The 288,358-nt window shown below is 45.6% G+C and overlaps 2 protein-coding genes and 1 long non-coding RNA gene across 9 annotated transcripts; 1 reads left to right on the top strand and 2 right to left on the bottom strand.

Annotated features, from left to right (window-relative positions):
* Positions 1–54,647: 54,647 nt before the first annotated feature.
* Positions 54,648–56,710, bottom strand: LOC128834493 (uncharacterized). The gene is made up of 2 exons (XR_008444433.1): positions 56,629–56,710; positions 54,648–55,463 (listed from the first exon to the last, which is right to left on the bottom strand). It is a non-coding gene; the product is annotated as an uncharacterized LOC128834493 (long non-coding RNA).
* A 1,025-nt stretch (positions 56,711–57,735) lies between these two features.
* Positions 57,736–189,983, top strand: CFAP36 (cilia and flagella associated protein 36). Its single transcript, XM_054023286.1, has 10 exons — positions 57,736–57,858; positions 99,194–99,258; positions 107,951–108,052; positions 113,471–113,585; positions 116,826–116,913; positions 126,387–126,438; positions 140,739–140,871; positions 178,064–178,236; positions 178,719–178,868; positions 189,001–189,983. Exons 1-10 carry the CDS (start codon positions 57,744–57,746, stop codon positions 189,088–189,090), a joined length of 1,083 nt encoding a protein of 360 aa, XP_053879261.1. The 5' UTR covers positions 57,736–57,743; the 3' UTR covers positions 189,091–189,983.
* On the bottom strand, positions 140,863–262,247 carry PPP4R3B (protein phosphatase 4 regulatory subunit 3B). 7 transcript variants are annotated; one of them, XM_054023283.1, is made up of 16 exons: positions 261,867–262,245; positions 260,492–260,547; positions 256,410–256,508; positions 247,511–248,134; positions 240,970–241,047; positions 239,948–240,064; positions 238,639–238,755; positions 237,711–237,860; positions 236,368–236,470; positions 228,605–228,646; positions 224,836–224,994; positions 223,680–223,849; positions 216,580–216,719; positions 215,468–215,652; positions 194,143–194,342; positions 140,863–140,987 (listed from the first exon to the last, which is right to left on the bottom strand). In XM_054023283.1, the coding sequence occupies exons 1-16, from the start codon at positions 262,006–262,008 to the stop codon at positions 140,952–140,954; spliced, it is 2,418 nt and encodes an 805-aa protein (XP_053879258.1). In that variant the 5' UTR covers positions 262,009–262,245; the 3' UTR covers positions 140,863–140,951. The 7 variants fall into 7 exon arrangements, 6 of the variants coding, with proteins under 6 accessions (XP_053879258.1, XP_053879259.1, XP_053879255.1 ...); XM_054023280.1 differs by lacking the exon at positions 140,863–140,987 and adding an exon at positions 190,171–192,905 and having other exon boundaries at positions 261,867–262,244; XM_054023282.1 differs by lacking the exon at positions 140,863–140,987 and adding an exon at positions 190,171–192,905 and having other exon boundaries at positions 237,729–237,860; positions 261,867–262,243.
* Positions 262,248–288,358: the final 26,111 nt, after the last annotated feature.

The raw sequence follows: 288,358 nt of genomic DNA, 5'->3' as shown, positions 1-288,358 counted from the left end.
AGGTAAACTAACACGCCTTGCCTGGCTGTTTACTTACAAGTTTGAAATATGAGAGACTTGTTCAGAAAGATGTGGAGAGCTTGAATTGATGTCTGGTCTCTCTTAGTCCCAAGAGCGAACAACTTCCCAAACAAAGAGCACAAACAAAAGCCTTCCCCTCCCCCCAAGATTTGAAAGTATCTTGTCCCCTTATTGGTCCTTTGGGTCAGGTGTCAGCCAGGTTACCTGAGCTTCTTAACCCTTTACAGGTAAAAGGATTTTGGAGTCTCTGGCCAGGAGGGATTTTATAGTACTGTACACAGGAGAGCTGTTACCCTTCCCTTTATAGTTATGAGACGCCCCCCAAATCACAGATAGTGCTGGACAGCCGGTTCCACACTGGCTGTGATTTCTTCCTGGAGCTCTAGGAGAAAACAGAGTTAATAAGACACATGCACCTTTAGACATAGATTATATAAAAACTAACAATATGTTCCACATTCCAAGAACAATTTTTAACCAGTTGATTCTGGGAAACTTTCCCGGGAGAGTGCATCAGCCACTTTGTTAGAAGCCCCTGAAATGTGTTGTATTTCAAAATCAAAATCTTGGAGAGCTAACCTCCACCGAAGAAGTTTTTTGTTATTCCCCTTGGCGGTATGAAGCCACTGTAGCGCAGCATGGTCTGTTCGTAGTTGGAAACGCCATCCCCAAACATATGGGCGTAGCTTTTCCAGCGCGTACACAATGGCATAGCATTCCTTTTCACTGATTGACCAGTAGCTTTCCCTCTCAGACAGTTTCTTGCTGAGAAACACGACAGGATGGAATTCTTGATCCGGTCCTTCCTGCATTAAAACTGCTCCCACGCCCCGCTCGGACGCATCTGTGGTTACTAAGGGCCCCAGATGGTTTGTCAAAGACTGGGGCCCTTAGCACAGGGTCAGACATGAGTGTCGCCTTAAGCTGGTTAAAGGCCTTTTGACACTCCTCAGTCCACTGAACTGCATTTGGCTGTTTCTTTCTGGTTAGGTCTGTCAGCGGGGCGGCAATTTGGCTGTAGTGTGGTACAAATCGCCTATAATATCCGGCCAAGCCTAAGAAGGATTGGACCTGTTTCTTTGACTTTGGAACTGGCCACTTTTGGATAGAATCCATGGCCTGTAGGGGATTTATAATTCCTTGACCCACCTGGTGCCCCAGGTAAGTCACTCTGTTTTGGCCTATTTGACACTTTTTAGCAGTTAGTCCTGCCTGCCGGATGCGCTTGAAGACTTTTTCCAGGTGCTCCAGGTGTTCTGTCCATGAATCAGAAAAAATGGCCACATCATCGAGGAAGGCAACTGCAGATTCTCCCAATCCCACTAGGAGACCATCTACAAGTCTTTGGAAGGTGGCGGGTGCATTTCGCAACCCGAAAGGGAGTACATTGAATTCATACACCCCTGCCTGGGTGACGAATGCTGACCTTTCCTTAGCGGGTTGTTGGAGAAAAACACAGTTCTCACTTTTTGTTTGGGTACAGCAAGTCAGATGCTTTATTTTCTCTCTATCAATTGCAAGAGGGAGAGAGCTAAATAGGTCTCTCAACAGTTAAACAATTACAGCAAGCATTTATACCTTTTGTTACAGACAATAATGAGCAACAGCTGCATTTTGTTTATACATAGGTCATTCTGATATCTTGTTTTGCTCACTACTTTAGACTTTTAGTCTACAGTCCATATTATCTACACAAGGTCGCAACAACTTCTCACACAGTTCTTTCCCACTCCCCTCACACATTCCTCGCTTCTACAAATCTCGCGTTATTAGGGTTACAGTTAGCCTGACTCTTGCTAACGAACTGTCATGCATTGCATCCCCTTCTTGTCAGTTCTTTCTCTGCTTCCACAACCCCCCCCTTTTGTACTACTAGTACAACAAACATTCTCAAATCTCTATTTGCATTAAGTCTTGGAATTCAGATTCTACATCAGATGCTTCAACCTTAGGGATTTTGATTGGATGTAATGACAATGCATGATGAGCATGGACATGAAAGGTATTACTATTATGTTCTTTATAATAACAATAACATACTCCTAACAACAACACAAGCAATAACATTCCCATAGCGATAATATGATGGGGTTGTTGTACAGTCTTAGTCATAAAACACAATACATCATACTTAGTACATAAGGTGGACACTCTATAAGCTGTATGAAAGGCTTACTTTTCAACTTGATATATATATATATTGAAGCATGTGAATTTGCCCTTGTATTTCAGAGATTTTCTGAACCTCTGGTAACAGTGAAAGCAAATTTTGAAATCGATCAGGTACTAAACTAGTCCAATTAAAGGGTATCTGGAACCTAAGGACTACTTGCAAAATTCTATTTGCGGGCCAGTAAATAATATGATTGCCTGCATTGGTAATGAGATTAAAATGTATGTCTTGCAATGTGGTGGCTTTAACATACACACAGCTATCATTAGCTTGAAAAAGTAAGTGTCCTGTCAGGGTAGATCCTTGTCCCCTACCCTCCCAGCAAATGTAGTCATGAAGAGTAACAACTGCTCCTGGCTTCAGTTTACGGATACTCTGAAGCTGTGGGGGTTCTAACGTCCATTGACTCCCTAACCCTGTCCAAATGTCAGATGTAATCCCAGGAGCACTGACTAAAAATCGATTGGGCATACCAGGAGGTCTAATTTCCCAGATGTCTCGGTGAATTACCCACATGCATCCTCCCAATGGATCCGGCAGGATTCGGTATGTGGGAGCCCACACCCCACCCCTAACTGGTCCATATGCTTGGAAGGAGCACTGAGAACGTCTGCACTTCTACCCAGAAAGTCTCCAAGTATGTCTCCATGGCCACAGATCAGATGGTACTCCTGATGTGTCTGTAAGGGCAGTGGGCCAAGCCTGATGCTCTAGATCATTCCGAATGGCCATTAGCTGGTCATTCAGGAAATCCTGAATTTCTGAACATGCTAGATCCCACTGCAATGCCTTCCCAGCCTCAGTGATATTAAATACCATCTCTGTCAGCAACTTCTGGGTCATAGAACTAAGGGCGGAAATAACATGTAACTCACCAACTCCAGCCTGTACCTGGGTTAGTTGTGCTCCAGAAACAAGGCCAATGGCCTTCTCTAGTTGCCCCAATTTCTCATCATGTTCTTGGTTTTTAAAAATATTCCAAACGCTGCTGCACTATTGGCCCCATCCCACAGGGATCCGGTCAAGTCTCTCTTCCCAGAAGAAATAAAGAACGGTTACTTACCTTCTGTAACTGTTGTTCTTCGAGATGTGTTGTTCACGTCCATTACACATTAGGTGTACGCGCGCCGCGTGCACGGACGTCGGAAACTTTTTCCCTTAGCGGCTCCCGTCGGGCCGGCGGGGCCCCCTCCTTCCCGCCAGAGCGGCGCCCCGCTCCAGGGTATATATATATATCCCTGCCGACCCGACCACTCCAGTTCCTTCTTGCCGGAGACTCTGACAGAGGGGAAGGAGGGTGGGAAGTGTAATGGACGTGAACAACACATCTCGAAGAACAACAGTTACAGAAGGTAAGTAACCGTTCTTTCTTCTTCGAGTGATTGTTCACGTCCATTACACATTAGGTGATTCCCAAGCTTACCATTGGAGGTGGGTAGGAGTCAAGATACAACTGACTGTAGCACGGCCCGACCGACCATCGCGTCCTCTCTGGTCTGATGATGGATCGCGTAGTGGGCTGTGAACGTGTGCACCGACGACCAGGTGGCTGCCTTACAGATCTCCTGGATAGGGACCTGCGCCAAGAAGGCCGTTGAGGACGCTTGGGCTCTAGTCGAGTGGGCCCGGATCTCCGGGGCCGGAACATTGGCGAGCTCGTAACAAGTGCGTATACAATGCACAATCCATGCCGACAAGCGCTGTGACGAGATAGGCAAGCCTTTCATACGTTCTGCCATAGCAACAAACAGCTGGGGCGATCTGCGGAACGGCCTGGTCCGTTCCAGGTAAAAAGCCAACGCCCTGCGGACATCCAGGGTATGTAGGCTGCGGTGGTGAGGGTCCGTATGGGGTTTAGGAAAAAACACCGGTAGGCAAATGTCCTGTCCCATGTGAAACTGTGTTACCACCTTGGGGAGGAATTTGGGGTGCGGCCTCAGTTGCACCTTATCCTTATGGAACACTGTATAGGGTGGTTCCGAAGAGAGGGCTCTCAATTCCGATACCCTTCTGGCCGAAGTGATGGCCACGAGAAACGCCACCTTCCACGAGAGGTGCGTAAGGGAGCAAGTGGCTAGGGGCTCAAAGGGGGAACTCATGAGTCTTGTTAAGACTAGGTTCAGACTCCACGTCGGGACAGGCGGGCACGAGTAGGGAAACACCCTTTCCAGCCCCTTGAGAAATCGGGCCACTGTGGGGTTGGAGAACACTGACACTCCCAACTCTCCCGGATGGAAGGCCGAGATTGCAGCTAAGTGAACCCTAATAGAGGCGGGCGCAAGCCCTTGATTCTTTAGGTGCAGAAGGTAGTCCAGGATCGACGGAACCGAGGCTTGTAAAGGCTGTATGCGTTGAGGCTCACACCAGTAGGAGAACCTTTTCCACTTTGCCAGGTAGGTCGCTCTTGTCGAGGGCTTCCGACTATTAAGGAGGATTTGCTGGACTTGGTGAGAGCACCTGTGCTCTGCATCATTCAGCCAGAGAGATGCCATGCCGTGAGATGTAGCGAAGACAGGTTCGGGTGGAGTAGGCGACCTTTGTCTTGCGTGACTAGGTCGCGATGGAGGGGGAGGGTGATTGGATCGGCTATTGACAGCTCCAGCAGGGACGTGAACCAACGCTGGCGTGGCCAGGCCGGGGCGATAAGTATGATCGTCGCCCTGTCCCTGCGGATTTTGAGGAGAACCTTGTGTATGAGTGGGAATGGAGGGAAGGCATATCCCAGGCACCCTCCCCATGGAATCATGAAAGCGTCTGCTAATGACCCCTGGCTGAGGTTCTGGAACGAGCAGAACTGAGGGCATTGGCTGTTGTCCCTGGTGGCGAATAGATCCACCCGGGGAAAGCCCCACCTCCGGAAGATCGAATGCAGGACGTCTCGCCTCAACGTCCATTCGTGCAGTCGGTAGGATCAGCTGAGGCGGTCTGCTAAACCGTTTTGAATCCCCGGAAGATACGTCGCGATGAGGTGTATCGCATGGGCTATACAGAAGTTCCATAATTGGAGTGCCTCGCGACAGAGGGGAGAAGACCGTGACCCGCCCTGCTTGTTTATATAGAACATGGCGGTAGTGTTGTCCGTCAGGACTGCCACGCTGTGACCTTTTAAGGTGGCGCGGAAGGTCTGACAGGCGAAGCGAACCGCTCTTAGCTCCTTCAGATTGATGTGAAGCAGCTTGTCTTCTCTGGACCACAGCCCTTGGGTCCGCAGTTCTCCCAGGTGTGCCCCCCAACCCAAGTCCGATGCGTCTGTTACCAACGTCAGAGTGGGCTGTGGGGCATCGAAGGGGATCCCTTCGCATACCTGGTGGTGATCTAGCCACCAGCGTAGCGAGCCGAGCACCTGGTTTGGGATCGTGACTACCTGATCCAATGGGTCTCTGTTGGAGCGGTGCGTATGGGTGAACCACAACTGTAGGGGCCGAAGCCTCAGGCGGGCATGTCTGACCACGTGTGTGCAAGCTGCCATATGCCCCAGAATCTGCATGCAACACCTTGCCGTTGTCGTGGGGAATATTAGGACCGTGCTTACGGCTCTGTGAATTGACCTGAACCGTGCCTCTGGTAGGCTCGCTTGTGCGGTTACCGAGTCCAGGGTTGCACCTATGAAGTCCAGCCTCTGTGTGGGGACTAACGTGGACTTGGGCACATTGACCCGGAGGCCGAGCTTGTCGAACATCTGCAGGGCCAGCGTCACGTGAGACCGGACCTCGGCCTCCGACCTGCCCGCGAGTAGCCAATCGTCCAGGTACGGAAATACACGCATCCTTCTCTTTCGAAGGAAGGCTGCTACCACGGACATGCATTTTGTGAACACTCGTGGTGCTGACGCCAGGCCGAAGGGCAGGACCGTAAACTGGAAGTGGCGCTGGTCGACGACGAAGCGCAGAAAACGTCTGTGGGCCTGATTGATTGAGATGTGAAAGTAGGCGTCTTTCATATCGAGGGCAGCATACCAATCCCCCGGATCCAGGGATGGAATAATAGTTCCCAGGGAGACCATACGGAAGCGAGCTTTGATCAGAAACTTGTTTAGATCGCGCAGGTCCAAAATAGGACGGAGGCCTCCTTTTGCCTTGGGGATCAGGAAGTATCCGGAGTAGAATCCTTTTCCCCTCAGGTCTATTGGAACCTCTTCTACTGCTCCAGCAGCGAGAAGGGTCTGAACCTCCTGCTTGAGAAGTTGCTCGTGAGAAGGGTCCCTGAAGAGGGACGGGGAAGGGGGATGGCAGGGAGGGGGCGAGGAAAACTGGAGGGTATAGCCCGACTTCACTGTGCGCAGGACCCATTGGTCCGATGTTATGCGCGACCATGCCCGGTAGAAATGGGACAGGCGGTCTTTGAAAGACAGAGGAGGATCCGGAATGGGATATGGTACGCTGTCCTCGGGCGTAACTTCAAAAGCCTGGCTTATTTCCTGGCTGTGGCTTGCCCTGGCCGTGACTCTGGCCCTGGTTAGGCGTATTGTTACGTCTCCGCCTGTTATCCCTGCCTCGACGGCGGTACGGCTCGTGTCAGGGTCGAGGGTGGTATTGCCTTTGCGGCGGCTGGGGTTTAAAGGGCTTACGCTGCGTTACCGGGGTGTGCATACCCAACGACTTAAGGGTCGCTCGGGAGTCCTTAAGGCTATGTAGCCTGGCATCCGTCTGGTCGGAAAACAAGCCCGAACCTTCAAACGGGAGGTCCTGCAGCGTGGTCTGCACCTCCGGCGGGAGACCTGAAGCCTGCAACCACGCCGAACGACTCCCGACGCAATTGTTCTAGCCGCAGCGTCTGCTGAGTCTAGCGCGGCCTGTAAAGAGGTCTTGGCCACTGCCATTCCCTCATCCACCAGGGCCGTGAACTCCTGATGCGCGTCAGATGGGAGGGAGTCCTTAAACTTGGCGACTGATGCCCAAGAGTTAAAATTGTGCCTGTTTAGAATCGCCTGCTGATTGGCGATCCTCAGTTGAAGGCCCCCCGAAGAATAGACTTTTCTCCCGAATAAGTCCAATCTCTTGGCTTCCTTGCCCTTGGGGGCAGGAGCTTGCTGGCCATGCCGCTCCTTTTCATTGACCGCCGAGACCACCAAAGAACAGGGGGACGGATGCAGAAAGAGGAAATCAAACCCTCTAGATGGGGCAAAGTATTTCCTCTCCACTCCCTTTGCAGTTGGTGCACTGGAGGCCGGTGTTTGCCACACCATCTTATAGTTGGACTGTACTGTCCGTATAATCGGGAGTGCGACTCTGGAGGGGCCCTCTGGGCTCAGGATATCGACCATGGGGTCATCCTGCTCTACAGTCTCCTCCGCTTGCAAGCCCAGATTGAGGGCTACCCGGCGAAGCAGGTCTTGGTGTGCCCGGTGGTCAATCGGGGGAGGGCCGGACACCAGTGTGCCCGCTACCGCCTCATCTGGCGAGGAGGAAGAGGTCAGGGCCTTCTGCCCATCCTCATTGTCCTGTAAACCTGCGTCAGCCAATTGTTCCTCTGCGGCCTGACCCGCAGCGTGGGATTGGGACGGTACCGTACTCGGTGCCGAGTCCACTCCTTCCCACTCCGGTGGTCTAGAGACCGTTGCCTCCCTATACGATTGCGGGCGGTGCCGCGGGGAGCGGGATCGGTACCGGGATGGCCCGGATCTCGAGGATCTCGATGGGGGCCCTTGTTGGTGGTAGGCCCAGGGTGTCCAGAATGGCCATTGGCTCGGCTGGCCCCATTGGGACTGACCGTAGTCCCTGCTGGCCTGTGACCTATGGGCATACCCGCCGTATCGGTCTGAGTCAGTCCCCGAGACCACTGACGGTGATCTGGAAGGCCACGGTGGCGCCGTCGGATGGTGCCGGTCTGGTCTTGGGGAGTAGCGCCTCCGCGACCAGGATCTGGAACGGTGCCTTGCCGACCTGGACCTGGAACGGTACCAGTGATCTCGGGACCGGGAACGGCTACGGCTGGTCGGCCTCGGGTAACGACCCGCCGATGCTTCGCGGTGCTGACTCGTGCTTGGTTGCTGAGTCGGTGCCGACCGTTTGCTGAAGCCCGACTACTGCGGTGCTTCCTGCGCCGAGGGCAACCGGGAGTCCACCGAGGTGGAGCTCGACCGGGACCGGTCCCTGGAACGGTGCTGGGACGGCGACCGTGATGGGCGCACCATCGCCGGCTTGCCTCTGCGCGGCAGCATAGGCGGGGCGCCTTCAGCGCGTGCCGGGGCCTCGATGGACAAGGCAATGAGGTCCTTAGCTGCCTCAAACGTGTCCGGAGTGGAGGGCTGTTCCACGAGCTCCTCCAGCCCTTCCTCCTTGCTCAACGCGCCCATCCCGGGGCTCGACGGGCCCTTCGGCGCCGGAGCCACTACCGGGGTCCGTGTTGGGGCCGTATCGGCCTTAGGGGCACTCGAGGTCTTTACCGGTGCCGTCCTCTTGTGCGGGGAGCGACCTCGGGCCTTAGGTTGGCCCTTCACTTTCGCCGGCGAAGACGATCGGCGTCGTGTATTTCCCCGCTGGGTCAGTGCTGCGGTCTTCGGATGACCCACCTTCGCCGGTTCTCGCACCGAGGCAGGGGCACTCCGCACGGAGGCAGACGGTGCCGTCGAAGTGGAGGGCTGTAACGCCGTCTCCATGAGCAGCTGCTTAAGGCGAAAGTCCCTCTCTTTTTTAGTTCTGGGCTTAAAAGCCTTACAGATCTTGCAGCGCTCTTTCTGGTGAGCCTCCCCCAGGCAACGAAGACACGAAGTGTGGGGGTCGCTCAATGGCATGGGCCTGCGGCACGTGGCACAAGCCTTGAAGCCTTGGGCGTGTGGCATACCCCACCACCCGGGGCCGGTGCCGGGGCTGAACAAACAACCCCGGCAGGAACTTTAAGTACTCTAATGAGCTGTTAACTACTGACTAAACAGTACAACAACTAACTGATAACTGTTAGATAACTCTAATTGACTATTGCTAAGGGACACTCTCAGACGAGAGACAGAGTTGTTCCAACGCCGCCACGGACGGTAAGAAGGAACTGGAGTGGTCGGGTCGGCAGGGATATATATATACCCTGGAGCGGGGCGCCGCTCTGGCGGGAAGGAGGGGGCCCCGCCGGCCCGACGGGAGCCGCTAAGGGAAAGAGTTTCCGACGTCCGTGCACGCGGCGCGCGTACACCTAATGTGTAATGGACGTGAACAATCACTCGAAGAAGAACCCAAGCCCTCTGTTGTGCTAATCTAATGGCAGCCCCTGTGAGCAATTTGGGTATGTAGAGGTAATCTGGAAACTGGATAAGGGCAATGAAAATTTAACAGTCCCTAGTGTAGTGTTAATCATAGTCCATTGATATCCTAATACATCTCTCTTTGGTGTAGTATTATACCACTTCTGTTGGTTGAACACCTTTAGTACTTCCGGGAGGCACTGATATTAATGGCATAAGAAGGGGTGTATTGCAATAAGGTACAGGTCACATTATTAGTCACTGGAATAATTTCTATGCAGGTAAAATTTCCAGTGGCAAAAAAAACTATGAGTATTCGTTTAATTGTTCACTAATTGGGTGACCAAATAACAATAAGGGCCTCTCTCATTTAACACAGTGCAAATTTCAGGAACATTCGCTATAGAACCCATCAATTGCAATTACAGATTCTTGGGGTTCGCTGGTAGTGATATCATATACTTCTATCTCCACTGATCCATTCAATTGTTTGCTTATATGGGATATCCTGAACCTTAAAAATATTTTTTAAACAATATTTAAATAAATCACTAAAGTGTGAAGGCCTTAGTCATTGGTTTTATCAAATATATGACATTGTCTGTATTTGGATGTGTTACAGGGGTAATAGTGTAATGGAGGAGATGGCAGGGTGCCTTTGGTACTTATAATTTAAAATCCAATTAGGGAGGGCAATACATGCTGAAGGACTTATCCAAAACACAGGGCGCAGCCTGTAGAATAAACCCCAAAATCCAATCAATACCACGTTCCCAAGCATGGGTCCCAAAAGTTTCTTCCTGCCAGTGTATAATTCTTTGTTTCTTCACCAGGGTCAGTTCTTAATGTCTCTTGTATTCAGGAATCCCTGGACTTTGTGGTTTCAATGAAGCAAGTGTTCCTTCTTCTCTTTTCCTGAAACAGTGTGGTTTAGCATCATACAGGGGAGAGGTTACTAGCACATCACCCTGTAATGGTTTTTGCTTCTTCTAGAAAAATCCAAAGGCACAGTAGGTCTGTCAGTGGACAAGGGAGAGGTTACTACCACTTCACCTTGTCTTTTTTTTTTTCCTGCTGTCCAGAAGGCACAGCAGTGCTAGAAGGAGAAATAGGCTTATCATCAGTTTCCACAACACTAGCCATATCAATTTCTACACAAGGTGTAACTGTTTCTTTTGTGCTTACAAAATCTCCATGCACCCCGAGTAAAGTGACAGCTCGACCACACAGAGCCAGGGGCACTGTCCTTCTCTCTCTTTACCAGCTCCTTTATCTGCTATTTTGTTACCCAAAAACAAATTCAAATCTTTTATTCTCCTGGCTTTGACTACCCTGCTGCAGCCACAACCTTTGGTCTTTAGTTAAAACATTTTAAATCTTGTAAAGCATTAAGTCACCTTAAGGATTAAATGCTAAATACCATATTAAACAACACTAGTTTCCTGTGTCTGGCAAAAGTATTCTCGGTTTTGCAACTTTAAAACAATACCAATTAATCTCAAACTTATAAAACACAGATCCCACAAAAACCAATAATCTATTTGTCCCGGTGCCTGGTTTTCCAGTACCAGGCGCAAGGGAGTTAAGTAAGTCGGAATGTCAAAAGATCCGGATTCGGGCCAATCAGTGCCCAGGGCTGGCCAATCCTGGGTGCAAAGCTGCAACAAGCGTCTCTTGGACATTCTTTTCTGAACACCGGGTAAAGGCCATTTACTTAACATATAATTCAAAGGGCTATCCTTAGAGGGTTTTACCAGAGACCCACCCATCTGCCTGCTGACACTCTAACAGAATTACACAGAGAACAGAGGGAATTATGGCCTAATAGGATCCTATTACAGGAATTTCTACTAATACTGACCGCTACAGGGGACGGGACAGAAGGATCCCAATTCGACCTCAGAGCTTCATCACACGCGATGGCTTCCACTCTGAGGAATTACGAATGAGAGGCTCAGTTCTGTCCACACACCTAACATCCAAATGTATAAGACAGAAATTCATTAACCGGAGTCGCCAGTAACTGTGACCGAAATATCGGGTCCACCTAGCTGAGAGCCAATAACAGCCAGACAGGGATAAGGAAGAGTTGCTTTATTCTGCAAAAGGAAGGAGAGCCTTGCACCTTGGTACAAAGACTCTGTCTTACACACATTTTACCATTCCAATTCTTATCCTGGGGATTTGAAATCCCCATGCTTATAATTACTTACTCCTTTCCTTCCACTATGCCCTCAAAGTTTCCAACCTGTTTTCCAATCTCTCTATCTGTTGCCTGCCAGCTTGGGCCTGATCCTGCTTTTCTCGCTGAACCCGTCCCTTCCATGGGCACCGGCTTTTTCACTACCAATTTAGCTAGGAGGGTGGGCTTCTCAACTAGCCCCCACCCTTCCTGGTCTCTTCCCTTAAACATTCTGACTCACATGGCTACCCGAGTCCTCCCTCATGAGGCTTGCCACTTGGGCAAAACGCATGGCCCATTGGCGTTTAACTATTCAATTTTCTCTTGTGGCAAACACACTGCTGTTACAGCATATGCAAACACAAATGGTTAAATTCTGACAAGTCCCTGAAGGACTGGTACTTGCTTAGCCAGTGCTTCCTTTTCTGCCTGGAAGTCCTGTCTCAAGGCTTGCAACTTGCCCTGGGCATAGGTTTGAGTTGCTGCCTGGTTCATGATCTATGCTCTTAATTGCTCAATTCTAGTTATCAAGTATACAACTCTTCCCTTTTCTCCAACTTCTCTATTGCCTGCTACGACTGGGGTAGATCCACCTGGCACCCTTCCCAGTCAACCGGCTGGAGAGAGGAATGCTAAATCTCTCTCCGGTTCTCAGACTTACTGCGGCTGAGAGTAGGCACACTTTCATACTCACACACATACGTCCAGACTGGCTACGTCTGTGTATAACGTTCAGAGAAGGTGCTGTGCAATCTCCAACTTGCTTCCTCTCTTGGGAGGGCAGTTCTTTTACACCCTGAGGTCTGCTGGGGCGTCTTTTCAGTGATTCCAGTCCAGGCCGGCTGCCTGTGGCTTCTTCAGCGTCCCCAAACCATGCCGGCTCCAGGATCGCAAAGGCAGACGGTTGGATCTCACTGGACAGTTAAGCTTTGCAAATGTAATCTCAGCACTGTAACTTGTATTGCCTTTGGTTTGACTGTGTCTATATTTTTTTCACAGCCAGCTGGGGCCGAAAGCAGTTTTTCTTTGTACTTAGCCTGGTCTGCATTGATTCTTGACCTTGAATGCAGATTAACTTTATCTTTATCTCTGGACCAAGCTGAATTTCAAATTAACCCGTTCCTTTCCTTAATAGACAAATTGCTCCCATTGTGTGTCAGAGGCTTTTTGGTGATTAAAAGCTCCTCTGAGATGTATGATCTTATCTAGATTGAAGGTACCTTCTAGTGGGCATTGTTTAGATGAATTTTCACGCGTGTAATGATTCCAATTCTCTAAATACCTGCAGGTTTTAGGACCATAATGTACGTACATGAAATAAGCTGGGGTACCCTTAGGGGATGAGAGGGAATCCTTAAGCTGTCCCCCACCCATTTTCCAATCACACACACAGGGAGGACGCCCTGTCCGCTCTAGCGGCACATAAACTAAGGATCTCTCCCTACAGGTACTCACACAGGAGAGGCTAACGAGGATGGCCACGACCTTCCTACACCTCCCTTCAGCAAAGAGCGTCAGCTAGTCTCTGAGAGATGGTGCCGCTTACTCCGTTGCATCCAGTGAGATGATCAGACTGTCAGTGGCTCACACAGAGAGGAAAAGGGGAGGGAAGATGGGTTCACACATTCCTAGACCCAGGTAGCCTCCTCGCCGGACGATGCCAGGCCGAGTTAGCTCACCATGGGTCGGATCTCCTAAAAGATCCTCTAGTTACCAGGCTTGCATTAGAGTAATTCTGGTCACGAGCCAAAAGACTTCGCAGAGTACTCTAGGCGTCTTCCGGTAACACTCAATTCACACTGGTGTACACACACACACACACCAAGGCCTTATTCCAGGTACTATTCCCAAGTACCTCCAGGTACTATTCCCAAGTACCTCGATGCATCACTCGAGGTGGTAACAACCCCTCCTGAGGCGGTAACAACCTCTCAACACCGGTGCATACCTATGCACCTCGCATATGCATACAGGGGGCGGCAAACAACTCCCCTGCACCGCTCAGCATCTGACCTTGCTGCACAGTCAATAAGTTCGGATGGCGTGAGCCCAACAGGGACAGACGGCCCCATGGACAGTCCTCCTCCGACACCCCAATAGAGATTTCAAAAGGTCTCCTACCTCTATTGTGGCGCCATGGAGTTCAAAGGGGAACGATCCGTAGCAGTTGCCGGTACCTCTGCTGGCGTTGCCATCCCGGACGAGCCCCCAAATTGTCGGAGAAAAACACAGTTCTCACTTTCTGTTTGGGTACAGCAAGTCAGACGCTTTATTTTCTCTCTATCAATTGCAAGATGGAGAGAGCTAAATAGGTCTCTCAACAGTTAAACAATTACAGCAAGCATTTATACCTTTTGTTACAGACAATAATGAGCAATAGCTGCGTTTTGTTTATACATAGGTCATTCTGATATCTTGTTTTGCTCACTACTGTAGACTCTTAGTCTACAGTCCATATTATCTACACAAGGTTGCAACAAGTTCTCACACAGTTCTTTCCCACTCGCCTCACATATTCCGGGTCGGTCCTGGGGCCGGTTTTGTTTAATATCTTTATTAATGATCTGGAGCATGGTGTGGACTGCACTCTCAGCAAGTTTGCAGATGACACTAAACTAGGAGGCGTGGTAGATACACTAGAGGGTAGGGATCGGATACAGAGGGACCTAGACAAATTAGAGGATTGGGCCGAAAAAAAACCTGATGAGGTTCAACAAGGACAAGTGCAGAGTCCTGCACTTAGGACGGAAGAATCCCATGCACTGCTACAGACTAGGGACCGAATGGCTAGGTAGCAGTTCTGCAGAAAAGGACCTAGGGGTCACAGTGGACGAGAAGCTGGATATGAGTCAACAGTGTGCTCTTGTTGCCAAGAAGGCTAACGGCATTTTGGGCTGTATAAGTAGGGGCATTGCCAGCAGATCGAGGAACATGATCGTTCCCCTTTATTCAACATTGGTGAGGCCTCATCTGGAATACTGTGTCCAGTTTTGGGCCCCACACTACAAGAAGGATGTGGGAAAATTGGAAAGAGTCCAGCGGAGGGCAACAAAAATGATTAGGGGTCTGGAGCACATGACTTATGAGGAGAGGCTGAGGGAACTGGGATTGTTTAGTCTCCAGAAGAGAAGAATGAGGGGGATTTGATAGCAGCCTTCAACTACCTGAAGGGGGGTTCCAAAGAGGATGGAGCTCGGCTGTTCTCAGTGGCGGCAGATGACAGAACAAGGAGCAATGGTCTCAAGTTGCAGTGGGGGAGGTCCAGGTTGGATATCAGGAAAAACTATTTCACTAGGAGGGTGGTGAAACACTGGAATGCGTTACCTAGGGAGATGGTGGAGTCTCCTTCCTTGGAGGTTTTTAAGGCCCGGCTTGACAAAGCCCTGGCTGGGATGATTTAGCTGGGAATTGGTCCTGCTTTGAGCAGGGGGTTGGACTAGATGACCTCTTGAGGTCCCTTCCAACGCTGATATTCTATGATTCTATGATTCCTCGCTTCTACAAATCTCGCATTATGAGGGTTACAGTTAGCCTGACTCTTGCTAACGAACTGTCATGCATTGCATCCCCTTCCTGTCAGTTCTTTCTCTGCTTCCACAGGGTTCATCTAGTGGTACTTGCCAGTACCCTTTGGTAAGTCTAAAGTAGACATGAATTGGGCATGTCCCAATTTCTCCAATAGCTCATCTGTGCGTGGCATTGGATAGTTGTCAGGACGAGTTACAGCATTTAGCTTACGGTAGTCCATGCAAAAGCGTATTTCCCCATCTGGTTTGGGAACTAGAACCACTGGAGATGCCCATTCACTATTAGAGGGGCGGATTATACCCATCTGTAGCATGTCCTGGATCTCCCTTTGTATAGCAGTTTGGACATGAGGTGACTCCCGGTAGGGTGGGGTTCTAATTGGGTGAGCATTACCTGTGTCAATGGAGTGGTATGCCCATTCGGTCCGTCCAGGAGTGGCTGAGAAAACTGGTGCAAAGCTTGTGCACAGCTCCTTAATCTGCTGTTGCTGCAGACGTCCAAGGGTCGCGGAGAGGTTCACCTCTTCCACGCCACCATCCCTTTTTCCTTCATAGTAGACACCTTCAGGCCACTCCGCGTCATCTGTTTCCTGGGATGTAAACTGGGAAACGTTTAATTCTTTGGAATAAAAGGGCTTAAGAGAATTAACATGGTATACCTTAGGCTTTATGTTGGAGGTAGGGGAGGCTATGAGATAGTTAACAGCTCCTAAGCGCTCCTGGACCGTGAATGGTCCTTCCCACGATGCTTCCATTTTATGGGCCTGGAGCACCTTTAAGACCATGACTTGGTCTCCTACTTTGAAGGACCGTTCTCTGGAATGTTTATCATACCAGGCCTTTTGCTCTTCCTGAGCATCCTTTAGGTTTTCTTTAGCAAGGACTAAAGAGTGTCGGAGGGTGCTTTATAGGTTGCTTACAAAGTCTAGAATGTTAGTTCCTGGAGAAGGCGTAAACCCCTCACATTGCTGCTTCACCAACTGTAATGGCCCATTAACCTCACGGCCATACACAAGTTCAAATGGTGAAAACCCTAAACTGGGATGTGGTACAGCCCTGTAGGCAAAAAGCAATTGCTGCAACACTAGGTCCCAATCATTGGAGTGTTCATTTACGAATTTACGTATCATGGCCCCCAAAGTTCCATTAAACCTCTCCACCAGGCCATTGGTTTCATGGTGGTAAGGGGTGGCAACCAAGTGATTCACCCCATGAGCTTCCCACAGGTTTTTCATGGTCCCTGCCAGGAAATTAGTTCCCGAATCTGTAAGGATGTCGGAGGGCCAACCTACCCTGGCAAAAATGTCTGCTAATGCCTGGCACACACTTTTAGCCCTGGTGTTGCTTAAGGGTACTGCTTCCGGTCATCGGGTAGCAAAATCCATGAAAGTCAGCATGTACTGCTTTCCTCTGGGGGTCTTCTTTGGGAAAGGACCCAGAATATCCACAGCTACTCGCTGAAATGGGACCTCAATTATGGATAGTGGCTGGAGAGGGGCTTTAACCTGGTCTTGGGGCTTTCCCACTCATTGGCACACCTCACAAGACCGGACATAATTAGCAACGTCCTTGCCCATTCCCTCCCAGTGGAAGGACTTCCCCAACCGGTTTTTGGTTCTGTTCACCCCAGAATGGCCACTGGAATGATCATGGGCTAAGCTCAAGAGCTTTACCCGATACTTAGTGGGAACTACCAACTGTCTTTGAGGATGCCAGTCTTCCTGGTGCCCACCAGAAAGAGTCTCCTTGTATAAAAGTCCTTGTTCTACAACAAACCGGGATCAGTTAGAAGAGCTGAGAGGTGGTGGAGTGCTCCGTGACGCCGCCCAAGCTTTCTGAAGGCTGTCATCTGCTTCCTGCTCGGCCTGGAACTGTTCGCTTCATGCTGGGGACATCAGTTCCTCCTTGGACTGTGGACTTGGGCTTGGTCCCTCTGGAAGTGATGCAGGTGCTGGGGCTGTTTCCGTTGACTGTGAACCGCTGTCCGCTGGTGCACTATGTTGTATTTCAGGCTCTGGTTGAGCGTCTTGGGTAGGGTTATCTGCTGCTTCTGCCAGTTCAGGCTTGCTAGTGCCCTCTGGCGTTGGAGTTGTAGATGGGTTTGCAAGCACTGTACTCAGTGCTGGCACTGGTTCTGGTGCTGGTTGCGTTGCCAGTTCCGGTTCTGGGACTGGCTTTGGCTGGGTCTCTGGGATTGGATCCACTACGGCTGTTGCAGTCGTTGGCAGGGGATCCAGTTCCACCACCTTTGTCTGGGTCTCTGGTAACACAGACGGGGCCCTGGTGGACGGCTCAGGAACAGGGATGGGGGTGCAAGCTTGCTTAGCCTGGCTGCGGGTGACTATTCCCACCCTCTTGGCTAGCTTCACATGGTTGGCCAAGTCTTCCCCCAGCAGCATGGGGATGGGATCATTGTCATAGACTGCAAAAGTCCACATTTCTGACCAGCCTTTGTACTGGACATGCAACTTGGCTGGAGGCAAGGTTACAGACTGTGACATGAAGGGTTGAATTGTCACTGGAACCTCTGGGTTGATGAGTTTGGGGTCCAGTAGGGATTGGTGGATAGTTGACACTTGTGCCCCGGTGTCCCTTCAAGCGATAACCTTCTTTCCGCCCACTCTCAAGGTTTCCCTTCGCTCCGAGGGTATGAGAGAGGCATCTGGGTCTGGGGATCTTTGGTGTGATTGTGGTGTAATGAACTGTAATTGGTTGGGGTTCTTGGGGCAGTGAGCCTTTATATGTCCCAGTTCATTACATTTAAAACATCGCCCTGCTAAGGTACCACCGGGGCGATGTTGGTTGTTGGAGCCTGGTGTGGTGGGGTGAGAAGGTGTCTGGGGTTTCCCTTGGGATGTGGGTGGGTTTCCCTTGGGTTGTCCCCGGTGGTAAGGTTTGGTTTCGGGTTGCCCCTTCTGATATTCGCTCCAAGTGCTACTAGTATTTTTCTTTTCTGCCGCCTCCATCCATTTGGCTCCAATCTCCCCCGCCTCGGTTACAGTTTTGGGCTTCCCATCTAGGATGTACCTTTCTATTTCCTCAGGAAAACCCTCTAAAAACTGCTCTATTTGCATTAGGAAGGGCAACTCTTCCGTAGATTTAACATTTGCTCCTGATATCCAGGCATCCCAATTTTTCCCAATGTGGTAGGCATGTCGGGTAAATGACACATCGGGTTTCCACCTAAGGGCTCTGAACCGCTGACGGGCATGCTCAGGTGTTAGCCCCATTCTAATTCTGGCCTTGTTTTTAAAAAGTTCATAACTGTTCACGTGTTCCTTACGCATTTCAGCCGCCACCTCTGCTAAGGGTCCACTGAGCTGCGGCCTCAGCAATACCATGTACTGGTCTGTAGTGATGCTGTATCCAAGGCAGGCCCTTTCAAAATTTTCTAAGAAGGCCTCAGTATCATCGCCTGCCTTGTAGGTGGGGAATTTTCTGGGATGGGAAGGGGTTGTTAGGATTGGCAGTATATCCGGCCTAGCCCGTGCTAATTCCAGTTCATGCTTCATCTCTTTTTCCCTCTCCTCCATCTCTTTTTCTCTCAGCTCCATAGCTCTCTTGTGGGCCTCCTCTTTGGCTTTCTCTTCAGCTTCTTGCTCGAGTTTTTTTAATTGAAGCAGTCTCTGATGGTTTTTTTTTCATTTTCTTCTGCTTCTAGTCTGGCCAGTTCTATTTTGTTAGCTACTTCCTTGGTAGTCATTTTCCTGTTTTCTTGTGCTGGGCTACACCCCTCTGCAGTTGACTGAAACTGGGATGCACTCAGCTCAGGCTGCTGCTGAGGTAACAGAGACTTTCTAACTAGCTATCCCCGAGAGGTAGAAAGAAAAAAAACAATTCAGCTTGTAAATTCCTTTTAACAGTTGTTTGCTCACTGATTGAACCCTTCTCTTAACAAAGACCCTTGTTAAAAAAAACTTAACACCTCTGCCTTCAGGCAAGGAGAGATTAGATATGCATCTACCTTCAGCTCTGCTTTCCAAGCAGCTAGAAAGGAGAAAAAAAAAATCTTACTGGCTTTTGGTTTAAAATGATCCCACCGCTCTGCCACCATGTCAAGGCTGCTTCCCCACTCTGAACTTTAGGGTACAAATGTGGGGGCCTGCATGAAAACTTCTAAGCTTAACTACCAGCTTAGATCTGGTCCGCTGCCACCATTCCCAAATCTAATTCCCTTCCCTGGGTAGCCTTGAGAGACTCTTCACCAATTCCCTGGTGAATACAGATCCAAACCCCTTGGATCTCAAAACAAGGAGAAATTAACCATCCCTCTCCTTTCTCCCACCAACTCCTGGTGGATCAAGATCCAAACCCCTTGGATCTTAAAACAAGGAGAAAGTAACCATCCTTCTCCTTTCTCCCACCAACTCCTGGTGGATCAAGATCCAAACCCCTTGGATCTTAAAACAAGGAGAAATTAACCATCCTTCTCCTTTCTCCCACCAACTCCTGGTGGATCAAGATCCAACCCCCTTGGATCTTAAAACAAGGAGAAATTAACCATCCCCCCTTCTTTCTCCCACCAACTCCTGGTGGATCAAGATCCAACTCCCTTGGATCTAAAAACAAGGAAAAATCAATCAGGTTCTTAAAAAGAAGGCTTTTAATTAAAGAAAAAGGTAAAAATCATCTCTGTAAAATCAGGATGGAAACTAACTTTACAGGGTAATCAAATTTAAAGAGCCCAGAGGAATCCCCTCTAGCCTTAGGTTCAAAGTTACACCAAACAGAGGTAAACACCCTAGTAAAAGGTACATTTACAAGTTGAGAAAACAAAGGTAAACTAACATGCCTTGCCTGGCTGTTCACTTACAAGTTTGAAATATGAGAGACTTGTTCAGAAAAATGTGGAGAGCTTGGATTGATGTCTGGTCCCTCTTAGTCCGAAGAGCAAACAACTTCCCAAACAAAGAGCACAAACAAAAGCCTTCCCCTCCCGCCCAAGATTTGAAAGTATCTTGTCCCCTTATTGGTCCTTTGGGTCAGGTGTCAGCCAGGTTACCTGAGCTTCTTAACACTTTACAGGTAAAAGGATTTTGGAGTCTCTGGCCAGGAGAGATTTTATAGTACTGTACACAGGAGAGCTGTTACCCTTCCCTTTATAGTTATGACACAAGTGGTTCACCCCAAGAGCTTCCCACAGGTTTTTCATGGTCCCAGCCAGGAAATTAGTTCCTGAATCTGTAAGGATGTCAGAGGGCCAACCTACCCTGGCAAAAATGTCTGTTAATGCCTGGCACACACTTTTAGCCCTGGTGTTGCTTAGAGCTACTGCTTCTGGACATCGGGTGGCAAAATCCATAAAAGTCAGTATGTACTGCTTTCCTCTGGATGTCTTTTTTAGGGAAAGGTCCCAGAATATCCACAGCTACTCACTGAAATGGAACCTCAATTATGGGGAGTGGCTGGAGAGGGGCTTTGACCTGGTCTTGGGGTTTTCCCATTCTTTGGCACACCTCACAAGATCGGACATAGGTAATAACATCCTGCCCATTCCCTCCCAGTGGAAGGACTTCCCCAAAAGGTCTTTGGTTCTGTTCACCCCAGCATGGCCACTAGGATGATCGTGGGCTAAGCTCAAGAGCTTTACCCGGTACTTAGTTGGAACTACCAACTGTCTTTGAGGGTGCCAGTCTTCCTGGTGTCCACCAGAAAGAGTTTACTTGTATAAAAGTCCTCTTTCTACAACAAACCTGGATTGATTAGAAGAGCTGAGAGGCGGTGGGTTGCTCTGTGCCACCGTCCAAGCTCCCTGGAGACTGTCATCTGCTTCCTGCTTGGCCTGGAACTCTTCCCTTCATGATGGAGACATCAGTTCCTCATTGGATTGTGGACTTGGGCTTGGTCCCTCTGGAAGCGATGTAGGTGATGGGGCTGTTTCTGTGGACTGTGAACCACTGTCCGCTGGTGCACTATGTTGTATTTCAGGCTACTGTTGAGCCTCTTGCCTAGGTTTAGCTGCTGCTGCCCGTGCAGGCTCGCTGATGCTCTCTGGCATTGGAGTTGTAGACAGGGTTGCAAGCGCTGGATTCAGGGCTGGCAATGGTTCTGGTGCTGGTTGCTCCGCCAGTTCCGGTTCTGGGACTGGCTCTGTCAGGGTCTCTGTGACTGGATCCACTACTGCTGTCGCAGACATTGACATGGGGTCCAGTTCCACCACCTCAGTCTGGGTCTCTGGTAACACAGACGGGGCCATTGTAGAAGGCTCAGGAACGGAGCTAGGTGTGAAGGCTTGCTTAGCCTGGCTGCGGGTGACCATTCCCACCCTCTTGGCTAGCTTCACATGGTTGGCCAAGTCTTCCCCAACAGCATGGGAATGGGATAGTCATCATAGACTGTGAAAGTCCACATTCCTGACCAGCCCTTGTACTGGACAGGCAACTTGGCTGTAGGCAAGTTTAAAGAGTTTGACAGGAAGGGCTGAATCATCACTGGGACCTCTGGGTTGATTAATTTGGGGTCCACTAAGGATTGGTGGATAGCTGACATTTGTGCTGCAGTGTCCCTCCATGCGATAACCTTCTTCCCGCCCACACTCACGGTTTCCCTTCGCTCTGAGGGGATCTGGGAGGCATCTGGGCCTGGGGACCTTTGGTGTAATTGTGATGTAATGAACTGCAATCTGTTGGGGTTCTTGGGGCAGTTGGCCTTTATATGCCACAGCTCATTACATTTAAAACACCGCCCAGCTGACTGGTCACTGGGGTGAGGTTGGTTGCTGGAGACTGGTGTGGTGGTGTGATAAGATGTGTGGGGTTTTCCTTGGGATGTAGGTGGGGTCTTGGGTTGCCCCCAGTGATAGGGTTTTGTTTTGGGTTGCCCCTTCTGATATTCGCTCCAACTGCTACCAGTTTTTTTCTTTTCTGCCACCCTCACCCATTTGGCTCCAAACTCCCCCGTCTCAATTACAATTTTGGGCTTCCCATCTAGGATGTACCTTTCTATTTCCTCAGGAACATCCTCTAAGAACTGCTCCATTTGCATTAGGAAAGGCAACTCTTCCAGAGATTTAACACTTGCTCCTGATATCCAGGCATCCCAATTTTTCACAATGTGGTAGGTGTGTTGGGTAAATGACACGTCTGGTTTCCACTTTAGGGCTTTGAACCGCCGACGGGCATGCTCGGGTGTTAGCCCCATTCTAATTCTGGCATTGTTTTTAAAAAGTTCATAGCTGTTCATGTGTTCCTTAGGCATTTCAGCTGCCACCTCTGCTAAGGGTCCACTGAGCTGCGGTCTCAGCTCCACCATATACTGGTCTGTAGAGATGCTGTACCCAAGGCAGGCCCTTTCAAAATTTTCTAAGAAGGCCTCAGTATCATCGCCTGCCTTGTAGGTGGGGAACTTTCTGGGGTGGAAAGTGGTACCTGGAGAAGGATTGCTAGGGTTGTCTGGTATATTCTGCTTAGCCCTTACCCTCTCTAACTCCATCTCTTCCTCTCTCTTTATCCTCCATCCTGGCTTCTTCTGCCTCCCTAGCTCTCTTGTGGACAGCTTCATCTGCCGCCATCTTGGCTTTTTCTCTGGCCATCTGTCTATCATGTTCTTTTTGTCTTTCCTCAGCTTCAAATCTGGCTAATTCCAGTTTTTTCTGGACGTCATTTTCTGTCATCCTAGCTTAACCTGAGAGTAAGAAAGGAAAAAAAAACAGCTTGTGAATTTCCTGGCTGTAGCTAACACCTTTGTTAAAAAAACTAACACCTCTGCCTCCAGGCAAAGAGAGAGAAAAGGGAAAAAAAACTCCAGCTGTTCTCAGCTCCTGCTTTCCCCAAGCAGCTAAAAGAAGAAAAAGAATTCCTAAGGTTTGTGCTTCTGATTCAAAATGATCTCTGGTTCAAAATGACCCCACCGCTCTGCCACCATGTCAGGGTTCTCTCCCCACTCTGAACTCTAGGGTACAGATTTGGGGACCTGCATGAAAATCCCCCTGTGCTTATTTCTATCATCTTAGGTTAAAAACTTCCCAAGGCACAAATTCTCCCTTGTACCTTGGATTAGGTAATACTGCCACCACCACGTGATTAGACAAAACTCAGGGAAAGGACCACTTGGTGTTCCTACTCCCTCCTAATAGCCCCCCAAGCTCTACACCCCCTTTCCTGGGGAGGCTTGAGAATAAACCAGATAAGCACAGACCAACCTTGGGTTTTTTTAGGACACTTAAAATTCTTAAAAAAAACTATAACTTTATTAGAAAGAAAAAAGGTAAAAAAGCACCTCTGTAAAATTAGATTCAAAACACAGAGGATTTCCCTCTGGGAAAAACTTTAAAGTTACCAAAAGAAACCCAGGAATACACCTCCCTCTCAGCACAGAGAAAATCGCAAGCCAAAATCAAAGTAATCTAATGCATTCCCTTGCTAGTACTTACTAATTCTAATGGAGTTGGATTGCTTGTGTTCTTGATCTGTCTCCGGCAAGCACACAGAACAGAGAGAGAAAGCCACCCCCACCACCCACCCAGATTTCAAAGTATCTTGTCCCCTTATTGGTCCTTTTGGTCAGGTGCCAGCTAGGTTACCTGAGCTTCTTAACCCTTTACAGGTAAAAGGATTTTGTGCTTCTGGCCAGGAGGGATTTTATAGTACTGTATACAGGAAGGTTGTTACCCTTCCTTTTATATTTATGACCCACCTAATATGGAATGGACATGAGCAAGCACTCGAAGAAGAATCTATTGCTTCCCATCTGAGACTTTGAGCTAAATTCCTATATACTATCAGTGCTATTTTAAAGTAGAACTTCTAATGTCTAAATAATATTGTGGACAACTTGCATCTTTCCTGAAACTAGATCTGATCATACAGACAACTAATCTGTCAGCTGTTGAGTATTCATTGTCAGTGTGTTTGAGAATGTGTCTGTTCCTGATCCCTCTTCAAGCAGGTAGAAAATATAACAATTGCTATATTGGATCAGACCAGTGGTCCATCTAGTCCAATACCCTGTCAGACAGTGGCTAGAATCAAATGCTTCAGAGATTGGCATAGACAACTATTCTGTGCTGATGGGGGGGGGAAGGGAGACACAATTTAAAGATTCACCTCCCCCGAACAACTTGAGTCATGCCCCCCTAGGTACACCTCCCCTTACCCTCAGCTGTCCCTCCCTGCAGCTCTCAACTGTTTGCCACACCTCTCCCTGCAGCCGCAGCTTGCAGCATGCCAGCTCCAGGAGCTGCCACACAGAGAGTGACGCATGAGGGGAGATATGGGGTTAAATGCCCCCCCCAGATTCCTGCTTGGCTTGCTGGGGTAGAGGGAGAGATGGACTCTGTCCTTTTCCTGCTATGCCTTCCCCCAGAACATTCAGCTCCTGCCCCTGGCAGCCGGGCCAGGGCAGGGAGCAGAGAGGGCGGGCTGCTGCCACCTCCCCAGCTGGGCTTTCTCTCAGGCAGTGGCCGTGCTGCACAGAGGCAGTGACCTGGAGTGGCCATTTTCAGCCGGTGTGAGAAGTGACTCCATCTTTCCGCCTCCGCTCCCCTTCCTTCCCAGGTCCGGATGCCAGGGAGAGCAGCTGAGCAAGCCGGAAACATGCCAGAGAGGGAGGTACAGCAGGAGCAGGAGAGAGACCACCCCACTGCAAGTAACTCTGGTGGGGCAAGGAGAGCGCAATGGCCCTGAGTTGGGTGCATAGCAGGGTGTTGCTGGAGAAGGCGCTGGGGGCAGGTTCCCTGGCCTCTGCTCAGCCAGAGGTAGGGGTATTGCCCACGCCTCCTCTGCTGAGGTATCCACAAAGGTGTGGGAGCTGCAAGGAGACACTGTGGTGGTGGCTGTCTCCCCAGCCCAGCCCAGAGGCATGTGCCCCTCACTCCTGTGGTCCCAGGCCCCCTGGAGCCAGCGGGATTGGCTGCCCTGGCCCAGGGAGGTTGGGCTGGAAGTTCCTCCCAGAGGCAACATGTGGGGTGGTCACATGTTCCCCCTTTACCTTGTGCCCACCCAGTATTAGCAAGCATGAGTCACTTCTTGGGGCATGTGACCCTGCATGCCCCTCCCCCCAATGTCTCCTCTGGAGAATGGTATGAGAACCCTATAGCTGACAAATGTGGAATAATCTGCTCCCCACATAGAACACCTATTAGGGCTTGACAGCATCTACACTTATGCCATTCACTCATATTTGCATCAAGTCCTGGAGTGCGTGTTACCATATAGAGGTGCAGGAGTTTGTTTTGAATAAATTCACTGTGGAAGCCTACGTTCTACAAATAGAGGATAATGAGGATAGGATTTCCACCAAGAGCAATATACATATCCTGAAAGGCCTGCAGGTTAAAAGCTTTGTTGAGCAAGCACATGTATTGATATTTATTGTGGTTTTGATCACATCAAAGTGTAATAGAAGAGGCACACAATGATGGAAGGATCTCTCCTTTTCCTCTTCCCTCAATACCAGAATAAAGAGACTTAGCAAATTTTCAATTTGTGCACTGGCCTAATTCTCTTTCTTCTTTTTAAAATTACTCTGTGTGGTAAATTCACTTATTTGAGCTCTTCTGCTGTGATCCTCAGAACTCGTAAAGCTGTTACCATTGGAATACCATCAGCTGTCCCATATTCCAAGTCTACTTGACATCAAAGAGAACACAAAGCTTCCCATCATGCACAATCTAATATATACTGACGCTTGTTCAGCTATAGACCTACCAGTGGATCCATATGCAAACATACTAATAATCTTAGTTTTCCAAATATAGTTCTAAGACACTTCTCCAAAAAAAGTGTTCTGTCAGCCCCTCCGCCTTCCAGCCCTCCCTGATTAACAGTTCAGTTCTAGTAATGTACTCTCCTTGCCTTTCCTCCTGCCTCCTTCAGCCCCCTAGCTTGATTTGGCAGCTTAATTCTGTAGCTCTGATCAGTTGCCTTCTCCTGTGCCTACCCAAGAAAGCTCAGTTCTCTTTGTTTCACACTCACTCAGCCACAGAATTGGTGCTATGTCCCAGCTTTTAAAAATTCTCTTGGAGAATCAATTTAGTGTGTCAGCCCTCAAGAAGTTCCTCTCTTTCTCCAGCGTGGGCCCTGCAGCCTCACCACTTCTTAGAATCAAACCTCTGGACTCCAGCACTTCTGTTTCACACTGTGAGCTCTGCCCAGTGAGTCCAATTGAAATAGATGACTGGTAGAATCTTGTACACTCTTCAGAGTCTAATGCACCTCAGCAAGTATTTGCAGGGACGCCAAACAGTTTTCAAAATAGTGTAGGATTTATTAGTCATAGAATCATAGAATATCAAGGTTGGAAGGGACCTCAGGAGGTCATCTAGTCCAACCCCCTGCTCAGAGCAGGACCAATTCCCAACTAAATCATCCCAGCTAGGGCTTTGTCAAGCCTGACCTTAAAAACCGCTAAGGAAGGAGATTCCACCACCTCCCTAAGTAACCCATTCCAGTGCTTCACCACCCTCCTAGTGAAAAAGTTTTTCCTAATATCCAACCTAAACCCCCTACAACTTGAGATCATTACTCCTTGTTCTGTCATCTGGTACCACTGAGAACAGTCTAGATCCATACTCTTTGGAACCCCCTTTCAGGTAGTTGAAAACAGCTATCAAATCCCCCCTCATTCTTCTCTTCTGCAGATGAAACAATCCCAATTCCTTCAGCCTCTCCTCATAAGTCATGTGCTCCAGCCCGCTAATCATTTTTGTTGCCCTCCACTGGACTCTTTCTAATTTTTCCACATCCTTCTTGTAGTGTGGGGCCCAAAACTGGACACAGTACTCCAGATGAGGCCTCACCAATGTTGAATAGAGGGGAATGATCATGTCCCTCGATCTGCTGGCAATGCCCCTACTTATACAGCCCAAAATGCCGTTAGCCTTCTTGGCAACAAGGGCACTCTGTTGACTCGTATCCAGCTTCTCATCCACTGTAACCCCTACGTCATTTTCTGCAGAACTGTTGCCTAGCCATTCGGTCCCTAGTCTGTAGGAGTGCATGGGATTCTCCCATCCTAAGTGCAGGACTCTGCACTTGTCCTTGTTGAACCTTATCATGTTTCTTTTGGCCCAATCCTCTAATTTGCCTAGGTCTCTTTGTATCCTATCCCTATCCTCCAGTGTATCTACCACTCCTCCCAGTTTAGTGTCATCTGCAAACTTGCTGAGAGTGCAGTCCACGCCATCCTCCAGATCATTAATGAAGATATTGAACAAAACCGGCCCCAGGACTGACCCTTGTGGCTCTCTGCTTGATACCGGCTGCCAACTAGACATGGAACCATTGACCACTACCCCTTGAGCCCGATGATCTAGCCACCTTATAGTCCATTCATCCAGCCCATACTTCTTTAACTTGCCGGCAAGAATACGGTGGGAGACTGAATCAAAAGCTTTGCTAAAGTCAAGGAATAACACATCCACTGCTTTCCCGTCATCCACATACCCAATTATCTTGTCATAGAAGGCAATTAGGTTAGTCAGGCATGACTTGCCCTTGGTGAATCCATGCTGACTGTCCTGATCACTTTCCTCTCCTCTAAGTGCTTCAGAATTGATTCCTTGAGGACCTGCTCCATGATTTTTCCAGGGACTTAGGTGAGGCTAACTGGCCTGTAGTTCTCCGGATCCTCCCTCTTCCCTTTTTTAAAGATGGGCACTACAATAGCCTTTTTCCAGTCATCTGGGACCTCCCCCGATCGTTATGAGTTTTCAAAGATAATGGCCAATGGCGCTGCAATCACATCCGCCAACTCCTTTAGAACCCTAGGATGCAGCGCATCCAGCCCCATGGATTTGTGCTCATCCAGCTTTTCTAAATAGTCCTGAACCACTTCTTTTTCCACAGAGGGCTGGTCACTTCCTCCCCATGCTGTGCTGCCCAGTGCAGCAGTCTGTGAGCTGACTTTGTTCGTGAATGTGATTAATGTGCATTAGTCTTGTCAAGTAGTGTTAAGTACTGTTAGGCCTCAACCTCCCGGAAGTTGTAAGAAGCGAGTACAGTTAAATCCTGCAAGCCTAAGCATAATCTAGCTCAGAAACTCTGTAAAGATAGATACAGACTTGTGGTCACTATGCTCTGCAATCAAATACCTCTTTAAGCTAATGCAAGCATTTTTGAGCCTAGCAAATTGACCACAATTAGCCGCATAGAGAAGAGATGAGCTGAGCACAGGTGCACAGTTCATAAGATCAAGACAACTGCAAATAACCACACTGAAACATTTGGCCACCTTCATTGGTTGACCTGTTTTGAAACACGGCCAGCAAATACCATATAAATAAGGTGAAAAGACGCAAGTGTTTGTGTGTGTGTTGACCTAAAAGAGATCACTCTTTGTCAGGCTCACATACACCCCCTGAACCAAAGGGACTTGCGCTTCACCGACCATCTGTACTTGGCCAATGCGGAAAATGGTTGACTAAAGGCAACGTATCTTTGGAAGAATGCAGGGTAAAGTTTCGGACTGAAGAGGTCTACTTGTGTTCGAGCTAGTTAATTTTAAGTCTGTATTAATACTATAGTTTGATCATATTAGTAAATTGTTTAAGTTGTTTAAAAATAGTAGTAGTCAATAGTTAATCAATATATAGTAACTGTATATGTTTTGTGCCTTGTTGAGAGCAGGTACAGCGCTGGTGAAGTTAGTAGTTTATAAATCATAACAGGTTTGCAAGTCGCTGTGCCTGTCTTCAGTATAAGTTACCATCAAGTTTATCATAAAAGTCAATAAAAGTTTATAAGTTGTTATAAAAGGTTATAGGTAGGTTAAAGTTAGTAAAATATAGTTAATCAATGTATTAGTATTGCATATAAATTTGTGTTGGTTGGAAATGGTTACAATACATGTAAAGTCACTAGGCACATTCTGTCTGTGTTTCCTTTATAGTCGTAAGTCATTAAAAACCTTTCTTGAGGAATAATTAGTTGTTTAGTTTCTCTTTTACGGACACTACTCAACCTCATTACATCTGTGTTGGGTGGTGGGAAGTAGCGATCACCCAGAGCCCCACTAGGATCCTGAGGTGAGCCCCCCTAGGGCTCTGACAAGTGCCTCCTCCTTCCATTAATCTCCACAGTGAAGACAGAGGCAAAAAAAGCATTGAGTACATTAGCTTTTTCCACATCATCTGTCACTAGGTTGCCTCCCTCATTCAGTAAGGGGCCCATGCTTTCCTTGACTTTCTTCTTGTTGCTAACATACCTGAAGAAACCCTTCTTGTTACTCTTAACATCTCTTGCTAGCTGCAACTCCAAGTGTGATTTGGCCTTCCTGATTTCACTCCTGCATGACTGAGCAATATTTTTATACTCCTCCCTGGTCATTTGTCCAATCTTCCACTTCTTGTAAGCGTCTTTTTTGCATTTAAGATCAGCAAGGATTTCACTGTTAAGCCAAGCTGGTTGCCTGCCATATTTACTATTCTTTCTACACATTGGGATGGTTAGTTCCTGCAACTTCAATAAGGATTCTTTAAAATACAGCCAGCTCTCCTGGACTCCTTTGCCCCTCATGTTATTCTCCCAGGGGATCCCGCTCATCAGTTCCCTGAGGGAGTCAAAGTCTGCTTTTCTGAAGTCCAGGGTCCGTATACTGCTGCTCTCCTTTCTTCCTTGTGTCAGGATCCTGAACTTGACCATCTCATGGTCACTGCCTGCCAGGTTCCCATCCACTTTTGCTTCCCCTATTAATTCTTCCCGGTTTGTGAGCAGCAGGTCTAGAAGAGCTCTGCCCCTAGTTGGTTCCTCCAGCACCTGCACCAGGAAATTGTTCCCTACACTTTCCAAAAACTTCCTGGATTGTCTGTGCACCGCTGTATTGCTCTCCCAGCAGATATCAGGGTGATTAAAGTCTCCCATGAGAACCAGGGCCTGCGATCTAGCAACTTCTGCTAGTTGCTGGAAGAAAGCCTCATCCCCCTCATCTGGTGATCTATAGCAGATTCCCACCACGACATCACCCTTGTTGCTTACACTTCGAAACTTAATCCAGAGACTCTCAGGTTTTTCTACAGTTTCATACCGGAGCGCTGAGCAGTCATACTCCATTAAAGTGATTAAAGTCTCCCATGAGAATCAGTGCTTGCAATCTAGTAACTTCTGTTAGTTGCCAGAAGAAAGCCTCATCCACCTTATCCCTCTGGTCTGGTGGTCTATAGCAGACTCCCACTACGACATCACCCTTGTTGCTCACACTTTTAAACTTAATCCAGAGACTCTCATGTTTTTCTGTAGTTTCATACCAGAGCTCTGAGTCATACTGCTCTCCTACATACAATGCAACTCCCCCACCTTTTCTGCCCTGCCTGTCCTTCCTGAACAGTTTATATGCATCCATGACAGTACTCCAATCATGTGAGTTATCTCACCAAGTCTCTGTTATTCCAATCACATCATAGTTCCTTGGCTGTGCCAGGACTTCCAGTTCTCCCTGCTTGTTTCCCAGGCTTCTTGCATTTGTGTATAGGCACTTAAGATAACTTGCCAATCGTCCCGCTTTCTCAGTATGAGACAGGAGTCCTCCCCTCTTGCTCGTGTTTCCTCCCAGTATCCCATTTCCTCACTTACCTCAGGGCTTTGGTCTCCTTCCCCCGTGAACCTAGTTTAAAGCCCTCCTCACTAGGTTAGCCAACCTGCTTCCAAAGATGCTCTTCCCTCTCTTCGTTACATGGAGCCTGTCTCTGCCTAGCACTCCTCCTTCTTGGAACACCATCCCATGGTCAAAAAATCCAAAGCCTTCTCTCTGACACCACCTGCATAGCCATTCATTGACTTCCACGATTCGACGGTCTCTACCCAGGCCTTTTCTTTGCACAGGGAGGATGGACGAGAACACCACTTGCGCCTCAAACTCCTTTATCCTTCTTCCCAGAGCCACGTAGTCTGCAGTGATCTGCTCAAGGTCATTCTTGGCAGTATCATTGGTGCCCACGTGGAGAAGCAGGAAGGGGTAGTGATCCGAGGGCTTGATGAGTCTCAGCAGTCTCTCCGTCACATCCTGAATCCTAGCTCCTGGCAAGCAGCAGACCTCTCGGTTTTCCCAGTTGGGGTGGCAGATAGATGACTCAGTCCCCTTGAGGAGGGAGTCCCTGCCCACCACCACCCGCCTCCTTCTCTTGGGAGCGGTGGTCATGGAACCCCCATCCCTAGGACTGTGCATCTCATACCTTCCAGTCGGTGGAGTCTCCTTCTGCTCCCTTCCCTCAGATGTATCATCTAGTCCACTCTCTGCATTAGTACCTGTGGAGAGAACATGAAAACGGTTGCTCACCTGTATCTCCATTGCTAGTACATAGACGTTCCTCTTTCTTCTTCTGGAGGTCACATGCTGCCAAATTTCTTCACCGTCCCTCTGTCCCCGCTGCGCAGCCTGCTCTGATTCTTCAGAATGTTGTGCCCGTAGAAGCATATCCTGATGTCTGTCCAGGAAATCTTCATTTTCTCTTATGCAACACAGGGTCGACACTTGTTTCTACAGACCTCGAACCTTCTTTTCCAATATGGAGACCAGCTTGCACTTAGTACAGACAAAGTCGCTTCTGTCCTGTGGAAGACAGACAAACATGGCACAACCTGTGCAAGTTACAACAGCTGAACACTCACCTGCCATATTACCAGGGCCGGCGCTTCTATTTAGGCAACCTAGGTGGTCACCTAGGGCACCAGGATTTGGGGGGGTGGTATTTTGCCGCCCTTGGCAGCAATTCGGCGGTGGGGGGTCCTTCTGTACTCCGAGTCTTCGGCGGCAATTCTGTGGTGGGTCCTTCACTCACTCCGGGACCCGCCGCCGAAGTGCTCCGAAGACCGGGAGTGCGGAAGGACCCCCCCACCGCAGAATTGACGACGACAACTGGGAGCGCGGAAGGACCCCCACGCCTAGGGCGCCAAAAACCCTGGCGCTGCTCCTGCATATTATCTTCCTTATAAGAGCTTCCTCAGCTGTTGCAGTAACTACTCAGATAAGCCTGCAAGATGAAAGCCTCAGTGCGCTCTCCCTAGGCAAACTCCCAGACAAACTCCCTCTGTTAGCCTCCGCAGTTCACCGCTCAGCTGGTTCACTGCTGACTGCCTTGTTATAACAGTCAGGCCAACTCAAGGCCCACCTGGAACAAAGTACTCCCAATTCACACTTTTCAAACAAATAATCAAGCACACAGTCAAACTGACAAACTGTCCCCACAACAGACATTCAGATACTCACTAACACAGCCCCCCAATGCAGCACTTAGCGTATCTCCTCTCCGACAGATCCCAGACAAACTCCCTCTGTTAGCCTCCACTAACAAAGCACTGGAAATCCTTAGGTTCTCATAAAGACATAAATGTTAAAGCATAGTCAATTCTGGTCAAACCAGACTAATTCACTGGCCAAGCTGTAGTGGTTTCCATTTCAGATTCTGTCTCTCCCTGACTCCTCAGTCAGTCCCAATAGAGAGCAGGCAACCTCTTTCAGGACTTGTCTACACTGTCAAGTTTTGTCACCAAAAACTACCTTTTGGCGACAAAACAGCGATAGCATACACACTGCAATGGGTCTTTTGTTAAAAAAAAAACCCTCGCTTTATTGTCGACAAACAGCCAGTGTAGACACCACGCCTTTTTTATTTTATTTTATTGGCTTCCAGAAAGTGTCCCACAATTCCCATGCTACCACTCTGGTCATGCTACTGCCCCTCCCCCTTGCAAGCCCCGGAAATTTTAAATCTCATTTCCTGCTTGCTGGCTTCCCAGGTGAGCATGCCTGGCTGTTGTACCAAACGTGCTCCACTTGGAGCACTGCTGAGTTGTTGGATCTGATCAGTAGATGGGGAGAGGAGTCTATTCAGTCACAGCTGCGATTGACCCATAGGAATCGGGACACATATGGGCAAATTTCTCAAGGCTTGTGCGAAAAGGGCTATGATCGGGACACACAGCAGTGCAGAGCAAAGATAAAGGAGCTGAGGCAGATTTACCATAAGGTGCAGGAGGCAAACCATCACTCCGGTGGTGCACTTAAGACCTGCCGCTTCTATAAGGAGCTGAATGCTATCCTCGGTGGTGACCCCACCTCCAACGCCAATAGCCCTGTGGACACATCGGAGGCAGCAGAAAGAGGGGGTAACCCGGAAGCTGAAATTCTGGATGAAGAAGTGGAGCTAGAAGAGGATGTGGAGCTCCCAGCAGGATTGTCCGGTGGGGCAGGCAGCCAGGAATTTTTCTCCACTCCCGAAGTGCTCTATGGGGAGCAGGAAGCAGATGAGATGCCGGATAAGTTGCTGGGGCTTGTGTAGGGAATCGAAAAGTGGGAGGCAGGTAGTGTTTTCTGTGAGCTGGACATTGCCCTGTGTAGCTAATATGTGTGGCCAAGTGGTGTGTCGATGGACATCGAGACCTGCAGGGAATTCTTCAGAGAGAGGCTCTGGAACGTTTCCAAGAGGTACTTGTTAATCCTCTGCCACAGATTCCAAGGGATCACAGCCTTGTTAGTTCCCCCATTGTGAAACTGTACCATGCCATTTAGCAATCACTGGAGCTGGGACCAAAGTGGCACATAACTGAGCTGCATATAGACCGGGGTAAAAGCTGCAAGCATGCAGTAGTTGTGCCCTGGTTTCCCTGCTTACCCGCAGCAGTGAGATGTCAGCCAGTGGGTTGGCTGCCTGTGAAAAAGTGTGTGATAATTTTAGAATGAGTTCCCTGCAAATCTGCCCTGCAAACCGTTTTGTCCTATGCACAACCACCTTCCCCCCACTTCCAACACTCACCATGATTGGGGTTCTTGCAGAGCAGTGTGCCTGCCTAGAGTCACTGAGAAAGTGATTGCTACTAGTTGCAAAAGTCCCTTGTTACTGAAATGTTTCAATAGTTTGCTGGAATGTAACAATCCCTCTTCTGTGCATTGTCAACATTGGAGACCTTGAGAAACACACCACGAACCCCTGCCGACTGGCTTCGGCAGATAAAGAAGAAGCCGAGATGCAGCAAAGAAGACATGTTCAGGGAGGTGCTGCAGCATGATGAGAGACAGACCAGGGAAGACAAAGAGTGTTGGGAAGCCGAAAGTTAGGACAGAAAAGAGAATGCAGCATTTACTAGGCAAGCGACAGAGCGGATGATAAAAGTTATGGAGGATCAGACAGAGATGCTCAAGTCTTTGATACAGCTTCAGACTGAGCAGATCAGTGGTTGACCTCCACTGCAGCACATGCACATGCACAGTTGTTTGCCAATCCCACCCTCTGTATGCCCAGACATTCCTTTTCACTTCACAGAACTCCTGATTTTCCCCATCACTCTACCCCCTTTCACAGCTTGGACAGTGATAGCTGGAGCTACACACCATTGTGAGGTTTTACCCTTTTTAACAATAAATAAAAACTAAGGTATTTAATGGTACAGCATTTTTATTCTGTGTTCTACAAAAGCATATCACAATCAATTCACTCTCTGGAACAGGTTTCTAAAGCATTTTGTTGCATGGATCTTGGGCCCCAAAATTGTTCATGGATGCAGCAGGGAAGCAACTCCAAAGCAGACGTGTTAGTTCCCCTCATTGTCAAAGTGGTTCCTCAAAGCCTCTCTGATGTTAATAGCAGCCCTCTGAGCTCCTCTGACAGCCCTATCATCTTGCTGTTAAAACTGTGCAGCCAAGCACTCTGCCTCAGTGCTCCACATCTGAGCAAACATTCACCCTTAGATTCATACAGATTATGCAAAGTGCAGCACGCAGGTATGACCACGGGAATATTATCCTCGGTAAGGTCTAGCCTGCCATTGAGACACCTCCAGCGAGCTTTCAAACGGACAAAGGCACATTCGACTACCATGCAGCACCTGCTGAGCCTGTTGGTAAAATGCTACTTGCTGCAGTCCAGGTGCCCTGTATAAGATTTCATGAACCAGGGCTGTAAGGGGTAAGATGGGTCTCCCAGGATTACTATGGGCATTTCCACATTCCCCCATTGTGATCTTGTGGTCTGGAAAGAAAGTCTCCACCTGCAACTTTCTGTACAGGTCAGTGTTCCTGAAGATGCGTGCGTCATGCACCTTTCCAGACCAGCCTGCATTGATGTCTGTGAAATGCCCCCGGTGATCCACAAGAGCCTGCAACACCATGGAGAAGTATTCCTTCCTATTGATGTATTCTGAGGCAAGGTGGTATGGTGCTAAAATTGGAATGTGTGTGCCATCAATCGCCCCGCCACAAGTAGGGAACCCATCTCTGCAAAGCCATCCACTATTTCATGCACATTTTCCAGAATCACGGTCCTCCGCAGCAGGTGCGATTTATTGCCCTGCACACTTGGAGTAATACAGCCCCAACAGTGGACTTCCCCACTCCAAATTGATTTGCAACTGACCAGTAGCAGTCTGGATTCGCCAGCTTCCACACAGTGATTGCAACATGCTTCTCTACTGAAAGGGCAGCTCTCATTCTGGTGTCTTTGTGATGCAGGTCTGGGTACCAGCTCAGCACATAGCTCCAGGAAGGTTGCTTTACGCATTCTAAAATTCTGTACCCACTGGTCTTCATCCCACACCTGCATGACAATGCGATCCCACCAACCAGTGCATGTTTCCCTAGCCCAAAAGTGACAGTCTACCATATGCAGCTGCTCTGTGAATGCCAAAAGCACTGATAAGTTGCTGCTGTCCATATCACACTCGGGTGCCTGTGATTCATCCTCTGTCAGTAACTTTGCAAGTAACTCTGCTGCCATGCATGATGTCCTCATGACAGTTAACAGCGCATAGGAGAGAAATGCGGAATCCATCCTCTCTCACTGCAGATGCTGGCGTGCACTACGAAGACTGACAGTTGGAAAAAATGGCATGAAAGGAAAGCCAGAACAGTGCGAAAGGAAGCAGAAACCATTGGAGGGCTGGGACACAAAGCAGTGCATGACAGGACATTTTGCATGCCCCAGGATGTGCTGTGCTCCATTTCCGCCTTCCCACAACACCTAGTGACAGATGGTGTCACCAGGCACTGTGGGATATATACCCACAGTGCATTGCTCATGATGTCGACAATGGTGCCCCGAATGTGGACACAATCTGTCAACAGAGGGAGAAAATGTAGACTCACTTTGGTGACTTTGCTTTTGTCGATTTCTTTGTATCGACATTAGATTCATTGACAAAACTTGCCAGTGTAGACAAGCCCTCAGAAACCAATTATTTACTTCCCGTTGGTCACCTCCTAGTTCTTGGTTCTCCATGCAGGGCCATGCAGAATTCACAACCCCTCCTGAGAGGTGGGGAATAGCTCCTTTCTCTGGGATGTTGATTGCTAGCTGCGTTGGCTAGTCTTTTTAATGTCCCATTCAGTCCACTCAGACAGGTAGGCAACACTCACACACCTATGTTTTTTGGTCTGCCCTGAAAGCAGACTTAGTCCTCTTTCCCCCACATGGTAGCAAAGCAACATATAAGGGAAAAATGAGGCACACATAGGATTCATAAAAATATTATGAAAAATTACCACTTCATTAAACTCATCCCCTCCAGACACCCTTCCCCATGACTGGCAACTCAGTGTAGCTGTATCTGATCTCATGCAACCCACTGCAAGTGTCTCTTGTTTTTGTCTGGCAGACAGAAATCCTGATACTTTTACTTGCCCAGATAGTACTCCAACTTGTCCTGGGCTTCTAGGCTACAAGATTTTTCACATTCTGATTCTAACATAGAATGTTAAAAAAATATAATGTAACTTTCTCCAAGGGGTAGAGAAAAGGAGGAAATGTCTATCTTTGAATGAGACAGTCATTAAGGGCTATTAAGTTAATAAGAGATCTGTTCCAGACAGAATAATAGGATGGCAGAAGGCTGGAAGAAGCCAGTTTGCTCTAATTTCTCTGCAGGAGTTGGGCTTTGGAGAGTGCAGAACAAAGGAATCTGTTGTTGGTTGTGGGACACATAAACTTGATTAATTCACAGAGTACAGAAGAGAAAGCTTGGGGCAGGAGAGAGGAAGAGATTTAGCTGTGGGTTGAGGTCGGGGTGGGAAGGGGGCTGTTAACTGAGAGACCAGCCAAGGAAGACAAAAGCTAGCTGACCTAGAGGAAGGAAAGAGACTTAACAATTAGGAAGAGAAGCCATGTGCAGTAGAGAAGACTCCTGGACTCCTCAGAGGACTCTGCCATAAACCCAAACTACATCGAGTGGTGCGAAACTGAGGCAGAGAAATATATGTGGGTGTCATTTTGTCTAGCTCTCATGCTATTTAAGAGTAATTATTTAAGAAACCCTTAAAAAGCCTACATGATTGTTGCCGGCCCCGAGGGCCCCAAGGGGGGCAACAGGGTTCGTTGCCCGGTGTGCGCCGCACCAATAGACACACCAGGGTGGAGAAGCAAACCAAGTTTATTCGAGATCTCGAAAAGGCACTAGGAGACCAGCATATCTCAAATCAAGCGCAGCACATACAAGCAAGTTTTCCCTTTTATATTCCAAGCTGTTTCTGTGTAAGCTTTGTCTGTTTCTCCCCCCACTACCCATCCTGTCCCGAGCAGTTACAGCCGGTACACATTGTGGCTTGTTAGAAAAGTTTCCCATTCGCATGCTTATCTGTGACCTTGCAAGCTCTACGCACTAGGTCTTTCCCTCCTCCTTTTCCCCCGCATTATCACTAACAGTTTTGCTAGTGTGAACGAAACTGCAGCTGTCTGCTAGAAAAAGCTGACCATTACATTTCTGCTCTGGCCTGCTTCAGCATTAGGCTGCTAGCATATAGGTAGGTTAAAGTTCACAAGATGGAGTTACCGTGGCTCACTTAGACCCAGACCAGGGAGGTTTCATTGGCACTTATGGCCTTCCATCCCCCCCGAGTTACCTGGTAGCTATGCCTAGTGACACCAACATGACTGTTCGCTTTTCACTATCCTGTGTCTCTGAACAGCTAAACTGTAAACCAAGAGTTCTTACATGGTTGGAGTTGTTTTAGAAATAAAGCTATGATTTTATGACACAGAAGTCATGGAATCCATGACATCCATAGACTCCATGACATTTTCTGCCATGGGGCTGGAGTTCGCAGCCCCCGCCTTGGTGGGGTGACCCTGCAGCTGCCCAGCCCCAGTGGGTGGGAGGGGACCCCCCCGAGCACCCAGCTACCTCAGGGGACGAGGGGACTCTGCAGCAGCCCAGCCCCCGTGGACAGGGGGACCCCAGAGCTCCCACTCCTTGCAGCAGTGGGGGGACCCCAACCCCCAGCAGCTGTGGGCGCTGAACCCGCCTCCCCATTTTGTCATGGATATTTTTAGATTTTTCAGTAGCTTCAAAATTCTCTGTTACTCACACACTCTAGGGGCACCCACCTTTACCCAGTTCCTAGGGCTCAAGACGTCACCCTCTTAATTTACGCGCTCACTCTTATCCTTCTGTGGGCTCAGGCATAACCTTACACTCTAGGGCACCCACCCTTACTCTGTTCCTAGGGCTCAGGCGTAACCTTGTCAATTTAAGTACCCACCTTTACCCAATTCCTAGGGCTCAGGGTGTAATTTTCTGTGGGTTTGCAGGACCCTTTACCAGCGAAAGAGCCTTACACAGTAATATCATTATCCTCTATTTAGCCTACAATTACCAAGCAGAATACACATGCATACAGTGCTATGCTCACCAATCCTGATCAGGCAGGCGAACTTTCCCTGTTAGCCAGGCAAGGTCAGTCTCATCTGGATTCTGGTTGCTGCTCGTCATGGTCGTGCAGAGGATTCTTAGCAGCTTTAATCTTAGGTTGTGTCTTGGAGGTGAATTCTTGTTCTTCCAGGTCTTTCCTTCTTATTCTTCTTCTGTTCCTTCTCTGCTGGTCTCCTTTTTGGACCCCAATTTATATAGTGAAAATTGAGTCCTGCTTAGCTATACCTTAATAATTTATTTTACTAAAATTTCACTAACCAATCCTAACAAAATTCTCTAACCAATCATACCCCACCACCTTAATTAATTTACACCTAGCAAAATTAATTATGGAACAGACAGAAACAATCAAAGAACCAGACAGAGATCATCCAGATAAACAATAGGGAAGTGGGGACCATAATGACAAAATAATAAAGAAATGATGATTTCACAACCACAACTATTGATAAGTGATTTCTTGCCAGAAGAATGCTATCAAACTAGGGGCATGTCTACACTGGCAGAGTTACAGCACCGCTCAGAGAGCACTGAAGGGAAACCACTGTTGTGTGTTCACACTGTCAACTGCCTGCACAATAGCATCCTCACACTTGCAATGGTACTCTGGGCAGCTATCCCACAGAGCACCTCTTTCTCTTCTGCTGCTAAGAATTGTGGGAAGGCGGAGGGTATCATGGGGCATCCTGGGTCCTGTCCCAATGCCCCACGATGCATTGCTTCGCATCCCAGCAATCCCTGTGCTTCTGTCTTTTAATGGTTTGTGTACTGCCCGCTCTGACCAACACATCACAATGGCAGTGAAGTTATTCCTTAAACTACAAAGGCAAGAGGAGTGCGACATTGCTCTTGTCACAGGTAGTAGTTACAACACGAGATTGCTTGTGGCATTCACGGAGGTGCTGACCACAGTGGAACACTGCTTTTGGACTCGGGAAACAAGCACTGCGTGGTGGGATCACATCGTGATGCAGGTCTGGGATGATGAGCACTGGCTGCAGAACTTTTGCACGAGGAAAGTCACATTCATGGGACTCTGCGATGAGCTCGCATCAGCCCTGTGGCATAAGGACACGAAAGTGAGAGCTGCCCTGCCACTGGAGAAATGTGTGGCAATTGCACTGTGGAAGCTGGCTACTCCAGACTGCTACCAATTGGTTGCTAATCAGTTCCAAGTGGGAAAGTCTACCGTTGGACTCGTGTTGACGGAAGTCTGCAGGGCCACTGATTGCATCCTGCTCCAAAAGACCGTGACTCTGGGCAATGTGCATGACATTGTAGATGGCTTTGCACAAATGGTCCTCCCTAACTGCGGAGGGGGGATAGATGGCATGCATATTCCAATTCTGGCACCAGACCACCTAGCTACCAAGTACATTAATTGCAAGGGGCATTTCTCAATGGCTCTCCAGATGCTTGTGGATCACCGTGGGTGTTTCACAGACATTAAAGCAGGCTGCTCCGGAAAGGTGCATGACACATGCATCTTTCGGAACACTGGCCTGTTCAGGAAGCTGCAAGCAGGGACTTTCTTCCTGGACCAGGTCACCCTAGGGGAAGTCAAAATGCCCACTCTGATCCTGGGAGACCGTGCCTACCCCTTAATGCCATGGCTTGTGAAGCCATACAGGGGGACTCCTGCCAGCAGCAAGGAGCAGTTCAACAACAGGCTGAGCAAGTGCAGAATGACTGTTGAGTGTGCTTTTGGCCGTTTAAAAGCTCGCTGGCGCTGCCTCTATGGGAAGCTGGACCTGGCTGATGACAATATTCCTATGCTTTATAGGCGCATGCTGTACACTCCATAATATTTGTGAAGGGAAGGGTGAAAGCTTTACTCAGGGCTGGACTGCAGAGACTCATAAGGATCAGGGATCCCTTGAGGCAGCAATTTGAAACTGAAAGCCACTAATATTTGTTGCTATGCTCGGGAGTGCAGTGCTTGTAATGCTAGGAGGTGATTGGTGCAGATGATGCAATATGTGGGTTTAACATAATTATATGTTGCTCTGCAGGGCTCCTTTTGCTTTCAGTTAATAGAATAAAGATTGCTTTCAAACCAACACAATTCTTTTATTAAAAGACAACAACAAGCGGAGACAGTCAAACAAACAAACAAAAAAAATCAGCAGTGAGGGGGATTGGGGAAGGGAAGGTCCCAGGAGGAGGAGGGTCCCAGGATTTGTGTATGTCCAGGGATCATATCCAACCTTCTCCTCTGGAGTACAATGCAGTGGGTACTGTACTTCAGCAGGGCCAAACTGCAGATGGATGGGTATTGAGTGCAGTGGGTAGTGGGAGTCCACAGTGCTGACTGTGAGGAGGGAGGAGTGGAATGCCGTGGGTATAGAGTGGAGCCAGGAGGTTGATAGGTGTGTGTTGGTGGTGTCTTGGGGGAGCATGGGAAAGAGTTTTGAGACAGTGGATGCAGGGAAGAGTGGGCGTGGAGCTGCTCAGTTTGAAGAGTTGGTATTGCCTGGAGCGTGTCTGCTTGGCGCTCCATAACCTTTAAGAGCCACTCTGTGGCTTCATTCTGGCGTGCCGCGTTCTCCTTTCAGTCCCCCTTCTCGCTGTCTTGCCACTCCTTCAACTCCTGTTTCTTGGCAGTGGAGTGCATCATAACATCACGCAGAAAGTCCTCCTTAGTCCTTCTTGACCACTTTCTAATTCTGTGCAGCCGTTCAGCCACCGATAACAAAAAGGGAGACTGGGCCTCCAAGGTCATCTCTGTGAAGTTTAAAAGCAACATTTTACAGAAGCAGTATTGTTTTCAACACAGAGAACACTGATTCAGTGATTTAAAGCACAGCCAGTACTCACATACCTGTCACTAACTGGCTGCCCCCAGGCAAGCACGCATGAGCCACAAGACCCCCAAAATGGTGAACAGCCACAGGGGCAGGGTATATCACTCTTCCCTGACCCTGCTGTGTACTGGGCATGTGGCTCTTGGGAACAGCTAGCACTGTAGGGGGGGCCCGATAATCATACCTGTCCCCACACTTTGCACAGGAGGTGATCATTATGGAAGATATCTCACTGCTGAGGGTGAGCAGAGAATCAAGGGAAGGTCTTCTCCCAGACTATGGCTTCCACCCTGGTCCCTATGCAGCTCGCCTGTGTGCAGCAATGGACATCTGTCCATTCCCCCCACCCCACCATGATGACACAGTGGCATTGGAAATTTACCATTAATGGGGCAAGAAATAAAGCAGTTCTGCCGAAGAACCTGCGGCAGTGCATTGCCCAGTATCTCCACGAGAGTTTCCTGGAGATCTTTGAGGGAGATTCCCATGAAGTGAAGGAGTCAATCAACAGCTTGTTCCGCCGCTCAGACTAGGCATGCGGTGGGAGACAAGCCTGCTTTCTGCAACCCTCCTGCCTCCAACAACTCGCTTCAGCAATTCCCAAATCCACTTACCAGGGGCCTCCTCTCCTGTTTGCACTTTGCCAGCATCCAACAGCTGTGACTGGCTAGCCTCCTTAGAAAACAGCTCTTGGCTGCATGCATCTCTGACCTCTGAGTCATCCTCTGCCTCTGGGTCCCCCTCCTTCCTCCACGTCCTCACCCAAGATTTCCTCCTCCTGGCTCGATCCATTCTCAACTGGCACGTGAGCCACCAAAGTATCCACAGTGGCCTTCTCAATGGAGGTGGGGTTGCTGCTGAGTATAGTGTCCTGCTCCTTGTAGAACTAGGGGCTTGTGGGCGCAGCACTGGAGTGGCTATTTGCCTCCTGCGCCTTGTGGTTGGCGTTCCACAGCTCTTTCACTTTGACCCTGCATTGCAATGTGTCCTGGTCATGGCCCCTTTCTGTCATGCATTGTGAAATCTGTCCACAGGTATCATAATTCCTACGGCTGGAGAACAGCTGGGACTGGAAAGCCTCCTCTCCCCAAATGCTGATGAGGTCCAGCAGCTCGGCATTGCTCCAAGCGGGGGATCGCCTGGTGGGTGGAGCAGGCATGGCCACCTGGAAAGATGTGCTGAGACCACTGCATGCATCACCAAGCAAACAGGAAGGGGACTTTCAAAATTCCAAAGGAATTTACGAGGTGGGGATGATGGTTGGTCACTTGAGGGCAGGGCAGTAGAGTTCAAACCAATGACCAGAGAGGCAAGAACAGGTATTGTGGGACACCTCCTGGAGGCTAATTGCAGCACTGTAATCGACCATGGTGTCTACACTGGCACCACAGCGCTGTAGCCCTGGCGCAGAAAGCTGTATGCCTCTTGTTGGGGTTTTTTAATTTTTTTTAAGCGCTACAACTGTGCGGTTTCTGCGCACTAAGTGGCTTGGCAGTGTGTACAGCTCGGGAGTTATAGAGCAGAAAGCTGCTTTACTGTGCAGAAACTTGCCTGTGTAGACAAGGCCTAAGTTTTCTTTAACCATCTTAAGTTCTGTTTTTTTATTTGGTGATAGTGGGTGCTATTATGACGGGGTCGCCTTCTTAACATCCTGATTTTATATTATTTTAATGTAATTTAGATGGAATATGAGGATGTGACTTCCTGCTTCTCAGCTAAGGTTGCTGCTCTTTTAACCTGGCTGCAGACGAAAGCCTTAGGCTTTAGGCCTTGCAATATGGCTGCAGACCAAAGCCTTATCCTTACACCGGCTTTTATAAGAGACCTCACATGGCATTCTTTGGGGAGCTCAAATGTATATATCAGACTCCAGAGATCCCTACCCCTATGCACCCACTCTGTGCCTCTTGCCAGTTGGCACTAAGAGGTTTCTGGGTCACTAATGCTAAATGAAGAAACAGTGCCGCAGTGTACTCAGACCTAGAGTGGGACACAAACAACAGACTGGTGAGAATCCAACAATAGAAGCTTTATCAAGAACTGTGTGTAAATACATAGTAACATAAAAATAATAAAGAAAAAGGTCGATGCAAGAGAGAAAGAGACCAAAAGATACAAAAAGATGGCAGAAACAAAAAGATTTCATAGTAAGGAGAGTTTCTTACCTGGATGTGGTTTCCCCCTCATGCACAGTCCTCTCCCCATATCATCAGAAGGCCTTTGAGAAATCCACCATCATTCCTACTGTGATGCTGGAAATGGACAACCAGAGCACAATACCTAACCCTGAGGACGACCTCAAAGGATCTGCAGGACACCCAAGGCTTGTTGATGTTGTATGGATTATAAGGGGTCTGCCTACCTACAGACATGGAATGACTGCTTCTATTGAGAGAACAGTACATCACAACGACAAATATATCTGAAGGGGGGCATTAGTTGGGTTGCAAGTGGATGTGGTTTTAGAGAGGCTGGGGGGACTAGACAAACAAAATGTCTTTTGATGGATGTTGCTGACTGTTGCCTGCTCTAGGGAAGGCAGGTGCTGCTATGTGTTAGTCCTCTGGCTGCATTAAGAGTTTTGATTTTTAGATAGGGTCGGTTTGCCTCACTCTTTTGGATGTTATAATAGAATGCCCATAACTTCCAGTGTTGGCCACTGTCTGCCATATTGATGTAGAAAATGTGAAAATAAAGTAAAGATGACTACAAACTGTAACAAAAATATCTAGTTATTCAGTAGGGCCTAACTCAGTGGGTCTCAAGCTTTTTTTTTACTGGCAACCCCTTTCACATTGCAAGCCTCTGAGTGCGACCTCCCCCACCCCCAATAAATTAAACATACCGTTTAATATATTTAACACCATTATAAATGCTGGAAGCAAGCGGAGTTTGGGGTGGAGGTTGACAGCTCGCGACCCCCCCATGTAATGACCTCATGACCCCCTGAGGGGTCCTGACCCCCAGTTTGAGAACCTCTGGCCTAACTCTTGCTTCCATTTAAGACAATAAGACTCCCATTAACTAATGTGAGCAATATCACTGCTCTACAGCCAAAATGCTTCTGAAATAAATGTAGTCAAACTTTACTAATTCTGGGTCACTGAGAACGAAAATGATGCTTAAAATTGTTGATTGGCTCTAGTTTTCAAGATATGCTATTGGGTCAGTATATACGACCCTTGGGTTGGGAATGGCGGAGGATAAGTGAGTTATAAAGGGAAGGGATCTCAATTTAAACCAGAAATGACTAAGATACATCTTTGACTGGATCTATGAATAAATCTATTACTGAGTTTGGACAGTACTTGCTTTTTAGGCAAAACAATGAATGATGCAATCTGAAGCTGGTATTGCATCATACATGATATGAATTGCATCATGTTATTCCTAGAAGTCATGGATGATGCAATCATAAGGAAGCTTAAATCACTCTGCTGAACAAATTGCCCTATATCAGCTCTAGAAATCGTACAGTGTCATGCTCTCTTATTTGTCAGTGTTTGATTTTGCAAAGGGACACATTTCTGTTTAGCCAAAGTGAGCAGAGATGCCTTGTACTTGTGTGAACGGTGCAGATAACTTCTGCTATGTTTGTGGTGAAGTGACTTTTGCATCACAAAAGCGAAGTAGAACCACTATGATTAAGAAAGCCTATCATCTTTATTTTGGCTGCAAAATTGGAGATCAGGACAAGAGGTGGGCCCCACACATATGCTGCAACACTTGTGCAACAAATCTTCGCCAGTGGTTGAACAGGAAAAGGAAATCTATGCCTTTTGCAGTGCCAATGATTTGGAGAGAGCCAACAGATCATACCAGCAATTGTTACTTCTGCATGGTGCCTCCAGTTGGGAAAGGTGTGTCAAAGAAGAAAAAGTGGACTGTGCATTATCCAAACATTCCATCAGCTATACGCCCAGTACCCCACGGAGAAGGACTGCTGGTTCCTGATGCACCAGAATCATTCTCACTTGAGTCAGACGAGGAAGAGGAAGAGGATGAAATTTGTGGGTCCTGTGACATTGATGGTTCAGGACCAGATTTTCTCCCATCCTCCTCCTCTGAACCACACCTCATAACACAAGGTGAACTGAATGACCTTGTCAGGGATTTGGAACTACCCAAGAGTAAGGCAGAGCTGTTGGGCTCCAGACTACAGCAGTGGAATCTCCTGGCAGGTGATGTTAGGGTTTCCATGTTCCGTGACCATCAAAAGGATCTTGTCCCATTCTTCTTCATGGAAGGTGATCTTGTAGCCTGCAACAACATCGATGGTGTGATGGCAGCCCTCAACATCGTTCACGATCCAGATGAGTGGAGACTGTTCATTGATTCATCGAAGATGAGTCTTAAAGCTGTTTTACTGCATAATGGCAATGTTTTGCCATCAATTCCAGTTGGTCGTGCAGTCCATATGAAGGAAACCTATGATAACATGAAACAACTTTTGAGGTGCATAAACTATGACCAACATCAGTGGCAGCTTTGTGGCGATTTGAAGGTTGTTGCTCTCTTGCTTGCTCTGCAGACTGGATACACAAAGCACTGCTGTTTTCTCTGCGAATGGGATAGTCGTGCAAGAGATTCCCACTACATGAAGAAAGACTGGCCACTCCGACAGTCATTGGAGCCTGGGAGGAAAAGTGTTCAGCATCCACCACTTGTTGAATCAAGGAAGATTTTGTTACCACCCTTACACATCAAGCTGGGTCTGATGAAGAACTTTGTCAAGGCCATTGACAAAACACAAGCAGCTTTCAAGTACCTCTGTGGAAAATTTCCAAGTTAAGTGAAGCTAAGATAAAGGAAGGTGTCTTTGTTGGTCCTCAGATTCGTGAACTTCTTCGAGATGATGCATTTGACCATGCATTGCGTGGCAAGGAAAAGACGGCATGGAAAGCCTTCCAGTTAGTGGCAATAAATTTTCTTGGAAACAACAAGGCAGACAACTACTGGTTGTTGGTGGAAAACCTCCTCAAGGCATACAAAAGCCTTGGTTGCAACATGTCACTAAAGATACATTTTTTGCACTCTCATCTAGATTTTTTTCCACCGAACTGCGGAGCCGTGAGCGATGAGCACGGCGAGCAATTTCATCAGGACATTGCAACAATGGAGAAACGCTATCAGGGCAAATGGAGCCCATCAATGCTTGCAGACTATTGTTGGACAGTGACAAGAGATGCTCCATTTAATGAATACAAGAGACAAGCCAAGAAGCGCCGAGTAGACACTGAATAGGACTAAACTATGTACATAATCGTTTTTTGCCTTTTGTTTCATAATAAATTTTATTTATATAACTCTTTTGCTGATTTTTAAAGTGTTACATAAACAGGCCAGGAGAAATATTATCATGTAAAGCAACCATAAACACATGAAAAGACGTAGGTTTACAATTTATGATTAAAACTCTACTATCTGCACAATATACATAGACATAAAATGTAAAAACTTAAATATCTTAGAAACAGTAGCCAATCAGTTGTTTTAATTGTCATATTTGACTTCAGCACATCAAAATACATAATAAATAGCACATTTTATCTCTGAAGCAGACGACTTCTCAAAAATTGTAGACCAGTGTATTTAATCCATAAGCATGTACAGACTCCACTGTGCAAATTTATATAATATAAACATATTTAGTATACTTTCACATATACTTCAGCCAAAACACAAAAAGTAGACAATGTGAGTGCTCCTTCTTTGATCATTTAGCTCAATAGTTTAGCTAGATGTTAAACTAAGGGCAGGTCTGCACTTAAAACGCTCCATCAATGCAGCTACACTGATGCAGCACTTAAGTGAAGACAATCCTATGTTGACAGGAAAGATCTCCTGTCGGTGTAGGTAATTCAGTTTCCCAAGAGGCGGTAACTAGGTCAGCAGGAGAAGCTCCCCCGACATAGCACTGTCTACACAGGGGTTAAGGTAAGTATAACTATGTTGCTGAGAGGTATGGACTTCTCACACCCCCGAGCAACGTAGTTATACTGTTATATGTCTGTAGCATAGACCTGGCCTTATTCAGTTTCCTCAGCAGAGTCTTCCATTCCTGAAATGGTCTCATTTGGGACCAATTATTTAGCATGCAACATGTGACAGCATAACAGTTATGAGCCTCGCAAAATTCTACTTTTTCTCACTTGCCTGTTAGTTTTTTCATCATTTGAAATGTGGGCAGATAGATTTGTCTCAGATTATTTTGCCAAGTTTAGTTATGTTAATCTCTGTGTAATACCAACATAATAAGGTTGGATGGAACTTTGTTTCCAGTTTTAAAGAAATTCAGTTTTTCAATCTGTTACTTATTTGAGGGCTTTGATTAATGTCCCCTAGATCAGTGGTTTTCAAAGCTGGTCCGCCGCTTGTTCAGGGAAAACCCCTGGCAGGCCGGGCCGGTTTGTTTACCTGCCGCGTCCGCAGGTTCACCGCTCCAGGCCAATGGGGGCTGTGGGAAGTGGTGCGGGCCGAGGGATGTGCTGGCTGCCCTTTCCGCCATCCCCATTGGCCTGGAGCGGTGAACCGTGGCCAGTGGGAGCTGCGATTGGACGAACCTGTGAACGCGACCGGTAAACAAACTGGCCCGGCCTGCCAGGGGTTTTCCCTGAACAAGCAGTGGACCAGCTTTGAGAACCACTGCCCTAAATAATGGTGACTTATCAACACTGTAGTCCTTATTGGATAGCTTGCATCAAGGTTGTCGATTCTGACCTTTCATATTGTGCTGTGGTAAAAAAAAAAAAGCCATTTATAATTAAAATTCATCAGACAGATTTTAGGCAATTTGGTAGAGACAGAACATATTTCCCTATAGTTACTTGATGTCCTCCTGTGTATGCCTATTTGCACATAGCCATTCTCATGCAAATTCTGGAACAGCATGGGAAAATAGCACAGTACTGGGGTCAGAGGTCAATTTATATGAACCAGATTTTCCAGATGATTGTGAATAATTTGAACAACTGTATTGTCAAGCCTGAACTGAACAAAAGTATTGTCAGTGTTAGGCCTCAAACTTCCAGAAGCTTCAAAAAGCAAGCTTTGCAAAATTAGGCTGAAACTTGTGGTCAAGAGACGCTGCAACCAGGTAACGCTTTATGCTGACTCCTATGTGGTGAAATAAGTTAGGCCTTCAGGCATGGCTTATAAAACCACATTACCCACAGTCAAGACAATGGGCTATATGGAGATAAGTTATCTCCTTGTGCATAACTTATCAAACTAAAACAACAATTGGATATCCAAGTAATCACAACCACCACAGTAAACAATTGGCTTGCCCTAATTAATTGGTCTGTTTTGAAACATGGCCAACAAATACAATAAAAAGTATGAAGGCACAGAACTGTGTGTGTGTGTTTTGGTAAACCCAACCCACATCCCCTGAACCAAAGGGACGTGCACTTCTCGACCGTCTTTACCTGGCCAGTGCGGAAAACAGCCGACCGAAGGGTAACGTATTTTCGGACAAATGCAGGATAAGGTTTTGGAGTAAAGAAGTCTGGTTGCTCAAGCTAATTTAATCTCAAATTGTGTTAACACTATGGTATTAAAAATGGTAGTATCAAAATAATTTAATCTCAAATTGTATCAATACTGCAGTATTAAAAGTAGTAGTATAAGCTTAATATTAAGTTGTTTAAAAATAGTAATAAGTTGTTAATCAATATACAATATCTTGTACTTGTACTTACTAAAAAGAGAAACAGTACATGTAAAGTTAAGTTAATAAGTAATAACAACTTTGCATGTGCTTGTGCCTGCCATCAGTATAAACTGCCATTTATATTCAATACTAATGCATATTACATTCCCTTAAAACAACAAGTAGCTAATGTTAATATTACCTGTTCTTGTGCTCGTCTTCAGTATAACTTGCCATTTACATAAATCCTTATTCAATGCTGGTCTTTAATTTTTCTTTTCCTATTATGTCTGTGCTGCATTTATAGCCATCAGTCATTAAAAACCTTTCTTGAGGAATAATCAGTCATTTTAATTTTTCTTATACGGGCACTACTCAATCTCATTACATCTGTGTTGTGTGGTGGGAAGTAGCGATCACCCGGGGCCCAATTAGGGGCCTGACGCGTGCGTCCTTCCTCCTTTATCTCCGCATGGTGTTAGCAGTGGGATTGTAAAATCTGGGATAAGATTCAGGGCAGACAGGTTACAGTGACCCATAAGCCTCTAAAGACTCTGCAGCATCATTCTCTATTCGGGAGCCCATCAGACAACTGTCTGCCGAACTGTGGTAAAAGCAGTAAAAAACTTGGGTGACTCACAGTACTTAAAGGAACAGAAGTACTTGTGGCACCTTAGAGACTAACAAATTTATTTGAGCATAAGCTTTTGTGGGCTACAGCCCACTTCATCGGATGCTGTAGCCCACGAAAGCTTATGCTCAAATAAATTTGTTAGTCTGTAAGGTGCCACAAGTACTCCTGTTCTTTTTGCGGATACACACTAACTCGGCTGCTACTTTGAAAACTACTTAAAGGGACATGCATTACACAAAGGCATACCTACAATTAAAATAGCTGGCAAATTAAAGGGACGTAAAGATTCTGTAGTTAATGTTTCCAAATGCGTGGTTATACCTGCCTGTGTACCTTTTTGTTGTTGAATTTTACCAGTTTTGTATTCTCAGGTCACAGTAAATGAACCTTTGGTGTTTCTACCTTCTGCTTTCTACCTAATGGCACTTTTTTGCTGCTATAATTCTACCTTCTTGCTGCTATTCTCTCGAGAAGGATCCTATTCCCTCAGTGTCATAAATCATCGTGTCATCCCTTTGATCCACGGTGATAGCGTCCGTGTCAGCACGAGTTAGTAAGATTGTCTTGTGCTAGGATTGATCTTGCCACTGTGAATTTACATTCTCCTCAGTATTATTAAGTCAAAAAATTGTGAAGTTCTGTGGCAGGTCCATGATTTTAAGGTTTTATCTCCTCCAAAAGGATTCCATTTTATTGGATCCACGACAACAAGAACAGCAGCAGCACCAGTAAGAAAAATTGTCCAGTGCTGGGGTTGATTTTGCTGCTGGGGAATTCTAGTTAATCACTCTTAGAAAGCTTGAAAATGGGAAGTCCCGTAACAGGCTCACCATTGTAAGGTTTTATATTCCCCGTGATATCTGATGGTTAGCTAAATGAGTTTATGGTCTGACCCAGCAATCATTACCGCCTGGATTTTTTCTGGCCTTTGTTTTTTGCTTATTGTTGGAGGTTTTTGTTAAACCTATTTTTGTCCCTGCAACCGGGCATATTTTCATAGGCGACTTGATAATCCGGTTCTTCCATTGGTAGAACTGACATCAGAAGTGCAACCTCCTGTCATTGAGAGGACGGCGGTGTAAATGCCGGTAGATCATTGCTTGGTAACATTATAGCGTAATACGTATAAACGATTAAGAGCAGGAGCATATCATCCCATATTGACTTATATCACAGGATATTACTGGGAACTTCCCACTCCCGGGCCTGAAAGGGATCAAATTCAGCAGAACATAAATTCCCCTAATCCAGTACCCCTAGTGCATATTAGGCAATTGTTTGCTTACCAAGTTGGGGGTTTATATTCCACCCAAGGCTCCAATTGTATCGTAAAGATACAGAAATTTTTATTCATTAAAAATGGCTAAGGCTCAGGAAGGAAAGGTATTTTTGGACAAGGCAGGTCTGCCAGGGAATGCCCGTTGTAGCGGTGCGGACTCACCCCTGCGGCGCCTCCTGCTGGTTGTCTCGGGAATTAGCTCACCAGTCATCAGAGCGCCCTCTTCACGCCTTACTGCTGGCCCCTGTATCCCTCCCAGGACCCTGGTACCCTGCTGTCTGGGGTGTTGCCCCCTGGCAATAATCCCTCACAGCTCTGGGTCTCCCCCTCCCAGGGGAACCCCCACCCACTAACCCCACCTTGCCTCAGTGTAAGGCTACTGCCAGTCACCATCTAGCCCCACTTCGCCTCAGTCTTGGCTACTGCCCAGTCTCCATCTAGCCCGTTCACTGGGGCAGACTGCAGTATCAGCCACTCATCACAGGCAAAGGGGTTCGGACCTGCTGCCTCTGCCTACCCATGGGCTGCCCCCTGCAACCCAGTACCTAATATGCCTTACCAGGCCTGCAGCTTGGGGCTTTCCTAGGCTTTTCCCGGCTTCCTTGGCCTTTCCCCAGCCCTGCTCCACTCCAGGTACCTAGTTAAGATCCCTAGCAGCCAGGCCCTTCTCTCTCTGAATGCAGAGAGAGACTGTTGAGCTCCTGGATCCCAGCCTTTTTATACAGGCCAGCTGTGACCTGATTGGGGCGTGGCCCAACTGCGGCTGCTTCCCCATTCAGCCCAGCTTTTAGAGCTGCAGCCCTCTCCAGGGCTGCTTTTACCCCTGCAGCCCTCTTTCAGGGCTGATCTCAAGCCCTTCAGGGCAGGAGCGGGTGTCCACCCTGCTACATCCATATATGGGTAGGACTGATATGAATATGACAAGTACCCCAGTTGGGCATTTAGTGGAAAATATCGCTTTCCATTATAATGAAAATTATGGAACTATACAAGTGAATATCAAGATTGATTACAATTTTGAAGACACAATCAATGGCCTCCTTCAATTATAATAATTGGGTTAGTTATTTGGATGATATTTTGATCTTTGATTCCATCCAAGAGAATTGCAGCATAATCTTAAATGCCTTACTGCAGCACCTCACAAACCAAGGTTGGGAAATCAAACAAGAGAAAGTAAAAGAACCTGCCCTTAGGCAAACATTTTTGGGATGGATATGGGGTGCCATAGACATCACCTTAAATTCAGATGTAATAGAAGCAGTAGACAAAATCATCTCTATCCGCTCCTTGAAGGACTTCCAAAGGGCTGCTAAATTAGCAGTCCAAACTAGTCTTTGGTCTTCCTCCTAAAATACCTTTTTCAAACAAGCCTACCTTCTAAATAATAATAACAAAAAATCCTAATTAATCATTTATACAAACAATTTAGCAAAAGTAAAAAGCCCACTTCTTTAAAAAACCCTCTCTTACCTATCTAAATGCCTCTAAAAAAGTGGATGTATATGTAAATACTGGTCATGAGCATTGGTGGTGGAATTCAAACAAGAAAATCACTCTTCTTTTACCAGTGGCACTTTTCATCCTTATCAGTATGCCCAGTCCTCCACGGATAAAACATTAACTATTCTTAATCAGATTTATCCCATCCTTCAGAGGTTTTCAGGAAATCTGTTAAGTTAGTCTGTGTTTTCATATGATCTATTTTCGGTAGGTTTGGAGTTTCGATGGATGCATCAGGACATGTCTGAAGCAGTTATAAAAATGGCATTGACCCTAAAAACCCAGTTTCGTCTGCTGCCTATAAAATGGATTCAAAATAATCACCAATTCCTTCAAAAACAATGGTGTATTCCAGAATATAACACAAAAAAAGCGATGCTATGAATCGATGGCACACCACAACATGCAGGTGTAATTGGATATAATTGCCTAAAATGCGCCTCCACGAGAACTCAGACTTCAGACTAATCCTTTGGCTCAATTAGCCAAAGTCGACGCTTTGGCCTTCGCCTTAACTTGCCCAACTGAATCATGGAGGGGAAAATTGGTACATTGGCGTGGACAGTTCCTACCTTTATAAGGGATGTTTAGGAGCCCAAAGCTCTGACCTCGCCAATCCTGAAAGGGCCCATAACACACATTGGGATGCTATAGTAAAATTCTTAAAAAATCATTGGGAGCTTGGAAAAATTTCTGCTGTCATAAAAATTGCTAGTCATAAATCCTGGACTCCTCCCGCTCATGCTGTTGTTGACGAGACCCTCCAAATCTGGCATATAGCAAAAAAGCCAGAACCATCTCGTGCAGCCATTCACTATGCAAGGGCTGTTCATGAAAATCAGGACCAATGAAATAAATCTGTTCTTGAATTTATTTTATGTGATTTGGGGTTTTCAGAAATTCGCAAAACTGTTGCAGCTGTAACTGATAACTGTAAGTTTTGCCTCAGCCATAAAAAATATCGTAAGGTCTAAATGCTAGGCGCTTACCAAAAAAAAAAAAGAAAAAAAGTGGCAGGTAAATTACCATTGGCAAATGGATCTAACGGGGCCACTTGCAGGATCAAAATAAAACCCCAGAGGTTTGGTTGTTGTAGATTTGGGTTCCTCATGAACCGCTGTGTTTCCTTTAAACTCCAATAAGACATCCAATATCATTAAATGTTGTGAAGAGTTTGGGGTACTCCCGGCATCATTTCTACTGACGGTGGTCCTCCTTGGAACAGCCGAGATTGGGAATGTTGGTGTTCGGGCCAGTTAATAGCTCCCATTTTACACCTGCTTTACCACACACAAAGCAATAGGGTGGTGGGGAAAAAAATCCAGGATCTTATGCCTAAATTAAAAAATGAGCAGGGTGATTGGAAAGGGTGGGAGAATAAATTATCTGCTGTTCTCCAAGAAATAAATTCTAAAAAATAGCAATATACTTATCAGTGGAAGCCGCTCATTGAGGTTGATCCTTAGAAGCCTTTGTACCAGAAGGATCAGTTGGTCTGGCTTCTATTGCCTCAAACGTGTGAACCCTTGGAGGGAAAAATAACAAAAATATTGTCCCATCCATTTACATACCTAATTTCTACCACTAATAGTAATATTTATGCTAATCAAGATTGGATAAGCCCTTGGGCCACTGAGACAGTACAGTAAGGCCACCTTGTGTTTTTTGTTACAGGAATGTGGCTCTTCTTTATTTGCGTGTCTGCAGTATTGAAATCAGTAGCGGCTGATTTGTGCGCAAGAAATGGTACCTTTTTCACCCCCAGGAACTCATCCTTTCCTGGATGCACATTCAACGGGACTGTTCGCAATACTAGCAATCCTTGGTGCCCTGTAAAGGCTGTCAACTTAACACTTATTAAAAAATCTTAGCTGGAAAAATCGCTCCATCATTACCTATGTTTATTTTCTTCAGCCTCCTTTTAAATGTATACTCCCTATCAATAATACGCTCTAGTTCTTTAGTTGTGCATATTATAACTCTTCATGTTTCACATATGGTGAAGGACAAGTGTATGCTTGCCAAACGGAAATAAAATGGGATGTAGGTGCTTCGGAAAAACTTTTGGGAACCAAACCGATAAAGTGTATTATCCGATTGGACCGCAAAGCAGTAATTAAACATTTAAGCAAGTTCTCCCTTATAATACATCAATAACAATTTACACCGTACGCAATAAACTTTAATCAAAATCAATGCAATCTTCAAGCAGTAGTCAGTCCAACAGCAAAACAAAATAAATCGCCAGCAATGGGAGAAAGACGCCCTTCAAAACCAGGCGCTCCAGGATAGCCTTCATGGACAAACTCTTCTTTTCCAAAGTATTAAACTGGTCTTGTCTATTGTTGTTAATAAGTCAAATCCTTGAAAAAATGCTTCTGCTTAGGAAAAAGCTTATAGGAAAGGGCCTTTATTTGGAGCCATTTATGGCCCCATGAGTGTTAGAAGACACTGTACCACTCAGGTGAGGTGTATGATGCGCGAGGGATGGCTCCACCTTAAGAAATCCTTAATCAATAACACATATTCTGAGAAAGCACGAATAGAAAATAGGTGTGTAGGTATCCCCCCAAAATTCACTGAAACATCATTCTTATTATTATCCACCATCTGCTCCATATGCAGTCAGTCGGTCGTATTTCGGCCAGCTGAAAGTATAGCTTGCATCAATCGGTCTTGCTGTTATCATTTCCAGTTAGGCACTGTTATCAATTCTACATAAATTCACGGTGCACTTGACTCTGTTAAGCTTCAGATACACCTGCCAATACCCCTTTGAATATCCAAATTAGAGAAAATTGTCCAAAAATTCTCTGATATTGACCTAGCAATAACTCGGCTAGGCAATGTTATTTCCGTACTTCTTAATGTCTCACAGAAACGGTTCCAGGAGTTAACCCGGTGATTCCCCACTCTCCTCAGTCTGCGGATGCAGTAATAATCCCCTGGTTAAAAGAAATAGGTAAATGTATCTGCTCAATGAAGCAAAATATTAAAAAATACTAAAAAAACAACCCACCAAATAATTAAAATTCCTAAAAAATTATTACATATGATAAAAAAAAAATCCACACATTCTTCTGGGATTAATAGTCTATTTTACTATACTTATTACTAAAGTCTTAATATTTGCCTACATTCGCTATTTGCCCTGTTATTGCAGGATATACTCAAATAAATGTTGTTGCTAAACCAGAAATTTAGGCCTGGGGGGACGTTAATAATTTGAACAACTGTATTGTCAAGCCTGAACTGAACAAAAGTATTGTCAGTGTTAGGCCTAAACTTCCGGAAGCTTCAAAAAGCAAGCTTTGCAAAATTAGGCTGAAACTTGTGGTCAAGAGACGCTGCAACCAGATAATGATTTATGCTGACTCCTATGTGGTGAAATAAATTAGGCCTTCAGGCATGGCTTATAAAACCACATTACCCACAGTCAAGACAATGGGCTATATGGAGATAAGTTATCTCCTTGTGCATAACTTATCAAACTAAAACAACAATTGGATATCAAAGTAACCACAATCACCACAGTAAACAATTGGCTTGCCCTAATTAATTGGTCTGTTTTGAAATGCCGACAAATAAGATAAAAAGTATGAAAGCACAGAACTGTGTGTGTGTGTGTGTTTTGGTAAACCCAACCCACATCCCCTGAACCAAAGGGATGTGCACTTCTCGACTGTCTGTACCTGGCCAGTGCAGAAAACGGCTGACTGAAGGGTAACATATTTTTGGACAAATGCAGGATAAGGTTTTGGAGTAAAGAAGTCTGGTTGTTCAAGCTAATTTAATCTCAGGTTGTGTTAACACTATGGTATTAAAAATGGTAGTATCAAAATAATTTAATCTCAAATTGTATCAATACTGCAGTATTAAAAGTAGTAGATTAATATTAAGTTGTTTAAAAATAGTAATAAGTTGTTTATCAATATACAATATCTTTACGTGTACTTACTAAAAACAAAAACAGTACATGTAAAGTTAATTAGTAATAATAACTTTGCATGTGCTTGTGCCTGCCATCAGTATAAACTGCCATTTATATTCAATACTAATGCATAATATTATATTCCCTTAAAACAATAAGCAACTAATGCATAATATTACCTGTTCTTGTGCTTGTCTTCAGTATAACTTGCTATTTATATTAATCCTTATTCAATACTGGTCTTCCGTGCTTCCTTCCTCCTTTATCTCCACAATGATCTCCATCTCCGCTTTTGTAATTTCTCCCAAATGCATAAAAATGGGTATATCCAAAATCCAGGAAGTTATATTGGTTAAACTAATAAGCAATATAAGAAAACTCTCTTTAAAAAAAATCACTCTCATGAGTAACCTGGGGACAGCTGACTTCTGCTACTCTCATACAGCATTTGTGAAATCAAGATGCAAACAGGTCTCAGAGCTCTAGGAGGAGGTAAACAGGGCATCACAGTATTTGGAGCCCAGGCCTGTTTCTATAATTCGGGGAATGTTTGCACTAGCCTCTAGCTAGCACGTAGAGACATCTCTCCTCATAGAAATGCCGACCGCTGTGGCTCACCTCTGCCCTGTGTACAGTGCACGGGTGCATGCCGTACTATACCGGCGTGCTGCGGGTTGCCTGGGGTAATTACCATGCTGCAGCTCCCTCGGCCAGGCACTCAGGGATCGTTCAAGCCAGCCGCAGAAGAGCCTGGGAGGACAGGGGGAAACACCTCCCCCGGGCCCGGGAAGCGACGGCCGCTGCAGAGCTCCAGGGGCAGAACCTTCGGATAAAGCAGGGCGACCCACCCTCGCATGGCTGTTCTTGCAGTCCAGGAGCAGCACCAAGACCAGGGTGGCCCCCGGGTTCAACACTCCTCCGCTCCTCGGGCCTTGCGCTCCCGCGCGCCCCCAGCGCCAGCGCGTAGCCTCGCAACCGGAGACCAGCCTGGCTGCTTCCCATGCGCTCCTGGCCCTGAGGCGCGGCCCCGCCTAACGTTCTGTCCGCTCAGTGCCTCTCTCCCACCTGGACCGTGCCACAGTGACGCTGCTGCCGCGCGCTTCACACCCGTTTAACACAAGGAAGAAAGCGCGCGACGGGCTCAAATGCTCCACGGAGCGCGCGCTCCCTGTGTGACGACCGTTGCGATAGTGACCTAACGAAGCCCTAACCGCCGCCGCAACTCTACCCGGGTCTTCCTGTGTTCCCCCGGAGCTTGTGCGCGGGCAGTCGGCCGCGGCCTGGACCCGCCCCGATGGCGGCGGAGGGAGAGGCGGACGTGGAGTGGGTGGTAGACAGCATCGCCGGCTTTCTGCGCGGGCCCGCCTGGTCCATCCCCATCCTGGAGTTCCTGGAGCAGAAATGCGCGGGTGAGAGGCCGGGGGCGGGGACCCTGCCGGGGCTGGAGCGACAGAGCCTCTCCTCTTCCCCCCCACCCCGCAAAAAGCGCTGTGGCAGGGGCTCCCTGGGGAGAAGGGTGTTGCTAGGACCGTTGAGAGACATTCGGGCCCTAGCTCATCCTGCGCGCTGCCCCCTTTCTCTTTATTGACAGAGAAGCTAGAGCGGTCTCGGGGCCCTGAGATGAGGGTACCGTTGTGCCCCTCCCCTGGCTCCTTCTCACCCCAGAGAGCGAGGGCAGGTGCATCTACCGCCTCCTGCTCCAGGCCTGGACTCTCCTTCTGTATTCAGCGCCGTCCAACCTTTCTCGGCCCGCAGCAGCGCCAGCTCCCCGAAGCGCTGTCACCATGGCTACTCGGGGCGTGGCCTCTCTGCCGAGGCTGGCTAGAAGGCCGCCGGCCAGTAGCCGCTGGGGACGTGAAGGCTAGTGCCCTGGGATCTGGCCTGCAAATGTCGTTCCCTGGGGGCAACACCTGCTTGCTTGTCAGGCATCATCCTTTTCCCAGGGGCTTCTCAGAAAGCACTAAACTGGTTCTTAGATCTGCTTCCAGATGGAAACACTTCATTGAAGTGTGCTCTGCTAGTCTTACTTCCTAGTGACTCAATGCTGTGCTTCCAATAGAGGATAGTATCAAATAAAGATGGAAATTTTAAGTGTTCCATGGAAACATACTTGGCAAAGTTCTTCATTGTAAACTTAGAACTGTCTTGACATTTATGAAAGGTCAATGGAGTTGCTTTAATAATTGATAATTAGCAGGACTTTTAATTATTGCATGTTAGAGTCAAGAGTTCATGAAAGTAGTTTGGCAGGAGTTAAGATTTTCAGGACTGCTACAGACACTAAAAAAAGTTTTTACTACTCTTTGCAGGTTTTACATTACTAACAAATCCATTAAAACATTTTATATCTATTGTTTTGCTCTTGGAAAATTTAATTTCCAGTAATTGACAGATAATTTACTGATTCAGTAGAAGGAATGAACTGGTCATTTACTGTCATTTACCATCTAGTAAATGACTTCTAGAAATGGTAATTATTATTATTCAAATTTTTCTTTAATCTAAAGTTTATATAAATATGTGATTGTGTGGTATAAAGATTTTAGTGGAATGGTATTGCTTTGAGGGTGAACACTTCTCACAAAGCAGTCACTTCTCTGACCTGTCAGTCCTCATCCTTAAAGAAAATCTGCACAACAGTTTCAGAAGATGAGCCTGGGAGCTTAAATTCATTCCTTTGCTAGACACTAAGGCTATGTCTACACTAGAGACCTTACAACGGCACAGCTGTACCGATGCAGTTGCACCAATGTTAGATCTCTCGTGTAGCTGCTCTATGCCAAAGGGAGAGAGCTGTCCTGTCAACATAATTAAACCACCCCCAATGAGAGGCGGTAGCTGTGCATACTACTACTTATGCCAGCGAAATTTACATTGCTCGGGGTGTGTTTGTTTTTTTTTCCTCACACCACTGAGTGACATAAGTTTTGCTGACATAAGTGGTAGAGTAGACATGGCTTAAAAATCAAGAACTGAACAGAGATACTGGATTTGTGGCTTATTACAACAATCTGTAATCCGCTAACCCCCTCTTTTTTTGTCCTATGACTTCAGAGGTATTAATGGGCCACTCTGCCTTGAATGTATGTGCTAACTACGTATGCTGAACAATCTGTTCCACCTTGCATGTTGTTGTGACACAGGGAGTACCTTTCCCATACTGAAGAAGAGCTCTGTGTGGCGTGAAAGCTTGTAACTCCCCCGTGAATTTCTCCATCACTCCCCCAGTGGTCAACTAGTTACATGAAGTGTTGCCAATTTAGTCGTTGGTTGGAAATTTGAATTGAAATTGAAACATTAATACACACTTTAAAAGCATATACAGTATATGATAAAATATTAAAAGCGTATTAAAAAATTAAAATATTTCATTAAAATATGAAAAAGCATAATAGGTTTGAAAATATGAACAAAGACTAGATTCCTCACACAGCTGTTGTTTTTTATGACAATGTCAGTACATGCTTTTTGGCAATGTTGGCCAACCTAATAATTTCAAATTGTGATTTGTAAGCAAGGTCTGAATGAGCTCTCCCCTGATAACTAGTGATGAGCCAAGGGGTGGAGAGGAAAGGCTTCAGGACTGGACTGTACTTAAGAATGGCCATACTGGTGTGACAGGTTTGGTCACAGAGATCCCCTTGGGACTGTCACCTGATGTGCTGAGATTACCTCTGAGCCCATTTTCCCTGCCAGCTTGGGACTACAGAATCCTGCCTTGTTGAGCCAGACATGCTAGCCTGCTGCAACACAGACCCAGGTCTGGTCCACGCCCCCAAAGCGGCAGACTTTAACCAAAAACTGCTCAGCAGGTCACCTATCTCCAGCACCCAGACCCCCAGTTCCCAATGGAATCCAAACCCCAAATCAATCCATTTTACTCTGTATAAAGCTTATACACGGTAAACTCATAAATTGTCCAACCTCTATAACACTGATAGAGAGATATGCACAGTTGTTCCCTCCCGCCCAGGTATCACTTTCTCTGTGTTTACTAATAAACAAAAGTGATTTTATTAAGTATAAAAAGTAGGATTTAAGTGGTTTCAAGTAATAACAGACAGAACAAAGTTAGTTACCAAGCAAAAACATGCAAGTCTAAGCCTAATACATTAAGAAACTGATTACAGGTAAAATCTCACCCTCAGATGTTCCAATAAGCTTCTTTCACAGACTACACTCCTTCCTAGTCTGGGCCCAATCCTTTCCCCTGGTACAGTCTTTGTTAGTTCTAGCAGACATCTTAGGTGGAAAACAGGGGTGTTCGCATGACTGGCAGCCCCTTTGTTCTGTTGCACCCCCTTTAAAAGCTTTGGTACAAGGTGGGACTCTTTTGTCTCTTTGGGTCCCTACCCCACCTAAATGGTAAAGTACCAGATTTAAGATGGATTCCAGTATTAGGTGACATGGTCACATGTCACTGTAAGACCTCATTTTTCATTACCCACGGATTGGCCCGCATGCAGCCAGGAAGATTTGCAAGTAAACAGACCATTTAAAACCAACTGTCCTAGTCAATGGGAGCCATCAAGCTTCTAGACCACCATTAATGGCCCACACTTTCATAGATTCATAGACTCTAGGACTGGAAGGGACCTCGATAGGTCATCGAGTCCAGTCCCCTGCCCTCATGGCAGGACCAAATACTGTCTAGACCATCCCCGATAGACATTTATCTAACCTACTCTTAAATATCTCCAGAGATGGAGATTCCACAACCTCCCTAGGCAATTTATTCCAGTTTATAACCACTCTGACAGTTAGGAACTTTTTCCTAATGTCCAACCTAAACCTCCCTTGCTGCAGTTTAAGCTCATTACTTCTTGTTTTATCCTTAGAGGCTAAGATGAACAAGTTTTCTCCCTCCTCCTTATGACACCCTTTTAGATACCTGAAGACTGCTATCATGTCCCCTCTCAGTCTTCTCTTTTCCAAACTAAACAAACCCAATTCTTTCAGCCTTCCTTCATAGGTCATGTTCTCTAGACCTTTAATCATTCTTGTTGCTCTTCTCTGGACCCTCTCCAGTTTCTCCACATCTTTCTTGAAATGCGGTGCCCAGAACTGGACACAATACTCCAGTTGAGGCCTAACCAGCGCAGAGTAGAGCGGAAGAATGACTTCTCGTGTCTTGCTCACAACACACCTGTTAATGCATTCCAGAATCATGTTTGCTTTTTTTTGCAACGGCATCACAGTGTTGACTCATATTTAGCTTGTGGTCCACTATAACCCCTTGTGACAAGGCAGGTTCTGGCGGAACCCAACTGAGAGTGCCAACTCAGGACAAATTGCTCAAACAGGGCAGTTACAGCCCAAGGCTGGGGTTTTTTCCACCTCTAAGGCAAACCAAACCAGCCAGACTAGGATGATTTCGGTCTCACCCCACTGGCTAACCGCAAGTCTCACAAGCAATCTCCTTAGACACTCCAGTTTCCCAGTATTACCACCAGTGCCACTCGTTATGGGGACAAATGGTTGTGAAAACCAATACCCCAGTAAACGAAAAAGGTTCTCCTGATCCCAAAGGACCAAGCCCCAGACCCAGGTCAATATACAAATCAGATCTTACCCAAAAATCACGCTGTTGCCAATCCTTTAGAATCTAAAATCTAAAGGTTTATTCATAAAAGGAAAAGGATAGAGATGAGAGTTAGAATTGGTTAAATGGAATCAATTACATACAGTAATGGCAAAGTTCTTGGTTCAGGCTTGCAGCAGAGATAGAGTAAACTGCAGGTTCAAATCAAGTTTCTGGAATACATCCCCTGCTGGGATGGGTCCTCAGTCCTTTGTTCAAAGCTTCAGCTTGTAGCAAAGTTCCTCCAGAGGTATGAAGCAGGATTGAAGACAAGATGGAGATGAGGCATCAGCCTTATATAGTCTTTTCCAGGTGTAAGAACACCTCTTTGTTCTTACTGTGGAAAATTACAGCAAAATGGAGTCTGGAGTTACATGGGCAAGTTCCTGCATACTTTGCTGAGTCTCAAGGCATATTTGCCGTCTCTCAATGGGTCCATTGTATAGCTGATGGTCCTTAATGGGCCATCAAGCAGGCTAGGCAGAGCTAACACCAGTTTGTCTGGGATGTCACCCAGCAGCATAGCATAAGTTTGAAATACAGACAGTATAGAGCCAATATTCATAACTTCAACTACAAAATTGATACATACATATAGACAGCATAATCATAACCAGTAAACCATAACCTTGTCTTAGACACCCCATTTGACCCCCTTTATACAAGATTTGCATGCCACTACAGGACCTTGGTTGCAACAATGATCAATATGGTCCCAGATTATATCAATAACGTCACACCCCTAGATCCCTTTCTGCCATACTCCTTCCTAGACAGTCTCTTCCCATTCTGTATGTATGAAACTGATTGTTCCTTCCTAAGTGAAGGACTTTGGTTACAATAGGACCACAGATTTATACTTCATATTTCTGCCTTCAGATACAAGAATGATACATACATACAAATAGGAGGAATATATACAGTAGATTATAAGCTTTGTAATGATACCTTACAAGAGACCTTTTGCATAAAGCATATTCCAGTTACATTATATTCACACTCATAAGCATATTTCTATAAAACATTATGGAGTGCAGCATCACAACTGGGTGAGACCAAAGGTCCATCTAGCCCAGCATCCTGTCTTCTGACAGTGGCCAATGCCAGGTGCTCCAGAGGGAATGAACAAAACAGGCAGTCATCAAGTGATCCATCCCCTGTCTCACATTCCCAGCTTCTGGCAAACAGACACCATCCCTGTCCATCCTGGCTAATAGCCATTGATGGACCTATCTTACATGAATGTATCTAGGTCTTTTTTGAACCCTATTATATTCTTGGCCTTCACAACATCCTCTGGCAAGGAGTTCCATGGGTTGACTGTGCATTGTGTGAAGAAATATTTCCTTTTGTTTGTTTTAAACCCACTGCCTATTAATTTCATTTGGTGACCCTTAGTTCTTATGAGTTATGAGAAGGGGTAAATAACACTTCCTTATTTACTTTCTCCACACACAGTCATGATATTATAGACCTCTATCATATCCCCCCATTAGTCGTCTCTTTTCCAACCTGAAAGTCCCAGTCTTATTAATCTCTCCTCATACGGACGACATTCCATATCCCTAGTCATTTTTGTTGCCCTTTTCTGTACTGTTTCCAATTCCAGTATATCATTTTTGAGATGGGGCGGCCAAATCTGCATGCAGTTTTCAAGATGTCGGCATACCATGGATTTATATAGAAGCAGTATGATATTTTCTGTCTTATCTATCCCTTTCTTAATGATTCCCAACATTTTGTTCGCTTTTTTGACTGCCGCTGCACATCGAGTGAATGTTTTCACGGAACTATCCACAATGTCACCAAGATTTCTTTCTTGAGTAGTAACAGCTAACAGACCCCATCATTTTATACTTATAGTTGGGATTATGTTTCTCAATGTGCATTTGTGTATTTACATGAACACACCCCTACTGTGACTAGGTATCCATCAGACAGAGTTGTGTTGCTCAAGTGATCAATTTTGGCTGATGTTGAGTTACAAATCACTTTAGTATTGAATGCAGTAGTAGTAATGAAATGTTGTTATCCTTATTGTATGACTGTACTGAGCCTGTCTTGATTGAGGGGGTCACCCTCAGTGCTTAATTTGAGCCAGGGCTGAGCCCTGACACATCTAGGCTTGGCACTTGATAGCCCTGGGACCTCTGAGCTTGCCAGTTATGAAAGTAGAAAAATGTGCTTGAGCCCCGGCATCTCTTTCATTGCAAATTAAGCATGGGTCAACCTCAACTGAACTGCAGTTGCTAAGGAGCGTGTTTGGATGCCAGATCCCAGTGGACAGAAAGATGGAGCATGGGACATGTATTTTGCTTGGTGATGTGGGCTCTGCCTAAGAGTCACAGGCACTATTTGATCTGCCCCCACCCCTGTTCAAAGATAGAGCTGATTAGGCTGCATAGAGTCTTTTGTTTTTTTAAGTGACGACTAGAGCTGAAATCACTGATGCAGGTCTAAGTGCTTAGACCTGCTGCAGGACAGTGTTTCTGTGGAAGAGGCTGCCCAGCCTGCATTGGCAGTGAGTTTCTCCCACTGAAAGCTGAAATCACTCAGAGCTCGGTTGAACCTCAATAGACCAACTCAGAGAGGTCACAGTGGCAGGTGGCAGCAGAAGATGATGGCGCAGAGCCATTGATGATGGAGCAGTGGAGCGAATGGTGGCACGACAAACAGCAGTGGCCAGAGCAAGTGGCTGGAGGAACGAGCAAGGTGCCTTCTCCCCAGGGTGGGAGATGCACTCATATGAAAGCATCTCTGAATTTTGGGTCTGCACTGACCAAGGACAACAACTATGAGTGGTGTGTGTTGGAAGGAAAGGGGAGGGGCACGTGAAAGGGACATTTGTTTATTGGACTAAGTTTTAGTGACTTTGCTCTAGAATGCTAGATTTGTGACTGGGAAAGGTATTTTTATATACATTTCCTAGTAGGCCAAGATTTTTAAAATGCATTATTTGCCAAGCTCATTATCTCACATCATTGCTATCTTAAGAGGTTGTTATCTTGAGGAGTTTCTGTACTAAACATTTTTATTATTATATAATAATAATTTTTTTCATAAGAATGACCATATTGAGTCAGACCAATGCTCCACCTAATCCAATATCCTGTCTTCCAACAGTGACCAATGCCAGGTGCTTAAAAGGGAATGAACTGAACAGGCAATCATTGAGTGATCCATCCCATGTTGTCCATTCCCAGCTCCTGGTGAACAGAGGCTAGGACTCTCAGACTGTGGTGTTGGATCCCTGCCCATCCTGGCTAATAGCCATTGATGGACTTATCCTCCATGAACTTATCTAGTTCATTTTTTGAACCCAGTTATAGTTCTGGCCTTCACAACATCCCCTGGCAAAAAGTTCCATAGGTTGACTGTGCAGTCTGTGAAGAATTACTTCCTTTTGTTTGTTTTAAACTTGCTGCCTATTAATTTTATTGGGTGACCCCTAATTCTTGTGTTAAGTGAAGGGGTAAATGACATTTCCTTATTCACTTTCTCCATACCAGTCAAGATTTTATAGACCGCTATTGTATCCCCTCTTAGTCGTTTCTTTCCAAGCTGAAAATCCTAGTATTTTTAATCTCTCCTCATATGGAATCTGTTCCATACCCCTAATCATTTTAGTTGCCGTTCTTTGTATCTTTTCAAATTCCAATATATCTTTTTTGAGATGGACTGACCAGAACTGCATACAGTTGTGACGTTGTACTATAGCTATATGATTTTATGAAAATATGCTAATGAGTGTGAATGTAATGTAACTGGAATATGCTTCATGCAAAATGTCTCTTGTAAGGTATCCTTGCAAAGGTTATGATCTACTGAGTGTGTTCATCCTATTTTGTAAAAATGTACCACTCTTGTATCTGAAACTAGAAATACGAAATATAACTCTGAGGTCCTATTGTAATTATGCAAAGTGTGGGCGATTAATGGTGGTTTGGAATCTTGATGGCTCCCATTAACCAGGACAATTGACTGTAAATGGCTCTGTTTACTTGTAAGTCTTCTTGTATACCTTTGTGCTGGCAAGTGGGTAATGAAGTCTTACAGTGACGTGCTCATGTCACCTGAACTGGAATCCATCTTTAACCTTGTACTTTTCCATTGAGAAGGAGCGGGTGGGAACCCAGAGAGGGACAAAGGATTCCCGCCTTGTGCAAAAGATATATAAAGGGGTGGAACAGAACAAAGTGGGCTGCAGTCATGAGAAATCCTCTAGTTATCGTCTGAGCTGGAACAAGGACTGTACCAGTGGAAAGGATTGGGCCCAGACTAGGAAGGCATCCGGTCTGTGATAGAAGCTTATTGAAACATCTCTGAGGGTGAGATTTTATCTGTATTCAGGTTTCAGAGTGGTAGCCATGTTAGTCTGTATCAGCAAAAACAATGAGAAGTCCTTGTGGCACCTTAGAGACTAACACATTTATTAGGGCTTAAGCTTTTGTGGCCTAGAGCCCACTTCATCAGATGCATGAAGTGAAGAATACAGGAGCAGGTATAAATACATGAAGGGATGGGGGTTGCTTTACGAAGTGTGAGGTCAGTCTAATAAGATAAATCAATTAACAGCAGGCTACAAAGGGAGGAAAAATAACTTTTGAAGTGGTAAGAGAGTGGCCCATAACAGACAGTTGACAAGAAGGTGTGAGTAACAGTAGCGAGAAATTAGTAACAGGGAAATTAAGTTTAGGTTTTGTAATGTCCCAACCACTCCTAGTCTTTATTCAGGCCTAATCTGATGGTATCCAGTTTGCAAATTAATTCCAGTTCTGCAGTTTCACGTTGGAGTCTGTTTTTGAAGTTTTTGTTGTTGAAGAATTGCCACTTTTAGGTCTGTTATGAGTGACCAGAGAGATTGAAGTGTTCTCCTACTGGTTTTTGAATGTTATGATTCCTGATGTCAGATATGTGTCCATTTATTTTTTTGCATAGAGACTGTCCGGTTTTGCCAATGTACATGGCAGAGGGGCATTGCTGGCACATTTCACATTGGTAGAAGTGCAGGTGACTGAGCCCCGGATGGTGTGGCTGATATGGTTAGGTCCTATGATGGTGTCCCTTGAATAGATATGTGAACAGAGTAGGCACTGGGGTTTGTAGTAGGGTTTGGTTCCTGGGTTGGTATTTTTGTTGTGTGGTGTAGTTGCGGGTGAGTATTTGTTTCAGATTGGGGGGCTGTCTGAAGGTGAGGACTGGCCTGAATCTCAAGGCCTGTGAGAATCAGGGATCATCCTTCAGATTGTAGATTCTTGATGATGCGCTGGAGAGGTTTTAGTTGGAGGCTGTAGGTGATGGCTAGTGGCATTCTGTTACTTTCTTTGTTGGACCTGTCTTGTAGTAGGTGACTTCTCTGTACCCTTCTGGCTCTGTCAATCTGTTTCTTCACTTCACCAGGTGGGTATTGCAGTTTTAAGAACGCTTGATAGAGATTCTGTAGGTATTTGTCTCTGTCTGAGGGATCGGAGCAAATGCAGTTGTATCTTAGAGTTTGGCTGTAGACAATGGATCGTGTGATGTGGTTTGGATGAAAGCTGGAGGCATGTAGGTAAGTATAGCAGTCAGTAGGTTTCCGGTATAGGGTGGTGTTTATGTGACCATTGCTTATTAGCACTGTATTGTCTAGGAAGGGGACATTTTGTGTGGACTGGTCCAGGCTGAGGTTGATGGCAGGGTGGAAATCATTGAAATCTTGGTGGAATTCCTCAAGGGCCTCCTTCCCATGGGTCCAGATGATGAAGATGTCATCAATGTAGTGCAAGTAGAGTAGGAGTGTAAGGGGACGAGAACTGAGGAAGCGTTGTTCTAAGTCAGCCATAAAAATGTTGGCATACTGAGGGGCCATGCGGGTACCCATAGCAGTCCCGCTGACTTGAAGGTATAAATTGTCCCCAAATCTGAAATAGTTGTGGGTGTGAGGACAAAGTCACAAAGTTCAGCCACCAGGTTTGCCGTGATGGTATCGGGGATGCTATTCCTGATGGCTTGTAATCCATCTTTGTGTGCTTCTACATCCATAGTGGCTAGGATGGTGTTTTCTGGAAGATCACCAAAGGATTGTAGTTTCCTCAGGAAGTCAGTGGTGTCTCAAAGATAGCTGGGAGTGCTGGTAGCATAGGGCCCGAGGAGAGAGTCTACATAGCCAGATAATCCTGCTGTCAGGGTGCCAATGCCTGAGATGATGGGGCATCCAGGATTCCCAGGTTTATGGATTTTGGGTAGCAGGTAGAATGTCCCTGGTCGGGGCTCTAGGGATGTGTCAGTATAGATTTGTTCCTGTGCTGCTTTAGGGAGTTTCTTGAGCAGATGATGTAGTTTCTTTTGGTAATCCTCAGAGGGTAATGGCCTGTAGAACGTGGTGTCAGAGAGTTGTCTAGCAGCCTCTTATTCATATTCAGATCTATTCATGATGACAACAGAACCTCCTTTGTCAGCCTTTTTTATTATGATGTCAGAGTTGTTTCTGAGGCTGTGGATGGTGTGTTCTGCACGGCTGAGTTTATGGGGCAAGTGATGCTGCTTTTCCACAATTTCAGCTCGTGCACATCGATGGAAGCATTCTATGTAGAAGTCCAGTCTGTTGTTTCGACCTTCAGGAGGAGTCCACGCAGAATCCTTTTGTAGTATTGGTAGGCAGCTTCCAGAGGACCCAACCACATCACCCACACCATCAGGGGCTCATTCACCTGCACATCCACCAATGTCATATATGCCATCATGTGCCAGCAATACCCCTCTGCCATGTACATTGGCCAAACGGGACAGTCCCTCCGCAAAAGAATAAATGGACACAAATCGGACATCAGGAATGGTAACATACATAAGCCAGTAAGTGAACACTTCAATCTCCCTGGTCATTCTATTACAGATTTAAAAGTCACTATCATTGAACAAAAAAACTTCAGAAACAGACTTCAAAGAGAAACAGCAGAACTAAAATTCATTTGCAAATTCAACACCATTAATCTGGGCTTGAATAGGGACTGGGAGTGGCTGGCTCACTACAGAAGCAGCTTTTCCTCTCCTGGAATTGACACCTCCTCATCTATTATTGGGAGTGGACTACATCCACCCTGATTGAATTGGCCCTGTCAACACTGGTTCTCCACTTGTGAAGTAACTCCCTGCTCTCCATGTGTCAGTATATAATGCCTGCATCTGTAACTTTCACTCTATGCATCCGAAGAAGTGAGGTTTTTACTCACGAAAGCTTATGCCCTAATAAATCTGTTAGTCTTTAAGGTGCCACCAGACTCCTTGTTGTTTTTGTAGATACAGACTAACACGGCTACCCCCTGATACTAGCTTCCTGTGTGTTAGTATGCTGTTCAGTGGTGTGTTGGAAATATTCCTTGAGTTGGAGACGTCAAAAGTAGGATTCTAGGTCACTGCAGAACTGTATCATGTTTATAGGGGTGGTGGGGCAGAAGGAGAGACCCCGAGATAGGACAGATTCTTCTGGTGGGCTAAGAGTATAGCTGGATAGATTAACAATAGTGTTAGGTGAGTTAAGGGAACCACTGTTGTGGTCCCTTGTGGCATGTAGGAGTTTAGATAGTTTAGTGTCCTGTAGAGATGCAAAGTGTGTGTTCTGAATGGCTTGTCAACTGTCTGTAATGGGCCACTCTCTTACCACTTCAAAAGTTATTTTTCCTCCCTTGGTATCCTGCTTTAATTGATTTATCTCGTTAGACTGACCTCACACTTGATAAAGCGACCCCGGTCCTTTCATGTATTTATACCTGCCCCTATATTTTTCACTTCATGCCTCTAATGAGGTGGGCTTTAGCCCACGAAAGCTTATGCCCAAATCAATTTGTTAGTCTCTAGGGTGCCACAAGGACTCCTTGTTTTTTTTATCTGTATTCAATTTTTTTACTGTATTAGGCTTAGACTTGCATGTTTTATTTTATTTTGCTTGGTAATTCACTTTGTTCTGTCTGTTATTACTTGGAACCACTTAAATTCTATTTTTTGTATTTAATAAAATCACTTTTTACTTATTAATTAACCCAGTGTGTGTATTAATACCTGGGCAGCGGGGGAGGTAAGCAGCTGTGTATAGAGGGTGAGAAATTTATGAGTTTATCGATTTATTTGGGGTTTGGACCCCATTGGGAGCTGGTCATCTGAGTGCTGGAGACAGGAGCACTTCTTAAGCTGTTTTCAGTTAAGCCTGCAGCTTTTGTGGGACGTGGTTCAGACCTGGGTCTGTGTTTGTAGCAGGCTAGTGTGTCTGGCTCAAACGAGGCAAGGCACTGAAGTCCCAAGCTGGCAGGGAAAGCAGGAGCAGAGTAGTCTCAGCTCATCAGGTGGCAGTCCCAAAGTGGATTGCTGTGATTCAACCCGTCACAGTGGCGTTGTCGAGCAGGATCTGTGCACAGCTGATTGCTTTGAGATACTGGTAGTGATTTTTAAGTGAGTTTGGGTGTGGTAGCTGAAGAACAGACGAAGTGGTTACTGGTTTGTTATTTTCTGTTTGCTTATTTTGGGTAAGGGAAATAGGGACAGAAAAGTAAGCAAAATAAGTAGGAGTGAAGATCAGAGGAAGCTAGAACTGCACAAGTTGCAAACTGCCCAGAAAGGCTGAACACAGGGCGCTGTGAAAGTCTGTTAGCTAAGAAGCCTGTGAGTGCATTTCAGTTTCAGTGAACTGCAGAGGGGTGTGGTCCAACCTCTGTGTCTGTGCTGAAGCTGACGGGAATGTCTAGCTCAGCAAGACAGGAGTGGAGGGGCGCCTGTTCTGGCAGGAGAGGGTACTCTGTGGTATCTCAGTTCATCAAGTGATGATCTCAAGGGAAGACAAATGGAAATTGATGTACAATTTGCCTGGGAAAAGGCTGCCCTGGAAAAAGAAAAGGCTGCCTATCAGCAAACCGTGGACTTAAAAGACAAAGCAAATTGAGACCCAGAAGCATGAACTGGCTGTAATGGAGTGGATCAGAGTAGAGAATTTGAACACAGAGAGAAATATCATACGACGAATGTATGAAGATTTGACATCAACCTTTTATCATCACTAGTGGTTTGACCCAATATTTGTGCTATGTTTCCCGAAATGAAAGAAATAGGAATTCATCTCTTGCTACTCCCAGTCACAACAGCTGCAGTTGAGCATTCTTTTTCCTCATTGAATATAATTTTGTGTTCTAAAAGAAGTTGCCTTCTGCCTGATGATGAGTATATCATTAAGGACTGGAAGTACCGGACGCACAAGAAGCCACCAAAGATTAATGCACTGCATTTGAGAAGTTCATTAACAATGTTGTGTGAAATTACAAGAAGAAACCAAGAAGAATGTAGATGTAGCACTTCATAGTAGGCTTCAGTAGCCAGCTTTAATTTCTGTGATGATTTTAAAACATGAGTGAAATTTAATAAAATGATTGTGAAACAATTTTCAGTTTTTACTATGGTGCCATACAGCCCACATTCACCCTCATGGTCTCATCCTTTATTGGCCCTTCGCCTCCTGTATATTTGAACACTTCCCCCCTCCCCCATTTCAATTCCTGGAGAAAACACTGCTTGTCTCTCTCTCACCAAGAGAAGTTGTTCCAATAAAAGATATTATCTCACCCACCTTCAATTTAGGGCCCAGCATTGGATACCTAAATCCATGTTTAGGCACATATATAAAAGTCATTAGATTTTTCAGATGTGCTCAACCACCTGGGGGGGAAAAAAAATCTCACTTTTATTTGTGAGTAAATATAGATTTGGATGCCTAACTTAAGATACCCAAGTTTGAAAATTTTAGACAATGTCCAACTATACAAGGGTCCAAGGGAGGGAAATTTATCATTGCTAACAAACTGACTTAAGATAATTCTTCTATATTTAAGCATCATGGGTGATGTCTGATGTTCTGGTTCTGTCAATAAGGCACAGAAATCCGTGAAACTTTTCAATAACAGACCTTCATGTCATATGTCTGAGACATTACAAACAGGGTTGAAGCACTGACTGCTTCTGTATCTTTTGTCACTGTGATCTGCACTCTGACCTAATGCTGACAATTCTACATCTTATTGTGACGTTGCACTCTTTATGATTTTATGAAAATATGCTAATGAGTGTGAATATAATGTAACTGGAATATGCTTCATGCAAAATATATCTTGTAAGGTATCATTGCAAATGTTATGATCTACTGAGTGTGGTCATCCTATTTGTATAAATGTACCACTCTTGTATCTGAAACTAGAAATATGAAATATAACCCTGAGGGCCTATTGTAATTATGCAAAGTGTGGGCCATTAATGGTGGTTTGGAATCTTGATGACTCCCATTAACCAGGTCAATTGTCTGGAGATGGCTCTGTTTTACTTGTAAGTCTCCCTGTATATGTGTGTGCTGGCAAGTGGGTAATGAAATCTTACAGTGACATGTGCTCATGTCACCTGAACTGGAATCCATCTTTAACCTTGTGCTTTTCCATTGAGAAGGAGGGGGTGGGAACCCAGAGAGGGACAAAGGATTCCCGCCTTGTGCAAAAGATATATAAAAGGGTGGAACAGAACAAAGTGGGCTGCAGTCATGAGAAATCCCCTAGTTACCACCTGAGCTGGAACAAGGACTGTACCAGGGGAAAGGATTGGATCCAGACTAGGAAGGCATCCAGTCTGTGCTAGAAGCTTATTGAAACATCTCTGAGGGTGAGATTTTATCTGTATTCAGTTTTCTTACTGCATTAGGCTTAGACTTGCGTGTTTTATTTTATTTTGCTTGGTAATTCACCTTGTTCTGTCTGTTATTACTTGGAACCACTTAAATCCTACTTTTTTATTTAATAAAATCACTTTTTACTTATTAATTAACCCAGAATGTGTATTAATGCCTGGGGGGGGGGCAAACAGCTATGCATATCTCTCTATAAGTATGATAGAGGGTGAATAATTTATGGGTTTACCCTGTATAAGCTTTATACAGGGTAAAAGGGATTTATTTGGAGTTTAAACCCCATTGGGAGTTGGGCATCTGAGTGTTAAAGACAGGAACACTTCTGTAAGCTGCTTTCAGGTTAAGCCTGCAGCTTTGGGGCATGTGGTTCAGATCCTGGGTCTGTGTTGGAGCAGACTGACATGTCTGGCTCAGCAAGACAAGATGCTGGAGTCCCAAGCTGGCAGGGAAGGCAGGAGCAGAAGTCGTCTTGGCACATCACTTGGCAGTTCCCAAGGGGGTTTCTGTGATCCAACCCGTCACTTGTTATACAAGATCTTGCACAGCTCAGGTCCTTTCAGGTTCTAGCTGCAGCTCTCTCTTGTCTCTTGTAATATCTGATATATTAGCATCTGACAGTGATATGGACTCATTTTTAATTGTGTGTGGTAGACAGAGACTTTAAGCCATTCACTTGTCCAAAGAGGCTATGGTTTGCCTTGGGATCCAGGCCAGTGTAAATTGGGAAGAGAGGGAGGGAGGAGATAACATTTTTCTAGCTGTTTGAGGCTGATCATTAGTTTGGAAAGTTGGTTGTAGTTACAGCAGAGGTTAATTAGTGGACAGAGTAGAGTGATGGTGGGGTAGTCACAGATCCATTAGAAGTATAATTTGTCACTTATGTATAGCTCTGTGTTGTGTGCATCTATATGTATTACAGGCTTGTCTGAGGTTTCTAAAGCTTTCAGAAGTACTTCTAGGCAACTTCCCTTTATTTATAGCTGTACAGTACTAATGAAATGTCAGGTTCATCTGATTTTTTTAATTTTGTAATTTAGTGATGCAACCATAGTCTTGATGAAACCTGCCTTTTAACTCCAGGATTTTTCTGGACACATCTTAGCTTGTGAGACGTATGATAGACTCCAAAGGGGTGGAGGTGGGGAGTTTTATAAGAAGCCTTAATATTAGTTTAATTATTAACAGCTCTTAGTAGTTTCTATAACTTCACAATTCAGTATTTAAATCTTCCATTGTTGTTCAGCAGTCTTCCTTCTCTTCTAAGAACAGGAGCAGGGGGCAAGTCTTTGATTAACTCTTGAGGGATTTACTGGCTTCAAGTACAAGCAAGTGATGTCCCAAGGCTATATCCCTAAGCCCCATTACCCAGTGTTGCTGAAGAATATGGATCCTGTTTTATTTCAGGAAGTGTGTGTGAACTATTGTAAACTGCAACTATTATAAATAAGTGTAAGACTCATTATGGTACTCCCTCTGTTGCTGGGCACATATTTCCATCTTACTGTCCAGGGTGCAACAGAGTAATGGCACCTTGACTGAGGTTATAGCTCCCAAGAGGTACTTTCTTCTGAGGTCTTGTTCAGTTTTCTTGAAATGCTTACTTACTACTATGATTTTTTTCTGAATTATCAAAATAAAAGGAAAATAATCCATCTGATCTGAGAGTCCCTCGTGAAGAGTTCCATCTTCTAGCGGGGATAAAGCAATTTGTCTCCTAGGTTCTCCAGATCCCCAAGTTAATCTTTGTCTGGGAAGTCTCCTGGCTCTGTTTCTTCCTGGTATTGGGGGGAGCACAAACAGTTGTCTGCACCAGAAAAAATGGCAAGACACCATCTCTGGCATGAATAAAGTAATCCTCATTTCAGGATCTTCAGGCCATCTATTCAGGGAAAAGCCTGAGAGCTGCCTGGCTCTGGTAGTTTCCCCAGAAACAGGATACTTCCTGCTGAGAAGCTCAGACCCAACCCACCCCACACAGTTATTCCCTTTCCTGGTTAAACACTTGCCCTCATGAGCCAAGATGGAAACCTTCTTTCTGTAACTGGTAGGCTGCTTAAGTTCTATAGGGTGGAACAAGCCCTCTTCCTGGCTCCCTTTGCAGGTACTTATCCCCATCCCAACTTGATCTAGTGTGGAATATGTGCACCCCATCACAGGGTTGTTGACCTTATTTCCATGGAGTGTTGATATTCCTTCACTGTTCAGTGCATCAGTAGCCTTTAAGGAACATTTGACTACATTGATTTCTAGCTTCAGCTCCTTCTCTTGGCTCATGGAGACTGTATTTATTTTTGTCTCTTGCTTTCTCTTTTAGATTAAATTTGAAATGACATTCAAAGATGAAACGTGCTTTAGGATTGCATTGAGGCATCTCTTGTCCTAAAGGCATTTCCCGAAGCTGGAGTCTCGAGAAAGTGGAGTGCTTCTCATCTTCTGAGGCCTCAAAATGAGACTCTTTTAAGTTCTCAGCCTTGATTGCTTCAAAAGCATCTTCCGTGAAGTGAAATGCCTGATCCAACATCTGAAGTGCAGTCTTGTATCTCTAACTGGTAGGAAGACTTTGATGCAGGAAAGCACTGAGGTTCAACTTTTCTGTGTAGAACAGTCTTCTAAATCTGAAGTATTCTTGTTAACATAGAGTAGCCTTTTCGCGCATTTAACATAGAGTAGCCTTTTCGCGCAGAACACATTTAAACCATGGAAATTAAGGCGAGTGGTGTCTCCTAAAAACTCCAAATAAGACTTGTAAATCCAAACCGTATGTCCGTCTGGATTGCTTCAGAGACCTTGAAGTGGATTCCTGCTCTAACATCTGAAGTATGCATCTTTGCCTGTTAAATGAGGCTTTTACTTGAGATTTAAGACATTGGCACAATACTGTCTTCAAATATGAAATCTACATGTTGACATAGAACCATCTTTGAAGTGTAGGACACGTGATCATAGAATTTAAGGTAGGAGATACTGATGCAAAACTGCATCATCAGTCTGAAGCACCAATGAGCTCCAGTCTCCTTGTTAAAGCATCAGTACACTTCATCACCTTGGCGCAAATAGCTTTAATTCTTCAGGGCTTGAGACTGGTGAATTGCACTACAAAACTGAAGCTCTGTGTTTGGGTCACTGTGCAACCAGGCCTCTGCTCAGTCAAAGCTGATAAGGTTGAGTATACTAGAATCATAGAAGATTAGGGTTGGAAGAGACCTCAGGAGGTCATCTAGTCCAACCTCCTGCTCATAGCAGGACCAACTCCAACTTAATCATCCCAGCCAGGGCTTTGTCAAGCTGGGCCTTAAAAACCTTTAATGATGGAGATTCCATCACCTCCCTAGGTCAACCATTCCAGTGCTTCACCACCCTCCTGGTGAAATAGTGTTTCCTAATATCTAATCTAGACCTCCCCCACTGCAACTTGAGACCATTGCTTCTTGTTCTGTCATCTGCCACCACTGAGAACAGCCGAGCTCCATCCTCTTTGGAACCCCACTTCAGGTAGTTGAAGGCTGCTATCACTCTTCTCTTCTGCAGACTAAACAAGCCCAATTCCGTCAGCCTTTCCTCGTAAGTCATGTGCCTCAGCCCCCTAATCATTTTCGTTGCCCTCCGTTGGACTCTCTCCAATTTGTCCACATCCCTTCTGTAGTAGGGGGACCAAAACTGGATGCAATACTTCAGATGTGGCCTCACCAGTGCTGAATAGAGGGGAATAATCACTTCCCTCGATCTGCTGGCAATGCTCCTACTAATGCAGCCCAATATGCCGTTAGCCTTCTTGGCAACAAGGGAACACTGCTGACTCATATCCAGCTTCTCATCCACTATAATCCCCAGGTCCTTTTCTGCAGAACTGCTGCTTAGCCCAGGGAGCGGCAATCTTTGGCATGCGGCTCACCAGGATAAGCATCCTGGTGGGCCGGGCTGGTTTGTTTACCTGCCGCGTCCACAGATTCATCCGACTGCGTCTCCCACTGGCCGTGGTTTGACGTTCCAGGCCAATGGGGGCGGCGGGAAGCGGCATCCCTCGGCCTGCACTGCTTCCTGTAAGCCCCCATTGGTCTGGGATGGCGAACCGCGGCCAATGGGAGCTGTGATCGTCCAAAACTGCGGATGTGGCAGGTAAACTGCTTACCCTGGCAAGCTGCGTGGCAAAGGTTGCCAATCCAAGTCAGTCCCCAGCCTGTAGCAATGCATGGGATTCTTCCTTCCTAAGTGCAGGACTCTGCATTTGCCTTTGTTGAACGTCATCAGATTTCTTTTGGCTCAATCCTCCAATGTACTGACCCGATGTACTGACCCATTATCTTTGATACCTAATCACTGGTGCTATTAACACTGATTACTTGAAGTCTGATGGTTAGGCATTGAATTGTTACTCTGTTTCTTCAATGCGGAGCAAATTCACAGAGCAGCCCCATTGATGCATAGAATCCTTGAAGTAAGGTTGTGACTCATATCCTGTTATTTTCGGTGTAGATACAGAGTTATCTCATGGAACTAAGCCATAAATTCTTTACAGCTCAAAGTAAGTCTCTTTGATGGATGGCTGCTTCAAGTAGCAATTAGTAGTTGAGGCAGTGTATTATTCCCATGTGGGTTTGATAAGTTGTACTATGCAAACAAGGACTATTTCTGTTTGGAAGAATTTGAACCTAATAGTTTTACCCTTTGTCATAACTATAAAGGAAAGGGTAACAGCTGTCCTGTGTACAGTACTATAAAATCCCTCCTGGCCAGAAACTCCAAAATCCTTTTCCCTGTAAAGGGTTAAGAAGCTCAGGTAACCTAACTGGCATCTGACCCAAAGGACCAATAAGGGGACAAAATACTTTCAAATCTTGGCGGGGGGGAAGGCTTTTGTTTGTGTTCTTTGTTTGTGAGTTGTTCGCTCTCAGGACTGAGAGGGACCAGACATCAATCCAGGTTCTCCACATCTTTCTAAACAAGTCTCTCCTATTTCAAACTTGTAAGTAAATAGCCAGGCAAGGCGTGTTAGTTTTCCTTTGTTTTCTCAACTTGTAAATGTACCTTTTACTAGAGTGTTTATATTTGTTTGCTGTACTTTGAACCTAAGACTAGAGGGGAGTCCTCTGAGCTCTTTAAGTTTGATTACCCTGTAAGGTTAATTTCCATACTGATTTTACAGAGATGATTTTTACCTTTTTCTTTAATTAAAAACCTTCTTTTTAAGAGCCTGATTGATTTTTCCTTGTTTTAGATCCAAGGGGGTTGGATCTGTATTCACCAGGAGTTGGTGGGAGGAAGGAGGGGGAATGGTTAATTTCTCCTTGTTTTAGATCCCAGGGGGGTTGGAACTGTATTCACCAGGAGTTGGTGGGAGGAAGGAGAGGGGATGGTTAATTTCTCCTTGTTTTAAGATCCAAGGGGTTTGGATCTGTATTCACCAGGGAATTGGTGAAGGTTTCTCAAGGCTTCCCAGGCATGGGAATTCTGGAGATGGTGGCAGCGGACCAGAGCTAAGCTGGTAATTAAGCTTAGAAGTTTTCATGCAGGCCCCTACATTTGTACCCTAAAGTTCAAAGTGGGGATACAGCCTTGACATGGTGGCAGAGCGGTGGGATCATTTTAAACCCAAAAGCCAGCAAGATTTTTTCTTCCTTCTAGCTGCTTGAAAAGCAGAGCTGGAGGTAGATGCATATCTTATCTCTCCTTGCCTGAAGGCAGAGGTGTTAAGTTTTTTTTAACAAGGTCCTTTGTTAAGAGAAGTGTTCAAATGAGCAAACTAACGACTGGTAAAGGAATTTACAAGCTGAATTGGTTTTTTTTTCTTTTTACATCCTCGGGAGTAGCTAGTTAGAAAGTCTGTGTTAACTCAGCAGCAGCCAGAGCTGAGAGCTTCCCAGTTTCTTTACTGCAGAGGGGGTGACCCAGCACAAGAAAACAGGAAAATGACTACCAAAGAAGTAGCTAAAAAAATAGAACTGGCCAAACTAGAAGCAGAAGAAAATAAAAGAAAATATCAGAGACTGCTTCAATTAACAAAACTCAAGACAGAGCAGAGAGCAAGAGAAGAGAAAGCCAAAAAGGAGGCCCATAAAAGAGAGATGGAGCTGGAAAAAGCCAAAGAGGAGGCCCACAAGAAAGAGATGGAGCTGCAAGAAAAAGAGATGGAGGAGAGAGAAAAAGAAAGGAAGCATGAACTGGAAGTAGCAAAGTCTAGGCAGTATGCACCAGCCAATCCAAACCCCCCTCCAGGTACCACTTCCCATCCCAGAAAATTCCCCACCTACAAGGCAGGCGATGATACTGAGGCCTTCTTAGAAAATTTTGAAAGGGCCTGCCTTGGATACAGCATCATTCCAGACCAGTACATGGTAGAGCTGAGGCCGCAGCTCAGTGGACCCTTAGCAGAGGTGGCGGCTAAAATGCCTAAGGAACACATGAACAGTTATGAACTTTTTAAAAACAAGGCCAGAATCAGAATGGGGCTAACACCTGAGCATGCCCGTCGGCGGTTCAGAGCCCTAAAGTGGAAACCCGATGTGTCATTTACCCGGCATGCCTACCACATTGACAAAAATTGTGATGCCTGGGTATCAGGAGCAAATGTTAAATCTCTGGAAGATCTGGTTTCCCTAGTAAAAATGGAGCAGTTTTTAGAGGGTGTTCCTGAGGAAATAGAAAGGTACATCCTAGATAGGAAGCCCAAAACTGTAACTGAGGCGGGGGAGATTGGAGCCAAATGGGTGGAGGTGGCAGAAAAGCAAAAAACTAGTAGCAGTTGGAGCGAATATCAGAAGGGGCAAGCCGAAACAAAACCTTACCACCGGGGACAACCCAAGGCCCCACCCACATCCCAAGGGAAACTCCAGACACCTTCTCACTCCACCACACCAGTCTCCACCAACCAACATCGCCCCGGTGATACCTTAGCAGGGCGATGTTTTAAATGTAATGAACTGGGACATATAAAGGCTCACTGCCCCAAGAACCCCAACAGATTACAGTTCATTACACCCCAATCACACCAAAGATCCCCAGACCCAGATGCCTCTCTCATACCCTCGGAGCGAAGGGAAACCTTAAGAGTGGGCGGAAAGAAGGTTATCGCTTGGAGGGACACTGGGGCACAAGTGTCAACTATCCACCAATCCCTAGTGGACCCCAAACTCATCAACCCGGAGGCTACAGTGACAATTCAACCCTTCGTGTCACAGTCTGTAACCTTGCCTACAGCCAAGTTGCATGTCCAGTACAAAGGCTGGTCAGAAATGTGGACTTTTGCAGTCTATGACAATTATCCCATTCCCATGCTGCTGGGGGAAGACTTGGCCAACCATGTGAAGCTAGCCAAGAGGGTGGGAATAGTCACCCGCAGCCAGGCTAAGCAAGCTTTCACCCCCATCCCTGTTCCTGAGCTGTCCACCAGGGCCCCTTCTGTGTTACCAGAAACCCAAACAAAGCTGGTGGAACCGGATCCCCTGCCAACAACTGCAACAGGCGTAGTGAATCCAATCCCAGAGACCCAGCCAAAACCAGTCCCAGAACCGGAACTGGCAACGCAACCAGCACCAGAACCATTGCCAGCACTGAGTCCAGCGCTTGCAAACCCGTCTACAACTCCAACGCCAGAGGGCACCAGCAAGCCTGACCTAGCGGAAGCAGCAGATAACCCTACCCAAGAGGCTCAGCCAGAGCCTGAGATACCACATAGTGCACCAGCGGACAGCGGATCACAGTCAATGAAAACAGCCCCGGCACCTGCATCGCTTCCAGAGGGACCAAGCCCCAGTCCACAGTCCAAGGAGGAACTGATGTCTCCAGCATGAAGGGAACAGTTCCAGGCCGAGCAGGAAGCAGATGACAGCCTTCAGAAAGCTTGGACGGCGGCGCAGAGCACCCACTGCCTCTCAGCTCTTCTAACCGATCCCGGTTTGTTGTAGAACAAGGACTTTTATACAAGGAGACTCTTTCTGGTGGGCAACAGGAAGACTGGCATCCTCAAAAACAGTTGGTAGTTCCCACTAAGTATCGGGTAAAGCTCTTGAGCTTAGCCCATAATCATTCCAGTGGCCATTCTGGGGTGAACAGAACCAAAGACCGGTTGGGGAAGTCCTTCCACTGGGAGGGAATGGGCAAGAACGTTGCTAATTATGTCCGGTCTTGTGAGGTGTGCCAACGAGTGGGAAAGCCCCAAGACCAGGTTAAAGCCCCTCTCCAGCCACTATCCATTATTGAAGTCCCATTTCAGCAAGTAGCTGTGGATATTCTGGGTCCTTTCCCAAAGAAGACCCCCAGAGGAAAGCAGTACATACTGACTTTCATGGATTTTTGCTACCCGATGGCCGGAAGCAGTACCTTTAAGCAACACCAGGGCTAAAAGTGTGTGCCAGGCATTAGCAGACATTTTTGCCAGGGTAGGTTGGCCCTCCGACATCCTTACAGATTCGGGAACTAATTTCCTGGCAGGGACCATGGAAAACCTGTGGGAAGCTCCTGGGGTGAATCACTTGGTTGCCACCCCTTACCACCATAAAACCAATGGCCTGGTGGAGAGGTTTAATGGAACTTTGGGGGCCATGATACGTAAATTCATAAATGAACACTCCAATAATTGGGACCTAGTGTTGCAGCAGTTGCTTTTCGCCTACAGGGCTGTACCACATCCCAGTTTAGGGTTTTCACCATTTAAACTTGTGTATGGCCGCGAGGTTAAGGGGCCATTACAATTGGTGAAGCAGCAATGTGAGGGGTTTACGCCTTCTCCAGGAACTAACATTCTAGACTTTGTAAGCAACCTACAAAGCACCCTCCAACACTCTTTAGACCTTGCTAAAGAAATCCTAAACAATGCTCAGGAAGAGCAAAAGGCCTGGTATAATAAACATTCCAAAGAACTGTCCTTCAAAGTAGAAAACCAAGTCATGGTCTTAAAGGCGCTCCAGGCCCATAAAATGGAAGCATCGTGGGAAGGACCATTCACGGTCCAGGAGCGCCTAGGAGCTGTTAACTATCTCATAGCCTCCCCCACCTCCAACATATATATACCATGTTAATTCTCTTAAGCCCTTTTATTCCAGAGAATTAAACGTTTGCCAGTTTACAGCCCAAAAAACAGATGACGCGGAGTGGCCTAAAGGTGTCTACTATTAAAAAAAAAAAGGATGGTGGCGTAAAAGAGGTGAACCTCTCCACGACCCTTGGACGTCTGCAGCAACAGCAGGTCAGGAAGCTGTGCGCAAGCTTTGCACCAATTTTCTCAGCCACTCCAGAACGGACCAAATGGGCATACCACTCCATTAACACAGGTAATGCTCACCCAATTAGAACCCCACCCTACCGGGAGTCACCTCATGCCAAAACTGCTATACAAAGGGAAATCCAGAACATGCTACAAATGGGTATAATCCACCCCTCTAATAGTGCATGGGCATCTCCAGTGATTCTAGTTCCCAAACAAGATGGGGAAATATGCTTTTGCGTGAACTACCGTAAGCTAAATGCTGTAACTCGTCCTGACAACTATCCAATGCCACGCACAGATGAGCTATTGAAGAAATTGGGACATGCCCAATTCATCTCTACTTTAAACTTAACCAAGGGGTACTGGCAAGTACCACTAAATAAACCCGCTAAGGAAAGGTCAGCCTTCATCACCCAGGCAGGGGTGTATGAATTCAATGTACTCCCTTTCGGGTTGCAAAATACACCCGCCACCTTCCAAAAACTTGTAGATGGTCTCCTAGCGGGATTGGGAGAATCTGCAGTTGCCTACCTCAATGATGTGGCCATTTTTTCTGATTCATGGGCAAAGCACCTGGAGCACCTGGAAAAAGTCTTCAAGCGCATCCAGCAGGCATGGCTAACTGTTAAGGCTAAAAAGTGTCAAATAGGCCAAAACAGAGTGACTTACCTGGGGCACCAAGTGGGTCAAAAAACTATAAATCCCCTACAGGCCAAAGTGGATGCTATCCAAAAGTGGCTGGTTCCAAAGTCTAAGAAACAGGTCCAATCCTTCTTAGGCTTGGCTGGATATTATAGGCAATTTGTACCCCACTACAGCCAAATCGCCGCCCCGCTGACAGACCTAACCGAAAAAAACCCAGCCAAATGCAGTTCAGTGGACTAATGAGTGTCAAAAGGCCTTTAACCAGCTTAAGGCAACACTCATGTCTAACCCTGTGCTAAGGGCCCCAGACTTCAACAAACCGTTCCTAGTAACCACGGATGCATCCGAGCGAGGCGTGGGAGCAGTTTTAATGCAGAAAGGACCGGATCAAAAATTCCATCCTGTCGTGTTTCTCAGCAAGAAACTGTCTGAGAGGGAAAGCCACTGGTCAATCAGCAAAAAGAAATGCTACGCCATTGTGTACGCACTGGAAAAGCTACGCCCATATGTTTGGGGACGGCGTTTCCAACTACAAACAAATCATGCTGCACTACAGTGGCTTCATACCGCCAACGAAAATAACAAAAAACTTCTTCGGTGAAGTTTAGCGCTCCAAAATTTTAATTTTGAAATACAACACATTTCGGGAGCTTCTAACAAAGTGGCTGATGCACTCTCCCGGAAAAGTTTCCCAGAGTTAACTGGTTAACAATTGTTCTTGGAATGAAACATATTGTTAGTTTTTATATAATCAGTAGTATGTCTAAAGGTACATGTGTCTTATTAACTCTGTTTTCTCCTAGAACTCCAGAAAGAAATCACAGCCAGTGTGGAACCGAACGTCCAACACTATCTGTAATTTGGGGGGAGTGTCATAACTATAAAGGAAAGGGTAACAGCTGTCCTGTGTACAGTACTATAAAATCCCTCCTGGCCAGAAACTCCAAAATCCTTTTCCCTGTAAAGGGTTAAGAAGCTCAGGTAACCTAACTGGCATCTGACCCAAAGGACCAATAAGGGGACAAAATACTTTCAAATCTTGGCGGGGGGAAGGCTTTTGTTTGTGTTCTTTGTTTGTGAGGGCGTTCGCTCTCGGGACTGAGAGGGACCAGACATCAATCCAGGTTCTCCACATCTTTCTAAACAAGTCTCTCCTATTTCAAACTTGTAAGGTGAGTTAGTTTTCCTTTGTTTTCTCAACTTGTAAATGTACCTTTTACTAGAGTGTTTATCTTTGTTTGTTGTACTTTGAACCTAAGACTAGAGGGGAGTCCTCTGAGCTCTTTAAGTTTGATTACCCTGTAAGGTTAATTTCCATACTGATTTTACAAAGATAATTTTTACCTTTTTCTTTAATTAAAAACCTTCTTTTTAAAAACCTGATTAATTTTTCCTTGTTTTAAATCCAAGGGGGTTGGATCTGTATTCACCAGGAGTTGGTGGGAGGAAGGAGAGGGGATGGTTAATTTCTCCTTGTTTTAAGATCCAAGGGGTTTGGATCTGTATTCACCAGGGAATTGGTGAAGGTTTCTCAAGGCTTCCCAGGCATGGGAATTCTGAAGATGGTGGCAGCGGACCAGAGCTAAGCTGGTAGTTAAGCTTAAAAGTTTTCATGCAGGCCCCTACATTTGTACCCTAAAGTTCAAAGTGGGGATACAGCCTTAACACCCTTCTATTATCTTTGGCATTCCCCAAGGTACAATCTGGACTGTTCAACAACTGTATCCCCTTACTACTCTAGCCTGGGATGCCTTTTACACTACTTTGCTGTCAGAACATCCACTCCTGGCCTGTTCACACAGCCTTCAACATTTAAAATCACTCCCAGCTATGTTACATGAATGTTCTGGCCAGCCACTCATGAATTACATATAGGGTGACACCTGCAAATTCCTAGTCCCAGCCTTGTCCCTTAGAAATGTATGTCTTGTATTGCTCAGTAGTACCCTTTTGAGGCATACAGGCTCATAGAAAGTCCATCATTTCATCAAAGGAAAATGATAATGCACCAGCCTTGTTATCCCAAATGGAGTTTCACACACACTTTAATCCAAACACAAGGGTTAAGATAAAACAATAAAATAAGTTTATTAACTACAGAAAGATAGTTTTTAAGTGATTACAAGATGATGCATAAAAGGCAGGATTGGTTACAAAAGAGTAAAACGCGAGCTAGGGGCTAACTTAACAAACTAACAGAATTCTGTTTTCCTCGCCATATACTGCAGGGCCGGTGCAACCAGTAGGCGAACTAGGCGGCCACCTAGGTTGAGGTGGTTGAGGGCACCTAACAGCGCGCTCAGGCGAGGAGGTAGAGTGGTGGTGAGCTGGTGCGGGGAGGGCCGCCCGCAGTAAGGGGGCGGGGGACGCACAGGGGAACCGCTCCCCGCCCCAGATCACCTCCACTCTGCCTCCTCCGCTGAGCACACAGCCCTCGCTCTAATTCTCCTCCAGTCAGCGCCGCAAGCCTGGGAGGGGAGGAGAATTAGAGCGGCGCCGGCGTGCTCAGCAGAGGAGGCGGAGCGGAGGTGAACTGGGGTGGGATCCCTGGGTGGGGTTAGCTGCCGCAGAGGGGGCAACGGGTGGCGTTAGCTGCCATGGAGGGGGGCTCCCTGGGCGGGGTTAGCTGTTGTGGAGGGGGGGTAGCTGCTGTGGGGGGGCTCTCCGGTTGGGGGGGTGGCGGGCTGGGTTAGCTGCCGCGGTGGGCGGGGCTCCTCTGAGGGGGGCGGGGGGCATGGTTAGCTGCTGCAGGGGGAGCAGGGTTAGCTGGGTTGGGGGTGGCGCAAGGTGCACCGGCCCTGATATGTTTTACAGACTGGGTCTCCCTTCAGCCTAGGACCCCTCCCCCTTAGTTCAGTGTCCTTCAGGTATTCATTGATGTCATGAGCAGAGAGATGGGAGGAGGAGTGAAGTCAAGTATTTTCCTCCCCTCGTCATAATTCAATTTATTGTGCTAGAAACATCCTTGCTGAGTCATGGACATACAGTCTGTTGTGGACATAAGGTTTGAACTGTCCCTGTGACGAAATGTAAATTTCTTGTTTACACTGTCTTGTTGCTGGAGAATGGCTGCTTAAGCAGGTGAGAGCCAGCTGAGGTGTCCGCATGTCTTTGTCTCTGAAAAACTGGTTTGGGCCTGCGTTTCTTCACTTTGGGATTGTTATAACAGTGTTATACAGTAGAAGATTGTAACTTTACATACAATATTGCCACACATATTTTACCGGGACATTATTATTTAGCAGACTAACTTTTCCAATGAAATCTTGTATGGTATACTTTGTACAAAATTTGTCCGAGTCTTGTAAAATTGGTGAACATAATAGTATAGACCGTCACATTGTTCCATAGTGTTTCATATTCAGATTAATGCTCCATCAGATAGGGGATGTCATTTTGTCAGATAAGATCCAGAGCCTTTTATATAAGGTTCAAAAGCATTGGTGCGAATGTGTGGTGACAACACAGATACAGCTTCATGATGCAAGAGAAGTGAATCATTGTTAAGTTTGATAAAAAGGATACCTCATTCAGTGTTATCAATGCAGAGTCTTCACAATAAATTTTCATCTTAGATTTGGAGGTATTGATGGATGAAACTGCAAAACATGCATTATGTGAGAAGGGTTTTTCTACAGTGCAACTTGTTAAATTCAAGACTGGCTCAAACTGAGCTTCATCAAAACACATCTACACCTATTCTCAAACGTGACATTCATGTAAAGCCTCTCCTGGTTACCACAAATCCAAGGCACTAGGTTTCTGTCTGGATTCCCTATATTCCCGTATACTTGTCCTCCAACTGTGTCTCGGGTTGCTTGAAATACTGTATTTATGGATGAGTCTAGTCTTCATTTAAAGCAAGGACAAGTGCAGAGTCCTGCACTTAGGATGGAAGAATCCCATGCACTGCTACAGACTAAGGACTGAACGGCTAGGAAGCAGTTCTGCAGAAAAGGACCTGTTACAGTGGATGAGAAGCTTGATATGGGTCAACAGTGTGCCCTTGTTGCCAAGAAGGCTAATGACATTTTGGGCTATATAAGTAGGAGCATTGCCAGCAGATCGAGGGACATGATCATTCCCCTCTATTCGGTATTGGTGAGGCCTCATCTGGAGTACTGTGTCCAGTTTTGGGCCCCACACTACAAGAAGGATGTGGAAAAATTGAAAAGAATCCAGCGGAGGGCAACAAAAATGATTAGGGGGCTGGAGCACATGACTTATGAGGAGAGGCTGAGGGAACTGGGATTGTTTAGTCCGCAGAAGAGAAGAATGAGGGGGGATTTCAACTACATGAAAGGGGGTTCCAAAGGGGATGGATCTAGACTATTCTCAGTGGTAGCAGATGACAGAACAAGGAGTAATGGTCTCAAGTTGCAGTGGGGGAGATTTAGGTTGGATATGAGGAAAAACTTTTTCACTAGGAGGGTGGTGGAGCACTGGAATGGGTTACCTGGGGAGGTGGTGGAATCTCCTTCCTTAGAGGTTTTTAAGGACAGGCTTGACGAAGCCCTGGCTGGGATGATTTAGTTGGGGATTGGTTCTGCTTTGAGCAGGGGGTTGGACTAGATGACCTCCTGAGGTCCCTTGCAACCCTGATATTCTATGATAAGCTAGGTACCTCAAAAATTCTTAGAATGGGGTGGAGTAATATGGTGGAGCGTATAGATGCCGATTTTGTTAGAATGGGGTTTATATTAGTTTCTTTCGGTTGTCAAACCCCCATCATTCAGATGGAATGGTTACTTACCTTACAATAACTGTGATTCTTTGAGTTGGTTTGTGAGTGTGAATCTCACTCATGGCACCCCTGCACAAGAGGTTGGATTTTTTTCTCTAGCAGTGTGCTCTGGGGGTCATGCATAAGTTCCTCATATTCTCAAGCTCCACCTACTGAGAGCACTAGCGGTGGAGCAACCCCAACCGCAAACCAGCTCCTTCACTGCCCAGAGCCTCAGTAAGACGCCAAGTGCGGGAGTGGAGGGGGGGTTGTTGGCTCCACATGCACAGACCATCTTGAAGAATCACAATTACTGAAAAATAAATAACCGTTTCTTCTTCGAGTTCCTGTGCACGTGGATCCCAATAACAATGACTAACAAGCAGTTTGACTCCTTAGAAGTGTGAGCAAGGAATTTATCAGAACAAAGGTTGTAGGACTGCCTTTCCAACTTGAGCATCCACTCTGGATGAAGCCTGTAAAGAGTAGTGCTTAGACAGTGTATGAATCAAAGACCATGTAGCTGCTCTACGTATTTGTATCAGAGGGACATGCTGAAATATGCTGCTGAAGAGGCCAGTTCCGTGGTAGAACAAGCTGAAATGTTCAAAAGAGGGTTCCGTTTATTAATCTCATAGGCTGTTCTAAAACAGATGACAATCCAATTAGACAGTCTGAGATTAAATTGATTGATTATAGAGTGGCAGAGATAAGGCAAATCTGAGTTTTCCTAAAAAGTCTTGTTCTGTTTATGTAATATTAAAGGGCTCTTTTAACATGCAAGGTATGAAGTTTTGACTCTGACGGAGAACAATGGGGTCTAGGGATAAAAACTGGGAAGTGAATATACTGGTTAATATGAAAATCCAAAACCACTTTTGGGTTGAATTTAGGATGTGACCTTAATGTGACTCTGTCAGCATGAAAATACTGTGTATGGAGGGTTAGACATGAGAGCTTGGATCTCCCTAACTCCATGGGCAGAAGTAATAGCCATTAAAAATACAGCCTTTGCTGGTAAGTGGTGAATAGAACAGGCTGATAATGGCTCAAAGAGTGGCTCCATCAAAGCTGAAAACACTAAATTCAAACCCATGGAGGAGGAATTGTTTTAACTGAAGGAAACATGAGATGACTGATAGGAAAAACCTGAAGAATCTAATATCAGTTGATAGGGGGTTTATTCCTTCACCCTCTCACTTCCCTGGTCCTTCTCACATGAACAGAGAGCAACAATACCCGAAGTCCAAAGGCACAAACAATTCGATGTTTATTGGGGTGAACTTTCAGCAAGCATGATTCCAGTATCCCCCTTCCCAGCTCTGACACCACAGAGCCTTGCCTATGTCCCTGTTCCTGTTCCCATTCCCTGTTCCCATTCCCCCCCTTAACAAAATACGATCCCAATTCCCCCACCCCAGGTCCCTGTTCCCATTCCCCCTCCACGTCCTGACTGACTGCAGACTATATAGTGAAACTTGAGTTCTGCTTAGCTATACCTTAACCAATCATTTTACTGAAATTTAACTAACCAATCCTAACATACTGTAACATGGTTATTTAACCAATTATAGTCCACCACCTTAATTGGTTTACACATAACAAAATTAATTATACAGCAGACAAAAACAATTACAGAACCAGATAGAGACCATGCAAATAAACATACAAAACAATACAGAAGCGAGGATTTCACATCCCAGCTATTGATAAGTAAGTTCTTGCCAGACAGGATGCTATCACACTAAGTTTCCTTTTACATCTTCTAGGCTCTGGAGGTAATAAAAATATCAGGACAGAATTGTATTCCTAACAGCTCAATAGCACCTTATTTTAATGTGACTAGTTTGGAATGTAAGAATGTGACCGTTCACTTCTTAGCTTATGGCTGCCTCTGCTGCTTAGCCAAAGGCCTTACTTAGCCTAAGAACAGAGCCTCAAACTGTCACAGTATAAGAAGGCCCTTACACAAACAGACAGTGATTTTAATTCTTTCTTTTATACCTGTATAACTAGCTAAGTAATAAAAATACACATAAATTATTGAAGTATAGGCCTTTACAGACAGGCTGAATATCTATATCCTAACACCAATGAGCGATAAGCCGAAATTGCTGCCAAATAAACCATACTAGAACTTACACATAAACCCAGGTGCTTTAAAAATAAAAGATAATCTTATAAAATAAGTGGAAAAGTAGAGGAAGTAGGAATACATCCTTTTGTTTTTGTCCAAATAGAAAATTTCTTCCATTTTGCAAGGTATCTTTTCCTAGTGGAGGGTTTTCTACTCTGTAACAACACTGATTGTACTTCTAGAGCACATTCCTTGTCCATTGGCGTTAGCCAAACATCTTCCATGTCATCAAATACAGAGATGCTGCATCCGGATGAAGCACTACACCTGAGTTTTGAGAAATAATGTCTTTTTGGAGACGAAGGTTATAAATTGATTCCTTGAAAGGTTGAGGAGATCTGAAACCAGAACTGACAAGGTAATGCCAGAGCTATGAGGATGACAGGAGCTCTGTCTTGCCTTACTTGTCTTAGTACTTTTGAGATTAGTGGAAATGAGAGAGAGACATACTTTAGACATGATGTCCAAGATATTAGAAAGACATCTCCCAGAGAACCTCGACTCATCCCTCCTCAAGTGCAGGTTACTGACTCCGTACAACTAACCTAGTACTTAAGCTCTTCTCTTCTTCCCTGGGCCAAAAAGAAATAAAATACGAAAACCTAAACGATCTACCTTAATCTAAAACTAAATAAAGGAGGAGGAGGAACACTGAGAAGTTCACTCTTTGACAGGGTGGTCAGAAGGAACTGCTTGGTATTTGGGGTCTCTCTGCCTCTTATGTTTTTGGGAAAGGGCGCTTCAGAGCATGAGAAATGCATGCACAAACCCCCTCCTCCCAGAGGATACTGTTAGAGAAAAAAATTCTGAACCAGTACATCATGTGTGGGATCGACATGCACAGGAACTTGAAGTACTGTACTAGTATTGGTATCTGAAAATACTCAAAACCTCCTCTGGAATTTTTTTCAATCCTTTCATTGGAAGAATGTTAGATGAGTGTTCAGAAGCATGGGCAAAAGTGAAACTGAAACAATGTTAATCCTCCTGTTCTGAAAGGTTGCTTAGTCAGAGTGACTAAACTGTTTGACTAGATTCTCGTCATTGCATCGCTGGGGATTGTTAAGGGATGATGTGAGTAATCTCTCCTATAGGGACAGCCATCTCACATAATATTTTATAAAGGTGCAGTGAGACATTGGCTTAGGGCCATCATAACTGGAGACATGATTATTTCTTAAGCTACTATAAATTTGGATGAAATTAATACTAATTCTAAGCACATCTGTGTATGTCAAAGCACATTACATAAATCATTAATAAAACTTCCCATCCCATCAGTGATGTAGGGTAAATAGAATTCCCATTTTTCAAAGGGGGAGATGGAGACACAAATGAGAAGTGACTTGTCCAACATGTCACAGTGAGTCATTGGCAGATATGGGAAAGAAACTGAATTCCTGACTTGTATGCCCATATTTTAACCACTAGATACCCTTCCTCTAAACTTTAGAGGAACCAGTACATCATGTGTGGGATCGACATGCACAGGAACTTGAAGTACTGTATTAGTATTGGTATCTGAAAATACTCAAAACCTCCTCTGGAATTTTTTTCAATCCTTTCATTGGAAGAATGTTAGAGGAAGGCCAGACTTAAACTTTAAGGCCAGAAGGGACTATCCTGATCCTCTAGTCTGACCTGCACATTGCAGGCCACAGATCCTCACCCACCTACTCCTGTAATAGACCCATAACCTCTGGCTGAGTTACTGAAGTGCTCAAATCATTATTTAAAAACTTAAAGTTACACAGAATCCACCACTTACAGTAATTTAAACCTGCAAGTGACCTGCGCCCCATGGTGCAGATGAAGCCTCCCCCCCACACTCCGGGTCTCTGCCAATCTGACCCAGGGGAAAATTTCTTCCAGACCCCAAATATGGCCATCAGTTAGACCCTGAGCATATGGGCGAGACCCACCAGCCAGACATCTGGGAAAGAATTTGCTGTAATAATTCAGAGCCCTCCCTATCTAGTTCCCCATCACCAGCTGTTGGAGATATTTGCTGCTACCAGTTGCAGACTGACTACATGCCATTGTAGGCAGTCTCATAGTACCATTCCCTCCATAAACTTATCAAGCTCAGTCTTGAAACAAGTTAGTTATTTTGCTCCCACTGCTCCCTTGGAAGGCTGTTCCAGAACTTCACTCCTCTGATGGTTAGAAACCGTCATCTAATTTCAAGCCTAAACTTGTTGATGGCCAGTTTATATCCATTTGTTTTTGTGTCCACATTGGTGCTTAGCTTAAATATTTCCTCTCCCTTCCTGGCATTTATCCCTCTGAGGTATTTATAGAGAGCAATCATATCTCCCCTCAGACTTCTTTTGGTTAGGCTAAACAAGCCAAGCTCTTTGAGTCTTCACTCATAAGGTAGGTTTTCTATTCCTTGAATCATCCTAGTAGCCCTTCTCTGCACCTGTTCCTGTTTGAATTAAGTTTCATAAATATGAGAGACCAGAATTGCACATAGTATTCCAGATGAGGTCTCACCAGTGTCTTGTGTAATGGTACTAACACTTCCCTCTCTCTACTGGAAATACTTTGCCTGATGCATCCTAGGACTGATTTGGCCTTTTCCACAGCTGCATCTCATTGGCAACTCTCAGTCTTCCTGTGATCAACCAATACACCTTTCTCCTCCTCTGTCACTTCCAGCTGATAAGTCCCCAGCTTGGATCAGAAATTCTTGTTGTTAGTCCCTACGTGCATGACCTTGCAGTTTCTACTATTAAATTTCATCTCTAATATTCATCCCTAATATTCCTGTTTTCAAGGTCATCTAGAGCTTCTTGTATGATATTCCAATCCTTCTGTGTATTGGCAATACCTCCTAACTTTGTATCATCTGCAAATTTAATTAACACACTCCCACTTTTTGTGCCAAGGTCATTAATAAAAATGTTAAATAAAATTGGTCCCAAGACCAATCCCTAAGGAACTCCACCAGTAACGTCCCTCCAACCTGATAGTTCACCTTTCAGTATGACCTGTTGTAGTCTCCTCTATAACTAGTTCCTTATACACCTTTTAATTCTCATATTAATCCCCATCTTCTCCAATTTAACAAATAATTTCCCATGTGGAACTGCAATCAGATGCCTTACTGAAATTCAGATAGATAAGATCTACTGCATATCCTTTGTCTAAAAAATCACTTATCTTCTCAAAGAAGGAGGTCAGGTTGGTCTGGTACAATCTACCTTTTGTAAAACCATTTTGTATTTTATCTCAATTACTGTTAACCTCTGTCCTTAACTACTTTCAAAATTTGTTCCAAGACCTTGCATACAATAGAGGTCAAACTAATAGGCTTGTAGTTTTCCAGTTCAAATTTGTTTCCCCTTTCTTAAAAATAGGAACTATATTAGCAATTCTCCAGTCATAGGGTACAACCCCCAAGTTTACAGATTCAGTAAAAAACCTTGCTCTTGGGCTTGCAATTTAATGTGTCAGTTCCTTTAATATTCTAGGATGGAGATTATCTGAGCCCCCAGTTTAGTCCCATTAAGATGTTTGAGTTTGATTCTCATAGACTCATAGACTTTAAGGTCAGAAGGGACCATTATGATCATCTGGTCTGACCCCCTGCATGCTGCAGGCCACAAAACCGTCCCTACCCCTTCCCTTGACTCTGCTGTTGAAGTCCCCAATCCTGTGTTTTAGTGACTTCAATTGGCAGAGACCCTCCTGCTAGTGATCCCTGCCCCATGCTGCGGAGGAAGGCGAAAAACCTCCAGAGACTCAGCCAATCTACCCTGGAGGAAAATTCCTTCCCGACCCCAAATATGGCGATCAGTAAGACCCCGAGCATGTAGGCAAGAGTCTCCAGCCTGACCCCTGTTAGCCATTATACTATTTATCTACCATTGCTTGGTATTCCTTGGCTAATATGTTTTACCATTAAACCATTCCCTCCATAAACTTATCTAACTTAATCTTAAAACCAGACAGGTCCGTTGCCCCCACCGTTTCCCTCGGAAGGCCGTTCCAATATTTCACCCCTCTAACGGTCAGAAACCTTCGTCTAATTTCAAGCCTGAACTTCCCCACGGCCAGTTTATATCCATTCGTTCTCGTGTCCACATTAGTACTAAGCTGGAATAATTCCTCTCCCTCCCTTGTATTTATCCCTCTGATATATTTAAAGATAGCAATCATATCCCCCCTCAGCCTTCGTTTTGTCAGACTAAACAACCCGAGCTCCTCTAGTCTCCTTTCATGAGACAGGTTTTCCATTCCTCTGATCATCCTAGTCGCCCTTCTCTGCACCCGTTCCAGTTTGAGTTAATCTTTTTTAAACATGGGAGACCAGAACTGCACACAGTACTCCAAATGAGGTCTCACCAGCGCCTTATACAACGGAAGCAGCACCTCCTTATCCCTACTAGATATACCTCGCCTAATGCATCCCAAGACCGCATTGGCTTTTTTCACCGCCACGTCACATTGTCGACTCATAGTCATCCTGCGGTCTACAAGGACCCCTAGGTCCTTCTCCTCTTCCGTTACTTCTAACCAATGCGTCCCCAGCTTGTAACTAAAATTGTTGTTAGTCATCCCTAAATGCATCACCTTACACTTTTCACTATTAAATTTCATCCTATTTCTGATACTCCAATTCACAAGCTCATTCAAGTCTCCCTGCAGAATATCCCTATCCTCCTCCGAATTTGCAATGCCTCCCACCTTCGTATCATCCGCAAACTTTATCAGCCCACTCCTGCAATCGGTTCCGAGGTCAGTTATAAATAGATTAAATAAAATGGGTCCCAAAACCGAACCTTGAAGCACTCCACTAGTAACCTCCCTCCAACCTGACAGTTCACCCTTCAATACGACCCGCTGCATTCTCCCCATTAACCAATTCCTTATCCACCTCTGGATTTTCATATCGATCCCCATCTTTTCCAGTTTAACCAATAATTCCTCATGGGGTACAGTATCAAACGCTTTACTGAAATCCAGGTATATTAGGTCCACCGCATTTCCCTTATCTAATAAGTCCGTTACTTTCTCGAAGAAGGAGATCAGATTCGTTTGGCACGATCTGCCCTTCGTAAAACCATGTTGTAATTTATCGCAATTGCCATTAACCTCAAGGTCCTCAACTAGTTTCTCTTTCAGAATTTTCTCCAGAACCTTGCACACTACAGATGTTAAACTAACAGGCCTGTAGTTACCCGGATCACTTTTTTTCCCTTTCTTGAAAATAGGAACCACATTAGCTATTCTCCAGTCTAACGGGACCACCCCCGAGTTTACAGATTCATTAAATATTATCGCTAATGGGCCTGCTATCTCCCGTGTCAATTCCTTCAATATTCTCGGATGAAGATCGTCCGGTCCTCCCGACTTAGCCCCATTAAGGCGTTCAAGTTTTGTTTCTACCTCGGATACGGTAATCCCCCATCCTGTATGCCCCTCTGTCACGGTGCTAGTATCCCTAATACCTTCATTGGCCTCATTAAACACCGATGCAAAATATTCATTGAGATATTGCGCCATGCCTAGATTATCTTTAATCTCCTCTCCGGCTATAGTCTTCAGCGGTCCCACTTCTTCTTTCTTTGCTTTCTTCCTATTTATATGGCTGTAAAACCTCTTACTATTGCTTTTAATTCCCCTCGCTAGGTCCAACTCTACACGGCCTTTGGCCTTTCTCACTCTATCTCTACATTCTCTGACTTCACTAAGGTAAGTTTCCTTACTGATCCCTCCTCTCTTCCACTCTTTGTACGCTTTCTGTTTTTTCCTAATCGCCCCTTTGAGTCGGTCGCTCATCCAGCTCGGTCTAAATCTCTTGCTTAGTAATCTTTTTCCCTTTTTTGGGATACAGGCCTCTGACAGCTCATGCATCTTTAACTTAAAGTAATCCCAGGCATTATCTGCCTTAAGATTCATTAATACGTTTGTCCAATCCACTTCCCTTACCAGTCCCCTTAATTTGTTAAAATTAGCCTTTTTAAAATTATAAACCCTAGTCTTTGATTTAATTCTGTTACTCCTTCCATGTATTAAACCGGATTAGCTCATGATCACTGGAGCCCAAGTTGTCCCCTACTATCACTTCCTCAACGAGGTCCTCACTACTTACCAGAATCAAATCTAAAATGGCCTCCCCCCTCGTCGGTTCAGCTACGACTTGATGAAGGAATTGATCAGCAAGCACATCTAGGAACATCTGAGCCCTATTATTGCTACTAGTGTTTGTTCCCCGATCTATATCCGGGAAGTTAAAGTCCCCCATAATTACACAGTTCCTATTAGTATTTACTTCTCTAAACACATTAAATAGTTCTTTATCCATATCCTGGGTCAATCCTGTTGGTCTATAGCACACCCCAAGCACTATCCCCAGAGAGGCTCTAGTAGTCCTTTTACCCAGTGTGATTATTGCCCAGACGGACTCCGTGTTATCTATTCCATCAACTATTATTTCTTTACAGCTTATTTCACTATTGACATACAATGCCACCCCCCCACCTTTACCTTTGTCCCGGTCTTTCCTAAACAGTGCATACCCCTCCATACCTGTGTTCCAGTCGTGACTGCCATTCCACCACGTTTCAGTTATTCCTACGATATCCGGTTTCAATTCTCGGACCAAGAGCTCCAATTCCTCCATTTTATTACCTAGGCTTCTCGCATTGGTGTATAAACACCCTAATGTATGTTGTTTAGCCTGTCTCCCATTAGTAACACTATATGTTGCGGGCCTCTTTGTGTCTGTTCCCCCTGTCCTTCTTATGTCCAATCTAATCTCCCCGGCTATATCTCCTCTTATCTCACTCACCTTTTCAATGTTGGAATCTGGCGTGGAGGTTAACTGTGCATCTCCCAACCGTCTCCCCAAACTTCCTAGTTTAAAGCTCTTTTGATAAGATGAGCCAGCCTCCCTCCCAGAAGTCTATTTCCTTCCCTACTCAGGTGAAGTCCATCCCGCGAGAACAGGTGTCTGTCCCCGAAAGCCTCCCAGTGGCCCTACATCCCAAAGCCCTCCTTATAGCACCACTCCCTTAGCCAACTATTTATTCTCACAATCCTATCAGCCCTTTGCTGCCCTTCCCTAGGAACAGGCAGAATCCCACTAAAGATAATCTGAGCCTCTATCTCCTTGAGCGTCTTACCCAGCCTGGCATAATCTCCCTTGATTCTCTCTAACGAGAACCTAGCTGTGTCATTCGTTCCTACATGAAGGATTATCAAGGGGTTCTTACCTGCTCCTTTTAGGATCCTTTTCAACCGTAGGTCCACATCGCGTATCTTTGCGCCCGGTAGACAGCACACCCTTCTGTTCTCTGGGTCTGCCCTGGTCACAGGCCTGTCCAATCTCCTCAGTAAAGATGTTTGATGTTTGAGTTTGACTTTGACCTTGGAAGTGGTAATTTCTACTTCCATATCCTCGTTGCCATTAGCCACCCTGTCAGTACTTATGAAAAAGTGAAGCAAAGTATTTGTTTAGGTATTAGACCAGGGGTCGGCAATCTTCAGCATGCGGCCCATCAGGGTAATCCACTGGCAGGCCACGAGACATTTTGTTTACTTTGACCGTCTGCAGGCATGGCCCCCTGCAGCTCCCAGTTGCCGTGGTTTACCATTCCCAGCCAATGGGAGCTGCGGGAAGCAGTATGGCCTGCGGGCCACTGGGAGCTGCAGGGGGCTGTGCCTGCGGACAGTCAACGTAAACAAAATGTCTCGTGGCCCGCCAGTGGAATACCCTGATAGGCCGCATGCTGAAGGTTGCCTACCCCTGCGTTAGACCATGCTTAGATTATCTTTAGTCTCCACCCCATCCACAGTACTTAGTGGTCCCACTTCTTTTTCCCTTATTTTCATTTTATTTATATGACTTTAGAACCTTTTACTATTGGTTGTACTTTCCTTTGCAAAGTCCAACTCTGCTTGACTTTTGGCAGTTCTCACTTTATCCCTACACTTTCTGACCTCCAAGAAGTAATTTTTCTTGCTGATCCATCCCATTTTCCATTCCTTGTAGTCCTTCTGCTTTCTTTTAATCACCTGTTTGAGATGCTTGCTCATCTAGCTTGTCTGCAACCCTTCCCTACAATTTCCCCCTCCCGCCCCCGTGCTTGGGATGCAGGCTTCAGTTTGTGCAACTTTGAGTTAAAAGTAATTCCAAGCCTCTTCCATGTTCAGATCCTTGAGTTCTTCAGTCCAGACCACTTCCCTAACAAGTACCCCCAATTTTTTTAAGTTTTCTCTTTTGAAATCAACGACCCTAATTGCAGATCTTTTTTTGCTTATGCTTCTATTTAGATTAAACTGAATTAGCTCATGATCACTCGAACCAAGGCTATCCACTACAACCAGTTCTTCTATGAGGGCCTCACGATTCATCAATACCAAATCTAAAATGGCATCACCTCTTGTTGGTTCAGTGACTGTTTGGTGAAGAAATCTGTCAGCTATAACATGCTAATAGATTCTTGAGTGACCCTAAGATCCTTGGGGATATACACGTTGGCTTACAAAAGAAAATACTCCTGAGGGGAATTCTGCACCCAAAAAAATAAAAATTATGCACACAATATTTTAAAATTCTGTAAATTTTATTTGTAAATAAATAAATGTGGCTTTGGCAGGGCAGTGGGGAGCACAGGCCACTGGCTGCATTGAGATGGGAGATCACCCTGAAGGCCCCACCTCCTCCAGTACAGAGACTCGACACAGTGCCAGGGGTGGGCCTGCCCCAGAAACACCCCGGGTCCTGCCCCTCTGCGCCAGGTATGGGTGGGCAGGCTGGCTCAGCAGAATCCAGTGATGCAGGGGCAGAGATGCATCTCAGCACCAACTTACTTGAGCTCAGAGCGGTTTGAAATGTGTGTGCTCAGTTCCTCCCGCTGATCATGAACACGCACATGAAAGTCATTATGGACAACATGGCCAGTATGTACAACATAAACTGGCAAGGAGCTCCCAGGTCTCATTCCTTATGCACAGAAAGCTAGGGAATTGGTGCATCTCACACAATGTCCTAATATCAGTGGCGTACCTACAACACGACAGCCGACAGCCTCAGCTGAAAGTTCCTGCTTGATCACGAATGGGAAGTAGAGTCAACTATTCTACATGATATATTCAGGAAATGGGAGTAGCCAGAGAGAGACTTGTTTGCTACCTACCAGAGAAAGAAATGTCCGCAGTACTGCTCCAGACCGGGGATGAGACGACACTCCAGGGGAGACGTTCTCCTCCTCCCTTGAAACAAGGGCCTTCTTTACACCTTTCCTCCATTCCCTCTATTACTAAAGGTGCTGTTGGAGACAAAAAAGGAAAAAGCAAATATTCTGATTGCTCCCACATGGCCCAGACAGATATGGTATCCTTACCTGTCCCAGCTGGCGTTGTGTCCACCAGTGATTCTACCATCACTCCCTACCTTCTGTCACAGAATAAGAGTCTCACCCTTCACCCCAATTTATGGATCCTACATCTCAAAGTGTGTCTCCTTCTTGTTTCCAGCACATAGAGACATCCTGCTTGGAGGAAATACAGGAGGTACTATTGCACAGTAGAAAGGGTTCTCCTCATCACACCTACCTGCAGAAATGGAAGAGATTCCAGATATGTGACTTGAGGTTAAATATATATTACCTTTTGTAATAGGTAGATCTTACTTTTTAATTAAGGCTGCATTTAATTGAAGGTCACTAACTTTAATATTTCAATACTTGAAATACTCTTTGTACTATTGACACATACATTTTTAAGAAAAGTCAAGTTTTTTTTTTTTAAATTTCAGTTTTTGATGATGAAGAAGAAAGCAAGTTGTCCTATACAGAGATTCATCAGGAGTACAAAGCTCTGGTGAGTATTATTCACCAATGGCTAGGGTGTAGGAATCTGGAGCATAGGTATGGGCATATTGGATCAGTAGTCGTTCATTTAGTCCAGTCTCTTGTCTCTGACAGTCGCCAGTACCAGATGTGTTAGGGGAATATGTGAGAACCTCATGGTTGTTCCATTTTTGTCCACTAACTCATAGGTGACATTTCTTCCTAAACCTAAGCCTTAGTAGTTGACTTATACCCTGAAGTGTGAAGGTTCATATACCGTCTAAAAACAGTTTTATTCTACTTAATGTAACTGTGTATGTCTTCACTATTTCTATAAATAAAGAATTCTTTTCTGAATCCTGCTAAATTTTTGGCCTTGTGATCTCTTGTGACAGCGAGTTCTACAAGTTAATTATGCATTATGAAGTATGTATTTCCTTTATCAATTTTAAATGTGTTGCCTTTCAACTTAATTAAATATTTCCTGTAGGAGGAGCTGATTTATCCTTTTAAAACTTTATTATTTTGTTTACTTCTCATGAATCATCTTATTTGTGTAGACTAAAAAATACCAAAGTTTTCCATCTTTTTGTTTTTGGAAGTCTTTTCATAACCCATTATTTTCAGTGCCTGTCTCTGAATTCCTTATTTTTTGAGCTAGGGTGACTAGAACTGAACACAGCATTTCAGGTGAGGGTGATTTATATAATTTCCAATCCTCTGGTTTCACTTTGGTTATGGTAGAGTCCATCTCATCCATATAGGCTCTCTCCAAAAAAGTTTCTCAGTGCCTAATACATGTAATATTCTACTCTGTAAACCATGCATTGGGATTCTGAAATTCCTCCTGTTTAGCTGGACATAGGCCTTTTTCATAATACTCTAAATTGACTTTGTGGGATCTATTTGTGACACCTACTTTTTGTCAATGGCATAAAACGTAACATAACCAGAGATTCCTTCCCCACACACACTGGAAATGTAAGAACGTGAGAACGGCCATACTGGATCAGACCAAAGGTCCATCCAGCCCAGTATCCTGTCTACCGACAGTGGCCAATACCAGGTGCCCCAGAGGGAGTGAACCTAACAGGTAATGATCAAGTGAACTCTCTCTCCTGCCATCCATCTCCACCCTTTGACAAACAGAGGCTAGGGACACCATTCCTTACCCATCCTGTCTAATAGCCATTAATGGACTTAACCTCCATGAATTTATGTAGTTCTCTTTTAAACCCTGTTATAGTCCTAGCCTTCACAACCTCCTCAGGCAAGGAGTTCCACAGGTTGAATGTGCGCTGTGTTAAGAAGAACTTCCTTTTATTTGTTTTAAATGTGCTGCCCATTAATTTCATTTGGTGGCCCCTAGTTCTTATATTATGGGAACAAGTAAATAACTTTTCCTTATTCACTTTCTCCACACCATTCATGATTTTGTATACCTCTATCATTTCCCCCCCTTAGTCTCCTCTTTTCCAAGCTGAAAAGTCCTAGCCTCTTTAATCTCTCTTCATATGGGAACCGTTCCAAACCCCTAATCATTTTAGTTGCCCTTTTCTGAACTTTTTCTAATGCCAGTATATGTTTTTTGAGATGAGGAGACCACATCTGTATTCAAGATGTGGGCATCCCATGGATTTATATAAGGGCAATAAGATACTCTCCGTCTTATTCTCTATCCCCTTTTGAATGATTCCTAACATCCTGTTTGCTTTTTTGACTGCTGCTGCACACTGCGTGGATGTCTTCAGAGAACTATCCATGATGACTCCAAGATCTTTTTCCTGATTCGTTGTAGCTAAATTAGCCCCCATCATATTGTATGTATAGTTGGGGTTATTTTTTCCAATGTGCATTACTTTACATTTATCCACATTAAATTTTCATTTTGTTGCCTAATCACTTAGTTTTGTGAGATCTTTTTGAATTTCTTCACAGTCTGCTTTGGTCTTAACTATCTTGAGCAGTTTAGTATCTAGATGTACCTAGATGTTTAAAGAGATCTAGCACTTTCAATCATAGTAAGAAAGACACAAAATGCCTCTCCCAAGCATCACATATAGCTATTGAAGTTGTGATTGCATCTAAGGAATTGGACATTTAAATAAGTAAGGAAATAGTGTTTTCTTTACTCAGTTGTGCACTTGCAAGACTGTTACTGCTGGCAGTTATAGTGGTGCAAAAGTCTATTTATCAGACAAAGGAAATTCACATCAGAATGTGCGCAAGTTTTAGTTGTTTGTAATTTTGTTTTACTGGCTCTCTATTCTCTAATCTTTGTAAAGTGATGATTCTTCCCTGATAACTAATCACATGCAAAATTTGAATTTTTAAAGTTATTTTAATTTTTGAATATTTTAAAAATATCAGAACAATCTCTTAAAGCAGAAAATAAATTTTTCTCCAAAATACTCATCTCTGCATATTCCCATATTGCCCATACCCTTGCACACAGTCATGGCATAAACTTGTCATACTTTATGGCCTGGGAGTGGATTCCATTCTTCCCACCTCAGCAGAAATTTCATGCTCAAATCCCATTGTCTCAGGGTATGTCTACACTATGAGAGTAGTTCGATTTCACTTAAATAGAATATGTGGAATCGATATTACAAAGTCAAACGTGTGTATCCACACTAAGGACAGTAATTCAACTGTGTGAGTCCACACTAACGGGGCAAGCGTCGACATTGGAAGCGGTGCACTGTGGGCAGCTATCCCGCAGTCCCCGCTGCCCATTGGAATGCTGGGTCGAGCCCCCAGTGCCTGCTGGGGAAAAAAATGTGTCGAGGGTGGTTTTGGGTAACTGTCGTCATCCAACCGTCACTCCCGCCCTCCCTCCCTGAAAGCGCTGGCGGGCAACCAGTTCGCGCACTTTTCTGCTGAGTGACAGCGCGGACGCCACAGCACTGCGAGCATGGAGCCCGCTGCGACCATCGCTGCAGTTATGGCCGTTGTCAACACCTCGCACCTTATCATCCACATTTTCCAGAGGCAGATGCTGAGAAATCGGGCGAGGAGGCTACGGCAGCGCGATGAGGACATGAAGTCTGATAGTGGCACAGACCTGTCACAAAGCACGGGACCCCGCGCCATGGACATCATGGTGGCACTGGGTCATGTTGATGTCGTGGAATGGCGATTCTGGGCACGTGAAACAAGCACGGACTGGTGGGACCACATAGTGCTGCAGGTCTGGGATGAATCCCAGTGGCTGAGAAACTTTCGCATGCGGAAGGGAACTTTCCTTGAACTTTGTGAGTTGCTGTCCCCTGCCCTGAAGCGCAAGGACACCCGGATGCGAGTAGCCCTGACTGTCCAGAAGCGAGTGGCCATAGCCCTCTGGAAGCTTGCAATGCCAGACAGCTACCGGTCAGTCGCGAACCACTTTGGCGTGGGCAAATCTACCATGGGGGTTGTTGTGATGCAAGTAACCAACGCAGTCGTTGATGTATTGCTGTCAAAGGTAGTGACCCTGGGAAACGTGGAGGTCATCATAGATGGCTTCGCCGCGATGGGATTCCCAAACTGCGGTGGGGCTATAGATGGAACTCACATCCCTATCCTGGGACCGGACCACCAGGCCAGCCAGTACATTAACCGAAAGGGCTACTTTTCAATGGTGCTGCAAGCACTGGTGGACCATAGGGGACGTTTTACCAACATCAACGTCGGATGGCCGGGCAAGGTTCATGACGCTCGTGTTTTCAGGAACTCTGGTATGTTTAGACGGCTGCAGGAAGGTATTTACTTCCCAGACCACAAAATAACTGTTGGGGATGTGGAGATGCCTATAGTGATCCTCAGGGACCCAGCCTACCCGCTAATGCCCTGGGTCATGAAGCCCTATACAGGTGCCCTGGACAGTGAAAAGGAACTCTTCAACTACCGTCTGAGCAAGTGCAGAATGGTGGTGGAGTGTGCTTTTGGACGTCTCAAGGGGAGATGGAGAAGCTTACTGACTCGCTCTGATCTCAGCGAAACCAATATCCCCATTGTTATCGCAGCTTGCTGTGTGCTCCACAATCTCTGTGAGAGCAAGGGGGAGACCTTTATGGCGGGGTTGGAGGTTGAGGCAAGTCGTCTGGCTGTTGATTACGCCCAGCCAGACAGCCGTGCGATTAGAAGAGCCCAGCGGGACGTGCTGTGCATCCGGGAGGCTCTGAAAGCTAGGTTCCTGAGTGAGCAGGGTAACCTGTGACTATTTAGTTTTTTTACAGAGAAGCTGAACCTGCCCCCGTTTCTTTACCCAGTGACTCTTCACTATCCTCTCCAGTTTCATACCCCGTTCACTCCCTTCCAACCCACGTTTAAAAATAAAATCACTGAACATTTGTTAATGAACAACGTTTTGTTTATTACTGTTTTCGCGGTAAAGTGTTGAAACTGGTACGCAGACTGTGGTGGGGAGCGGGTGTAGTGTAGTGATGCAAAGGACGCTTCTAAACTCGAGGAATGACAGGCTCCTGCTTCTACATTGGTCCGCACTGGTGGACTGATTGTTTCAACGGAGCCTGCACCCCTCCTGTTCGGGACTCTGTGTGTGGGGGCTATGTGACTTTGTGGCAGGGGGAGGACGGTTACAGATCCGCTGCTGCGTGGCTTTGTGATCCAGTATAAGGACCGCTGCATAAGATCTCTAACCGCCCTCCCCCGCCACAAAGTCACATAGCCCCCCCGCACACAGAAAATGAAAAACACCTCCCAGACTGACCAGGGTGCTTAGTGACTGCACTGTGTGTGTGACCTGCTGCTGAACCTGCCCCTGTGTCTGTACCAACCCCCTTCCCCCACCCCTTCAAACAGACTGTCCTCTAAAAAAACATGAAGGAAACAGTAATTAACAGAAACATATTTTTTATTAGCAACTAGACAGTTAGGGGATGAAACTGGGATGGGGGCTTGGGTGAGGCGGGAAGGAAAGCACTTCTCAAATTTTGGGGAATGACCGCCTTCTGGTACTTGAGCAGTCTGCAGGGGTAGAGTGACAGTTTTCACGGACTCTGCCGCCCCTCCTTCTTGGTACTTTGGGTGAGTGGGGTATGGGACTTTGTGACGGGGGACGGTGGTTACAGATAGACTGCAGCGGAGCTCTGTCCTCCTGCCTCCGGTCCTGCAGAACATCCACAAGGCGCCGGAGCGTGTCCGTTTGCTCCCTCATTAGTCCAAGCAGCGTTTGAGTCGCCTGCTGGTTTTCCTGCCGCCACCTCTCCTCCCGTTCGCTGTGTGCTCGCTGGTATTGGGACATGTTCTCCCTCCACTGAGTCTGCAGGGTTGCCTCGGCTCGGGAGCAGTCCATAAGTTCTGAGAACATGTCGTCCCGTGTCCTTTTCTTTCTATGCCTAATCTGCGCCAGCCTCTGGGAGTCTGATGGCCGGGTAGGTCGGGAGACAGTCACAGCTGTGGGATGGGAAAAAGGGAGTGAATTCCTCAGAAAGATAAATTTTTTGGTGAACAAAGAAAATAGTCTTTCTCTGTGAACAAGACCATTCACAGCACCTATCACATGCGCACTCAGGACAAGGTCGAATTTTCAGCCTTTGCATTCAGTCCCTGGGGTCTTGCAGTGCAGATCACACAAGCGGAACAGGACAGCGGAATTTGGGTAGCAGGCTGACATGGTAAGCCGTAGACTTGTGGCACCTTAAAACTTTAATAATAGCACTGCCCTACTTTGACGTTCAAAGCAATGCTCCTAGCGTTGGCCAGTTCCTGCTGCCAGCAATCCGGCAAGCATGAATTCTGCCCCTGTCCCACCCCCTCGCGGCTGTCCCCGGGAAAGATCCCTCTATGCTGCCCCTCTCCCGCCTCCACCGCATGGCTGTAAACCGCCGGTTACAGTTCTGTAAAGGAACAGGCAAGCAGTCCCAATACTAACATTCCCCTAATTCAAAGCAGGTCACCATGAGCGACATCACTCTGATGCGGATTTCAGACAGCGACAAAGAACGCATGCTTCGTGAAAGCCTGCAAAGACCAGGGCCGTATGCCGCCATGCTGTGCAAGGCAATGATACCGGAGTACTTGATGATAGCCTGGCGCGGAAACGTTTCATACTACGGAGGACACAACAAGGCCGCTCTCCCAAGGAACCTCATGCAAAGGCTTTCCAATTACCTCCAGGAGAGCTTCATGGAGATGTCCCATGAGGATTTCTGCTCTATCCCAGGACATATAGACCGAATTTTACTGTAGCTGCACTGGCAAGGACTAAACAGTAGAGCGCCTAGGGCAAACCAATCAAGATATACCGGACATTGTTAGATTTTTTTTGCAGCAGTTGCACTGCCAAAGACTAAAACTTTAAGCGCCTGGGACAATCTAATCATGAAAAACCCACAGTTAATATTAATGTTCTGTTCTAAATAAATGTTTACATGTTTAAAACACTTACCGGCTGATCCTTCTCCTGATTCTGGGTCCGGGTTAACACCTGGGGATGGTTGGTAGGGGATCTCTGTGAGGATGATGAAGAGATCCTGGCTGTCTGGGAAATCAGCATTGTAAGCGCTGTCGACTGCCTCGTCCTCCTCATCTCCTTCCTTATCTTCCCCGTCCACTACCATCTCCGAGGAAGCGGGCGTCGACAATATCCCATCCTCAGAGTCTATGGTCAGTGGTGGGGTAGTGGTGGCGGCCGCACCTAGGATGGAATGCAGTGCCTCGTAGAAACGGCATGTCTGGGGCTGGGATCCGGAGCGTCCGTTTGCGTCTTTGGTCTTCTGGTACCCTTGTCTCAGCTCCTTGATTTTCACGCGGCACTGCATTGCATCCCGGTTGTATCCTCTCTCTGTCATGGCTTTGGAGATCTTCTCGTAGATCTTTGCATTCCATTCGATCGCAGCTCCGAAAGCACGGACTCATCGCCCCACACAGCGATCAGATCCAAGACTTCCCGATCAGTCCATGCTGGGGCCCTCTTTCTATTCTGAGATTGCATGGCCATCTCTGCTGGAGAACTCTGCATCGTTGCCAGTGCTGCTGAGCTCGCCACGATGTCCAAACAGGAAATGAGATTCAAACTGCCCAGACAGGAAAAGGAATTCAAATTTTCCCGGGGCTTTTCCTGTGTGGCTGGTCTGAGCATCCGAGCTTGGACTGCTGTCCAGAGCGTCAACAGAGTGGTGCACTGTGGGATAGCTCCCGGAGCTATTAGCATCGATTTCCATCCACACCTACCCTAATTCGACATGGCCATGTCAAATTTAGCGCTACTCCCCTCATTGGGGAGAAGTACAGAAGTCGAATTTAAGAGACCTCTATGTCGAACTAAATAGCTTTGTTGTGTGGACGGGTGCAGAGTTAATTCGATTTAACGCAGCTAAATTCGACATAAACTCCTAGTGTAGACCGGGCCTCAGTCTTGAAATAGGGACCAGGATTTGGCAAGATACTAGCAGTTGGCCTATATTTTACTGCCTTCTTGGACCCTGTTCAGGTTACTATTCTTCAAGTACACAGTGTGGTACTGTCATGTTGATGTCCATTTTTAAGATCCATTTAATTTTATCCAAGATCTTTTTCTTGAATTTGGTCATTGTGGGGCATGCTCCAAACACACATACATAGAAATAATGGGTAGATTGTGTATTCAAATGGTATCAATTCAGATTGGATTCCTTAAGTCCCAGACTTCGAAGTTTCTCCAGAATCCAAACAAAGCATAATGAAGAAACGTGAAATATATTCGTTTTAGGCATTCATTTAAATTATCATCTTGTAATTTGTGTGGACATTTATTTTCTTCCAATTTAGAAAAAAAAAATTGTCCATACACAGTCTCTGAATGTCCTGACAGTTGTTTAAAATTAGAAAACCCTAATGCAATACAGTCAATCCACCCGTTTTAACAATCAACAACATGATCAAATACTAATATCCCCATTCACTTGTCTGTACCTTAATCCCTCTATATTTCTTCAGAGGTGAGCTAAAACAAACGGGCCCTACAACATGCCTTGAAAGTTCATAAACCTGTGCTATTTTGTACAAGAGGTAGGGGGCTTTCTTGAGTCATGAGCCCTTATGCAAAACACCAAGTTAAATCCCCGTCTTATTATATGCAGGTGAGAGGCTAGCATCAGTGCCTCCACTAACTGCAAATGAGGCAGTGTCAAAAGTAGGCTGATACCAGGCCATTTAGGTCTAAATACCAAAACCTTAAAATCTAATCTATTTTATTTATACTTCTCCATATCCTTGTTCTGTATCACATTTTAGATTAAAATATTGTTCTTATCAAGAAACTTTGATACACAACTGTATCTTTTTTAGTGTTACATTTTCTTCAATTACACTGACCTAGTCTCTAGCTAAAATACTACTTGCATTCATAGACTTGAGAGTTTGGTATCCACTATTTAGTCAAGCTGACAATCAGAGTCCTTTCTGGAATCTGTGATGTATGCCTTCTATTTTGTTCAACAGCTCTAGCAAAGTTTTCTAATTAACTCACTAATATGAGCATTGAAAACCACTGTGGATTTCTGGAAGATACTACATACCAGCAGGTTTCTGAGGTTTTCACTATAACTAATTTTCTTAATAATATTGCAGTGATTTTCAAATGAATCAAGATACTGTAAAAAAATAAAAATCACAATAGTAAAATAATGTATTGACAATTAGTATGGTTTGACAGGTGAGTTTAAAAGTTTGGTGACTTATATGTCTATGTGTTGGGGTAAAAATTATTAGAAGGTAAGACTCATAATTTTTTGTAGGTTGAAAAACTGCTAGAAGGTTATCTTAAGGAAATTGGAATTAATGAAGAGACATTTCAAGAAGCGTGTTCATCTCCTCTTGCGAAGTCACATACTTCACAGGTATATTTTTCTTTGTTATGCTGTTATAGTCCACAGTAATGACTGGATTTTAATTGATAATCTGTTAATTTTCTATTTCCACTAATATAGCATTACAGGTCCTTTTTTGCAGAAAATTTTTCATTTTCTAAAATTCTATAATAAATTCATACCCATCAGCTATGAATTGTGGCTAGCAAATTACTTCTGCAGTTTTAATTTAGATCAGTGGTGTCACTTGAAGGCCATATATTTGTATGTGGCATCAAAAACTTCTTATCAAAATTTGTTTCCTGTGTTTTTTGTATTTTTTTAAATTAATTTTTAAGTTGTATTAACTACACAATATAAATGAATTAAAGTTAACTATGAAAGCCATACAACCATATTTTAAAGAAGACTTATTGAGGGCGCAGGAACAAACCATCCCGATGTGCAGAAAGAATAGCAAATATGGCAGGCAACCAGCTTGGCTCATCAGTGAAATCTTCAGGGAGCTTAAACACAAAAAGGAAGCTTACGAGAAATGGAAACTTGGACAGATGACCAGGGAGGAGTATAAAAATATTGCTTGAGCATGCAAGGGTGTAATCAGGAAGGCCAAAACACAATTGGAGGTGCAGCTAGCAAGGGATGTGAAGGGTAACAAGAAAGGTTTCTACAGCTATGTTAGCAACAAGAAAAAGGTCAGGGAAAGTGTGGGACCCTTAATGAATGGGGGAGGTAACCTAGTGACAGATGATGTGGAAAAAGCTGAAGTACTCAATGCTTTTTTTGCCTCGGTTTTCATAGACAGGGTCAGCTTCCACACTGCTGTCCTGGGCAACACAGTATGGGGAAGAGGTGAGCAATCCTCAGTGGTGAAAGGACAAGTTAAGGACAATTTAGAAAAGCTGGACATGCACAAGTCTATGGGTCCAGATCTAATGCATCCTAGGGTGCTGAGGGAATTGGCTGATGTGATTGCAGAGTCTTTGGCCATTATCTTTGAAAACTCATGGCGATTGGGGGAGGTCCCTGACAATTGGAAAAAGGCAAATATAGTGCCCATCTTTAAAAAAGGGAAGAAGGAGAACCCGGGGAACTACAGACCGGCCAGCCTCACCTCAGTCCCTGAAAAAATCATGGAGCAGATCCTCAAGGAAACCATTTTGAAGCACTCAGACGAGAGGAAGGTGATCAGGAACAGTCAACATGGATTCACCAAGGGCAAGTCATGCTTGAACAACCTGATTGCCTCCTATGATGAGATAACTGGCTCTGTGGATATGGGGAAAGCAGTGGATATGATATATCTTGACTTTAGCAAAGCTTTTGATATGGTCTCCCACATTATTCTTGCCAACAAGTTAAAAAAGTATGGATTGGATGAATGGACTATAAGGTGGATAGAAAGCTGGCTAGATTTTTGGGCTCAATGAGTAGTGATCAACGGCTTGATGTCTAGTAGTTGGCCTCCGGTATCAAGCAGAGTACCCCAGGGGTCGGTCCTGGGGCCGGTTTTGTTCAACATCTTTATTAATGATCTGGATGATGGGATGGATTGCACCCTCAGCAAGTTCGCAAATGACACTAAGCTGGGGGGAGAGGTAGATATGCTGGAGGGTAGGGATAGGGTCCAGAGTGACTTAGACAAATTGGAGGTTTGGGCCAAAAGAAATCTGATGAGGTTCAACAAGGACAAGTGAAGAGTCCTGCACTTAGGATGGAAGAATCCCATGCACCGTTACAGGCTGGGGACTGACTGGCTAAGCAGCAGTTCTGCAGAAAAGGACCTGGGGATTAGAGTGGATGAGAAACTGGATACGAGTCAGCAGTGTGCCCTTGTTGCCAAGAAGGTTAACAGCATGTTGGGCTGTATTAGGAGCATTGCCAGCAGATTAAGGGAAGTGATTATACCCCACTGTTCGGCACTGGTGGGCCACATATGGGGTATTGCGTCCAGTTTTGTGCCCCCCACTACGGAAAGGATGTGAACAAATTGGAGAGAGTCCAGCGGAGGGCAACTAAAATGATCAGGGGGCTACGGCACATGATTCACGAGGAGAGGCTGAGGGAACTGGGCTTGTTTAGTCTATAGAACAGAAGAGTGAGGGGAGATTTGATAGCAGCCTTCAACTATCTGAAATGGGGTTCCAAAGAGGATGGAGCTCGACTTTTCTAAGTGGTGGCAGATGACAGAACAAGAAACAATGGTTTCAAGTTGCAGTGGGGGAGGTCTAGGTTGGATATTAGGAAACACTATTTCACTAGGAGAGTGGTGAAGCACTGGAATGGGTTATGTAGGGAGGTGGTGGAATCTCCATCCTTAGAGGTTTTTAAGGCCTGGCTTGACAAAGCTCTGGCTGGGATGATTTAGTTGGTGTTGGTCCTGCTTCGAGCAGGGGGTTGGACTAGATGACCTCCTGAGGTCTTTTCCAACCCTAATCTTCTATGATTCTATGTGATTGGTTGGTTTGAGGTCAACACCTCAAAATGATGAAGAGGTAGAGAAATTGGAGGGAGTTCAGACAAGAGCCAAAAAAATTATTAAAGGGCAATAGTGGGATTGATTTTTTTGAATAAAGTTTAAAAGAACCCAAAATATCACTCGGTGAAGTAATGACTAAGAGGACTAGAAGGAGAGACAGAGTAAGTTTATAAGTAATTTAAAGGCTGTGAATTCTTAAGAAAGGAGAGAGATTGTTTAGGATGGCATGGGATATTGAGACTTAAAACCCTTACTACAAAGGGAAAATAACAAGGACAGTGTGATTCTTATCAATCAGTTTCCTTAAATTTGTTTACAAAATAAGCTGCAAAGAAAGATTGACTTGAGCCACAATTCTTCAAACCACTTAAACTTCAATACAAATATAAAAATATCCAGGTTTTAGAAAAGTTTTGGAATTGATAGCCGGCCTGTTTCTGCCCACGTGATTTTTCAGTTGGAGAAAGATTAGCAATCACTCTTGTTGGTTTCTAATTATCTTGGACACAGCATAGTCCTTCAGCATTATTTTACAGAGCTGCAACATCAGATTCTGGGAAAGCCCACCAAATTGTAGCACTTAAGTTGAACTGTAGTGTGGAGGAGCAAATATTAGACATCTTATTCCTTTTAGCAACTATACCATAACGTGTTGGCTGTCGTTAGAAAGAGGGCAGGGGATATATTCCAGGTATTTTCCCTTAACCACTAGCTTTCTTCTTCTTCTTCTTCTTCTTTTTTAATTTATGGCCTATCCAGAATCTGGAGTCTAGTTTACATTAGAGAAATTTAAGTGTTAGCTCTGTTGCAAGCATCTTCGGTGCTTGTAATGTACCTTTTAACCACACACAAAAGTTGCTACAGAGTAAGTCACACCACCACTGCATCATGCATCAAGTCTCTCTCCACCATTACAGTAATGGCGTGGCACTTAGCCAAGTGTAATCTGTCTTTCCAGTGTAATTCTACAATCCTCCTACCTACCTTTCAGTCCAACAGCGCTAATGACTCAAAGTTCTGTCACCAGCCAAGAAGGAATGGGCATACGGGCTGCATGTGTTGCCTTCATACCACTCTCCTGTGAGCTTGAGGAGGAAAAAAATACTGAAGATAAAATCTTGGCCCCACTAAAGTCACTGGGAGTTTTGCCATTTACTTCAATGGGGCCAGGATTTCACCATGAGAATAGAATCCAATTCACATAAAATGCAGAGCACTATTATATGTCACTAGACCAACCAGCTTTTAATTTTTATTATTCCTTTTGACATCCTTAAATATTTTTGTCCTGTCTAGGAGAATTGGGTATAACTATTAAAATATTGATAAGTTTGACAGAATTACAGTCTCACTAGGTTCACAAAACATATAATAATGTTCAATTAAAAATAATTAAATATATTAGGCTCTGATATTGCAATGAACTATACATGGGTTACCTTAACATTCATACAGAGTCCCATTGACTTCACTGGGATTCTGTGCTGGTGTAGAGGTCCACCTGCAATGGAATTCATTGAAGGACTGGGGCCTCAATGTTGAATTAAGTCATTTAATATATTTTATACTCCTGGGGGAATTCTGCACTTCTGCACATGCACATAATTAACGAGCCCCACAGTTTTCTAATTTTTTGCACAGAAAAAGCTTCTGCCAAAATGTTGCTGCAGTTTTGCCTTTTGCCCACCTGAGGGCATTGTGGCGATAGAACAAAGCTGAAAGCAAACAGCCAGCTAAGGAAGAGAGAGCCTGCCTTCTTCACAGCGCCTGTCGGGCCAGGTCAGGAGACGGGGGTTATGGAGAGACAGACAGCGTGGGGTGCTGGGGGGGTCAGATGGGCTCATAAGGGCTAGTGCGGGAGGACAGACTGGGGCAGGGGCTGAATGGGAGTGGAGGCATAGGGCCATGGAGGGGAGGGAGGTGTGGAGACACTTGGGGACGGAGGGGGAGGGGCGTGCAGAGCTACATAGAGGCTGGGTGAGGGTACAGAGACACTTGGGGTTGGGGGAGAGGGTGCAGAGCTACATAGGGACAGGGGAGTGGCTGGGTAAGGGCACAGACACACACGGGGACAGAGGCAGATGTGCCTGACTGAATGGGAGAGGCTAGGGGTCAGCCAGGGTCTGCATGGGGGAAGCTCCGTAACAATCCCTCCTCACCCCCCCAAATAAAACTGTTTCATACTTTCCCCACCCATGCCTAACAACCCTCCAAGTTCACACCCAGGCTCCTTCCTAGCAATTTACTTCCTCTCCCTCAACAATTCGGTCACCCCTGACTCTCCCAAGCCTTTGCATTGCTTCTGAGGGGTGCAGGAAAAACGGTTCTGTATTGTAGTTTAAATGAATTATTACTTGGAATTCTGTGTTAATATGCCTAGTAAGGAATCTATTTGTCAAAAAAACGTTTCCTGAATCTTTTTTTGTTGTCGGTATTGTTACAGACCTACTTGCTGACAGGTATTTTGAAATAAATGACCAAAAATAATTGAAACTGGTGTGATTATATTGTTTTATTTTGAAAAATAAAATATGCAGAATTTTGCAGAATTTTAAAATATTGTGCATAGAATTTTTAATTTTTTGCTGCAGAATTTTTAATTTTTTGGCGCAGAATTCCACCAGCAGTAATTTTACTATATCATACAGTTTATAAACTGCATTTAGAAAACAGAAAATCAGATATGGCAGTGACAGATTTTAAAGAGCATAAGACAAGAAAAGCTCTTTGTTTTCCATGCTCATGAATCCTTGGATAGTTGCCTGTTGTTTCCAGCGTTCTTGGCATTGTGTCAGCAATAGCTGTTTATTTCAGGGCATAAAACAAAAAAGATTCTAAGTAGACACAACATACAAATGTTGTCTTGCTGTAATAATACAGAGCTTTTTGTGTTTGGGCTATTTTGAAATGATCAGTTTTTGCTTTCTATAAAGTTTTTAATTAATTTGTAGATTTTTTTCCCCCCAAAGGCCATTTTGCAACCAGTGTTGGCAGCAGAAGATTTTAGATTATTTAAAGAAATGATGGTACAGAAAAATATTGAAATGCAGTTGCAAGCCATTAGAATCATTCAAGAAAGAAATGGTAAGAAATAGTAAATGAGAAATTTTAGTTTTCAGTGCATCTTTTCAGCTGTTTTGTGGATAACTCTATGGTCTACCCATCCATAAATACCACATCCTGGCCCAAATGAATTCAATGGCAAAATTTCCATTGATTTCAGTGGGGCTAGGATTTCACCCTGAGTCTACAACTGGTTCTGTCAGCCACAGCTAATTGTATTCCTTTTAAAATGTATCTAAAACTTTATCTGAAAGCCTATTAGATTATTTCTATGAAACTTGGATTCAAATTTCAGTTTAAGGATTGTCTGATTTAAATGGTGGTATTACAAAAGTAACTATAATTTGGCACAATTTAGTTGTGATCAAAAGTGCAGCAGCTCTCAAGTTGCCTGTTCCCCAGCTCAGTGGAGGACAGGGACAGATGGATTTTCATAGCATCTGATCCATTTGACACTTAACCTTACCGTTGCTCCAAACCTCTATGTATAGCTGCACAAGGAGCTGTATTCTACTCTGTTTAGGGAATGCACATTCAAATCTTCTCACCAGCCCCACTCTCTACCCAGAGGAATCGTACCAATTTATTTGTGTCCTAGACCCTCAGTATGGGGGAATATTTACCTCATTCTGTATAGCAGTTTTGAACATAATGGCTGTACAGTAAGTTTGATGTGTACTTCCATTACTACTCTCTCATTTTCAGGTGCTGCATCTCAAACTGTAGGAGTTAAATACATGAGAGTTATTATTTAGTCACTCTATTAATATCTATTGACTTGTAACAACTCCATACATATATATGTGCAGTAATTTCAGCATGCTATTGTCTGGAGACTTCAACTCTTGTATTTCACACTGTAAGCTTGAAACTAAATCAAGAGGTTTTGTAATTTTCCTCTGCCTTTTTGGTCTGTACAACAAAAGTGTATGTGTGTAAGTAAAGTATATAGTTGTTACAAGTAATAGTCTAATGGACATGACTGGGACATGGGCAATCGGGTCCAATGGTTGGAGCCAAGGGGGTAGCCAAGCTTGGAGGTTAGAGTAGAGTCAAGGATGAGGACCACGGGACACCCAGGGGTGTAGTCAAGAGTAGAGCTAAGGGTCAGAGCCAGGGACTAGAAGCTGAATGCCCAAGCCAGTGGGTAGGCTGGACACATGCTCAGTTTGAACACACTGACTGTTTTTGTAAGCTGTTTCCTGTTAAAAACCAGCATAAAGGGGCCATGGTGGAACCCAGAATTGGGGCCACAAAAAAGGAAAAATACCTACAATTTTCTGTTTGAATAACAACAGACTCAAACACACGCACACATATAATATACAAGAAATTCCATTAAAACAACATTAAGGTTGCAAAGTCAAGCACTTAAAAGCTAGGAAATTCCAGAATTAAAGTTGTCTGTGCAACCTTAATTTGGCCCCCTTCTGAGTATGCGTTATAATAGTCTTTACATGATCACATACTATTTTTTCCACTGGACCCTTGTCTCATTCAGTGCACAGGGTGGATGTTACTTAATACGTAGCTATTAAATATTTATTTTTATTGTCATTCATTGTGTGGTCCCATGCCATATTTACTGCACATCATCCAAACTATGTACTGAATACAGAATTACTAATTTCCTCATGGACTGTTTTATTCCACTCATCAACATAATATCTGAGTACCTTTTAGATGAGGGAAAATTATTTACAGTAACTCCTCACTTAATGTCGTCCCAGTGAACGTTGTTTTGTTGTTACATTGCTGATCAATTAGAGAACTTGCTTGTTTAAAGTTGTGCAATGCTCCCCGGTAACGTTGTTTCACAGCTGCCTGCTTTGTCCACTGCTTGCAGAAAGAGCAGACCGTTGGAGCTAGCTGGTGGGGGCTTGGAACCAGGGTGGACCGGCAGCCCCCATATCAGCTCCCCTAAGTTCCGTATGCGGCAGCCGCCCAGCAGGCTATCAATTGCCGGGCAGTTCAGCTGTGCCTCCCCACATTGCCATGTGCTGCTCCTGCCCTCTGCCTTGGAGCTGCTCCCGGGAGCCTCCTGCTTGCTGTGCAGGGGGGGCAGAGGGATGAAGGGTGCTATGTCAGGGTGTCCCCCTCCCCCGCTCCTGCACCTCATCTCCACAGAGCAGGTGGGGGACATGATAGGGCTCAGAATGGAGGGAGCTTGCTGGCAGCAGCTGCTGTCTCAACTTGCTGATCTACTTAAAAAGGCAGTGTACTTAGAGTGGGGTCAGCGTACTTAAAGGGGCAATGCACATCTCTCTCTCACACGGTGTGTGTGTCTGTCTGTCTGTCTCTCTCTCTCTCACACACACTCACACACACACACACGGTGTGTGTCTCTGTCTCTCACTCTCACTCACACACAGACACACATGGTATGTGTCTGTCTCTCTCTGCCATGCTATGTCTCCTCCTCCTTCCATTCGTGCTGCCTTGTTGAGTGTGAGGCTACATTAACAACAATGTGTTAACCCATGAGGGCTCAGCCATGTGCTAGTTCATCATTTAGCGGCAAGGCATTCACTGGGAAATATCCCACCCTCTTCCACCCTCTGACTCCACCACCTCACCCAAGCTTCACAATCATCATTGCTGTGTACAGTATTAAATTGTTTGTTTAAAACTTATACTGTGTGTGTGTGTGTAGTCTTTTGTCTGGTGAAAAAAAATTCCCTGGAACCTAACCCCCACAATTTACATTAATTCTTATGGGGAAATTGGATTAATTTAACATCATTTTGCTTAAAGTAGCATTTTCCAGGAACATTACTACAACGTTAAGCGAGGAGTTACTGTACCTGTAATTGTGCTTCTCTCAAGATCTTTCTGATATGATTCCCATTCATCCACCCATCTTCCTCCTTCAGAGTTTGGGATTTTGTCTTCTTGTGCTGTTTTTTCCTACTGTAATAGTTCTTAATCTGCGAGATAATTTTTCACTTTGGCTTGTCACTTGGGAGCTTCGGAAATGTGGGAAATGGCACAGAATAATGGAGAGCCTGGCTCATGCTCTACCAGCTACAGCTGCTCTTGGGGACCAGTCCTTTAGAGCTTTGAAAGTTTTGCCAGTCTCATATTGGGAAGTTGAGACCCAAAAGTTTAGAATCTTTTTGGAAACATACCTTCTGAGAGACAGAATTACAGTTGAGTAATTTCCCCCTACTATTCTCTCTCTGGTTGAAGAATGCATGCAAAATGGAGTAAGAATCCATTTTCTTTAGAGCAATACATGCATTTTTGCTATTTTTTTTATAGGTGTGCTACCTGACTGTTTGACAGATGGTTCTGATGTGTTCACTGAAATTGAACAACAAGAAATGAAAATACTCAGAGAGGTTCTTAGGTAACAAGAAGTGGTCTCCTACTTAATATTTATGGTAGTAGATATAGATGGATATTCTGCTGCATTTTACTTGGGTGTTTTTTTCATTTTCTAGGTGGCATAAATATTCTTCTTCAACATGTGTCAGTGTGGATCCTAGTATAAGTGTACATGTGTGCAAGCTTGGACTCTTTTGTACAACCATGTCCAGCAGGGCCGTGCCTCCTTGTGCTCCCATGAGAAGGCATATAGGGCGAAGTGTCCCCAACCCTCCCTTATTTCCCGCTTAACACCCCTGGCAGTCAGAGACAACCTGGACTGTATCTGACCTGCTTCTGAATTTCAGAACTCTTCTCCAGTGAAGAAACTCTTCTTCTCTTTGTTTTATTAATTTCTTCATTTGATTTTTGTTGTGTGTTTCCATTCCAAAAAAGAAAGAAGAAAGCAGTTAGGAAAGACAGAAGAGAGATTTCCCCCTCTCAACACCTGGGTGAGGTGCTTTGTGCCTGCCACTGGCTAAGGTGAAAACAAAACCCACCGGATTTAAACTTTGCCCTTCCTGCTGTTAGTTTATACTCATCATAGACGAACACAGCAGATGCCTGTTTTGTCTTGGGGAAGCACACATCCCCAATAAAAAGGAGCGTCCCAGGCCCAGCCGACGTTGCTGCTTCAGCACCGCGATGAGGCAGTGGGCACCGACCCTCCGGCACCAACTCGGGCCCCGGGTCAGAACGTCAAGCTTGCGGTACAGCCGGATGCAGACGACACTGCGGCAGTGACCTCCTTGGCGCCGGACGACTCCATGGCGCCACCACCTCCGGTCTCTCAGGAGGATTTCAAGGCCCACCAGGAGCTACTCAGGAGGATGGCATCAAACCTCCAGCTCCAGGCCGAGGAGATGGAGGAGCCATCAGACACATTGTTTAATGTCCTAACCTCCTCGACACCGGGGCATGTGGCCCTCCCACTCCATCAGCGGGTGGCCAATATTACTACTGGCCTCTGGCAAACCCCGGCATCTCTCTGTCAGATCTCCAAAAAGGCTGAATGAAAGTACTTTGTGCCCACAAAGGGGCACGAGTACTTATACTCCCACCCAACTCCGAACTCTCTAGTGGTGGAGTCGGTGAACCACCGAGAGAGGCACTGCCAACCCGCTCCTACTCCTAAGGACAAAGACGCTCACAGGCTGGATTCCTTTGGGAGAAAAGTTTATTTGTCTGCAAGCTTTCAGCTCAGAGTGGCCAACCACCAGGCACTCTTGAGCAGATATGATTTTAACCTGTGGGGGTCCCTTGCCAAGTTTGAGCCCTCCCTCCTCGAGAAGGACAGGAAGGAGTTCCAGGCCCTTGTGGATGAGGGTGCGGTGGCGGCTAAAGCGGTGCTCCAGACGGCCTCTGATGCGGCGGACACAGCCGTTTGTTCGATGGCCGCGGCGATCTCCATGAGAAGGGCATCCTGGCTTTCGCTCTCTGGCCTATCGGCTGAGTCCCAGTCGATCATGCAGGACCTGCCATTCGATGGTCGGGCCCTGTTTGCAGATCAAACAGATACGCGTCTGCATGGGATGAAAGATTCCCGTACTACCCTGCAGACGCTGGGTCTGTACGTCCCGCCGGCCAAGGACAAGCCCAGGCCTCACACCTCCACTCCACAGGCTCGGGGTAGATACGAGTCCCCCCCAAGAAGCAGCGGGAGCAGGGGCGCCGGTCACAACGCCAGTCCCGCTCGGGCCCTCGTCTGGGGCCCTCTAAGGCCAAGAGGCCAGGGAAGCGGCATTTTTGACTGCTTGTGGGGATTCACCGGGCCTGTTGCCAGGTTAACCCCCCCCCGCCCCGTTAATAAAGTTCAGGTTTGCAAATCGTTTACCTGCCTTCCGTTTGCAGTGGTCCCGTATTACTACGGACCACTGGCTCCTCAACACTGTATCCTGGGGGTACAGGTTGCAATTTGTTTCGCCCCCTCCCAATTGCCCTCCGGCCAGGGAGTTGGCGGAGGACCCAGAACATTCGCTCCTCCTAGGTCAGGAGGTACAGCGCCTCCTCTCCCTGGGAGCCGTAGAGAGGGTTCCTTGGGAATTCCAGGGCAAAGGATTCTATTCCAGGTATTTCCTCATCCCGAAGGCGAAGGGCAGGCTTTGGCCCATCCTCGATCTGCGGAAGCTCAACCAGTTGTTGGTACTCTGAAAATTCCGCATGGTGTCCCTACCTCTGTTATTCCCTCCCTAGGCCCGGGGGATTGGTTTGCAGCGCTGGACCTTCAGGATGCCTACTTCCACATCCACATTTTCAAAGGTCACAGGCGCTTCCTCCGTTTTCTGGTGGGTCAGGATCACTACCAGTTTACGGTCCTCCCCTTTGGCCTCTCGACGGCCCCCAGGGTTTTCACCAAATGTATGGCGGTGGTAGCGGCCCACCTCAGGAGGAGAGGGCTGCAGGTCTTTCCCTACCTGGACGATTGGCTGCTCAAGAGCAAGTCCCGGTCCCAGGTGCAGCAGCAAGTATCCCTCTTGCTACGCACCTGCTCCGCTCTGGGCCTAGTGGTAAACGAGGAGAAATCCACGTTAGTTCCAGTCCAGTGCATAGAATTCATAGCGCTGCTGGACTCCCAGGCGGCCACAGCCTCCCTTCCAAAGGACAGGTTCGAGGCGCTCAGAGGTCTCGTCGCCTCGGTCACAACCTTCCCGGTAACCACGGCTCGGATATGCCTTCAAATCCTCGGCCACATGGCAGCATGCACCACAGTGGTGCGACATGCCAGGCTCCGGATGAGGCCCCTCCAACTCTGGCTGGCCTCCCACTATTCCCAGGCCAGGGACGGCCTGGACAAGGTTGTCACGGTACTGCCAACGGTGGTTGCAGACCTCCAATGGTGGTCCCTCCCGAGCAACATGATCCAGGGTATCCCCTTCTGAGACCCCTCTCCCTCACTAGATCTAGTGTCGGATGCCTCGAACCTGGGCTGGGGAGCCCACGTGTGGGACGTCAGAACCCAGGTTATGTGGTCACCCGAGGAACTGACCCTGCACATAAATGTCAGGGAACTCAGGGCTGTGTGCCTGGCGTGCCTGGCCTTTCGCCAGCACTTGCAAGGGAAGGTGGTCAGAGTCTTCATGGACAACACCACCGCAATGTATTACATCAACAGGCAAGAGGGCACGCGCGCCAGGGCCTTATGCCAGGAAGCCCAACTCCTGTGGGAGTTCTGTATAGCCCACAACATTCTCACCTACCCGGTGAGAGCAACATGCTCGCAGATCGCCTGAGCAGGGTGTTCTCACCTCAACACTAGTGTTCCCTGCACAGGGAGGTGGCAGAATGGATTTTCCTTCAGTGGGGCACTCCCCAGGTGGACCTATTTGCCACTGCCCAGAACCGCCTGTGTCCCAGGTTCTGCTCCAGGGTGATAGACGGCGATGGGGCCATGACGGATGCATTCCTGTTCGATTGGTCGGGGCCCCTGATGTACGCCTTCTCGCCCTTCCCCCTCATAGGCAGGTGAAGTCAGACGGGGCGAGAATTATCCTGATAGCCCCAGATTGGTCCCGTCAACATTGGTATGGGACCCTACTGCAACTCTTGGTGGCCCCCCCCTCACAGGCTGCCACTCTCCGCCCGGACCTCCTCTCCCAGGAGGGAGGTCGTCTCCTCCATCCCAACCTGGCCCCGCTCCACCTGATGGCATGGCTGCTCCGTGGCTAGATGTGGAGGAGGGGAGGTGTACCAAAGCTGTTAGACGGGTCCTGCTTGAAAGCAGGAAGCCGTCCACACGGAGGACCTACCTGGCTAAGTGGTATTGGTTCTCCTCATGGGCAAGGGAGAGAGGTTCCTCCCCCGCGTCCGCTCCGCTCCAGCTGGTCCTGGACTACCTCCTGTTCCTTAGGACCCAAGGGCTAGCCCCCTCCTCGATCAGGATGCACCTGGTGGCCATTTTGGCCTTCCACCCTCTGGTGGCGGGACAGTCAGTGTTCTCCCATCACATGACTTCCAGGTTTTTAAAGGGTTTGGACAGAGCCTTCCCTTATGCTAGACCCCCGGTTCCCCCTTGGGACCTGAACCTGGTTCTGTCACGCCTCACGGGACCTCCCTTTGAGCCCTTGGCCACTTGTTCCTGGTCCCACTTACCTGAGAAAGTGGCGTTTTTGGTGGCTATCACCTCAGCCCACAGGGTTTCGGAGCTGAGGGTGCTGACCTCGGAACCCCCGTACACTGTCTTCCATAAGGGGAAGATACAGCTTCACCCGCACCCAGCCTTCCTGCCGAAGGTGGTCTCGGCGTTTCATATGGACCAGGACATTTTCCTGCCAGTCCTGTGTCCTAAGCCCCATTCCTCCAATGAGGAACGCCGCCTACACATGCTAGATGTGCGTAGGGTGCTGGCCTTTTACTTAGATCGAACAAGGCCATTTCAGGCAACCCCTCAGCTTTTCATTGCTATGGCCGAGCGCATGAGAGGACAACCGGTTTCCACCCAGCAGATTTCCTGCTGGATCACCTCGTGCATACGCATGTATTATGACCTGGCCTCCTATTGTTAAGGTGCATTCGACAAGAGCCCAGGCTTCATCTGCGGCCTATGTGGCTCATGTCCCTATTCAGGACATCTGCAGGGCTGCTACATGGTCCTCTTTACATACTTTTGCATTGCACTATGAGATAGTCTCCCAAGCAAGGGACGACGCCAGGTTTGGTAGGGCGGTGCTCTGCCCGGGTAACCCTTAACCTTTATCATTTAGAACTCCTACCCACCTCCGTCAGGTATAGCTTGGAGTCACCTACTGTGTAATACACAGGAGCAATAACTCAAAGAAGAAAGGACAGTTACCTGTTCCGTAATTGGCGTTCTTAGAGATGTGTTGCTCCTGTCTATTCCACATCCCACCCTCCTTCCCCTCTGTCGGAGTTGTCTGGCAAGAAGGAACTGAGGATGGGGGGAGCACGCAGCCCCCTTTATAGCGCGATATGTCGGCGCCACTCCAGGGGTCGCAGCGGTGCTCCCCCACTACGGATGCTGCTAAGGGAAAAACTTCTGGCACCGGTGCACGTGGCAACCACGCACACCTACTGTGGAATAGACAGGAGCAACACATCACGAAGAACGCCAGTTACGGAACAGGTAACTGTCCTATACAAGGGACATCGAAACAAAGGTGATTCAATTTGTTTGACATCCTCAGTGCCTGCAAGAATTGCTCTCCTGATCAATGAGAGAACCCAAAATACAGCACAGTGTCTGTGGGACACCCTGGCCGTGCTTCCCTTGACTTCAGAGCATGTGAAAAAACAGTAACAGGGTCCACCCAAAGGCTTTGAGTGATTCTACACACATTCATTACCAGGATCACTCATTGTCTCCATCATTCAGGAGAAAAGCAGATCAAACAAAGAAACTCCTAAAGACAAGGACCCCAAGAAGCTGGACATTTTCAGCCTAAAGGCCTACTCCTCAGCACATCCCACCAGTTTCACATCATGATCTATCATGTACTGTTCACAAAACACTACTTCCTGATGTGGGAGAGGGTGGTCCCCTTCCTATCTAGACTCCCACAAGATGGCAGGGAGGAGCTGAGAGACATAATCAAAGAGGACCAAATGGTAGCTAGAACTGCGCTACCAGGGGCAGTACATGAATCTGATACAGACACTCACTTGATGGCCATGGCAGTCACCATGTATTGGGCCTTCTGGTTTTAGGTGTCCGGGATATCAAGAGAAGTCCAAGCCACAACTGAGGACTTACGCTTTGAGGGTTTGGATCTATTTAGTACAAGAACAGATGAAGTGTGACAGATATTCCCTCAGAGATTCCAAGGCAACACTCAGATCCCTGGGCATTTATGCTCTGGGACTGTACCATGAACCTTTCTGCAACCACCCCCGAGGCCAAGAATGCTATTGTTCTGTCACAGTCGCCAGCCCAAGTATTCACCTAGAAAGCAACACTGATACTTGTGGAGTTGCCTGTTGTTTTCCTCCTCCATCTCGCATCAGCCTGCCTTCCAGAGACAGCAGGTTTGATGAAATGGTCGAGAGTGATACCAAGACCACTCCAGAGCTTATACTTGAAAACTGCTTCACTGCTTACTCCAGGCATGGCTGGACATTACTGCTGATAAATGGGTTTTGGACATCATTACTCACAGCTGCACCATTCAGTTGACTTCCTCACTCTCTACCTGCCTCCCTACCCTATCCTTTTTCAGGAGCCCTTCTCGTGAAAGCCTTTTACAAACAGAAGTGGCTTTGTTGCTAGAGCTGGTTGAAATTCAGAATTTCTGGTTTACAGGAAATTTTGACATTTTGAAATTTGGTTTCAGTCTAAATAGGACTGAAACCAAATTTTGTAAAAATTTCTCATGAACTGGGGGTTTTGAAATTTTTCATTTTGGAAACACGGAAAGATAGTGTTTGCAAAAGGAAGTTTGCTCTCTGATCCACAGCAGCTGCTCAGTGAAATTGACATTCATGCTGGATTGTCATTCATTCATGACCCTGTCACCATCCAGAACATTTGTCACAGATGCATCTGATACAGGGTAGCCCACTTGACCACCTGCAAATTCAAGGGACCTTCCCTTGAAAGATAGGAAACTATATATATATAAACATTTTAGAGTTCATCAAATGGCATGCACGGTATTCATCCTGATCCTGCAAACCTTTGTGCAGATACTGACAGACAATATGTCCACTATCCACCAAATAAACAAGCAAAGGGGGAGCATGCTCTTCTGCCCTATGAAAAGAAGCGATCATTTTATGGAACTGTCATTCCTGTCAGGAGCAGCAGGAATCCCGGACCACAGGAACCAGAGGTGCTGAGCCTCAGACTGACACCCAAGTGTCGGTTGATGCCCCAGGAACGTTGCAGTTGCTGGGAGCAGTGCAGCCTGTGGAAACCAGAGACACTGACACCCAGACCACGGATGACAGGAATCATGATAGAAAGTAGCCAGGAGCTGGGGGGACTAGCCATTGTCTCCACAGCAGTCGGTGTGTTTAGTCAGACCCCGCCACTGACTCAGTGGTGAACCCACTTGCCATGATCAGGACGGTGGGCTTGGACACGGTGGAGTCAGGTGGGCCCGCGTCCCTCTTCCCTGTCACCCCACCCTGGGGTGGCAGTTCCCCCATCTGAGACCAAGACAACTGCATTTGTCGGCCATCCGCCAGAGCTGGGACGATAGACTGTTTGCCGTCTGCTCTGCCAGAGAGCTGATCTTCCTAGACCGATTATTGCTCTGTCCAGACTGCAGGCCAGGGGCCCCACCCAAGTCGTATTGACTCAGGTCACTAGGCCACGCAGCCCTGAGGTCAAGGGCAGCCACGTTGACTCCAGCTGCTAGGTCATGCAGCTCTGAGGTTCAGGGCAGTCATATTGACTCTGGCCTTTAGGCCTCATAGCCCTGAGTCTAAGGGCAGCCATATTAACTCTGGCCACTAGGCCGTGCAGTTGAGAGGCTAAAGGCAGGCATAATGAAATGATACATGGGGCACGAGTGCCCATTTCCCTATCCCAAAGGGTATACAGGCCACGTGACACTGCTAGATGGAGCAGTTTGATCATGTTTGTCAAGCGTTACTCACTGGGTTTGGCTGCCAGAGCAGATGCAAAGTTCAGGAGAGCTGAACTTCCATCTCTATTCAACTGATGCTGCTGACTCTTCTGCCCACCTCCTGAGGAGGATACTGCTTGCCAGTCATCTACAGTGAAATCCACACTGACACATACTCAATGAAAGAACAGTTATTTACCTACAATAACTATGGTTCTTCAAGATGTTTTACTCAGTATGGATCCCACGACCTGCCCTCCTTTCCTGTTTTTGAAGTCCTCCACTATGATCGGCTTTGAGTTGCAAGGGAACTGAGGCGGTGCAGGGACCATGCTGCCCTTTATACATTCATCCAGGAGCATGAGGGGAGGCACAAGACACACTTGCGGCCCCACTAGACACTGCTGTGCAAAAGATTTCAAGTTCAGGTGCATGTGCACCTACAGCAGGATCCACACTCACTACATCTTGAAAAAACAGTTACTGAAGAGTAAGTAACTGCTCTTTCTTGTTAAAGGCCTAATCATGAGAGGATGTAAATACTAGTTGCTAGTGGGGGGGAAAAAGCCCACAGATGTTTCTAGAGGCTAAGGGTTGAATCCTTAGCTCTGGCTAATCTACTTTAGTGCTACCAAATGGTGTGCCACTTTTTGTCCTCCCCCTTCCCATCCCAGCCTCCTGAGCCACGCGTCTTTAGCTTGCAATAGCTAGTAAGGCATCTTCCATCATGAAGGGATTGCCAGAATATAGGAGCACTCTTGCTATGCCCTCTTCTTCTGGGCACTTGCTTAACAGTTAACTCCCTTAACTCCCAATTGTTAGGACAATTCTCAGCTACCTTGTTAGAGCAGCATTATGGCTCCTTCGCATCGAGAGAATTGTAATAATACCATGCTCCTCTCTGTGTCCATGTTTGGATGGGATACTGATCCCTTAGATGATCTGAGTTCTGTTTTTGCACCATGCTTTCCTCTTTCCCACAACTTATTGTAGCTCCTGTGCAGGGGCTCTTGCAGAGCTCCAGCTCAGTTGAGTTGGCACGGGAGAGCTGGTATGGCTCCTCTAGATCATGCTCCCTCCAAAAACAAAAAAACAAAAAAAAAAGTGGCAAGCAACTGGATCAACAAAAACCAGCACAACTAGTCTGAGGCTGTATTACTATATGATGTTTCCCCTCTGTGTTGTGGAAACTCCCTACCTTCTGTCCTTCAGAGAGTGGTGAAGGGCATCCATGATTGTAAAAGAGGACAGGTAGTGCCCGTAAGCAGATGGAGGCAAGAGGCAATGTATATTTTTTGAGAGGCTACTTGTCTTTTGTGTGGATCTCAGGTTATCTGTGACTAAAAGGAGAGGAACTCCCATCTTCTTGCATGGGTTATATGCTGGGGGAATCTACCACCCAAAGGAGGAATTCCCAGGAAACTCTCCTATGCAGATTAGTTCTGCACAGAGGAGAATGGGGCCTATACTTTCTCAGGATGTCTGTCTGTCTGTCATAGCTCTCTATTTCTATTGAGAGTACCCTTTTAATCAGGGTTCGGCAACCTTTGGCACATGGCCCATCAGGGTAATCCGCTGGCGGGCCACAAGACATTTTGTTTATATTGACCGTCCACAGGCATGGCCCCCCCGCAGCTCCCAGTGGCCGCGGTTCGCCGTTCCCGGCCAATGGGAGCTGCGGGGGGCTGTGCCTGCGGACGGTCAACGTGAACAAAACGTCTCATGATCCACCAGCGGATTACCCTGAAGGGCTGCATGCTGAAGGTTGCCGACCCCTGCTTTTAGTTGAAGTCATCAAAGATTTTGGAGGCTTTGGTGGTTTATCACTGTTATCCTTAGATTGTCCCTTGAGTGTTTAAGCAGTGCTAAATCAATATGAATCACTTTTATATGCAGGATTCTTGCATATTTACTCAATTTTTTTATTTTACAGGAAGTCTAAGGAAGAGTATGAAATGGAGCAAGAAAGGAAAAGGTCTAAAGAGGTGAGTGCATTTTTTATATATATAATCAGTTGTGGTGATGATTAAGTAATGAGATCCTCAATATTTTCTTCAATATTTTTGTCCTTGTTAGCAACTTTCAGTCCATGGCAAAGTCTCCTTGTTGCCGTTATAAATTAAACTATCTTTCCTTTTGAAGTTTCTATTTCTCTCACTTTTACTTGAGTGCATTTTTATGACATTATTAACATCAGTGATGTGCATGATGGTCACGGGGGAAGCAGCTCAATGACGTCTCCCTTCAGCGTTGAAGAAGTGCAAATGAAGCATGTGTTTCTATCAGATGGCCAACTGAGAGATGTGGTGTTTGGAGAAAACGAACAAATAGCTTGCCCTGTCTACCCACCACAGGAAGGAGGAGGGGGCACTGGTGATGCCATTTTTTGTTCTCAGTTGCAGTTATCCAGTTTGAAAAATGGTTTTGGTGTCCGTTATGTAATATTTATGTTGTAATAGTGCCCAGAGATTCTAATCCGAATCAAGGCCCCATTGTGCGAGATGCTGTACAAACACAGACAAAAACATAGTCACTGTTCTGAAGTGTTTACAATCTAACTGTGTGCCAAAATGTTTATAACTATGGTTCTTTGATACTTTATTTCAGTACAGGTAAGCTTTAGCAGTTGTATCGTATTCATCTTACTGTCTAGTAGGTGTGTGCATAACCAGAGTTGGTGTACTTAGTTTGGCACAAAAAACAGTTACCTACCTTTCGTAACGGTTGTTCTTTGGGATGTGTTGCTCATGTCCATTCCATTCTAGATGTGTGCGCGCCCACGTGCACAGTTGTCGGAATGTTTTGCCTTAGTGGTATCCGTAGGACCAGCTGTGGCATCCTCTGGAGCTCCACACTCATGCACTGGTATATGAGGTGCCACTGGCCCTATGCCTTCTCAGTTCCTTCTTGCTGGCAACTCCGACAGAGGGGTAGAAGGGTGGGTAAAGGAATGGACATGAACAACACCTCTTAAAGAACAACAGTTACGAAAGGTAGGTAACTGTTTTTTCTTCTTTGAGTGCTTGCTCATGTTGATTCCATTCTAGGTGACTCACAAGCAGTATCTCTGGAGGTGGGCTCGGAGTTTATGGTTGTGCGATTGCAACAGTGCTCTACTGAAGCCAGCATTGTCCCGGACTTGCTGGGTGATTGCATAATGGGACATGAACGTATGGATGGATGACCAGGTAGCGGCCCTGCAGGTGTCCAGAATTGGCACCTGGGCCAGGAAGGCTGCTGACGAGCTTGTGCTCTGGTTGAATCGGCTGCTACAGTCACTGGTGGTGGCACTTTCGCCTGTTCATAGCAAAAATGGATGCAGGCGGTGATCCATAATGAAATTCTCTGGGCAGATACAGGAAGGCCCTTCATTCTGTCTGCTATCACAACGAATAGTTGCGTCGACTATCGGAATGGCTTATTCCTTTTGAGGTAAAAGGCTAGTGCTCTCTTGATGTCCAGAGAGTGTAATCTTCACTCCTCATATGACTTATGAGGTTTTGGAAAGAAAACTAGGAAGTTTTCCAAGTATATCCTGGTTGGTATGAAACTGCGAAACTACATTGGGCAGGAAATCTGAGTGTGGCCACAGCTGAACCTTGTCCTTGTAGAACAGCTCTGAGGTAGGGCAGCTCTGAGGTAAGTGCTCTAATCTCAGAGACCCTATGGGCTGATGTTATTGCCACCAGGAATGAGACCTTCCAAGAGAGCAGAAGAAGGGAACAAGCAGCTCAAAGTGGGGCTCCGTGAGCCTTGACAGCACAAGGTTCAGGTCTCAAGGAGGGATGGAGTCATGGACCTGCGGGTAGAGCTGCTTCAGACCTGTTAGAAACCGGACCATCATGTTGTGAGCAAAGACTGACCTGCCCTGAAACGGAGGGTGGAAGGCCGAAATGGCTGCCAAGTGGACCTTGATCGACGAAAAGACAGGCCCTGGAGCTTGAGATGCAGAAGGTAATCTAGGATCAACTGCAGTGAAGACCGTGGTTCAAGGCCCAACTCATAAACTGTTTCCATTTGCCAGGTAGGTTGCCCTGGTGGAGGTGTTTCCTGCTGCCCAACAGAACCAGTTGAACATGGGTCGAGCAGTCAGATTGGAAGGCTCCAATGCTGGGCGAAGTTCAGCCTCCATGAGGAGGGCCTTTAGACGGATATCCCACTCTTTGAGTCCTGGAATTAATGTTTTTACAAATTCTGCACTTCTCGTTTATGTGTGACTCTCCCAAGCACTTCAAGCAGCTGCTGTGGATGTCACACACATAGCCTGTTTCATGATGAACACGGTTTGAAGTCTGGGAAATGGGGTATGCCCTGCCCCAGGGCAAAGTCCCTGTCGGGACTCTAACTAAACTATCTGACAACTATATGTAACAAAGAAGACCGTCAACAGTCTGTAAGAACTGCTATCGCACTTGCAAAGCAAGATGAAGGCGCTCCATCCAACTGTCACCGGTGGTAAGAAAGAACTGAGAGGGTGTAGGGCCGGTGGTGCCTCATATACCAGTGCAAGAGTGCAGCACTCCAGAGGGCACCACAGCTGGCTCTACAGATACCGCTAAAGGCAAAAAATTCCAACAACTGTCCATTCTAGATGCGTGCGCACCCATGGGCAATCAACATCAGCAAGCACTTGAACTAGCAGTTTGTGCTCAGGAGGGTCCCCAGAATAACATTGATCTGATTAGAGAGAGTGCATACATCTTTGCAGGACAGAATTTTTATCCCCTGTGACCTGAAAATTTGGTAAAGTTTCCCTGTATTTGCAAGCACAGTGTTTGTGTTGACATTGTTAATCTTTTAATAGCTTTTATGAAAACTTATTTTAAACCTGGCTCATACAGGAAATCAGCAGCTTTGGGTAGGAGAATTTCAGATATCTTAGTACTCCAAGCAAGATTCATGTAGTTGTGCTTCATTTTATGCTAGTTAAATGTTCTTACTCTAGCTATGAGAAGATGAAATATCAGATGACTTTTTTAGTTTTTGCTAAATTACATATCAGTGGTTTACCACTTTAATCATTCCCATAGCAAACATTGTTGAATTCAGCAATGGCCTGACCACTGAGGAAAGCTATCTAAAGAAAAAAACTAGGAGAGGTACCACTAGAAAAATAAAAACTAAAAATAGCATATATAATATTTCAGGAATATTTAGCCACAAAACACCAATTGAAATTCATAATGAATGTTGGAAAACTGGTACTAACTGGTAACTGCAGGAAGGTTTTTGTAAGATTAAAAGGAATGCCGGCAACAATTCTATAAAAGGACATAGGAGAGTGGATAAATAACACAAAGATCTTATTCCTTTTGAGGGGGGAGGGAGTGGGGGAAACTTTCTTAGCCAGGGAATGGTTTAGTTACCTCTGATGAAGTGAGTTAAATGATTTGATAATGGTCCTAAATATGCTGTATTTGTCCTTTTAATTAAAATCAATTACAGTAGAACCTCAGAGTTATGAACACTTGAGTTACAAACTGACTGGTCAACCAGACACATCATTTGGAACCAGATGTACACAATTAGGCAGCAGCAGAGACAAAAAAAAAAAAGGCAAATACAGTACAGTATTGTGTTAACTGTAAACTACTAAAAAAAATAAAGGGAAAGTTTAAAAAAAGATTTGACAAGGTAAGGAAATTGTTTCTGGGCTTGTTTCTTTTAAATTAAGATGGTTAAAAGCAGCATTTTTCTTCTGCATATTAAAGTTTCAAAGCACATTAAGTCAATGTTCAGTTGTAAACTTGTGAAAGAACAACCACAACGTTTTGTTCAGAGTTACAAAATATAAAAATATAATTAGGAAGGCCAAAAAAAGAATTTGAAGAACAGCTAGCCAAAGACTAAAAAAGTAATAGCAAAATTTTTTTTAAGGACATCAGAAGCAGGAAGCCTGCCAAACAACCAGTGGAGCCACTGGATGATGCTAAAGGAGCACTCAAGGATGAAAAGGCCATTGTGGAGAAGCTCAATGACTTCTTTGCTTCGGTATTCACGGCTGAGGATGTGAGGGAGATTCCCAAACTTCAGCCATTCTTTTTAGGTGACAAATCTGAGGAACTGTCCCAGATTGAGGTGTCAATAGAGGAGGTTTGGGAACAAATTAATAAACTAAACAGTAATATGTCACCAGGACCAGATGCAATCCACCCAAGAGTTGTGAAGGAACTCAAATGTGAAATTGCAGAACTACTAACTGTAGTCTGTAACCTAACATTTAAATCAGCTTCTGTACCAAATGATTGGAGGATAGCTAAAGTGATGCCAATTTTTAAAAAGGGCTCCAGAGGTGATCTTCAGTACTGGGAAAACTGGTAGAAACTATAGTAAAGAACAAAATTGTCAGACACATAGATGAACATAGTTTGTTGAGGAAGCGTCATCATGGTTTTTGTAAAGGGAAATTATCCCTCACCAATCTACTAGAATTCTTTGAGAGGGTCCACAAGCATGTGGACAAGGGGGATCCAGTGGATATAGTGTACATAGATTTTCAGAAAGTTTTTGACAAGGTCCCTCACCAAAGGCTCCTAAGCAAAGTAAGCTGTCATGGGATAAGAGGGAAGGTCCTCTCATGGGATCAGCAACTGATTAAAAGGTAGGAAACAGAGGGTAGGAAAAAATGGTCAGTTTTCAGAATGGAGAGAGTAAATAGTGGTGTCACCCAGGGTCTGTACTGGGTCCAGTCCTATTCAACATATTCATAAATGATCTGGAAAAAGGGGTAAACAGTGAGGTGGCAAAATTTGCCAATGATACAAAACTACTTAAGATAGTTAAATCCCAGACAGATTGCAAAGAGCTATAAAAGAATCTCTCAAAACTGGGTAACAAAATGGCAGATGAAATTCAATGTTGATAAATGCAAAGTAATGCACATTGGAAAACATAATATCAACTATACATATAAAATTATGTGGTCTAAATTAGCTGTTACTACTCAAGAAAGAGACCTTGGGAGTCATTGTGGATAGTTCTCTGTAAATATCCATTCAATGTGCAGCAGCAGTCAAAAAAGCAAACAGAATGTTTGCAATCGTTAAGAAAGGGATAGCTAATAAGACAGAAAATATCATATAGATATTCTATAACATTCTATATAAATCCATGGTATGCCCAGATCCTCAATACTGCGTGCAGCTGTCGTCACCCCATCTCAAAAAAGATATATTGGAATTGGAAAAGGTTCAGTAAAGGGCAACAAAAATGATTAGGGATATGGAATGGCTGCCATATGAGGAGAGATTAATAAGACTGGGACTTTTCAGCTTGGAAAGAGACGACTAAGGGGGGATATGATAGAGGTCTATAAAAGCATGACTGGTGTGGAGAAAGAAAATAAGGAAGTGTTATTTACTCCTTCTCAAAATACAAGAGCTAGGGGAATGAAATTAGTATGCAGCAGATTTAAAACAAACAAAAGGAAATATTTCTTCACACAATGCAGTCAACCTGTGGAATTCCTTGTCAAAGGATGTTGTGAAGGCCAAGACTATAACAGGGTTAAAAAAAGAATTAGATAAGTTCATGGAGGATAGGTCCATCAATGGCTATTAGCTAGGATGGACAGGGATGGTGTCCCTACCCTCTGTTTACCAGACGCTGGGAATGGGCGACAGAGGATGTATCACTTGATGATTACCTGTTCTGTTCATTTCCTCTGGGGCACCTGGCATTGGCCACTGTCGGAAGACAGGATACTGGGCTAGATGGATCTTTGGTGTGACCCAGTATAGCCTTTCTTATGTTATGTTCTTACGAACATTTCAGAGTTACAAACCTACATTCCCAACGTGTTTGTAACTCTGAGGTTCTACTGTAAAATAAAGTTGTAAAGTGGAATTTAAATTGTATAAATTCATTCTAAAAATGTTTCATGTCCATTAAATATCTTATTTTTTAATATTTACATTTTCAGTGTCAAAAGTGGAATAAGTACACTTCAGGCTGGATGTGTCTTGTTATATATTGGCACACTTTTGGTGCTGGAGGCACTGAAATCTTATCCTCATTACTCACTTTGCACCAAACTTTTTCCTACCTCCACAAATAGTGTTGTTGAAATCAATGGGACTGTTATATTAGGAGTAAAATATTGCTCAGTGTGAGTAAAGATGGCAGACTTTGGTTTATCTATCTATCTATCGTGTGTGTGTGTGTGTGTTATGCTGCTATCTCACAAAAGTAGAAGGACTCAATAGAAGGAAACCCTTATTACCAGGCAAAGTGCCACTGACATCATGGGCAAGTTTGGGTTCTTATTCCTTACTGTATTCTTCATTCTTAACAAGTTATCCCTGTTGCACAAAGTCTTTATTATGGAAGTCTTAAAAATCTGGTACTCTCACTTGATTTTTCACTGTGGGGAATTTTTTCTGGATACTGCCTCATAAATCTTAGGAAGTTAACATTTAATTTTTAAGCACATAGTCATATGTGGTGGGATTTTCAAAAGGGACTTGGTGACTTAGGAGGACGTCCTATTGACTTTCAATAGGGCATGTGCTTCCAAATCACTGTGGTGCTTTTGAAAATCTCAACCCTTGTGCACTTGTGCTGACCTTGTCCTATGTCTTATTACTGTGTTTTTTAATATCCCTTGTTTTTATACTTTTAATTTTTTGAGGGTGCTGGTCTTTTTAATTCTAAGGCTGAGTAATTCCTGAATCAACTAATGAATACTGTGACTACACAAATAAGTTTCCCACCTGTCAAACTTTTCACATATTTTCAAATCCTACAAAAGACACACTCTTCTTCAAAGGAGAACTTTCCTTGGAAACATAAGGCTATCTTTTACCTGAAGGAACTGTCTGGCTTTTCCTAAGCTTTTAGACACTTTGCTGACTTTTAAATTTACTTTCCTACGTCAGTGGGTTCTTGTTTTTTCAAAGTTATATGCCTGACTTCTTGGAAATTAGAGTCTAGGGGTGAGATTCTGTGCTGCCCCTTTAAGCTGCTAAACTCTATGTTGCCTTTGCACATTTGCTATCCTGGGCTGCTCTGGGCATGACAGTGGCCCCCAGAATAATTTAGATGTTCTTGGGGTCTAAGTTACAGCAGCCTCTGTGGGCTGTCCTAATGGCTGCAGTGCTACTCAGCTTCATCACTGTGCTGTGCTCCAACCACATTCTGGCATGCATTTCCTGCTTCACGTCTTGCCTCCACTATGACAGGGTTTGTTGGGGGGGTCTTTGGAAAGCTGTCTTACAGCTGTCTTCTGCTATTCTTGTGCCAGGTTTTTTTTTTTTTCATGGATAGATCCTCAGGGTATTTATAGCCCCTTTATAGTGCTTTAGCCATTTTACCCAGTGTAAAGGGGGCCGGAGTGAGACTCTTACCCCATATGTCTGACTCTTCAGAATGGTATATGTTGTATATAATGAACATCTTCGGCATTGTAGCCTATAAGTCATTCTGAGAGGCTACAAAACAGCCAACTCAGTAACAGTGATTTATGTTGATTAAAAGAAGGAGAGGCTTTCCATTGCAGAAATTTTATAGGCTAACATTTTTCTGGGGAAAGGACTCTCAAGCTCAGTTTTCTCTGAATGTAGTAGAGGCAGTGAGGAGACAGTGTCAAATATAGAAAAGCACCTAAGTCCTATTTTCAAATGTGACTTAGTGGTTTAAGTCTCATTAAAAGTCAATGATACTTAGGTCACTTTTGAAAATGGGACTTTGATGCCTAAGTCACTTAGGTGCTTTTGAAAATGTTAAACAAAATATTTATTGGGTCATAGATTAGAGTGACTCAGTGTGTCACTTGGTGGAAATTGAAAGCCCATATGGTGGCTGAATCCTCTCTTTGCTATCTGGATCCCAAAATCTTGGCAACGGATGCCAGCCTCTCAGTATGGGGAGCATATCTGAGACAAAACAATACCTAAGGATTTGGTCATAAACAGGCTTCAGAGCACAAGGTTCCTAGAAATTAGAGCAGTCACAACCCTTAAGGACTTTCAGGATCACTTGAGGAATGAGAATATCCTGATTCAGTAAACCAGCAACAGGATACTGTTAGAGGAGAGGAAAGTGATTAGGAACAGTCAGCATGGATTCACCAAGGGCAAGTCATGCCTGACTAACCTAATTGCCTTCTATGATGAGATAACTGGCTCTGTGGATGAGGGGAAAGCAGCGGATGTGTTATTCCGTGACTTTAGCAAAGCTTTTGATATGGTCTCCGACAGTATTCTTGCCAGCAAGTTAAAGAAGTATGGGCTGGATGAATGGACTATAAGGTGGATAGAAAGCTGGCTAGATCATTGGGCTCAACAGGTAGTGATCAATGGCTCCATGTCTAGTTGGCAGCCGGTATCAAGCAGAGTGCCCAAAGGGTTGGTCCTGGGGCCGGTTTTGTTCAATATCTTCATTAATGATCTGGAGGATGGCGTGGATTGCACCCTCAGCAAGTTTGCAGATGACACTCAATTGTGAGGAGTGGTAGATACACTGGAGGGTAGGGATAGGATACAGAGGGTCCTAGACAAATTAGAGGTTTGGGCCAAAAGAAATCTGATGAGGTTCAACAAGGACAAGTGCAGAGTCCTGCACTTAAGATGGAAGAATCCTATGCACTGCTACAGACTAGGGACTGAATGGCTAGGCAGCGGTTCTGCAGAAAAGGACCTAGGGATTACAGTGGACAAGAAGCTGGATATGAGTCAACAGTGTGCCCTTGTTGCCAAGAAGGCTGATGGCATTTTGGGCTGTATAAGTAGAGGCATTGCCAGCAGATCTAGGGACGTGATCATTCCCCTCTATTCAACATTGGTCAGGTCTCATCTGGAGTACTGTGTCCAGTTTTGGGCCCCACACTACAAGAAGGATGTGGAAAAATTGGAAAGAATCCAGCGGAGGGCAACCAAAAATGATTAGGGAGCTGGAGCACATGATTTATGAGGAGAGGCTGAGGGAACTGGGATTATTTAGTCTGCAGAAGAGAAGAATGAGGGGGGATTTGATAGCTGCTTTCAAGTACCTGAAAGGGAGTTCCAAAGAGGATGGATCTAGACTGTTCTCAGTTGTAGCAGATGACAGAACAAGGAATAATGGTCTCAAGTTGCAGTGGGGGAGGTTTAGGTTGGATATTAGGTGAGGAAAAATCACTAGGAGAGTGGTGAAGCACGAATGGGTTACCTAGGGAGGTGGTGAAATCTCCTTCCTTAGAGGTTTTTAAGGTCAGGCTTGACAAAGCCCTGGCTGGGATGATTTTGTTGGGAATTGGTTCTGCTTTGAGCAGGGGGTTGGACTAGATGACCTCCTGAGGTCCCTTCCAACCCTGATATTCTATGATACCAGAAGCTAAACACCAGAGCACTTCAGATCCTCTCCCAGGCAGAATGTCACTTAGTCTCCATCAGGGCAAACCATATAAAAGGGACATGGGACACAAAAGTGGACTGGCTAAACTGTGAGCTATTAGCCAGTTGAAATGTGATAAAGTTCTTCACCAAGTAAGCCGATCGTAGATATCTGGGAACAAAGGCTTTGGCACAGAGATGGCTGAATTTGCTTTTGTATGCTTTCTCTCTTCTAATGCTATGAAGAGTGAGCTCAGTAAACTGGAAAAGGGAAATGTGGTTATTTTCATCACCCCACACTGGCAAAGGAAACTGATTCACATACAAGTGGAAGTGTCATAGAAGTCCCCAGTCTGTCTGTTCAGCAGAGAGGATCTTCTATTGCAGGGCTTGCTCCTGCATTCCAACCCAGAGTAACTGAATGTGACAGTTGGCTATTAAATGGCAAGTCCTGAACGAGATCCCTCCAAAGTATGAGACTTTCCTAGTCTCTTGCAAGCCTTCCACCATTTTGGCTTCCACAAAAGGGGGACAAAATTCTGTTCCTGTTGTCACTATTAGTAAGATCAACCCCCAGAAACCAGTCATCCAAATTCTGCTGGATTTCTTACAAGACAGCCTTGATTTCGACCTAAGACCCCACATACTATCGCAATTCACATCTCAGTTCTAAGAACAATCTCAAATGCGGGCTCATCCAAGTCTCTGGTAGATCATTCAGTGAGGTGAGGGTTCCAATACATCTGTCTAAACCAAGTCATCATTGTTATTTGTATAACAATAGTACCTCGGGGCCCTACAGAGATCGAGGGTCCATTGTGCTAGGTACAGTACAAACAGTTGAGCCTCCAAAGGACTTAAAATCTAACTATACAAGACTGACTACATACAAGCAAATATTGAAAAGTATACAACTTGTTTGTTTTTGTTTACTGTTTCCCCAAACTATTTCCCAACTCCTGCCCTGTACAGGTGCCCCAAGCATTCTGTTTCCCACTGTTGACCCAAAGTGCTCTACCCTCCAGCTGCACACCCCACAAAAAGTCCCCTTCCCTAGTTAAAATGAGCAAGAACATGCTGCCATCACAATGTATTTTCCACCTCCCCAACCTGGAACCTGTTCACAGTGCTTGGACATCCCATCCATTCAAACTTATGGTATCTAATTTCCTTTATTGCCTCTTCTTAAAGACGTGCTTTCTGTTCACAGTCACATTGGTGACTAGAGTTACAAATCCTCTACTGTTAGAAGACATATACCATACTGCATGTTTCATAAAGGTGTATTCTTCGTACTCCAGAGTAATTTGTTACAAAATAATTTCTCTTTCCTATATCACAGGAGATCATTCTTCCTAGAGTCCAAAGAAATAGCGTGACACATGCTAGATTTGAAAAGAACTATTTAAATTTATCTTAGTGCAACTGATCATTTCGGGAAATCATCCTTATTTGTTTTTGCAGCCTAAATGTGTGGCCTAAAAGCATCTAAATCCTTCATATTTTGGTGGATTAAGTGCTATATCATCAACCAGTATGCAGCTGCAGATAAACTGGACCCAGGAGGAATAGGAATCCACTCAATACATTCCTTTGTTGCTGCTTGGACAGAAAGGACAACAGCCATATCTGAGTAAATCTGAAATTGGACACCTGATTGTCCATCAATACCTTTATAAAACATTACAGGATTGGTCTTCCATTCTCAGTAGCAGTAGCATTTGTCAGGAAAGTGTTCCACCCAGGGTCCCAAAAGATTAAGGCTGCTAATTTTAGGAAAGGGAGAACCGCATTCTTATCCCTTCAATCCAACTATCTGAGACTGGGGTTGAGGTCAGGATCCAGAATGGAAAATTTACTTGAACATTTTTCTTTTGGAGCTCCATTTCTACCTCAGTCTGCCCCACTCAGTCTGGAAAAATCATGGAGCAGGTCCTCAAGGAATCAATTATGAAACACTTAGAGGAGAGGAAAGTGATCAGGAACAGTCAGCATGGATTCACCAAGGGCAAGTCATGCCTGACTAACCTAATTGCCTTCTATGATGAGATAACTGGCAGTGGATGTGTTATTCCTTGACTTCAGCAAAGCTTTTGATATGGTCTCCCACAGTATTCTTGCCGCCAAGTTAAAGAAGTATGGGCTGGATGAATGGACTGTAAGGTGGATAGAAAGCTGGCTAGATTGTCGGGCTCAACGGGTAGTGATCAATGGTTCCATGTCTAGTTGGCAGCCGGTTTCAAGCGGAGTGCCCCAAGGGTCGGTCCTGGGGCCGGTTTTGTTTAATATCTTTATTAATGATCTGGAGGATGGTGTGGACTGCACTCTCAGCTAGTTTGCAGATGACACTCAGTTGTGAAGAGGGTAGGGATCGGATACAGAGGGACCTAGACAAATTAGAGGACTGGGCCAAAAAAAACCTGATGAGGTTCAACAAGAATCCTATGCACTGCTACAGACTAGGGACTAAATCGCTAGGTAGCAGTTCTGCAGAAAACTAGGGGTCACAGTGGACGAGAAGCTGGATATGAGTCAACAGTATGCTCTTGTTGCCAAGAAGGCTAAGGGCATTTTGGGCTGTATAAGTAGGAGCATTGCCAGCAGATCGAGGAATATGATCATTTCCCTTTATTCGACATTGGTAAGGCCTCATCTGGAGTACTGTGTCCAGTTTGGGCCCCACACTACAAGAAGGATGTGGAAAAATTGAAAAGAGTCCAGGGGAGGGCAACCAAAATGATTAGGGGTCTGGAGCACATGACTTATGAGGAGAGGCTGAGGGAACTGGGATTGTTTATTCTGCAGAAGAGAAGAATGAGGGGGAATTTGATAGCTGCTTTCAACTCCCTGAAGGGAGGTTCCAAAGAGGATGGAGCTCGGCTGTTCTCAGTGGTGGCAGATGACAGAACAAGGAGCAATTGTCTCAAGTTGCAGTGGGGGAGGTCTAGGTTGGATATTAGGAAACACTGTTTCACTAGGAGGGTGGTGAAGCACTGGAATGCATTACCTAGGGAGGTGGTGGAATCTCCTTCTTTGGAGGTTTTTAAGGCCCGGCTTGACAAAGCCCTGGCTGGGATGATTTAGTTGGGAATTGGTCCTGCTTTGAGCAGGGGGTTGGACTAGATGACCTCCTGAGGTCCCTTCCAACCCTGATATTCTATGATTCTACTTGAGATATGTTCTTCAGGTATCCGTACAGCAGTCTTTTTCCAGATCCATATATATATACAGTATGATTCCAGTAATTTGAACTTACCTTTTTTCAAAAATCTAATTATAGAATCCACAGTGTGTTGCCCATGTAGCTTTATGTTTATCACCTGCCAGTCACTTCTCAATTAGCTAATCAACAACTTTGTATTTTTATAGTGGTTCTGAATGATTACTTGCAGATACTGTGACCTACTCCTATTTCAGCAGCAGCTTGGCGGGGCAATTTTGAAAAGAAAAAGTGCTCAAAATAGCATTTCTATTTAACTGAACACTGGTTATCCGAAAGTTTTGGATATCCTAGGCCATTGGGATAAATGGGCTGTATATAGTTTCATAGTTGAAGAAAGCATTTCTGTTTAGAGTTATCTACTTAAAAGAATTTAGTGTTTATGTACAGCTTTTCTGGCCTGATGATGGTACGGATGGGGTAAGCCTTGCCATTCTGTGGACAAATCTGAACTGCCTCTAGCAGATGTGATGTGTAGGGGGGACATATGAGGTGAAATGTCCCCCCAGATTGGCCTGGTGGAGGAAGAAGGGGCTCTGTCCTTCTCCTTCTGTGTCTGCCTCCTGTCATGCTTGGTCCCTGTCCTTGGAACCTGGGCCCAGGCAGGGAGCAGAGAGGGTGGGACCAGCCTCTCCACTGTTGGTTGCTGCTCTGCGCAGCGCAGCTGCTGCCTGAGAAAGAGTCTGGCAGTGGTGGGCCATGCACCCCGCCCCCTTTCCCTCTCACCCGCCCCTACCCAGGCCCGGCTGTGGGGACAGTGGCCGAGCAAGCCGGAATCCCCTCTTCTCCCCTGCACATTTCTGGTTAGCTTGGCCCATCTCCAGAAGCTGGCCCAGGTTGGGGGGTGGCCTGTTGCCACCGCCAGGCTCTTTCTCAGGCAGCTGCTGTGCTGCACAGATCAGTGACCTGGAGCAGTTACCTTGAGCCATGTGAGAAGCGTCTCCCTCCCGCTCCCTGCCCAGGCCCAGCTGCCAGGGACAGCAGTCAAACAAGCTGGGGAGGGGGGGGGGTGCAGCGGGAGAAGGACAGAGTCTCTCTCCCCACACAGATAACTCTGGTGGGGCAGAGAGTGAGCGATGGTCCCAGCCTGGGCGCAGGGTGGGGGAGGGGTTGCTGGGCACACGAGACGGTTGGTCACATGCTCCCCCTTTAGATTGTGCCCCCCAGTATGGAGAATTTGCAATGAGGGAGAGCGTGAGAGGCAAGCCCAAATGTCTCAGAATGGAGGAGACATTATTCCCAAAAAGGATATCATTGGGTAACAGTGTTTCCATTCCATTAACTAAAGTTCTGCTATTTTGGTATCTTTTCTACAGACACACACACATGCCCCTCCTCTCCTGATTCAGGTTCATATTTCTCTGATATACTGATGGTAGAACAGCAGAAATCTGCCCCCACAGTCACACATGAAGTATGGCATCAAATCTCTTTGTGTGGCATGGAGGCAAACACTAACCTACCTGAAATTCTAAATTTCAGTGGTTCTGGATTAGGAGGCATGTCTTGAATTAAACTCAAGTCTTTTAATTTATGGTAGTGAGTCAGTAGGAGACTTCTTGTTAGTAGTGAGTAAAGCGTTTTCTCTTTTTTACCTCCATAGTATAGCAGATGGGCGTGGCAGCATTAATAACTCATCAAAAAGTTAATAACCATCTCTGACAATCCAACAGTTCATATTTTATTCTTGTTTGATATTTTAATGCCTAAGGTACATTATTAGAAAATGTAACAAACTCTTTTTTTTAATTCTAAGACGCATGATAAATTGAAGTCATCAGATGTTACATACAGCTGTCCCGGATATTCAAGAGAAGCAAAAGTTAAGGAATCCACCGAAGATATTGAGAGAGTTGATGATTGTGAAGAAATTGCAAAATTATCATTAGGTAATGTTATTTGAAAGTATTTTATGTATTACATTATAATTAGCCTGCTCATCTCTACTCATTATGGAGAAATAGGAGTCTTAATTTTTCAGCAAAGAAGTTTGCCTTTCACATACCTGGAAAAAAAAAGAAATAAAATGAGAAAGAGAGGTTATAAAACAAATTTTTAATTTGTATAATTAATATAATAATTTAATTAACCAGTTACCTCTACTAGGTTTCTTACTGTTCTTTGGATCTGTGCTCTTTGGCTAATGAACAGACTATAAAATTATTATAATTTTATGAGTTGTCTTAGGCAAAATAGCTTTTAAAGTAAATAAGAAATTGCAGAAAGCAAAAGATGATTAGATGTTCACAATGTCAGAAATTGACCTCAACGTGGAATGTTACAATTTTGAAGAGATAATAAATCAGTTGAGTTAATTCAAAGTCATATCACAATCTTGTTACAAAGGCAAACTTTTAACTTAATTCTGTGCTAGTCTTGGTGGGTGACTTTGCTATCAACATGGAACTATGGATCCTTAGACATAGATTCTTATTTTCAATCAAGTTTCTGTGCCAATGGAATTATGGAACTGCTCATGTCCGTTCATCCAAACAATTCTGCAGTGGAATTTAGAAATTTAGATAAGTTACCTAATTGTCAAAGAATGTTAATTCAGTTCAAAATTACCTTGCCTAGGTAATATTCATACCCAAGCTTTGCCACTTACACCACACAAAATTATCACATTCAATCCAAAACATAATATGCAGATTCTAACTTCACTGGAATTTCACCAGGGATGGTGGGCTCTTATACCACTTTAACCAAAGGTTCAAATAGTGGTAAATTCTCTAGTTTACAAGCCAATTCAAAGCTGTTGCTGCTTTTTGTCTAAGAAGTTGTCAGTTGTCTAGACCACATCTGTGTGACTTCTAGGCTGAACACTAGGGGTTTCTCACAGTAACTTTTGCTATAGGGAAGCAAAGTTACCTATTACAAGTAGTAGTAGGCTTAGTTGGGCAAGAACCCCTACAACGTGTTGAGTTACCATCCAATATTCTTGCTGTCAGTGTATTTCAAGGTGTTTGAGCATTTGATCCTCCAACAAATTGCTCCGGATTTGGACGATGTCTTGCAAGTTGAGCAGGCAGGGGTTAGAAAAGGATGCAACACCTGTGATCAAATCCACCACCACGTTTATCGAAAATGGTTTTCTACAAAAACTAAAGACGGAAGCAGTCTTCTTGGATTTGACTGCCGCTTATAATACAGTTTGGCACAGAGGCCTTTTGTTTAAATGCTCTCGAGTTGCTCCGCATTGGGTGGTTGAAGTAGTAGAGCTCTTTCACCAAACAGGCAGTTTAGAGTACACATGGGCAACTGCTGTAGCTTCTGGAAGTGTCAGATCAACAGCCTTTCTCAAGGCTTAGTTCTTTCACTGATACTGATCAAACTGTACTTCAACAACCTGCCAGTTACACTCTCGTGCAAGTTTATCCAGCTAAAATTGACATGGTCTTGAATGAAGTTATGAAGCTCATGGCAGACTATTGTAGTCAATGGTGCCTGCAACTGAGCATTTCTAAGACTGTTTCTAGTGTATTCTATCTGCAAAATGCAAGTGCAGGCCATGAGTTAAACGTTTTCCTCAATGGCCAACACCTGCATGTGATGGGGTGCCTGCCCTCACACTAGGCTCTAAGGGGTTAATAGAGCCCTTGGGAGGCTGCGCAGGAGGCAGCCAATCAGAGAGGGACTGCAAGGAGCAGCCAATCAGGGCTGGGCTGCAGAGCAGCTTCAGTTACTCCCTGGAGCTTGAGGTAGGAGAACTGGCTGTCTTGCAGGCTGAAAGCAGCAAGCACCCTGGACAGAGCAGTGCTGCAGGCAGAAACCCAGGGAACCAAAGGCAGCTCCTCGCGGTCTGCAGGGATCTGCTGGCTGAGGTCTGGAGGCAAGGGCAAAGAGGGTGCTGTAGCTGTGGGGAACTGGCCCAGGGAGGTCTACTGAGGAGTCAGAGGGGATGCAGCAAGTGGCGGCCATCTACAATAGTGGGTGGGACCCAGAGTAGTGAGCTGGCCCAGGTCCCCCCACCCCTCACTACTGAAGAAGTTTCCAGACATTGGGCTGTAGTTGCCACTGAGGGAAGTGGCTGCACAGCTGACTGCAGATCCCCTGGAACTGGGGTCCATGGAGTGTGGCACAGGCGGATGGCTATGTCATCAAGAGGAGGCCACAGTCCTGGGAGTGACGTGGGTCCTTGGAGCAGAAATGACGGCGGTGAGATGCCACCAGAAGAGGGTGCACTGGTTAGCAGAGTTGATCCCTAGGACATCCAGCAGGAGGCGCCGCAGTGGTCATTCGCATCCTGTCACACTGCATCATAATCCAAACCCATTTTACCTTGATGTGACATTAACATACCGCAACCACTTGAGGAAGACAGCAGCAAAAGTCAGCACTTGGAACAACCTGCTCAGAAAATTGGCCAGTTGAACCTGGGGTGCGAGCGTCCAGATGCTTAGATCATTAGCCCTTGCCCTCTGCTATTCAACAGCAGAGTACTGAACTCCTGTCTGGTGTCGCTCTTCTAACACAAGGCTGGTTGATGTAGAGCTTAACAAAGCTATTCGTATTGTTACTGGGACTTTACGGGCAACTCGCTTGCCATGGCTACCAATACTTAGCAACATAGTACCGCCCCATAGTTGCCGTGAAAATCCCTCTGTCATGCTGCTGGCTAAGATCTGTGAGAATAGCGACATGTCATTGTACACAGACCTCTTCGATCACCCACCAGCTCACCTGTCTTTTAGATGCCCTTTATGGTCATTTATGCTACCAAAGGACATGATGGTGGAATCTGCTTAGCACAATGAGTGGTCAGCGATGACTGTCATTAATCACTCTCTCATCACTGACCCAACTATCTGTCCACAAGGTTTTGATCTGCCAAGGCACCTGTGGTGATCTCTGAACTGGTTTTGAACAGGACAGGGCAACTGTGTGGCCAGTCTCTTTAAATGGGGTTTTTCTAATGACCTGTGGTCAACTTCAGACTGTCACATATCATTGTCGAGTGCCTGCTATTTATTTCAATGGCAGGCTGCTGGCTCTCCACTTGGGTGATGATGGTGCCATTAAATGGCTGGGCATATTGCGCATGTGCCAATGATGAGTAGGCTTAGTTTAAGTATAATTAGTCTCTCCCACCTGAGTGTACTTGATATGCATCTGAAGAAGTGGGCTGTAGTCCACGAAAGCTTATGCTCTAATAAATTTGTTAGTCTCTAAGGTGCCACAAGTACTCCTGTTCTTCTTTTTGAGTGTACTTAATTACTTATTGATTTAGCATACCTTCTAGATAAGACTAAACTTGTTAGTGAAACACAAATACGCATTATACATTTTAGTCATTCAGAGGATTTTAACTTAGGTTTGTACTTTCTGAGAAGCATTTAGCTAAACATAACCAAGTCACCACTTGGAAAAACAATACATGTATAAAAGTTATTTTTCTACTTATCAATTGGTCTGGCATGAAGGTGGGTTCTCCACCTCAGCATCACAGTTGCAGTGACTGGTTTCTCAAGATTGATGGAGTGCATTCAGGTTATTCACTCAAGTTGTTATGTCAGCAGTATTCTTATTCTCTTTCCAGATTTTTCGGCAGTCTTCTTAGACAGGACTCTCAAAGAAAGAATTAATAGGGTGCTTGTTAGCGACAAGACTTTAGTTGTTGCCAAGCTGGGGGTGTCTTGCTGGTCAGTCCAGTTCAGTGTCTCTCGTCCAAGTGTTTCTGCTTCATGAAGCAATGTATTGAACAACTCAGGACACTTTATACATTTTTCTGCTGGATGGCATGGTCTTGTTCCTCTTCTTGATATAGCTGATGGGGGCCCAATGAGAAAGTGACCCAAGCTTCTGGTGAAGATTTGAAATGACCAACCAGGATACAAGTTTGGTCCCTAACCATCGTCCATTGAGAAAACAAGGCATCTCCTTTATGACTACTTGCAATTTTGTCTGGGAAACTCCAGTATCTTCATACAAAACATCTTCTGCTCTACCAGTTTGTGAGATATACATGGGATCATATGTTGAACGTCTACTCTCTTAGCGCCAATCATTGATCTACTTCCACAAGTTACTTTTCTTGGCCCTTCGTGGTGGTGTCCTTTGGCCAACTTTGCACAACTCCATGCTCTTTCATCAGCATTTTTAGCTGCCTGCAGAAATGTCCATTTTGACTTTAGAACAGAGGCTTTATGTAAAGTCTCTTCACACTGTTCAATGATTCTGTCTTGTTTAGTAGTTAATCATGCAGCAGTATAAAGTTATTTCACTCATTTGCTTGGTCAGTCACCACTTAAAGATAACATTTAATGAAATAGTACAAAACAGCTGTACACACCTCTGTACCAGTACTTAATTATCCCCTACACTTCACTTATGAGGTTAATACGATTGCTTCATGTATAAAACTCTCTCTATGAAACTGCCAAACATACATTTGACCATACCTCATTATCTTATACACTTCGGTTGGTTCACTTTAAAGATTTATACTTCACATTGGCTTTTCAAGATGCCATTTAAATGTATCAGCTTTTTAAATTCAAAACAAACACCTGGCAATTATACCTTGTTAAAGATTAGTTATATTATTGCTCACATTTCTATTTAAAATAGGCAGCATGGTCTGAACTGTTTTTCAGTACTTTCTGGTCAAGTTGCCTAGGCACTGAAACTTCCTTCAAATGATGGGTTCTTTTATAGAATGCATTTAGATCTCTTAAATTATCTGTATAGTTTCTTAAATCTTAATTAACACCTTTTCAGATTTATTTTATCTAATAATAAAATTTTACCTTGTGATACAATATCAAATAGTATAGCTTGATCTACTAGATTTCTATAATGTATAGGGATAAAGCATATAAAATAGATGAAAAAAGTTAGTTTATAATTTAGCAAAAGGTTGTAGTTACTCAAGGTTGTAGTTACACTACAGCTCCTCTGAGTGAAACACAAAGCAGCATCTTCTGTTTAACATGTTTTAAAGGCTTCAGCCTAAATTATGCCAAGATTCTGGCCTCTGGGTGTGTATTTATATAACATGTTTGTTATTAATAAACTCCATATTTTCTATATTTTCACTACAGAATCAGTTTTTATAAAACTGCATTGATTCTGTCTCCCTGGTGTTACCAGATTTGCCTCTTACTTTGAGGTATGCTCATTTATTAGAGTTACTCTTCTGTGTGTGTGTGGGGGGGGGTGTTCTGTAATTCTACCAACGTACTGCTTGTCACGTGTATTTTCATGTGGAGTTCTACTTCTCCCTTCTGCAAGTCTCCTCCAATGGAGCTATCCTGCAGGGGACACACTCACTCACTCTCTCTCTCTCTCTCTCTCTCTCTCTCTCTCTCAGAGCAGACCGGGTCAAGCAGCACATTCAAGCTGCCACCCTTGTATGTCACAGGTTCAGCACATCCCTATCCCCACTTTCATGTCACAATTATACTGGTAGTAACCCACTTGATGAGCAAACCCCACAGTATTTTTGGGCACTACTTAGCTTAGGTAAAAGCTTAGGTAAAAGAAGCGTTGCTGCAGAGTAAATGGGGAAGCTAAAAACACCAAAGATAAAGTTCAGAGAGAGAGAGAGAGAGAAAGAAGCAACCAGCTTAACCATAAAAGTTATTTATTGAATAATAATAACTACACAAGGAGAGCCTAAACCAACATCAGTTACCTTATTAAAGGTTAATACCTGAGGTAGAAAGGAAAACACAGAGAGAGAGAGAGAGAGAGAGAAGCATCTCACCGCTCCACGAAGCTTGAACTGGTTGGGGTTTCCAGGTGATGATGATAGTTCAGGGTCCTGAGTGCTGGGGACAGGCAGTGTCCCCAGCACTATCAGTCAGGAGAAGATGAAATCCCAGTGGAACTGATGCAGAGTTTGGGTCCATGCATCAGAACACTTACTGGAGTGTGAGTAGGGTTTTTTTGTAGGGAAAAGACAATGGTTCAAGGGAGAACACTAGATTTGTTTATGGGTAAACTGATGATTCAAGGGTTTTCTTTAGGCTAAACAATAGGAGCTGATCACTCTTGGCTATGGGTGGTGTTTCTTGCAGGGAGCTCACAATGCAATTAGGCAACTTTAGTATTTTGGATACACTGCTCTACAGCCAAAATGCTTCTGAAATAAATGTAGTCAAACTTTACTAATTCTGGGTCACTGAGAACAAAAATGATGCTTAAAATTGTTGATTGGCTCTAGTTTTCAAGATATGCTATTGGGTCAGTATATACGACCCTTGACTTACGAATGGCGGAGGATAAGTGAGTTATAAAGGGAAGGGATCTCAATTTAAACCAGAAATGACTAAAATACATCTTTGACTGGATCTATGAATAAATCTATGACTGGGTTTGGACAGTACTTGCTTTTTAGGCAAAACAATGAATGATGCAATCTGAAGCTGGTATTGCATCATACATGATATGAATTGCATCATGTTATTCCTACAAGTCATGGATGATGCAATCATAACGAAGCTTACATCACTCTGCTGAACAAATTGCCCTATATCAGCTCTAGAAATCGTACAGTGTCATGCTCTCTTATTTATCAGTGTTTGATTTTGCAAAGGGACACATTTCTGTTTAGCCAAAGTGAGCAGAGATGCCTCGTACTTGTGTGAACAGTGCAGATAACTTCTGCTATGTTTGTGGTGAAGTGACTTTTGCATCACAAAAGCGCAGCATAACCACTTTGGTTAAGAAAGCCTATCACCTTTATTTTGGCTGCAAAATTGGAGATCAGGACAAGAGGTGGGCCCCACACATATGCTGCAACACTTGTGCAACAAATCTTTGCCAGTGGTTGAACAGGAAAAGGAAATCTATGCCTTTTGCAGTGCCAATGATTTGGAGAGAGCTAGCAGATCATACCAGCAATTGTTACTTCTGCATGGTGCCTCCAGTTGGGAAAGGTATGTCAAAGAAGAAAAAGTGGACTGTGCGTTATCCAAACATTCCATCAGCTATATGCCCAGTACCCCACGGAGAAGGACTGCCGGTTCCTGATGCACCAGAATCAGTCAGACGAGGAAGAGGAAGAGGATGAAACTTCTGGTCCTGAACCATCAATGTCACAGGACCCACATTTTCTCCCATCCTCCTCCTCTGAACCACACCTCATAACACAAGGTGAACTGAATGACCTTGTCAGGGATTTGGAACTACCCAAGAGTAAGGCAGAGCTGTTGGGCTCCAGACTACAGCAGTGGAATCTCCTGGCAGGTGATGTTAGGGTTTTCATGCTCCGTGACCGTCAAAAGGATCTTGTCCCATTCTTCTTCATGGAAGGTGATCTTGTAGCCTGCAACAACATCGATTGTGTGATGGCAGCCCTCAACATCGTTCATAATCCAGATGAGTGGAGACTGTTCATTGATTCATCGAAGATGAGTCTTAAAGCTGTTGCATCAAGGAAGATTTTGTTACCACCCGTACACATCAAGCTGGGTCTGATGAAGAACTTTGTCAAGGCCATTGAGAAAACACAAGCAGCTTTCAAGTACCTCCGTGGAAAATTTCCAAGGTTAAGTGAAGCTAAGATAAAGGAAGGTGTCTTTGTTGGTCCTCAGATTCATGAACTTCTTCGAGATGATGCATTTGACCATGCACTGCGTGGCAAGGAAAAGACGGCATGGAAAGCCTTCCAGTTAGTGGCAATAAATTTTCTCGGAAACAACAAGGCAGACAACTACAGGTTGTTGGTGGAAAACCTCCTCAAGGCATACAAAAGCCTTGGTTGCAACATGTCACTAAAGACACATTTTTTGCACTCTCATCTAGATTTTTTTCCGCCGAACTGCGGAGCAGTGAGCGACGAGCACGGCGAGCGATTTCACCAGGACATTGCAACAATGGAGAAACACTATCAGGGCAAATGGAGCCCATCAATGCTTGCAGACTATTGCTGGACAGTGACAAGAGATGCTCCATTTAATGAATACAAGAGACAAGTCAAGAAGCGCCGAGTAGATACTGAATAGGACTAAACTATGTACATAATCGTTTTTTGCCTTTTGTTTCATAATAAATTTTATTTATATAACCCTTTTGCTGATTTTTAAAGTGTTGCATAAACAGGACAGGTGAAATATTATCATGTAAAGCAACCATAAACACATGAAAAGACCTAGGTTTACAATTTATGATTAAAACTCTACTATCTGCACAATATACATAGACATAAAATGTAAAAACGTAAATATCTTAGAAATAGTAGCCAATCAGTTGTTTTAATTGTCATATTTGAATTCAGCACATCAAAATACATAATAAATAGCACATTTTATCTCTGAAGCAGACGACTTCTCAAAAATTGTAGACCAGTGATATCAATCAAGGATTTATTACTAGAATTGGTCTGATAATTGCTGAGCTGGGTATGTGCAGGCATAGGTTCATTAACATCAGGAGCAGAGATCCCCCATGATGCAGTGCTTCCCTGCTTTTCTGGTCCCAGAGTGCAGTGCGGTTTTTGCCTTAGAATCTCTATTCTCCATTCTGTATGCTAATGGAGATGCCTCCTTGTCCCATCTTTGATGCAGATGAGGCATGGGGAGTTGCCTTAATCTTGTCTCCCTTGTCAGAAGGGGTCTAGGTGTATCTCTCGCCACCCTTCACTGCTCTCTGCAAGTCTTTTCTCCGATCGGTTTTGGTTCAAGCAGAGGCTGGCGGGGGGTGGGTGTCTTTCATGAGTCAGACAGGCTGGATACTGTGCCCTGGTTCCCCAAGAACACAGAACTGATTGGTATCACTGATGCATGTCTGCATTACACCTTTCATTGTTAATTATACAGCATTTCTATATAGTAGGAAAATATCCCTTTTAAAGAACCAGGCATAACTGTTGATGACTTGTTCAGAATTCACTCAGGCATAGCTGTGTTTTCTCCAAAGAGAATCATTCTGCGTTTGGTTCAAGATCAGTTTCTTTATCTCTTAATTTTACTTTTTGAGCAGGTTTATGATTTTTGGCAGCATAATATATTTACCTCCTTGAGTTCTCCTCTAGGTAGACTTGAAGTGTGCACAAGTTGCACAGTGAAAAATGGCTGGATCGTTAAAAGAAAAAGGACTATGTTTATTAAAGGTCATGATGTATGTGTTGTTTGATCAAGTCAGTGCTATTTGCTATAGAATGTTAACAGTTGTGATGTAAAGCTTTGATGGGGTGTTTGTATTGCAACCAAAGCAAGTGGATGAAGAAACCAGTGACCTTTCACATTGGGGAGGAAAATTATCTGCCATACCCTAAAAAGAGTTTCAGCTGTAAATATTGGAGGAAGGATCTGAGATCTGGATCTCAGAAAGGAAGCTGGTATTTGGGTTTTGGAACAGGTTTTTGGTTCCAGTGAGGAACATATTCTATCTACTCCCTGGGCTGAGAAGTTGTAGAGCTGAACAACACGGATCATGATGGAGAAACACATTGGGGAGACTTTGTATACTTTGAACTCTGGGATTGTTGTAGCATTCCCTAGAGAATGAGCACATTTGTTGTGAATTAACCCCTCCAAGAGTCTGAGATGTACTCGCTTAGTCCCTGCAACTCTGCTGTCTTGTAGTATTGATCCTGAAATTGGATGAACATTATTGACTCTGCTAGGGATGCCGTAAGCTCTTTGCTAACAATGATTGGGGTGGACCAAAATACTAATTTATTTTAACTGTACTTATAGTACTGCTTTGATAGCTTGAGGTGTAAACATAATATGTATTTTCCAAAGATAGATTTTGTAAGAAATCCCTACTGTTGGGATCCATACTCTTGTATGAGACCTGGTAGGGAATTCTACTAGCTTAAAGTTTCAAGGCCATTTTCTCCAAAGACAGTTCCAACAGGGAACAACTTCTACTGCCTACAACTATCTGTTTCTTTTTCTTAATCATATTGACTGTAGAGGAACTCCTTGGCTTTTATTGTGCGTCTCTCATCTGTTGCTAGGATATCTTTATCTTTCCTTTGTCTATTCACCATTTTTTCTTGAGCTAAGAATCTTGTCCTAACACAATACCTATTTAGTATGCCTCTACTTCACTTAAAAAATCTACTGATGTGATTATAGGTGCACTGAGACTTGATTCTCACAGAGCTTTAGTTCAGTGAAATGAACTGTTCTTGAGATCAGGGTGGATAAAAATCTATTAAAAAATAAAAATTGGATTTTTTTAGTGGACTTTCAAAATACAAGTTTATTTTTTAAAAAATAAATGTATTTAAAATTAAATTTGAAATTGACAATCTATGTTAAGGCCAAAAATTATTATAATATATTAAAATCATTTAAATTAAATACAAAAAATAATATTAAGCAATACATGTTTGTTGCTAACTTTTAAAGAAAGTCAGACTACTGATACGGTGGAAATCTCTGGGTAAGAATCTGGAACCAGAGTTTGGGGAAGTGCTGAGCTAGCTTTGAACACCAGTAGCCTCTTCTGTAGGTGCAGAAAGAATTTTTTTTTTATTTCAATTTATTCAACTAGATCGGTTCAATTACTATTTCATTAAAAGTTAAGAAACAATTGGGAGCTGAAAAAGCTGGAAATCTTGTTTTCCTTTTCCAATCTATGAATAAAAAGTTGTAGGTGTGAGAGGGGTGAGATCTACTAGAGCTAAAGTCTACTAGAGCTAAAGTCTGGCACCATGAAGGACATGGTGGCCAGAAACAAATGAGTTCAGTTCACTAATTACAGATAATACTGCCTTTGTATAAAAAATAATCATTTTAAATGCAAAACATGTTTTGATAAACTTTCTGATGAACTTTTTTTTTTTAAGGTATCCAGCACTTTTAAGGTAGCTTTATCTCATTAAAAAAATAAAACGCTGTTTTTGTGCATTTTTTTCATTTAATCTGAATTTCCATCCAAATACAGCTTGACACAAATAACAAATAAAATTACTTATCTAGTAAATAAGAAATGCATCATTCTTCTTCGAGTGATTGCTCATATCGATTCCAATTAGGTGTGCGTGCGCAGTCGTTAGAAAGTTTTTCCCCTAGCAACTCCCGTTGGGTTGACTGTGGAGCCCCCTGGAGTGGCGCCTTCATAGTGCTCAATATATGACCCTGCCGACCCGGTACCTCCTCAGTTCCTTCTTACTGCCAATGACGGTCATTGGAACTGTGGTGTCTTGCTTTGCAAACTATCCAAGTTTCCCTAGCATTGATTGTTTGTTCTTTGTATTTCTTAGTTAGTTCTTAGTTGTTATAGTTAAGTTAGTTAGCTGTTGGGCTGGCAGGTTTACCCTCCACCCTGACTGCGTTTCCTTGGGGGGCTTACATGCCCAAGTCCCAGGAGTTCAAGCCCTGAAAGTCCTGCAACAAACCTATGCCAATGGGCGACCCCCACAACGCTTGTTTAAAGTGTCTGGGGGAGGCTCCCCAGGCAGACAAGTGCAGGATTTGTAAAGGGTTTCGCCCCAGAACAAAAACGGAGTGAGACTTTTGCCTCAAGCAGCTCCTTATGGAGGCAGCACTCAGACCACAACCTCCAGCAGTGCGGCAAGACCCGGTACCAAGCTCATTGGTCTGCAGTGTCCTGGCGACAGTGGTGGAAGCAGCACTGCAGAAAGACTCTGGCAGAGACCCACGGCACCGCTGCTCCCCGGTGCTGAAACCGGCAGGATCGAGCTGGCACTGCTCCCACTCCCCAGCGCAGAAGCAGCACTGGAAGCAAGAGAGAAGTGGATCTCCGTCCCAGAGACCCAACCCTCTGGAGCCGGCCAATGGGGCGCGTCCCAGAGAGGAGCACCCAGTGCCGAAGTCTGTGGCGATGGCACTGTTGACTTTGTCCCCACAAGTTGAACTCCCCTGCCCAGGTCATCGAGGAGGTGGAATTGCCATCCACCCTGGACGCCTTTGAGGCTGCGACGGACTTCACCGCCATGACAGCACCGAGGACACCCATCCTTTGCGCCGAGCCTCTGGTACCACATTGTGTGGCACCGTCTCGAGGCAAACCAGCGATGCTCTGTCCCTCGGCACTGCTGATGGAATCACGGCGCCGCTCGCAGTCCCGGTGCTGGTCGTACTTGCGGCACTGCTCCAGGTCACACCAGCACTCCTGCTTGCGACGCTGATCCTCACGTTGACCCCTGTCGCGTAGCAGGTCCTGCTCCCGACACCGGTCCAGGCACCGATGAGCGACCCCCTGCAGCTCCAGATCACGGTACCTCTTTCCAGCCTCGTGGCACCATTCCCCAGCGCAGCGCCACTCACCAGACCAGCTCCATAGCGGTCCCGATCCCCATCCTCACACTCAGAGATGGGGTCTAGATACTCGGAGTGGGGCCAGCACCGGTCAGGCCGTGGAAGGCCTGAGGTGGGGGCAGGGCTGTGGCCTGTGCAGTGGCAGGGACCAGCGCAGTGGCCATTTTGGACTCCGTGGATGTACTACCAGGCACAGGGTACCCAATCTGAAGGTTCCTAGTCAGCCACCTCTGAACCACGGGTGCCGGAGCCTTCCGCCAGTTGCCCCACCCCTAGGGGTGCTGAGCAGGTACCATTCCCTTGCCCCCCCAGAACCAACCCCAGTTCCTGAGCCTGATTCAGGTTTGCCTGGCCCAGTCAGCAAGACAGGACAGGAGGTTCCTGGAGAGCAAGAGGGACAGGAGGACCCTGTTCTTCCATTAGCCTCCTTGTCCTCCTCTCTGGACTGCAACCCATAAACAGTCACGCCCACCAGGGCCTCCTTCATAGGGTGGCCTGAAACATGGGTTTGCAGGCCAAGGAGGTGATGGAGTCGGAGGACCTGGTGGTCGACACCCTGGCCCTGGAAGGTCCATCGAGGGTGGCTCTGCCTGTCATCAAGACCATACAGACCAATGCTAAGACCATTTGGCAGACCCTTCCTCTCCCACAAAGGGCATGGAGAGGAAGTACTTTGTCCCATCTATGGGGTACAAATACCTCTTCATTCACCCGCAGCCTTGCTCGTTGGTGGTGGCTGCGGTGAACGAGAAGGAAAGGCAGGGTTAACAAGCCCCAGCACGAAGTCCAAGGACTCCAAGTGCCTGGACTTATTTGGGCGCAAAGTGTACTCTACGAGGGGGTTGCAACTCAGGATTGCTAACCAGCAGGCAGTTCTGAGTAGGTACAGCTTCAACTCTTGGAACTTGATGCTTAAGATTAAGGAGCTGGTGCCAGCTGAGTCCAGGGAGGAGTTTGGAGCTATAGTGGAGGAGGGCAAGGTGGTGGAATGGACCTCTTTACAGGCCTCAGTGGATGCTGCGGACTCAACGGCACACACCTTGTCCTCCGGTATTGCCATGAGGCATAGCTCATGGCTACAGGCCTAGGGACTTCCACCTGAGGTTCAACAGACCATGCAGGACTTGCCTGTGATATTATTGACATGAACTGTGACCCCATAGATCAATGTTGCAACCAGGGTCCTATGGTTGCATCAGGTTTTGTACAGAGGAGGTCAAGTGGGGTGTCTATGGAAAGGTTGTATTTTGCTGATTATGATTATGTATCATTTGTATCATTTTTGAATTTGAAGTTATGAATATTGGCTATGTACTTGTAGCTCAATGTGTTTGATTCTAAGTAGTGAAGCATTTGGTCAGCTTCTTGAGAAAGGACTATTCTCAATAAGTGCCCAGTCAAGAAACACTTAACTGACAATGGACTTTGGGAGACGCCAATCCACATCTGAGCTTTCCTGGGAACTTTCAAACTAACATGTAAACAATGGCATCGGCCTGCAAAAAGCGGAATCATTCATGGACATGTGACTTGCCCAGGTGGCTACAAACTCAATCTTGTTGCTGTGACTTTGCACTGAAGAACAAAGGGGTTTCCGCCCACAAGAGAGAGAATATAAAAGGCCCTGGAAGCCTCTCCATTTTGTCTTCAGCTGGCTCAAGAGATGGCTTCTCCACCCCAAAGAGATGCCTGAAAGAAACTGGAACAAAGAACAGTAACTACGGGGGTGTGAGTGATTGCTGGACCCAGACTAGGAAGGAGTCCAGTCTGTGAAATAAGCTTATTGGAACATCTCTGGGGGTGAGATTACACCTGTAATCAGTTTCTTAATGTATCAGAATTAGATTTGTGTGTTTTGTTTTATTTTGCTTGGTAATTGACTTTATTCTGTCTGTTATTACTTGGAACCACTTAAATCCTACTTTTTATACTTAATAAAATCACTTTTTGCTTATTAATTAACCCAGAGTAAGTAATTGATATCTGGGGCAGCAAACAGCTGTGCATATCTCTCTATCAGTGTTATAGAGGGCAGACAATTTGAGTTTACCCTGTATAAACTTTATACAGAGTAAAACAAATTTATTTGGGGTTTGGATCCCATTGGGAGCTAGGTGTCTGGGTGCTAGACACAGGAACACTTGCTAAGCCATTTTCAGTTAAGTCTGCAGCTTTGGGGTGCGTGGTTCAGACCCCAGGTCTGTGTTGCAGCAGATTAGCATGTCTGGCTCAACAAGATAGGGTTCTGAAGTCCCAAGCTGGCAGGGAAAACAGGTTCAGAGGTAGTCTCAGCACATCAGGTGACAGTCCCAAAGGGGTCTCTGTGACTGAACCTGTCACATTGCCTTTTGATGGGGCGGATCTGTTTGTGTAGTAGACTGACTCTAGGCTGTATAGCCTAAAAGACTCAAGGGCTACTATGAAATCCTTGGGTATGCACACTCCAGCAACCCAACGAAAACATTTCAAGCCTCAGCGGCAGCAGCAACACTCCTATCATCCTCGGCCAAGGAAGGATTTTTATAGGAGACCGGGCATTTATGGCAGAAGACAGCCTTCCAACCCCCCTTCTGGACAGGGCCAGGGCCCGATTAAACCATCCTTTGGTTCCAAGCAGGCCTTTTGAAGGGGCACCCGAAGGCGGTGCACCAGCCTCACTTCTGGATCCTTCCATGTTCTTTTTGAATAGTCTGTCCCACTTCTACTATGCTTGGTTCCAAATAACTTCAGACCGCTGGGTCCTCCATACGGTGGAAGTGGGATTTTCTCTCCAGTTCTGCTCCTACCCTCCCTCCCACCTCCCTTCCCCATCCCTCTTCAGGGACCCTTCTAATGAGCAACTCCTTATCCGGGAGGTGCAGGCGCTCCTCGCCATGGGAGCGGTGGAGGAGGTTCCTCAGGAGCTAAGGAGCAAGGGATTCTACTCTCAATACTTCCTAATCCCCAAGGCCAAGGGGGGGTCTCAGACCCATTCTAGATCTGTGTGGACTCAACAATTGCATGGTAAAGTTGAAGTTCTGCATGGTCTCCACGGGCACCATTATTCCCTCCCTGGATCCGGGAGACTGGTACGCTGCCCTTGACATGAAGGACGCATACTTCCATATAGCGATTTGACCCACACACTGGTGCTTCCCACGCTTTGTGGTCAACCACAAGCATTATCAATTCACAGTCCTATCATTCGGCCTCTCAACAGCCCCCGGAGTGTTCACCAAGTGCATGGCTGCTTTCCTCCATTAGTGGCAGGTGCAGGTCTAACCCTACCTCAAAGACTGGCTGCTCAGGGGCCGCACCAGGGGGCAGGTGCAATCCCAAACCCAATTCATCAGACACACATTCGAGTGACTGGGTCTCCTCCTCAACTTGGGGAAGTCGACCTTGGAACCGACCCAAAGAATACAATTCATTGGGGTGGTGTTAGACTTAATTCAGGCGCGAGCATGTCTGCCAGAGGCCTGATTCCAAGCCATCACAGACATCATTCAGGGCCTCTGGCAATTCCCAACCACAACAGCAAGGGGGTGCTTGATTCTCCTCGGCCACATGGCTGCCTGCACTTACATGATCCGCAGGGCTGGCTCTAGGTTTTTTACTGCCCCAAGCAAAAAAAAAAAAAAAACCCACCTCTGAGAGCGCAACTGCCGAAGCAAAAAAAAACAAAAAACACCTGGAATGCTGCCCCTGGAATTGTGCCGCCTCAAGCACGTGCTTGGTTTGCTGGTTCCTAGAGCCGGTCCTGATGGCCGGCACACCAGACTGAGGCTCAGGCCTCTACAGACATAGACTCAGACTCATAGACTTTAAGGTCAGAAGGGACCATTATGATCATCTGGTCTGACCCCCTGCATGCTGCAGGCCATAAAACCATCCCTACCCCTTCCCTGGACTCTGCTGTTGAAGTCCCCAATCCTGTTTTAAGTGACTTCAATCAGCAGAGACCCTCCTGCTAGCGAAAAACCTCCAGAGGCTCAGCCAATCTGCCCTGGAGGAAAATTCCTTCCCGACCCCAAATATGGCGATCAGTAAGACCCCGAGCATATAGGCAAGAGTCTCCAGCCTGACCCCTGTCAGCCATTATACTATTTACCTACCATTGTTTGGTTTTCCTTGACTACTATGCTTTACCATTAAACCATTCCCTCCATAAACTTATCTAACTTAATCTTAAAACCAGACAGGTCCGTCGCCCCCACCGTTTCCCTCGGAAGGCTGTTCCAATATTTCACCCCTCTGACGGTCAGAAACCTTCGTCTAATTTCAAGCCTGAACTTCCCCACGGCCAGTTTATATCCATTCGTTCTCGTGTCCACATTAGTACTAAGCTGGAATAATTCTTCTCCCTCCCTTGTATTAATCCCTCTAATATATTTAAAGATAGCAATCATATCCCCCCTCAGCCTTCGCTTTGTCAGACTAAACAACCCAAGCTCCTCTAGTCTCTTTTCATACGACAGGGTTTCCATTCCTCTGATCATCCTAGTGGCCCTTCTCTGCACCCGTTCCAGTTTGAGTTCATCTTTTTTAAACATGGGAGACCAGAACTGCACACAGTACTCCAAATGGGGTCTCACCAGCGCCTTGTACAACGGAAGCAGGACCTCCTTATCCCTACTAGATATACCTCGCCTAATGCATCCCAAGACAGCATTGGCTTTTTTCACCGCCACGTCACATTGTCGACTCATAGTCATCCTGCGGTCTACAAGGACCCCTAGGTCCTTCTCCTCTTCCGTTACTTCTAACCAGTGCGTCCCCATCTTGTAACTAAAATTGTTATTAGTCATCCCCAAATGCATCACCTTACACTTTTCACTATTAAATTTCATCCTATTTCTGATACTCCAATTCACAAGCTCATTCAAGTCTCCCTGCAGGATATCCCTATCCTCCTCCGAATTTGCAACGCCTCCCACCTTCGTATCATCCGCAAACTTTATCAGCCCACTCCTGCAATCGGTTCCGAGGTCAGTTATAAATAGATTAAATAAAATGGGTCCCAAAACCGAACCTTGAGGCACTCCACTAGTAACCTCCCTCCAACCTGACAGTTCACCCTTTAATACTACCCGCTGCATTCTCCCCATTAACCAATTACTTATCCACCTCTGGATTTTCATATCGATCCCCATGTTTTTCAGTTTAACCAATAATTCCTCATGGGGTACAGTATCAAACGCTTTACTGAAATCTAGGTATATTAGGTCCACCGCATTTCCCTTATCTAATAAATCCGTTACTTTCTCAAAGAAGGAGATCAGATTCGTTTGGCACGATCTGCCCTTCGTAAAACCATGTTGTAATTTATCGCAATTGCCACTAACCTCCAGGTCCTCAACTAGTTTCTCTTTCAGAATTTTCTCTAACACCTTGCACGCTACAGATGTTAAACTAACAGGCCTGTAGTTACCTGGATCACTTTTTTTCCCTTTCTTGAAAATAGGAACCACATTAGCTATTCTCCAGTCTAACGGGACCACCCCCGAGTTTACAGATTCATTAAATATTATCGCTAATGGGCCTGCTATTTCCCGTGCCAATTCCTTCAATATTCTCGGATGAAGATCGTCCGGTCCTCCCGACTTAGCCCCATTAAGGCATTCAAGTTTTGTTTCTACCTCGGATATGGTAATCCCCCATCCTGAATGCCCCTCTGTAGTGGTGCTAGTATCCCTAATACCTTCATTGGCCTCATTAAACACCGATGCAAAATATTCATTGAGATATTGCGCCATGCCTAGATTGTCTTTAATCTCCTCTCCGGCAATAGTCTTCAGTGGTCCCACCTCTTCTTTCTTTGCTTTATTCCTATTTATGTGGCTGTAAAACCTCTTACTATTGCTTTTAATTCCCCTCGCTAGGTCCAACTCTACACGGCCTTTGGCCTTTCTCACTCTATCTCTACATTCTCTGACTTCACTTAGGTACATTTCCTTACTGATCCCTCCCCTCTTCCACTCTTTGTACGCTTTCTGTTTTTTCCTAATTGCCCCTTTGAGTCGGTCGCTCATCCAGCTCGGTCTAAATCTCTTGCTTAGTAATCTTTTTCCCTTTTTTGGAATGCAGGCCTCCGACAGCTCATGCATCTTTAACTTGAAGTAATCCCAGGCTTCTTCTGCCTTTAGATCCATTAATACGTTTGCCCAATCCACTTCCCTTACCAGTCCCCTTAATTTGTTAAAATTGGCCTTTTTAAAATTATAAACCCTAGTCTTTGACTTAATTCTGCTACTCCTCCCATGTATTTTAAATTAGCTCATGATCACTGGAGCCCAAATTGTCCCCTACTACCACTTCCTCAACGAGGTCCTCACTACTTACCAGAATCAAATCTAAAATGGCCTCCCCCCTCGTCGGTTCAACTACCACTTGATGGAGGAATTGATCAGCAAGCACATCTAGGAACATCTGAGCCCTATTATTGCTACTAGCGTTTGTTCCCCAATCTATATCCGGGAAGTAAAAGTCCCCCATAATTACACAGTTTCTATTAGTAATTGCTTCTCTAAACACATTAAATAGTTCCTTATCCATATCCTGGGTCGATCCCGGCGGTCTATAGCACACTCCAAGCACTATCCCCGGAGAGGCTCTAGTAGTCCTATTACCCAGTGTGAGTATTGCCCAGACGGACTCTGTGTTATCTAATCCATCCACTATTATTTCTTTACAGCTTATTTCACTATTGACATACAATGCCACCCCCCCACCTTTACCTTTGTTCCATTCTTTCCTAAACAGCGCATACCCCTCCACCACGTTTCTGTTATTCCTACGATATCTGGTTTCAGCTCTTGGACCAAGAGCTCCAATTCCTCCATTTTATTACCTAGGCTTCTCGCATTGGTGTATAAACACCCCAATGTATGTCGTTTAGCCTGTCTCCCATTAGTAGCAGTATATGTTGTGGGCCTCCTTGCGTCCTTCCCCCCTGTCCTTCCTATGTCCAATCTCATCTCCCCGGCTATTTCTCCTCTCATTTTACTCACTTTTTCCATACTGGAATCTGGCGTGGAGATTAACTGTGCATCTCCCAACCATCTCCCCAAACTTCCTAGTTTAAAGCTCTTTTGATAAGATGAGCCTGCCTCCCTCCCAGAAGTCTATTTCCTTCCCTACTCAGGTGAAGCCCATCCCGCGAGAACAGGTGTCTGTCTGCCTCCCAGTGGCCATACATCCCAAAACCCTCCTTATAGCACCACTCTCTTAGCCAACTATTTATTCTCGCTATCCTATCAGCCCTTTGCTGCCCTTCCCTCGGAACGGGCAGAATCCCACTAAAGATAATCTGAGCCTCTATCTCCTTGAGCGTCTTCCCCAGCCTGGCATAATCTCCCTTGATTCTCTCTAACAAGAACCTAGACGTGTCATTCGTTCCTACATGAAGGATTATCAAGGGGTTCTTACCTGCTCCTTTTAGGATCCTTTTCAACCGCAGGTCCACATCTCGTATCTTTAGTGACATGACTCGCTTCGGCCTACCGCCTGGGATGCAACAGCTTGAATTCAGTGGCCTTGGTGCCAGGCCAAGTCCTGGAGTCCCTTCAATGGTGGCTCAACCCTCGAACAGTGTGCGAAGGTGTCCCCTTCAACAGCCCTCAGCCTTCCTTGTCCCTGGTAAGAGATGCATCGGCTCTGGGATGGGGTGCGCATTTGGGAGACCTCCAAACGCAGAGCTTTTGGTTGCAGGACGAGCTCTCCATCCATATCAACGTCAAGGAGCTGAGGGCGGTGCGACTAGCATGCCAGGCCTTTCAGGCCCAACTACAGGGTCAGTGCGTAGCTGTTCTAATGGACAACACTACTGCCATGTTTTACATCAATAAGCAGGGTGTATCCCGTTCCTCTCCCCTATGTCAGGAAGCCCTCCGGCTGTGGGAGTTCTGCATAGCCTGCTCCATTCACCTGGAAGCATCCTTTCTACCAGGCATTCAGAACACACTGGCGGACCACCTCAGCAGGTCCTTCCGCATGCACGAGTGGTCCATCCAGATGTCATACACCTAGTTTTCAAAAAGTGGGAGTTTCTCCAGGTCGACCTGTTTGCCACCTGCTGCAACAGGAAGTGCCCTATGTTCTGCTCCTCACACAGCTCAGGCTCACTCACGGACACATTCCTGCTACCCTGGGGAGGTCGCTTGCTCTAAGCTTGCTCTGCGCTTTTCCTCTCGTGCACAAGGTCATTCTCAAGGTCGGCAGGGATGGGGCAGAGAGAATTCTGGTGGCTCCAGCATGGCCTCAACAACATTGATACACCACGCTCTTGGAACTGTTGGTGTATGCCCCAGTCATGTTGCGTTTCTTCCCCGATTTAATCTTTCAGGACCATAGTCGCCTTCATCACTCTGAGCTGCAGTCCCTCCACCTCACGGCTTGGAAGCTTCATAGCTGAACCCCATGGAACTTCTGTGCTCAGAACAAGTAAGGGAGGTCCTCCTCGGCAGCAGGAAGCCCTCCACTAGAGCCACATATCTGGCGAAGTGGAAGAGATTTTCTTGTTCGTGTGAGGTCGTACACCCGCTCTCCAAGTACCTAGACCTCTTATATTGGAGTACCTCCTGCACCTGAAACAACAAGGCCTGGCAGCATCCTCCATAAGGGTACACCTCGCTGCTATCTTGGCCTTCCAGCCAGGAGTGTCTGGTCGATCTGTCTTCGCCAACCCTATGGTTGGTCACTTCCTCAAGGGTCTGGACCGCCTACATCCCCAGATCAGGCAGCCTGTCCCAGCATGGGATCTTAACCTGGTCCTCTCCAGTGTAATGGGGCCCCCATTCGAACCACGGCGACTTCCTCCCTTCTATATCACTCATGGAAGGTAGCTTTTCTGGTCGCCATACATCTGCAAGGAGGGTGTCTGAGCTAAAGGCCCTTACCTCAGACCCACATTACACGATTTTCCACAGGGATAAGGTGCAACTCAGGCCTCACCCTGCCTTTCTTCCCAAGGTGGTGTCACACTTCCATACCAGTCAGGATATTTTCCTGCCTGACTTTTACCCTAAGCCTCATGCCAGTAGCCGGGAGCAGAGGCTGCACTCCCTCAATGTTTGGCAAGCACTAGCCTTCTACACTGAGTGCAGTAAGCAATTCCAGAAGTCGAACCAGCTGTTCATAGTGGTGGCAGACTGGATGGAAGGACTCCCGGTCTCATCTCAAAGAATATCCTCCTGGACCACGTCATGCATCCACACGTGCTATGAGCTGGCCAAAATACCAGCCCAGGCTCTTATGGCGCATTCTTGGCCCAGGTCTTGTTACAAGAAATCTGCAGGGCCACAACTTGGTCCTCGGTACATACGTTCACTTCTCACTACGCCATCATCTGGCATGCCAGATATGATGCAGCTTTGGGCAGAGCGATGATCCAATCAGCGTTTCCATAACTCCGACCCCACCGCCTGGATAAGTCTTGGGAGCCACCTAATTGGAATCGATATGAGCAATCACTTGAATAAAAAACAGTTACCTTCTCGTAACTGTTGTTCTTTGAGATACGTTGCTCATAGCCATTCCAAACCTGCCTGCCTTCCCCTCTGTCGGAGTAACTGACAAGAAGGAACTGAGGAGGCACCGGGTCGGCAGGGTCATAAATTGAGTACCATGAAGGCAACACTCCAGGGGGCTCCACAGCCAACCCGGTGGGTGCTGCTAGGAGAAAAACTTTCCGACGATTGTGCATGTGGCGCACCCACAGCTAATTGGAATGGATATGAGCAACACATCTCGAAGAACAACAGTTATGAGAAGGCGAGTAAACGTTTTTTCACCATTTTCTTACATTATAAAAATTAAGAATCTGAATAAATATAAGTTAAGATCTAGAAGTGCTTAAATAAATGTGTTTACACATAGTTTAAGAACATAAGAACGGTCATACTGGGTCAGACAAAATGTCCATCTAGCTTAGTATCCTGTCTTCTGGCACTAGCCAATGCTAGGTGCTTCAGAGGAACAGAACAGGTTATCATCAAGTGTCGCCCATTCCCAGATTCTGACAGAGGCTAGGGACAGCAGCCCTGCCCATCCTGGCTAATAGCCATTGATGGCCCTATCCTCCATTCATTTATCTAGGTCTTTTTTGAATCCTGTTATAGTCTTGGCCTTCACAACATCCTCTGGCAAAGAGTTCCTCAGGTTGACTGTGCGTTGTATAAATAAATACTTCCTTTTGTTTGTTTTAAACTTGCTGACTGTTAATTTCATTTGGTGACCTTTTGTTCTTGTGTTATCAGAAGGAGAAAATAACACTTCCTTGTTTACTTTCTCCACACCAGTCATATTCCCCATTAGTTGTCTCTTTTCCAAGCTGAAAAGTCCCAGTGTTATAAATCTCTTCTCACATGGGAGCTATTCCATACCCCTGATCATTTTTGTTGGCCTTTTCAAGTTCCAATATATCTTTTTTTTCAGATGGGGCGACCATGTCTGCACGCAGTATTCAGGATCATAGAATCATAGAATATCAGGGTTGGAAGGGACCTCAGGAGGTCATCTAGTCCAACCCCCTGCTCAAAGCAGGACCAATTCCCAACTAAATCATCCCAGCCAGGGCTTTGTCAAGCCTGACCTTAAAAACCTCTAAGGAAGGAGATTCCAACACCTCCCTAGGTAACCCATTCCAGTGCTTCACCACCCTCCTAGTGAAAAAGTTTTTCCTAATATCCAACCTAAACCTCCCCCACTGCAACTTGAGACCATTACACCTTGTTCTGTCATCTGGTACCACTCAGAACAGTCTTAATCCATCCTCTTTGGAACCCCCTTTCAGGTAGTTGAAAGCAGCTATCAAATCCCCCCATATTCTTCTCTTCTGCAGACTAAACAATCCCAGTTCCCTCAGTCTCTCCTCATAAGTCATGTGCTCCAGCCCCCTAATCATTTTTGTTGCCCTCCGCTGGACTCTTAATTAATGATCTGGAGGATGGTTTCCAATTTTTCCACATCCTTCTTGTAGTGTGGGGCCCAAAACTGGACACACTACTTCAGATGAGGCCTCACCAATGTCGAATAGAGGGGAATGATCACGTCCCTCGATCTGCTGGCAATACTCTTACTTATACAGCCCAAAATGCCATTAGCCTTCTTGGCAACAAGGGCACACTGTTGACTCATATCCAGCTTCTTGTCCACTGTAACCCCTAGGTCCTTTTCTGCAGAACTGCTTCCTAGCCATTCGGTCCCTATTCTGTAACAGTGAATGGGATTCTTCTGTCCTAAATGCAGGACTCTGCACTTGTCCTTGTTGAACCTCATCCGGTTTCTTTTGGCCCAATCCTCTAATTTGTCTAGGTCCCTCTGTATCCTATCCCTGCCCTCCAGTGTATCTACCACTCCTCCCAGTTTAGTGTCATCTGCAAACTTGCTGAGAGTGCAGTCCACGCCATCCTCCAGATCATTAATGAAGATATTGAACAAAACCAGCCCCAGGACCGACCCTTGGGGCATTCCGCTTGAAACCAGCTGCTAACTAGACATGGAGCCATTGATCACTACCTGTTGAGCCCAATGATCTAGCCAGCTTTCTGTCCACCTTATAGTCCATTCATCCAGCCCATACTTCTTTAACTTGCCAGCAAGAATACTGTGGGAGACCGTATTAAAAGCTTTGCTAAAGTCAAGGAATAACACATCCACTGATTCTCTCTCATCCACAGACCCAGTTATCTCCTCATAGAAGACAATTAGGTTAGTCGGGCATGACTTGCCCTTGGTGAATCCATGCTGACTGTTCCTGATCACTTTCCTCTCTAAGTGCTTCAGAATTGATTCCTTGAGGAATGATTTTTCCAGGGACTGAGGTGAGGCTGACTGGCCTGTAGTTCCCCGGATCCTCCTTCTTCCCTTTTTTAAAGATGGGCACTACATTAGCCTTTTTCCAGTCATCTGGGACCTCGCCCGATTGCCATGAGTTTTCAAAGATAACGGCCAATGGCTCTGCAATCACATCCGCCAACTCCTTTAGCACCCTCAGATGCAGCGCATCCGGCCCCATGGACTTGTGCTCGTCCAGTTTTTCTAAATAGTCCCAAACCACTTCTTTCTCCACAGAGGACTGGTCACCTGCTCCCCATACTGTGCTGCCCAGTGCAGCAGTCTGGGAGCTGACCTTGTTTGTGAAGACAGAGGCAAAAAAAGCATTGAGTACATTAGCTTTTTCCACATCCTCTGTCACTAGGTTGCCTCCCTCATTCAGTAAGGGGCCCACACTTCCCTTTACTTTCTTTTTGTTGCTAACATACCTGAAGAAACCCTTCTTGTTACTCTTAACATCTCTTGCTAGTTGCAACTCCAAGTGTGATTTGGCCTTCCTGATTTCCCTCCTGCATGCCTGAGCAATATATTTATACTCCTCCCTGGTCATTTGTCCAATGTTCCACTTCTTGTAAGCTTCTTTTTTGCGTTTAAGATCAGCAAGGATTTCACCGTTAAGTCAAAGTCTGCTTTTCTAAAGTCCAGGGTCTGTATTCTGCTGCTCTCCTTTCTTCCTTGTGTCAGGATCCTGAACTCGACCATCTCATGGTCACTGCCTCCCAGGTTCCCATCCATTTTTGCTTCACCTACTAATTCTTCCTGGTTTGTGAGCAGCAGGTCTAGAAGACCTATGACCCTAGTTGTTTCCTCCAGCACTTGCACCAGGAAATTGTCCCCTACACTTCCCAAAAACTTCCTGGATTGTCTGTGCACCGCTGTATTGCTCTCCCAGCAGATATCAGGGTGATTAAAGTCTCCCATGAGAACCAGAGCCTGTGATCTAGTAACTTCTGCTAGTTGCCGGAAGAAAGCCTTATCCACTTCATCCCCCTGGTCTGGTGGTCTATAGCAGACTCCCACCATGACATCATCCTTGGTGCTCACACTTCTAAACGTAATCCAGAGACTCTCCGTTTTTTCTGCAGTTTCATATCGGAGCTCTGAGCAGTCATACTCCTCTCTCACATACAATGCAACTCCCCCACCTTTTCTGTCCTACCTGTCCTTCCTGAACAGTTTATATCCATCCATGACAGTATTCCGGTCATGTGAGTTATCCCACCAAGTCTCTGTTATTCCAATCACATCATAGTTCCTTGACTGTGCAAAGACTTCCAGTCTCCTTGCTTGTTTCCCAAGCTTCTTGCATTTGTGTATAGGCACTTAAGATAACTCGCCAATCGTCTTGCTTTCTCAGTATGAGACAGGAGTCCTCCCCTCTTGCGGTCTCCTGCTCGTGCTTCCTGCCAGTATCCCATTTCCCCACTTACCTCAGGGCTTTGGTCTCCTTCTCCCGGTGAACCTAGTTTAAAGCCCTCCTCACTAGGTTAGCCAGCCTGCTTCCGAAGATGCTCTTCCCTCTCTTCGTTAGGTGGAGCCCGTCTCTGCCTAGCACTCCTCCTTCTTGGAGCACCAATCCACAGTCGAAGAATCCAAAGCCTTCTCTCTGACACCACCTGCATAGCCATTTGTTGACTTCCAGAATTCGACTGTCTTTACCCAGGCGTTTTCCCTGCACAGCGAAGATGGACGAGAACACCACTTGCACCTCAAACTCCTTTATCCTTCTTCCCAGAGCCACATAGTCTGCAGTGATCCGCTCAAGGTCATTCTTGGCAGTATCATTGGGGCCCACATGGAGAAGCAGGAAGGGATAGCAATCCGAGGGCTTGATGGGTCTCGATAGTCTCTCCGTCACATCGTGAATCCTAGCTCCTGGCAAGCAGCAGACCTCTCGGTTGTCTCAGTGGGGGCGGCAGATAGACTCAGTCCTCTTGAGAAGGGAGTCCCTGACCACCACCACCCACCTCCAATGTGGGCGTGCCATGGATTTATATAGAGGCAATATTTTCTCTTTTCTAATGATTCCCAACATTCTGTTAGCTTTTTTGACTGCCGCTGCACATTGAGTGGATGTTTTCAGAGAACTATCCATAATGACTCCAAAATCTCTTTCTTGAGTAGTAACAGCTAGTTTAGACCCCATCATTTTTTGAATATAGTTGGGATTATGTTTTCCAATATGCATTAATTGCATTTATCAACACTGAATTTCATCTGCCATTTTGTTGCCCGGTCATCAGTTATGTCAGACTCTTTTGTAACTTTCTGCAGTCTTCTTTGGACTTAATTGTCTTGAGTAGTTTTGTATCATCTGCAAATTTTGCTGTCTTACTGTTTACCCCTTTTTCCAGATCATTTATGAATATATTGAATAGTACTGGTTCCAATACAGACCCCTGGTGGCCACTACTATTTACCTCTCTTATCTGAAAACTGACCATTTATTCCTAACCTTAATTTCCTATCTTTTAACCAGTTACTGATCCATGAGAGGACTTTCCCTCTTATCCCCATGACAGATTGCTTTGCTTAAGAGCCTTTGGTGAGGGACCTTGACAAAGGCTTTCTGAAAATCTTTGTACACTATATCCACTGGATCCCCCTTGTCCACATGCTTGTTGACCCCCCTCAAAGAATTCTAGTAGATTGGTTAGGCATGATTTTTCTTTACAAAAACCATGTTGACTCTTCCCAAACAAATCATGTTCATCTATCAGTCTGCAAATTCTGTTCTTTACTACAGTTGCAACCAGTTTGCCTAGTACTGAAGTTAGGCTTACTGGCCTGTAATTGCTGGGATTGCCTCTGGAGCCTTTTAAAAAAATTGGCATCACGTTAGCTATCCTCCAGTCATCTGGTACAGAAACTGATTTAAATGATAGATTACGTACCACAGTTAGTAGTTATACAATTTCACATTTCAGTTCCTTCAGAACTCTTGGGTGAATACCATCTGGTCCTGGTGACTTCTTACTGTTTTATCAGTTTGTTCCAAAAACCTCCTCTAATGACACCTCAATCCAGGGCCGGTGCAAGGATATTTTGCGCCCTAGGTGAAACTTCCACCTTGCGCCACGCCTCCCCCCCACACACATCCGTTCATTGAGGGGCATTCCCAACGAGCCTTCATAGACCCCAGGGGCCAGCCGTGCCCAGGGGCTGCTCCCCAGAACAGGTTCCCCCCTCCCTGCGCCCTGAACTCCCCTGGAGGGTGCACAGCCCCTCCGTGAGCCCTCCCCACCCTACCCCACCCCACCCCGGCGGCCCCCACCCCAAGTCCACTTACTGGCTTTGCCGGGCTTGGGCCGCTGCAGTAGCTTGGCAGGGAGGAGCCGCCTTCCGGAGGCACCTGAGAGCGAGAGCGTCCCACTTGCAACGGCGACGAGCCCCAGCCATGGAGGAGGCAGCGCGGCGCAGGGGGGCAGCAGCCCTGCAAAGGCGGAGGCGCCGTTAGTGGGGAGCAGCCGCGCCCACTGTCCCTCCCGCCCAAGCTGCGGCCAGGCACCCCGCCCCCCCCCCCACTGGCCTCCCATGCGCCCCCGGCTCTCCCCCTGCCGCGCTCGGGTTCTGCGGCTCTCGGGCATGTGAGCCACTGCCAGGGTGCAGGGCCCTGAGCCTGCTCCGGGAGGGGCAGCGGTGGCTCACATGCCCAGGAGCCGCAGAACCCGAGTGCGGTTAGGGGGAATCCAGGGAGTGCGCCTGCCCGGGCTGCGACCCACCCAGTGCCCTCTCCCCCCGGGGACTCCTGCAGTGGATGCATGCGAGCGGCGGCCCCCGTGTGCCCCTGTCTTTCCCCTGCTGTGCTCGGGCTCTGCGGCTCCCGGGAGTGTGAGCCACCACTGCCACTGCCCCTCCCGGAGCAGGCTCAGGGCCCCACGCCCCAGTGGTGGCTCACATGCCCGGGAGCTGCAGAGCCCGAATGGGGCGAGGGGGGAGCCAGGGGGCGCATGGGGGCCACCGACCACATGCATCTGCTGCAGCCTGCAAGAGCCCTTTGGAGGGGGTGCGCTGGGCAGGAGGGGCAGGGGGCGCAGCTGCTCCTCGATAGCGGTCCTGCTGCCTTTGCAGGGCTACTGCCCTGCTGGCTCCTCCATGGCTGGGGCTCTCAGCCTCCGCAAGCGACGCTCTGGCTCTCTGGTGCCTCCGGAAGGCGGCTCCTCCCTGCCGAGCCAGGGCACTGCTTTTTTAGGGTTACCATATTTCAACAATCAAAAAAGAGGATGGGGGGGGAGGAGAGCCCCACCTGAGCCCTGCCCCCAACCCCCTCTCCCCCCTCAGAACCTCCAACCCCCCCCCGCTCCTTGTCCCGACTGCCCCCTCCTGAGACCCCCCCACCATAACTGCCCGCCTAGGACCCTTCCTGTCCCCTGGTTGCCCCAACCCTTATCCACACTGCGGCCCCCAGACAGACCCCCGGGACTCCCATGCCCCAATCAACCACTCCCCCCCAGAACTCCCGACCCATTCAACCATCACCCTGCTCTCTGTCCCCTGACAGACCCCCCCCCATAACTCCCAACCCATCCAACCACCCGCTCCCTGACTGCCCCCCGGGACTCTCCTTGCCGATGCCGCTCGAGCCGCTGGCGCCACGTGGAGCCAAACCAAACAGGCTGCCGAGCGCACAGCCCCCCTCTGTGGGGGAGGGACTCTGGCTGCTGGAGGCCAATGGGAGCGCCTAAATCAGGCCCAGGCACCCAATCAGCCACGCTGCACTCTGCGTGAGGGGAAGGGAGGGGAAGGAGAAAAAATCCCGGACGCCCCCAACCATTTGGTGCCCTAGGCGACTGCCTAGTTCGCCTAGTGGTTGCACAGGCCCTGCTTCACATTTGAGTTCCTTCAGAACTCTTGGGTGAATACTATCTGGTCCTGGTGACTTCTTACTGTTTTATCAATTTGTTCTAAAAACCTCCTCTAATGACACCTCAATCTGTGACAGTTCCTCGGATTTGGAATCTAAAAAGAATGGCTCAGGTTTGGGAATCTCCCTCACATCCTCAGCCATGAAGACCGATGCAAAGAATTCATGTAGTTTCTCCGCAGTGGCCTTGTCTTCCTTGAGTGCTCCTATAGCATCTCGATCGTCCAGTGGCCCCACTGGTTGTATAGCAGACTTCCTGCTTCTGATGTACTTAAAAACATTTTTTGCTATTACTTTTGAGTCTTTGGCTAGCTGTTCTTCAAATTCTTTTTTGGCCTTCCTAATTGTAATTTTATGCTTCACTTGCCAGGGTTTATACTCCTTTCTATTTTCCTCAATAGGACTTAACTTCCACTTTTTAAAGGATGCCTTTTTGCCTCTCACTGCTTCTTTTACTTTGTTGTTTAGTAATGGTGGCACTTTTTTGGTCTTCTTACTGTGTTTTTAAATTTAGGGTATACATTTAAGCTAAGCCTCAATTATGGTGTCTTTAAAGTTTTCATACAGCTTGCAGGGATTTCACTTTTGGCACTGTACCATTTAATTTCTGTTTAACTAACTTCCTCATTTTTGTGTAGTTCCCCTTTCAGAAATTAAATGCTACTGTAGTGGGCTGCTGGGATGTTCTCCCCCTCCCTCCCGCCCCCCGCCAGGGATATTAAATTTTATTTTATTATGATCACTGTTACCAAGTGGTTCAGCTATATTCACCTCTTGGACCAGATCTTGTGCTCCACATAGGACTAAATCAAAAATTGCCTCTCCTCTTGTGCATTCCAGGACTAGATGCTCCAAGAAGCAGTCATTTAAGGTGTCAAGAAACTTTATCTCTGCATCCCATCCTGAGGTAATATGTATCCAGTCAATATGGGGATAGTTGAAATCCCAATTATTATTGAGTTTTTTTAATCTTTATAGCCTCTCTTATCTCCCTGAGCATTGCAGTCACTATCACCATCTTGGTCAACAGTATATTCCTGCTGCTATATTGTTATTATTCAAGCATGGAATTACTATCCATACAAATTGTATGGTACTTCATTTGACTCTACTTCCTTTCATAGATAGTGTCAACCTCCCCCAACCTCCCCCCAACCTCCCACCAACATGACCTGTTCTGACCTTCCGATATATTTTGTACTCTTGTATTATTGTGTCCCATTCATTATCCTCATTCCACCAAGTTTCTGTGATACCTATTATGTCAATATCCTCATTTAATATGAGGCACTCAAGTTCACCCATCTTATTATTTAGATTTCTAGCATTTGTATATAAGCACTTAAAAACTGTCATTTTTTAGCCGTCTGCCATTGTGATATAATTGAATGGGAATCTTTTTCATTTGACTGTTTCTCATCAGATCCTACTTGTATTTTATCATCTTCCATCCTTTCCTCTTTACAAGGACATAGAGAATCTCCATTAATAAATTTTCCCCTAAGGGATGTCTATGTCCAAACCACATGTTCTTCCGCACCTATCGGCTTTCCCCCCAACCCTTAGTTTAAAAACTGCTCTACAACCTTCTTAATTTTAAGTGCCAGTAATCTGGTTCCATTTTGGTTTAGATGGAGCCCATCCTTCTTGTACAGGCTCCCCCTTTCCCAAAAGTTTCCCCAGTTCCTAATAAATCGAAACCCCTCCTTCCTACACCATCATCTCATCCACACACTGAGACCCTGCAGTTCTGCCTAACTGGCCCTGTGCGTGGAACTGGAAGCATTTCATATAATGCTACATAGAGGTCCTGGACTTCTCTCTTACCTAGCAGCCTAAATTTGGCCTGCAGGACCTCTTTCCTATCCTTCCCTATGTCATTAGTACCTACATGTGCCACGACTACCAGCTCTTCCCCAGCTCTACATAAGTCTGTCTAGATGTCTTGAGAGATCTGCAACCTTAGCACCTACCAGGCAAGTCCCCATGCAGTTTTCCCCATCATCGCAAACCCAGCTGTTTCTAATGATCTAATCACCCATTACTATTACCTGTCTCTTCCTAATAACAGGAGTTCCCTTCCGCAGAGAGGTATCCTCAGTGTGAGAGTATACCATGGCATCATTTGAAAGGAAGGTCCAAACTATGGGATTGTTTCCCTCTGCTCCAATTTGATGTTCTCCTTCCCTGAGACTTTCATCTGCCTCAACAGCACAGAAGCTGTATCCTCCAAGTTAGCAAAAAGAACCACCAAATTTAGCATAAAGGCTGTATTTAGTTGCAAATCACCATGTTTCAATGGGCATCAGCTAATGAGAATAAACCTTTCCTTAGACAAATAATAAAAAGTACAAATGGAAAACATTTTAAAATCAATTATTTAAATCAAGGTTTCTGGCTTATTTAAAGAATAATTAAGATCAGTTATTTAAATTGCTTTGATTTAAATCAGTCTACCCAGCTTGAAATTGACTTACGTTACATATTTCTTGTGCATTTCTTTACTTTGCAGGCAGCTCCCCCTTCACCACTTTTTTAGATATCTATAATACAGAAGCAGCACAGCAACTTCAAAAAGTGTTCTAAATGATTTAACTGTTGATACAACTGACTGATGTCTGGTCTGAATTAGATTGGACCGTAGCTATGGTGTTTGTGCCACATATTATTGCGGACTGATGGGTTCCAGGGTGAGCACCTGAAGGAACTCCTGCCATAATCCTTGTAAGACTATTCTGAAATCAACATAGCATAAAGGCTACAAAAGGCTGGCATTACAGCTGAGGGTTGTGATTACATTGACACTGTATGTCTCAACATAGATCTTATGTGGTTAGTGTAAAAACTGTGATTGAACACCTTGAAACTCCAGTTACATTTGATACTCTCATGTTGACAAACTGCTTCAAAATATCACTTTCTTTGTGGCCTCAGTACACCACCCTATTCAAGTTTGACACCAGCTCAGGAGACAGGGACTCACCTCTCCCTAAGCACAGGTTTATCTCATGAGGAGCCTATTTCACTCTGAAGACATCCCACTCTGTCCTCAGTGACTGGAAAACCTATGGAGACTCCAGTCACAGTAGCATTGATACTGCCTCAGTCACCTTAGAGCATAACTAGTTGAAGTTTAGTTGATGCTAGACTTCTAGGAGCTCTTGGAATTATGAGTTTACCAAGCGAATTGGAATTGAGAGTTGTGACTTGATCAATCCATGACACACTTGGCTCTGGGGCCTACACACAGACATATGCTAGCATTGCAACTGGAATCAATTCTTGCTCCAGTGGCACTATTCTCTTTTCAGCATGGGCAGCTGTGCAACATTCTGCATCTCCTGTCCAAGAAGAAAGAAAAAGGTGAACATGCAAGACTTTGTTAGTCTCTAAGGTGCCACAAGTACTCCTGTTCTTCTTTTTATCTTGACATCGATACCCAATATCTATCACTTGGCCAAAAGAGGAAGAAAACCAAATTTTCAGCTTTTTCAGCATATATTTATGAAGAATTTTTTTCCAAACTTTTCATTGCTTTTCCTAAAAAAACCCCCCAGAATCTCAAAATTAGTGCACAAGTGTAATGTAGTAGAAGAAATATTTGGACTTAGTAAAGCATTTGAGACTGTCTTACATACATCACTTCAAAATTAATTCACATTGGCTTTGAGTGGAACACTGCCTTGTGTATTGAAAACAGGCTGAAGGGCCATAAACAAAGGCTAATGATAACAATGTATCAAGTAGCAAAAAGTTGAGATAGGATGGTACACAACTAGGATTAATGAGATGAAATTGAAAAGGAGAAGAATGAGGCTGAATATTGGAAAAATCTAAATGACAACAAAATAGCCCTGAAATGGTAGAAACTCTCTCACTTGGAATATTTAGAACAGTAGAAAATACTAGAAAATATTCTGTAAAAGAGCATTCTGCATTTGTGGAGAGATGGACTGTAAGATCTAATAAGTCTTTAATAAGTTCCTTCTACGATTGTATGAAAATGGCTAGGGTTATTCCATTTTATTTGGAAACCGTCCATAACTCTGGTATATCTAAAGTAAGTGGACACTGTTCTTCCTCTAGAAAGGTTGGTGCCTCTTGTTTTGATGGATCCTTATTAAGTAGGTGAGAGGGACATCTGGCAACATGAAGCTACCATCCAAGCAATCTGCAAAAGGGCAGAAGTAGTTGGAACACAGGGACACTGCTGACTTTCTGCATGAAAACCTGGTAGAGGCTACAATGGCCAGAGAACAGTGATAGGACATGTGTTTTGGCACCCCTTCTCTTTGATTGTAACATTAAGATGACTGTTTACCAGTCTTCAAAGCTTACACTGTGCATTGGGGACTACTAATCATTATTGCCAAGTATTAGTTGATACACAAAATGATTTCTGAGGTGGAAGAAGGCTCCCTTCCAAACAAATACAAACAAAAAAACCCAAAACAATATTTTTTTAAATCAGTCCATCAGTGAGCTAGTTAGTATGATCTTTAACGTCCATGTTGCAACAATAAGAGCAGTGGTCACTGGGATAGATGTCCGCTGCCAATATCTAGGAATCAATGGGAACGATAACAGAAGCACAAGGGCCTGCTGTGTGATGGCAAAGTTAAAAAAACTAAAGCCACTCTTGTTCCCTAGCATGTGTCATGGAAGGGGGTCTGGTGGGGAAAAACAGGATGCGATCATTTAAGTGCAGGCTGTATCATGATGCATATGCATAGTGGTCTGGATTAAGATTGGATGATCAACCTTAATTCTAGCATTTCAAAACATTTGAGTGCTTGACTTTGCACTTTTACCATGCTCTTATTGTAATTTGTGTGTGTAATGTTTTATTTAGGTGGTGATTAAAAGAAACGGAGAAACACATACGGGAAGAAAATTATGCTCTTACCTGGGAAATATCACTATTAATTCAGACTGCTTCCTTTTTGGGCCAATGTAGGCATAGTGTGTATCTACAGAATTCTTGATAGCTGTAGTAGCTGTTTATATATGATGGGATTGCATGTTTTCCCTAAAATGGAGGATTAGCTGATCATGGACATAATTTTAGAAAAAAGCAAGAGAGAGTCCTGTGGCATCTTTAAGACTAACAGATGTATTGGAGCATAAGCCTTCGTGGGTGAATACCCACTTCGTCAGACGCATGTAATGGAAATTTCCAGAGGCAGGTATAAATATGCAGGCAAGAATCAGTCTGGAGATAATGAGGTTAGTTCAATCAGGGAGGGTGAGGTCCTCTGCTAGCAGTTGAGGTATGAACACCAAGGGAGGAGAAACTGCTTTTGTAGTTGGCTAGCCATTCACAGTCTTTGTTTAATCCTGATCTGATGGTGTCAAATTTGCAAATGAACTGAAGCTCAGCAGTTTCTCTTTGGAGTCTGGTCCTGAAGTTTTTTTGCTGTAAGATGGCTACCTTTACATCTGCTATTGTGTGGCTACGGAGGTTGAAGTGTTCTCCTACAGGTTTTTACATAATTTTAGAAGGGATTCAGTGGAGACACAAGTGGATCCTTGAGATTCTGAAGTCAACAGAATTCATGAGAAAAACTACCTGGAGTCCCCACCTTGTTCCTTATTACAACTGGAGTACGTAATAGTCTCTTCTAGACACAGCTCATTTTAAAGTCTTCGTGTCCCAGACTAAGGTCTGGAACAATGGATGTATCAGAGAGAATTTGTCAGATGGCTACTGTCAACAAGTTGAAAACATTGAGCCTGATGTCTTTAGCACTGTTCATTACTCATGGCATGCCTTTTTATGATGCAGCCTCAGTGGATCCCCAAAAGGCTCAACATATGGCTCCATGTCTAGTTAGCATCTGGTATAAAGTGGAGTGCCCCAAGGGTCGGTCCTGGGGCTGGCTTTGTTCAATATCTTCATTAATGATCTGGAGGATGGCATGGATTGCACCCTCAGCAAGTTTGCAGATAACACTAAACTGGGAGGAGTGGTAGATATGCTGGAAGGTAGGGATAGGATACAGAGGGACCTAGACAAATTAGAGGATTGGGCCAAAAGAAATCTGATGAGGTTCAACAAGGACAAGTGCAGAGTCCTGCACTTAGGACAGAAGAATCCCATGCACTGCTACAGACTAGGGACCGAGTGGCTAGGTAGCAGTTCTGCAGAAAAGGATCTAGGGGTTACAGTGGACAAGAAGCTGGATATGAGTCAACTGTGTGCTCTTGTTGCCAAGAAAGCTAACAGCATATTGGGCTGCATTAGTAGGAGCATTGCCAGCAGATCGAGGGACATGATCATTCCCCTCTATTCGACATTGATGAGGCCTCATCTGAAGTAGTGTGTCCAGTTTTGGGCCCCACACTACAAGAAGGATGTGGAAAAATTTTAAAGTGTCCAGCGGAGGGCAACAAAAATGATTAGGGAGCTGGAGCACATGACTTATGAGGAGAGGCTGAGGGATCTGGGATTATTTAGTCTGCAGAAGACAAGAATGAGGGGGGATTTGATAGCTGCTTTCAACTACCTGAAAGGGAGTTCCAAAGAGGATGGATCTAGACTGTTCTCAGGGGTACCAGATGGCAGAACAAGAAGTAATGGTCTCAAGTTGCAGTGAGGGAGGTTTAGGTTGGATATTAGGGGGGAAAAATCACTAGGAGGGTGGTGAAGCACTGGAATGGGTTACCTAGGGAGGTGTTGGAATCTCCTTCCTTAGAGGTTTTTAAGGTCAGGCTTGACAAAGCCCTGGCTGGGATGATTTTGTTGGGGATTGGTTCTGCTTTGAGCAGGGGGTTGGACTAGATGACCTCCTGAGGTCCCTTCCAACCCTGATATTCTATGATTCTATGTGATTTAAAGACAATGGTGATGCTATGGCTTTAGTAGCTGTGTATTCAAAAATGGACTAAACAAGTAATTATGGAAATAACTGCATGTTACCCAGAGTTCTGGAGCATTCATTCCTGCTATCTAGGAGGATCTATGGGATTTAACAGGGAAGACTTTGTGAGGAGGATAGTAAATGTGACTAAGTTCACAATTTAGAATATTTTGGCTCTCTCTGTAGCTTCTACTGACTGTGGAAGGTTGGCTGTTTAAAACAAAAAATCGGACAGGTCTGGACAGGACCATAAGACCTTTTGGCTGCAGAATACCTAACTACCCCATCTTTCCAATACTGAAGTAATTATTGGGGCTTAGGCGTGGATAAGTCCTGTGAGGCAGGCTCTCTCTCCAATGATTTTCTTCTGGTCTGAAGCTTCCTCTGAATCCTTCTTGAAAGCCCACCTCTACAAAATAAATAAATAAAAGAGGCAAAAGACAGTAAAGACTGCAGCCATATCATTTCTGTGTGTTTTGTTCAGTATGGCCACTAACTGAGGATTGAAGGAGCCGACCAGTAGACTGAGGGGAATCAAAGCTGACACTCTTACCTGGTTTGAAATATGCTACCTACACTTCCCCTAAGGCTCCTCAAGCCAGCTCTGTGACTGGGAGGTCTGGGTGCTTCCTAAGTCAGAAATCTGGCAGACCTGCCTTCTGTTGTAATGCATGGGCAAGATTAGCCCTGAAGAGCCCTCTCTGGTCAGATTGTTCACAATGAATGATCAAACTCCACACTGAACAAATTGATCTCCCAGTCTTTAGGGTCAGCCTGTGCATATGAAACTTTTTTTTTTTTTGGTATCCTTTCAAGAACCTTTTTCTCTCCTATCAAAACACAGATTTAAAAAGAGCATACTGCTGTTTCCAGGCTCTTTGAAGGAGGGAAAAACTGCACAGTACAAGTGCGTTTGGAGCTGGCCAGAAAGTGCCTTATTTCTCAGCAGTGATTGGTTCTGCTGACTGTAATACTAACAACTGAAAGGAGAGCCCAGATGGCATGAACTGGTCTTTTGAAAGTGAAGAATTTGAAATAGTATTTCTTATCATTTGAGTAATTGTTAGTCATTATAGAATAGCATACAAACCAATGATGTTGCTCCCCCTACTTGTTTCCTGTTCTTGTAACAGAAATATAGTGTTTAGCTGATATTAGTGTGAAAAGAATGCTTCATCAAAATACATTTTTGAAGGAAGCTGTTTTTTAATTAAGCCATAAAGAGGAAATCTCATTTCAAAAAAGTTGTTTTAACTGACAATGTTTTTATGCATTGGTGCAATATTATTTTTTAATCTTACATTTGTTAGTTTGTATATATAACGTTTCTAATTTGTTTCTGTGCAAAATTGGTGTCTAGAAGAAACAAACAAATCTACTAAGGAAGATTTAAGGCCCGTGCATCCTCTACTAAGAGTGATAGAACCTCCTCCGCAGTCTTCTGAACCTACTAAAGTGAAAGAAGAAATTAAGAAAAAGGGAACTGGAAATTGTTCAGAGAATGCAACAAGAGAAGCTGGGCCTGAGGGATTTGTAAGTAACAGGTTTATTCCACTTAATTTGAATAAGATATCATACAGCTAAGGTATTTGAACAATTATTATACAACCAATACATATTTTCATGTTGTTATAACATTTTACTGGCTAGAATTCTCTTATATTAAGTATCAGTATGCAAGTAATTTTTCAGTGTATCCAATGATCTAATTTGCAGAAAGCTACAATTCAGTATAAACTGGACCCTGAGATCCCAACCTTGGAATAGAATTCATTTTCCAGGAGTTTATTGCCATTCTTCTAACAATTTCTTAGTAGTATCTGTGTGTATGATGTAATATGGACAATTGAGTTAAGCACCTTAACTCAAATTCATTAGTTTTGTTAGACCGATAATTCTAGAGCCAAATATCTAGGTATGAATTAGGTGAACTCCATAGCCCTTCATTTATAAATATATAACTGGTACACTCTGAAATGAGTTTTCTAGTAAATTTGTCTTTTAAACAATTCCAGAATTTATCAGAGCTTGAACCGCACCACCTCAGACAACGAGAAGATTATTTAAAACAGAAGCGAGATACATTGATGGCTATGAAGGAGTCAAGAAATAATCTACCAACACCAAATATAGATCAGAAAGAAGAGGCATTATCTTCTAAAGAGGTGAAAGATGAACACTTTAATCAGCATGACTAATCTTGTTTAGAAAAATCACAGACCACTTCAATGAAGATATGGATATTGCAGCTGAATATTAAAACAGGACAAAAGAACAAGGAAAAAGTGGTAGAATTTAATGGCAGAACAAACTCAGTTACAAGTTATTCATTGTGCAGAAATTAATTCTGCAATCTAAAATCAGTATAGCTAAGAAGCAGAAAGCTTAGTGATTGTGAGCATTAAATGCTTTTTCTACAATGGTAAATTTTCATAATAAACCCATGCTCTTTGTTCTTGTACATATTGTTAAACTGCTTCATTGCATGACAGTTTGCTCCTATCTGCTAGTGAGATGTGATTTTGCATACTGGTTCCCTGAAATGTTAGCTCCTTTTTTGCTAACACACGCAGAAAAATAACGTTCATGGTTAACACCGCTAGCTTGAATTTTCTGAGAAGTGTTATTTTATAGAAGGGTTAAGTTTGATAAAAGACGGTTACTCACCTTTGTAACTGTTGTTCTTCGAGATGTGTTGCTCATATCCATTCCAATTAGGTGTGTGCACGCCGCGTGCACAATCGTCGGAGAAGTTTTCTACCCTAGCAACTACGGTAAAGAAAAGTTGCGTCGTTTGTCGGAATGGTTTCGTACGTTCAATATAGAAAGCAAGGGCCCTGCGCACATCCAAGGAGTGCATAGGCTGGTCTTGACGCGTGGTGTGTGGCTTAGGATGGAAGACCGGGAGGAATATATCCTGGTTCACATGAAAAGCTGAAACCACCTTGGGAAGAAAGGCAGGGTGGGGGCGAAGCTGCACCTTGTCTTTATGGAAGACTGTATACGGAGGCTCAGACGTGAGCGTCCTGAGTTCAGAAACACGCCTCGCTGAAGTGATGGCTACGAGGAAGACTGTCTTCCAAGATAGGTAAAGGAGTGAGCAGGTAGCCAATGGCTCGAACGGGGGCCCTGTGAGCTTGGAGAGAACCAGGTTAAGATCCCACGCCGGAACGGGTTGGCGCTGTTGTGGGTACAGCCGGTCTAAGCCCTTGAGGAATCTGACAACCATCGGGTTAGAGAAGACCGAGGAAGCGTGTTCTCGATATAGCAGCCAGGTGAACTCTGACTGACGATATCGCCAAGCCCTGCTGTCTCAGGGACAGGAGATACTCGAGTATGAGGGGAATAGACGCCTCCAGAGGGGGCGTTGCCCGCTGTTCGCACCAACAGGAGAACCGCTTCCACTTGGCTAAGTAGGTGGTCCGCGTAGAGGGCTTTCTACTTCCCAGCAGAATCCGTTGCACGGGATGTGAGCATTGCAGTTCTGTCCGATTCAGCCATGGAGCATCCACGCTGTAAGGTGGAGCGATTGCAGGTCAGGGTGACACAATTGACCGTGGTCCTGGGAGATCAAGTCTGGGCACAAAGGAAGACTGATTGGAGTCTGAATCGATAGCTCCAGAAGCGTGGTGTACCAGTGCTGTCTCGGCCAAGCTGGAGTGACTAGAATCATACGTGCCTGGTCTCTGCGTAGCTTGAGCAGTACCCTGTGGACCAGTGGGAATGGAGGGAAAGTGTAGAACAGCTGGCCCTTCCACATTAGAAGGAAGGCGTCGGAGAGGGAACCCGGAGATCACCCTTGAAGGGAGCAGAACTCGTGGCACTTCCTGTTGGCTCGAGATGCGAACAGGTCGACCTGGGGAAATCCCCACCTCTGGAAGATGGAATAGATGATGTCCGGGCGAATCGACCACTAGTGCATCTGGAAGGATCTGCTGAGACAGTCCGCCAGAGTGTTCTGGACTCCAGGGAGGAAGGATGCCATGAGATGTATCGAGTGGGCAATGCAGAACTCCCACAGGCGAATGGCCTCTTGGCATAGGGGAGACGACCAGGCTCATCCTTGTTTGTTGATGTAGAACATGGCCGTGGTGTTGTCTGTGAGGACCAACACGCAGCGGCCATGCAGGAGACTTAGAAATGCCTGACAGGCTAGGCGTACTGCCATGAGCTCCCGAACATTGATGTGCAGAGCTAGTTGGGATGCGGTCCACAGGCCTTGGGTATGGTGCTCCCCGAGGTGAGCCCCCCAACCTAGAGATGAGGCATCCGTGACTAGGTGCAGGGAGGGCTGTGGGGCGTGAAACGGCATTCCTGCACAAACCGCCTTGTGATCCAGCCACCAGGTGAGAGAGGTCAAGACCGAGCTCGGAATCGAGACTACCATGCTCAGGCTGTCCCGAGAAGGGCAGTACACCGACGAGACCCAGGCCTGAAGCTGACGAAGCCGAAGTCTGGCATGTCTGGTTACGTAAGTGCAAGAGGCCATGTGACCCAACAGACCGAGACATGTCCTTACAGTGGTGATCGGGAAGGCCTGAAGTCCGCGGATGATGTTTGCGATGGCGTGAAACCGAGTGTCTGGCAGAAGAGCTTGGGCAAGTGTGGAGTCTAGGACTGCGCCGATAAACTCTATTCTCTGGGTTGGCTCCAGAGTGGACTTCTCTTCATTGAGTAGAATGCCTAAGTCTTGGAATGTTTGTAGTATTATGCTGACGTGCGCCCGAACCTGTTCCCTGGTACAGCCACGGACCAGCCAGTCGTCTAGAACGGGAACACCTGTATCCTTTGCTGACGAAGGTATGCTGCCACGACGTCCATACATTTGGTGAACACTCTCGGAGCCGCGGACAGCCCGAAGGGAAGGACAGCAAATTTGTAGTGTACCTTGTTTACTACAAAACGAAGAAAGCGCCTGTGCGGGGGATAGATCGCTATATGAAAACAAGCGTCCTTCATATCGAGGGTGGTGTACCAGTCTCCAGGATCCAGGGAAGGGATGATGGTCCCCAAGGAGACCATGCGGAACTTCAACTTTACTATGAATTTGTTGAGTCCGCGCAAGTCTAAGATGGGTCGCAGACCCCCTTTTGCTTTGGGGATCAGGAAGTAGCGGGAGTAAAACCCCTTGCCCCTTAACTCTGGGGGAACCTCCTCTATGGCCCCCATAGAGAGGAGCCCAGAAACCTCCTGTATAAGGAGATGCTTGTGAGAAGGGTCCCTGAAGAGGGACGGGGAGGGGGGGTGGGAAGGAGGGGAAGAAGAAAATTGGAGCGCATATCCCCTCTCCACCGTGCAAAGGACCCAACGGTCCGAAGTTATAAGGGACCAAGCACGGTGGAAACGGGAGAGGCGATCCCGAAAGGAAGGAAATGGATGTGGGTGGTGGCGGCAGGTACTCCATCCTCGGGCACAGCTTCAAAAGTTTTGCCTAGAGCCAGAAGGTGGCCTAGGTGGGCCCTGATTCTGACCCTGCTGAGGGCCCGTCGACCTCTGTCTACCACCTCATCCCCGCCGTCTGGGGAAGTCCCGTCTCGGACGAGGAGGAGGAGGAGGGTAGAACCTCTGTGGCTGTGGCCTAAATGGCCTGCGTTGGGGTCCTGGGACATGCATCCCCAAGGAGCGCATCATGGTTCTCGAGTCCTTGAGGCTCTGTAACCTAGAGTCCGTCTTCTCCGAGAACAAGCCTTGGCCGTCAAACGGCAGATCTTGCAGGGTCTGCTGTAGTTCTGGTGGCAACCCCGAAACCTGGAGCCAGGAGACACGTTGCATGGCTATCCCTGACGCTATTGTCCTGGCTGCCGAGTCCGCAATGTCTAGGGAGGCCTGTAAGAAGGTTCTAGCCACCTTTTTTCCCTCATCCACCAGGGCCCCGAACTCCTCCCTTGAGTCCTGGAGGACCAACTCTTTAAATTTCCCCATGGAGTTCCATGACTTATAGTTATATCTGCTTAAAAGCGCCTGTTGGTTTGCGGCCCTAAGCTGCAGACCCCCCGCCAAATAAACCTTGCGTCCAAACAAATCAAAGCTCTTGGCGTCCTTTGATTTGGGCGCTGCCGCCTGCTGGCCATGGCGCTCTCTGGCATTCACTGATGAGACTACCAGTGAACACGGTCGGGGATGTGTGTAGAGGTACTCATATTCTTTGGAAGGGACAAAGTACTTCCTCTCTACACCCTTGGCAGTGGGAGGGATGGAGGCCGGGGTTTGCCATATGGCTGTAGCGTTAGCCTGAATTGTTCTGATAATGGGTAATGCCACCCATGTTGGGGCATCCGAGGAAAGGATGCTCACCACCGGGTCCTGCACCTCCACTGTCTCCTCGGCCTGTAAGTCTATATTTCGTGCCACCCTACATAACAAATCCTGGTGGGCACGAAGATCTATAGGAGGTGGGCCTGTGGGTGTTGTACCCACCACTGCTTCATCTGGAGAAGATGAGGAGGACACCTCGGGGGGTAAAGGACCTGAGCGGGGGTCTGGTTCCACGGGACTTGGAGGTGCCTGATCCCCTGCACCAGGATCTGGCTCCTGCATGGGCATCGGGGCCAGGGCCTCCATACCCCCTGGGGGGGGTGGGGCGGGAAATGGTGGCCTCAGGAGCCCTGGGCTCAGAGTGAGCCGAGCGAGAGGTCGCTGCTGGGGCCCCTTGAGCCTGGTGATACGCCCAAGGGGTCCAGAAAGACCAATGCGTAGGGTCTTGTCGCAGGTTTTCTGCCCCCTCCTGCCAATGGCCCGAGTCGTCTGCAGCTTGACCCTGAGCAGGGCACGCTGAACGGGAGGCCCCTTCAGATGAGTGCGACGCCGATCTCGAGGGCCTGGGTGCAGATAATCCTCCCGATACGGTGTCTGCGCGGTGCCGGTGAACGGTACCGGGATTGAGACCGGTGCCGATGACCATGTCGGTACCGAGACCCGGACCTAGATCTGGATGACGAAGATAGTCTGTAACCTCGGTGCCGGGAGCGGCTTCGCGAATGTGAGTGGTGCTCATACTGGTGCCGGGAGCTGCGCCTTGACTCCGACCGGTACCGGTGCTCGGGTCGGTGCCGAGAAGAAGACCGGTGCCGGGAGGTAGATCTGTGCCGCGAGTACGACCGGCGCCGAGATGGGGATCGGTGCTGGGACTGCAAGCAGCGTCGAGACCTGCTCCGCGAACAGGAGCGGTGCCGTGAGTCCACGCCCGGAGACGGCGGGCGTATCAGGGTAGGCTTGCCCCTGGACTGGACTGTACAAAGTGGTGCTGCAGGTTGAGAAGGCGCCGGCTCGGTGAGTGCTATAAGGTCTCTCGCCATGGCGAACGTCTCTGGTGTGGAAGGGAGACAGGGCTCCACCACTTGACGAGGCGGTGAGCCAGTCCGCGCCGGACTCGACGGTGCTGATGGTCCTTGCACCCTCTGGCGTTCGGGAGCCGGGCGCGGCTCTACCCCCGCAGGGGGACCTGGTGCCTGAAGGACAGCAGCGTCCTGAGTATTATGGGGCCTTTTATGTCCCGGAGACAGGGACTGGCGCTGAGGGGCTTGAGGTGGACGCGGTGCCGAGGGAGGACGGTGCCGAGGTGCCTTCCCCGCGTCTGCCCGTGGTGCAGTACCGGACGTTGCCGCTGGGGCGCTACGCACCGAGGTGCTCGGTGCTGGAACCTGGCGCGCCGAAGGAGGATCCAGGCTAAGTGCTGCCTCCATGAGGAGCTGCTTAAGTCTGAAGTCCCGCTCCTTTTTCGTCCTTGGCTTGAAAGCCTTGCAAATCCTGCAGTTGTCCATTTGGTGAGACTCCCCTAAGCACTTCAGACAAGAGTCATGGGGGTCTCCCATTGGCATAGTCCTAGCACATGTTGCGCACGGCTTAAAACCGGGAGTCTTGGGCATGAACCCGGCTGTGCACCTGGGGGGGAAAAAAGGGGGTAATAGCCCCCTTAACCCCCGCTAATTTACGAAAACTATTTATAACTATTAACCACAACTAATCTAAAGAACACAACTAACAACTATCTACAATAAACAACGGGTAAGCTAGGAGAGTGGAGGACAGCTATGCCGCGCTCCACAGTTCCAACGACCATCACGGGCGGTAAGAAGGAACTGAGGGGGCGCTGGGTCGGCTGCGGTATATATTCAGCACCATGAAGGCGCCACTCCAGGGGGCTCCACAGCCGACCCACCGGGTGTTGCTAGGGTAGAAAACTTCGACGATCGTGCACGCGGCGCGCACACACCTAATTGGAATCGATATGAGCTAGCACTCGAAGAAGAACTTCCTTTCTTTCGAGACTTTGTAAAGTGTTTTTCTTGTATTTCAAGTGAGGAAATGCTCTATAGCCTCAGCTACTGGTGGAGGAGGCAGCAGTATTAAGGCAAGGAGGCCTGAAGTTTGGGTGCTACTACCATCTTTTTGCCTTGCACAAAATCTAGGCTTTTGTGCTGAAAGCAATCTTCCTGTGAGAGAGTTAGGACGATGGAAAAGCAAAATGATCTCTTCATAACTGGCATATTCTTGATGGCTCTAATCTCTCCTGTCAATAGACAGTTGTAGTGGTGACCTGGAAAATTCACTACTGTAGCCTATCATTCTCTTGAAGAGGCAGGAATAGGTGTGCATTGCCCATTTAGCACAATACAAAGTAGACCAAACTGCCTATGAATAGCAACATCACCATCCAAGAGAATGAATGTTTCCTTTGTGATTTTTTTTAAAATTTAAAATACAGACAAGACCAGTTGGTCCCTTATGAAGGGGGAATGAGTACTGTGAATTTGTAGGGGAACTGAAGAGATTAAGATGCCAGAACACTTGTTTTTGCTGTTTGCTGCTGTGTCCGAGCAGAGAAGGATTGAAACCTTCATTTCTGGATTAGGGATTTTAAATTTACATAAATTAAACCTCAGGCTTCCTTCCTAGGGCATCTGATCCATAAGTATTCAGCAATGAGTTCCATGGGATTTTTAAAAATTACTTAGTTCTGTAAGTAAGAACAGCATCAGATGTACACTGCCTCTGATAAAATAAGTTATCAGTTATTATTAGCTGGGGTCAGTCCCTGCTGTGTGGTAAAAGTAGCACACTTAGAGTATATCTACACTGCAGTTAGACACCCCTTAGCCCAAACCCTGAGAGCCTGAGTCAAGTGGCATGGGCCAAACAAGGCTTTTTTATTGCAGTGTAGGTGCTAATATATTGCATTAGCTTTTGTCTTCTGCAGCAACTGTTAATGGCCATTTTCAGACAGGAAACTGGCCTAAAAGGACCACATGTCCGTTCTGGTACAGCAATTCCTATATTTCTAAGACATTTACTTCATCCTGTCATAATCAGATACTAGAAGTTGCCTTGCAAAAAGAGATCTGTGTCCCACTTGAATGCACACAACCTGAGTTATTTAGTAGTGTAAGGATGGTTGAAAGAAGGAAATCACTGCAGTGTGATTCAGCAGAGACTTAAGGATAAAGTTTCGAAAACTCCTAAAAGTAGGACAGAGAAGTTAATCTGATGAGACCAATGATGCCTGACATCAAAACAGCATGTCTCCCTTACATGTAAGCATTGATGCTCACAGTTCAATAAACAAGATGGAATTCAGTACTCTCTGTACAGCTGCTTGATTAGACATATTGGTGGGAGTTAAAGAATCCATAACCATGTTTATTCCTAAGCTAGGACCATAGTATTGGTCAGTGTGTGCTGTATTTCTAAGTTTGTCAATAGAAGACCATTTGAAAGCAATCTGCCCCATTTGTTTCTCTAACTTTTTGGAAACACAACCCCTGAAGAGCAGAAAGCAGGAAAACTTTTTTCCTCTAATTGGAACTGGTGACAGGTTCTAGTGAACCTGGTGTGGACCCCATCCTCCAAGACAACAGCAAGCACTGTAAGTCTGTGTAGTTCTTTGAGAAAACTCAAAGATAATATCCTTGCAGTGTTACAATAGAATCTAATTTAGGATTATACAATACTCCAGGCAATGACTCAGATACAGGGAGGTGGAGATGAGCTCAGCGTGGGAAGGTTTCAAGAAGTAAGCTAAGGAATTTATAGGTAGACCCAGAATAAAATGGAAGCATTTCCTCTATCTAAGTGGTTACTGAACAAGGGTCCTGATGCCTTGCTTTCCCTCCCTCTTGCTAGACATACCCTACCAGAACAAGAAACTGGAATAAAAAAAGGGTATTGGAGCCAGGTGCCAGGATCAGTCCCAAAATATATAGAGGAAATTTGGTCAAAAATTAAAGTCAGAAAAAACATTTCCAACCTACTTTTCTGTTAGTTCATCTTTAGGGTTTAGTATATTGACATTTGTCATACAAATGGAAGATTTGATCTGCACTGACGTGATATATTTGGAAGATTGGATTGCCTTGTCTCTCAGCTCTGCCCCTCTAAAGAGTTAAGGAGCAGCGCTGACTGACTTCAAAGGAAATCTAGGCCTCCTCCAGGAGGATTATTACATTACAGTAAGGGGAGGGCAGAGCCATACATGCTCAGGGAAACAGAATCCTTCTCCCCAAACTGTTAAAATACTTTTATATATTTGATAGAGTATAATGGGTTTGAGGGATCAGGTACCACAGCATGGCAAGGTCAGAATCACTAATATTCAGGGTCCAGCTCGTTTGATGCTAAGCCTCCAACGGTAATCAACACCAAATACTTCAGAGGAAGGAAGCGAGTACGCTGAATGTTTACACTATTAATGATTATTGTGATTTATGGGGAAGAGGGAGTTACTTTCTTCAGAGCTTAATATGGAATGTTATCACTATCATTGTCTTAAAAGAGTAAATATTGAGTTAAGTACACAGCTATGTGCCAGAAAGCCCCACTAAATAGCTGCTTGAGCTACTACAAACATGTGTTAGCCTTCAAGTCCCCCCCACCCCAGACTCCTCCTGTTTGAAGATATCACACAATGGATCATGTTGACATCAACACTGGTTACAGTGAATTAGCATTTAATGCTGTACAATGGGATAGCTTCAGCAAAGCTGGAGTTTCCAAGTTGACTTGAGGGAGGTGCAAAACAGCTTACAAATTATTTCAGTACCATAAGATCCCATATTCTGGTAATGTAAGAAGATATCTGCAGATGTGTACTAAAGAATTTTTATCATTGCTTTGTAATTCACCTTTAAATGCCACTAAGCTATACAAATTATGTTGGTCACAAAACTAGTATGTGTTAGGATCTGGCTGAGGAACATGGGGTACATCATGCTCTCCTTTGTGCTTGGACAGTGTGTTGTCCCCAGGTGTAAATTACAGCAAGTATCATAGAAGATTAGAGTTGGAAGATCCCTCAGGAGGTCATCTAGTCTAACGCCCTGCTCAAAGCAGGACCAACCCCAACTAAATCATCCCAGCCAGGGCTTTGTCAAGCTGGGCCTTAAAAACCTCTAAGGATGGAGATTCACCACCTCCCTAGGTAACCCATTCCAGTGCTTCACCATTCCATTAGTGAAATGGTTTTTCCTGATATCCAACCTAGACCTCCCCCACCGCAACTTGAGACCATTGCTTCTTGTTCTGTCATCTGCCACCGCTGAGAACAGCCAAGCTCCATCCTCTTTGGAACCCCCCTTCAGGTAGTTGAAGGCTACTAGCAACTCCCTCCTCACTCTTCTCTAAACAAGCCCAATTCCCTCAGCCACTCTTTGTAAGTCATGTACCCCAGCCCCCTTATTTTCATTGCCCTCTGCTAGACTCTCTCCAACTTCTCCACATCCTTTCTGTAGTGGGGGCCCCAAAACTGGGCACAATACCCCAGATGTGGCCTCACCAGTGTCGAATAGAGGGGAATAATCATTTTCCTCAATCTGCTAGCAATGCTCCTACTAATGCAGCCCAATATGCTGTTAGTCTTCTTGGGAACAGGGGCACGCTGCTGACTCATATTCAGCTTCTCATCCACTGTAATCCCCAGGTCCTTTTCTGCAGAACTGCTGCTTAGCCAGTTGGTCCCCAGCCTGTAGCAGTGTATGGGAGTCTTCCGGCCTAAGTGCACTCGTCCTTGTTGAACCTCAGCCGATTTCTTTTGGCCCAAACCTCCAATTTGTCTAGGTCTATCGAACCTATACCATTGTTATCAGCCATCCTGAGCTTTGGGAAGCTGCCAAGATTGCAATTTTTGCAAGTAATTTCCATTTCAATATTATTTAATTCTGAGTTCTAGAGAAAAAATCTCTCTTTATTGTTTATGGTCTGAATTGACTTAAAAATCTACTGAAACTTTATATTATTGGAAGTCAGAATTTTCTATGCAGTCAGAGAGGTTATACTGTAATGTAATAATTTTAATTTTGTTTTTAGGAAATGTCAGAAGAGGAGAAGCAAAGACTACTGCTAAAGAGGAGAATGCTTGCAGCAAAACTTAAAGAAGAAGTTATTAACAAGCGCTAAGTTTCAAGAATCTCATTGTAAAAATACTTGTGGACAAGAATTGAATCTCTTTTAGAATAAATTATTTAACCATAAACTGCTTGCTTTCAAACACAGTATACTGTTGATTTTCCACAAGACATGAGCAACTCATTTATTCATATACATAATATTTAAAACTAAATTGCATCCACAGTAGTAAAAACTTGATTTCACACACTAACCCAGTGGGCCAAGTTTTTCTGAAGTGCTGACTTCTCTGGCATCTGCTAGATGCATAGCACTTTAGAAAATCAGGCTACCTATTTAGGTAGCACCTAATAATTATGATGTATTTTATTACCATAACACCTAGGAACCCTAGCCATGAACCACATTGCCCTTGTGCAGTAAGGACTTAGGATCCTACCTTTAGGCACCTGTTTTTTTTAAAAGCTTTGCCATAGCCACTTATTTAAAATTACACCTTTGTTCTATTTAATATATAAAAAATTCAAACACCTCTACATGTCGATGGCTACTTCCTTTTTTCAAAACACATACTAGAAATGTTCATAGCTTGGAAAACACCATCTACAGAATTCTTAAACCAGTTCTCTAACAGAGATAAAAATACAGAACTTGGTTCTTTTCCTTTTATTAGTCTGTCAAAGAAACATTACCCCTTTCAAGTGTCAAATATGATAAAGTCTAAACAGGGAAACACCATCTTGAGAGTTTTGTTTGAGACACAGGAAATGAAGATGAAGCTTCTGAAGTCATGAGAAACAAACTTCATACTAACACTAGATTCCATTGTTTTTATAAATCTTTTGGGCCAATTTAACAGTAACTAAGCCTGTGTTTTGTGGCAAAGTACAACTTTTAAAAGTAAACATTTGTTGTCTTGGTTAAATAAAATGTGAAAGCACTTATGAGCTAGTCCCATAATTCAAAATTTTGAAAACAATTTTTTGCCATTTTGTTCACTACAATTCACTACTGTCTGGTCATAAATCCTGCTTAGAACATTTATCTCAGCAAAGAGGCTGTAATCTGTAAGGTTTCATCACTAACAATGTTTGATTGGCGCAATAACTGAGTAAAAAACCACCCAACCAATCAAAATTTCATGTAACTTTTTATTAAAATAGTATTTATAACTGATACATGTTGGCAGATGTAATTTTTTTTTTTTTTAAATCTGTAGTGGAGGGGCCCCAGGCATTAGAATGTATCTGTCCCCTAGCAGAATGCAGACAGCATATAATAAGTCATAGATAAAGGAATCTTTGCCTGAGGCAGGTGACCCTGGATGCTAGCCAGTGAGTGGGAGCTCCATATGTCACACTCCAAAGGGGGTTTAAAAAGTTTGATAAAAATGTTCAGACCTTAAGGTGACCTCAAATGTCTCTTCGTATAGTTTTATTCTTCTAGAGTAACTATAAAAATTCACAACATTCACATATTTGCTATAGAATAAAGGCTCATGAGCTGGTCTGAATGTATCCTTAAAGCTCTTGGCAGTTCTTCAGAAAGGAAAAGTTACAGGGGGAAAAAAAATGAAAAATCAACACTTTTTAAATCAAAGAACTTTGTTTAGGGTAATTTTTATTAGAAAAAAATTGGATTGCGGTCAGGTGATGTTTTCAGCCTCTGAAGGGGAAAGGCACACTCTGCATCACTTTGGAGCCTTCTTAGTAATAACTATAAATTTGTAGGAAATTGTCATCTTTAAGCATGGAGAGACACGACTTGTCTGGAAAAAAGAAAATTGAGATCTGGAGAGCAAGCACATGATGATGATATTCCAATCACACTTGAACCAGCTTCCCTACTCACTGCCTTTGAGTTGGAGGCTAAGAGGAGAGGCCACATTCTTGATTGCCTGGAGCCCATAAGGGGCAACAATAATTCCCTCAGATCCACCCGCATTAACTGTCATCCATCAGAATGTTTTGTATCTAGCTTACTGGTTGATAAGAACTCCTGCATTCTGGTTGGTATTTGATCTAGTGGTATATAATTTTTTTTTAAAACTGCATGAATAGTTTGTCTTATTAAAGAATACTTTAAAATCGCCACGTTCCAAAATTATGAGTTAACTTACCATGTACAACAAACCAAACAAAAGCAATAATTATGGAATTACAGGGTCACATTTTAATTCCTGAATGTTACAGTTCAGCATTTATATCACCACATGTATACAAATGGTGTAAAACAAGTACTGTGGTATTTTAATACAAAATAAACTTCTGTTTTATGGAAAAAACTATACTTCATATCTACACAGACAGTCCATATTTTCCAAACAATAGCTAAAATTAAAATTAACTACAAAATCTCCAAAACAGGTAAACCTGTTTCAGTTTAAACTATTCCAGGAGAAATGGACCCATAACACATATTACAAGAGTGATCTATGTGGTGGTTTGCAGCTGGTTTCATAGTTTAGCATCTCTGACACATTAATTGTAGTTTGGTGGGGTTTTTTCCCCCTCACTTCAGCATGATCTCAGATCATATAGGGGCAACTAACATTAAAATATTTACAGTTCACTTGCTGCTCTTTGAAAATAAAACCTCTTAAACGGTTTACCTCCATCAATTTACCTGTTTTTTTTTTTTTTTTGGTTGCAATTAGTTTACGTTCATGGAATGTGCTTTTACTCTTTAAAAAGCAGCTTTCGTATTACACCCAGGTTCAGATGCTGAATATTGATTCTGCCTCAAACAGACGGGTATATTGTTAGTAATAATTCCATCTTGGTCCAAAATGGCTTCTGGGTGTTAAATGCCACTTTTCAAAACCTTTGTTAGTGTTTCTTATTACCACCTCAATTACACAATTTAAACCTACAAATGCAAAAACGCACCTGCTGCTCAAGGACGAGAGCTTCACTAATAAAACAGAAAGTGACTCAATTCAGTATCTTCTATCACCTGAAAAACTGCTAGCTGTACTTAGTGTGTAGTTTAAAGTACTAGTTTATTGATGCTAGCAGTTTCTGGAGATCTTTTTGGAAGCTACCAATCCTTGGCATAGATATTGCTGGATATCCAATTTAAAAAAACAATCAAATTAACTGAACTGTCCATTATCCAGCTTGCTTTTTTTCCTCTCCTCTTCAAAATGTGAGTTGAAAAGTTCATGTTTTTTACAACTCAACATGCACTGTTATTCCAGAAGCTCCCCACTCCATTTGTCAGACATTTTATTAAATTTGCAACTAATGGTCCCAAAATCTGAATTTATTTTTATGGAAATAGAATTATTTTCCCTTCATTTTTTTTAAAAAAGAGGCAATTGCTAAAAGAACAAAATGGACAGCACCATTACAAAATTAAGATTACTGGGTTTACAACTGAAGCTTTACATTTTTTTTCTAGGTCTGTTACACACTGGAGAAACCCTGCAATATTAAAAGTTGTTAACCACACCTTCCTCCCTCCCAGTACCCTCCCCAAACCTGAGACTTTCCTTGCTGAGAAGCTGTCATCCAGGTTCTGATTACTAACCCTCCCCCCACCCCTCCCAACTGAATGGCAGACTCCTTATTTTACTAGAAAGAGATTAAGTTCCTTGGAAGCCTGATGTTTGCAGAACTAAACCTTTCTCACTGATATACTGAGTTTCTTTTGCTACTCCTTGTATTATCTTATATATTCAAGGGAGAAAGCTTTCTGATTCAGACTCTTTAGCTCTTCGATCAGTTGCAGCATTTAAGACCTCATAATATACATTTATTTCAATGTTTTTATGAACCAAGACGAGGTCTTTTCCTTGGGGATGTCTCCTCTTCTTCCTCTTCCTCTTCATCATCTGGATAATCCACTAGGCCAACTAGACTTCCCTGCTGATTTTAAAGAAAGAAAACCTCACATTTGAAAAAATTCATCTCCCAGAAATGCACAGCTGTAATGAAAATACCAGATCCCCCTTGATCAGCTGTCTAGGACAAAGCTTCAGAAGATTAGTGTATTAGGATGGCATGCAGTAGGTTTACAGACTTCCAATTACAATAAAAAAAAAAGCTTACAGAGTGTCTGGGCATATGAAACAGAAAATGATAAGATGTCTAACACTCATTTGTTGAGAAAAGTTGTCACCAATGAGGTACTTGGACCCAGGCTGACCTATAATGTAAATCTTGCAATGTATCAAGGTAAGATTATGTTTTCTGTATAAAATCAAGGAAAATACTAGTATTGAAAACTGGTTTTCCACTGTGAATTTAAACGGTCTCACACTATTTAAAAATCTTTAATCCTATTATCTTTTATGAGTGTCCATTATTTCCTTCTTAGAGACCTGAGGATCCCCTTCTCACCCTTCAATCCAATTTATACTTCTCCCTTTTTAAAAGCCATATAAACAGTGATTTATCCTCTAGGCTGAGGGTCTGATGAGTTCCCATTTTAAAAATACTCCTCTTCCTCCACCTAAGTGAAACTGGTGAAAAGGACACTACTATTTGCAGCAAGAGCTTGGGGATAAGGTAGTAAGTTGACTAGAGATTAACCACTGGTCTCTCACTGTAATATGAGTCTTCAACTAAGTACCAACCAAGTCCTCTGTCTGCTTAAAGGCATTAGCATGAATTCCATAACTGGTTCCATCGATATAGACAGTTCAGAGGAAACAGAGTGTCTTGTTAATGCCACATCTCAGAAAACAGTAAGAAAAATGTTTCCGTTGAGATAAAGGAAATCTGGTTATCTCAATAACTTAAGACTCCTGCCATGACTAACAGCTTGTTTAATACTTGGGAATTTGAGCCCCTCATGTCAGCTGGAAATGCAAGATTGGTGACTAGTTTGTAAAATCTACAAGAGCTTGGAATTGCTAAAAGAAAGTGTTTTTACGCTCTCCAAAAATTAGTAAAATGTGACTGGACTTGAAATATTTTATACTTAACTAGTCCATCAAAGACAGACTGCCCTCAGTCTTGTTTCTATTGTCACACAATACAGGACTTAACACAGTACAAATCAGTATGGTTTCATTAACGTGTTAGAAAGATGAAAACTCATACTCTTACTGTTTCTGGAGTAGGTAATGTCTGCTTTTACAAATGCAAGTTCTCTCACCTTAGCGGTTGTTACCGCTGTAGTCAAGTTTGTGTTCTTTGAAGAGGAACCATTAGAACTTGCTGGTGATGTCTGAGCTGCTACAGATTTGTTTGTACTATTTGCTCCATTAGCTGCACTGGCAGAGTGGGAAAAAGTGAATTTGAATCCACCAGCTGAAGTCCTTTTTGGGAGATTCTCTTTGTCTTCACTCTCTTTAGCTGAAGGACAAACATTTTAATATACATCAATTATACAGGTTTTTCACAAACCTACACCCCCTTTGAAAAAGTCACTTTACACTATGTTGCACACCCACACTGCAACCCAGAAAATAGCTGAATTTAAACTAAACAGCTGCTGAAAGGCATCTTCCAAAGAAGGGGGAATGGAATCAATGTCCTAAATATAGGACCAGGCTAAGTAGGTCAAGCAAAGGTAAATCTGGCCAATCAGGAGTGTTTGGTAAGAATATAGAAATGAGTCTAATTCACCCTGCAAACATGAAACTTCCAATCAACAGCATCTTTTGGAGAAAATTAACCAAATTGGCAATTGAAGAAGTTTCTAGTTCCAATCTTGTTCTCAAAAGCATATTAACATTTTATTTACTGACTAGAATAAAAAAATATTTTTGCTTAGAATTTAGAGAACAAAACAAATGGTTGTCATAAGTATTAACATGAAAACACTCCACACAGGAGAGGTTACTTATTGGTACAGTAACCAGAGTTCTTAAAGGTATTTTGTCCCTATGAGTGCTCCACTTTAGGTACATGCATGCCTGTGCACTTTCAATTAGAGATTTTTGGTTCATGGGTTCTGCACCAGTACCCTATATAGCCTTGTGCTCTGATCGAAGGGCATATAGGAGAGGGTGGACTTCCTGTTCCTTCTCCATCACGAAATCTGGCCAGAGGCAAGGACTCCGAAGTAGAGGGGATGGAAGGCAGGTAGAAGAACACCCACAGGAACAAAACATCTTGAAGAACTCCAGTTACTGTACAAGTAAGTAACCACTCCTCCTTCAAGTTGTTGTTCCTATCAGTGCTCCGCTTTAAGGGACTTCTGAAGAGTGCCCAAACTAAATCTAGTACTGATTCAAGAACAGATCCATCAAAGGCTGCATCTGCCCTGGAAGCACATCTGATAGCACAGTGCTGGGAAAAAGTATGCAAGCACAACCAGGTGGCAGCTTTACAAATGTCTGCAGCAGTCTGTATGTTTTTAGTCAGAGAAACCGAAGTTGCCTGGGCAGTCGCCCTCGGGTGTGTGCGTGCGCGCGCACTTAAAAAGCTTCATAACATGCCAAAATGCACCCTGAGACCCATTTTGATCGTCTTTGGGTGAAAACATGCTCCCATTGTCCTATATGTGAAAGAGACAAAAAAAGACTAGGAGAGGCTCTGAAGGGCCTAGTTCTTTTGAGGTAGAATGTGAGGGCTCTTCTTAAGCCTATAGTGTGAAGACTAGGTCTTCCTTTGAAACATGAGGTCTGGAGTGGAAGATTTGCAACTGAACATCCTGGTTGATGTGGAAGTCCGACGACACCTTGGGCAGGAAGCAGGAATGGGCATGTAGAGTCACCATGTCCCAGTAAAAATACTGGGCAGGCTGGATCTGCCACAGGGGCTCCCAATTCCCCTAACCTTTCTAGTCAAAGTGATGACTACGACAAAGGAGGTTTTGAAGGACAAATGAGGAAGGGTATTTTCTCTAGTTGAGAATTAAGCTAAAGGTCCCAACACGGAGCAGGACCTCTGGTATGAGGAAAAAGTTTGGTTAAACCCTTAATAAACCTTGAAGTAATAGGGCATGAGAATACTGAAAAGCTAAACTAGCAGCCAGGTGGACTTCGATGGAGCTCAGTGACAAACCCAAGGTTTTTAAACTCAGCAGGTACTCTACTATGAGATGATGCCTGCTGTAGCAGGACTAAAATTGCTTCCACTTTTGCAGGCAAGTCTTTCTTGCAGAGGGTTTCCTACTATTCAACAGCACATTCTGTATTTAAAAAGAACAATCCATTTCTACACCTGAGAGCCATCGAGGACCCAGGGCTTGAGATGTAACATGGAGAGACTGGGATGAGTCATTGTCCCCAATTCTTGGGACAGGAGGTTTCCTGTCAGAGGCAAGTGGAGAGAGGGACTCAGGCAAGTTCAGCTGCCCTATTACTAGAGAAATTCTCCAGCCTCCATTTTGTCTGCTTGATCTGTATTCTGAATAAGCAGGAGCTACTCCACTCTAAGATGAAAGCTGCAGATCTTGAGCAGGCGCAGTACTAACACAGGATGATAAGTTCAGTTAATTGGCAGAATGTTCAGGAGTGCCAGGATGGCGCTCGGGCGAAAGGCCCAGTAGGTGAATGGGTCAGCAGAATCATAACTCTGAAGTAAACAGCAACAGTAAGTATGTACAGAACAAAAGGGGTGACAGAAAGGTCAAGCTGCCTCAGCCTGAACTGACTTAGGCCAATTTGGGGCTGCCTCTTCTGATAGAGGAAGATGAGGTAATGTGTATTAGAACTGTATAAAAAGACTGTGCTGGCAGTCAGTCAGGAGCCTGCGAAGAAAGCAGTCGGGGGAAGACAGATGAAGAAATTAGAAACCAGCAAGGAGAGCTGCTAAAGAATTATCAGAAACTGGGCTTGTCTGCACTTACCGGGGGATCGACACAGCGATCGAAGCACTGGCAGTTGATTTAGTGGCTCTAGTGAAGACCCGCTAAATCGACCGCAAATCACTCTCCCATCGACTCCTGTACTCCACTGGATCGAGAAGAGTAAGGGAGTCAACGGGAGAGCGTCTCCCGTCGACATCACGTAGTGTGGCCCCCGCGGTAAGTAGATCTAAGCTATGTGGACTTGAGTTATGCTATTGACATATGACAAATTGCATAGCTCAGATCGACTTTTCCCTATAGCGTAGACAAGGCCTAGTGTAGAGACAGAGAAGAAGACCAGAACAAAATGAAGCTGACTAACCAGAACTGAGCAGCAACCACAATTAAAGAATTCCAAAACGTTTATAAAAAGTAACAGCAATTAAAGGATATCAAAGGATTTATAGAGTAAAGCAGTAACAGCAATTAAAGGATATCAAAGGATTTATAGAGTAAGTCTGCCAGCTTTTAAATATAATTTTTAGTGTAGTCTAGCATAGTATTTAATGTGTATGCTTGAAATATGTGTGTGCGTTAATAAGAATGCATGAAATAGTTAATTGCAACTTACGTAAAATTTAGCGTATAATTTAAGAACTGTCTGCAATTTGTTACAAATTGGCCATTTGTAGCAAACTGCTTTGCTTAGAATAATTTAAATTGTATGCTACTGCAGTTTAAATGCTCTAATTTACAATTAGGGATTTGTGTCTGATTTCAATTTTTAGATTACCGTATAAACTTGTTCATAAGCCGAATATTTTTGGTAAAAAAATGAGACATCAAAGAGCAGGGGTCAGCTTATAAATAGGTCTACTCCAAAATTTGATGATTTTAAACTCTATGGCAGTGGTTGGCAATCCATGGCATGCGTGCCAAAGGCAGTACACAAGCTGATTTACTGTGGCATGCTGCTGCCAGCCTGGTGTCCCTGCCACTGGCCCCGCTCAGCCCACTGCCGGTCTGAATGGATGGAACCCCGGGCCGGCAGTGGGCTGAATGGGGCTGGCGGCAGAGACCCCGGCTGGCAGGGGCCGGCAGACAGAACCCCAGACCGGCAGCAGGCTGGGTGGCTCAGTCTGCTGCCAGCTGGGGTCCCAGCCGCCAGCCCCGCTCAGCCTGCTGCCGGTCAGGGGTCCCAGCCGCCAGTCTGCTCAGCCTTCTGCCAGTCTGGGGTTCCATCCACCGGCCCCTGTAAATGTAAAATATATTATTGGCACACAAAACCTTAAAATTACTGCGAATAAATGAAGACTTGGCACACCACTTCTGAAAGGTTGCTGACCTCGTTCTATGGAATCATTGAATTGAATATCTAATACATTGTCGTTTTGTTTACCTGGAGCGTCTGCAGGCATGGAGCCCCTCAGCTCTCTGTGGCCACAGTTCGCCGTTCCCAGCCAATGGGAGTTGCAGGAAGTGGCGCCACTTCCCACAGCTTCCATTGGCTGGGAACGGCAAACCGCGGCCACAGGGAGCTGAGGGGCTCCATGCCTGCAGACGCTCCAAGTAAACAAAATGTCCCCACTCGCCACTGCTTTACGCTGACGGGCCGGGATTCAAAGTTTTCCAACCCCTGAAATATAGGGTCAGCTTATGAAAAGGGTCATACAGTTTTTGCTATTTTTACCTATCCATTTTGGGGGGTCAGCTTATAAACGAACGACCTAATGAACGAGTATATACGGTAAGGATTCATTACTTTAATAAGAAGACACTTTGTTTTGGAAAATATACCTCGGGTGTCAATCACCTTATTGGAAAGTTATATCTGTGTCCTTGGTGTTTCCTTAACAACCCTGGAAACTCATACTTTCGGAAGAACAGACCAACGGGGTATTAGGGAGGTTTTTAGAGGGGGGTCCCAAAATCTATTTTTTGGGGTAACAGCCCCAAAGAATGGAAGAGTACTAGGTCCTTGGTGATTGCTGATTGTACCTTGGGGAAGGAACGACCTTTGAGAAGCCATTCGTCCAGATGGGAGAATGCAATGACCAAGAGGACCTTTGTAAAGGTCTTGGCACAGCTGAAAGGCCAAGGGGAAACACTCAATACTGATAGTGGTCGCTGCCAATCATAGAATCATAGAATATCAGAGTTGGAAGGGACCTCAAGAGGTCATCTAGTCCAACCCCCTGCTCAAAGCAAGACCAATTCCCAGCTAAATCATCCCAGCCAGGGCTTTGTCAAGCCGGGCCTTAAAAACCTCCCAGGAAGGAGACTCCACCACCTCCCTAGGTAACGCATTCCAGTGTTTCACCACCCTCCTAGTGAAATAGTTTTTCCTGATATCCAACCTGGACCTCCCCCACTGCAACTTGAGACCATTGCTCCTTGTTCTGTCGTCTGCCACCACTGAGAACAGCCGAGCTCCATCCTCTTTGGAACCCCCCTTCAGGTAGTTGAAGGCTGCTATCAAATCCCCCCTCATTCTTCTCTTCTGGAGACTAAACAATCCCAGTTCCCTCAGCCTCTCCTCATAAGTCATGTGCTCCAGACCCCTAATCATTTTTGTTGCCCTCCGCTGGACTCTTTCCAATTTTTCCACATCCTTCTTGTAGTGTGGGGCCCAAAACTGGACACAGTATTCCAGATGAGGCCTCACCAATGTCGAATAAAGGGGAACGATCACGTCCCTCGATCTGCTGGCAATGCCCCTACTTATACAGCCCAAAATGCCGTTAGCCTTCTTGGCAACAAGAGCACACTGTTGACTCATATCCAGCTTCTCGTCCACTGTGACCCCGAGGTCCTTTTCTGCAGAACTGCTACCTAGCCATTCGGTCCCTAGTCTGTAGCAGTGCATGGGATTCTTCCGTCCTAAGTGCAGGACTCTGCACTTGTCCTTGTTGAACCTCATCAGGTTTTTTTTGGCCCAATCCTCTAATTTGTCTAGGTCCCTCTGTATCCGATCCCTACCCTCTAGTGTATCTACCACGCCTCCTAGTTTAGTGTCATCTGCAAACTTGCTGAGAGTGCAGTCCACACCATCCTCCAGATCATTAATAAAGATATTAAACAAAACCGGCCCCAGGACCGACCCTTGGGGCACTCCGCTTGAAACCGGCTGCCAACTAGACATGGAGCCATTGATCACTACCCGTTGAGCCCGATGATCTAGCCAGCTTTCTATCCACCTTACAGTCCATTCATCCAGCCCATACTTCTTTAACTTGGCGGCAAGAATACTGTGGGAGACCGTATCAAAAGCTTTGCTAAAGTCAAGGAATAACACATCCACTGCTTTCCCCTCATCCACAGAGCCAATGACAAACTGAAGTACACATCAGTGAGCTGGATGCATTGCAATATGAAAATACACATTCTGAATGTCAAGGGCCACAAACCAGTCCCGATATAACATAGTATTATTGTTGCTATGGTTACCATTCTGAACCTCTATGATAGAATGAATGTGTTCAGAGTCCTGAGGTCCAGGATTGGTCTCCATCCTCCTTTCCTCTTGGGTACCAAGAAGTACCTGGAGTAGAACCCTTTCCTGATGAAAGATGGGGAACTAGTCTGATCACCTCCAGAAGGAGGGATTGTAACTCCTGCGTTAGGAGACCCTTGTGAGAAGGGTCCCTGAAAAGGGAAAGGAAGGGGAGTGGAGGAGGATGGATCTGAAGAGAATGGTGTAGCCTGATGTAATGTAATGATTTATAGCATCTGTCTAATGTGATGTTCTCCCGAGAAAGTCTTCCCTTTTTCAAGATATCGCTGGGGGAGGTGCGGGGAGGAGTGTAGCAGGAGGGCGGTGCAACATATGACCCAGATGATGGAAGAACTCATGACCTTCAAATGAACGGTCAAAACAGATAGTTACAAGTTGCTTACTGAAAGAGGACAGCAGATGATGGGCCCTTCTTGTTGAATCCAGGCCTCTTCTTGGATGGTTGTATGATTCTTTGAAAGGTTTCGTACTGGACTGGGTGAGACGGTTTGGCTGTGACCTGATGAATTTTCTCTTAGTTGCAGGGGCACTGATGTCTAGGGATTAGAGGGTTACTCCAGAGTCCTTCAAATAGTGAAGGGAATCATCCATGGCATTGCTGAAGAGCTTGGGGCCTTCTTGTTGTGAGTAGTTGATCAGGAGCAATGTTGTCTGTCTCTCTCATTTATAGCGTTGCCTACCATGAAATGTGGGGTGGCATGGGAGGAGTGGTATTCTGAGCCGTTGGAGGGTACACAGTATTTAATCATAAAAGTGTAGGACTGGAAGGACATCAAGAAGTCCAATCTCCTGCACTCCAGGCAAGACTAAGTATTATCTAGACCATCCCTGACAGGCGCTTATCTAACCTGCTCTTAAAAACCACCAATGACAGAATCCACAACTTCCCTAGGCAATTTATTCCAGGGTTTAACTACCCTGACAGGAATTTTCTCCTAACTTCCAACCTAAACTCCACTTGCTGCAATTTAATCCCCTTAACCTCTGAGGTTAGGACAAGAAGCAACAAGAACAATTTTTCACTGTCCTCACTAAAACCAACTTTTACATATTTGAAAAGTATTATGTCCCCTCTCAGTCTTCTCGTCTCCAGACTAAACGGAGCCATTTTTTTTTTCCAATCTTTCCTCATAGGTCATGTTTTCTAGACCTTTAATCTGGACCTTCTCCAATCTGTCCACATCCTTCCTGAAATGTGGGGCCCAGAAGTCGACAATACTCCAGTTGAGGCTCTCTCAGTGCAGAGTAGAGCGGAAGAATTAATTCTTGTGTCTTGCTTACAATACTCCTGCTAATGCATCCCTGAATGATGTTTGCTCTTTTTTTTTTTTTTGGCGCAACAGTGCTACACTGTTGGCTCATTTCGCTTGCGATCCATTATAACCCCCAGATCCCTTTCTGCAGTATTCCTTCCTAGGCAGTCATCTCCTATTTTGTATACGTGCAAATAATTGTTCCTTCCTAAGTGGAGTATCATGGAATCATAGAAGACTAGGGTTGGAAGAGACCTCAGGAGGTCATCTAGTCCAACCCCCTGCTCAAAGCAGGACCAACACAAACTAAATCATCCCAGCCAGGGCTTCCTCAAGCCAGGCCTTAAAAACCTCTAAGGATGGAGATTCCACCACCTCCCAAGGTAACCCATTCTAGTACTTCACCACCCTCTTAGTGAAATAGTGTTTCTTAATATCCAACCTAGACCTCTCCCACTGCAACTTGAGATGATTGCTTCTTGTTCTGTCATCTGCCACCACTGAGAACAGCCAAGCTCCACCCTCTTTGGAACCCCCCTTCAGGTAGTTGAAGGCTGCTAGCAAATCCTCCCCTCACTCTTCTCTTCTGCAGTAAGAGCCCAGTTCCCTCAGCCTCTCCTCATAAATCATGTACCCCAGTCCCCTGATCATTTTCATTGCCCTCCGTTGGACTCTCTCCAATTTGTTCACATCCTTTCTGTAATGGGGGAGGCCCAAAACTGGACGCAATACTCCAGATGTGGCCTCACCAGTGTCAAATAGAAGGGAATAATCACTTCCCTTAACCTGCTGGCAACGCTCCTACTAATGCAGCCCAAAATGCTGTTAGCCTTCTTGGCAACAAGGGCACACTGCTGACTTATATCCAGCTTCTCATCCACTGTAATCCCCAGGTTTTTTTCAGCAGAACTGCTGCTTAGCCAGTAGATCCCCAGCCTGTAGCGGTGCATGGGATTCTTCCTTCCTAAGTGCAGGACTCTGCACTTTTCCTTGTTGAACCTCATTAGATTTCTTTTGGTCCAATCTTCCAATTTGTCTAGGTCACCCTAGACCTTCTCTGCTAGATCAAAGAGCCCATTATTAAATATCTGTTCCCCATGTAGATGCTTACATACTATAGTCAAGTCAGCCCTCAATCTCTTTGTTAAGCTAAACAGATTGAAGCTCCTTGGGTCTATTACTACGGGCATGTTTTCCAATCCTCTAATCATTCTCCTGGCTCTTCATAGAATATCAGGGTTGGAAGGGACCTCAGGAGGTCATCTAGTCCAACCCCCTGCTCAAAGCAGGACTAATCCCCAACTAAATCATCCCAGCCAAGGCTTTGTCAAGCCTGACCTTAGAAACCTCTAAGGAAGGAGATTCCACCACCTCCCTAGGTAACCCATTCTAGTGCTTCACCTCCCTCCTAGTGAAAAAGTTTTTCCTAATATCCAGCCTAAACCTCCCCCACTGCAACTTGAGACCATTACTCCTCCTTCTGTCACCTGGTACCACTAAGAACAGTCTAGATCCATCCACTTTGGAACCCCCTTTCAGGTAGTTGAAAGCAGCTATCAAATCCCCCCTCATGCTTCTCTTCTGCAGATTAAATAATCCCAGTTCCCTCAGCCTCTCCTCATAAGTCATGTGCTCCAGCCCCCTAATCATTTTTGTTGCCCTCCGCTGGACTCCTTCCAATTTTCCCACATCCTTCTTGTAGTGTGGGGCCCAAAACTGGACACAGTACTCCAGATGAGGCCTCACCAATGTCGAATAGAGGGGAATGATCATGTTCCTCAATCTGCTGGCAATGCTCCTACTTATACAGCCCAAATTGCCGTTAGCCTTCTTGGCAACAAGGGCACACTGTGGACTCATTCAGCTTCTCATCCACTGTAACCCCTACATCCTTTTCTGCAGAACTGCTGCTTAGCCAGTTGATCCCCAGCCTGTAGCGATGCATGGCATTCTTGTGTCCTAAATGCAGGACTCTGCACTTATCCTTGTTGAACCTCAGATTTCTTTTGACTCAGTCCTCTAATTTGTCTAGGTCCCTCTGGACCCTATCCCTACCCTCCAGCGTATCTACCACTCCTCTCAGTTTATTGTCCTCTGCAAACTTGCTGAGGGTGCAATCCATCCCATCCTCCAGATCATTAATGAAGATATTACAAAACTGGCCCCTGGACCGATCCTTGGGGCACTCCGCTTGATACCGGCTGCCACCTAGACATGGAGCCATTGATCACTGCCCATTGAGCCAGATAATGTAGCCAGCTTTCTATCCACCTTATAGTCCATTCATCCAGTCCATACTTTAACTTGCTGGCAAGAATACGGTGGGAGAGCATATCAAAAGCTTGGCTAAAGTCAAGGAATAACACATCCACTGCTTTCCTCTCATCCACAGAGCCAGTTATCTCTGACTTGCCCTTGGTGAATCCATGCTGACTGTTCCTGATCACTTTCCTCTCCTCTAAGTGCTTTAAAATTGATTCCTTGAGGACCTGCTCCATGATTTTTCCATGGACTGAGGTGAGGTTGACTGGCCTGTAGTTCTCCGGATCATCCTCCTTCCTTTTTTAAAGATGGGCACTACATTAGACTTTTTCCAATCTCCCCTCCCCCCCAAAATCCCCATGGCCAATGGCTCTTCAATTACATCCACCAACTCCTTTAACACCCTCGGATGCAGCGCATGGACTTGTGCTTGTCCAGCTTTTCTAAATAGGGCTGAACCACTTCTTTCTCCACAGATGGCAGGTCACCTCCTCCCCATACTGTGCTGCCCAGTGCAGTAGTCTGGGAGCTGAACCTCTCCAATTTACCAATTTATCAACATCCTTTTTGAATTGTAGGAACCAGAACTGGACACAGTATTCCAGCAGCAGTCATACCAGTGCCAAATATACAGGTAAAATAATTTCTCTACTTCTACTCAAGATTCCCCGTTTATGCATCACAGGATCGCATTAGCTTTTTTGGCCACAGTATCACACAGGGAGCTCATGTTCAATGGATTATTCACTACAATACCAAAATCTTTTTCAGAATCACTGCTTCCCAGGACAGAACATTTTTTGTTCCTAGATATATATATTTACAATACATTTAGGTGTATTAAAATGCGTATTGTTTCCTTGTGCCTAGTTTACTAAATGATTCAGATCAGTCTGAATCCTGTCCGCTTCATTATTTGCCATTCCTCCAATTTCTGTGTGATCTGCAACTTTATCAGTGATGATTTTATGTTTTCTTCCAGGTCACTGATGCAAATGTTAAATAGCATAGGACCAAGAACTGATCTCTGTGGGCTCCCACTGGAAACAAGTTTGACGATGATTCTCCATTTACCATTACATTTGGACACCTATCAGTTAACCAGCTTTTATTCATTTAATGTGTGCCAAATCAATTTTATATCGTTTTGGTTTTTTAATCAAAATGTCATGCAGTCTATCATGTCAGCACTATTACCTTTATCAACAAAACTTGTACTCTCATAAAAAAAAAAAAAGATATCAAGTTAGTTTGACAGGATTTATTTTCCATAACTAGTGTCGATTTGCATTAATTACATTAACTCCCTTTAATTCTTTATTAAATGAGTCCCATGTCAGTTGCTCCATTATCTTGCCCAAGATAGATTTCAGGCTGACAAGCCTGTAATTACCAGGGTCATCCCATTTACACTTTTTAAAACCTAGCACAGCATTGGCTTTCTTCCAGTCTTCTGAAACCTCTCCACTGCTCCAAGACAGATTGAAAATAAACATTAAAGGTCCAGAGACCTCCTCAGCCAGCTTTTAAAACTCTTGGATCCAAGTTATCTAGACTTGCTGATTTAAATGTGTCGAACTTTAGTAGCTTCTGTTTACCATCCTCCAGAGATACTAATGCAATGGAAAGTGTTATCACCACATGACAAGACTATATAATCTGTTTTCCCTCCAAATATAGAACAGAAATATTTATTAAATACTTAATTGTTAATTATTGTTAATAATTCTACAATTTCCATCTAGTAATGGACAAATACCAGAGGATTCTTTTTGTTTTTAATATATTTTAAAAATTCCTCCTTATTGTCCTTAATTCTACTGGCCTGAGTTCTCCTTGTGTCCCTTGGCTTCCCTTATCAATTTTCTATGATGCTTAACTTCTGACTTACTCATTACTATCAACTTTCCCTTTCTTCTATTTATCTGTGAGTGTATAGATAGATATAGCTGCCTTCACTTCTCCTCTAAACCATGTTGATTTTTTAACCAGTATGGCTTTTTTCCTCATTTGTGCTGTTTGGGCATCTAGTAAAGTGTTCTTGAATTATTCCAAATTACTCGTTTTCCTGGTCAATTTTTTCCTCCCAGCTGATCTGGCTTAACTATTTTCAGCTTTGAAAAACTAGCTCTATTAAAGCATCCAGTATATACATTACTGGTCAGGACTTTATTTTGCTTGCACTTTATAAATCTGATCAAGTCATGATAAGAAGTTATTCACGTTGTGCAGTAATGATGGTTCTTTGATACGTGTCCCCCTATGGGTGTTCTACTGTAGGTGTGTCTGAATCCCTGCACTGCTGATTGGAGAACTTTGGTAGCCGTGTCCATTGGGCCTGTGCCTGGACTGTGTCTCCTCATGCTGCACCACAAGGCTAGCCAGCGCTAGCAAGCTAACTGTCCTCAGCGTCTTCTCTATTGCAGTCATAAAAGGAGAACTCCTAAGTAGAGGGGAGGAAGGTGGGTTGTGGAACACCCATAGGGACACATCTTGAAGAACCATCGTTACTGCACAAGATAACTTCTTCGAGTAGTGTCCCTATGGGTGCTTCATCGTAGGTGACTCCCGAGCAGTACCCTTTTTGAAGGGACTTTGGAGTTGGGTCAAGTCCTATAGAGCCAAAGATGGCATCAGAGGCCGAGTGCCCAGTGATCACATAATGTTCTGCAAAAGTATGGACTGACGCCCTGTCGCCGCTCTGCAGATCTCTGTGATAGGAACATCCTTGAAAAAAAGCGATGGATGAGAAGACTGACCTTGTGGAAAATGTACAGATTGAGTCTGGGTGTGTGTGTGTGTGGGGGGGTCACATTATGAATTTGGTAGCAATTCAAGACCTATTTGGAGAGTCTTTGGGCTGATACTGCTGAGCCCTTGGGGCTTTCTACCACAGAAAGGAAAAGTCTCAGAGACTTCCTGAAGACTTTTGTCCTATCCAGGTAGAAGGCCATGGCTCTCCTAACATCTAGGATATGTAGTATAGCCTCCCTATTGTCTTGGTGAGGCTTGGGGGTAGAAGATTGGAAGGTGAATCGATTGAATCATGTGAAATGGAGAGGTTATGTTAGGGATGAATTTTGGATGTGGCCTGAACGTAACCTTGTCTATAAAGCTGCTCTTTCTCCTATTCTTCTGGCTGAGGTAATAGCTATCAAGAATGCCATTTTAATTGATAAATATGTTAGTGAACAGCTGGCCATAGGTTCAAAGAGGGGCCTAGTCAGCGCTTTCAGTATCAGGTTTAGGTCCCACATGGGGTATAAAGACAAGGTCGAGGGAAGAGGTTTATTATAACTTTAATGAACCTTTTAGTGGTTGGGTGCAACAGCATCGAGTATCCAAGCTGTAATAGCTACTAGACAGACCTTAAGAGATTTTAGGGATAATCCTGACTAAGGGTCAGAGCATATTCAAGATTACATGAAAGAGTTGCTGATATTGATAGAGATTTGTTGGGATGTGCACCAAATCTGAGACCTGAACCATTTCTGCAGGTAAGTATGTAGTGTGGAGGACTTTCTACTGTGTAATATCTCTTGTATTTTCCTTTGAGCATGAACTTTCTAGATCAGGGATCTCAAACTCCCGGCCTGCGGGCCATCTGCGGCCCTGAACCTCTCCACTGTGGCCTGCGGAGGAGAGATGCAGGCAGATACCCTGCAGACAATGTCCACTGTAGGCGCCGCCCCCATAGCTCCCATTGGCTGGGGGAGAGGAACAGAGATATCATCATTAGTTGCCAGGCAGAGTCAGCCATAGAGGCAGCATCACTTTTTTCCCCACAATGAATATAAACAAGTCAAAATATCAAACAACTATCTGATGCACACCTTGCTGCAATCCTAAAGGTTTCAACTGCACAGTCACGAAGGCCAAACATCAACAAACTGACAGAACTGAAACATTGCCAGGTATCTGGCAAACACTAAACTCTCTGGCAGGCGAAGAATTGTATGACAGCTTTATTATTTCTAAGAAATAAAAAATACAATATAAACATTTTCTTTTCTGAACACCATCTTCAGTGACATTATTGGCCCACTGGGAGGATTTGAGGACTGGCACTGGCTCTAAGGCAAATTGAGTTTGAGACCCCTGTTCTAGATGCTGAAACTAAGCAGGAGCCATGCTTTGAGGTGGAGAATCCCCAAGTTGGGATGTAGGGTACACCGTTGGGCCTGTGAGAGGAGGTGCAGAAACGTCCGGAGCGAGATTGTTGGCACGCTGCGAGCTGCGTCAGGTAAGGATATCAGGTCTGTCTCAATCAAGTAGGACCCATCAGGATGATAGGAGCTCTGTCCCTTTTTATTTTTAAACAGGACCCTCAGCAGAAGAGGAAAACAGAAAAAAAGCATAAAGGTCCTTGACCCAAGCAAGAAGAGGAGCATTGTCCAGAGAGTGCTGTCCCATCTCCACCCTGGAGCAGTAGCATGGGACATTTCTTGAACAAGTTGTGACATACTGATGGGTGCATCTCCCACTCAGGTTTGTGCAGGAATCTACGACTGAGGTGGTCTACTATAGAGTTTTGCATGTCCAAAAGGTTAGCCGCAGACGAAGTGACGTGAGAAGTGCACCAGTTCCATAGTCTCATTGCCTCCGTACATAGGGAGGGTGACATGCTTCCCCATCCCCCGCTGATGGTTGATGTAGTACATACAGGCTACGTTGTCTGTTAGGATCTTTGTATTTGATCCTGCAATCAGCAGGAGGAAATGGGCGGAGGCATTCATGACCACTCAGTTGTGTGTAGAGACATCTCCATAGGTGACCATTTGCCTTGAATCGTGAGGCAATTTAAATGTGCACTCCACCCTACGAGTTATGCGTTGGTGGAAGGAGCAATGATAGTGACGTGTGAGAAGGGGATCCCTTTGCACAGATTGGTCAGTTCCTTCCACCAGTTTACAAAAACAACAAGGAGTCTGGTGGCACTTAAAAGACTAACAGATTTATTTGGGCATAAGCTTTCGTGGGTAAAAACCTCACTTCTTCAGATGCAACTTTCCACCAGTTTAAGGAGTTTTTAATTCTGGTGGGTAGTGACAGAGGTTTGTCCAGCCTGTCCCTGTTTGGTCTGTAAACCGAACTAAACCATAGTTGGAGGCATCACATATGCAGTCTGGCATGTGGTATCTCTCCCATGTCTGCTGCCATATGTCCTAAGAGTTAGAGGCAGAGTCTGGCTGGTATCCATGGACTGTACTGAATGGTGCCTGTGAGTGAAACCAGAGATAGGAACTTGTGTTGAGGTAGGAGGGCTTTGGCCTGTAGGATGTCTAAGTTAGCCTCTACAGATTCTAGTGTTGAACTGAAGTGAGCGTTGACTTCTGGGTGTTGATCTGTAAACTCAGTTCTGTGAACAAGTGTATCATAGTGTCAACAGCTTTGTGGGCCTCCTGGAGATATCGGGCTCTGAGGAGACAGTCTCCAAATATGGGCAAATCATTATCACTTGCAAGCGTGAGTAGCTACCACAGAGAACTTTGGAAAAAGCTCTAGGGGCTGATGACAGACCGGAGAGGAGAAGACTGTATTGATAATGGCCATGTTCAAGAGCGAACCTGAGAAATCGTCTGTGAGCTGGTAGGATCGAGATGTGAAAATAGGTATCCTGGAGGAGGAGGGCCAAAAACCAGTCTTCCTGTTTCAATGTTGGAATGATCGTCAATAAGGTGACCATCTTGAACTTCTGAGTCTTGACAAACTTGCTGACAGCTCTGAGGTCCAATAAGGGTCTCCAACCTCCCTTTCTTTTGGGTATTATGAAGTAACAAGAGTAGAATCCCTTGCCTCGCAGATGCTGAGGTACTGATTCTGTGGCTCCTAACTGGAGGAGGAGATCTATCCCCTGTTGTAGTAAATTCTCGTGAAAAGGGTTCCTGAAGAGGGACGGGGAAGAAAGGTGAAATGGATGGGATAACCGGATTGGACGATCTGTAAAAGCCATTATCTGACATTATGCATTCTCAGGAACTGGGGAACACTGTCAATCGGTGGCCAAATGGGTATACAACCAGGGTCGATTGTGTCAGTTGTGGAGAGTGGTCTCACGGCGCCTCAACCTGCCCATCAAAAGTGATGTTTAGATGCAGGGGGTTGGGACAAGTTTTGTGGACCAGACTGTTTGCACTTTGGGAATTTCCCTTTTTGTCTCTGCGGTTCGTAATGGTGCTGAGGTCAATATTGAGCCGCATATGGTTTGTGTTGAGATTGGGAACTAAAACACCTCTTTTGCCCCAGAGTATAGATTCCGAGTGACTTTAGGGTAGTCCTGGAATCCTTCAGGGTACGAAGGGAGGCATCCATCTTTTCGGTGAAGACTTTTGTGCCCTAAGGAAGAACTTCCACTGTGGACTGCACCTCTTTCACGAATCCCAACAAATAGAGCCATGATGTCAGTCGCATCACCACCATTGTGGAGGTGGACCTAATTGCTGTTATCAGCGGTGTCGAGGGATGATTGTAATGAAGTTTTTAACACAGCTCTGGCAGTTTTTCAATAAAAAAATTTCAACCTGGCAGTTGACAATACAGAATTACAAGGGGGCCGAGGAATAGTTCTTCCTGCCAAAGAGATCCAGGTATTTCCAGTCTCCGTCGTCTGATGTAGCCCTACACTAGTGTTGCCTGCCACAGGAATGGACAGGGTCTACCATGATGGAATTAGGTGGTGAGTCGGGAAAGGAAATTATGTTCCTTTGCTGGGACATAATATTTTTTATCTGCCCACTGGAAAGCTGGAGCCACCAAAGCCGGGGTTTGCCAAACTGTTTTGGCCAGGTCTAAAACGGCCTCATTAATTGGAAGGGCAACCTTTGATACAGAGGAAGAGTGGAAGATATTGAGCAGTTGATGCTGGGTGTCTCTGATCTCTTCCAACTGTTTGTGAAGGGTGTCCACCACCCTCCTTGCCAGCTCCTGGAAAAGACGGACGTCATCTGCCAGAAATGATGGAGGAGGCACAACAACTTTGTCCGGGGAGGAGGAAGATTTGGCCTTAGGTACTCCTCTGTTCTGGCTTCCTCAATCTCCTGAGGTGGTTCAGAGGCCTGGATGCTGTAACTGACTGTTACTGTACTTAGTTCCCAACAGTCCGACGTTACATATGATCATGCTGGGCTGAAGGGCGATAGGCATTCCAAAAACAAAAAGGGGTGATATATCAGTCTCAACTCCAGATCTATCACCCTCGGGCGTACCTTCAAAAGGCCTGCCTAGCCCCGCTGCGATATCGAAGAGAGCCTGCCTGGGAGACTGAGGTGGGAAGGAAAGGTTGGCATCACTTATAGCCCTTCCCTTTTCTTTTGTAGGGCTCTTGCCTGGGAGGCACCGCAAACTTGGGAGGCTGCTGGGGCCTGAAGTGCTTCCTGGAAGCTGGAGGCCTATAAAAGGCCCAAGGAGCAAAAGATGGCCATCAAGTCCTTGAAGCGTTGAGTCTGTCTGTTCCGAGAACAGGGAGGTGGCCTGAAAGGGGAGGCCAGATGACTGGAGCCACGAACAGCGCCTCATGGTGACTGCTGACACCATAGTCTTGGTTGCTGAGTCAGCTGCATCCAGAGCCTCCTGGAGGGAGGTCCTGGCCACAGTCTTGCCCTTCTCTAGGATGGCCATGGACCCCTGCATTTACTCCTGTGGCAGGGAGTCCTTAAATTTGACAATGATTCCCACAGATTAAAATCTTACATCCTGAGCAGGGCCTGCTAGTTGGAGATACTTAACTGGAGACTTCCCATCTAATAAACCTTACATTCAAACAGGTCCAGTCTCTTGGGCTCTATTTAGGAGGGTAGCACTCAACTGCTCGGTCTGACCTGCTCATTCACCACCACCACCAAGGACACCAGTGGGGTGGGGGATGCGAGTAATGCTTTGTTAACAGGCAAGACCACTCTTGAAGGAGCAGCTGCAGCCAGGAGGTCTATTAGGCTTAAGCTACTCAACTTCTGGGCCCAAGTTCACAGCTACCCTTTTCAGGAACTTCTGTTGGGCCCTGAAGTCATCCTCTGGGAGGGGGTTATAAGGGAATGCAACAGCCTCATCTGGGGATGATGAAGAGGATGCCTGTGCCAGAGGAGGGGCTCCCTCTCCTCCACCATGTCCACTGGGGCCATTTCCTGGACATCGGCACCAGGGTCAGTACTGGAGTCCGGGTCCAGAGCCAGGCGGGACAATAGTTTGCCTTTCTGACATTACAAAGTATGAGAGTACAGGGAGAACCCCCCAAGGATTCTAGTACTGCCACTGCATCAGCCAGTGGCCTGGTGGCCAGGCACCGGCAGAAGAGCCAGTACCGAAGTCTGGTTTTTAGGCCCAGTACCCACTTGCTCCTCCAGGTAGTGCCGGGAAACTGGGGACCGGCAGCGGGCTGATGACCATTGCATTCGGACCATGGAGGGTTTGTCCCTGGATGGTGCTGCGCTGGAGCTTGCCACATCCTGCCCCTTTCTGTCCCCAGTCGCCTTGGCTCATGAGAGGCCTTGAGGGATCAGTGGGATTGGGAGGTACAGCAGGTCCTTTGCCACCTAGAAAGCCTCTGGATGGAAAGGAGCCAGCAGATGCCTGACCCCCTGGCTGCTCCTGGGAGTCAGTGATGGGTCCCGTATTGGACTCAGCGCCCTAGGCGGAGTTATTGGCACCATCAGAAACTCTGGAGAGAGCAAGTGGCCCGACCTGGGTCTCAATATGCTAGTCATATCCTGCTTGTCTCTCCTTTGCACTGGAGAATGCCATCTCTCAGTGCATTGTTTCTTATGCCTCTTCCTCTGCACCAGGGATGGAGAGCGGTGCTGGGAAGAGCCACATGCCGGGGAGCACACATGGATGTCAGGGTGCTTGGCACTGATTCAGAACAGCTTGGCTCTGAGGCCGGTCTGAGGGCCACCTCCACAAGAATGGCCTTCAGTCGAATGTCTCTATACTTTCTCATGCAGGATTTGAAGTCTCTACAGATCTCACACTTTAACATGAGACTCCCCTAGACATTTTAGACATCTAGTGTGAGAGTCACTAACTGGCATCGGTTTGCTGCACAAGGCACACAGCTTGAAGCCTGGGGACTGGGGCATGCCCAGCTCCTGGGGCGAAAAGTCTCACAACAAGAGGGACAGCTACTAACACTACTATATATACACACACTAACTCTAACTAAGAACTATATACATGGACTACGATAACTATACAAAATACAAACAGAGAAAGTCCAAACCACTGGGAAAGGAGCCTTGCTTAGCAAGAAGAGTCGTTCCAGCAACCGTCATAGACGGTAAAAAGAAAGAGGATGCGGGGCCTGCAGCACCATTTATACCAGTACATATGTGCACAACTCCAGAGGGCAATAGAACCAGCCCAACGGATACCACTGAGGAAAAAATCTCCAGCAACTGTGCATGTGGCGCACACACATATCCCCACCCACACACCTAGCATGGAATGGACATGAGCAAGCACTGGAAGAAGAACTGCAAACAGAAAAACAACAGCCTTAACTGACTGCTAATGGCTCCATCTCTAGCCAGGGGCAGTTGAGAAGGAACTGAGGACAGTTAGCTCATGCACGTGGGCTAGCCTCATGGCGCAGCACGAGGGGAGACCGCCCAGGCACAGGCCCAATGGACACTGCTACTGAAGTTCTCTCCCCCATTAGCAGCACAGGGACACGGACACAGCTACAGTGGAGCACCCATAGCAACATCATTCAAAGATGAACTTGTACCTAAGCTCTCAATTTTTAGTTCTGTGATCAGTATCTGTTTATCTGGTAGGACAAGACCTAGAAGAATTCCTCCGTGTTGGCTGCAAACACTTGAGTTAGGAATTTTTCATGCATGTTTAGAAATTTCAAAGATGTTTCAATACTGACAGCATGAGATCTCCAGCATGTGTCACTAAAACTGAAGTTCCACATGATCACGCAGCTTCCTCCCCCACTGCCCCACACACTTTATAGACAGATGTGTAAGGAGGTGGTCATTCTGTTCCCTAGTGTGATTTGGAGGTCTATAACAGTCTCCAACTAATTTTGTGCTTTAAAGACATTGATCCAGAAGCATTCAAGATCATTTTCTTCCAAGCTATTAGTGACAAACAGGTAATGCCATTTTTTTACTTAAAAGTACCACTCCTCCCTTCCCTTTTATCCACTTAATCCTTCCAAATTAGCATTTAACTATTGAGTAAGATTCCCATAGTGTGAATCATCGCACCAGGTTTCAGTAATACCAACTAGTTTTAATTTATGCTCATAAATGAGCAATTCCAATTACTTGTTTGTAACGGAGACTAACACTAGCCTATAGGCAATTCAAGAATTTCTTCTCTTCATGTTTTTGGTTCCTTGATCAATTTTGTTCTCAACCTCTTGACTGTGTACTGAGTACTCACATTTTCCCCCTTTTTACCCTTCCCCTTTAGTATTAGTTTAACCCCTCCTGACTACTCTAGTTAGTCTATTCCCTGAGGAAATTGGTCCCCATTCTACTGAGGTGGAGACCACTCAAACTATACAGCCCCCTCGACCCACAGAAAGCGGACCAATGTTCCACAAAATCAACACCCTCAACCTTACACCACTCACCTAGCCAGCAGTTCACTTCCAGAATCTTCTGCCTTCTTTCCAGGAAAGATCTCAGAGAAGACTGCTTTGACATTCCTTTTCTTCAGCATGCTTCTGAGCGCCCTGAAGTCATCTACTCTCCGCAATATATCAAACAACACAGAACGGGAGGAGGCGGCATAATTGCTCATCTGAGGAGGATCGCGACTTGTTCAATGGCACTGCCTCTTCTTCAGCTCTCCTTCTAGAGGATCCTGGGGTACCAGTGGTTGCCCCTCTTGGAGGGTCCTCTTGAGTAATGGTATCCTCTAGAGAACTGGTCTCCCTATGGGATCCAAGGAGTCAAGAAAGTCCAGTCTTATGGGACATAAGGGAAGGGGGAGGGACCCCAAGAGTGCTCCTGCCAGAGGTGGTGTTGGATCAGTCATTGGTTTCTGGAGTCTCTTTCTAGGTATACATCTTAGGGGAGCAATGTTCAAATGGAAAGGTAGTGGAATCCTGGGCAGAGATCTCAAGCATCTGAGGAGGTGGTATCCCCGGTTTTAAGGAGGAGTGGGGGGTTAATGGTGTCTGCACTGGTGTTTCATTGCTTGCATCTGCAGGTTTGGCAGCAGCAGGGTGCATGTCAGTACTGCCAGGAGATCCCTCTTGGTACCTCTCAGTAGAGGGGATTCAGGTTCTTCAAACATTTGGAAGTCCTCTTGCAACAGAAACCTAGTTAGTACTGGTGAAGCAGGGCACTCAGTGGCTGGTTGCAAAACACAAAAACAGGGCGAGCCGCGCAAAAGCATACAGCATATGTGGAAAATTAATAAAACAAAATGAAAAGGTAAGAATAAAACAAGCAAGCTGGCTAAAACTGAGGCTAATGTACTCAGAAAGGCTCAGTCTCTAACCACAGGAAGCTGAGAAGGAACTAGAGTTGCGTCTGCCCACCCCCATATGACTTTGCATTGGACCATGAAGATAAACAGGGTGCAGGTGCAGGCCCTGTTACCAAAAATCTCCAAACAAAATCGCACTGGTGTGTGCACACCTGAAGTGGAGCACCTATAGGGGACACCTACTCAAAGAATTAAGATGTTTATCTCAAGTCACATGATGTATGGTATACAACAGTTTTGTACTGCAGAACAGAAATTATAAATAAATTACCTTTTTTAGTTTCCATAAACTTTTCATAACTATCTGGAAAGTCATCCTCCTGTTTTGATTTCTCTATTGGAGGTACAACAGCTTCACCTTCTTCCTCTTCATCTTCATTGAACCACATTTCTTCATCCTCCTCTAAGGCTCTTGCATCTCGGCGAAATCGGTTACTACGCAATATGGATGGGACGCTGTAAGAAACAACCACAAATGATTCAAGCCTTGTCGCTGGTTTACAATCAATCAAACAAGGAACCATGAATGGTTGACACAGTATGGCTAAAGATCAGCACAGAAGCAACCTGAAAAAAGTATAACTCACTGAAGCACAATACTCGAAGACTGTACTAGCTCATCCTGGAAATAATTTCTTGATGCCTTGAAATGAATTTAGTGGGTTGATGAAGGCAGTCTACATCAGGTTAGTTATTTAGATTATAAGTGTCCAGATAGAATGTACAAGAATCAAAGTGCCCAAAAGGCGAACTCTACATGACAATGTCAGTAGTAAAGATTTCATAGAGGATTCTACTCTTGACCCTACCCAAGTTCTAGTAACCGCCACTCCAAATTAGAGTTTAAGTTTAATGTCAAATATGTCAGGATGGATTTAGAGCACACTACAAGATGCAGCTGTGTGTTATGAGCTATCCAACAGTGGCTTAGGTTGCACCAATTCAGCTGCGCTGCTGTAAGACCTCATGTAGCTGCTCTATGCTGTCAGGAGAGAGCTCTGTCATCGACATGGCGCTGTGTACACTGCCACTTATGCCAGCGAAATTTATGTCACTCAGGGGTGTTTTTTTCCCCCACACCCCTGAGGGACGCAAGTTTTGCCAACGTAAGTGGTAGTGTAGACATGGCCTGAATCAAATTTCTCTGATAGAAAACATTCCTTCCACCCTCAGCCACCCACCAATTTACTATTCAAGTTGGTCAGCTCTACAAGTCAGATTACTGTGTAAATTTAACGTGGAAACGAGAACGTGAAAAATAAAGTAATTCTACACACATCTAACTACTCTAGGGAATCCTCTAGAAAGAATATCCAGAAATGCTATTAGAATATTTTGTTTTATTACAAAAGTGAGTTTCAAGATGTGCAAATAATACAGTACCTGTTCAATTTCTGATTTTGTCTGTCTTTTTCTTGCTCATATTTAGTCTTCAGCCCCTTGAATGTCTGAACATATTCAATAGATTCAAGTGCCTTATAAAAGTTTTCAACTATATGTGCGGTAAGTGACTTGATATCTTCCTGCATAAGCACAAAACAATATTTAAATCTCAAATGTAATAGTAAGATACAGAAGGTTTTCAGTAAAGGCTATTGGCTTTAAAAGTTACTCGACTTGTTTTTCCAAAATGAAAAAATTATTGCAAATGACAAATGAGAAAGTTACTTCATTTCTCTTCATGGAAAAATTTAAATAAATAAATCTTTGAGATCAACAGAATTGCTTCTAATGTAAATGGAAAATGGATGCTTGAATTTATCTGCTCCTTAGTCTCACTTGCTGTCTCTTATCTGTGATATCAATGTGAGTGTTTTATACACGATTACGCCTTCATGTGAAAAATACAAGGCAAGAGCAAATAAACATGTAACATTCATATAATAATCACAGAGTTTTAATATCCACTTTATATGTAATGTAGTTAATGTGGAACAGTTACCTCTCAGTCAGTCTCTAATGAATCCCACTTTATGGGCCTGATCATTTCTTTCTGTACTAAAATGGGCAAAGGGGGAAGAGTCAAAAAATGCCCATGTTTGAATGAACTGAAAACCCAATGCATTTTCTCTTTTTGTGGGAAAGATAACAGCTACAGGTAGAAGACACTTTTCTCCTCATGCAAAGCCCAAAGATTCATTTGACCCCAAACCTATGGCTCTCAAGACATCCACACCAAACAAATGTCATCCCAGGTATTCCTGCCAGTCCCCTCCTTCCTCCCCAAGCAGCCCAAATAGCTTAGTGGTCGTGATGCCATTGGTACCATTTTCCCATACCTTTCCCTACAAGGGTAGTGGGTAGAAGTAGCAGGCCTAAAATTAACATTGCTCTAAGCAACACACACACACACACACACACCTCTGTACGTTTTTACAGCTATTACATCGGGGTGGGCAAACTTTCTGGCCCGGGGGCCACATCTGGGTGAGGAAATTGCATGCAGGGCCATAAATGTAGGGTTAGGGCAGGGCGGTTGGGATGGGGGTGCAGTGTACAGGAAAGGGCTCAGGGCAAGGGGTTTGGGAGGGGCTCAGGCCAGGGCGTTGGGGTGTGGGATGCAGGCTCCGGCCTGGCGTTGCTTACCTGGAGTGGCTTTGGGGTAGCAGCAGCGCTAAGGCAGCTTCCCTGCCTACCCTGGCCCTGCTGCTCCGGAAGTGGCTGGCACCACATCCCTGCAGCCCCTGGTGAGGTGGGGGGGGAGGGGCGGGCAGAGGGCTCTGCGCGCTGCCCTCGCCTGCGGGTACCTCCCCCTAAGCTCTCATTGGCCGCAGTTCCCCATTCCAGGCCAATGGGAGTTGCGGGGGCGATGCCTGCAGGTGAGGGCAGCGCGCAGAGCTCTCTGCCACCCCCCCGGGGCTGCTGTGCCGGCTGCTTCCAGGAGCAGCGTGGGGCTGGATCCAAAGCTCTGAGGGGCCGGATCTGGCCCGCGGGCTGTGGTTTGCCTACCCCTGTATTACATGCTGATTTCAAGAGGAGAATGTTAACCAATTCCCACCCCCCAACTTCTTGGCCAGACATGCTCCCTCAAGTCCTGCAGAACCCTAAACATGCCCATTTTCTGGATAGGGATTGCCAGCCACTCAAGGTGTTAAAAGCATGCTGTATTTACTGGCCTCTTTCAGTCTGCAAACATCAAAGTGGGTCTCCGAACAACCTCTTGGTCTGACTTTGTGGACCTTCAGGGCACACTGCAAGGCCCTTCTCTTTACCCAGCCTTTGGGAGGGAAGCTGAAGTAGGCTGTGTCTACTTTGTTTTTCAGCATGTAATTTATGTTAAATTAGACTCCTTTAGACCTATATTCACACCCACTTGCTGACAGGCAATTTATGCCACATAACTTCTCTGAATTTCATCCAATAACTATGCAGTCGATTAGTCAGAAGGATGTCTTTCTAAAAGACACAGGTTTACATCCTTTGTAACTAGTCTATTTTGGCCTCAGTCTGGAAGTACAATTTATGTGTGGGTGAGAAATAGGGATTAGAGGGGAGTAAAACGGTAGTCAGAATAAAGAAGTGTTTAAACTTCCTCTTTCCTTGTTACACAGCAGGTAACAAAATTACTGCCCATGGGTAAGTGGAAGGCCTTTCATTTCTGACTTTTCTGGTCAGAGCGCTCCCATATTAGGTATCTAAAATGTTCATTTAATAAAAAAAGGAAGTTAAACTCAAAAAGTCCCCATGCATACTGGTAACAGTTGACATTTACTCAACGAAAACTTTTGTGATAGCAACTCTTACACCAGACAGCTGACTGAGGAGAGCACTATTACTCGTGCTATTTTTACTTCATGATGATAGTAGGATCACTATCACTACATGTATTCAAAGTTGTTCAACCACCTATTAGGAATGGTTTAGGAAAAATAAAACCAAACCTCCTGAGTTGCAAGGAGACTAGAACTCCCTTTTCACTACAACACTTTGATTCTAGAACAAAAGCACTTTTTCCAGTTTAGATGAATAAGAAATTATAGTTTTAGTCTTAGAAGACATTTTACTGATTTAAAGATACCATCTTAGATCCAAAGTGATATGCAAGACCTACAAATATAGGATAGTCTTGTGGGAAACAGCTACAGGTAGAAGACAATCTTCTCATCTCCCAAAGATTCACCTGACCCCAACTCTATAGATCTCAAGGCACCCACACCGAACAAGTATCATCCCAGGTACTCCTGCCAGTCCCCTCCTTTCTCCCCAAGTGGTTTGGTGGTTGTGATGCCATTGGTGCCGTTTTACCATACCTTTCCCTAGGCAGTGGGTAGAAGTAGCAGGTCTAAAAAAGAGGGTTACACGCCTTTGTAACTGTTAGAGATGTGTTGCTCATATCCATTCCAATTAGGTGTGCGCGCGCCATGTGCACGGCCACCAGAGAACTTTTACCCTAGAAACACCCAGTGGGTCGGCTGTGGAGCCCCCTGGAGTGGCCCCTTCATGGCGCTGGATATATACTGCGGCCAACCCAGCGCCCCCCTCAGTTCCTTCTTGCCGGTTACTCCGACAGAGGGGAAGGAGGGCAGGTTTGGAATGGATATGAGCAACACATCTCGAAGAACAACAGTTACAAAGAAAAGTAACCGTCTTTTCTTCTTCGAGTGCTTGCTCATATCGATTCTAATTAGGTGACTCCCAAGCCTTACCTAGGCGATAGGGTCAAAGTGAAGTACCGTGGATTGTAGGATTGCCCTACCAAATGCTGCATCATCTCTGGCCTGTCTAACGATGGCATAGTGTGAGGCAAACGTATGCACCGAAGACCAAGTAGCAGCTCTGCAGATCTCCTGGATTGGCACCTGGGCCACGAAGGCTGCCGAGCCTGAGCCCTTGTGGAGTGAGCGGTGAGATTGGAGAATTGCTTCCATTTAACCATATAAGTATCCTGAGTGGAAGGTTTCCTGCTGCCCAACAGGACCTGCTGCACCAAACGAGAACAGAGGAGTTCAGAGTGGCTCAGCCATGCAGCATCCATGCCGTGAGGCGGAGACAGCACAGGTCGGGGTGACAGAGGCGGCCGCGATCCTGCATGATCAGGTCCGGAAAGAGAGGCAGTGGAATCAGGGCATCCACTGAGATCTCCAACAGCATGGTGTACCAATGCTGCCTGAGCCACGCCGGGGCGACCAGGATCAGTTGTGATCTGTCCCTGCACACCTTGATCAGGATCTTGTGTACAAGGGGAAACGGTGGGAAGGTGTAAAACAACCTACTTGTCCACGGGAGTAAGAAGGCATCTGTGAGAGCCCAGGGAGGGACCCTGGAGGAAGCAAAACGCCGGGCACTTCCCGTCGCTGCGCGAGGCAAAACAGGTCAACCTGGGGAAACCCCCACTTTAGGAAGATGGAGTGGACGACATCGGGGTGAAGCAACCGCTCGTGGGATTGGAAGACCCTGCTGAGGTGATCCGCCAACGTGTTCTGGACCCCTGGGAGAAACAACGCCACCAGGTGAATGGAATAGGCTACACAGAACTCCCATAGTCGAATGGCCTCTTGACAGAGGGGGGAGGAATGAGCCCCCCGCGCTAGTTGATGTAGAGCATGGCCGTGGTGTTATCTGTGAGGACCACCACACAACGATTGTGCAACTGCTCCTGAAAGGCTTGTCATGCAATATGTACCGCCATCAGCTCCCATACGTTGATATGGGGGGGGGGGGGGGAGGAGAGAGAGAGAGAGATCGGATTGGGCCGATAGACCTTGCATCTGGATGTCCCCAAGGTGGGTGCTCCATTCCAGGGCTGACACATCTGTGACGAGGGACAAGGAGGGCTGAGGGGTGTGGAAGGGAACTCCTTCACATACCACCCTTGGGTCTAGCCACCATTGGAGGGAGGTGAGGACCCCTTCCGGGACAGTGACCACCAGGTTCAGGCTGTCTGGTAGATAGATGTCTGGCATGTTTGGTCACGTATGTGCAGGAAGCCATATGACCCAGGAGACTTAGGCACGTTCTTGCCATCAATGTTGGGAAGCTTTGAAGGCTCTGGATGAGGCCCATCAGAGCGTGGAAACAAGCGTCCAGCAGGAGGGCTCAGGCATTCACAGAATCTAGGACCTCCCCGATAAATTCTATTCTCTGGGTTGGTTCTAGAGTCAACTTCGCCACGTTGATGAGAAGACCTAATCGAGAAACCGTGTCCGTGATCACTTGAATGTGGGACTGCACCTGTTCTTTGGTGCGACCTTGGATGAGCCAGTCGTTGAGATACAGTTATATCTGTATCCGTCTCTGATGAAGGGAGGCTGCCATGACTGCCATACATTTGGTGAACACCCGGGGGGGACCAGGGAAAGGCCGAACGGAAGGACCGTGAACTGGTAGTGTTCGCTGTTGACCACAAAGTGGAGGAAGCGTCTGTGCGCCAGATGGATTGCTATGTGGAAATATGCATCCTTCATGTCAAGGGTGGCGTACCAGTCTCCAGGATCCAGGGAAGGTATAATATTGCACAAGGAAACCATGCGGAACTTCAACTTTACCATGAATTTGTTGAGTCTGCGCAGGTCCAAGATAGGCCAAAGCCCGCCCTTTGCCTTGGGGATTAGGAAGTAACGGGAGTAAATCCCATGTCCCTTAGCTCCCTTGGAACCTCCTCAATCGACCCCATGGACAGGAGCTGTTTGAACATCCTGAATGAGGAGTTGCTTGTGAGAAGGGTCCCTGAAGAGGGATGGGGAGCAAGGGTGGGGAGAAAGAAAACTGGAGAGAGTATCCCCTTTCCACCATGCAAAGAACCTAACAGTCCGTGGTTATAAGGGACCAAGCACGGTGGAAACGGGATAAACGATTCAGGAAGGGAGGGTAGGATCCTGACTGAGACCCGGTACATCGTCCTCGAGCGTCCCTTCAAAAAGTTTTGCTTAAGGCCTGCTGAAGGCTTGGAACACTGGCCTTGGACGGGTTGGTGGTTGGATGGTTTCCTCCTGGTATTGCGCCCCCGCTTCCTATAGAAGTCCCGCCTCGGCAGAGGAGGATAGGAGCGTTGGGGCTGAGGCTTAAATGGCTTCCGCTGGGTAGCCGGTGTGAGCATCCCCAGCGATCGCATTATGGCTCTTGAGTCCTTGAGGCTCTGAAGCCTCGAGTCAGTTTTGTCTGAAAACAGGCCCTCTCTATCAAAGAGGAGATCCTGTAATGTTTGCTGAAGCTCTGATGATAAGCCGGAAGCTTGCAGCAAGATATACGTCTCATTGCAATGCCTGAAGAGAGGGTCTAAGCGGCAGAGACTGCGGTGTCCAACGAGGCTTGTAATGAGGTCCTCGCCACCATCTTGCCCTCTTCCACCAGGGCCCCAAACTCCTCTCTGGACTCCGAAGGAACCAGCTCCTTGAACTTTAACATGGAGTTCCAAGAATTATAGTTGTACCGGCTCAGGAGCACCTGCTGGTTTGTGATCCGGAGCTGAAAACCGCCTGAGGAGTAAACTTTGCGTTCAAATAAATCAAGGCATTTGGCCTCTTTTGATTTGGGTGCTGGGGCTTGCTAACCATGACGCTCCTTCTCATTCACCAAGGCCACCACCAGTGAACAAGGCTGTGGATGTGTACACAAAATAGTCATATCCCTTGGAAGGGACGAAGTTCTTCCACTCCACCCCTTTAGCAGTTGGAGGAATGGACGCAGGCTGTGGTCCTGGCTGTGGTCTGAATGGTCCAGATGAGATTCCCCCAGACACTTTAGGCAAGAGTCATGGGGGTCACCCATTGGCATGGGCTTGGAACAGGACACACAGGGTTTAAAACCCGGAGCCTTGGGCATGAGCCCAAACTACCGGTGGGGAGGAGGGAAAGATCCCTGCCAACCCTGCTAAATAGAACTATTTACACTATAACTATATAAAAACTCTATAACTATACTAACTATAAACTATTAAACTATTAACACTGTTGAGAGAAAAAACGCTAGGGAGAGTGGAGAGCAGCAAAGCCGAGTTCCACAGTTCCAACGACCGTCACAGGCGGTAAGAAGGAACTGAGGGGGCAGTGGGTTGGCCGCAGTATATATCCAGCGCCATGAAGGCGCCACTCCAGGGGGCTTCACAGCCGACCCACCAAGTGCTGCTAGGGTAAAAGTTCTCTGACGGCTGCACACGTGGCGCACACACACCTAATTGGAATCTATATGAGCAAGCACTTGAACAATTAACATTGCTCTAATCAACACACACACACACACACACACACACACAGAGTACGTTTTACATGCTGATTTCAAGAGGAGAAATGTTAACTAGTTCCTAACCCCCAACTTCTTGGCTAGACATGCTCTCTAAAGTTATAGGAAAAGGATAGTCCAGCAAGATGCAAACACAAGACAAAACAAAAGACTTTTATACTGAAGTATTATAATAGCTAAACTTTTGTTATTGGTACTATCCTTTTTAGTGTGAAATTTTCTAGACTCTGCATTTTGTGTTCAATACATGAGATGTTACATGCCTAAAACTTAGTGTTTTAAACAAAACTTGCTTAAAAACTTACCACTCTGATGAATTCAAACAGTTCAATTACAGCCGAATTCAGCAGATTGTACCTAGTTCCATTATCCAAAAGAGCATTTATAACTGGCTCAAACAGGTTCCCCTTGGTGATATAACGGTTATAAAATTCATCCTTCAGGCCAATTATCCTCCTCATAAAGCGAAGAGCACCTATAAATTTAAAGAAAATTTAGAGATCTTTGATAATCATTGTACAATCCCCATTCTGCTCTTACTGAAATCAACAGAAAACCTAAGACTGACTTCAGTGGGAGTGAGACCAGCCCAGAGACCGACAACATCTGTTAAAAGGGTTGCAAAGGTCTTTTCAATACTTGTTTGCTTGCAATTTTTAAAACACCTTTTTGAAAGGTTCAAAATAAGCATCTATTGGTTTGTCTTTTTCCTATCGGGCAAACCTTTCTTCCTTTCACATTTCTTGTTGCGCACAAACCAACAAAACTCTGGTTCCATTATTTTCTTGTTTACATGAAGCAGCAATAAGTGTTAGCCCACCTGATATAGAGATTTTATTGGTTCATTTGTGTACTCTTTCTGCTGTCTAGCTCTGAGAGGCGAGCACAAAACATGTTAGGTCATTTCTTATGGTGCATAAAATAGTAATTTAATTAATTCCCTACCAATAATAGTGGATTTTATGGTTTTATAATGATATCTCAGTTTCGGTGAGACTAGACACCTAATCATAGTTTATTCTTACTTCCCAATTCCAAAATGATCCATCCCACGGGGTGGAGGGGGAAGAGAATTACCAACCTCTCCTTCCACCACACAGTACTTGGGAATATTGGCAGGGAATATTAGTTGTTTTCACCTTCCTTTGGAGCACTAAGCAGGTGGGTTTCCTGCTTTTGCTGGTGGACTAGACATAAATTCCTGAAGCCTTCTACCTTTGTGTTTCTGTTAATTTGACAGTTGTGTCACATTTTGGACCTAAATTACACGACAAGGTAACTTCAATAAAGAATACCAACTTTGGTGGCTCACTGGATTTTTTAAAATGTGGATATTTACACACTTACAAATTAATCCAAGGCGTTGCATGTAAATTCAACAGATTCTGACCATGAAGTATTTCAGTACTAAATGTATACACACAATCTTTAAAACAAAGTAAACGACAATTTACTACTTACACAAGGCCAAAAATGTGTGTTTTGAATTCATCAAGACCAATACTCTTCTTAGCAAATCTTTGTTCATAATATAATTCTTGATGTGATATGTGTGGTGTTCCACACAAAAGGTGAGCAGCTCCAAAATCAAGGCAAGCAGCTGTGCTGTTTGATAATTATCTACAAGAAAAATTAAATGAACTAAATCAGGCACACAAAAACAAACCAAACTTTTCTACTCATCCACAGCTTATGACAAAGTAGTTTCAGCCTATTAACAGTTGAAAGTGAATAGAGATTTATCAACTTGTTAATTTGACTTCTTAAGGAGCTTCCTAAACCAGCCTAGATACCTAGGTTATGCTTCTTCTCGGTCAGTAGGTGAAGACTGAAAACCTACTTGAGATCTTTGTCAGAGAACAGACTCCATGAAAAGACAGTTACCTTTCCGAAACTGGTGTACTTCAAGATGTGTTGCTCAGGTCTATTCCACAATAGGTGTGCATGCTCGCCATGTGCACCAGTGCCGGAAGTTTTTCCCTTAGCAGTACCTGTAGGGGAGCGCCCCTAGCAACCCCTGGAGTGGCGCCTCCATGGCGCGGTATAAGGTGCGCTGCATGCTCCCCCTCAACCTCAGTGCCTTCTTGCCAAACAACTCCAACAGAGGGGAAGGAGGGCGGGATGTGGAATAGAGATGAGCAACACATCTCGAAGAACACCAGTTACGGAAAGGTAACTGTCTTTTCTTCGATTGATTGTTCATGTGTATTCCATAATAGGGGATTCCAAGCTATATCTGTTGGAGGTGGGAAGGAGGTCAAACTCTCAGGATGGAGTATTGCCCTGCCAAACCTGGCGTCCTCCCTGGTATGGGAGACAATCGCATAATGCGAGGTGAACATGTGAACTGAAGACCATGTGGCAGCCCTACAAAGGTCCTGAATAGAGACATGGGCCTAAAAGGCAGCCGACGAGGCCTGCGCCCTAGTCGAGTGTGCCTTCACAATTGACGGCAGAGGGATTCCCGCCAGGTTAAAGGAGGTATGGCTTCACAAGGTGATCCAGTTGGAGCGCCACTGAGTGGAGATTGGCCAACCTTTCATGAACCGCTTAGTCCACTCCAGGTAAAAAGCCAGAGCCCGTCTCACATCCAGTGTGTGGCGGCAGTGCTCCTCACTGGACGCATAGGGCTTGGGGCAGAGGACCGACAGAAAAATATCCTGACCCATGTGATAGGCGGAGACCACCGTCGGGAAGAACAAAGGGTGTGGACGGATCTGGATCTTGTCTTTATGAAATACCATATACGGGGGCTGGGAGGTCAAATTGGAGAAGGGGAGCTTTACTGAGGGTGGATCTGGATGAGGACTGCCAGGGTGTCTTCTCAAAACCGCCTTTTCCCCGCCTACTTGCCCTTGGAGGACCCAGGCAGGCCGAGACCGCCTCTGTGGGTGCCTCTTATAGTCCCGCGACTTTTTATAAGTGGTCTCGTATTTTGAATGGGTGGCCTGGGTGGGACTCTGCTGCACTTGAACTTGGGTTTAGCCGGACCTGGAACACAGACCCAGAGTCTGGAGCGTCGTGCGGGAGTCTACCAGGCCATGCAGCTTTGTATCCGTTTGTTCAGCAAACAGAGCTTTGCCGTCAAACGGGAGGTCCTGCAGGGAGGTCTGCGCCAGGCTGGACAGCCCAGAAAGCAGGAGCAATGACGCCCTTCTCATGGGCACCGCGGAGGCCATGGACTGTGCGGCCGTGTCCCCTGCATCCAAAGCTGCCTGCAGGGTTGCCTTGGCAGCCACTGTGCCGTCCTCCACCAGCGCTTTGAACTCCTTCCTGTCACTCTCTTGGAGCAAGTCCTTGAACTTGGGCAGGGAGCCCCACGGATTGAACTCATACCGTCCCAGGAGAGCCTGGTGGTTTGCCACCCGTAACTGGAAGCTCAAGGACGAATAAATTTTTCTTCCAAATGAGTCCAGCCTCCGTGAATCTTTATTTTTCGGGATAGGGGTTGGTTGGCCCTGCAGTTCCCTGTGGTTGACCGACTCGACCACCAGGGAGTTAGGAGCAGGGTGGGTGTACAAGTATTCATGCCCCTTGGCAGGCACAAAATACTTGCATTCCGCTCTCTTAGAGATGGGGGCCAATGAGGCCGGGGTTTGCCACAGGGCATTTGAAGTTTTCGCCACCCCTTCATGGAGAGGCAAGGCCACCCTGCCAGGTGCCGAGGAGGACAATACATTAAACAGGGAGGCTCCTCCATCTCCTTTGCCTGGAGGTGGAGACTTTAGGGCACACCAAGAACTCTTAAAAAAGGGTGGCATCAAGTCCTCCTGTGGGACAGAGGGACCGTAATCACCTTATCAGGGGAGGGTGAGGAGGCCGGTGCGGTACTGTGTGTCCCCACCAGCACCGGAGGGTCCACCATTGGTTGGTCTCCGGGCACAGTGCTGGGGATGTACATCCCACCAACTCCTTCCTTGGAGGTCTGGAGAGGGAGGCCGACGGTCCTTCTTTGGCTCCAGCCATCGAACAAGCCCCCGCTGGGGGCTGCGTCGGTGGTACCATTGGGCCAGCCACTGGGCCCGGTGCCACTGCACCTGCTGTGGCACTGGTGGAGCCAGCTATTTGGCTTGGCTGGCCTAGCCCATCGATGGACGACTATTATTTTTCGAGTGATTGCTCATGTGTATTCCACAATAGGTGTGCGTGCTCGCTATTTGTACCAGTGCCGGAAGTTTATCCCCTAGCAATATCCGTAGGGGAGTGCCCCTAGCGACTCCTGGGAGTATAAGGGGCACTGCGTGCTTCTTCCCACCCTCAGTTCCTTCTTGCCACCAGTGAAGGTGCTTTGGAACTGCTCTGCTCCAGCTTTGTTGTAGTTCGTCCCCAGAACTGCTTGTTCGTTCAGTGTGTGGTACTTGTAGTTAGTTGAATTAGTTAGTTTAGTTTAGAGCGACTGGACCAGGGCATGCCCCATGCCCCAGGGTTTTAAGTTGCGCAACACTTGTAGGCGACCTATGCCAGTGAGTGATCCGCACATAGACTGTTTACACTGTTTGGGGGAAACCCATCTCAGCAATTGCTGCAAAATTTGCAAGTCGTTTAAGCCTCAGACCAAGTGAGAAAGGGACATTAGGCTCCGGGCTATTCTGATGGAGTCAGTGCTGGGCGATAAAGGAAAAAAAAAAAAAAAAAAGTATTAACTAGCTACAAGCCAAAAACTAGCCAACAAGCAACTCACAAGTCAATTAAGCCAAAACCAAGCCCAATTTCTGCATTTTTGTCCACGGGTTTGGCATGTCTGTGTTCGTTCTCTCTCTCTCTCTCAGATTCTTCCATCCTAAGTGCAGGACTCTGTACATTATATTTATTTATTTATATTATATATATATACACACACACACACACACACAATTTTTTCCTGGAACCTAACCCCTCTCCCCTCCCCACCCATTTACATTAATTCTTGTGGGGAAGCTGGATTCACTTAACATTGTTTCGCGTAAAGTAGCATTTTTCAGGAACATAACTACAACATTAAGCGAGGAGTTACTGTACAATTCTGTAAGACAGCCTGAAACAAAGTCAAATGAAAATGAAGGTTCTTTGTGTCTGTTGGCTGGGAGGAAGTAGAACTGTAATCTAAACTAATAAAGGAGACTTAAAAAACAAACAAAAAACAGATTCAAGTTTGGAAATATTTTATTTTAGAGCCTTTTCCTAATATATACTGAACAAACCCCATGCTGACAAAATAAATTTCAAAATATAAAAATAGACTACCACTTACCAGGACAAATAGTGTTACTCTTGTTGGACCCAACTACTGCATCTGATATAAAAATAAGTGTCAATACAGATTTTCAAAACACTGTAAAGTGCCTATTTAATAATGTAGATAAATCATCAATTCCATTACTAGCTTCAATCAGTTGATGGCACAATTTCTTGTGTTAATAAGTTATACAAAAGCATTATAACAATAAAAACTTATATGCCAGGCAAGATTTCGGTTATTTTTTTCTAATTACAAAACCTAAAAAAAAAAAACCCACACAACAAAAACAACCCCACACTTAATGGAGTGCTTGTTATACTTAATTGAACCTTTAGGAGTAGTGTTAATCTTTAATCTAAATTAATTATTTCTACAATAAAAAACCTTATAATTTAGATTATAATCAGCGGGTAGTCTGGACGTACCCTAAGCTTTCTTTTTTTTTAAAAAAAGAATTGTGACTGTGAAGATCACTTTCCAATCATGTCTAAATGGTCGACTTACGCAGTGCTGTTTTCCTCAGTCTCCAGATAGACTGAAATTGTGACAGAGGCCTTGTCTACACTGCCACTTTCCAGCGCTGCAACTTTCTCGCTCAGGGGGTGTGAAAAAACTCCCCACCCCCTCCGAGCGCTGCAAGTTTCAGCGTTGTAAAGCGCCAGGATAGCCAGTACACCAGCACTAGAAGCCGTGCTCCCACGACTGGTAGCTACTCCCCATTTCATAAGAATATTTATAAAGTACACAGAAATAAATAATTTCCTTTTTAATATTTGCCAACTATCCAGCTAACACATTCTTCATTAGATAGACCACAGTCATTTTAAGTGAGATAATGGACAGTCTCAAAACATATTTGAAAAGTAGCTCTTATTTAGTTTCCCCATCTTTTAAAATGGGGATCGTAAGAATTACATACCTCACAGAGGTGTTATGAGGATACATTTCTCTTTGTGAAGTACTTCGGAGACAAAAAGTGCTGAGTAGTATTATTATTTCAGCAACATTTCATGTTGCCTGGAGAACTCAAATACTTTTTTTTTTTTTTAAACCGACAGAAAGGAGAAAAGTGTTCAAATTGTGTTACTTACAAAGAGAAGATTACTCACCTTGTGCAGTAACAGAGGTTCGAGATGGTTGTCCCTGTGGGTGCTCCACTTTAGGTGTCTTGGTGCCCTGCGCTTCAAGTTGGGAGACTTGTGGTAGCATTGCCCCAGCTGGCCGCTCCGAGCGGCTATCCCCGAGCACAGCCAACCGCCACCCAGTTCCTTCTCTACCCCAGAGGATCGAGCTGAAACTCTGAAGCAGAATGGGGAGGAGGGTAGCTAGTGGAGCACCCACAGGGACAACCATCTTGAAGAACCTCAGTTACTGCACAAGGTGAGTAACCTCTTCTTCAAGGAGTGTCCCTGTGGGTGCTCCACTTTAGGTGACTGAAGAGCAGTGCCTCTTGGTGGAGAAGAGGGGCTTCAAAGTTGATGTATGTATGATGGAGAGTACCAAAAGACTAAAGCGAGTGTCTACAGTGGACTACTGTTCCAGGGCATAATGTTTGGTGAAAGTATGGGGCGATGCCCAGGTAGCTGCTTTACAAATACCCGTGATGGGTACATGTTTGAGAAAGGCTATGGATGTGGACATAGCCCTAGTAGAGTGTGTGCAAAGTCCAGAAGGAGCTTGCAAATTGTAATTTTGGTAACACTGATACAATTAGAGATCCATTTAGAAAGTTTGTTTGGAAATGGTTTGGCCTTTTGATCGTTCTTTTGTGGATACGAATATCCTGGACAATCTTCTGAATGTTTGTGTTCTCTTTCTATAGAACACTAGTGCTCTGCGGACATCTAGTGTGTGAACGGACGCCTCCCTGCAGTTGGCGTGTGGCTTGGGAAAGAATACATGTAAGTGAATGGGTTCGTTGAAATGGAAGAGGGAGGCAACCTTGGGTATGAATTTGGGATGTGAGCATAGGATTACTTTGTCCTTGAGGAATGTGGTATAAGGTGGGTGTGCCATTAGGGCACCCAACTCTCCCATCCTTCGTGCTGATGTGATAGCTACTAAAAAGGCAACCTTCATGGAGAAGTGTAGGAACGAGCAGGTCACTACTGGTTCAAAGGGTTTGCCCAGGAGGGCACCGAGAACAAGGCTGGGGTCCCTTATTGTGGGGTAAGTGTTCTCTATACCCTCGAGAAAGCACTTAGTCAGTGGATGGGTGTCTGGGCCATGCTGGTGCAATCAAGATGACTCTGGATTGGTCTTCTCTGATCTTGTGTAGGATACGACTCAACAGGAGGATCCGGGGGGAAGGGGGGGTGCGGAAGGCATACAGGAGCAGGGGCCCCCCATTTGATGAGGAAGGCGTCTCAAAGAGTTGTGTCCCAGTCCCACTCAGGAGCAGTATTGTGGACATTTGGCATTGTGGGTCGTGGCAAAAAGGTCTATTGAGGGGAATCCCCATTGTTGGAATATAGTTTGCAGAATTTGTGGGTCTAGTTCCCACTCGTGCATCCATGAGAAGTTCCTACTGAGGTCGTCTGCTGTGGCATTCTGGTTTCCAAGTAGATATACACATCACGGCATCCTATGTTGTTGGAGATACACCATTGCCAGAGGCGGGCTGCTTCTGTGCAGCGCAGGTAAGATCGGGCCCCTCTTTTGGCGATTTATATAAAACAGTCACCAAATTGTCCACAAGAATCTGGATAGTTTTGTTGTGGATCACGGGGAGAAAGTGATGGCAGGCATTTAGAACTGCTCGGAGTTCCAATAGATTTATGTGGAGATTGGACTCCTCTAAGGACCATCGGCCCTGGAAGATGTTGTTGGCCAAGTGTGCCCCCCGAACCAGAGAGGCATCCGTGGTTATAGTGACTGATGGGGTTTCCCTTTGGAAGGGAACGCCTGAGCAGACGTTTGTGTTTTGTCCACCATGTGAGTGAGTCTTTTACTCTGCTGTGCATTGTTGATAGAGTGTCTGCGAGGAATGTATACAGCGAGTAGCCAGGTTTGTAGACATCTCATATGCAGCCTGGCATGTTTCACGACAAACGTGGTATCCGACATGTGTCCGAGAAGTTGTAGGCATGTTCTGGCAAACGTTTGTGAGCTGTGTCTTACTGTTGTGATTAGGTTTGTTAAGGCAAAAACCGTTGTTGGGGTAGCCATGCTGATGCTGTGACACGAGGTGTGCCCCTATAAAGTGCAGTTGTTGGGTTGTGGTCCAGTTGGGCTGGATTTCTGTAGATTGGTTTGTAAATAGGGTTAGAGTGGTGTGAGTGGCGTGAACTGCCTCGTTGTATGTCAGTGTTTTTAGCAGGCAGTCTAAATAGGGGAATATGGTCAAACCCTGCTTGCGAAGATGTGCTGCTGCAATGGCCAGTACTTTGGAAAAAGCTCTTGGAGCCGTAGAGAGGCCAAAGGGAAGTACCTTGTATTGGTAGTGTAGGTTGCCCAGAGTGAATCATAGGAATCTCCTGTGCGCCAGGTGGATAGTGAGGTGAAAGTAAGTGCCTGTAGGGCGATGGCCGAGAGCCAATCTCCTTTCTCCAATGCCGGAATTATGGTTGCTAGGGTTACCATCTTGAAGCGCTGTGTTCTCACAAACTTCTTCAGTTTGCGTAAGTCCAGAATGGGCCTTCATCCACCTGTTTTCTTCGGAGTGAGAAAGTAATGTGAGTAGGACCCCCGACCCCTGTGCTGAACCGGTACTGGTTCCGTAGCACCTAATCGCGGGAGATGGTGTATTTCCTGCTCAGGAGATGGGTCCCTGAAGAGGGACGGGGGTGGATAGGTGGAATGGAAAAAAAGGGGATGGAATAACCCTTCTGTATAATTTCCAGAACCCACATGTCTCTGGTAATGTTTCTCCAGACTGGGTAAAAGGGTGTAAGGCGGTCCTCAAATGGGCTGGAAATTAGAGGTGACACTTTAATTGGAGAACATGGGGCTCTCATGTCCTCGACCAACACTTGAAAACGTTTGCCTAGAAGTGGATGGCTGAGACGTAAACGACTGCTCCTGCATCTCACCTGGCACTGCTTGCTGCGCTGATCATAATGTCGTTGAGGCTGAGTGTTTGGGGCAGGACAGAATTGTTGGTTGTAGAATCTGCCCTGTTTCTTTTTGTTTGCAGGGATATAGATTCTAGTGTCTTTAGTGTCACATGGGAGTCCTTCAAGGTGTGTGAGGAGAGGTCCGTGCTCTCTGCAAACAATTTTTGCCCTTCAAAAGGCAAGTCCTCTACTGTCACCTGAACTTCCCTGGGGACTCCCAAGAAATGGAGCCATGAAGTCCTCTGCAAGACAACGGACATGGCGATGGAGCAGGCCGCCGTGTCAGCAGAATCCAGAGAAGCCTTTCAGGGCAGTTCTGGTGATGAGAAAACCTTCTGCAATAATCGGCTTTATACTGTTTTTTTTAGCTGGGATCTGCTCAATAAAAGATGACACCTGAGAAAAATTGTGTGTGCGCGCGCGCGCCCACATGTCCAGAAACGTAGAATAGTTTGCTATGCGAAATTGGAGGGTCGCCTGCCAAAGAGGCCTAGGCCTTTCCAATCTTTATCGTAGGGGGTGGTTTTGGTTTGATGTTGCCTCCCCCTTTGATTAACTGCCTCTACCACCGATCAGTTTGGAGTAGGGTGGGTAAGCAAAAACTCAGCTCCTTTACACGGCACGTAGTACTTCTTGTCAGATTGCTTACAACGGGGCGGGCAAACTTTTTGGCCCGAGGGCCACATCTGGATATTGTGGGCCATGAATGCTCACGTAATTGAGGTTGGGGTGAGGGCTCTGGCTGGGGGTATGGGCTCTGGGATAGGGCCAGAAATGAGAAGTTCTGGGTGCAGAAGGGGACTCCAGGTTGGGGAAGGGGATTGGGATGCAGGGGCGGCTCTAGCCGGGGGTGCAGGCTCTGGAGTGGGGAAGGAGTTTGGGGTGCAGGAGGGTGCTCTTGGCTGGGATCAAGGGGTTCGGAGGGCTATCAGGGCTGGGGCCTGGGAGTGGCTCTGGGGTGCAGGATCTAGGTGGCGCTGACCTCAAGCAGCTCCCAGAAGCAGCAGCAGCATGTCCCGCCTCTGGCTCCTACCCAGAGGCGTGGCCAGGCGGCTCTGCGCACTGCCCCGTCCTTGCAGTTCCCATTGGCCCCAGTTTCCAGCCAATGGGAGCTGTGGGGATGGTGCTTGGGACGGGGCAGCATACAGAGCCCCCTGGCTGACCCTACACATAGGAGCCGGAGAGGGGACATGCCCCTACTTCAGGGAGCCATGTGGAGCTGTGGCATGTGTGCACGGAGCAGCCCCTGACCCCGCTCCCCAGCAGGAGCTCGAGGGCCGGATTAAAATCAGCTGGTGGACCATATGTGGCCCGCGAGCTGTAGTTCGCCCACCCTTGGCTGACAAGAAAGTGGGGCCGTGGCTGGAGTCTGCCATAAAGCTTTTGCTGAGTCCATGATGGCAGCATTAATGGGTAGTGCTATTTTGGCTGACAGAAAAGCTTGCAATATATCTGTCAGCTTATGTTAGTCTCTGGCAACTCAAACAGGAGATGTATAATGAATCAGCTACTCCTTTAAACAAATCCTGAAAGGATTTGAAGTCATCTCCTGACCCGGGGGGGGGGAGGGGGGAATTATTGTTTCGTCCAGAGACGAAGTCGGGATGTGGGTAGGTAGGAGGATGTCAACCTCTATCCTTTCTGCAGATTCTTCAGCTTCCTCCTCCAGTTCTAGGGAAGCTGGATCAGATAGCAGAGGCGACCGCTCTGTCCTGGACCTAGGTGGACTAGATGGCTGGGTGGTTTGGGCTCTGTATAATGCTCAGGGGTCCCAGTATGCCCACTGAGGTGGGAAGGCCATGGGAGGGGGCACCCAAGTGGGGGTTGCCAACCCACGCCTTGTGACCGGGCAGGTCCAGGTTTAGGAGAGGGGTGGTAAGGTGTGCCCACTCCTGTCTCCACTTCATCACTGGAGAGAGGAGGGGACGAGCCAGTGGGTGTAGTGATAAAGCTTGGCCCTGACCTGGCCAGGGCGTCATCGGTGCCAAAGAGCGAAGTTCCCAGGGTGGAAGCAATGAGTAGGTCTGTATGGCTGACAAACTGTTGTGGTATCGGGAGACTCAGTGGCAGCAGTGCAGGCTAGCTGAGGCTGGGAACCAGACTTGTCATATTGTATTGGTGCAGCAGGTGGCGCCATAGTGCTGCTTTGTGTCTGTGTGTTTGTTTCTGTTCCCTGGATTCCAAGCTAGGAGAGAGAGACCACATAGGGTCTTTTGCTCCTCGAGACGTATCGGTACTGGATAGTCCCAGTGCCTCGCAGTCGGGCGCTCTGGGTGCTGTCTGTACCGGGGCAGTTTTTGCGGTCGGGAATCGCTTTTTGTGACTTTGATAGGACCAGGGTCCTTAATTGTAATTTTTTGCATAGCTGAGGCAGCTGCAGGTGAGGTTTGGCAATGTGGTGCCTGGACTCGGGGTCGGAGGCAGGTCAGAGGGATCTCTCCATCATCATTACAAGTTTTAATTGGAGGTCCCTGGCCTTTCTTGTCCGCACTGCGAGTTTCTTGCTGTGGGGACACTTTTGACGGGGGGGGGAACACACATTACCCAACGGACACTGCGAGTGGCTGTCTGTCACTGGTATTGAGAGTCCCCAGGTCAGACAGCGCTTGAAACCTGGAGAGCCAACCAAGCATGTCTGAGAGGCTAGCTGAATGAAGAATGGGAATAGTCCAGGTCTAATGCCTCTTCAATGGCTGCCCGCCATTTTGTTTTTAAATGTGAAAATGAAAGAAAAATGGAGAGAAACAATTAGGAAAACTAACTTATGAAAGGGCAGAGATTAAAGGAATACGAGAGTAGATAAGGGCACTGCTGTCGTTCCGATTGAAACCAAGGGTGATAGAGAAGGAACTGGGTGGCGGTTGGCTGCACTCGTGGGGGAGCGGAGCAAGACAGCTGCCATGCATGTACGGCCAACCGGGGCACTGCTACCACAAGTCTCTGATTAGAAGCTCAAGGTGCCAAGACATCTGAAGTGGAACACCCACAGGGACACTCCTTGAGGAAGAACTATGACTTTCAGCATTTCTGTATCACTGGAAATTTCAAAGTAACACTAATATCTGGAGTTAATACCCTGCAGATACCAAAGAAAACATGATCCCAGGGTTTGGCTAAATGACAAAGCAATTTGTAAACGCTCTGAGACACTTATGCAGTTGAACACATTTGCTGCTACACATCAACATTTTTAAAAGTTATTAAGAAAAACTGTCTGCTGCTACCAACAGAAGTTATGATTGCAGTTTTACATCAGTAGCCAACAAATGTACCAAATACTGAAACTTTTAGAAGTGCGTATATTAGGAGTTACCATGGAGATGCAGTTTGAGCAGGAATTATATAGCAATACTTTAGCCTTTATTAAAGATTGACAAGAATAAAGTTAATAAATTATTAATATTTCAGACTTGGCATGTACTACATTTCCATAGTTCTGCTTATTTTTCTATGACCTAGTATGCACAGGCCAGGCTCCCAAGGCTGCGGAGCACAAAGGACATATTACCACCACTCATAGCAGTTACTCAAACACTTTGAGGAATCTCTGGACTAGTAATATTTTTGTATATCAACTTATGCTTATTCTTATCTGAGAGGCAACAATAGCCTCGAGCAAGCACATTTTGCTCTGACACTACAAATCAGTGACATCGTTTGTCTAGATGACCAGTTGGTAAGCATGGCAAGATAAAAAGTCAATCCAACATTTAATCCTACCTTTTTCACATTTGTCTTCTGAAGTATTAGCCAAGAGTGGTGCAGTGAGAACATGCATACAATGGTTGTAGAAGAAATTGAGAAATTCACTTTTCTCTGTTTTCTGAAACAAACATATTTATTTATTAAACATTGGTGTGAATTTAGTGACCTTGCAAGTGAGGACTAATAGCACTTAAGTAAAATACGGCACAGGCAAGACATAAGCTACCTCACATAGCCTTGATAGTACCTTTTGATACAGATTTGCAACACATCAGGCGTTCTCTAGAGTAGACTATACCCATCAAACCCAAAGATGTAGAACAGAGTGGGAGGGACTAGGATGAGAACAACCTTATGTAATCTGGGATTAAAGCAAAAGCATAAACTCAAATCTCTTCAATGGAGAAAGACAAATGAACTGACACGAATGCATCACATAGTGCCTTTAACCAACAATTTAAAAAGGAAAGAGTGACAGTAATTTTGCATATATTGCCTGAAGCTTCTGTATATATTTAAAAAAAAAAAAAAAAAAAAAAAAAAAAAAGAGGGACCACTATCCTCACCAGTTTTCTACAATGCATACAACATTTAAGGATTGCTGCATGTACATAAGGTTACTAGATTTTACTTTAAATACTTCTTGTGGTGGCTACAATGCCAAACCATCTAACACAGGCACATCTTTCTAAGAAAAGAAAACAACGGCTACTCACCATAACATAGCAAAGTCTAATTTGATTCAAACCCCAGAGACCTAAACTTTATAGAACATTTTAATCCAAAGGAAATGTTTGGATTCAATGTAATGAAAATTAAATGGAATTATCAGAACTCTGGGCAAAGTTTTAAAGCAAATTTCAAGGAATCCTGGATTTTTGATCATTTGTGACAATATAAACAGAATTATACGTACGACCAAGTATTCTATCAGGATAAAGTACATTCTGTAATATGGGAATAGCTCTATCAAGTTGGATTTGCATTACGCTGTAGGAATTAAACATTGTTTTAGCTTCATGCAGACACACTGGACTCTTTTTTCAATGTTTTGATGCGACCCACCCAGCCAATAGGAGCTAAGACTAGTCTAATACCCACGTGTTTGGGGAGAAGATTGCCAATTTTAAGAACTTCTTAGACAATGCCATGTTTCTTAGCATTAATTAGAGACAATAAATACAGATCAGTGCCTTTCATTAGCAATAATTTTATTGAAATTTTGCAGTTGACTAAAAACCCATCAGGCAAAACAGGACAATACCAAAATGCTTTTCCTTCCTACTTTCCTCCAACCAAAGAAGACAGAAAGAGTAAGACGACTTTTTAAATGTGCATAGACAGTAAAGTTTCATTACCCCTTTGCATTTTCTTACATTAGCTGTGGCCAACATATTCTCTGGATCAATCAGAGTACGTAAGAGCCCCATTAATTGAACAGCCCCACCAAGCTCAGGGTCAGTATCGCAGATCATTTGCTCAATAACTACATTGATGAGGAGGATATCCTGCAACAAAACAAGTCAATTACATCTAAGTTTTCAGTAATACAAATACTACTAGAATTTTTTTTTTTTTTTAAATACACATTGATTTTTATTTGGTCTCTAGCTGCTACCATTGAAAGTTCACATGTGAAAAAAAATAACTGAAAGCCAATGCAAAATCTGAGTTTCAAATATTAAAACAGTAAAGTGGAATGGAAAAAATAAAAATTACTTGAAAATGAGCCTAGGTGAAAAAAAAAATCGAATGTCTTTAAAAATCAGGTGCACTTTTCTCCCTCAAGGTGTCACTCCAAGGCAGCGCCTTAATCATGAATTTCCATGCTTTAGCCTGTTTGTATTTCTTTTACATTTAATGTTAGGTCTGAACCCTCCTGAGTTTGTAATGCTTGTTTTTGGGAGAATTATAACATCCCTCTAATGTTTTATATTCTATGTAACTGTATGTGCTCTCAACCTTAACTCCATCTTAATGTTGTTTTTGTCTAGTAATATGATACCTAGTACCCTGGATTTCACCTGGCAATTGATGGGAACCCATTCTATAAATGAGCAAAATACAGGTTTTATGTGCTCACATCTTCCCACCCACCCCCAATCAGAATGCTGTTGCTTACTAAAAAAAAAAAAAAAAAAACTAACATTTAAGAAAATTTATATTTAGACTGAAAAGATCTCAATTCTGCAAAAAGCACAGAGTACTGTCTATACAAGTATAATCAGCGTACACACAAGATTCAGTATGTAAATTATTAGATAGTCCTGTAATATTCTTACTTACATCATCACTCTGTTGGGCTTCTTGCATTACAAATTCTCGGACCATGGATGGACTAAATTCTACTAGATAAGAAAATATATCTGTAGCAGCTGATCTAACTTGCAAGTCATCCATACCCTAATAAAAGTAAACTCAGTTTATTACAGATGAATCATTTGAGGTACAATAGCATAGGACAATGATAAAACCAACATTTGATTGCGAGGTCATATTATACATTAAGCAAGTCCAACAGTCCCAATATAAAATTGGAAGAAAACTTTCCATACTATCCAGAAAGAGCCTAAAGATGTGTGATTTTGATGGCCATAATTTTAGCAGTTAGTAGTTAAAGTCCACATAGCAGTACTTAATATCTAGATACCAATATGCTATTTTATTACCACAGCTGAGTTAATTTAGTACAAAAGGGCCAATATAAAGGTTTACAAACGTATCCCAATTACGTACAACTGTTTACACTTACTGTTTACTCATCTACAGCACAAATACATTTATTCAGAAAACATTTCTCTTTCTTTCCGATAACTGGTCCTGGACCCGAGTCAAAAAAATTCAGATCTAGAAATATTTGTACTGATCTACAAAGGCGCATTACAGCCTTAAAAGATCATGAGATTTTAGGACTTCAATATTGTGTTAGTGTGATGTTCTTGTTTCCACTTAATTGTGATGTGTTTATAGTAGCTAATGTCTACTGATCTGCTAAAGTGAGAGATTAACACTCTAGAGCACTTGGAAGTTGGGATTCAGAATGTTTACGTGGTACACAAAGCATTGTTTTTAGGTAGAGTGGTAGCAGCTAAATCACATCAGAATTGAAATGAAGGAAAACAAATTGGAAAACAATATTTATGCTCTAATATCTCGATCTGTCATGATTAAAAATGTTTCATACCAGTAGAAAGATGGAATTTGCAGCTTTCCAAAGGAATATAAATCATTTGTTTCTAGTCACAAAACTGTCACTAATACCTTATATATTGTGGTACTGGTTCAGGACTAAGCATACCAGAGTTGAGTCAAGAGATCAAGAACTAATGCAATTTCAAATTCTGCATTCATATCAAAACCAGCGACATTCACTTTTCTCTCCACCATGCAAGTTTAAAATATATTTTTTTAAATTATGACCAAAGCAGTCACTGATTTTGGGTGCTCCACTTGAGACACTGATTTTCAGAAGTGCAAAGCTGCAACTGAAGTCAAAGCCCAATATGTCTGAAAAAAATCAGCCCACAGTGTCAAAACAGGGCACCAGAATTCAGTGCCCTTTTAAAAATAATTTGGCTGCAGGTGATTCACTTACCATTACAATTTCAAGAGCAGGAAGAATTCCCAACTTTGCCAAAGTTTTGAAAAACGCATCTCTGTTTTGAGGTTGTAATGTCTGAGAAAATGCGCAGAACTCCTTGAAAAAGTTAACCTATAACATTTGAAAGAAATATTAACAAAACATTTGTGTAATTAAATTCATAGTATATCAAAGAAAAATAGTGAACTATATTGGCTAAAAACACTTGAGAAACCTGTTATACTTAGGTAATAATGGTAAAAGGCAGCTAGGAAAAAAATCTGATTTATCCAACTTGAATCTCAAATGTTGTTATATGACAAAAAAGAAAAACCCTCCTGAAAAAATGGAAGTGAACACCTAGTTATCTTACTGAACTGAGTATATGAAGAATTTAAATTGTTGTCTGGCATATCTATTGTTTAAATACAACAATAACTATTTCTTTTTCTCCAATATGTTCTTGTCTCTAATACCATAATTCATTCTAATGAGAGGTAAACAGGTTCAGGGAGAAATGCTCGCTATGCAACATGGTGTAGAGAATCAGGGTGGCAGCTATAAATACAAAAATAAGGGACTCCAGAGGTCATCCTTCCTTCAGTTACAAATAAGTCAAAGATTTTTAAGTACAAATCAGCAGGCAGTCCCAGTAGCCTGTAAATCATTAAATTTAAATTTGTTCACAGTGACTTTTCAGCAATCTCAGGACTTCTGACAATAGGCCTTTCTGTGAAGGATACAGCCAAAATTGCGGAACTCAGCAGTACTGCGTAGGATAAACAATATTACAACTACATAATGGTGAAGAAAACTTTAAAGTGCCTACATTCTAATGTCTTAGCTGATATTGTCAACAGTAAAATAAAGAAAACTACAATTTACTCTCTACTAGAGTTTGAAAACTCAATCAAGAATTTGTTGTTTCATTTTAGGAATACCTTTTTGCCGTCATTAAGAAGTAACTGAAGGGAAGGTTCGCAGTACAAATTTAATACTTAAGTCTCTGAAGTTTCACATGCAAAGAAAGGACTCACCAATTCACGTCTTTTGTCATCATCTGTAGCTTCATCTGTTAATTGTGCAAAAACTTCAGACAGAAACTTCTCGTCTTCCTGCATAATACATTATAGCAATTACTATTACATCATAATAGTGCAAACTAAAAAGGTATTCTACTATACAATGCCAAAGAGAAGATATATATATACATATCTATAGAGGCATAAAATAAAATTCTCCACTTAGCTATGTGCTTGTGCTTTAGAATCTAGCATATTAGCTTGGTGGTCTTGCTAGTTAAGTTACAGGTCATGTACTTTGACATTTTCATCATAAATAAGGAAATCCAAGCATGCAGATTTGAAAGTGTGTGTTCCAATGGATGTTATTGTATTAAGCATTATTTGATGTGAAATGCCTTACATTAAACTTATAGTATTTCACAGAAATTAAACTCTATCAGAACTAAATGGGTCAAATTTTGCCCTCAGATAAATACACTTGTAAAATGCCTACTGATTTAAGTGAGAACAAAATTTAGATCTAATGTTTTAGCCTAGTAACAGCATACCTTTATTCAGTACAGTAAAAACATCTCAAGTTCTAATGCCAAGCTTTTTAAATCCTGTTTTGTTGAACAAGAGACTGGCTTAGAAAATAAAAACCATCTCTCAACATGTTACTGCAGAAAATAAGAGGATACCAAGCTTGCTTCCTGAAGTGTCAAACTTACATAAATACCATCTCCCTTACTACACACACTATCCCTCACTTCTCTTTCTAATGCTCTTTTCATGGCTCATGCCTCCCAACCCATCCACATATACTCAATTATACTGGTATAACTGTGTTCACACAAATAGTTTTGCCAGCCATTTGGTCTGCTTTTTCTCCTTTTATAGTGAAGAGGGTTTTTTTTGTTTGTTTTTTTAAAAAGCACATAACTAGAAAAACCCTCTAGGATTATGCCATGGCTTAATCCCCAAAGAGTAGAGAAAAGCAGTGTGAACAGTACCATCTCTCAGTTGTTCAGCCATTCCCCACTCCTACACACTGTTCTCTGTATTTTTTGGTATGAGAAACAAGCCCTGAGGAATCATGATACCACTGTGTGACTTTGGTTTAAAAGTACCACCAAAGGTTTTAAATATACAGTGACAACAGAGCGTTTACAAAAGTTGTAAACCAGTACACCGATTTAAATATAAAAGCACTTTACTATGTACCAACCTGTAAAAAGCAGCATCTTTTCAAGAAACATCTACCCAATATATTCACTTGTACGTTACTGTGCTATTAATTTAATAACTTGCCCTATGTACTGATCTGAAAGTTTGCTTACTGGTAATTACCCGCTTAAGATAAAGATTATTTTTCATTTAAAAATTATTATAAAAACATTACAAAGTCTGTGAAATTCCATACAGCACAAGGGTACTCTGCCCAAGGTCATCTCTACATTACAGATAATACAGCAGCATAGCTACAACACCATGGCTATGCTATCAGAACCCCATTGAGTGGATGCAGACTACAGCTATGATACGGGTTTTTCCATTATTGTAGGAATGCTAGGTTGACAGAGGCATTCTACTCCAGGGGTTAGGTTGGCATAGCTACAGTGCTATTTTTTCACACCTCAGAGAGCCATAGCTATGTCATCCTAAATTTTAAGTGTAAACTGGCCTAATGCCAGCCTGCTTTTTGGAAGCCTATAAAGTCACCTGGGGGAAAAAAAAAAAAAGTTTAAATGTCTTCCAAATGGCACTATGGGCAAAATTCAGAGGCAAAGCGTACCTTAGGCTTTTTCAAAAGTAGAAAGGGTTTGCTGGTATAGATATTTTGGAAAACCTCCTCCTACTGGAGACGCATCTTATACCCATAGGCAGAAGAGGTTTCAACTGGCATAGCTTATATCAGTTCCCCAAATGAAATAAATTATACCAGCAAAAGGACTTTTCTGATGGTATGACAGCCTCTACAGTAGGGCATAGTACAGCTATGACAGTTAGGGGTGTTTTTTTTTTTTTTCCAGACATCTAACCAAAGCTTTGCTGGCCTAGCTATTTAAGTGTAAACCAGGCCTTAGAACCCCTTAAAGTCATCTCTTCTGACGTAACTCACTAAGGAGCCAGTTACACCTTCTAACACCTTTCTCCAGCTCCTCTGCATGCAAGTTGTATAACTCTTCTGAGTTTGACCCTGTGAGCCTAAGAGAGACTTAAAGAGTCTAAACAGGTGTAACACATTGAGAAAAATAATGTAAGTTTAAACAAAACAAACCTGTACTATTACACTTGACCGACTCACTTCTGAATTTGACCTGCTGTATTATGACCCCTTTTTACTAAGGAATATATTGGATCCAAATTATTCTCCAAGGCCACTGACTTACACAGTACAGCAGTACTAATTACCCACCAATGTTTACAAAATCATTTGATAACCTTCAGTTATATTGAATTAATTCTGAAAATGCACCACAAAAATGAAGATGTAACTAGTGCATGTTATCTGCACTATAATTGAGCAATACCTAGTATCTGGTGGTATTTCTATATTTAGCAAAGTTCTACCCAAAGTGAATAAATAATTCAAAGACAACTTCAATAAACACCCTTTGCAATTTTTAATTTAAGTTTACTGGGTTAACCAGAAGTAGTGAGGAAGGCAGTTGGAGCCGCTTCTATGATTAGCTTTAGAAATTAACTCCTGAATTTTAAATCCTATTCACACTTCATTCAAGTGAATGAGGCTGTCAAGAGACTCAGCAGCTGGGTCAACTTATAAAGTGTTCTCCAGAGCAGTTACAGTAAGAGAAAAAAAAACATTTATTAGTCCTCTCCACTATTGGGAAATGCCTCTCTTGTCTCTTAAAGAGAAAGGTGTCTAACCCACTGCTCAAAGCAGGACCAACCCTAACTAAACCATCCCAGCCAGGGCTTAAAAAACTCTAAGGATGGAGATTCCACCACCTATATAGGTAACCCATTCCAGTGCTTCACCAACGTCCTAGTGAAATAGTCTCCCCCACCCCCCCAATATTCAACCTAGACCTTCCCCACTGCAACTTGAGACCATTGCTTCTTGTTCTGTCATCTGGCACCACTGAGAACAGCCTAGCTCCATCCTCTTTGGAAACCCCCCCCTCCCCCCTTCAGGTAGTTGATGGCTACTAGCAAATCCCCCCCTCACTCTGCTCTTCTGCAGACTAAATAAAGGACAGTTCCCTCAACCTCTCCTCATAAGTCATGTGCCACAGCCCCCTAATCATTTTCATTTCCCCCTGCTGGGCTCTCTCCAATTTGTCCACACCTTTTCTGTAGTGGGGGGCCCCCAAAACTGAATGCAATACTCCAGATGTGGCCTCACCAGTGCTGAATAGAGGGGAATAAATACTTCCCTCCATCTGCTGGCAATGCTCCTACTAATGCAGCCCAGTATGCCATTAGTCTTCCTGGCAACCAGGTCACACTGTTAACTCTCATCCAGCTTCTTGTACACTGTAATCCCCAGGTCCTTTTCTGCAGAACTGCTGCTTAGCCAGTTGGTCCCCAGCCTGTAGCAGTGCATGGGATTCTTCTGTCCTAAGTGCAGGGCTCTGCATTTGTCCTTGTTGAACCTCATCAGATTTCTTTCGGCCTAATCCTCCAATTTGTCTAGGTCATTCTGGAGCCTATCCCTACTCTCCAGCATATCTACCTCTCCCCCGAGCTTAGTGTCATCTGTGAACTTGCTAAGGGTGCAATCCATCCCATCTTCCAGATCATTAATAAAGATGTTGAACAAAACCGGCCCCAGGACCGACCCCTGGGGCACGTCGCTCGATACCGGCTGCCATCTAGACATCGAGCTGCTGATCACTACCCATTGAGCCAGACAGACAATCTAGCCAGCTTTCTATCCACCTTATAGTCCATTCATCCAATCCATACTTCAACTTGCTTGCAAGAATTCTATGGGAGACTGTATCAAAAGCTTTGCTAAAGTCAAGGAATATGTCCAACGCTTTCCCCATATCTGCAGAGCCAGTTATCTCATCATAGAAGGCTTGGTCAGGGATCATTTGCCCTTGGTGAATCCATGCTGACTGTTCCTGATCACCTTCCTCTCCTTCAAGTGCTTCAAAATGGATTCCTTAAGGACCTGCTCCATGATTTTTCCAGGGACTGAGACAAGCATGTCTTTACTACAGGGGGTAATACAACAATTTAGGTTTTCCCTCCTGTGTGAAGGGACTACTTTCATTCACATACACCTTTAGCAGCAACAGCCACCGTCGCCATCCTGATGTGGAATAGGTGGCTTATGGAAAGTAGCTTTTAAAATATAAACATGTCAGTGTGCCCCACTTGCACACATTTCAAAACCTGGCTACTTGCGCAACTACAGCTATCATCTAAATTTTATGTAAAGAAAAAAAAAATCTAGTAAACTTAAGACTGCAAAATTTTCATTACAGTAGTTGAAAGTAATGGAGAAGTGACAGAACATATCAAGGCCTCAAACACTCTTCAGGGGCCAGTAAAGAAAGGAGTTAATCAGCACAGGGATCAGAGTTTTCTGTTAAGATGCAATCAGACTTTCACAAATAAGTTGATGAAACCTAAATTGGAAAAACAGCACACTGAAATAGCGTTTGGAGGAAAAAGAAATCCAGACCCTCCCTGACTTATGCAAGCGTTCCATGCCAGAACATCTTGTTTAACTTGAATTTTGCGTAAGTCGGAAATGTATCCCCAACCATTACACAAAACACACTCCTATTTCTAGCTTACAGAACTTTTTCTGTAAACTTGGATTTGCGTACGTCAGGTTTACGTACCTTGGGGAGCGTCCGTAAAACAAACACCAATGACCCCAAAGTCCTGAGATGGTGTCTCAGAAAATAAAGAGCTTTCATTTCATTTTTATCTGTAGCAAGATCCCACATAAACAAAAATAAAATGAGGGAGAAAGGTTTCTCTTTAAGAGAACTGTGTCTCAAACCCAAATTCTTCTATTAATTTTGTTAGTTGGCAGTTTTATTTTTGAGTTTCTTTAGGCTACCAAATCAGTTAACTAATGTCAAACTTAACTAAAGTATGAGAAGTTCATACAATCCACAACCTAAAAGGAAGCAATTCCCTTTATTTATTTATATATATTATTCTTTTCTCTCAGTGTTCTGCTGCACCTTCTGGGAATTTCAAACCTCACACCATCCCTTATGCCTTCCTCCCTCTCTGCTCTCTTTCTGGGATTTTTATTGATCCCTCACTTCCTTTAGTACATCCTCTGATCCCCTTCACCTTTCCTGGAGACTACCTATGCCCAGAGATTAACCAGTTTCACCCTTTGAGAAAACCCTCTCTGCACAACAGACTAGAGCAGGAGCAGAATAAAATCAATTAGGTACCTGTCAGTTTTATTCTGGTGCTAGCGTAATACAGCAACAGAATTTGGGTTGGAAAATAGAGACTACCCACAATTCCATGTGAAGCATAAATGGGCCTTTCACCAAAGCACTGTCTCTGGTACTTCTTGGTGGTGCTCCAAGCTATTCTTCTAGTACTTCTGGCTAGTAAGTGTCTGATAAATTTTTTTTTAAGCCCAACAACAGTTTTGCTTTTATTATTAAATACCACGATGGGGCACTGATGTCAAGAAGCACTAATCAAATTAAGTTGGTTGTTGTAAAGCAGAGGTTCTCAACCAGAGGTCTTACAGGAGGTACATCAACTCATCTAGATATTTGCCTAGTTTTACCAAAATCATAAAAAGCACTAGTGAAGTCAGTTTCAAACAATGACTTGCTTATACTGTTCTATATACTATACACTGAAATGTAAGTACAATATTTATATTTCAGTCAATTTATTTTATAATTATATGGTAAAAATGAGAATAAGCAATTTTTCAGAATACTATGCTGTGACATTTTTGTCTTTTCATGTCTGATTTTGTAAGCAAGTAGTTTTTAAGTGAGGTGTAACTTGGGGGTACGCAAGACAAATCAGACTCCTGAAAAGGGTACAGTAGTTTACCAACTGAAAGCCAATGCAACTTCCAGAGCACTTACTTGGTGCCACAAATGAATAGCACTAATGTACTTAACATGCTCAGAAACATTCCTGTGATACCTATTACAAATGGGGGATTAATGATCTGCTGTGAAAATATTTTGTCACATTGAAGTGTTGCTATCCATAAATATAAGAGAAATAAAACTGCATGCTGTCTGATGAAAACAGTTTCAAATGCATTGTAATTCACTCACAGATTGAGGACTATGCTATAGATGTTTGAAAGTTATTATGGTACTTCTAGTCTATTCACCATTTTCCACTGCAGCATTTTGCTATTTATAATCAGTTTTTGAAGACTATGATACATAACAGCCATCTGACATGTATTTTAAACTCAATTTTTATGCTTTTATGTCATATAACTAACATCTGTTTAAAGTGTGGGGAAGCACCAAGGATACTGTGCAAACAGAATGAAAGCTGTACATGATTAAACAACACTGAATTAAAGATGTACAATTGGAAGTCTCAATTTACAATCCCGTCCCACCTTCTTCAATTCACTTACCTGCAACATACTGACAATCTCAACTTTGTTGAAGAAAATAAAGGAAGTGAGGGTAGAAAGAAAATTCTCTTCAAAAACTGATGGTGTTGGCAAGATGATGTCCTGAATGTATTGTACCCTGTAAGTCTGATGAATCTTTTGCCTAAGTTCAGAGTCTGTTATAGGTATAACCTCTTTAAATTTTGCTGTTTTGGTCAAGAACTCCCTGTGCCTTTTTGGCTGAGCCAAAGCAGGGTCGTACTCGAGGCATCCCACAACATCCATAATACACTCATCAGAAAACATTACCTCAAACAGAGTTGCTTTATTGAGGAACAAAATTCCTCTAATAATTTCATACAAATGATGTAAACCTTCAGTGTTCTCTAGATTCTCGCAAACCTGGAAAAGCTGCAATAGTTTTTTAATGTAGCCTTCATTTTCCAAGGCAAGCGCTAACTTTTCTCTACGGATGGGTGAAGAGAGAACAGAGGTAACTAGATCAGCAATCTCTTCAAGTTTGTTGAGTTCACAAGTAGGAAGATCAATCAAATGACTAGTTTCAGGCATTTCTTCAAAGCGTTCTTCTTCGGATTCATCAATAAGGTCCTGTGTGACTTCCACTGATGGATCTTTACCTTGAACCTAAAAAGGTAATGTAAACAATTACTGTTTACAGTATTTTATCCCAAAATATACATAAGACATACAGAAAACATTCAAGTTGATAATTTATGTAACTCATGTATAATTATATACAATAGAACTTCAGAGTTACAACACCTTGGGAATGGTTGTTCATAACTAAAAAAACACCCCACACCCCACTATGGCTGTTTTTTCAAAAGTTTACAATGGAACATTGACTTAACAGCTTTGAAACTTCACTATGCAAAAGAAAAATGCTGCTTTCCCTTTTTATTTTAGTAGTTCATGTTTAACAGACTACTGTGCTATATTTGCTTTTAAAAAAATTTAAATGTATTTGTTGGTGTCTGTTGCTGCCTGATTGCATACTTCTGGTGCAAATGAGGTGTGTAGTTGACTGATCAGTTCATAACTGTACAGTTTCTACTGTAGTGCCAACAGCTTGCTAGTCACTTTACGGCCATGTATGAAAATAAGGTCACTGCCTTAAATAATGATCATTTAAAAATTCTATACTTATTTCAAAACAAGGTAATTTTTTAAACCTTACAAAAAGTTCTTTGTTTCTTTGTAATTCCTCTGAATAGTCATATTATAGAATTAAAATGTCCAAGACAGAGATAGTGAAGTTTTTACAGTATTCATATCATGAATACCATAAAAAGAACAATCCTTTTTGTAAGCTGGGCTAGCAGAAGCACTAGGGAAACCCAATTACTAAAAAACAACTGTTTCCATTCCTATTTTGGACATTGGTCTGAAAGTGACTTGTAAAACTAACAGAAATAAAATCTAAAAAATACAAGTGCAAGCTTAGACAGCATTTGGATTATATAACTAGGAATACACTTCAAATATTTAAAGTGAATACTATGACTCCTGAGGGAATTCTGCACCACTGCACAAGGCAGAATTTGTGCAGAACTTCCTTTTCCTCCCACAGAAATGGGCTGCAGAGCTGCTGAACCCCATAGATCCTGACAGGAAGGAGGGAAAGGGAACTGGAGGGTTCCCAGCAGCTGCAGTACTAAGCATGCCCTGAAGGAAGGAGATGGAGTGCAGGAAATGCAATATAAACCCAGGACCCAGAATCAGTCTGTTTCTCCTTCTGGATCCTGGATTCTGGTGGGCAGAGGGCGTGTGTCTGGGCTGGGGGGAGTGGGCACAGCTGGGCTCTGGTGGGGAAGGGGTGAGTGTGTCTGGGCTGTGGAGGGGCCTGCGGCTTGGCTCAGGGGTGCGTGTGTCAGGGGTGCAGGTGTCTGGGCTGGAGGGGGGGTGAAGGAGCACAGATGGGCTCTGGGGAGGTCTGGGGGAGAGTGCAAGTGTCTGGGCTAGGAAGGGAAGGGAGCACAGCTGAGCTCAGGGGGATAAGGGATGTGTGCGCAAGTGTCTGGGCTGGGGGGTCTCTGCAGCTGGGCTCTGGGGGATAGGAGTGTGGGGGTCTACCTCTCCTGCTGGGCTCTGTAGGGGAGGGAGCAGAGAAACAGGAACTAGGTTGTCATAGGGGTTTCCTTAACTCTCTACTTCTTGAAGAAATTGTGTCTATTGTTAGAGACAGTTGGTGATAGGTATTTTGAAATAAATTACAAAGTAACTGAAATTGGCATGATTATGTGTTATTTTGACAAAATATGAAGAATTTTGCTGAATTTTAAAATACTGTACACAAAATTGTTAATTTTTTGGCATAGAATTCCCCCAAGAGTAATACTATACATATATTAAGTGAGGTCTATGAAGGGCTTTAATTTGGCTGTGTAAATGCAAAGTCTCCTGCATTTCCTTCTCTCCCCATGCAAAGTCTATTCTGTAGTAGGCCTTCTCCTGCCAATTGGAGTTCTAGGGTCAGAGAGGTAGCTACAGAGACTAGAACCACCCAGCTACTTATCCCATTAGTTTAATAAATAATAATAATTAATAATAATAATAATAATAAAGCCTCAGCAGGGACTGAGCAGAAAAATACTTAGCTAAACAAACTCAGGGTATCCTAGATGTACAAACTGAAGTTTTATGGAAGAGCTGTAAATCCTAAAAACTCAGTGTTTAAAATGGAAATATGGAAGGTCAACGACAGCAGCACTACGAGATGCTGTGAAGGAAAACTTAATTTGTTCGTTATCCACATAAAAACGTACAGAGGATTGTTTTGTACTAAACCTAATTATAATAAACCTAAATAACATAGCACAATTCTTCCTGCAGTGCTTTACAAACTAATCTTTCACTGTAATCTGACTTTGTAGTGCACACACAAGTTACAAAGCCAGAAAGGGCTATTGTGATCATCTCTAGTCTGACTTCTTGGGTAACACAGACCATAAGACGTCCCTGAATTAGTTAACATTTGAACTAGAGCATATCTTTTGAAAAAATATCCCATCTTGATTTAAAACATGTAACTAGGAGGTTACATATTTTATGTTTCTGTAGGCTGAGCTAATTGCACACACCAGGCACTCCTAGTCGCCATCCATTCTCCCTGACAAGATCGCTGTGAGCCACCCTCCTCGCCACTATTTCAGGGACTCACTGCAACCCTCCCAGCCCCACCCCTCATTCCAGGGACTCTGTGTATATCCCATTCACCCCTCCCCCATACCATAGCTTCTGCACGCCTCCCCATTGTTCCTCCCAGGTCCCCATTCCCCCCCATACCATGGGCTCTGATCCCCCCCCCCCCCTTTCAGGGCCCCTCATTCTTCCCCTCCATAGCTGAAGCTCTGTGTGCCCCATCCTCTCTCTCTCTCCCTTTCTTTCTTTCAGGGCATCAATGTTTGGAACTCAGTTGGGACATGGGCAGAGATAAAATGAGGGGTATTCTTATGCTGGAATATGTTAATTTATACCATCAATTTATTCTTTGATCTATAGAAAATTACAGAAGAGGCTGACATTGTGGTTGTGCTAACCAAATGTCAAGGACTCAGTGTGCCCCCTCATTTGCTCCCCTCCCTCCCCCCTGGATTTTCATCAAAATAAATAGGGTGCTTAGAATAATCCCTGAAATTCATCAAATACAGCATTCAAAAGTTACTGCATTACATCAGAGAAATACCATCTAGTTGACTGTAAATAAGATATTTTTAATAAAATTCCAATCACACATCATAACATGGTCTCTTATTAACTTAATCAAATTGATGCAACTGAAAAGGACAATGTAAATATCAATCTCAAAACAGGTTTCTGATGTAAAGTTTGCTTCTCCTCTTGTATTGATTTTACAATTCCATTATCTTGTTACTCCTGTCTTATAACTGTAAGTGACCAGAGTAAGTCCTGCAAAATCTGAATGATCTATGTATGATAAAAACCCACTATCAAGGATTATGAGTAAAATACAAAGTGCTTACTTCACATTTTCAAAAGTAACTTCTGCAATTAGGAGTCTAAGTCTCATTGAAAAAAATGGATCTTAGCCTAAGTGTCTACATCATTTTTGAGAAAGTAATTTAGGTCCCTTTAGAAGTTTTACTCTACATTTACATTTGAATAATGCTGTAATAGCGTCAGCCACCTTCCTATCCTCCCTCATGACCAGAGGTGGCTCTGCACTGCCCTGACTCAGTTTCCCTTCTTGCTTCCTCAATAACTCAAAAAGAGGCTTCCACAAGCCCAACAATAGCCCTTACTGAGGTCTGGTTTTATTAACAAAGTTCCAAAATGAACACAGAAAGGTCTTATCCTGGGCACAGCCCTTTCTCCGTGAGATACTCTCTCTTCCTCTGTTTTCTAAACCTTTGGAGAAGACAAGTCCTGGCCTGTCTTCCTTACTTTCTCCCCAGAAGAAAACTAGTTCTCCCAAGCCCCTTCAGGGAACACTTTCTCTCCCTGCAGCTTCACTCACTCTGTAGTTCCCCCTTGGCTGTCCAAAAAGGATGTTATGCTACCACCTCAGAGGCCTGGTTTAGTGACATGACTTGATCCACCTGGAGAGGCAAATCAGCTGTGTCACAGGTAGGCAGAGACTCACCTCCCTTTAGTAGAGCCAGCCACCCAGCAACATTTACAAAAATATGACTTCCATCATGAAAAATAGACACTTTGTTCAAAATAGTAACAAAGACCTAGTAAACTTAGCATGTTACACACTTTTGACTTAAGTTACAATGCCATAAATAACTTCTGTTATTATGGAATTTAAAAATTTGAAAGCTTAGCTGTCTTTTTATATCTAAAGAGCACATACAACAGAAATGTTTTTAAAAAATAAGTTTCATAATTAAGGATTATTATAATATGAGGCTATGCCCCTATGAGCCTGATCATGAGACAGAAGTTAGACACACAGAATGTAAGTTAATGAGGTAATACACAGAACACACCTCTGGATGAAGATTAGTGGCTAGCTCCTCTGATCTTTGTTATAAAGAACAGTTAAACAAAAGCCAATTAGTATAGTGAACTGATCCAAAAATTATTTGTTATTGTTTCATTTACTCCAAGAACTGAAAAGCAATCTGAAGTGGACTGAAAGGTTGCTAATACTTGTAAAGACTATTACATCGCCAAAATATTCTCTTCTGCAGTAACATTTAGGGCCTAATCCTGCAATGTGCTGAACTCCCTCAACGAACAGCACACAATTTATTTATTTTTTTTACTCCCTCAACCCACAGTCAGTCACTACAAGAATTATTTTCTCCTCTTTCTCCAGAAGTAGTAAACAGCACTGTCAAAATGCTGAATCTCCCACATTGATATTAATGTATTCCTGGGGGAATTCTGCACCAGTGAGCAAGTGGGGAATTGGTCCTGCTTTGAGCAGGGGGTTGGACTAGATGACCTCCCGAGGTCCCTTCCAACCCTGATATTCTGTGAAGTGCAGATTTCATGTCCCGCACAGAATAATAGATTCTGCTGGGGAGGTGCTGCAATTACACCTGTCACCCACCAAGGGCTGCTGTGGTGCCAGAAGAGAAGGCAGCTAGCTCACTGCTGGAGCAGCCAGCTGTGAAGGAGGGGACAGGGGCTGCCTTCCTCATAGCACCTTGCCCGTGGGCCCAGGTGAGGAGGCAAGGGACATGGAGGTGTGGAAGAGGACAGAGAAGGGCACAGACTAGAGTGGGGCCACAGGAGCTAGTGGGGTGACAACATTGAGCCAGGGGCTGAGTGGGGGTACAGGATTAGATGGGGGAGGGAGAAGGGAGTGCAGGGACACACGGGGATGGGAGCAGACATGCCTGACTGAATGGGGGAGGCTTTCCAACTCCCTAACAATACCCCCAAACAAAACCCTGTCCCATTCTTCTGCCACCCATACCCAACAATCCTCCAGGTTCACTCCAAGGCTCTTTCCCAGCAATTACTTCCCACTCCTTCAGCTCCTCTGCTACACCTGACTCCAAGCCTTTGCATTGCTTCCAAGGGGTGCGAGATATACGTTTGTTTATTGTAGTTTGAATTATTACTCAAAGTAATCTATTTGTCAAAAAACATTTCCTGAATCATTTTTGTTATCTGTACTGTTAGACACACTGGCTAACACATTTTGAAATAAATTACCAAAATAATTGGAACTGGTGTGATTATAGTATGTTGTTTTGACAAATAAAATATGCAGAATTTTAAAATATTGTGCACAGATTTTTTAATCATAGAATATCAGGGTTGGAAGGGACCTCAGGAGGTCATCTAGTCCAACCCCCTGCTCAAAGCAGGACCAATACCCAACTAAATCATCTCAGCCAGGGCTTTGTCAAGCCTGACCTTAAAAAACCTCTAAGGAAAAAGATTCCATGACCTCCCTAGGTAACCCATTCCAGTGCTTCACCACCCTCCTAGTGAAAAAGTTTTTCCTAATAGCCAACCTAAACCTCCCCAACTGCAACTTGAGACCAATACTCCTTATTCTGTCATCTGCTACCATTAAGAACAGTCTATATCCATCCTCTTTGGAACCCCCTTTCTGGTAGTTGAAAGCAGCTATCGAATCCCTCCTCATTCTTCTCTTCTGCAGACTAAACAATCCCACTTCCCTCAGCCTCCCCTCATAAGTCATGTGTTCCATCCCCCAAATCATTTTTGTTGCCCTCCGTTGGACTCTTTCCAATTTTTCCACATCCTTCTTTTAGTGTGGGGCCCAAACCTGGACACAGAACTCCAGATGAGGCTTCACCAATGTCGAATAGAGGGGAATGATCACGTCCCTCCATCTGCTGGCAATGCCTCTACTTATACAGCCCAAAATGCCATTAGCCTTCTTGGCAACAAGGGCACACTGACTCATATCCAGCTTCTCGTCCACTGTAACCCCTAAGTCCTTTTCTGCAGAACTGCTGCCTAGCCATTCGGTCCCTAGTCTGTAGCAGAGCATGGGATTCTTCCTTCCTAAGTGCAGGACTCTGCACTTGTCCTTGTTGAACCTCATTAGGTTTCTTTTGGCCCAATCCTCTAATTTGTCTAGGTCCCTCTGTACCCTATCGCTACCCTCCAGCCTATCTACCACTCCTCCCAGTTTAGTGTCATCTGCAAACTTGCTGAGAGTAAATCCACGCCATCCTCCAGATCATTAATGAAGGTATTGAACAAAACCGGCCCCAGAACAAACCCTTGGGGCACTCTGCTTGAAACTGGCTGCCAACTAGACATGGAGCCATTGATCACTAACCGTTGAGCCTGACGATCTAGCCAGCTTTCTATCCACCTTATAGTCCATTCATCCAGCCCATACTTCTTTCACTTGCCGGCAAGAATACTGTCGGAGACCATATCAAAAGCTTTGCTAAAGTCAAGGAATAACACATCCAGTGCTTTCCCCTCATCCACAGACCCAGTTATCTCCTCATAGAAGGCAATTAGGTTAGTCAGGCATGACTTGCCCTTGGTGAATCCATGCTGACTGTTCCTGATCACTTTCCTCTCCTCTAAGTGCTTCAGAATTTATTCTTTGAGGACCTGCTCCATGATTTTTCCAGGGACTGAGGTGAGGCTGACTGGCCTGTAGTTCCCCGGGTCCTCCTCCTTCCCCTTTTTAAAGATGGGCACGACATTAGTCTTTTTCTAGTCATCCAAGTCCCCCCCAATCGCCATGAGTTTTCAAAGATAATGGCCAAAATGGCTCTGCAATCACATCCGCTAACTCCTTTAGCGGCTTCAGATGCAGCGCATCCAGCCCCATGGACTTGTGCTCATCCAGCACAATAAATAGCCCCGAACCACTTCTTTCTCCACAGAGGGCTGGTCACCTCCTCCCCATGCTGTGCTGCCCAGTGCAGGAGTCTGGGAGCTGACCTTGTTCGTGAAGACAGAGGGGCGGGGGGGGAAGCATTGAGTACATTAGCTTTTTCCACATCCTCTGCCAGTAGGTTGCCTCCCTCATTCAGTAAGGGGCCCACACTGTCCTTAACTTTCTTCTTGTTGCTAACATACCTGAAGAAACCTCTCTTATTACTCTTAACATCTCTTGCTAGCTGCAACTCCAAGTGTTATTTGGCCTTCCTGATTTCACTCCTGCATGCATGAGCAATATTTTTTATACTCCTCCCTGGTATAAATTCTTGGTGCAGAATTTCCCCCAGGAGTAATTAATGGTTCCTAAATTTAAGGAAAACTCCAGGGTAAAAACAAAACAATTTGGTATATAAAAGATATTTTAAGCCATATCTAATAACAAGGAGAGTAAACCACTGAAGACAACAGTTAAATGTCAAATATAATAATGGATAATTAAACAAAGATTCCAGCTTGACAATCTGATATGCAAACTAGGAGTGAAAGAGTTAGCTTTCCACATTAGATAGTACTGGAAATCAGAGTTTCCATGATGGAAGGTAAGTTCTATAGTTTTTGCCCATTTATTTTGTTGAACTTTGAAACAGACTTCAAATGTTTCTAATGGGAAAGTTGATTATTTCAGTCTTAATTTCAAACTTTACCTCTTCTAGGAAGTATAATTAAAATGGCAGCTGAAGAGAGACAACAGCCCCAATCACTGAAGAGAGATACTGGAAAGTGGAAAGTATAGATTTCATATGTGCTGTCTTTATAGATTCTTTCCCCTCCGCCCCCACCCCTTCTGTCAAACCGAAGCTGCCTTCTGGGAATTAGCTGGAACTGAAAAGATGGCTCTAATGGGCCACTGAGCAGCTACAGGCATCAGTGTCAACAGCAAAGACTCAGAATTACTGTATCAGGCAGCTGAATCTTAAGAATATAAACATGCAGTAATACACTTCGTTTTAAAAATTAAGTATAAAGTATGGCACACAAAACAAGCAGACAGGATACATCAAAATTTGAAAATTATAATTTTAAAAATTAACTGTACCTGGCAGATTTTTTCCCAAATTTCATCGCAGCCAGCTTTTTCTTGAAAACTCAGTGCTAAATCATAATTCTCTGCTTCTGACCAAACAATCAAGGTGTCCTATTTAAAAATAAATATTTGTGATTTTCAAAAAAAAAAATAATAATAATAATTCAGGTGCAATACAAAATAGACTGAACGCCATACAATAAGTAATACATCCAAGGATGCAATTACTACTTCAACTGGTGTAAAAATTGTCAAGACAGAATCACATATCACATCAAGGAGGATGAAACCACCAGTTCTGCCACAAGTATAAAACTCTTTACAGTCTCTGTGATAAATGCAGGGGGGAGGAGGGGGAGAGAAGGGGGGGCAGCTCCCTTTTATGGACACCCAGCCAGACAGCTACAAAATCCCTGTTAGTAGCTATTCTCTACTTGCTTTACTTGTAAAGGGTTAAAAAAGCCCATAGTAAAAGGAAGGGAGTGAGCACCTGACCAAAGGAGAGCCAATGGGAGGGGGACACGACAAAACACTTTCCCTTTGTCGGTCTGTGGTTGTTCTCTAACCCTAAGAAGCTTTAAACCAGGTATGAAAAAATCATACCCATCTGAAACCAGATATGTAAGTAGATCAGGGAATGTCTAGATAGATGCGATTAGATTTCTCTCTCATTTCTTTATGGCTTGTGGACTCCTCTGTGCTAACCCCCCAAATGCTTTTGTTTTGCTTGTAACCATTAAGCTGGACCTCAAGAAATCCATTTTTGGATTATTCTTATATTTGCTCTTTTTAAATCCAGCAATAGCCTAAGTTCCAGATGTATTTTCTTTCTTTTTGTTTTTAATAAAATTTACCTTTCAGAACAGGATTGGTTGTGTGTGTCCTAAGAAGTGTTGTTTAATTAGCTGGTAGCAACAACTGATTTCCTTTGTTTTCTTTCTCAGTTCCTCTCCGGGAAGGGTGGGGGGGTGGGGGAGAAAAGGGCTTGAGGGTACCTCACAGGGACGAATTCCAAAGTGCGCCTTCCTAGGTCAGAAGGGGGGGGGGGGAAGAGGGTTGCACTTGGATGGTGGCAGCATCTACCCATCCAAGGTCGGAGAAAAGCTCTAACTATGGGAGTTTAATACCAGCCTGGAGTGGCCAGTATTAATTTTTAGAATCCTTGCAGGCCCCCACTTTCTGCACTCAAAGTGCTAGAGTGGGGAATCAGCCTTGACAGTCTCTCATGTCCTAGCACCCAAAACATAATTTGATCAAATCTTATTACTCTTAAACATTCAGAATATTTACATGAAAGATGACTTAGTAGTCCTCCTCTCAACAGAAATAACCTGCTGCTTTCTCCTGGGAAAGAGTCAGTACAAAAATGCCCACCACTGCATCTCATACCCTACATCGGCCTCCTTCCAAAATGAGAGTCCCATGCCCAACCTCTGGCATAAACCAATTTTAATTTAGGGTATGTCTTCACTACCCGTCGGATTGGCAGGTAGTAATCGATCTATCGGGATTGATTTATCGCGTCTCGTCTAGACGTGATAAATCGATCCCCAAACGTGCTCCCCGTTGACTCCGGAACTCCACCAGAGCGAGAGGTGGAAGTGGAGTCGACGGGGGAGCCGCGGCCATCGATCCTGTGCCTGAGGGCCAGAGGTAAATTGATCTAAGATACGTCGACTTCAGCTACGCTATTCTAATAGCTGAAGTTGCGTACCTTAGATCGATCCCCCACTCCCCGCAGTGTAGACCAGCCCTTAGTGTTGCCAGACTAACACCACTTCTGCCATATGCCCAGAAATAACAGACAAGTTCTCCTACAATACTCTATAAATTCTTTTTCAGTGTGACTCAGCATACTGCAGCACTAAGAACCATAGGATGTGCCCCCAGAAGCCTAAGTGCCACACACGAATACTGTACCAGTACAAACACAACTCAAGTGTTATTTCACAATGTGGTCACTCTCACTAGGGCTAACTTGAGAGGAGTAACTTAAGTGCAGTTTACTCAATTTAACTCTATATGGATGACATACCCCAAATCATGCTTGAACACGCTCCTGCAGCAGTGTAGAGAACTCTACATTGCTGATGCCTATGCTGTTTCAGATTCTGTTGTCAAGCTGCACTTTTCACATGATATAAATTATTTTTTGTAAAGTGACAATATCCTTAAATATATTAAATGCAATAATTTCTCTAAAATTTTACCTGGAAGCGTTTAAATTTTATTTTAAAATCATGTTTATATGGGTTATATTCAGCAAAACTAGTATTGCACCTTTTCAACTCAAGTCTACAATTTGTTTTTGCTTATTGTAATTTGAAGATAATTTTTTCTGCAGCATGTGTGTCAATACAAACTTAGGTACATCCACACCACAAATGCAGGTGTAACTATAGTGTGGGTAGGGATATCACTGTTAAATTTAACCTAGCTAGTTCAGGTAATAATTGCAATGAAGACATGGACCCTGGCATGGGGTTGCAACTTGAGTACATACTCAGGGTCCATATCAGGCTTGTGCTGGAGTGGCTAGCCACACTGAAGCCCATGCTGCCACAAATTCACTACTATTGTTACCCAAGCTAGCATAGGTATGCCTACCTGTGCTACAATTATACCTTAATTTGCAGTACATACATACATACCCTTAGAAGAAGAAGAAGGTTAAATATTTTATTTGTGTATTTAACAGATTAAGAGTTTGCAAATATTTTTACTGTACAAAAAGCAAACAATTGTGCATCAGTATATTCCAACAGTTCTCAAACTGCGGGTTGGGGCCCCAAAGTCAGCTGGTGCGTAGACTTGCCCAAACCGGACCTCTGCCACCTGAAGTCCTATTGATTTTATATGGCAGGTTCTCAGACGCTAGAGTGATAGGCGGCAATATGAAATCTTAAAGAGAGAATTCAGAACAAACCAACACACCTGTTCAGCAACACAATCTGCATTTGATATATTGCATTCAGTATTAATTCTCTGTGCACTAACTCTACTCAACACAGAGTCCAGTCCAAAGCGATCTTGATTTTCAAAATGCAGCACAAAAATGGACTCAACTATCTTAGAAACCATCCCTCCCCCCTGCAATCATGACCTCCCCACAACAGCTATACTCTACTGAAGCAATTAAACCACCATCCAGTAGATAGAAACTTGTGAAGATGGGAGATGAAGAATCTTCACGGGAACTGGCGCCAAGACTATGGACCTCATTGCCAGATCAAATAATGTTGATCAATAATCTTGCTGCATTCAGAACTAAATGCAAACCTGTTGACTAAAGTTCTCTTGCAACAGTACCCAATAGTCTCATATTTTTGTATTAATTACAAAACCTCAACTTGCCGCTTTGTGGCAAGGGTGGAAAAGTATTACTGTGTTTTACTGGCGGGAAGTGCTCGGAAACTATGGTAATAGATACGAGAAAAAGGGGATGGATGGAAAAAGAAAAGTAGCAAAAAACTAATGAGAACAACATTGTCTTTTCCTATCTGTTATAGAAAAAGCAAGAGAAACATAGTACATGATTTTTTTTAAAATGGATCACTAGAAGGTTGACAATATGTTGAATACAGTGCTAAACTGTTTTATTCTTTTGATTTACAGAAAGCATGCCCTCAAAAGATGGTTGTGTGCAAGTGTATTTAACCCTGGCTAGTCAGCTTAGTTAGGTTAGGCTAGCAGGTGCGCCTGAACAATAATAATAAAAGTCACATTGTACAGACGAATTCCTTTATATCATTTTCAGAGAAAGAACTAAAGAAATAACCAGTATGTTAATGGGTTAATAGCAGAAATAAAAAGGAATATGGAGTATACATGTAATTGAAGTATTCTTCCTTTCGTGAGTTCAAGATATTCCCCAAAATGCCTATCAACAGCCCTTTTCACCAAACACCTTAAATTATAGTACTAATAGAAGTACAATTTTTCAAAGTTTGCAAACAATTTTTCAACCTGCACAGAAAACAAACAGCAGCAGCAAACCTGTACAGTAAACCTTTTGCCCCTTTTCTGTAAATCAGCATTAATTTTTGTGCCAAATTCAGTGGGAAATGATAGGACAAAAAAAAGCGGATACTTGCCTGCTGTTTTTGATATGCAGTGTTTGGATTTATCTTTGATTCCAACAATAGAGAACCTGAAAAGGTGATAAGGAGTTATATTTAGGAAGTTTAATAAAACAAAAATCTCCATGGCTCTTATAACTTGCCATGTGCCAATAAATATATTATATTTAATTAAATCAAATCTTCTAGCCAGTCCAAGAGAATATTTTGCATTTTAATGGAAATCCCTACACCTTCTGAATAAGCCAAGTAACAGACAAAGCCAAAATAAAATATTATTTACATTTAAAACACAATTTAATTTACTTTAGAGTCAATGTTCTGTGTATTGCTATTTTTCTGCTGTCCTGTGCAGTAATCTGACAACTGCGGAGAACATTTTATAAATAAATGCTAACTAGTACTAAATTATAACAAAGAGTTTATGATAAAAATTTACTTGCCCACACAAGAATGTGCATTTTTTGCTCTCATCTCCTTGAGGTGCCCTTCAGAAATGAAAAATCTAGACTCTAAACCCAAAGACTTTATTTTGTGTAAGTAACATATGTATCCTGGCAACAAGTCTGGAGTAATCTATACCAGACCTCAGAAGGTTTATTTAGCACATTAGCACCTGTCAGCTGACAAAGTTGTCACTATGATTTTTTTCCTTCTTAAAAAAAAAAAAAAGTTTTTCTAGGTGAACTTAAACACACAATTAAAAAAAGCAAGCAACACAAACAAAAAAACCACACACCAGCGAGTTTCACCTTTCCAAAACAGAGAATTTACAAAAAGAGATTCCCTGCACATACAAGAAAAAGGAAAACCCCATTCAGAAAAGAAAAAAAAAATCAATATTATGTTGTTTTTTAATCTGGGAATGCTTATAAAAGAAATTTTGAACAAGGGGTGTCGCTTAAATAGACTTCATCGTCACTCACTGCTAGGTAAGGGCTGGCAGACTCAGTCACTGGCGGTAACGTTAAGGAAGCGTTTGGAGTCACTTCAGTGCAGACCACACTCGGCCTCACTGGGTGGAGAAAGTAAGTTTAGAGGAAGAAGTCCCCCAGAGACGCTGCCTCTCAGGGAACCGGGGAGACTCCCTCTAATAAGCCCGACCCACGGAGGAATGGAGTGTCAGTGCCTGGGGCTTTGCTGGGGCAAGACAAGGCCAGACTAGGAGGATGTGGTGGGGTCAGTGTTTGCGGGTCGCTGGGCGGGGGAGTTGTCACATTTTCTCCCCTTCCCCAGTCCCGTTGTCCCAGCAGCCAGGCCCAACCCTGTGAACGTGTGAGTCGGGTAGTAACCGGCTGGGGTAGGAATGGCACCATGGGGGCCAAACCGCAGGCCACCTTCCCGGCAGGCAGGGCCTAGGCCTGCCCGCAGCTCCTGGCTCCGCTCTCACCGTCTGACTCGGCCCGCACCAGCAGCGACATCCCCTTGAGCCGCTCCACGTAGGTGGAGGAAACGTGCCCGGTGCCCCTGTCGTCCCATTGCCGGTCCTCATTGAGGGTATAGACCTTCACCCGCCGCCGGGTGTCCGACATGGTGCAGCCCGACCAGGGCCTCCGCGCCGGTTTGCCGCCTCCACGGGGTCGGAAAGTCGCTCACGGGCAGCGCGGGGTCTTTAACACGCCGCTTTTCATGGCTCCTTGAAGGCAAGAGGGGAAAGTTGAGCCCCCAGCCCGGCCCCCTCACTCCGCGCCGCCGCCTCAGCAACTACCACAGCGCGGCCGCCATCTTGTAACCCGACTCTCCTGCCTTTCTCTTCCTTTCAGCAGCGCGTGCCACGGGCTCCACTCGCAGGGGCTACGGTGGCCGAGAGCCCACGCGCTGGTGCTGAAAGGACGGAGGGGGCGGGCTATAAATACCCGCCCTGAGTCCACCTCCCCCTCTCCCACACACTATAACACCCTCCCACCACTGACCTCAGCCCCTCCCCCCCTTTCAGAGTCCAGGGACAGAATCCACCCCCTTTTCAGAGGTGCTAGAACTAGGCATGCAGTAGCACCACTGTCTTGGAGTAGTTTCCATCACATAAGGTTCACAATTTGGTTCAATGGCTCTCAGCACACATACACACACCCCATACAAATTGTTCCAGCATCCATGGACACAGTGCAACCACTGCCCCTGACAATCACAATCCTGCTGCCCCCAACAGCCACCACTATCCACTCTAGGGCCCCGAGCCCACTGTCCCCATGAACTAAGTCCCCCAAGGACCTCCACCAGCATAGACCCCAACAGAATCTTACACCAGCCCCTGAGACACCCCAACACTTACTGACCTGCCTCTCTCCACTTCATTGGTGCGGAGGCAGGGGAAAGAGATCAGTAACTCTAGGGGCTTATCGAAGGGGGCTGGAGGATTCAGTGGTTTGTTCGTAAAAGCCAAACCTCTCTGATGGACTATAACCTTGTCCTGGTGGAGAGGGTTGCGTGAGCTAACGACCCTCAGAGCTACATCGACCGGAGCTTTCATACTCCTGGTAGGGTCCCCTTTGGCGAGCAGGTGTGAGGCGAGGCTCCTGACTAACCCTGGTCCAAACTTAAGACCCCAAACGTGAATCAGGTGCATATAGAGGACCTTTTAGTACTCTGCATCTGTGAAGGTGAAGGAGGGCTGCAGCAAGACAGAGGTCCCTGGTTGTCTTGGATCTCCTTGCCACTTGGTCAGGGTTTTCCTCCTGCCAAGTCTCATGTGGTCACCACCTGCACACCGGTTTCCCCACATTAAAAGATTTCACACGCAGGCCTCTGCTAAAGGGTTCATACCCACATAATCTCGGCGGTGACGGACAAGTGGCGGTGAAGACAAGAGCTGTGATCTCTTGGCGTCTTTAATCATAAATCTGCACATAGGCGGCAGCCATGTGACGGTCATTTTGTGCTTGGATGAGACAGAAGTGCATTTTGGCAGCAGAGACTGAGACTGAGCAGGCCTTTTTAGGATCCCCTCTGCACACCCAAACATAGGCTGTCTCATACTCTTCCGACTGGATGGACGCATCCAGTGGGATCATTCAACTCCGCAGCCAAAACAAGAGATACAAGACAATGAATTTCACCACCTGGAATGTCCACACCCTTATGGACTTTCAGCACAGTGAATGCCCAGAAAGAACTGCCATAATTGCCAGAGAACTGGCAAGACTCAACATTGACATTGCAGCTCTTAGTGAGACCCACAGGGCTGATGAGCGCCAATTAAAAGGACAGAGGTGGCTAAACCATCTTTTGGAAAGGAAAGTCACCTGAAGAGAGAGACATTCACCGGATTGGCTTTGCCATCAAAAATAATATAGCCAGTCAGCTTTTGGAGCTTCCAGAGGGATCAGTGAGTGTCTCATTACTGTTCGGCTCAAGCTCAGCAACAACCAATAAGCCACAATCATCAGTGCATACGCCCCAACACTTGATGATGAGGAAAACAACAAGGAACAATTTTATAGTGCCTTTGATGCAGTCCATACCACCACACCTAAGGCAGACAAACTCATCCTTGGGAGATTTCAATGCCAGAATCAGACAGGAATCCCAACTCTGGAATGGCACAATAGGCAAAGAAGGGGTGAGAAATGTAAACTCCAATGGTATTCTCCTCCTCAGAAAGTGTATGGAGCATGACCTGCTCATCATAAATACCATCTTTAGGCAGAGTAACAAATTTAAGACCACCTGGAAACATCCTCGGTCCAAACACTGGCACCTCCTATGTTATAGTCAGAGCTTGAGATTATGCCGATGTCCGCGATTAGTAAGATAGGACAGTTACCTGTTCCGTAACTGGCGTTCTTCGAGATGTGTTGCTCCTGTCTATTCCACAGTAGGTGTGAGTGCTCGCCACGTGCACTGGTGCCGGAAGTTTTTCTCTTAGCAGTACCCGTACTGGGGGAGCACCGCAGTGACCCCTAGAGTGGCGCTTGTATATCGCGCTATAAGGGGAGCCACGGGCTTCCCCCACCCTCGGTTCCTTCTTGCCGGACAACTCCAACAGAAGGGAAGGAGGGCAGGGTGTGGAATAGACAGGAGCAACACATCTCGAAAAACGCCAGTTATGGAACGGGTAACTGTCCTTTCTTCTTCGAGTGATTGCTGCTGTGTATTCCACAGTAGGTGATTCCAAGCAATATCTGTTGGAGGTGGATAGGAGTTCACGATGGTTTGGGACGAAGTACCGCCCTGCCGAACCCGGCGTCATCCCTAGATTAGGAGACGATCACGTAATGCGAAGTAAATGTGTGAACCGAGGCCCACGTGGCCGCCCTACAAATGTCCTGGATGGGGACATGGGCGACGTAGGCAGCTGATGAGGCCTGAGCCCTCGTGGAGTGTGCCCTGATGATCGGTGGCGGGGGAATCCCTGCCAGATCATAGCACGTGCGTATGCACGAGGTGATCCAGCGGGAAAGCCGCTAGGTGGAGAAAGGCTGCCCCTTTGCCCGCTCAGCTGAGGCAATAAAGAGTTGAGAGGATTTCCGGAACGGCTTAGTCCGATCCAGATAAAAAGCACATCGAGCATGTGGAGGCGGTATTCCTCGTTAGAGGAGTGGGGCTTAGGACAGAGCATGGGGAGAAAGATGCTCTGCTCCATATGGAAGGTGGAGACCACCTTCAGGAGGAACGCCAAGTGTGGGTGGAGCTGGAATTTATCCCTATGGAAAACCATATAGGGGGGTTCTGAGGTTAAGGCCTTGAGTTCCAAGACACGTCAGGCTGATGTGATTGCCACGAGGAAGGCCACCTTCCACGAGAGGTGCGACCAGGAACACGTGGCCAGGGGTTTGAAGGGGGGCCCCATGAGACGGGACAAGACCAGGTTGAGGTCCCATTGCGGCATGGGGGGCCTAGCGTATGGGAAGGTCCAGGCCCTTCAGGAAACGGAAGGTCATCAAGTGGGAGAAGACCAAGTGCCCCTGCACTGGCGGGTGAAAGGCCGATATGGCCGCGAGGTGCACCCTAACTGAGGCAGGTGCCAGACCCTGGGCCCTAAGGGAAAAAAGGTAGTCCAGGACAAACTGGAGAGGTGCGGTGGAGGGGGAGACTCCCTGCTCACTCGCTCACCTGGAGAATCTGGACCACTTCGCCATGTACATCCGACGCATGGACAGCTTCCTGCTTTCCAGGAGCACTCGCCTTACCTGCTCCGAACACCTGTTCTCCTCCTCATTCAGCCACGGTCATGTGGAGCATGGCCAGATTGGGATGGAGGAGGCGCCCCCCCGTCCTGGGAGAAGAGGTCCGGGCAGAGCGGCAGCGCCCTCGAGGGGGGGGCCGCCAAGAGGCATAGGAGGGGCCCGTACCAGTACTGGCAGGCCCACGCCAGGGCTAGAGAATGAGTCTCGCCTTGTCCGCTTTCACCTTCTGAAGGACTTGGCGATGAGGAGGAATGGGGGAAAGGCGTAGAGGAGCTGGCCCAACCAGCTCAGGAGGAACGTGTCGGAGATCGCACCTTCCCCCACCCTTCCCCCTGGAGCAGAACTGGGGGCAATGCCGGTTCTGGCGGGTTGCAAACAGGTCGATCTGGGGAGCTCCCCACTCTTGGAAGAGCCGGTGAGCGACCTCTGAGTGGTGTGACCACTCATACTGGGGGGAGAAGACCCTGCTGAGGCGGTCCGCCTGCGTATTGCAGACCCACGGGAGGTGAGCCGCCCTCAGAGAGATATCATGGGCTATACAGAACTCCCATAGGGTCAGGGCTTGGGCTAGGGAGCGGGTCCCGCCTTGCCTGTTGATATAGTACATGGCAGTGGTGTTGTCCATGAGGACCCTGACCACCCTGCCATGGAGGTGCGCGAGGAAAGCCACACATGCCAATCATATCGTCCTGAGTTCCTTGACATTTATGTGCAGGGACAAGTCCGGGGTCGACCACGTTCCCTGGGTTTGCACGTTTCCCATGTGGGCTCCCCAGCTGAAGTCCGAAGCATCGGACATCAGGTCTATGGACGGGTTGGCCTCCCTGAGGGGAACCCCTTGCAGCATATTGCTCAGGCACCATAGAAGGGAACCCAGTACCATGGACGGAACCATGAGCACTTTGTCCACACCGTCCCGAGCTTGGAAGAATTGGGAGGCCAGCCATATCTGGAGGGGCCTCATACGGAGTCTGGCATGGCGGACCATGTAAGTGCATGCCGCCATGTGTCCCAGAATCCGAAGACACGCCCTTGCCATGGTCACCAGGAAGGGCATGACCAAGGCGATGAGGTCATTTAGAGTCTCGAACCTGTCCAGGGGAGAGAGGCTGTGGCCCTCGAGGAGTCCAGCAGGGCCCCAATGAACTCTATGTGCTGAACAGGCACAAATGTTGATTTGGTCTCATTCACGACAAGGCCTAGATCAGCGCATGTTGACAGGAGCAGCTCCACGTGAGACTCCGCTTCGAAACAAGACTCTCCCTTGAGGAGCCAGTCGTCCAGGTAAGGGAAGATTTGTACCCCTCCCACCTGAGGTAGGCCGCCACCACGGACGTACATTTCGTGAAAACTCTGGGAGCCATCGATAGGCCAAAGGGGAGGACTGCAAACTGGTAGTGGTCCATCCCCACCATGAATCGGAGGAAGCGCCTGTGCCCCTTGAAGATATGGATGTGAAAATACATGTCCTGAAGGTTCAGGGCCACGTACCAGTCCCCCGGGACCAGGGAGGGGATAATAGAAGCCAGGGACACCATGCGGAACTTGGAGCGGGTTAGGAACCTGTTCAGGTCGCGCAGGTCCAGAATGGGCCTGAGACCTCCTTTCGCCTTCGGAATCAGGAAGTATCAGGAGTAGAACCCTTTGCCCTGGAACTGTACCGGTACCCTTTCCACCGCTCCCAGGTGAAGCAGCCGGACCCTCCGGGGCTATCATGGGGGGGGGGGGGGTGTGATTTGGCGGGGGTGAGGTGAACTGCAACACGTCGCCCTTGGAAATGGTACTGAGGACCCACTGGTCCAAAGTTATGCGGGACCACGCCCTGAGGAAGGCAGACAATCAGTTGCAGAACACAAACTTTATTAATCGGGGGGTCTCCCTGGCAACAGGCCTGGTGCCTCCCAGCAAATAGTCAAAACCGCCTCTTTCCCTGCCTCTTGCCTTTAGAGGGTCCAGGCTGAGGGGCAGAGCAGGACTGCTGCTGAGACCAATGCTTCTGGTCTCTGGGTCTGCAAGGTGGTGCGGGAATCTTTCATCCCATGCAGCCTGACGTCCGTTTGGTCTGCAAAGAGTGCCTTGCCATTGAACGGGAGGTCCTGCATCTGGGATTGGGCCTCCGTCGACAGTCCCAACAACAGGAGCCATAATACCCTATCATCGTGAAAGCCATCGAGCGGGCCACCGTGTCAGCAGCATCCGATGCCACTTGAAGGGCCGCTTTAGCCGCCACCGTCCCCTCTTCCACCAGAGCCTTGAAGTCCTTCCTGTCCCTGTCCGGGAGGAGGGGCTCAAACTTAGGCAGAGACTCCCACAGGTTAAAGTCGTACTTGCTCAGTAAAGCCTGGTGGTTGGCTATCCGAAGCTGGAAACTAGATGAATACAGTTTTCTGCCAAAGGAGTCCAGTCTCCTGGCGTCTTTGTTTTTGGGGGTGGGCGCGGGCTGGCCCTGACACTCTCTGAGTTTTACCAATTCCAGCACGAGCGAGTTGGGTGCCGGGTGGGAATAAAGGTATTCATGGTCCTTCGCCGGCACAAAGTACTTCCTCTCAGCCTTCTTGGAGATTGGGGCCAAGGAGGCGGGAGTTTGTCACAGAGCATTCGAGATGTTGGCAATACCCTGGTGCAGAGGCAGGGCCATGCCGCCCGGTGCCAAGGGAGACCGGACATTAAAGAGGGAGTCAGACGGACCCTCCATCTCCTCGGCCTGCAGCTGGAGGTTGGATGCCACCCACTTTAGCAGGTCTTGGTGGGCCTTGAAGTCCTCCTGCGGGACTGATGGTGGAGGCGCCACTACGGTGTCGTCCGGTGCCGGGTAGAGGGCCCGCACAGAGCTGGGTGCCTCGTGTGGCGTCCCAGGCGGAGCGGATAAAGCACACGACCAATATGGTTGCAAGCTGAATCTGAATCCTGTTTATTGCAAGCTTTCTTTTATAGTTTTTCTCAACATTACATAACACAATTAGGCTATAATAACACATCTACGGATTGGACAAGAAGGAGAATCATGTGTTTATCACATGTATAGCCCCACACCGATTGGTTCAACTGTTCCTTACATAAGGCCATGATTTGTTTACCTCATCTTATATAATCCTAGACCACCAGGGGGCCTTACATAAGGCCATGATCATCTTATATAATCCTAGACCACCAGGGGGCCTTACATAAGGCCATGATTTGTTTACCTGGCAAGTGTCCCATCGTGACCCTTACCTCCTCATGGAACTTTTCATTAGGTTGGTGTATTGATGATACATCCCCACAGCCTCGGTCGGTGCCGGGGCATTGAGCTCCAGATCAGAGTCCGGGCGTGGGTCCGCCAACTTGTGACCCACCGACTTGTCCCATGGGCGGCCGGACAACACCGATGGAGCCTGGGATGCTCCAGCGACCAAACGGGCCTCTGTCTGGGTGCCCACTGGCACCACTGTCCTTACCGTGGGGCCCCCTGCCATTGGCCCGGCTGAGTGCCCGAAGGCAGTATGTGTCCTGGCGGAACACCGCGGGCCGAGGACGGGTACCAAGGCCGAGGTTGCCGAAGAATGCTCGGTACCCCGGGAGGGTAGGAACGATGCCTGTGACGTCATCTCTCTCGGGACCTGGACCTCAACGTCGAGGACTGGTACCCACGCAACGAACTGCTTCGGTACCCGTGACAGTGAGGCAAAGCCCGGCGCCCTGATGCCGAGGTGCCCCGGGGGGAGCTTCTGGCGGGACGTCTAGTCGAGCGGGACCTGGAATGGGAACGATGATGTTTGTCCAATCAAGAGCGGTTCCGGTACCCACGCCTCACAGGTGAGCGTTCCCGGTGCCTACACTCGCGGACAGGGGGCGTGGAGGGTCCCCGTGACTCCCGTCCCAACGGCGGCTCGGACAGTCTGGCCGGTGTTGAGGGTGGCCGGGAGCTGCCCGAAGAGCTGCGACTGCGCACCGAGCGGTTTGGGGAGCGATCTTCAGAACGGGAACTGTGGCTGGCCGGAGAGGTCTGGTGGGCACCCAAAAGAGGCTTGCCTCGAGACCTGGGGCCTGTACCTGGTTGCAAGCTCGGAACGGGCAGGGACATAGAATCATAGAATATCAGGGTTGGAAGGGACCTCAGGAGGTCATCTAGTCCAACTCGCTGCTCAAAGCAGGACCAATCCCCAACTAAATCATCCCAGCCAGGGCTCTGTCAAGCCTGATCTTAAAAACCTCTAAGGAAGGAGATTCCACCACCTCCCTAGGTAACCCATTCCAGTGCTTCACCACCCTCCTAGTGAAAAAGTTTTTCCTAATAGCCAACCTAAACCTCCCCAACTGCAACTTGAGACCAATACTCCTTATTCTGTCATCTGCTACCATTGAGAACAGTCTAGATCCATCCTCTTTGGAACCCCCTTTCAGGTAGTTGAAAGCAGCTATCAAATCCCCCCTCATTCTTCTCTTCTGCAGACTAAACAATCCCAGTTTCCTCAGCTTCTCCTCATAAGTCATGTGCTCCAGCCCACTAATCATTTTTGTTCCCCTCCGCTGGACTCTTCCAATTTTTCCACATCCTTTTTGTAGTGTGGGGCCCAAAACTGGACACAGTACTCCAGATGAGACCTCACCAATGTCGAATAGAGGGGAATGATCACATCCCTCCATCTGCTGGCAATATACAGCCCAAAATGCCGTTAGCCTTCTTGGCAACAAGGGCACACTGTGGACTCGTATCCAGCTTCTCGTCCACTGTAACCCCTAGGTCCTTTTCTGCAGAACTGCTTCCTAGCCATTCGGTCCATAGTCTGTAACAGTGCATGGGATTCTTCCATCCTAAGTGCAGGACTCTGCACTTGCCCTTGTTGAACCTCATCAGGTTTCTTTTGACCCAATCCTCTAATTTGTCTAGGTCCCTCTGTATCCTATCCCGACCCTCCGGCGTATCTACCACTCCTCCCAGTTTAGTGTCATCTGCAAACTTGCTGAGAGTGCAGTCCACGCCATCCTCCAGATCATTAATGAAGGTATTGAACAAAACTGGCCCCAGGACCAAGCCCTGGGGCACTCCACTTGAAACCGGTGCCAACTAGACATGGAACCGTTGATCACTACCCGTTGAGCCTGACGGTCTAGTCAGCTTTCTATCCACCTTATAGTCCATTCATCCAGCCCATACTTTAACTTGGTGGCAAGAATACTGTGGGAGACCGTATCAAAAGCTTTGCTAAAGTCAAGGAATAACACATCCACTGCTTTCCCCTCATCCATAGAGTCAGTTATCTCCTCATAGAAGGCAATTAGGTTAGTCAGGCATGATTTGCCCTTGGTGAATCCACGCTGACTGTTCCTGATCACTTTCCTCTCCTCTAAGTGCTTCAGAATTGATTCCTTGAGGATCTGCTCCATGATTTTTCCAGGGACTGAGGTGAGGCTGACTGGCCTGTAGTTCCCCGGATCCTCATTCTTCCCTATTTTAAAGATGGGCACTACATTAGCCTTTTTCCAGTCATCTGGGACCACCCCAATTGCCATGAGTTTTCAAAGATAATGGCCAATGGCTCTTGTCAAAGCTGCTTCCCCACTTTGAACTTTAGGGTACAAATGAGGGGGCCTGCATGAAAACTTCTAAGCTTAACTACCAGCTTAGATCTGGTCCACTGCCACCACTCCCCAAATGCTAATTCCCTTCTCTGGGTAGCCTTGAGAGACTCTTCACCAATTCCCTGGTGAATACAGATCCAAACCCCTTGGATCTTAAAAACAAGGAAAAATCCATCAGGTTCTTAAAAAGAAGGCTTTTAATTAAAGAAAAAGGTAAAAATCATCTCTGTAAAATCAGGATGGAAACTAACTTTACAGGGTAATCAAACTGAAAGAGCCCAGAGGAATCCCCTCTAGCCTTAGGTTCAAAGTTACAGCCAACAGAGATAAACACTCTAGCAAAAAGGTACATTTACAAGTTGAGAAAACAAAAGATAAAAACTAACACGCCTTGCCTGGCTGTTTACTTACAAGTCTGAAATATGAGAGACTTGTTCAGAAAGATTTGGAGAGCCCGGATTGATGTCTGGTTCCTCTCAATCCCAAGAGCGAACAACCCCCAAAACAAAGAGCACAAACAAAAGCCTTCTCCCCACCAAGATTTGAAAGTATCTTGTCCCCTTATTGGTCCTTTGGGTCAGGTGTCAGCCAGGTTACCTGAGCTTCTTAACCCTTTACAGGTAAAAGGATTTTGGAGTCTCTGGCCAGGAGGGATTTTATAGTATTGTACACAGGAGGGCTGTTACCCTTCCCTTTATAGTTATGACAGCTCTGCAATCACATCCGCCAACTCCTTTAGCACCCTCGGATACAGCGCATCCGGCCCCATGGACTTGTGCTCGTCCAGTTTTTCTAAATAGTCCCGAACCACTTCTTTCTCCACAGAGGGCTGGTCACCTTCTCCCCATACTGTGCTGCCCAGTGCAGCAGTCTGGGAGCTGACCTTGTTCGTGAAGACAGAAGCAAAAAAATCATTGAGTACATTAGCTTTTTCCACATCCTCTGTTACTAGGTTGCCTCCCTCATTCAGTAAGGGACCCACACTTTCCTTGACTTCCTTCTTGCTCCTAACATACCTGAAGAAAAGAATGGTTACTTACCTTCTGTAACTGTTGTTCTTCGAGATGTGTTGTTCACGTCCATTACACATTAGGTGTACGCGCGCCGCGTGCACGGACGTCGGAAACTTTTTCCCTTAGCGGCTCCCGTCGGGCCGGCAGGGCCCCCTCCTTCCCGCCAGAGCGGCACCCCGCTCCAGGGTATATATATCCCTGCCGACCCGACCCCTCCGGTTCCTTCTTGCCGGAGTCTCCGACAGAGGGGAAGGAGGGTGGGAAGTGTAATGGATGTGAACAACACATCTCGAAGAACAACAGTTACAGAAGGTAAGTAACCGTTCTTTCTTCTTCGAGTGATTGTTCACGTCCATTACACATTAGGTGATTCCCAAGCTTACCATTGGAGGTGGGTAGGAGTCAAGGTACAACTGACTGTAGCACAGCCCGTCCGACCATCGCGTCCTCTCTGGTCTGATGATAGATCGTGTAGTGGGCTGTGAACGTATGCACGGACGACCAGGTGGCCGCCTTACAGATCTCCTGGATAGGGACCTGCGCCAAGAAGGCCGTTGAGGACGCTTGGGCCCTAGTCGAGTGGGCCCGGATCTCTGGGGCCGGAACATTGGCGAGCTCATAACACGTGCGTATACAATGCACAATCCATGCCGACAAGCGCTGTGTCGAAATAGGCAAGCCTTTCATACGTTCCGCAATGGCAATGAACAGCTGAGGTGTTCTGCGGAACGACCTGGTCCGTTCCAGGTAGAATGCCAATGCCCTTCGAACATCAAGGGTATGTAGGCTGCGGTGGTGAGGGTCCGTATGGGGTTTAGGGAAGAACACCGGTAGACAAATGTCCTGTCCCATGTGAAACTGCGATACCACTTTCGGAAGGAATTTGGGGTGCGGCCTCAGTTGCACCTTATCCTTATGAAAAACTGTATAAGGGGGTTCTGAAGTGAGGGCCCTCAATTCCGATACCCTCCTGGCCGATGTGATGGCCACGAGAAACGCCACCTTCCACGAGAGGTGCATGAGGGAGCAAGTGGCTAAGGGTTCAAAGGGGGGTCCCATGAGCTTTGTTAGGACTAGGTTCAGACTCCACGCAGGGACAGGCGGGCGCGAGTAGGGAAACACCCTCTCCAGCCCCTTGAGGAATCGGGCCACTGTGGGGTTGGAGAACACTGACACTCCCAACTCTCCCGGATGGAAAGCCGAAATGGCGGCTAAATGCACTCTAATCGAGGCGGGCGCAAGCCCTTGATGCTTGAGGTGCAGTAAGTAGTCCAGGATCGACGGAACTGAGGCCTGTAAAGGCTATATGTGCTGAGGCTCGCACCAGAGGGAGAACCTTTTCCATTTGGCCAGGTAGGTCGCTCTTGTAGAGGGCTTCCTACTACTAAGGAGGATTTGTTGAACCTGGTGAGAGCACCTGTGTTCTGCATCGTTCAGCCAGAGAGATACCACGCCGTGAGATGTAGCAAAGACAGGTTCAGGTGGAGCAGGCGACCCTTGTCTTGTGTGACTAGGTCGCGATGAAGGGGGAGGGTGTTCGGGTCGGCTATGGACAATTCCAGCAGGGTCGTGAACCAATGCTGGCGTGGCCAGGCCGGGGCGATGAGTATAACTGTCGCCCTGTCCCTGCGGGTCTTGAGGAGGACCTTGTGTATGAGCGGGAACGGAGGGAAGGCATACCTCAGGCTCACTCCCCATGGGATCATGAAGGCATCTGCTAATGATCCCGGGCTGAGGTTCTGGAATGAGCAGAACTGAGGGCATTGACTGTTGTCCTTGGTGGCGAACAGATCCACCCAGGGAAAGCCCCACCTCCGGAAGATTGAATGCAGGACGTCTCGCCTCAACGTCCATTCGTGCAGTCGGTAGGATCGGCTGAGGCGATCCGCTAAACCGTTTTGGATCACCGGAAGATACGTAGCGATGAGGTGGATCGCATGGGCTATACAAAAGTCCCATAATTGGAGTGCCTCATGACAGAGGGGAGAAGACCGGGACCCGCCCTGCTTGTTTATATAGAACATGGCGGTAGTGTTGTCCGTCAAGACTGCCACGCTGTGACCTTCTATGGTGGCGTGGAAGGTCTGACAGGCGAGACGAACCGCTCTTAGCTCCTTTAGATTGATGTGAAGCAGTTTGTCTTCTCTGGACCACAGCCCTTGGGTCCGTAGTTCCCCCAGATGCGCCCCCCAACCCAGGTCCGATGCATCCGTTACTAACGTCAGAGTGGGCTGTGGGGCAGCGAAGGGGATCCCTTCGCAGACCTGCTGTTGATCGAGCCACCAGTGGAGCGAGCCCAACACCTGATCTGGGATCGTCACCACTCGATCCAATGGGTCTCTGTTGGGGCGGTACGTTTGGGCAAACCACAACTGTAAAGGCCAGAGCCTTAGGCGGGCATGTCTGACCACATGTGTGCAAGCTGCCATATGCCCCAGGAGCTGCATGCAACACCTTGCCGTTGTCGTGGGGAATTTTTGGACTGAGCTTACGGCCCTCTGAATGGTCAGGAACCGTGACTCTGGGAGGCTTGCCCGCGCGGTCACCGAGTCCAGGGTCGCACCTATGAAGTCCAGTCTCTGTGTCGGGACTAACGTGGACTTGGGCACATTGACCCGGAGGCCAAGTCTGTCGAACGTCTGCAAGGCCAGCGTCACATGAGATCGGACCTCGGCCTCCGACCTGCCCGCGAGAAGCCAGTCGTCCAAGTACGGGAACACACGCATCCTTCTCTTCCGAAGGAAGGCTGCTACCACAGACATGCATTTCGTGAATACTCGTGGTGCTGATGCCAGGCCGAAAGGCAGGACCGTAAATTAGAAATGGCGCTGGTTGATAATGAAGCGCAGGAACCGCCTGTGGGCCGGATTGATAGCGATGTGAAAGTAGGCATCTTTCATATCGAGGGCAGCGTACCAATCCCCCGGATCCAGGGATGGGATAATAGTTCCAAGGGAGACCATACGGAAGCGCGCTCTGATCAGAAACTTGTTTAGGTCGCGCAGGTCCAAGATAGGATGGAGGCCCCCTTTTGCCTTGGGAATCAAGAAGTATCTGGAGTAGAATCCTTTTCCCCTTAGGTCTGGTGGGACCTCTTCCACTGCTCCTGCTGCGAGAAGGGTCTGTACCTCCTGCATGAGAAGTTGCTCATGAGAGGGGTCCCTGAAGAGGGACGGGGAATGGGGATGGCAGGGAGGGGGCGAGGAAAACTGGAGGGTATAGCCCGCCTTCACTGTGCGCAGGACCCAGCGGTCCGATGTTATGCGCAACCATGCCTGGTAGAAATGGGACAGGTGGTCCTTGAAACTCGGAGGAGGATCCGGTATGGAATGTGGTACGCTGTCCTCGGGCGTAGCTTCAAAAGCCTGGTTTGTTCCCTGGCTGCGGCTTGCCCTGGCCGTGACCTTGGCCCTGGTTAGGCGTATTGTTACGTCTCCGCCTGTTATCCCTGCCACGACGGCGGTATGGTTCATGCCGAGGGCGAGGGTGGTACTGCCTCTGTGGTGGCTGAGGTTTAAAGGGCTTGCGCTGTGTCACCGGGGTATGCATACCCAACAACTTAAGGGTTGCTCGCGAGTCCTTAAGGCTATATAGCCTGGCGTCCGTTTGGTCAGAGAACAAGCCCGAACCTTCAAACGGGAGGTCCTGCAGTGTGGTCTGCACCTCTGGCGGAAGGCCTGAAGCCTGTAACCATGCCGAACGCCTCATCACTACCCCTGACGCGATTGTTCTAGCCGCTGCGTCGGCTGAGTCGAGGGAGGCCTGCAATGAGGTCTTGGCCACCGCCATCCCCTCGTCCACCAGGGCCGTGAACTCAGGATGCGCGTCAGGTGGTAGGGAGTCCTTAAACTTGGAGACTGATGCCCAAGAGTTAAAATTGTGTCTGTTTAGAATCGCCTGCTGATTAGCGATCCTCAGCTGAAGGCCCCCAGATGAATAGACTTTCCTCCTGAACAAGTCTAATCGCTTAGCTTCCTTGCCCTTGGGCGCAGGAGCTTGCTGGCCATGACGCTCTCGCTCGTTGACCGCCGAGACCACCAGCGAACAAGGAGACGGGTGTAAAAAGAGGAAGTCAAACCCTCTAGATGGGGCGAAGTATTTCCTCTCCACGCCCCTTGCAGTCGGTGCACTGGAGGCCAGCGTTTGCCACATCGTCTTATAGTTGGACTGGACTGTCCGTATAATCGGGAGAGCGACTCTGGAGGGCCCCTCCGGGCTCAGGATATCGACCATGGGGTCCTCCTGTTCTACAGTCTCCTCCGCTTGCAAGCCCAGATTGAGGGCTACCCGATGAAGCAGGTCTTGGTGTGCCCGATGGTCAATCGGGGGAGGGCCGGACACCGTCGTCCCCGCTCCTGCCTCGTCCGGCGAGGAGGAAGAGGTCAGGGCCTTCTGCCCATCCTCATCTTCCTGCAACCCGGCATCGACCGGTTGCTCCTCTGGGGCCTGACCCACAGTGTGGGACTGGGACGGTACCGTGCTCAGTGCCGAGTCCACTCCCTCCCACTCCGGCGGTCTAGAGACCGTTGCCTCCTTATGCGATGGCGGGTGGTACCGCGGGGAGCGGGATCGGTACCCTGATGGCCCGGATCTCGAGGTCCTAGATGGGGGCCCTTGCTGGTGGTAGGCCCAGGGTGTCCAGAAGGGCCATTGGCTCGGTTGGCCCCACTGGGAATGGCCATAGGCTTCGTAGTCCCTGCTAGCCTGCGCCCTATGGGCATACCCGCCGTACCGGCCCGAGTCAGTCTCCGAGACCACGGACGGTGACCTGGAAGGCCACGGTGGAGCCGTAGGATGGTGCAGGTCCGGGTTTGGGGAGTAGCGCCTCTGCGACCAGGACCTGGAGCAGCGTCTCGCCGACCTGGACCTGGATCGGTACCGGTGATCGCGGGACCGGGAACGACTACGGCTGGTCGGCCTCGGGTAATGTACCGCCGACGCCTCGCGGTGCCGACTCGTGCTTGGTTGCTGAGTTGGTGCCGACCGCTTGTTGAAGCCCGACTGCTGCGGTGCTTTCTGCGCCGAGGGCAACCGGGAGTCCACCGAGGCGGAGCTCGACCGGGACCGGTGCCCTGAACAGTGCCGAGACGGCGACCGTGATGGGCGCACCATCGCCGGCTTGCCTCTGTGTGGCAGCTTCGGCGGAGCGTCCTCAGTACGTGTAGGGGCCTCAACGGACAATGCAATGAGGTCCTTAGCTGCCTCAAATGTGTCCGGAGTGGAGGGCTGTTCCAAGAGCTCCTCCAGCCCTTCATCCTCACTCGACGCGCCTATCCCGGGGCTCGACGGGCCTTTCGGGGCCGGAGCCACTACCGGGGTCTGTGCCGGGGCCGTACCGGCCTTAGGCGCACTCGAGGTCTTCACCGGCGCCGCCCTCTTATGCGGGGAGCGTCCTCGGGCCTTGGGTTGGCCCTTCGATTTTGCCAGCGAAGATGACCGGTGTCGTACATGCCCCCGTTGGGTCGGTGCCGTGGGCTTCGGGTGACCCGCCGGCGCCGGTTCCCGCACCGATGCCGGGGCGCTCCGCACGGAGGCAGACAGTGCCGCCGAAGTGGAGGGCTGCAACGCCGTCTCTATGAGCAGCTGCTTAAGGCGAAAGTCTCTTTCTTTCTTAGTTCTGGGCTTAAAGGCCTTGCAGATCTTGCAGCGCTCTTTCTGGTGAGCTTCCCCCAGGCAGCGGAGACACGAGTCGTGGGGGTCGCTCAATGGCATAGGCTTGCGGCACGTGGCACAAGCCTTGAAGCCTTGGGCGTGCAGCATGCCCCGCCGCCCAGGGCCGGTGCCGGGGTTGACCAAGCAACCACAGCAGGAACTTTAAGTACCTAATGAGCTGTTAACTACTAAGCTCAACACTACTACTAAATAACTGATAACTGTTTGCTAAATAACACTAATGACTATGCTAAGGGACACTCTCAGACGAGAGACAGAGTTGTTCCAACGCCGCCACAGACGGTAAGAAGGAACTGGAGGGGTCGGGTCGGCAGGGATATATATACCCTGGAGCGGGGCGCCGCTCTGGCGGGAAGGAGGGGGCCCTGCTGGCCCGACGGGAGCCGCTAAGGGAAAAAGTTTCCGACGTCCGTGCACGCGGCGCGCATACACCTAATGTGTAATGGATGTGAACAATCACTCGAAGAAGAACCCTTCTTGTTACTCTTAACATCTCTTGCTAGCTGCAACTCCAAGTGTGATTTGGCCTTCCTGATTTCACTCCTGCATGCCTGAGCAATATTTTTATACTCCTCCCTGGTCATTTGTCCAATCTTGCACTTCTTGTAAGCTTCTTTTTTCCGTTTAAGGTCAGCAAGGATTTCACTGTTAACCCAACCTGGTCGCCTGCCATATTTACTATTCTTTCTACACATCGGGATGGTTTGTTCCTGCAACCTCAATGAGGATTCTTTAAAATACAGCCAGCTCTCCTGGACTCCTTTCCTCTCATGTTATTCTCCCAGGGGATCCTGCCCATCAGTTCCCTGAGGGAGTCAAAGTCTGCTTTTCTGAAGTCCAGGGTCCGTATTCTGCTGCTCTCCTTTCTTCCTTGTGTAAGGATCCTGAACTCGACCATATCATGGTCACTGCCTCCCAGGTTCCCATCCACTTTTTCTTCCCCTATTAATTCTTCCCAGTTTGTGAGCAGCAGGTCTAGAAGAGCTCTGCCCCTAGTTGGTTCCTCCAGCACTTGCACCAGGAAATTGTTCCCTACACTTTCCAAAAACTTCCTGGATTGTCTGTGCACCGCTGTATTGGTCTCCCAGCAGATATCAGGGTGATTAAAGTCTTCCATGAGAACCAGGGCCTGCGATCTAGTAACTTCTGCTAGTTGCCGGAAGAAAACCTCGTCTACCTCATCACCCTGGTTTGGTGGTCTATAGCAGACTTCCACCACGACATCACCCTTGTTGCGCACACTTCTAAACTTAATCCTGAGACTCCCAGGTTTTTCTGCAATTTCATACCGGAACTCTGAGCAGTCATACTCCTCTCTTACATACAATGCAACTCCCCCACCTTTTCTGCCCTGCCTGTCCTTCCTGAACAGTTTATATCCATCCATGACAGTACTCCGGTCATGTGAGTTATCCCACCAAGTCTCTGTTATTCCAATGACATCATAGTTCCTTGACTGTGCCAGGACTTCCAGTTCTCCCTGCTTGTTTCCCAGGCTTCTTGCATTTGTGTATATGCACTTAAGATAACTCGCTGATTGTCCCGCTTTCTCAGTCTGAGACAGGAATCCTCCCCTCTTGCTTCCTCCCAGTATCCCATTTCCCCACTTACCTCAGGGCTTTCGTCTGCTTCCCCCGGTGAACCTAGTTTAAAGCCCTCCTCACTAGGTTAGCCAGCCTGCTTCCAAAGATGCTCTTCCCTCTCTTCGTTAGGTGGAGCCCGTCTCTGCCTAGCACTCCTTCTTCTTGGAACACCATCCCATGGTCAAAGAATCCAAAGCCTTCTCTCGGACACCATCTACGTAGCCATTCGTTGACTTCCGCAATTTGACAGTCTCTACCCAGGCCTTTTCCCTGCACAGGGAGGATGGACGAGAACACCACTTGTGCCTCAAACTCCTTTATCCTTCTTCCCAGAGCCACGTAGTCTGCAGTGATCCGCTCAAGGTCATTCTTGGCAGTATCATTGGTGCCCACATGGAGAAGCAGGAAGGGGTAGCAATCCAAGGGCTTGATGAGTCATAGAATCATAATCATAGAATATCAGAGTTGGAAGGGACCTCAAGAGGTCATCTAGTCCAACCCCCTGCTCAAAGCAGGACCAATTCCCAGCTAAATCATCCCAGCCAGGGCTTTGTCAAGCCGGGCCTTAAAAACCTCCAAGGAAGGAGACTCCACCACTTCCCTAGGTAACGCATTCCAGTGTTTCACCACCCTCCTAGTGAAATAGTTTTTCCTGATATCCAACCTGGACCTCCCCCACTGCAATTTGAGACCATTGCTCCTTGTTCTGTCATCTGCCACCACTGAGAACAGCCGAGCTCCATCCTCTTTGGAACCCCCCTTCAGGTAGTTGAAGGCTGCTATCAAATCCCCCCTCATTCTTCTCTTCTGGAGACTAAACAATCCCAGTTCCCTCAGCCTCTCCTCATAAGTCATGTGCTCCAGACCCCTAATCATTTTTGTTGCCCTCCGCTGAACTCTTTCCAAATTTTTCCACATCCTTCTTGTAGTGTGGGGCCCAAAACTGGACACAGTATTCCAGATGAGGCCTCACCAATGTCGAATAAAGGGGAACGATCACGTTCCTCGATCTGCTGGCAATGCCCCTACTTATACAGCCCAAAATGCCGTTAGCCTTCTTGGCAACAAGAGCACACTGTTGACTCATATCCAGCTTCTCATCCACTGTGACCCCTGGGTCCTTTTCTGCAGAACTGCTATCTAGCCATTCGGTCCCTAGTCTGTAGCAGTGCATGGGATTCTTCCGTCCTAAGTGCAGGACTCTGCACTTGTCCTTGTTGAACCTCATCAGGTTTTTTTTGGCCCAATCCTCTAATTTGTCTAGGTCCCTCTGTATCCGATCCCTACCCTCTAGTGTAGAGTCTCGGCAGTCTCTCCGTCACATCGTGAATCCTAGCTCCTGGCAAGCAGCAGACCTCTCGGTTTTATCGATCGGGGCGGCAGATAGATGACTCAGTCCCCCTGAGGAGGGAGTCCCCAACCACCACCACCCTCCTCCTCTTGGGAACGGTCGTCATGGAACCCCCATCCCTAGGACAGTGCATCTCATGCCTTCCAATCGGTGGAGTCTCCTTCTGCTCCCTTCCCTCAGATGTATCATCTAGTCCACTCTCCACATTAGTACCTCTGGAGAGAACATGAAAACGGTTGCTCACCTGTATCTCCATTGCTGGTACATGGACGCTCCTCTTTCTTCTTCTGGAGGTAACATGCTGCCAAATTTCTTCACCATCCCTCAGTTCCCTCTGCACAACCTGCTCCGATTCCTCAGAATGTTGTGCCTGTAGAAGCATATCCTGACGTCTGTCCAGGAAATCTTCATTTTCTCGTATGCAACGCAGGGTCAATACTTGTTTCTCCAGACCTCGAACCTTCTCTTCCAATATGGAGACCAGCTTGCACTTTGTACAGACAAAGTCGTTTCTGCCCTGTGGAAGAAAGACAAACATGGCACAACCTGCGCAGGTAACAACAACTGAACTCTCACCTTCCATAATTTCTTCCTTCTAAGAGCTTCATCAGCTGTTGCAGCAACTCACAGAAGCCCGCGAGATGTAAGCCTCAGTGGGCTCTCCTGAGGTGAAGTCCCAGGCAAACTCCCTCTATTAGCCTCCGCTGTTCGCTGCTCAGCTGGTTCACTGCTGACTGCCTTTTTATACCAGGCAGGCCCACTCAAGGCCCACCTGGAACAAAGCACTCCCAACTTCATTAGATCCACTGTGTAGATCTCACATAAAGCAGCTTACCTTAATTATCTTGACTGCAAAATGTAAAAAGTAATTGTCAGACTCCTAACTACTGGAATATTTTTCAGTGGCTCTATCTGTACTAAAGCAGACCAAAAGAATTTCTAAAAGGAAGCAGGGTTTGATCAAAAAAAGCAAAAATTTTATATCAGTGCATCTACACCACTAATTTGGATTCAAATAGCCAAAGACTAGTTTATAAAATAAGCCAGTTAAGGTAAAATTATCCCTACCTTCAGATAGAATAATAGATGTGCAGCCACCTTTTCAAAAAGGGTGCCACTAGGAAGCTGGACAGATTCTGTACGTGTATCCAAAATCATCTGCTAAATGTAAAGATTCTACTGCAAATATGAGTTTTCAAGAATAAGATACAAATTTGGGATACTGAGGAATTTAAGTTATATATAAATACTAGCAGCTTCAAACAGATATACAACTTGTCTCTTATTATACATGTTTCATGGACTTTTAAAGGGAACATCACCATTTTCCTCAGACCAGCCTGTTAAAATTAATTAACACAGACATTTCACATTATATATCTAAAATTTAATCTAGGCTCATTTTTGGAAATTTCAGGATTCTGAAATGAGCAAAATGGACCTTTTTTATTTAAACTATTTTTGAATATAATTATGTACTGAGAAGTGTGGCACCATTTACCATAACTATGGTTGAAAGTCAATTTCTGTTATAATTCCTTTTTTTCAGTTGCTCATAACTTTGGTCAACAAATGCTTTGGGGGCTAAAATTTTCCAAGATTGGTTTTAATTCAGAGGTAATTTTCCATGTGTGTGTAAAACGTGAACAAAATTTGTGTAGCAATTTAAGATGTGTAAATTCTGCTCCCTCACCCACACTTTCCCTATAGGGGAGAAAGAACAGGAGTACTTGTGGCACCTTAGAGACTAACAAATTTATTAGAGCATAAGCTTTCGTGGACTACAGCCCACTTCTTTGGATGCATATAGAGTGGAATAAATATTGAGGAGATATATATACACACATACAGAGAGCATAAACAGGTGGGAGTTGTCTTACCAACTCTGAGAGGCCAATTAAGTAAGAGAAAAAAAACTTTTGAAGTGATAATCAAGATAGCCCAGTACAGACAGTTTGATAAGAAGTGTGAGAATACTTACAAGGGGAGATAGATTCAATGTTTGTAATGGCTCAGCCATTCCCAGTCCTTATTCAATCCTGAGTTGATTGTGTCTAGTTTGCATATCAATTCCAGCTCAGCAGTCTCTAGTTGGAGTCTGTTTTTGAAGTTTTTCTGTTGTAACATAGCCACCTGCAGGTCTGTCATTGAATGGCCAGACAGGTTAAAGTGTTCTCCCACTGGTTTTTGAGTATTATGATTCCTGATGTCAGATTTGTGTCCATTAATTCTTTTGCATAGAGACTGTCCGGTTTGGCCAGTGTACATGGCAGAGGGGCATTGCTGGCATATATCACATTGGTAGATGTGCAGGTGAACGAGCCCCTGATGGTATGGCTGATGTGATTAGGTCCTATGAGGATGTCACTTGAATAGATATGTGGACAGAGTTGGCATCGGGCTTTGTTACAAGGATAGGTTCCTGGGTCAGTGTTTTTGTTCAGTGATGTGTGGTTGCTGGTGAGTATTTGCTTTAGGTTGGGGGGTTGTCTGTAAGCGAGGACAGGTCTGTCTCCCAAGATCTGTGAGAGTAAAGGATCATCTTTCAGGATAGGTTGTAGATCTCTGATGATGCGCTGGAGAGGTTTTAGTTGGGGGCTGAAGGTGACAGCTAGTGGTGTTCTGTTATTTTCTTTGTTGGGCCTGTCTTGTAGGAGGTGACTTCTGGGTACTCGTCTGGCTCTGTCAATCTGTTTTTTCACTTCAGCAGGTGGGTACTGTAGTTTTAAGAATGCTTGATAGAGATCTTGTAGGTGCTTGTCTCTATCTGAGGGATTGGCGCAAATGCGGTTATATCTTAGAGCTTGGCTGTAGACAATGGATCGTGTGGTGTGTCCTAGATGGAAGCTGGAGGCATGTAGGTAAGTGTAGTGGTCAGTAGGTTTCCGGTATAGGGTGGTATTTATGTGACCATCGCTTATTAGCACAGTAGTGTCCAGGAAATAGACCGCTTGTGTGGATTGATCTAGGCTGAGGTTGATGGTGGGATGGAAATTATTGAAATCATGGTGAAATTCCTCAAGGGCTTCTTTTCCATGGGTCCAGATGATGAAGATGTCATCAATGTAGCGCAAGTAGAGTTAGGGGACGAGAGCTAAGGAAGCGTTGTTCTAAGTCAGCCATAAAAATGTTGGCATATTGTGGGGCCATGCGGGTACCCATAGCAGTGCCGCTGACTTGAAGGTATATATTGTCCCCAAATGTGAAATAGTTGTGGGTGAGGACAAAATCACAAAGTTCAGCCACCAGGTTAGCTGTGACATTATCGGGGATACTGTTCCTGATAGCTTGTAGTCCATCTTTGTATGGAATATTGGTGTAGAGGGCTTCTACGTCCATAGTGGCCAGGATGGTGTTTTCTGGAAGATCACCGATGGATTGTAGTTTCCTCAGGAAGTCAGTGGTTTCTCGAAGATAGCTGGGAGTGCTGGTAGCGTAGGGTCTGAGGAGAGAGTCCACATAACCAGACAAGCCTGATGTTAGGGTGCCAATGCCTGAGATAATGGGGCATCCAGGATTTCCAGGTTTATGGATCTTGGGTAGCATACAGAATACCCCTGGTCGGGGTTCTAGGCATGTATCTGTACAGATTTGTTCCTGTGCTTTGTCAGGGAGTTTTTTTAGCAGATGGTGTAGTTTCTTTAGGTAATCCTCAGTGGGACCAGAGGAGAATGGCCTGTAGAATGTGGTGTTAGAGAGCTGTCTAGCAGCCTCTTGGTCATATTCCAATTTATTCATGATGATGACAGCACCTCCTTTGTCAGCCTTTTTGATTATGATGTCAGGGTTGTTTCTGAGGCTGGAGATAGCGTTGTGTTCAGCATGGCTGACGTTATGGGGCAAGTGATGTTGCTTTTCCACAATTTCAGCCTTTGCACGTTGACGGAAGCAATCTATGTAGAAATCCAGTCTGTTGTTTCGACCGTCCGGAGGAGTCCACGCAGAATCCTTTTTTTTGTTAGGGGGGATTCTGTGGGTTAGTATGCTGTTCAGAGGTATGTTGGAAATATTCTTTGAGTCGGAGACGTCGAAAGTAGGATTCTAGGTCACCGCAGAACTGTATCATATTCATGGGTCTGAAGGGACAAAAGGAGAGGCCCCGAGATAGCTCAGCAGAAGAGTCTGTCCTAAGAGTATAGCTGGAAAGATTAACAATATTGCTGGGTGGGTTAAGGGAACTACTGTTGTGGCTGCTTGTGGCATGTAGCAGTTTAGATAGTTTAGTGTCCTTTTTCCTTTGTAGAGAGGCAAAGTTTGTCTTGTAAATGGCTATAGAGGAGGTTTAGGTTGGATATCAGGAAAAAAACTTTTTCACTAGGAGGATGGTGAAGCACTGGAATGGGTTATCTAGGGAGGTGATGGAATCTCCTTCCTTAGAGGTTTTTAAGGTCAGGCTTGACAAAGCCCTGGCTGGGATGATTTAGTTGAGAATTGGTCCTGCTTTGAGCAGGGGATTGGACTAGATGACCTCCTGAGGTCCCTTCCAACCCTGATATTCTATGATTTCAGCCAGAAATTTTGCATACACAACCCTTTTCAGTGATGACCTTTCCTAGTTGCCCACCTTGGGAAGCACACCTAGCAACTTACCTTTGTTGTTTGCGTCCAACCGACCAGGGCCTTCCTTAAGTATACACAGCACAGCGTAAGCGTTTGCATGTGGGCACCCGAAAATTTGGGCACCCCTGGGTCTTAGCGTCCACACCTCCCGGCTCTTCCTATCCCTGTTCTGACCCTTCCTGCAGGTTCCCACAGTTAGCTGCTGCAGCCTGGTGAGTCTTCCTCCAGAGGGGATCTAGTAACTTAAAAATGAAAAAGACTTCCAGGCTGCCAGACCTATTAGCACAACATTGAAACTGTTAAAGAGCCTCTCAAGTGGTAATGAAGCCAACCCCCCAGGTATATACTGTCAGTTTCTGAATTTACTGACAAAAACATCCGTGCATTACTGTGATATTTACTCAGAACATGTTAGTCTACAGGACCTTAGTTTAAAAATATTTCATTAGTCTGTTGGAGAAGATGATAAAGTCACATCTCTAAAAAAATCCTTGCATAGATTTTTAGATGCACAATCTGAGTATTCATCTTTAGCCTTACATGCTTGGATCTTGACATATAGTTTTTTAATTAAATCCTTCAAAGGACCATCCTTATCTAAAATACACATTTTAATTTTAATTACTATAGTACAAAAAACTTGCTTCCAAAGTCTTCCTGTCCTTTCTGTCCATCCCTTTCTCCCTTCACCCTCTGTTGAAGACAGCCCTTAAAGTGACAACACCCCTTTCCTGCCAGATAGCTGGACAAACGAGTTTCCCTTTCTTTATTTCTATTTGATGAACTAGTTTTAAGAGAACCCTCTAGCAAAATCAGTACTTTAGTAAGATATCAAATTCTTTGTTATGCCTAAAATCTTTGGAAACATATTTTTTAAAGTTGGTGAAATTTCAAAATCATGTCTATTGTTATGGAGATCACACAAAGTAAATTAGAAAGGAGGGAGACAGTGGGGAGAGGGCAGGGTCTGGGTGGAGTACGGGCGGGGCCACAGGCAGAAGATGTAGGCTGGAGAGCTAGCCTTCCCAAGCGGCAGCTTCACCCACTGCCCATGATAGCAGGTAAGAGCAGGTCGGCTCCTGCACACCCAGCGTGCACTGCAGTCTCCTTCGGCAGGTGCCGTATTCACAGAGCCGAATGCACCGGCGCCATGCATTCTGCATGAGGGAGAGAGTACGGGGGTCTCTATGGGGAACTATGATTCTCTGCTGCCATGAGGCAGGCCAGGTGACTCAGTATCCTTTGCTGCCTCATCCATCCCCCCCCTCAGGCTGTGAGTCCGGGTTGCCGTCGGGCATAGGGGCACCAGTTTAATAATACTGCTTAGGGCCCCATTAATCCTAAGGACGGCCCTGCAACCAACCTTGGCTCTGTGCACACAGAGGTACTAGACACACTCCTGCCTGGAGCAGGCAAGACTTATTGGCTTTCCTGGTCTGTGGGGACAAGAGACTGTGCAAGAAAGAACAGCTACGGAACAGATGTAGAAAGATGGGTATCTATAAGCAAATTGCACAGGGATGCAGGATGTATGACAGGGAACAGCAACAGTGCCGCATGAAAGCAAAGGAATTTCACCAGGGATACCAAAAGGCGAGGGAAAGCAGTAAGAAATCTGGTGCACCCTCAGACCTGCCGCTTTTACAATGAACTGCATGACATCCTTGGCATTGATCTCACAAGCACCCCACAGACTACTGCGGATACCTTAGAGGAGCCCAAGACAGAGAACCCTGCTGTGAACAACACGGAGGAAGGAGGAGAGGCAACAGAGGACTCCAACCATGACACAAGCTAGGGCCTGTTTGAAACTCAGCAGGAGTCTAGCCAGTCTCACCAGGCAAGCACAGATTAGCTTGCTGATGAAAGGGAAGGAGCTTGGATGAGTGTGTATGCATTTGTGCGTACAATATTTTATTTGCTTTTCCCTCCCGCCCTGGCCATTTAAAGACAGTACCTGGACCATCTTCAAAGAGTACCAGACAAAGATATTGATTTTTCATTGTTTTACTGGTTCATTGAGAGAATATAAAAAGTTAGGAAATACATTCAAAACAATTCCTGTGCTTAGGCAGAAGTAGAACAAACAGAAGTAGAGTTGCTATCTGCTTTCAATTCCCTTGTTGGGCCAGACAGTGGGAGAACTGTGGAGCACCTTATTTCAGTGAGTAGGGATTTCCCTTTTATCCTGAGAAATCTCAAACTTCTCTGGAGATATCTTCAAAAGAGGATTGCAGAGTTTCTAGGGACGGTGACCTTATTTCTTCCTCCACATTGCAGAGTTTGGGAAAGTATTGTAAACAGCTTGGCTGGCACTATCATAGCAAACAAGCCAGCAGCACATGAGCACGGGTGGCTTCAGGATGCTACTGACAGCTGGGTTTTCTGTGCCCCTCAGGAGTGAGATATCAGCCAAAATCACCACTGTCTATGAAAAATAATACCAGGAAGAGGTGTGGCCTATAATGCCAGGAAGCTGGCAACAGACGGGGCAGCAGTCACTTCCTAGGAAGAGGGTTTGGAGGTAGTACATCAAGAGAAAGGGGGGAACCAGAAGAGTAGGAAGCAGTCCAGGGAATGAGCAGTGAGGGCTGACAGAGTAAAGCCCAGAACTACTGGGTTTTGTCATAGAATATCAGGGTTGGAAGGGACCTCAGGTCATCTAGTCCAGCCCCCTTCTCAAAGCAGGACCAATCCCCAGACAGATTTTTGCCCCAGATCCCTAAATGGCTCCCTCAAGGATTGAACTCACAACCCTGGGTTTAGTAGGCCAATGCTCAAACCAAAGGTCCCTGGACTAGAACCCGCGGTAAAGGGTAGGCCTGGGCTCCTTTATCTGCCACTAGGGAAGTGGCACTGGTGGGGCAATGAACTGGAAGACTACCTGGGTTACTGTAGGAGTGACAGAGAACGTGAAGGACTGTATCCCTGAAGGGGGGCACACGGAGTGATCTGGCCAAAGGGCCAAGTCACGAAGAGGACACTGCAGTTCTTAAGAGTGAGAATGGGGCTGC

The sequence above is a fragment of the Malaclemys terrapin genome, chromosome 3 (assembly GCF_027887155.1).
Source record: "Malaclemys terrapin pileata isolate rMalTer1 chromosome 3, rMalTer1.hap1, whole genome shotgun sequence".
NCBI classification, from domain to species: domain Eukaryota; kingdom Metazoa; phylum Chordata; order Testudines; family Emydidae; genus Malaclemys; species Malaclemys terrapin.
Note: the sequence above shows the minus strand (reverse complement) of the source record. Positions and strands in the feature narration are given on the sequence as shown.

What these genes read in the sequence shown, in the direction of transcription:
- CFAP36 (XM_054023286.1), top strand. Translation starts at nt 57,744, where the DNA reads ATGGCGGCGGAGGGAGAGGCGGACGTGGAGTGGGTGGTAGACAGCATC. An exon ending in AAAGGAAAAGGTCTAAAGAG is followed by an intron (nt 126,439 to 140,738) that starts GTGAGTGCATTT and finishes TTTAATTCTAAG; the next exon opens with ACGCATGATAAATTGAAGTC. An exon ending in AATTGCAAAATTATCATTAG is followed by an intron (nt 140,872 to 178,063) that starts GTAATGTTATTT and finishes ATTGGTGTCTAG; the next exon opens with AAGAAACAAACAAATCTACT.
- PPP4R3B (XM_054023279.1), bottom strand. Translation starts at nt 262,008, where the DNA reads ATGTCGGACACCCGGCGGCGGGTGAAGGTCTATACCCTCAATGAGGAC. An exon ending in AGAAGACAAATGTGAAAAAG is followed by an intron (nt 228,647 to 236,367) that starts GTAGGATTAAAT and finishes TTTTTATATCAG; the next exon opens with ATGCAGTAGTTGGGTCCAAC. An exon ending in CAAAATCAGAAATTGAACAG is followed by an intron (nt 215,653 to 216,579) that starts GTACTGTATTAT and finishes TGTTTCTTACAG; the next exon opens with CGTCCCATCCATATTGCGTA.